This window comes from Triturus cristatus, chromosome 8 (genome assembly GCF_964204655.1).
Source record: "Triturus cristatus chromosome 8, aTriCri1.1, whole genome shotgun sequence".
NCBI classification, from domain to species: domain Eukaryota; kingdom Metazoa; phylum Chordata; class Amphibia; order Caudata; family Salamandridae; genus Triturus; species Triturus cristatus.
The window spans coordinates 853242035-853530392 of record NC_140591.1 but is presented as its reverse complement, the minus strand read 5'-3'; the positions used below and the strand labels follow the sequence as shown (position 1 = coordinate 853530392).

The following is a 288358-nucleotide window of genomic DNA, read 5'->3' as shown; positions in this document are numbered from 1 at the left end:
GGAATTCTGTAGAAGTTCTGCAATATATAAGCACACAATTCTTCACTTGTTACTGCTAAACTTCTCTAAGACTCTCACCCTTACTCATCCCCACTATAGTGTTCCTTACCCGTATCTCATATAAGGCTAGCTCCTCTCTGACTGTCTTGTCTGTAATGTATTTTTATTATGCACCTCTGGTTAACTGAAAGAACCCTGCCAAATGCTGATTTAAGTCTTTCCATAAACTTGCAGGTTCTTGGCTCAAATGTCTTTTAAGAGTTTTCCTCAGATAAACTCTCACTGTTGCAAATAATATTCTCCATTAATATCTACAAGACTTAGAATAACCTGAAGTTGTCTTTTGTCCACTCAAGGTCTGATGGTCTTGGTTAAAGTTGCGAGTGGATGATCATTACACAATTAAACACTCTTACTTGAAAGTTGAAAGAACTTCTCTTGACAGAAGTTACACTTCACCGCGTCACTCCTACTGATCCCAAACTCTGAATTGCCACCAGCTTCTATTCCTCCAGGATATTGTATTTCTGAACTGGTGAAGAAAGATTATGTTTTGTTATATATTCATAATTAACCTTTAACTTCATATCACAAGATACTTCCCATAAAAGTGTCAGGAAACAGCTCGTATTCTGATTCTTTGAAGAGAAACTGAAGAGAAGGCACTGAGCGCGGAAAACTAGCTCCTGTCAGATTTTCTCCTCAGTTGAAGTGCGCTGTGCGATGGTCACGCACGCGCGTTAACTGTCAACACTGCTTTAAAAAGGAACAACTAGACCGTGCACCGCTATAGAAGTGGTAGCGAACCGGTCTTTCTTGGAAAATGGCGGAACGACGTAATTCATGCAACACAAAGCGGAGAGACGATCTCCAACACAAATTCAGCCTCTTCCAACGTGGGTACTTCAGATCAGGTAATCTAATGGAGGCTGAGCGTTGTTTCTTAAGTCCCCCCATCCGATCATTCTTGTGGTTCTTGACAGTACTCCCCACCAAAGAGCATCCCCCCAACCTGGGTTTAGTGGGGTTAGTTTTGTGAAACTCTCGAATGAGTCTTGGAGCATGAATGTTGGTATGAGGCTCCCAGGATCGTTCTTCAGGGCCAAAGTTCTTCCAGTCAACCAGATAGTACAGTTTGCCTTTCCTATAAGTGGAGTCTAAAATCTTGTGTACTTCAAACTCTTCTACAGACTGTACTAAAATGGGTTTAGGAGTTGGACGAATTCTTACATTTGGTGGACTTTTCTTTAGTAAGGAGACATGAAATGTAGGATGCACCTTCAAGTATGAAGGTAAATGAATTTTGACTGTAACTGGATTTAATATTTTTTCCACTATAAATGGCCCAATGAATCGAGGTTGAAATTTTTGATTCTCTTTTAATTTCAAATTCTTTGTGGACAGCCAAACCTTATCTCCAGGATTAAAATCCGGCGCTACTCTCCTTTTCTTGTCAGCTTGCTTTTTATAAGAAGCCTTTGCCTTAGTCAAGTTTTCCTTAACTCGGGCAAAAGAATCCTGCACCTCAGACACAAACTGTTCAACTGCTGGGACTGGACTTTCTTCTTTCTCTAATATGAGAGTTGGATGCTTGCCATAATTTAGATAAAAGGGAGTACTGCCAGTGGAAGAGTGCTTGGCATTATTATAAGCGAATTCTGCTGCCCAAACTAACTCTGACCATTCAACCTTCTGATCCAATAGGTAAAGCCGAAGATACTGCTCAAGCTCTTGATTAACCCTCTCCGTCTGACTGTCTGTTTCTGGATGGAACTAGTGGAATAGCGGGTGTCTATCCCTAATCTCTTAGTGAAGGCCCTCCAGAAATGAGAAACAAATTGTGTGCCTCGGTCAGAAATTAAAATTTTTGGCACTCCATGTAGCCTCACTATGTGCTGGGAAAAAAGCTGGGCTAATTGTGGAGCATTAGGAACCTTTTTCAACGGAACAAAATGCGCCATTTTAGAAAAAACATCCACTGACACCAAGATGGTATTAAACCCTTGACTTGGGGGAAGATCAACAATCAGATCCATCGACACGGTGTGCCAAGGGTGTGGTGGGATAGGTAGTGGCAACAACTGCCCTTGTGGAGGCCTTCGATCAGATTTCCCTCTTAGGCATCTGTCACAAGTGGTCACATATTGTCGTATCTGTGGTCTCATACCTGGCCACCAGAAATTCCTTTCCACCAACTCCAAGGTCTTGTGAATTCCTTTGTGTCCTGCGAGCAGATTATCATGGCAAGATTTCAACGCCCTTTCTTGAAGCTCAGCTGTTGGGAGGAATAAACTATTATCTTGATAGGGAAGTCCATCTCTGATTTCTCTACCTTCTGCTCCTCTGATCCAGTCACTCATTTCATGGTTGGTCATAGCCTCTTGGATCTTGACTGCAAACTCAGAAGTATTGGTGACTAGAATTATCTTTTCCTCTGGGATAATATTTTGCAGTTCTCTAGAGGATTCCAGGGAATCAGAGTGGATTCTTGATAGCGCGTCTGCCTTTGCGTTGCTCACCCCTGGCCGAAAGGTTATTACAAAATCAAAGTCAGCAAAAAACAAAGACCATCTTAACTGCCTGGCTGTCAGAGTGCGAGCTGATTTTAGAAATTGCAAGTTCCGATGATCTGTAAACACTGTAACCTTGTGTTTAGCCCCCAGCAGGTAGTGTCGCCACTCCAAAAATGCACATTTTACAGCCAGCAACTCTTTATCGGCAATAGAATAGTTGCACTCTGGAGAAGTCAGTTTTCGTGAGTAATAAGCCACTGGGTGAAGCTGGCCAGTCTGAGGATGACGCTGAGAGAGAATTCCCCCTATAGCCACATCTGAGGCGTCCGCTTCAACATAAAATGGATCTTCTGTCTTCGGATGCAACAAAATTGGGGCTTGAATGAATGATTTTTTCAAGAATTGAAAGGCTTCTTCAGCTTCAGCTCCCCAAATGAACTTAACACCTTTTTTCAAAAGTCGAGTAATGGGTGCCACCTTCTGAGAGAAGCTCGGAATGAATCTTCTGTAAAAGTTCGAAAATCCCAAAAAACTTTGAACCTCTTTCACCGATCTTGGGGATGGCCATTCCTGCACTGCCCTGACTTTTGTAAGATCCATACTCACTCCTTCGGGAGACAGTACGAATCCCAAAAACTCCACACGCCTTACATGAAAGGCACATTTTTCCAATTTCACGTATAGGTGGTTTTCCAACAATCTGGTTAAAACGGCTCTGACATGCTGCGTGTGTTCATCCACATTGTCTGAAAAGATTAAAATGTCATCAATGTAGACAACAGCGAATCTATCCAGAAATTCTCCCAACACGTCGTTCACAAAATGCTGAAAGGCAGCTGGAGCGTTGCATAGCCCGTAGGGCATTACTTGGTACTCAAATAGCCCATACCGAGTGCGAAATGCTGTTTTCCATTCATCTCCGGGAGCCACTCTGATTAAATGATACGCTCCCCGCAAATCCAGTTTGGTATATATCTTGGCATTTTTCACTTGATCCATCAAGACTGAAATCAGTGGAAGAGGATAACGATTTTTAATGGTCACCTGATTCAGGGCTCTGTAATCTATGCACGCTCGAAGATCACCATCTTTCTTGGGGATAAAAAAGAGAGGAGAGGAGAGGAGACTGGTGACTGGGAGGGGCGTATAAATCCACTGGCTAGATGTTGATCCAAATAATTCTTCAAAAATCTATTCTCAGTTTCGGTGAGGGCATAGATGCGACTGCACGGCAGCACAGCTCCTGGCTCAATCTCAATTTTGCAATCATAAGGGCGATGGGGTGGCAACTTCTCCGCTTCTTTCTTATCAAACACTGTGGATAGATCCTTATATACCAAAGGAATTTCCTTGGTTCCAACAGTACAAATCTGAGCTGGATGATGATGAACCAGATTTCTAACTGGAGAGTCTTCAAAAGGTCTAATTTGATTACCAAAACAATTTTCTTGACAAAAGGGGGAATCCATAACTATTGTTCTTTTGCTCCAATCAATACGCGGGTTATGTTCGGTTAGCCATGGTAAGCCAAGAATCAACTCAAATTGGGGTGCGTCAATTAAATTGAACATTAAAAGTTCTGAATGACCATTTAACCCCGTTAGCTGGACCAATTCGGTTTCATGAGTGATAGGCCCTGATGATAAATTGGTGCCATCCACTGCACGCACCACTTCCACTAATTGTTTTTCAACAAATTTTACTCCAATCTGCCGAGCCTATTTTATGTCGCTGAAATTCCCGGTGGCCCCTGAGTCAATCATCACTGAGACCTTACTGATCTCTTTATCACGGAATTTCACTGTTAAGGAGGCCACCAAATGAGGGGCTGCAGACTGCAAAGTATTCACGATTTGTTGTGGTTCAGGAGCTGACTTAATAAATGCTTCCACCCGTGCAACTCCGTCTACGGGTGAAGCCGGCCATTTCCCTGCTGAGAAGTCTTGGGCCTTTTCGGACATTCCTTCACAAAGTGCCCAGACAAACCACAATACAGGCAAAGTTGAGCATTCCTTCGACGATCCTTCTCTTCTTTGGTCAAAGGCCCCCTCACCGAACCAATCTGCATAGGTTCTTCTGAAGACACTCCCTCAGCACTCTTGTGGCCTTCAGTTTTTACTCGATCCCAACGAGGAGGCAAAGGACGAAAATCTTTTTTCTTCTCATTTCGACGCTCACTTAATCGATGGTCTAGTTGCAACACCAAATCAATCAACTCTGATATTTCGGTGGGTCTTTGAGGAATTTGTGCCAGGGCATCTTTTAACTCATCTTTCAAGCCTCTGTAAAAAATGGCAGCTCTTTTCTCCTCCGGCCAATTTGTTTCTACCACCAACTTGTTGAAGTTCGCTAAATATCCTACTAGGTCTCGACTCCCTTGCTTGAGCTCAAGTAGTTCATTATCCGTCGCTTGTGAGGCAGAACGACGATCAAATATTCGTGCAAACTCTACTTTGAAGGCGTCAACATTGCATAGTATTGGATCATTTCTGGAGAGACATAGACCAGGTGGCTGCATCGCCTGTCAGATACGACAAAATAAATGCCACCTTCGCCTGATCTTCCGCAAAGATTACTGGACGACACAAAAAGTGCAAGGAACACTGTGTCAAAAAAATTTGGGCCTTGTGGGGGTCCCCACTATATCTCTCTGGGGAAGCTAAAGGAATTATAGGTGAAATGGCATGAATAACTTGGGTAGATATGTCGGAAGGGGAAGGGTTAAATGAATGAGAGGGAACTCCTTTGAAAGCTGAGCCTGCCGCAACCAACTCATCTAACCTTTGCCGAGTTTGAGTGGACTCCTGACTGGACCTTCTAACCTCCTCCCGCAAAGATTTGTTTTCTTCCAAGGCATTATTTAACTGTTCCTGCATACTATTTAAAATGTTTGTTAAGGCCTTTAAATCTAAACCTTCCGTCATACTGTCCAGGAGGGGACCTAATTTCCCCTAGAAGAGGAAGGCACTTCAATCTGTCAGAACTGCTGAAATCAAGTGCGGTCCCCTCAGGAACAGATGACCTTACCCCAAATCCACCACGACCAAAACCAGTAGCAGGCAAAAACCTCTGCCACTAGACCTTGCCCGAGGGGGAAAGGGGAAGTGGAAGACAAAACAAGAGAGACACGCCTTCGGGATACTGGCTCCTACTTCTGGAATTCTGTAGAAGTTCTGCAATATATAAGCACACAATTCTTCACTTGTTACTGCTAAACTTCTCTAAGACTCTCACCCTTACTCATCCCCACTATAGTGTTCCTTACCCGTATCTCATATAAGGCTAGCTCCTCTCTGACTGTCTTGTCTGTAATGTATTTTTATTATGCACCTCTGGTTAACTGAAAGAACCCTGCCAAATGCTGATTTAAGTCTTTCCATAAACTTGCAGGTTCTTGGCTCAAATGTCTTTTAAGAGTTTTCCTCAGATAAACTCTCACTGTTGCAAATAATATTCTCCATTAATATCTACAAGACTTAGAATAACCTGAAGTTGTCTTTTGTCCACTCAAGGTCTGATGGTCTTGGTTAAAGTTGCGAGTGGATGATCATTACACAATTAAACACTCTTACTTGAAAGTTGAAAGAACTTCTCTTGACAGAAGTTACACTTCACCGCGTCACTCCTACTGATCCCAAACTCTGAATTGCCACCAGCTTCTATTCCTCCAGGATATTGTATTTCTGAACTGGTGAAGAAAGATTATGTTTTGTTATATATTCATAATTAACCTTTAACTTCATATCACAAGCTACTTCCCATAAAAGTGTCAGGAAACAGCTCGTATTCTGATTCTTTGAAGAGAAACTGAAGAGAAGGCACTGAGCGCGGAAAACTAGCTCCTGTCAGAATTTCTCCTCAGTTGAAGTGCGCTGTGCGATGGTCACGCACGCGCGTTAACTGTCAACACTGCTTCAAAAAGGAACAACTAGACCGCGCACCGCTATAGAAGTGGTAGCGAACCGGTCTTTCTTGGAAAATGGCGGAACGACGTAATTCATGCAACACAAAGCGGAGAGACGATCTTCAACACGGATTCAGCCTCTTCCAACGTGGGTACTTCAGATCAGGTAATCTAATGGAGGCTGAGCGTTGTTTCTTAAGTCCCCCCATCCGATCATTCTTGTGGTTCTTGACACCTACACTGGACACCCCCTTCACAACACAGATGTTGTAAATACAAATGAACTGGCACACAAGTGAAGGGGGTGAGCCAAACACCCCCTGCTGCACACGGAGAGGCTGCAATTCCCATTGAGCCTCTTATGGGTATGTCCCACACTATGTCCACCTGTAGCATCCCGTATGTGTCTGAGGGAAGTTTAACACACATTGATGCCTTCATCAGAATCCACATACCATTACAGATGACTGTCACGAAGGGTGACTATCGATTCCTGGGAGTCATGCTACATGTCATGTGCCCCATAGTGAGTCGACATGTATGCATGGTAACACAACATGCACAGGAGCAGTCCCTACACATTCCAAACACGTACCACCCCCAAAATGCCTTGCTGCAATCCTTACCCAATATGTATTTTCAACATGTCCGTGCATGAAACGCTGATTCAGCATATGTTGCAATACTCATGAGGAATAGCAGGAGGCCAACGATGACACGAGCAGACAACATGCGCAAGACCCTGGGGATGACAGACACACAAGAAGTCTTTGAAAAGATTGTTATCCGCATACATGGTCATTTACTCTACATGAATAATGTTGTCACCATGCAAAATCAAAATGTAGTGTCTCAGCTAAGATGTGTGGAATTACATCATCACTCGAGTGACATATCAGAACACACCTCTAAGTCACTTAGCATACAGTCAGCTGGACACACACATTGCAACACCTGCCACACAAGGCTCCAAGCGTGCACACTCAGACCCAGTGACTCACCATCATGAGAAGAAGTTGCGTATGATCTGACTCCGGATGTCCTCCTCCTCCTCCTCACTTGCCTCGTGACCAAGCCCTTCATCCTCCACGGGTGGATGTTCCTGCTCATCCGGATCCAGGATGAGTGGCACTGCCTTCTCCACTGCCATGTTGTGTAGCATGCAGCACACGAGGAAGATTTTGCAGACCTTCGCCAGTGCATATGGGAGGGACCCACCTGTCTTGTGAAGGCACCGGAATCGGCTCTTCAGGAGGCCAAATGTCCTCTCAATCACTCGCCTGGTCTGCCCGTGTGCATCGTTGTACCGGTGATCTGCAGCTGTTCTTGGGTTGCGGAGGGGCGTCATCAGCCATGGCATGTTGGGATTGCCAGAGTCCCCTACATGGAAACATCATGTAAATAAGTGGGTCAGGAGATGCCGTAAGATACAAAGATAGCGCTAAACACAGGACAAACAGAGTATACCCACCAACAAGACATGCTTGTTCGTTGTGCAGATGCAGCATCATTTGTGGCACCCTGATACGCCTCATGATGTACGCATCGTGTGCTGACCCTGGAAAACGTGCACAGACATGGGAAATCAGCATGTTAGCAAGACACACCACAAGGGCATTAATGGAGTGGTAATGTTTACGGTTGCGATAGGCTACCTCCTGTGCCTGTGGTGGTACCAAAGCCACATGTGTCCCATCAATGGACCCAATTACATGGGGCATCCCTCCCAGGGCATAGAAATCACCCTTGACACCTGTCAACTGCTCAGGAGTCACAAAATGGATGAATTCATCCAGGTGCTCCAACATGGCTTCTAAAACATCAAGCAGGACACGGCTGAACATTGTCTGAGACATGCCACCAACATCAGCTATGCTGAATTGAAACGTACCAGTGGCAAAAAAATGTAGGGCTGCCATCACCTTCATCTTGGGGGTCAGCGCAGTAGGATACCTGTGTCACGGTTGGAGGTGTGGTTCCAGCTTGGCGGTCAAGTCCTCAATCAACTGTTGAGAGAATCGGTAACGTCTTATGCAGTCACGTTCCCTCATGGCACCCAAGTCTGGCATTGGTCGGGGAAGAGGCGGTGCCCTGCAGAAAATTGGAATGAATAACGAAGAGTGAGGACATAACAACATCAATGTCAATGAACTGAGCACATGCTCAACTGCTAATACACATCTGCTAAATACAGAGTCTGGACTGTGCAAAACATCCAGGACACGTATGCCAGCCAGGTGATACTCCTACGAAAAGCCAGCTACACCCGTTGATTGGCAAGTCTACATGACATGCCCTGAAACGAGCTGTGGGCCAGTGTAAGTGAACAGCCAGAGACATCACAGGAGTGACATACATCCACATATCTGCATTTGAAGGATGTCATCTCATACAGACAGCTGACAGCAAGCTAGACGCACAGGTCACATGGAAGGTCGAATGTACAGATCACACACATTGCGATGAAGGGGTACACGTGAAAACTGAAAACACAGACATTGAGACAACGCAGATATGTCCTCATGTCGAAATACCATGTTCGATGCATACAGACACACGTTACGTGGGATTCCACATGTGGCATGGTGTGCGTAGATGTGTGCCCTGCCCATCTACACACCGTCACATGTTGGATGCAGCAACAGCAGATGCAGTTGGCGGGACACCAACAGCCAGCTCATGGGAACACATGACACACACATGACATAGTCACATCGTGGCACGCTGGTCGTTAAATGTCAGTTATCAGTGTCCCTGTCCCTGGCATCAGGGGACATTTGCGGGTGTTGGTGACTGTGCCATACCAGTGATGCTGTGCTTGACATGTTTGCACTACATGCACACATGTGCAAAGTGTGAAGGGGAAGTGTGCCACATAGTGCCCCATCACACATGACATGTGTACACAGGTCATCACACATCTATTGTGCTTAAATATGAGGAGACATGTGCAATATCACTGCCTGACACACCTAGGCCCTGCACATGAAGGACTGCAATGACAATGACTTGATGTACAGCCTTGTGCGAGTCTGACACCTCCATTGATTACGTGTGCGCCCGCTATCACCAGTGTAAGCGTGTGAAATGCACCGTACACACGCTCTGGGTGCGTGTGTACGGTCCGTATCCCTATAGTAGTGGACCCGTACCACCATTGTAGTGGTGATGTAGGGGTACGCGTGGTACGGACCGTACCCACGCTCTGAGGGCGTGGGTACGGTCCGTACCACCATTGTTGTGGTGATGTAGGGGTACGCGTGGTACGGACCGTACCCACGCTCTGAGGTGTGGGTACGGTCCGTACCACATGTACCCCTACATCACCACAACAATGGTGGTATGGACCATACCCACGCCCTCAGAGCGTGGGTACGGTCCGTACCATGCATACCCCTACATCACCACAACAATGGTGGTACGGACCTTACCCACGCCCTCAGAGCGTGGGTACGGTCCATCCCACCATTGTAGTGGTGACGGGTACGCGTCCGCGTCCACGTCCACTTCCAATGTGGCGGTACGCAGGGATTGGTGGACACGCCCCCTGAAGTGACCAGACCCTGGAGGTAATGTATGAACAGGATAGATTTTTTTTTTTATTGGGTAGGGGTTATGTTTCCTGCCCCTCACCCCCCCCTTTGCCCCTGGGTGTTGTTCTGACCTTCTGTGGCGTGCGCGGCGGTTTCGGTGCACCAGGTCGTAGGCTAGGAGGGCCGGGATGACACGTAGGATGGGGTCCATGGCTGTCCGTCGTGTACCGGTGCTCCTTCTTTGCGTCGTCCTCAATTTCCCGGGAGTTTTTGGCTGCCGTAAAAAATGAGCCGTGCGGAGTGACGTAGGCACGAATCATACTTGCTGGACCGTAAAACGCTGCCTGACTCCGTCCGGACGTCACGTACGCGATGTCCCGGATCGGAATTGAGGGTATTTTTTCGCCGCACGTAGTTTTTTACGATTCGTACGGAAATGGTATTTCTGTACGAATCATACTTGCTGCTTTGTAAGGAGGATTTCCCAGGTACGAGTCGTACGGAGAATACGCTCCGTACGACCATTCGTACCCGGGTTTTACAGGATCGGAATCAGCACCTATATTGGGCTTATCGAATCCTCTGACCTTTCCCCTTCACTTTCTAAGAGGCAAACAGATCGCCAATGCACTACTAGCAGCGCAACAGGTAATTCTGGCCCAGTGGGGTACCCGGAGTGTCCCAGAGCTCAGTGTCTGGCTACAGAAACCCTGGCTAACGCTCGCTGTGGAACGAATGACCTTAGTGGCAGATCACAAGGGAGAGACATACGCCGAGCTATGGGCCCCTTTCCACCAGATCCTTTCTAAAGAAATTTGCAAGATTACATGCCCCAAATACATGCAAATTCTGCGATTGCTCCCTGCGGATGTGACAAAACTTACGCCACCCCATAGATGAAACCGAGCAATTCCATATATTCCAATCGGCCCTCGCGCTTTACGTGGCCTAATTAGGGAGATGACTGGTGCAGGATTTGGGTGGGGGGAGGGTGGAGAAGGTTACATTTAAATTTTTTTTGTTTGAGATAATACTGTTCTGTTTTCGTATAAAATGATCTAAACTTTGCTGCCAGCCTCCGGGTTGTAGGTGTAAAGCTGTGTAGAAACACTTCTCATCATACGCTGCCGGCCACTGTTTGGAAGGCATAAAGCTGTGTGACTGTTACCTTGGATCGTTCTAATAAAAATAATAGTTCCATAAGGCACGTTTTACGTCCACCACTTTCAAAGATCACCAGCCACCTCTGCAAGCACAGAATGTAAACAGTGTCTTATTGAGCACTGGTTACTTTCTGCAGCATCCACTGCAACTGGGGCATTACACTTTATGTTTTATAAAAATAAATTCAGCAGTGCAATGCACACTCATCTGAGTAAATAAAAAATTACTAAAAAAACAGACACTTTTCAAAGTACGTTTTTGCTAAATTTCATTATGGTGAATATGTGAACAAATTATGTGTTTTTATAAAAACCTTTACGGAGGGATAGTGCCTTGCAAATTAGCTTTAAACAAAATGTTTTATTAATGAGCAATACATTAAGCCAATTTCATAGAGCATAATCAATATATTGTCTATATCAGTTGATACATCTGAACATAACTACTATTGTTTCTTTAAATCACTTTTCTCATCTTTCTTTGAATTACTAATATATTTCTCGTTGAGGTTTACACGATAAGAACTATTAAATCATGATAGTTTGTAATAAAAATAATTTGGGTTTGCAGTGCCATTTTGTCACACTGTATCTCCTTCACTCAAAGGCATATTTTTTCTTGGAAAACAAATAAAAACGAATGATGCCCCCTTGACATATGTCAGCACTCTAACATAGCTGATATCTAAAATAGGCATTTGTCTATGTTGTGTTGTCTTATTAACCATGCAGTTATTATGTAACTTCGGCAATGTCAATTATTATGATGTCATCAGGGTTAATGTCATGCTATGTCACTTTCTGGGAAGATTCTGGGACAAATGTCATATGTTTTCACTTCCTGTGATGTCATTAAGGTTCTGCTACACCAGGTCTTTTGGGGAATTGATGTCCATGGATTGGGATAAGGTTTTTAGAATTTAGACATTCGGGGTAGAGTGGCATCCCTATTATGAGAACCCATTGCCATGAGTTCTGGGGCACCAAAGGAGACCCATCTGGGTTTGACAGTAGCAGGTACGGACTCAGCTTATAAGGTGATGTCGTATTGGCATCTCACACCAGCCCGCATACATAGCTGGGATAACGACCGCTCTGAAAAATGTTGGAGGGGGTGCGGACTAAGGGGTTCACTAGTACACCTACTCTGGCATTGTCCCAAACTGACGCGCTACTGGGAAGCTGTTCTGGATGATATAAATAAAGCTTTTGATACCTCACTCCCTCGCTTTCCAGCGTGCACTATATTGGGCTTATCAAATCCTCTGACCTTTTCCCTACGCTTTCTAAGAGGCAGACAGATCGCCAAAGAACCACTAGCTGCGCAACAGGTAATTCTGACCCAGTGGGGTACCCGGAGTGTCCCAGAGCTCAGTGTCTGGCTATAGAAACTCTGGCTAATGGTTGCTATGGAACGTATGTCCTTAGTGGCAGATCACAAGGGAGAGACATACGCCAAGCTATTGGCCCCTTTCCACCAGATCCTTTCTAAAGAAATTTGCAAGATTACATGCCCCAAATACATGCAAATTCTGCGATTGCTCCCTGCAGATGCGACAAAACTTATGCCAACCCCATAGATGAAACCAAGCAATTCCATATATTCCAATCGGCCATCGTGCTTTACGTGGCCTAATTAGGGAGGTGACTGGTGCGGGGTTTTGGGTGGGGGGAGGGTGGAGGAGTTTGCATTTAAATTTGTTTTCTTTGAGATAATACTGTTCTGTTTTCGTATAAAATGATCTAAACTTCGCTGCCAGCCTCCGGGTTGTAGGTGTAAAGCTGTGTAGAAACTCACTTCTCATCATACGCTGCCGGCCACTGGTTGTAGGCATAAAGCTGTGTGACTGTTACCTTGGATCGCTCTAATAAAAAGAATAGTTCCATAAGGCACGTTTTACGTCCACCACTTTCAAAGATCACCAGCCACCTCTGCAAGCACAGAATGTGAACAGTGTCTTGATGAGCACTGGTTACTTTCTGCAGCTTCCACTGCAACTGGGGCATTACACTTTGTTTTATAAAATAAATTCAGCAGTGCAATGCACACTCATCTGAGTAAATAAAAAATTACTAAAAAAACAAACACGTTTTAAAGTACGTTTTTGCTAAATTTCATTATTGTGAATATGTGAACAAATTATGTGTTTTTATAAAAACCTTTACCGAGGGATAGTGCCTTGCAAATTATCTTTAAACAATTTTTTTTATTAATGAGCAATACATTAAGCCAATAACATAGAGCATAATCAATATATTGTCTACATCAGTTGATACATCTGAACATAACTACTATTGTTTCTTTAAATCACTTTTCTCATCTTTCTATTTACCAATATATTTTTCGTTGAAGTTTACACGATAAGAACTATTAAATCATGATAGTTTGTAATAAAAATAATTTCGGTTTGCAGTGCCATTTGTCACACTGTATCTCCTTCACTCAAAGGCATATTTTTTCTTGGAAAACAAATAAAAACGAATGATGCCCCCTTGACATATGTCAGCACTCTAACATAGCTGATATCTAAAATAGGCATTTGTCTATGTTGTGTTGTTTATTAATCATGCAGTTATTATGTAACTTCGGCAATGTCAATTATTATGATGTCATCAGGGTTAATGTCATGCTATGTCACTTTCTGGGAAGATTCTGGGACAAATGGCATATGTTTTCACTCCCTTTGATGTCATTAAGGTTCTGCTACACCAGGTCTTTTGGTGAATTGATGCCCATGGATTGGGATAAGGTTTTTAGAATTTAGACATTCGGGGTAGAGCGGCATCCCTATTATGAGAACCCATTGCCATGAGTTCTGGGAGCACCATAGGAGAGCCATCTGGGTTTGACAGTAGGAAGGCCGCCACCTGTGACAGTTGAAATAGGCTACAATATGATTCTAAATGTGGCAGATGGACGTCATCCGATGTAGTATCAACATACAGTCTTGCGGATTTGAGTTGGAGACTTGTACTGTCTAAAGGGCCTGATGGTTTAGTCTATTTGCTACAGCGTATGTCTGAGGTTGCGGAGAGGTAGCATCTGTTAAATGTAACTGAAGTGGGGGGCTGTTACCAATTTGATAATGTGAACTCTGCCTCACAGGAAAAGGTGCAATTGGGACCGTCTAATGTAAACTGTGTGCATATTACGGATTAGGGGATCCAGGTTGTCTTTTACTATGTTCAGTAGCCCTGTGTTCACATACATACTGAGATATTTGAGTTAAGATGGGCCATTCAAAGCTATGATTTCCTATTGAAGTATGAGTGGTGATGAACGGGGAGTTTAGCACTGTTTGTATACCTGTTTGGGGATGCACCGGGATTAGCACATACCTGATCCAGGAGAGGGTGGGCGGTTGCTCTCCACTAGATCTGCGGCCCTGGCATCATGCGTGGTGATAATGTGCTTCAAAGACTAGCTGGTTGTACAAGAGGACTCTGTCACTCCCTTTCCTGATAAAGTCAAATGGCTAGAATGTATATGCTATGCACAGAAACTCAGCTCATAGTTATATATTACGATGCTCACTGATTGATTATGATGTAATGTGTGCTTCTACCTGCAAACTTAATAAACAGATTTATAAATAAAATGAGTGGTGAAGCAGGACATGACATAGCTACATATTTCCTCCAAATTGAATTTATAAATCTGTCAATCAGTGAGAGAAGTGGTGGTAGGCAAGTACAGGGCTCCAATAGGTTAAGAGTAAATTGTCTGTGTGAAAAATGCTTTTGCCTCTTCTTCTAGAGTCATTATACCCTTAATGGAAGAGTTTTGCAGGATTATCCTTGATAGTAGTTCCAGGGTTAGGATAAAGACGAGCTGGATAGAGGGCATCTTTATCGCATGGCTCCAAGGATCGGAACGGGACCAAACAGGAAGCCGCAGGAGTCTACCTGTGCTTCTTGTTTCCTCTGCGGTCATCAAACTTTAGATATAGTCAGTTCCCAGTCTAAACTTGCCCAATACTCTGAATAGGTTACCCAAATTGACCATGTTGAATGCTTTCCCAGAGTCCAGAGAAAGCACAATGATATTCTCCAGACTGTCCATAGTTCATCATAGGAAATGGGATACCGTTCTGAGATGGTTCCTCGAAGAGGAACTCAGAACAAAGCTGAGGTGCGTTTCGTGCATCAAGGAGATATTTACTTTTCAAAGCCTGGTCTCTAGGATGTTCACCAAAACATTAACGACAATATTAAGTAAAGAAGTTGGCCAGATAGTGTCAAGAGAGCAGATGGTGTGTGCTGGGCTTTGGGATTAATGTTTCCACAGTTTTATTAGTCGACATTCGATTTTTCCTCCTTATACACTGCATGCAGCATTTTGGTAAGTTTTCGTTTACCTTTCCTGTAATATTAGCTGTGGAAAAAGTCCTCTCCAGGGACTTTGTTGTATGGGAGATCTGAGACCAAGTACCTATTTCCTCATGAGTTTTCTCTCCATCTGACATTTTCCAGCCTTCCTAGGATAGTTTAGGAAGACTTATCCCTTCCATGAAGCACATTTTATCGTCTGAAGTGTCCTTTTGTCCTAATTGATCAAGTCTCGTAGATATGTTGTCTGGTTCTGCTCATGACTTGTGTATGGCTAATCTTATTTCTGGATGTATCGATTGTGTAACAAGCAACCGGCCCACCTTTTCTCCTCTCTCAAAGGTTCTCTGCCAAAGCCAGTGAAGGGCATATCCCACTGGTGAAGAGCAACTTCAATGCAAACTTTTCTTTTTTCCGTTTGCCAAAGCAGTGGGATTGTGGGGCTCTCATTGTAGCAAAATAGAAGCTCTTTAATCATTAGTTCTATACAGGGCTGTTCCACCCATCTTTGTCCTTTGTTTTTTGAATAAATCTCTCATGATTTGCCCTCTGAACATTGCCTTAATTGCTATACACAGGGCTTGAGGTGAAGAGGCAGTGTTTGTTGTCCTCTACATATTGAAAAAGGTGATTCTCAAGGCCTCTTTTTTCACCCAGTAGGAGGAAGATTGGAATGTTCATCCTCCATTGTTTCAGTGGAGGCTTTACTACGCCCAGAATCAGACCTAGCATTATCTAGGCATGGTCAGCGGGTCCACTCTAATATTTCACACATCAGTACATTCAGCAACAGGAAAACAGTTTATAGAATGAATGAATATTGCATTTGGTGTGCACTTAATGGCTGTTGTGTGACTTACAGCCACGGCCCATGCAGGGAAGAGCAGTGAAGTGGTGGGGCCGGGTGTGGGGGGATTTCGACAGACGACAACGAGGGACATTGATTTATTTATTTAATTTTCCCTTGTGGTCATCTGTCTAAATCGCCCCCTGAAATGTGCCTGTTATGGTAGCTTGAACAATAACATTAGGTTGTGTGTTAATTGTTTAAACAGTCAACAATCTATAATTCGCACAACAGCAATGTGAAGCATAACTCTCTCACCAAATGCAATGGTTACAACCTTACAATATTTATACCAATAAGTAAAAAAACCTAAAAGCACAATATCATTAAATAAGGACACATACTCAAACCAACCTATCTCATAGATAGTGTTAATGGCAATGTGATATGTAATCTGACCTGAAAGACCACTTAAGAAATTATAGTTGCATCTGTTACATCAAGGTTGAATTTATGACCATTGCATTTGGTGTGCAAGTTATGCTTTGCATGGCTGTTGTGCAAGTTATGGATTGTGGACCACAAAGCAATTAACAAAAAACCTATTCCCTAAAGAAATACTATTGTGCAAGCCAATCCAAGTAATGTTTTCTTCCAAGACTTTCTGAACAACTTGGTATCATACATTTGCGACACACAAGATTACTCTTAAACATGTATGATGTAAGATGGGAAGAAGACATGTTCTCAGTGAACCTTGATGTGTCAAGCCAAACTTCAGCCACATTGAATATGGAATACTAGCAACTGAGTGTTACCTCAACAAATACTTGGCACTTATATGTGAACATATAGATATGTTACTTTAACTGAAACAACTCATTTTATGGAAAGATGTTTATCATCATGGTCGAAGTTGGTACAAATAGGTCACGGTTATTGTGGTGGGCTCTATGTTCATTAGTTTTATACTGAACTGTGCTAAAATTGGATTTTTGAAGGTGCATGTCTAGCCTAAGACACCAATTGAATGTACTAAGGGGGCATTGCATAAATGATATTCTATTAATTTGGGTCAGCTTGAAGATGGATTTACATTGGTTTTTATCACTGGAATCAGAATCCATATAACATCTATTTCCTCATGGGCTATTACTACACCTCCATTGCCTTTATACTCAAATCTCTATAGAGAAGGGGACAGGATCTCCAGCAAATTATATGATACAAGAAACATTTGCAATTCAATGTTATATGTGGCTAAGGCACACCACTCCTCCCAGATTAATTTGCTGGGGACATCTATAGCCACTGATTTGTTTGCATCAGTCTCTTCAGTCATGGTTGGCATGGCCGAACGCGATGCCATTGATCAAGGATTTCAGAGCTCCCACAGCTCCCACCCAGCAATACCCCATCTGACAGCATCCTCCAATTATACTGTCCCCAGGGACCCACAATCATAGCAAAGGGCCCCTAAGTTCCCACTAAAAGCTGCAAGGCCACCAACAACGAGGAGCAAGAATTGTTTGGTAGTCTGGGGATTCGGCACGGAGGCACTCCCAAGATGGTGGCTGCAGAATGCTGTGACCCTGACTGAGAGCCAGATCTGTGAGGCGACCCAGCTCCTACTGCGACATGGTGCAATGGCACTTTCTGAGAATGCCTACGAAGCGAGGGTGCTGCTGGCCTGCCAGCCTTGACTGAGGAGGGCTTGGCAGGAGGAGCGGGGGCCTGCGCACGTCCGAGGGCCTGATGATGCAGAGACCGACCGGGTGAGCGAGAAGGTGCGGACAGAGAGCAGATGGGATAAGAGCATTGGGCCCTCACACGCAGAGAGGGAGGACTGTCTGTGCAGCTTGGCTCCTGGTGCCTGACTCGTGGAACTCTGTGATGGAGGTGAGAGAGGCAGTGCGGCAGAAAACTGCAGCCGATCGTAGGTTCCTGAGCTTGAATCCCTGGAGGCCTCTACCATACGGCGGGAAGATCGGGGAAGGTGAGCGGCGCAAGCAAGTGACTTTTGGGGGCTCCCTAGTGCATTTAGGACAGCTGAAAGGAAGGAGCCCATGGGCCTGCAGCTCAGTACAAGGGCCCTGGGATAGGAGTGGTCCACCCCCCCACCTCTGCTCCATAACTTCCTCTTGGAGTGCCCTGCATGTGAGGGGAACTGGAGAATTGAGACCCCAGGGGAACGGCCTGCCTACAGGGACTAGTGACTTGGATGGACTACCTTAGAACGGACACAACTCCCATCTTAGGCCCTGGGCAGTGGGCGGCCCAGTGGGATCATATGTGCAATGGCCACAAGTGCTGAGAGGGCCATATCCTGCTGGGTCACTACAGAGATGCCAACGAGACCTTGCAGCATAGTGAGGCGAAACCTAAATTGGATGTTTAGCGTCCTATCCTGGGGGATTTGAATTAGGTCTAAGTAGGTTTCCAGCGATCTGACCTGTTTATGGAGTTGGAATTCTATAGTAAGTTTCCCCTGGTTAGACTTAATAAACTCTTGTTGCTTAACCCATTCCCACTAGTGTTGCCTCAGTACCTCTTTTCGGAGCAGAGGTGGGTCTGGTTTTATCCATAGGGCCTGGAGCCCAACATCGGACACCAGTTTTCTAATGATTCTGATCCACCTACCTTATTGCATGTGTCTAGACAGGTGACCTCTGATACGGCTTCCGCATACAGCAATAGCTCCGGTGTCCTCATGATGCGAGCCCAGTAAAGCAATGGGCGGAGCTTCGCTATGTCGCCAATTGGGCGTCTGCCCATATCGAGCATTAGGGCAGTAAGCGGGGTGCTTTGAGGCAGCGTAACGAGGTTCCTAAGGAATTTGTGCTCTGATCTGCTGATCTCAGATATCTTGTCCAATCCGAACAACTCTGCGCCATACAGAGCTGTTCTGACTGCTTTCAAATCGTAGACCTGTAGGGAGGCAGCTACAGGTCTACTATGCGAAGAGCGGTGTTCCTTTCCTAGTGCCCCTGTGACGTGCTTGTGGCCCAGTAGCATCTTAGTTAAGTGGGGCTTCTATGACATTTTATCTGCAAGGCAAACACCTAGATAGTCAAAAGTGCTGACTCTTTCCAAGGGGATCCCTCCTAATACTGGGCTACCTTTGTGAAACTTATGGGGGTTAAAGGCCATACATTTGTTTTTTGTGGTGTTAATAACCAAACCCCTGGTGTCGCAGAAGAGTTGGAATCTATTAAGTAAAAGTTAGAGCCCCATGGGGGTCTTAGACACCAGCAGAGTGTTGTACACGAACAAAAGGGTTGCTACCTTATCTCCCCCCCACTCAAAGTTGGTGCTTCGGCAGGTTCTTGTTGCAAGAAACTAACCATTCCATTGAGAAGAGGGTGGGGGCCAAAACGCAACCTCCGTGAACTCCCCTGCTAACTGGAATACGCTCAGTGAGTTGCCCCTGCAAACCCCATCTGATCTGTGTATAATTACCTTCATGCAATCAAACTACCAAGCTGAGGATATGTAACGGGATGCCCATACCATTAGGCACAAGCCATGGTTTGTGCCTTTGTGCCTAGGGACTAAATCAAAGGCTGTCTTTAAATCAATGAAAGTTAGGTAAAGACTGCCCCGGCCAATCACTACAACTTTCCAATAAAGAAGCAAGAGGTGGAATACTTGATTGATTGTCCCCGTCTTTTCCCTAAAGCCAGCTTGGTATTGAGATAAGATTGCATTATCTTCCACCCAGGACTGGATTTTATACAAAAGGGCTCTACCGAAGACCTTTTGGAGGGCATTGATCAGGCTAATGGGCCTATAGTTGGAAGGCTCATCTCTATCCCCTGTTTTGTAGAGAGGGACTACCTCTGCCCCCTTCCATGACCCTGGGACTGGAGCACCGCTGGCTATGGTGTTTGACAAAAGTAAAATGTAGTGAGCCCAACTAGAAATATCTGATAGAAATAGATCCCCTGCTATGCCATCAGGCCCTGCAGCTTTGGACTGTACTATTCGACCTAAAGATGTCTCAATCTCACCCAAAGTAAAATATCATTATCATTATCATTATTTGAAGGCTGGCTGAAGAATCCAGCATCCTCCATTGAGGACGTCTCCCCGGAAACTAAATAGAGTTTCCAAAAGTGGTCACCCCATGCCTGGCCTGTGATGTAATTTGGTGGTTGTGGGGCCCCTGATTAGTTGCCCCAAGTGACTAGCGACCAAAAGGATTTGGAATCTTTCTCCGCACATGCTTCCTTTAGTTGTTGCCATCTGGATTTATCCAACGCCTGTCTTGCATGATGCAAAGTTGCCTTATAAGGCTTCCTAGAGGCTTTGATTAAGGCACTGTCCTTGGCTTTAATGGCTGAGGCTAAAGTTAGACGCCCGCGTTTGCAATCCCTTATGTACAACGAGGCTGTTCCCCCTTTTCGAATACTTAGCCTTTGGTCTGTTCTCGAGACGATGAAATAGGAGCTGAGTCGGTCAAAGATACGTTAGTGGGCAGTAACTACTTCAACCGCTCCACCAGTACTTGTGGCCAAAGACTGAAGCTAAAGAGTACCTGCTTCCAAATCGTGCTGTATACCCCTGATATAATCTTCTTCTAGGACTATCTTCCTCCATTTTAGGTGCCGATCACGATCCGGTAAAAACCGGGTACGAACCGTCGGACGGAGCATATTCTCCGTCCGACGCGTACCCGGTCATCTAAATATACAAACATGGAATTACGATTCGCACGGAAACACCATTTCCGTACGAATCGTACAAAACCCCGACCGACGAAAAGAAACGTACAAATGCGATCTGGGAAAGCGCCGACGTGACGTCGGGACGCACGCAGCCTGCCATTCACGAACCAGGAATCACGATTCGCACCGACGTCATCCCGCACGGTGAATATTTTCCGGCTGCCAAAAACTGCCGGGAAATCAGGACGACGCGAACAAGGAGGACCTGTACGCGACGGACAGACAGGACGACGCGAACAAGGAGTACCTGTACGCGACGGACAGACATGGACCCGAACCTACATGTCATCCCGGCCCTCATAGCAGTCGACCTCCTCTACAGGTTCGGACGCAGACGCCGCAGAAGGTCAGAACAACAAAGGGAGGGGGGAAAGGTGGGGGGGGCAGGGGCAGGCCACAAAACCCCCACCAAAGTCACACAGCACACATGCCCTGGACATACCTGACCCTCAGGCCCTGGTCACTACGAGGGGGTGGGGGCGTGTCCAGCTAAGCCAGCGACCGCCACAACGGAAGTTCTTGACGACGCGAACCGGCAACACAACAATACAGGTACGTCCCGTACCCACGCCTTAAGAGCGTGGGTACGAGTCGTACCACGCCCACACCTACGTCACCCCAACAATGGCGGGACGGCTCGTACCCACGTGGCAAAGGCCTGGATACGGCCCGCACAAGCATTCCACAGCGTGGGTACGGATATGTACGGACCGTACCCCAACCCGCGTATGCATGGAGCGTACCCCCCACCCCAACAGTGTAAGTACGACCCGTACCCTCACCCGCGTACGTATGGAGCGTACCCCCACCCCAACAGTGTAAGTACGACCCGTACCCTCACCCGCGTACGCATGGAGCGTACCCCCATGCCAACAGTGTACGTACAGACCGTAACCCCACCCGCGTATGCATGGAGCCTACCCCCACCCCAACAGTGTAAGTACGACCCATACCCCCCCCCGCCGTACGTATGGAGCGTACCCCCCACCCCAACAGTGTAAGTACGACCCGTACCCTCACCCGCGTACGCATGGAGTGTACCCCCCATGCCAACAGTGTACGTACGGACCGTAACCCCACCCGCGTATGCATGGAGCCTACCCCCACCCCAACAGTGTAAGTACGACCCGTACCCCCCCTGCGTACGTATGGAGCGTACTCCCCACCCCAACAGTGTAAGTACGACCCGTACCCTCACCCGCGTACGCATGGAGCGTACCCCCCATGCCAACAGTGTACGTACGGACCGTAACCCCACCCGCGTATGCATGGAGCCTACCCCCACCCCAACAGTGTAAGTACGACCCGTACCCTCACCCGCGTACGTATGGAGCGTACCCCCCACCCCAACAGTGTAAGTACGACCCGTACCCTCACCCGCGTACGCATGGAGCGTACCCCCATGCCAACAGTATACGTACAGACCGTAACCCCACCCGCGTATGCATGGAGCCTACCCCCACCCCAACAGTGTAAGTATGACCCATACCCCCCCCGCCGTATGTATAGAGCGTACCCCCCACCCCAACAGTGTAAGTACGACCCGTACCCTCACCCGCGTACGCATGGAGCGTACCCCCCATGCCAACAGTGTACGTACGGACCGTAACCCCACCCGCGTATGCATGGAGCCTACCCCCACCCCAACAGTGTACGTACGACCCATACCCCCCCTGCGTACGTATGGAGCGTACTCCCCACCCCAACAGTGTAAGTACGGCCCGTACCCTCACCCGCGTACGCATGGAGCGTACCCCCCATGCCAACAGTGTACGTACGGACCGTAACCCCACCCGCGTATGCATGGAGCCTACCCCCACCCCAACAGTGTAAGTACGACCCGTACCCTCACCCGCGTACGCATGGAGCGTACCCCCCATGCCAACAGTGTACGTATGGACCGTAACCCCACCCACGTATGCATGGAGCCTACCCCCACCCCAACAGTGTAAGTACGACCCGTACCCCCCCACGTACGTATGGAGCGTACCCCCCACCCCAACAGTGTAAGTACGACCCGTACCCTCACCCGCGTACGCATGGAGCGTACCCCCATGCCAACAGTGTACGTATGGGCCGTAACCCGACCCGCGTATGCATGGAGCCTACCCCCACCCCAACAGTGTAAGTACGACCCGTACCCTCACCCGCGTACGTATGGAGCGTACCCCCCACCCCAACAGTGTAAATACGACCCGTACCCTCACCCGCGTACGCATGGAGCGTACCCCCCACCCCAACCGTGTATGTACGACACGTACCCCCACCTCGTATGCATGGAGCGAACCCACACACGTGTATGTTCTAAGCGTACATATTGTGAAATAGGAGGGTTGTGTGCAGAGTTCTCCCAGCAGTGCCCAGAGACAGGAGGGGTGGGTGCCTAACACACCCAGCAGTGCCCAGAGACAGGAGGGGTGTGTGCAGAGTCCTCCCAGCAGTGCCCAGAGACAGGAGGGGTGTGTGCCTAACACTCCCAGCAGTGCCCAGAGACAGGAGGGGTGTGTGCAGAGTCCTCCCAGCAGTGCCCAGAGACAGGAGGGGTGTGTGCCTAACACTCCCAGCAGTGCCTAGAGACAGGAGGGGTGTGTGCAGAGTCCTCCCAGCAGTGCCCAGAGACAGGAGGGGTGTGTGCCTAACACTCCCAGCAGTGCCCAGAGACAGGAGGGGTGTGTGCAGAGTCCTCCCAGCAGTGCCCTGAGACAGGAGGGGTGTGTACCTAACACTCCCAGCAGTGCCCAGAGACAGGAGGGGTGTGTGCCTAACACTCCCAGCAGTGCCCAGAGACAGGAGGGGTGTGTGCAGAGTCCTCCCAGCAATGCCCAGAGACAGGAGGGGTGTGTGCCTAACACTCCCAGCAGTGCCCAGAGACAGGAGGGGTGTGTGCAGAGTCCTCCCAGCAGTGCCCAGAGACAGGAGGGGTGTGTGCCTAACACTCCCAGCAGTGCCCAGAGACAGGAGGGGTGTGTGCCTAACACTCCCAGCAGTGCCCAGAGACAGGAGTGGTGTGTGCCTAACACTCCCAGCAGTGCCCAGAGACAGGAGGGGTGTGTGCCTAGAGACAGGAGGGGTGTGTGCCTAACACTCCCAGCAGTGCCCAGAGACAGGAGGGGTGTGTGCCTAACACTCCCAGCAGTGCCCAGAGACAGGAGGGGTGTGTGCCTAACACTCCCAGCAGTGCCCAGAGACAGGAGGGGTGTGTGCAGAGTCCTCCCAGCAGTGCCCAGACACAGGAGGGGTGTGTGCCTAACACTCCCAGCAGTGCCCAGAGACAGGAGTGGTGTGTGCCTAACACTCCCAGCAGTGCCCAGAGACAGGAGGGGTGTGTGCCTAGAGACAGGAGGGGTGTGTGCCTAACACTCCCAGCAGTGCCCAGAGACAGGAGGGGTGTGTGCCTAACACTCCCAGCAGTGCCCAGAGACAGGAGGGGTGTGTGCCTAACACTCCCAGCAGTGCCCAGAGACAGGAGGGGTGTGCAGAGTCCTCCCAGCAGTGCCCAGACACAGGAGGGGTGTGTGCCTAACACTTCCAGCAGTGCCCAGAGACAGGAGGGGTGTGTGCAGAGTCCTCCCAGCAGTGCCCAGACACAGGAGAGGTGTGTGCCTAACACTCCCAGCATTGCCCAGAGACAGGAGGGGTGTGTGCCTAACACTCCCAGCAGTGCCCAGAGACAGGAGGGGTGTGTGCAGAGTCCTCCCAGCAGTGCCCAGACACAGGAGGGGTGTGTGCCTAACACTCCCAGCAGTGCCCAGAGACAGGAGGGGTGTGTGCCTAACACTCCCAGCAGTGCCCAGAGACAGGAGGGGTGTGTGCCTAACACTCCCAGCAGTGCCCAGAGACAGGAGGGGTGTGTGCAGAGTCCTCCCAGCAGTGCCCAGAGACAGGAGGGGTGTGTGCAGAGTCCTCCCAGCAGTGCCCAGAGACAGGAGGGGTGTGTGCCTAACACTCCCAGCAGTGCCCAGACACAGGAGGGGTGTGTGCCTAATACTCCCAGCAGTGCCCAGAGACAGGAGGGGTGTGTGCAGAGTCCTCCCAGCAGTGCCCAGAGACAGGAGGGGTGTGTGCAGAGTCCTCCCAGCAGTGCCCAGAGACAGGAGGGGTGTGTGCAGAGTCCTCCCAGCAGTGCCCAGAGACAGGAGGGGTGTATGCCTAACACTCCCAGCAGTGCCCAGAGACAGGAGGGGTGTGTGCAGAGTCCTCCCAGCAGTGCCCAGAGACAAGAGGTGTGTGTGCAGAGTCCTCCCAGCAGTGCCCAGAGACAGGAGGGGTGTGTGCCTAACACTCCCAGCAGTGCCCAGAGACAGGAAGGGTGTGTGCAGAGTCCTCCCAGCAGTGCCCAGAGACAGGAGGGGTGGGTGCAGAGTCCTCCCAGCAGTGCCCAGACACAGGAGGGGTGGGTGCCCAACACTCCCGGCAGTGCCCAGAGACAGGAGGGGTGTGTGCCTAACACTCCCAGCAGTGCCCATGGAACGCAAAGGGTGGAGTAGCCACAGATACCATGGCCACAAATGTCAGTCAGGTGCACAAAGACCCTGCAGTACATGTACCACATGTGTGCGAGGCTGGGAGTATACGCATGCATAGCGCCGAAAAGAAAACATGTCCACATGAAGTCATGTCAATAGTCCACATACACAAGTACAATGACTACCAAGGATGCCACGAATGATGCAGGTGGAGACATCGCTCAGCATGCATGTGCAAAGTTGAAGGAGTCCGTCACACACCCAGCTAATGTACACACAGCTCAGCGCTAAATATTGGCAACACCCTGCAGGGAAGATGTCAGGGTACACAGAGGAAGGAATACACCTTGGGACTATTTCACCATGCAGCAACTGCTTTCATGAACAGAGAAACCTGGCTAACACCGTGTGATGGCACAAAGCTCCCAGGGTCCCCCCTATGAGCAGCACACTACTACATTTCCCACACACCCAACACATGAACACCACCCAAATCCATGTAGCAGCCCCACCAACAGCAATACCAGCAAAGCAGTAGTGTTCCAAGGGAAAAAAATAAATTGCTTTATACAGCATGATCCAAAAAATCTTGTTTGTAGGAAGTTCAATATTTACATAGCCCATAGGGCAGTCCAGAAGTCACAGCTGGATGGGGGACACAGTGGGATGCGTGTCTCCTAGCTTGCCTGCACAGTTAGATTCCGTCGTCTTCCACAGGGGTGGGGGCATCATGTGGGGGGGAAGGACCAGGCACCGCAGAGACAGGAGGGCGAAGGGTAGGCGTCGTGGGTGCAGGGATGGAGGACTCCACCACAGGGGGTGGGGCAGGGCCAAAGGTGGAGGCCAGGATCTCGCTGCACACCTTAGCAAGGTCCTCCAGGGAATCCCCTGCACCCGAAGGAACCACAGGCCCCAAGGAGGGGGGGGGTCAGAGGGATGGGTCGCAGCGCCACTGGGGGAGGGTGTAGACAGGGGGGGGACTCGGGGGGGACTCAACCACCCTGACCGGGGACTCCCTTGGCCACTTGCGGGGTGGTGTCACTGTGGGGCTCAGGGACAGAGCGGCCATGAAGGAGTCTTTGGGTGATATGTGGCCAGGAGAGCTGAGGGGAGGGGATTTGGAGGGAGTGGATTTGGTGGAATGCGGACTCCCACTCTGGCTGCGTGTCTTACGTTTGCCCCCCGACCCAGTGGGTGTGCCTACTTCACCCTGTGTGTGCATGCCAGCAGGTGTGCGGGTGACCTTCCCTGCTGGTGTGGTGCCTGTGTCCGTCGTGGTGGGTGCATGCTGACGTCTGGGTGTACGTGGGACAGGCATGGGAGTGGGAAGTGTGGATGGGGCAGGGGTAGGGGTTTGGATGAAGCGCTGCAGGAGACCCACTGCTGCAGTCAGTGTCGAGTTTATCGACCTCAGCAAGCTGCGTTGGTCAGCCTGCGATGAGTGAATGCCCTCCAAGTATGCCTCCATGTTGTTGAGGACCTGGCTGTGGCCATGGAGGACATTAAGGATCGAAGCCTGACCAATCTGCAACTGCCGCTGGATGTCCACAGACTCGGCATTGGCGGCAGCAGTGGAGACAGGGGCAGGGGGTGCGGTGCCTGGCAGGAAGGAGACTTGTGGTGACCGGGCACATTGGGAAGGGACACGAGCAAGTGGGAGGCAAGTGATGGCAATGGAGGGGGCGGGGTGCGATGTTGTGCCGCTGTCAGCTGGTGGTGCAGCCTCCGCCCACTCGGTGAGATCATCCTCGGACCCGTCCGCTTCATTTTCGGTGGTGCCAGTGGACAGGTCCTCGGCCTCACTCTCCTCCGCCTCAGTACCACTCAATGTGCCAGCCACGATGTCAACGCTGGCACAGGTGCTCGGTTCCTCCGCACCGTCTGTGCTCATGTCTCCCTCCGTGTCCCCCGACGATGCTGTGGGCAAGGTGAAGAGACAGCAATTAATCACACACCTGTATACATATGTCACATGAGTCCAATCTACAGAGGTTACAGTGCATAGCCTGCAAAGAAAGATCAGTAACATCTACAAAACAAGGTACAGATGTAGGGCATGCAACACACAGTTGGTTCACCCACCATGCCAATGAAAACCCATGGAGAGCATGACACAATAGCAACTGACATGAAATGGAGTTTGACATAGGAGCCAGGCCCTGGGGACAATCCAGCATTGCATCTGCACCACACAGCGTTGCCGACTATAGGGATGAGGAGGGACCATATCCATGAACTTGAGGCACATGCTGCATAGGTAATACTGAAAACATGCCCACCATGACTGTCTCACTGCACCTTGAGTGTATGTCCAGACAAACATCACACACTGGCCAGACCTAGCAAGGAGAATTCTGTTTTTGACATGTAGGCTTGGCCCGCACCAACCACCCCCTACATGAGACAATTTGTTGAGACACAGGTGGCACTTACATCTCTTAGTCTGGGTGAAATACACAGGGGCTGCATCAATGCAAGATTGGACGCCAAATACCCAAGGTGCGCCTGTCCAAATAATCATGTACAAATGGGCATCATCAGATGATTGTAACAAGACACACAGGCACTGGCCACTGTGACTATGAACAAGGAAAATCAGGTCAGGCTGTACAGTGGACACTTGTACTACATTTCACGTCAGTATACATGGTGCCAGGGGACAATGGCACAGAGCACAACCTATGCTGTAGACACTGAGAGTGTCCACGTTTTGTGATGACACACATGACACCTAGGAAAATATGCCCCAGGGGACAGTAGTGGCAACACAACTCCATGGTCCTGAATGGGAATGACTGCAACACACCCCAACATCCCTGCACTATGCGTATCGCACACTCATGCACATCATGTCACAGGCCACAACATAGGACATGTGCGCTGTAAGGCATGACACTTGTGAGACTAACTCCCATGTCTGGACTCTGCATCAGTGCCAACTGACATGGAACCCACATGTACTGAACTGGACAGGGCACAGCCAAGGTCCCCAAACCTGTTACACACCACCCCCACACATGATTCTACAGGCATAGTTCACGTGGAGAAAGCGCCAGCCTACATTACCTTGTGAAGGAGTGATTACACACAGACCAGGGAACACATTGCAAGGAGGGGAAGGGAGGCAGGAGAGCACAGCTATACTGTGGCTAACAGGATCTGCACAGCACCTTTAAACCCTGGCAGTGTATCCATGCAACTGTGCACTTACAAATGCTGGTGAAACACAACAAACACACATGTACCTACCCCCTTCCTGCTGCTGCTTCTCCTGTAAGTGCCTCTCCAAGTCTGGAAATACCACCGGCAGCTCACGCTTGTGGATGTGGGTCAGTCGGCGGCGCCCGCGGTTCTTATGGGTCTCAGGTGAGTCCCCCAGCAGGACCCGTGCGATCCTCCGCGTCCAGCACCGGATATCCTGCCAGCGTTTCCTCACCTGGGACAGGGGCCGCTTCCGACCATCCGCACTCCTCACGGCGCTGACAGCGGTCAGCCATATCTGCTCCTTGGCAGAGGCGCCTACCTGTGAGGATGAACAAGTGACACTACATCAATACACCTGGCACATGTCACAGAGACACATATTAGAACACATTTGCTGTTTACAACAAGGCATAGTATGCATCCAACGCATTGCACCTTTGTCATAGGGACATGATCCTCTGGGGAAGGGCAAAAGCAGTATGTGCCATTGAAAGTACACAAGTGGATTGAGGGCAACTACACAATCAATAATCCTGGCTCACACTGTGCATCACAAGCTACACCAGGATAATGTGCAGCACCTCTAAGCAGTCACATGCCACAGGCCACTGATGCCACCGCAGCAGAGTACACAGACACACACAGGCACAGGACATTCACCTGCCATTGCCAAATGCAGCGACATACCTCACTCTGCACATGTGCCACTAGACGGGGGGGGGGCTCACAGGTGTGGGGCTGGCTCTGAACATCAGACACACAGCACTGCTCCCTGCTCACATCACATGGCCAGGGTATATCCATCCCTCATGCAGCTGGGGTGCTACACTCCACATATGCACCCACCCACATGACAGGGGACTTACACACACACCGATGTCCAGGGTATGAACACATCATGTGGACACTCTCAGCACAGGTACACAGAACTAACACACATCTGTGGGTACAGTCACCTGTCACACTGGGCTGACCACAGAATCACATGAGGACTGTAGAGGCTACATTCCCAGGAGGACAAGACAGGCAGAATGTGGCATGCACCATGCAGTGATTGTCACAGTAAACACCATGCTAGTGAGGAAGGCAGACATGCACCACAGCATGCTCTGGCTGTGAGACATCAGGCATTCCCCCCCCTGGGACCCCCCCTACAGTACATAGCATGTGTGTCACACCTGTACACAATGGCAGAAGTCACAGTCTCAAAAAAGGGACACAGTCTGTGCTAGTGGACTCTGCACTCACCTGATAACCTGGTCGCCCATACAGCAGGGGGTACTGTGGGAGGATCACATCCAGCAAAGCCAGGTTCTCCTCCAGGGTGAATGGCTGTGACCTCTCCACAGACCTTGACATGGTTCCAGGGAATCAGTAGCAGCAGCTGGGTCGTGGAATACAGAGATGTGCAGGCAAGTGCTCCCTCATGGGACCTGGCTGCCTTATATCTGCCTTGCTGGCCTGTTTCATGCACAGGAGTACAGAGTGATTGGTCACTCACATTTGCATCCTATGTTTCCTCCAATCCCTTCAAACCTAGCAGTCAGTGGGTTCTTATTGTGTTTTTTTCTTGAGCATGTTGTCAACTCCAGAACCACATTGCAACAAAGTAGATTCATTCCAACTGACTTCTGCTGTGCACCTTCCGGAAAAAATTCAAACTTTAAACTTGGTCTCCATGACAACCAGCATGCATGTAGGCCTTTATACTTGTCCCTCATGTGTCCCCTATGTAATTTGGAGCTTCACACACAGGTACGGTGCGTTCCGGGGCCCTAGGGCACCCCAAATGCATAGCAACGGCCCGTACAGGCGTGTGTACGCTCCGTACCACTATGGGTGTTCTCGCGTATGCGTACTCATGGTGGTACGGACCGTACCCACGCCTGTACGCTCACTATCACTATGAGTACGCATACGCGAGAACACCCATAGTGAGACGGGCCGTACACACGCGTGTACGGCCCGTCTCACTATGGGTGTTCTCGAGTATGCGTACTCATAGTGATAGTGAGCGTACAGGCGTGGGTACGGTCCGTACCACCATGAGTAAGCATACGCGGGAACACCCATAGTGAGACGGAGCGTACACACGCGTGTACGGCCCGTCTCACTATGAGTGTTCTCGCGTATGCGTACTCATAGTGATAGTGAGCGTACAGGCGTGTGTACGGTCCGTACCACCATGAGTACGCATACGCGAGAACACCCATAGTGAGACGGAGCGTACACACGCGTGTACGGCCCGTCTCACTATGGGTGTTCTCGCGTATGCGTACTCATGGTGGTACGGACCGTACACACGCCTGTACGCTCACTATCACTTTGAGTACGCATACGCGAGAACACCCATAGTGAGACGGAGCGTACACACGCGTGTACGGCCCGTCTTACTATGGGTGTTCTCGCGTATGCGTACTCATGGTGGTACGGACCGTACACACGCCTGTACGCTCACTATCACTATGAGTACGCATACGCGAGAACACCCATAGTGAGACGGAGCATACACGCGTGCGTACGCTCACTATCCCTAGGGGTACACATACGGCAGCACTCCCATAGTGATACGGGAACGTACACAGGCCATTTTTGCTAAAGTACGGTGCTTTTCACACATCACAGTGGTGACAGGCAGCACACAGGAAGGAATAGGGCTGACATACTTGTCCATGGATGGACATCAAGGCATTGTCTGGGCAGTACTACATTTGTGGGGCACAGGTGTGTAAGGCTGTGATGAGGCACATTACTCCTGAGTCGAGAACGCACCAGATGTATGATGAGATGTGTACACATGTAATGTGTGACGGTGCAATGTGTGCCAGGCATGCCCTTGACTCCTTTGACATGTGTGCATGTCGTACTGCACACTTGGGGTGAGCGTCACTGGCATGGCACGGACAACAACACACGCAAGTGTCCCCTGAGGCCCGGTACAGGGGTTACCACACCTGACATGTCACTACCCACGGTGCACGATGTGACTATGTCATGTATGTGTGGGGGGTTCCCATTAGGTTGATGTTGGAGCTCCCTCAAAAGCAGCAGCTGTTGCAGCAACCAACATGTGTCTGTGTGTAGATTGACATGGCACACTGTTCCGCACACCATGGCACATGTGGTATTGGATGTGAGGTGCGTATGTATGCATGGGACACGGAGTAGCGTAACAAGGACATGTCTATGAATGTGTGGTGAGTCATCACATGCACACCTTCATGGCAAGGTGTGTGGGCTGTCCTAGTGTAATGTCATGTGACCTGTGGCTCTAGTGTTCCGCTACCAGTCTCTGCAATCGACATCCTACTTCTGCTGATGTGTGGATGTATGTCACTCCTGTCTTGCGTCTGGCTGTTCACTTACACTGGGACACAGCTAATCCCATGCCATGGCATGTGGAGGTTCACAATCTCCGTGTGTAGCTTGGTCTTGGTAGGGGTGTCACCTGCCAGCCATACGTGTCCAGGGCATGTGGCACATACCTGACTCCGTATGTCGCATATGTGTATTGACAGATGAACATGTGCTCAGTACATATACATTGTTGTTGTAGTGCACTCACTCTTCCTTGTCACTTCCAAATTACTGCAGGGCGCCGCCTCTTCACCGACCAATTCCGGACTTGGCTGACATGCGGGAGAATGACTGTATCCGGTGCTACCGCTTCCCCCAACGGTTGATTCTGGAGTTGACGGCGAGACTGGCACCACACCTGCAACCGCTGCACAGGTATCCTACGGCACTGACACCCAAGCTGAAGGTAATGGCAGCCCTACATTTTCTTGCCACGGGTACCTTTCAAAATACCATAGCTCATGTTGGTGGCATGTCCCAGAGCATGTTCTGCCGTGTGCTGCATGATTTCTTAGAGGCCATGTTGATTCACCTGGATGACTTCATCCATTTCCCAACCCCTGCAATGTTGACTGGGGTCAAGCGTGGATTCTATGCCCTGGGAGGGATGCCCCATGTAATTGGGTCCATAGATGGGACACATGTGGCTTTGGTACCACCACAGGCACAGGAGGTAGCGTACAGGAATCGCAAGCACTACCACTCCATCAATGCCCTTGTGGTGTGTCTGTCCAACATGGTGATTTCACATGTCTGTGCTCGTTTTCCAGGATCAGCACACGATGCCTACATCATGAGGCGTAGCAGGATGCCTGAAATGATGACGCAGCTGCGCAACGAACGAGCATGTGTTGTTGGTGGGTACAGTCTGTCTGTCCTGTATCTTGCGTAGACTTCCAGCACGACCGCTTCTCCTGTCCTACTGATGTCCATGTGCTTTCCATGTAGGGGACGCTGGCTATCCCAACATGCCATGGCTGATCACACCTCTCCGCAACCCCATCACGCCGGCCCAGCTCCGCTACAACACCGCCCATGGCCGGACAAGGCGAGTGATAGAGAGGACGTTTGGCCTCCTGAAGAGCCGATTCCGATGCCTCCACAAGACCGGCGGCGCCCTCCCATATGCCCCGGCGAAGGTCTGCAAAATCTTCATGGTCTGCTGCATGCTGCACAATATGGCAGTTGAGAAAGCTGTGCCACTCATCCTGGATCAAGATGATCAGGACCATCCACCCGTGGAGGACGAAGGTCTTGGCAATGGGGCTAGTGATGTGGAGGATGTGGTTCCGCAAGAGGACATCCGGACTCGGCTCATACGCGACTTCTTTGCTTAGTGGTGAGTACCAGTGTCTGAGTGTGCACGCATTGGTCCCCGTGTGGCATGTGTTGCGATGTGTGTGTCCATCTGCATGTATGGCACGTGAGTCAGAGGTGTGTGTGGATGTGTCACTCGAGTGATGGTGCCAGTGATGAGTGTATTTCCCCAGTCATAATTGTGACCTAGCATGTTGTCATCCTTACATGTGTCGAGTACATGCACATGCAAGTGGCTGTGCTTTTTGTGGCTGACTTCTTGTGTCTCTCATATCCCCAGGTACTTGCGCATGCCGTCTGCTGGTTGCATTGTTGTGGCACTGCTATTCCTCATGGACACGTCATCGTGTGCTGACTCAGCGTTACCCGCACGGACGAGTTTGGAAGTCTCCTTAGGGTAAGGGATGCATCAGGGGTGTATTGGGTGTGGCAGTTGTTCACGATGTATGCACACTGCCCCTGTCGATGTTTGGTTCCTCTGCAGACATATCGCATCACCATGGTACACATTACATGCAGCTGGGTACACCTGAATAGATGGTCAGACTTGTTGACAGTCATCAGTGATGGGATTGTGGAATGTGATGATGGCATCAATGTGTGTTACACTACCCTCTGACACATACGGTTTGCCTTGGCTTGACATGCTGTGGGACTTCCACATCAGCGGATCAATGGTGTATGGCAGTCTCTCCGTGAGCAGCAGGGGGTGTTTAGCTGTTGGCCGACACTTGTGTGCCAGTTCCATGGCTATCACGCATTTGGGCTGCAGAAGGGGGGTTCCAGTGTTGGACCCACATGTAACTCCACATTACCCGTTCATGTGTACTCCGAGTTGCCTCTGCAATCCCGAATACATGACAAATAAAGGTGTCCCTATGCCTCCAAGGTGCCTTTTCTCAGTCAATGCTGGTGTGTTGCCACGGTGCATCCGGCATGTCTGGCATGTTTTTCTGTGATAGTGGCTATGTGTCTATGTGTCGAGTAGCAAGATGCAAGCTGTTTGTGTGGGATTAGACTGTGTATTGTGCATGTAGTCAATGACTGTGTGGGTATTGTGACATGTGCCATCCCCATGCATCCCACGTTGGCCAGGCCACCATTCACTGCATCCACCTGACTCACGCTTGCAGGACATGGTTCTGCCACCTGTCCACACATACCTGGGTGCCCCCCAGGACACTCCACATGATCCCTGACCTCTGCGCATGGCTGTAGCTGTACTCAATATGTCTGTCGGCACGGTTGTGCGGCCACCCCCTCAGCTGGTTGGGCCCATCACGGGTGTGTATGGTGCTCCATGTCTGTCTTGCCTACTACAATGTGACCCATGTGTGTCCTGTGCCAGACTCAGGCCCCAGGGTGTGGATGGTTGAAGTCAAATGAGAACTCAGGCATAGTTAGACTTTACAAGACACATGTAAGGTAATAATGCAATCAGTAGGCATCTTCTCTTTATGGTGTGACTTTTTATTTTGGTTGGGGTAGGGGGGGGGGTTGACATGAGGGGCTTTCCGGGTGTGTGGAATCCAAAGTTCACTTGGGGAGTTGGTGTCCTTGCCATTTGAAATCCTCAGAGTCCATGCCACAGTCTTTGTCAACATTGGTCAGACAGTGACCGGCAAGTCCATGTGGCAGAGAATGTCTTTTGTTGCTGTGCTGCTGTTGCTCCAGTGGGCCAGGTGCCAGGCCAGGTGTCCTGGGAGATGGTGCTGTTGCGCCGACCCTCACGGCCTTTTCCGTGGACGACCCGCCCTCCTGCGGGGACCCTCAGAAGCAGGCCGTGACGATGTTTGGGATGCTCCGTCGGATGTCTCCTCCTCCTCCTCATCCCTCCCTGTGGGTGGTGATGTTCTATGCCTGATGGCACAGGGAGGGTTGCCCATGTTGTCGGCCATCCGACGGAGTGTACTGTGAATTCCCGTGAACACCGTCACGAGCTCAGCCTGTCTGTCCTCCATCCTCCGTTGGTGTTGCAGTAGGCAGGCATGTTGCTCCGCATGTTGCTGGACCTGCTGGGTCTTGATCCCCTCGAGGATGGACACAACCTGGGCCATGCCCGTGGTGTCCTGCCGGTATGTGTCCAGGATGTTTCGGACATGGGAATATACCGGTTCCCCAGCCAACTGGTCAGGCTCGCGCCTCCGCCGTCCTCCACTGCCACCACCCCTGCCCACTTGTACCTGGCCTGCCCTTGTGGGCACATCGGGTCTCCGGGACCCCTGAGGGGTGGCATTGGCGTTGTCGCCTGCCTCCTCCTGGGTGCCCGGGACACCGTGTCCCTCCTGGCCAGCCTGGCTGCATTGTGGTGGTGGGGCAGGGATCCTGGGTGTCTCCTGGGATGTGGCAGGAGTGGGGGTGGTGGTTGGCCCAGTTGTACCTGACGCAGGTGCTGCAGGTCGTTGGACACCAGAGGGGCCAGGTTGGTCGGGGTCGGGTTCGTCCACAGAGTGGTGAGAGTCGTCGCTGCAGGTGCCTCCGTCATCCCGCCGAGCCGGATCCTGTGTGTCTTCCCCCCCAGTGTTGGGGGGTGATCCACGACATTGACCTGTGTGTGAGAGAGACAATGTTAATTTTGTTCCATGCAACATCCATGTTTCATTGGTTTCTAAGTTGGCACATTTCCTCTGGGAATTTGGATATGTCTTGCATTCCACTCACAGTGCACTTGTGCATGGGTATGTCCCTTGGCCACAGCTTTAGCGACTTTACCTATGTGTGGCACAGTCTTACTTGCTGCGTCAATTGTGACTGCAGTCAGCAGTGGAGTGGGCAGGTGTGGAGAGCCATGCATTGGCGCCTTCCGTGTTGCACTGTACGTGGGCACATGGAGTGGTTCCACACACTTAGATAATGCAGGTAGCTGTCGTTGTGCTCGTGCACAGGTTGTGACATGGCTCTGTGTTTAGCCATGGAGAAGAGGGGGGGTTCTGCACTGGCCACCCTTGTCTACATGCACGCAGTCCACCTGCTGACGAGCAGACATTCCCACACCCCACAAGGCTGATTTGCTCTCCCTGTGTGTCCCTTTCTCGCTCCCTCTCTGTCCCCCTCTCCCTCCCTCCGTGTGTCAGCCTCCTCACTCTGTCCGTCTCCCTGTGTCTCCTTCCCTCTCTGTCCCCCTCTCCCTCCCTCCGTGTGTCAGCCTCCTCCCTCTGTCCGTCTCCCTGTGTCTCCCTCCCTCTCTGTCCCCCTCTCCCTCCCTCTGTGTGTCACCCTCTGTCACCTCAGCCCAGCTTCCTGGGCACAGACTGTTAGCAGATCTTTGAATGGCCCTTGGCTTGTTGATGTGAGTTTGTTTGTGATCTCCAGGCACCCATTGGGTGTAGTGTCTGTGTCTGCGCTGCTGCTGTGGTGGTGTGTGCTGCCACTCTTTCACAGTGTTGGCTGTTCATTAGCTGCTGTCATGTGCAAAAAGTGCCTTCACCCCCATGTCTTAATGCAAGGCGTCCGCCATTTGCTGGCAAGTCTTTCCTGTGTGGGGACACACTGTTTGTCTGGCTGTGACCTAGGCCATATGGGCAGAGGGCATTGTTGTCTGCTTCTGAGTTGCACTATGTGATTTTTGGGGCCCACACTCCCGCCATCCCGGTTACCGTGTCTTGTGTTGGTGTTTTCTGTGGCCTGTGACTTGACATTGTCCAGCTGGGTGCATGGGGCAGGGTGGCGCTAGTGGCATGTGCGTGTTCATGGAGTGTGGTTGAGTCATGCGATAGCTTGGGGTGGTTGCGTGCCTGTTTGTGAGTTTGGTTGTGGATGACGTTCACCCCATGTGAGGTGAGTTGTTTGTGTACTCACCCGGGTCTCGGACTCCTTCTAATCCGTCCACTGCCACCACCGGCAGTATGGCCATCACCCTCTCCTCCCAGGGATGGTAGTGTACGGGTATGCGGGCCGGCCCTCCTCCAGTGACGTTGGCCTGGTTGTGTTCGTCCGTCATTTTGGCTCGGACCCTCCTCCGCAGATCGTACCACCTGGCTTGCCATTCATGCCTGGTCCTTCTGGTGTCCGCAACAGCATTCACAGCATCAACGATGGTCTGCCACATGGATGTTTTTTCAGAAATGGTGGTCTGTCTGACCAATGTTCCAAAGAGGTGTGGCTCAACTCTGAGGATTTCATCGACAAGGACCTCCAACTCTCGGCTAGTGAACTTTGGATTCTTGTTAGTGGGCATGGTGAGGGGTGTGGGTGTGGAGGGGGGGGTGTGGATGGTTGTGGGTGTGTGGGTGTGGTTGTTTGGGTGTGTGTGTGAATGTGATGTGGGGGTGTTTGTGAAGGTGTGTGTGTGAAGGTGTGCAAGTGTAAGGTGTGGTGAAGCTTCTAGTATGGTGCTGTAGGTTGTCTGTGGGGTCTGGCAGCAGTGAGTCTGTTGCAAAGGCTCATGGTTTGTGTGTGTGGGCCCTTTTTATTGGTCCATTGGTGGGTGTGGCTGTGTTTGAACTTTGGGTGGGTGTGTTATAAGGAGTGGTTGTGTTTTGGTCCTCTGTTTTGGATTTTGGCAGTTGCAGGTCAGTGATTGTGTTGTTTTTGAGCTTGTTGGACATGTTTAGTGGCTTTGTGCCATTCGAATGGTGTATTCTTGTGTTGTTTTGCTTTGTCCTGGTTGTGTACGTGCGTTTTTAACGTGTGTACGGTGTGTACTTCGGCCATTTGGTTGTACAGTGCTGTCCTTGTGTCTGGCTTGGTACGACTCGTACATGCGCGATGTTGTGTGAAGGTGCTGGTGTTGGGGCCTGGGGTACGCTCCATACGTACGCGGGTGAGGGTACGGTTCGTACATACACGGGGGTACGACACGTACAGGGGTGTACATACACGGGGGGTGCGACACGTACACGGGTGTACATACACGGGGGTTCGACACGTACACGGGTGTACATACACGGGGGTTCGACACGTACACTGGTGTACATTCAGTGGGGGTTCGACACGTACACGGGTGTACATACACGGGGGGTTCGACACGTACACGGGTGTACATACACGGGGGGGTTCGACACGTACAGGGGTGTACATACACGGGGGTGCGACACGTACACGGGTGTACATACACGGGGGGTTCGACACGTACACGGGTGTACATACACAGGGGTTCGACACGTACACGGGTGTACATTCAGGGGGGGTTCGACAAGTACACGGGTGTACATACACGGGGGTTCGACACGTACACGGGTGTACATACACGGGGGTTCGACACGTACAGGGGTGTACATACACGGGGGGTGTGACACGTACACGGGTGTACATACACGGGGGTTCGACACGTACAGGGGTGTACATACACGGGGGTGCGACACGTACACGGGTGTACATACACTGGGGTTCGACACGTACAGGGGTGTACATGCAGGGGGGGTTCGACACGCACACGGGTGTACATTCAGTGGGGGTTCGACACGTACACGGGTGTACATACACGGGGGGTTCGACACGTACACGGGTGTACATACACGGGGGGTTCGACACGTACACGGGTGTACATACACGGGGGGTTCGACACGTACACGGGTGTACATTCACAGGGGGTTCGACACGTACACGGGTGTACATACACGGGGGGTTCGACACGTACACGGGTGTACATTCACGGGGGGGTTCGACACGTACACGGGTGTACATTCACGGGGGGTTCGACACGTACACGGGTGTACATACACGGGGGGTTCGACACGAACGTACGGGGGCTGGGTGGGGGGTTCGACTCGAACGTATGGGGGCTGGGGGGGGTCGGCGCGTACATAGGAGGGCTGGGGGAGTGTTGGGCACGTATGCGGGCACATGTCTCCATGGTTGCTATGTGAGTTCGGTGCGGACGGTGTTTTTTCCATCCGGTTGTAACATCGGACGCACGGGACGGATCGTACTTGCGCGCTCGGACTTCACTTTTCACATTTGTACGGTAAATCGTCCGTGGACATGTCGGACACATTTTCCGACCCGAGGACGTGTGGGGAATAATTCCCAATGCGATTCGTATGGACTTTTTACCATGCGAATCGTAATTGCCAGTTTGTACGGCACTTGTACGATTCGTACGGTAAAAAGACCGGATACGAGTCGTACGGGGAAATTTTTTACCGGATCGTGATCGGCACCCAAGTGTCTGCCTGTCGTTGGATGGATAGACCTCCTTGGTGTTACTCAGGGGTAAGCTTCTTATGGAATTAGAAAAAATATCCCACAAGGGCTTCATGGTAAGACAGGGGGGTTATGGTCACTAACAGTTGTGGTACCCACACTCATATCGACCACATCTCCCCAGAGCCCCATGTCAAGAAGGATGTAGTCAATGCGGGATGGGCCACTGTTCCTATTAAACGTGTTTGTGCCCAGTCTGTCAGAAGGAGTTCTTCCGTTCACAGCCCTTAGCCGAAATTTTGCATTGAGTGCATTCACTTGGAGCGCCAACTTCATCCATTTTTTTACTGGAGGGAGATCTAAACTGGGAATGGCCCATCTAAGGTCACCTTCATTCAAGACAACTATATCCTCTTTGTCTAGGGGCTCAAAAGAGGTGTTAAAATCGTCCGCAACTATTGGTCTTGAGTGGATTGGGCACCTGGCTAGGCTCTCTTCCAGATGCACGAGTGTTGGCGAGGGTCTCCCCCCTTTGGTGCCCCTCATATAGATGTTGAATAGATCTATAGAATCTCCCCCTGGTGAGCCTTAATACGAATCCCCAGGATATCTGGACTGGGACTTGGAAGAAGGGTTGAACTGGCATCCCAATCCAATCCCCACCCAAATTAACAGACCCCCAGCTGGGTACCGTCTCTTGCAGATAATTGTTGGTGAACAATAGCATACATACTCAGATTTAAATAGGGGAACAAGCTCCAGGTCTCCTGGAAGATGCAAGTGTTGGATCCTTCAATTAAGGTATTCCAGTGAGGGAGTGGCATTTTGCTACATAGTCCGCCACATTCCAGGAAACTATTCTAAGCTGCCGATGGAATTCAGGGCTGAGAGGCAATGCAGCACTTGGGCTGGCAGGGCAATAGCTAATAGGAGCCTGTATCGGTGCATGAGTGTTAGTATCTTTGCCAGAGCCAAACCCGCTAAAGGTGGATGAACCCTCTTCTGCTTCTTGCGGGGTACCATCCCCCCTCCTTTGAGCTGTACTCTGTACAACCAGTGAACTAACCCTGGTAATTGTATTAGTGGTGTATGGAGAGAGAGGCCTAGCATGCTGATGCTATTCCGCCAGAAGTCAATCGTTTGTCTCTAGTACGGAGCCTCTGATTGTCCCACCCAAGGTGGCGAGTGAATGAGGGTTTCTTTGTACTTCTGAAATATAGCGTTTAAATTGAATTAATGAAGCATCAAGGGAACAGGTTCGATATTCTAGGACGAGGAGATTTTCAGCCAGGTCTACCCCCTTGAGTGTTAATCCGATGCAGTCATAGGGCTGGTCGGGGGATGTGCATATTTTTGCCCTTATAATGTCGTCACTAATCACGGAACGGCATCCCCTGACGTGACGGGTCCATTGGATCACTTTATTAGTCAGTGCAACCTCTCCCTCATGCCCCACTCTCCCTGTATGTTTAGGAACGTGTACCATATGAATTTTCAGGACTGCTGGCTGGTGAGGGGGAGATAATGAGTTTAACTGTGTCCTGCCTTGTTTCGGCGGTACTAGATCCTATTGCAAGGTTTTGCTTCTTGCCCCTGGATGTTTAAAGGGGCCATTCTCTGCCGTTGCACTGAGGAGATAGTTAGTTTGGATGACAATATGATGGGGTATTGCTTGAGTATGTGGGATAACAGCAGGGTGTAGCTAAGGGTGCCTATAGGAGGGGCAATCCCTTTCTGATATACCAGACAGATGTGAGATCGATCTGACATTAGTTGTTTGGTTGACTATTCCTTGTGGCAGACTCGATGGACAGAAGAGATCGTGGGTCATTCTGTATTAATTGTTTAACTAAAGTTGTAAGGCCCTCGATCATAGATCTCATGGCCCCACTTAGATTGGTAATGAGCTGGTAAGTGCATTGGTTCTGGCAACCAGAGTTAGGTGCGGTGTTGGTTCGCCAGACACATAAGGGGACTGGTGAACAGGGTCCCCCTTCAGGTCGTCGATCAGGTCAAAAAGGGGAGTGAACCTGTTAGTGCACTGGAGTGCAGGCTTGTGGGGCAACTAATAGAATTTCCTGGGGGTGAATGCACCCTCACAATGTGAATTGATTCTCCCTGTTTGCTTGACAGAGGCCCCTTGGTTGGCGGTCTCCTGAACATACCTGGGATGGTTGGTGAGCCGCTAGGGCTGGTAGAACTAGTGGAGGGTTGGCTGGCAAAAGTGCATGGAGCGGGGGCTGGCTCAGCATTCAAGATGCCTTCACATTCATTTAGCAGGCAATCAATGCAGTCTAAAACACAATTGTTGCCTGAGTGCTTTGACGATTTTGATGATTTTTTTGCCCTCACAACTTACCCGCCTCCAGTAACCTCCATAGCTTTCCTTTTCCCCATCTCTCAATGCCCAGGACAAGAAGCAGTCATGGGTCTAAACCTAATTGGTGCTTTGCAGAAAGGTTGCCGAGCAAGAATAATTATGAATACTTAGGCAAACACGAGGTTAGATACCACCAAAAAAACTGTAACCCACCCAAAAAAGGAATTTAAAAAACACCAAGCATTGGTCCCTTCAATAAACACAGTCCTGATGGACAAATGGGTAAGCTTGAGAGGGCAAATATTAAGTCAATTGGATTGGCAAAGGGGGTTCGATAGTCTCACGCAATGTCAGGCCAGATAGTCAATACCGGGAAGCAGGTTGGGAGGCGATCAAAGGCTGTTCAGAGGCTACCAAACAAGCAAACGGGAAAGTTACAGTACCTTATGGAGTTGTGATAACTCCTCATAAAACCACCAGGAAGCCAGACGCAAGGGGGGTGGCCCTGCCCTGCCTCTTCCTGGCAATGACGGGCAAGGACGGGCCCGCCCTTGGCCCGAGCTTCACCTGGCGCCGCCCAAGCACGTCCTGTGCAGCAGGAGCAGCGGCCGCAGTTTGAGCAGAGCGGTGATGTCAAACAGGAGCCGGGGATTCTGGGGCTTATGGTCCTCTCCCCTGGTGTCAGCAACGGCTACGGTGGCTTCCCGCGCCGCAGGAGCAGTGGGTGCAATTTGAGTGCCTCCAGGCGCGACGGTGATATCACGCAGGAGCCTGGGAGTCTGGGGCCTCTGGTCCTCTCCCTGGGTGTCAGCAACGGCTATGGCATCTTCCCGTGCCACGGGAGCAGCGGCCGCAATTTGAGCGCTTCCCGGCACGGCGGTGATGTCATGCAGGAGCCGAGGAGTCTTGATAAAGTGCCACGTTTTATGAAATTTGTAGGGGTGCATCATATTCACTGTTCGTCCGCACCCATATATTAATCGAAGTAGTATTAAGGTGTGATTCAGAAATATATTACTAGAATCTGTTTAACATAAGTGTGATTAGATGTTGTAGGCCGAAAATGATTTCCCTTGGTAAGGCTCTGGGTTTCAGGATGATTGGAAATCTAGGAGAAGTGAAAAGTTTCTCGTTCTCATGTTTCTGTTGCAGGTGCAAGGGCACTTAGCTCGTTAGAGAGACTAGGCCTTTGTTTTAGGAGTTAGGATGGTACGAGAAGCCAATATGGGAGTACACCGGAATTTAGGGATAATACTTTCAGCAGAGATGGTGTCTGGGACCCAAGGTCAAGCTAACCGTCGTTGGATGGAATACAAGTTTCACTGGAAAAGTACTGGAAGAAGACCTGCCTGAAGAGGTGTGCCGAAGGGCGTGTTCTATGTTTTGGGGGTTTTGTATTAGGGACAGTGCCCCGAGGGTTGGGTAGTTGAGGCTTAGATGGGAAGCTAGAAGGAGCATCTTAGGGCGAGCGCTGACTAAGTGAGTGCACTTCTGAGGAAGTCTTCACTTCTGACACCTTTTTACTCTCTTGCCTGGGAGGGAAATTGCTAAGTAGGGATGTCACCTTAGAGATACAGTAGGGATCGACTAACTGTTTTTCTTTTAGGCTAATGACTTCTAATGTAGAGACTGGGCTAATTATCGCCTTTCTGATGTTATTGGAATTGATTATTATTCTTATTCTGAGTGGAATGAGACTCTTACGTAGGTTATGTTTTGTATTAGTGCCCATTTATTTCCTTCACCTTGTATTGAGGTGTTTGTATGTGGAGTTATTCCTGGTTGTAATAAAATCCAAAAAATAGTAATTCGGAGTCAGTGGTCCTTTGGAACTAAGATTTGATTCTGTTAATTATGTACTAAGAATTGAATTTCCTCCCCTCTACACTATTTAGCAGATGAAAAGATCCTGGCAACCTGAGAGGATTCTTGGTGATAATAAAGTAGATAAGAATCCGGCGTCATCAGTTGGTAGCAGAGTAGGATGGTTATCTCTGATAGTGATGGGAGAACTAGATCAAGATAAGAGATTCTAGAGGCCCATAGAATTCGAGTGATGGTGACCCATCGGATGGTGAGCAGAAGACAACGGCAGTTGATGGAGATTGATGGAAAGTAGCGGTGCGGCGGAAAAGCAGCAGTTCATGGAGGAGTGAGTATGAATAGGGTGATATGTTTTGTAGATTGCGGTGTTGATTTGATTGGGTGATGTCTTGCGGAGTTGGTATGAGAGTTGAGTGATTGTGAGATCAGGCTGTGAGCGCGCGCAGATGAAGATTCTTAGACTCGACGAGTAGTCTGAGAAGTTGTGGTGTAGAAGACACCCAAGGTAGATTTTGTTGACTCTGAAAGGGAATCGTGAGACGTCATCGATTACTCAGGCCGAGATAGGGGGAGCGAATGTGCGAGTGCGTGAGTAACCGACGCTGGTCATGGGTTGTTGTATGTGGAACATCGAGTGTTTGAAGCCTATCAGTTGAGGTGATTGTCCGGTCGTGTTGCGGACAGACAGTTGCCAGGTTTGAGGTCAACAATTTCGAGAGACTGTCGGAGGCAGTCAGAGAAGTGATTGTCTGGTCGTTTGTGGACAGATAGTTACTTCAGAGAGTGAATGGGATGAATGCAAGGGTGAGAAGCGAATTATGAAGGAGGGTAACTGCTGCGAGCGGAGGAAGTGTGACGTCAGAAGGTGTCGCGCTGCGATAGGTCGGTTGGTGTGAGTCGCGCTGCTATTGGTGGATTGATATCAGGGAGTGAACGAAAACATTGTGCGCGATCAAAAATGTGTTCATCATGAAATGTTTGAAGGTTTTCCGAGAATTATGTAGAGGTGACGAACAGGTGGTTACTCGAGGGGGAGAAGAAGCCCTTCCTGAGGATACTCCGGCGCATTATATGGCAAAGAATGTTGGATTGCACACTATAATTTGTCTTGAAAATTGGCATAAAATGATTTATGGCGAGGGAGAACTGACTTTCCCACAAAATGGTGCTTTCAGGTTGGAGGTGTTGTATCAGTTGAAATCTGTAAGGTCTTCGTTGCGACCTCTGCCGAGACCACCTCAGTTTGAGGCATTGCATGCATGGATCAGAGCAGCGTATGACAGGAAAAGAGATCGGAGTCAAGAAAGAGTGAAGAAGTCAATTAGGGCATTTCAGGATGCAAGGTGGGATGTGCTAGAGAAGAGGTGGAGAGTAGAAACGATAGAGGGAGATAGATTGTACCCACTACTAGAGAAAACAGACGGGGCTAAAACAAAGAGTGTAGACGAGGATGACAGTGATATGGATGATAGTTTGGTAGAGAGGTTGTTATCCGAAAGACCACCTCCATTCAATCCAGATTCCTATGAAGGGAAGTTGGCTTCAGCAGAGGGGATTAGTGGATTACAGACTCAGCCAGAAGGATGGTTATCTCTGATAGTGAGGGGAGAACTAGATCAAGATAAGAGATTCTAGAGGCCCATAGAATTCGAGTGATGGTGACCCATCGGATGGTGAGCAGAAGACAACGGCAGTTGATGGAGATTGATGGAAAGTAGCGGTGCGGCGGAAAAGCAGCAGTTCGTGGAGGAGTGAGTATGAATAGGATGATATGTTTTGTAGATTGCGGTGTTGATTTGATTGTGTGATGTCTTGCGGAGTTGGTATGAGAGTTGAGTGATTGTGAGATCAGGCTGTGAGCGCGCGCAGCTGAAGATTCTTAGACTCGACGAGTAGCCTGAGAAGTTGTGGTGTAGAAGACACCCAAGGTAGATTTTGTTGACCACTGAAAGGGAATCGTGAGACGTCATCGATTACTCAGACCGAGATAGGGGGAGCGAGTTTGTGAGTGCGTGAGTAACCGACGCTGGTCATGGGTTGTTGTATGTGGAACATCGAGTGTTTGAAGCCTATCAGTTGAGGTGATTGTCCGGTCGTGTTGCGGACAGACAGTTGCCAGGTTTGAGGTCAACAATTTCGAGAGACTGTCGGAGGCAGTCAGAGAAGTGATTGTCTGGTCGTTTGTGGACAGATAGTTACTTCAGAGAGTGAATGGGATGAATGCAAGGGTGAGACGCGAATTATGAAGGAGGGGAACTGCTGCGAGCGGAGGAAGTGTGACGTCAGAAGGTGTCGTGCTGCGATAGGTCGGTTGGTGTGAGTCGCGCTGCTATTGGTGGATTGATATCAGGGAGTGAACGAAAACATTGTGCGCGATCAAAAATGTGTTCATCATGAAATGTTTTAAGGTTTTCCGAGAATTATGTAGAGGTGACGAACAGGTGGTTACTCGAGGGGGAGAAAAAGCCCTTCCTGAGGATACTCCGGGGCATTATATGGCAAAGAATGTTGGATTGCACACTATAATTTGTCTTGAAAATTGGCATAAAATGATTTATGGCGGGGGAGAACTGACTTTCCCACAAAATGGTGCTTTCAGGTTGGAGGTGTTGTATCAGTTGAAATCTGTAAGGTCTTCGTTGCGACCTCTGCCGAGACCACCTCAGTTTGAGGCATTGCATGCATGGATCAGAGCAGCGTATGACAGGAAAAGAGATCGGAGTCAAGAAAGAGTGAAGAAGTCAATTAGGGCATTCCAGGATGCAAGGTGGGATGCGCTAGAGAAGAGGTGGAGAGTAGAAACGATAGAGGGAGATAGATTGTACCCACTACTAGAGAAAACAGACGGGGCTAAAACAAAGAGTGTAGACGAGGATGACAGTGATACGGATGATAGTTTGGTAGAGAGGTTGTTATCCGAAAGACCACCTCCATTCAATCCAGATTCCTATGAAGGGAAGTTGGCTTCAGCAGAGGGGACTAGTGGATTACAGACTCAGCCAGAAGTGAGAGTAGCAGGGAAAATCTCGACAGGAACGGAGGACATGAAAATTCAGTCTGTAGCGAGCACGGAAGTTGGGATAGGTGTGGGGTTACCGGATGCTTTAAAAGTACCGGTTACTATTGGACCCATTGTTTCAGTTTATGATCCGGACCAAGAGAGAGTTGGCAGTCTAGCACAGTCAGTTATAGGATCAAGGAGTGTGCTTGAGGGGAACGGGACAACAAGCGGGATGGAGCAGATTCCGAGACTTATATAATGGAGTACGCCATTGCCAGCCACTGCAGATTCCTCTAGGGAACAGGTGGATGTGAGACTGATAAGATCAAGATTGTTGGCTGAGTCGAGATCAGATTTGAGAATGCGGGTACCGCCTGCAAGGAATCAGTGTGAAGGAATCGTACAGAGTGAGGAGCAAGGAAATTCAGGAAACCGACCAGTCTCTAGGAATATGACAGAAGAGAATAGACCTCGAGAACAGAATTGCGAGTACGATGAACGGAATGGGGCAGCCTGTCGAGAAATATTTAAGGGCGCCCTGAAAGGGAGGATGTTAGATGTAGTGAGATTAAAAGCAGAAGATGATGAAATAATAAATGGAAATTTGCCTCTTGAAAGGATATACATGTATGAACAAGATTAGCTACTTTTTGTAGTGAAGGATGTGACTTGCAAAGCAACAACTGCAAATGAGAAACTAACAGAGTTGGCCAAAAAGTATGAGGTGGATCTGTCTAAAACAAAGTCATTGCAGGGAAACCATAGATTGCAGTTTAGCAACCAAGAACTGGAAGAGAAAAGGGTCATGGGGTTGAGGACCCATATCAAAGATTTGATCATAGCAATGCGTGCATGGATCATGCTTGATAAATGGGAAGAAAGGTGGTCCAAGAAGAAGAGTTCTAAAAAGATGGTAGGAGAGATGCCACCTCCAGGTGGAGGGACGGCAGATATAGGAAATTTCCCTTTACGAGAGGTACAAAATGGAGGGTACGTGCATGTGCCTTGGAGTAGGGGTGATTTGGCTGCATTTACGAACGATTTCCCTCGGTTGAGGGAGAAGCCAGTTGAGTGGTACAAGCAGGTTGATCGTTTTTTTAAGATCTCAAAGGTGTTGTGGATTGATTTGAACACATTGTTTGACATTGTGCTCCAGGCGATTTATGGTCTGCATGTAAAATTGCGGTTGAATGGCCGACTTCAGAACCCGAAAGAGATCCTATTGAATGGTCCGTCACCCATAGTTATGAAGAACTTTGAGCAAGTGATTACATGGCTAAAGTTGAAAATTTAACCTCAGGATATTGATTGGGTTAAGATAGATCGGACAGTCCAAGAACCAAAGGAAACGGTGCATGAGTACTATGAAAGACTCTTGCAGGCCTTCAAACAGTACAGCGGATTAGATGTTTTAGATACAAAAGACATGGGACAGTTTGTTTCGAAGTTTGTGTTGGAATTGAGACCAGAGGTTAGTCTCATGAAACATCAACATCTGATTTGCTGGCAGAACAAGCCGGTGGATGAGATCTTGCGGTATTCCAGATACTGCAGTGGTGAGATAGAATCGAAGCACAGGAAGTTTAAAGACAAACTGATGCTTGTTCAGATGCAAACGGCTCAAGCTCAGCCTAGCGGAGGGACGTTAGGAAGAAGGCAGGGGAATAACCAAGGAGGAAATCAGAATGTCCAAGGTCAGGGAAGACCAAAGCCAGTTGATCCTAAGACCGGAATGGATGTGGCGACATTGAAGAAGACCACTGTGTGTCATCTTTGTCACCAGATTGGGCATTGGAAACGCGAGTGTCCCTTGAATCTAATCAACCAAGTGCAGCAAGAAGTAGAGATAGCTCAGGTACCCGTACCTGAAGCAGTCCCTACAGTGACTAGACCAAGGACGATGAAAGGGGGGACTTTTAGTCCACAGGTACAAGTTCCCCAGCCACCTAGAGTTCAATATGTTCAGCAGGGAGCTCGGACTTATCAACAGATGCCCTTGTTCGAAGGGTATGAGGAATTTAGCCCAGACCCGTTGGCATGACGGTGCCTGAGAGGGGAGGAGGACTGCACACTTGGAGCAGTCTTGGAGGTAGACCAGAGGGGACCATTTGTAGAAGCAGATGTTGATGGTCACCCTACCACCTTTTTGGTTGACACTGGTGCTACCCGGTCTACTGTGAGATCTGCAGTGGTCCCTAACCTACCCCTCTCGGGACAATAGATACAAGTGGTTGGAGTAGCAAACAAGAAAATGACCAGTCCATTGACAGAGCCAATTCCTGCGAGAATAGGAACTTTCCAAGATCGACACCAGTTCGTGATGTGTGATTCAAGCCCAGTTTGCCTGTTAGGAAGAGGTCTGTTATGCAAACTATATTGCACCATCTACTGCACACCGAAGGGAGTTGAAGTACAGACAAGGGATGATGATGCAACTTTTAAAGTTGCAAATCAGCACCTGTGCATAGAAATGTACCCAGCGCTGAAAGTGGAGGAAATCCCACTTGACTTGAGGGATTCTGTGTCACCCAAGGTGTGGGACTTCACCGGAGAGGAGATTGGGTTGATCAAAGGTGTAGAGCCAGTGAAGATCCAGGTCAAACCGAACGTAGAATTCCCTAGGACGCCACAGTACAATCCGTCACCCGAGACTATAGCAGGGATCAAACCTGTAATTGAGTCTATGATCAAGCAGGGAATTCTGAAGGAGATTAGGGTAGCCCATGTAATTCACCTATCATGGGACTGCAGAAACCAAGTGGGAAATTCAGGATCGTGCAGGACCTGCGAAAGGTCAACATGATAGTTGTTCCATGCTGTCCGGTGGTACCGAATCCATCTGTGATACTTTTTCATATTCCATGTGAAGCTGAGTGGTTTACAGTGATTGATCTGTGTCAAGCATTCTTTTCGATCCCACTCCATGAGGAAAGCCAATTTCTTTTTGCTTTCCGGCGGGAAAACCATGTGTTAACGTGGTGTTGTATCCCTCAGGGGTACACAGAAAGTCCATCGATCTTCAATCAGATCTTGAAGAAGAATCTTGAGAGTCTTGTGTTGCCACAGAACTCAGTTCTGGTGCAATACATCGATGACTTGCTCGTTGCCTCACAAACAGAAGACGCTTGCAGGATTGATACCATTTCTCTACTGAATCATTTGGCAGAGAATGGACACAAGGTGTCCCCAAACAAGTTGCAGTACTGTCTAAGTGAAGTGCAGTATTTGGGTCACAGAATTGAGAAGGGCAAGAGGAAGGTGTCACCAGATCGCATTGAGGCCATTATGAACATGCCTGTGCCTACCACACAGAGAGAAGTCAGAATGTTCTTGGGGATGGTTGGCTACTGCCGCCAATGGATTCCCAACTTCTCCTTTGAAGCGAAGCCTTTACAACGGCTGACGCACCAAGATGTGAGTGATCCGGTACCATGGGACAATGACTGTTTGATGTCGTTTTTAAGGCTGAGAGAGGCTATATGTTGCGCTCCAGCTTTGGGAATGCCTGATTACAACAAGGCTTTCACTTTGTTCTGTTGCGAGAGAGAAGGTTGTGCATTGTCAGTTTTGACTCAGAATCATGGAGGTGTCTGTAGACCAGTTGCTTACTTTTCAGCTACTTTAGATCCAGTAGCTTCTGCGTTGCCCAGATGTCTTAAATCCGTTGCTGCAACAGGTGTCAGCATTGAAAGGTGTGAGAGTATTGTCATGGGACACCCACTTACAGTTTATGTACCACACTCTGTTGAACTGTTGATGACGAGGACCAAAACACAGCACCACACGAACAATCGATTAACACGTTATGAGCAAGTTATTCTTGCAGCAGAAAATGTGACTTTGAAGAGGTGTTCTGTTTTGAACCCGGCAACATTGATGCCCATTCCAAATGCAGATGGTGAAGATTGTGAGGACCATGACTGTCTAGATGTGACTGAACTATGCACCAAACCGAGACCAGACATTGTTGATGAACCGCTCCCTGACCTTGATGAAACTTTCTTTTTGGACGGTTCATGCTTAAGAGACAATGTTCGTCGATTAAGAGCAGCGTTTGCTGTATGTACCATCACTGGAGTTGATGAAGCTGCTTGTTTAGAGGGAGTACACTCTGCACAGGTAGCTGAAATCATTGCTTTGATCCGTGCCTGCTTGGTGGCTGATCAGATTCAGATAACAATCTACACTGACAGTCAGTACGGGTATGGTGTGGTTCATGACTTCGGACAGCTGTGGTCACAGAGAGGATTCATGACATCTTCAGGTTCGCCCATCATAAATGGGGATTATGTGAGACAATTGTTGGAAGCATTACAATGTCCCAAGGAAATTGCGGTTGTCAAATGTTCTGATCACAGTAGAGGGGGTGATTTTGTTTCCCTTGGGAATAACTATGCAGACGAGGTTGCCCGTTTCTGTGCAGAACAAGGATGCATATTTACAGGAGGTTATACTGGAGAAAGCCAAGAAAGAACCGAGCTCAGCATGATGTTAGCCATGGCCGATACTTGGGAGGAACTAAAACGGTTGCAGGATGAGGTTACCGATCAACAACAAGATGACTGGATGAGGTCAGGATGTGAAAAGGGAGACGTGGATGTGTGGGTCTCGAGTGATGGTCGAGCTGTGCTACCGGAAAGTCTGTTGAGCCCAATGGCAAGGATGATACATGGTGCAGTACATCTTGGCAGAGATGCAATGGTGCGAGTGTTCAGACAGACATGGTACAATCCGAAGTTTCGTGCGGATGCTGAAGCTGTATGTCAGAGGTGTGTCACGTGTCAACAGATGAATGCAGGAAAGAAAACCGCTGTAACTTTGAGTCACATTCGGAGGTCAGGAGGACCTTTCAATAGAATGCAGCTGGATTTCTTTGAGATGCCGAAGTGTAATGGGCTGAGGTACATCTTAGTTGTGGTGTGTGTCTTTTCAAGGTGGGTGGAGGCTTACCCAACACATAGGTGTGACACTCTCACTGTAGCTAAGCTGTTGTTGAGGGAACTGATCCCTAGATTCAGTTTCCCGACCTGTTTGGAGTCAGATAGAGGGACGCATTTCCATAGCGAGATCATGAAATTGCTCTGTGCTGCCTTGAATGTGGATCAGAGGTTACACTGCAGCTATCGACCAGAGGCTTCTGGGATTGTGGAACAGGTTAATGGAACTTTGAAAGCACAGATGGCAAAAGTGTGTTCTTCGACATCTTTAAAATGGCCTGATGCACTGCCCTTAGTCCTCATGAGCCTTCGTAGTGTTCCCGATAGGAGAACGGGGTTGTCACCTCACGAGATCCTGATGGGGAGGGCAATGCGATTGCCAGCGATACCTGCTACTGCTTTGATTAGCATCACTGATGACTTAATTCTCGACTACTGTAAGGGACTGGCTGACGTAGTCCGTTCTGTGTCTCAGCAAGTACAAGCAGCAACTGTTCGAGCCGCAAGTGACCTGTGCCACGACCTGTGCCCGGGAGATTGGGTGCTTGTTCGCAAACACTTGAGGAAGATTTGCCTGGATGTTCGTTGGCGTGGCCAGGTAATACTGGTCACGAACACGGCAGTGAAGTGTGGAGGGTTGCCGAACTGGGTGCATGCCTCCCATACCCGCAGAGTTCCAGCAGCCTTGGAAGAAACAACCCCTCTCATAAATGAAAATCCAGCTGAGGTGGCAGGGCCATCTGAGAGGGCAAGTCAAGCTGTGAGGGTTGCTGACGCAGTTGGTTGTGCACTGGATTGAGCTGAAAGGATTTGTGCCAATCAAAGCCCCGAATTTGACTCGGACTGAGAAAATATTGCTGTGGGTGGAGTACAGTCAAATTCAGTCGAAGAAGGAAGTAGTGCACAGGGTACCCAGAGGGAGAGCAGAAGTGTCGCAGAAGCAGAAGAGGTTTGGCTCATGAGCCAGAGGCAGCTGAACCTGAGGTTGGCACCTGAAAGGGATCTTGCCCCAGTCTCTGAAACGTCTGAATCTGAACAGAGTGACGAAGAGCAAGCTCGGGGTATTCTGAGAAGATCCAGGAGAACAAGAGTGCTGTGTCAAAGATACGCCTCACCAGAGTGGACGTACGCTGTGACTGATGCCAGGAGTGGTTAGCTCGGGGAGGCTGAAGTCTTTGACGCTGGTCAACGATTTTCCGAACCTGAAAGTGGATGTGCTGCTGTTGGTTCCGGGAGTGGAGATCGAAGGAATACTGACTCCCACTATTCCGAATCCATCACTTCTAAGCAGAATCCCTGAACTAATTCTGGAGACGCTGGTATTCCCAACCTTTGGTTATGTCCCACCGCATCAGGAATTAGAGCTGCTTCGTCTTGAACTTTTTCAGCGTGTTTTAGAGATTTTGGGAGCTGATCTTATTTTGGACTGAAGGTGAACTGTGTTGTAAATAAAAATCTAAAGGAAGATAACTTAGGACTGAGTGGATGAAGAATAAACGTAGGGACTTTCCGTCAAGACGACAAAAGAGGGCTAGGGAAGTCTTTTTGTGGACTGTGTAAATAAGGAACTGAAATTGCAGGGGGGATTTCCAGCTCTTGACGTATCGTTCGAACTGGTTAGCAAGTGACACCTGGAGGAGAAATAGACTCTTAATTGTTGCTGTTGAAACCAATAACTTTGGGAACCTTGCAAAATCATGGATGCTGGAAATGCTCACCATAGATCTAAGTTAGTAATAGGTACACTTATAGGGTTAGTGTTAGTTTCTATAATCGCAATAGTCGTAGCTTCATATATCGTTTCACATGAGCAAGAAGAGACGGTACAGGGAACACCTACACCTACCCCTTCTAGCCAAAAGGAGGTCACTATAGGAGCTAAAAGAGCTTTACTAATCGAAGAGAGTCGTAGATTTCACATAGAATCGTCTAGAAGTGATTTTAAGCTCAATGCATATGCGAAGCTGCTATATGAATACGTGGATGCGATGGATGCAAAGGATTGTTACGTGTGCATGCAGTTACCTTCCTCAGTGGACGAGGGTATCAGATACCATCATCTTCCACTGACGTATGGAATTTCTTGTAGTTTGTTGCTTAGTATCTTTTATGAAAGAGGCCAGTTTGAGTATTTCTTTTCCAATTACGATGCAGTACTTTCTGAAGTTCCAGCTTACAAGCATTTGAATAAGTACGATTACTACAAGTCAGAGGACAGACTCCGGAAGTATTTCATACCGTCTTTGGAACTGGATACGCCTTATGCTCATCGGCATAATTTGACCTGTTCATTGTCAGATATAGAGAAGAAATTTATAGATCAGGTAGAAGATAGATATAGAATACTAACTGAAACACAAGATACAGGAGACAGTCCAGTAGATTGGACTGATGAGGAAAGATTACACAGATCCAAAGGGAGTTACGGTCCCATAGCATTGGACAATGAGCAGAGAGGGAAGTTGTGTGTGAGACGTTATCAGACCTACTATGAGAAGGTTTTGGTAGGACAGAGTACGTGTGATCATGTCTTCACTATGGAAGATACTGCTAAGAACTTTTTGCAAGGCTCGGTGCAAGTGATTCCAACTGTTTATTATGTGTGTGGAAGGAATGCTTATGTTAGGTTGCCTGCAAATTGGTATGGTACATGCTATTTGAGACTTATTTTTCTGAAAATCTACCATGCAGAAGATTTGGAGCTTTTGGAAACTGGACAGCATTCTAGAGCAAAAAGAGCCGAGAGTGCAGGAATGGTGATTGGAGATATAAAAGGAGCAATGATACCGAGTTTGGGTGTGGTTTTGAATGATGTGAAGATCAGGAGACTTGCGACTGTGGTTGATGAGTTGTCAATGAATACAGCGAAGTCTTTGATACTGGTGGAAGGAGAGATGTTATCGATAAGGACAATGGTTTTGCAGAACCGCCTTCCTTTAGATGTATTATTAGCAAAAGAGGGCGGAGTCTGTAAATTATTGAAAGTTCAGGAATGTTGTACGTATATTCCAGACAACAGCAAGGATCTGGAGAGATATATAGACAACATTATCACGATCCATCAATAGATAGAGGATTTAACTGAAGAGGGTGTGTCGGAAAAGATTGGTAAGGGATTTGGTCACGTGGGCAGTTGGTTTGCGAATTTAGGGAAAGGGTTCCTTGGCTTTGTGCTAAAACCCCTCATCATTATTGTGGTTTGTGTGGTTTGTTTCTAGGGATTCATCAGAGCTTACAAATGGTACAGAGGAAACCGGGTTGAAAGGGCTTTCAGAGCAAGTGAAATGCGAATGGCCAGACTGCAGGACAGTCAATATCATAACCTTAAGAATAGAGAGAGACTCCAGCGGGGGAGGATGGCTGTACTGTTTAGGTCAGTTATTTCTCCAAGGGAATTGTGAAATGGTGTGATGACATTTGTCATCAAAGGGGGAAACTGAAAGAGCACCACGTTTTCTGAAATTTGTAGGGGTGCATCATATTCACTGTTAGTCCGCACCCATATATTAATCGAAGTAGTATTAAGGTGTGATTCAGAAATATATTACTAGAATCTCTTTAACATAAGTGTGATTAGAAATGTAACCATGCTTTTCATGAAGAGTAATGTCGTAGTTCACTGCAAATGTATTTTAGTCAACGCATAATGATTAGTTTCCATGTAATGCAGTGCATTAGGTTAAACGTGCACCACATTAAAGTCTGCACATGTAGTTTGCTTATTCGTATATAAAGTGTAATGGAATTAGGGGTTATAGTGTGAATTCTAGAAGAGTGTGTTTAAACTGTGTAAAGGCCTGATCGCATATACGTTTAAAGAGAAAGGCCTGTTTATTTCTTATGTTAGCTACATGTTGTAGGCCGAAAATGATTTCCTTGGTAAGGCTTTGGGTTTCAGGATGATAGGAAATCACAGAGAAGTGAAAAGTTTCTCGTTCTCATGTTTCTGTTGCAGGTGCAACGAAACTTAGCTCGTTAGAGAGACTAGGCCTTTGTTTTAGGAGTTAGGATGGTACGAGAAGCCAATATAGGAGTACACCAGAATTTAGGGATGATACTTTCAGCAGAGATGGTGTCTGGGTCCCAAGGTCAAGCTAACCGTTGTTGGATGGAATACAGTTTTCACTGGAAAAGTACTGGCAGAAGACCTGCCTGAAGAGGTGTGCCGAAGGGCGTGTTCTATGTTTTGGGGATTTTGTATTAGAGACAGTGCCCCAAGGGTTGAATAGTTGAGGCTTAGATGGGAAGCTAGAAGGAACATCTTAGGGCGAGCTCTGACTAAGTGAGTGCACTTCTAAGGAAGTCCTCACTTCTGACACCTTTTTACTCTCTTGCCTGGGAGGTAAATTGGTAAGTAGGGATGTCACCTTAGAGATAGAGTAGGGATAGACTAACTGTTTTTCTTTTAGGCTAATGACTTCTAATGTAGAGACTGGGCTAATTATCGCCTTTCTGATGTTATTGGAATTGATTATTCTTCTTATTCTGAGTCGAATGAGACTCTTACGTAGGTTATCTTTTGTATTAGTGCACATTTATTTCCTTCACCTTGTACTGAGGTGTTTGTATGTGCAGTTATTCCTGGTTGTAATAAAATCCTAAGAATTGTAAGTCGGAGTCAGTGGTCCTTTGGAACTAAGATTTGATTCTGTTAATTATATACTAAGAATTGAATTTCCTCCCCTCTACACTATTTAGCAGATAAAAAGTTCCTGGCGACCTGAGAGGATTCTTGGTGATGGTAAGGTAGATAAGAATCCGGCGTCATCAGTTGGTAGCAGAGTAGGATGGTTATCTATGATAGTGAGGGGAGAACTAGATCAAGATAAGAGATTCTAGAGGTCCATAGAATTCGAGTGATGGTGACCCATCGGATGGTGAGCGGAAGACGACGGCAGTTGATGGAGATTGATAGAAAGTAGCGGTGCGGCGGAAAAGCAGCAGTTCGTGGAGGAGTGAGTATGAATAGGGTGATATGTTTTGTAGATTGCGGTGTTGATTTGATTGTGTGATGTCTTGCGGAGTTGGTATGAGAGTTGAGTGATTGTGAGATCAGGCTGTGAGCGTGCGCAGCTGAAGATTCTTAGACTCGACGAGTAGTCTGAGAAGTTGTGGTGTAGAAGATACCCAAGGTAGATTTTGTTGACCATTGAAAGGGAATCGTGAGACATCATCAATTACCCAGACCGAGATAGGGGGAGCGAATGTGTGAGTGCGTGAGTAACCGACGCTGGTCGTGGGTTGCTGTATGTGGAACATCGAGTGTTTGAAGCCTATCAGTTGAGGTGATTGTGCGGTCGTGTTGCTTTGCATCTTACTAAAGTATTTTCTCTCTTAACTGAGTGATTGTTCAGAAAAGGGTGATATCACATTCCTGCTGAATAAACACCAGGAATGATTTTGGACCCTAAATGTGACTTTTTGTATAAGTGTGTTTTGAAACTGAAAGTGTCCAAGCACCCCTATTGATGTTGCACCAAGGGTCATTTATACCTAAGTATGAGTTTGCATATAAATGTTTTTATCCATTTTTTTATGTTATGTTATCTTATCTTATCTTACTTTACCTTACATTTCCTTAACTTACCTTACCTTGTCTTGTCTTGTCTTATCTTATCTTATGTTTATTTGTAGAGTACACGATTCACACAGGAGAATATCTGACACTAATAAGGTGGAGGCCATCCTGGCTGATCCTGAGGCCTAGATAAATAGCCATGTCTTCAGTTTCTTGCAAAATGTAGAGACTGAGGAGGTTGCCCTGATGTGTAGGGGGAGTTTGTGCCAGGCTTTAGGAGTGAGGTACGAGAAAGCATGGCCTCTGGCTTTGCATATGCGAGGATGTGTGCGATCAGGAGGTCAACCGAGCTGAGGTTTCTGGTAGAGGTATTGGAAATTGATCTGGCTGCTGAGGTAGGAGGATCCTAGTTTGTGTAGGGTTTTGTATGTGTGTGTGAAGAGCATGCATGTATGAACGGGGAGCCAGTTGGAGTCTCTGAGGTGCGATGCAATGTGTGTGGGGGACAAGGTGGGACCATGAGTGTGAGCCTAAATATTAATTACACTCTAAAGTATTTCCAAATGCCTGCTGATGTTGCATTATGGGTGGTTTTGCACATAGGTGTTATTCTGTATTTAAAAGTGATCTTGCACTAAAATCTGTTTTTGCTCATAAATGTAATTGGTACTCTGAAAAGTGTTTACAAACTCCTGTTGCTGATCCATCATGGGTGACTTTGTAATTAGGGGGAGAGGAGTTGGCCTAACGGCTAGGGCGTCGACCTCGAATCTGGGGAACTGGGTTCAAGTCTCAGCAATGACGCTGAACATCCTGGGATTCTGGGCAAATCACCTAATCTCCCCGTACCTAACAAAAACATGAATGTGTCCTCATGTAATGCAACTGTGCTATGTAAAGTGCTCTGATACCCGATTCATGTCTAGTTCGCACTATATAAAAATCTGTAAAAAAAAAATGTGTTTTCCGGCTAAGCCTGGTTTATGCTTCTAATCGTCTTTCCACATTTCTGCTGATATTTTGCATATAAGTGTAATGTTTGTTGCTCCTAAATGTGATACCAAAATACACTCTTGGTGATTTTCCACCTAAAAGTGAGTGTACACCCAAGTAGAATTTGTGCTACGAAAGCTCTCCACTTGTATGCTAATGTTGCAACAATGGTGGTTTTGTATCTCAGTGTTGTTCTGTCAAGCAGGTGTAATGTCACACTCATTGACACCATTTACCCCTAATGTGATGTCTTACTGCTTCATTTTGCCTTTCTACTCAGTGATTTGGAACGTAAATGTGATACCACACTCCTGTTCCATCTGTACAAAGTTTAATTTTGCTCCTAAGTGTTTTTTATCCTACTGTGACTTTTGACCCTGAGTAGGTTTTTGCACCCAAGGGTGTTTCCAAGTTCCTGTCGATGTTGTATCGACGGTGGTTATACACTTAAACGTGAATTTGCACCTACATTTAATTTTGCATCTAAATGTGCTTTTGCACTAAAAAAGAATTTCCACATTCCTGATGATGTTGCATCAAGGGTGACTTTATAACTAAATGTGATTTTACTCCGAAAAGTGATTTTTGCCTAACTGTGAATTTAGCTACTACAAGTGTTTTGAGTCTGTGGGGATTTTGCCCCTGAAATTATCTCTCCAGTCCTGAAGATGTTACACTAAGGAATTCCGGACACTAACCTGGAACAACTATTTCTACCGCAAACACAGACTGAAATAGCATGAACTCATATATGACTGTATACATGTATGTGTTGTCACATTAACACCACAGATATTGGTTATGCCAATGTGTGTAATCTCCCACCGAGGCTGCTTAAACCTATCTCTAGTAGAATGTAAAGAATTAAATAAGAACTGAAGTTTTGTGCTTGGTGTAACTTTGTAGAAAAACGAATTAGATATAGTTATGTACCTTTTGTGCCTCTCGCGCATTCAGAGACTTTCTTCCCATACCTATGACCCTTTGCTCTCCAATTTCGTATTTCTATTACTTTATCTCTTTCCACCGTTTTATCTCGGCTGCTTCATCCCGGCTCACATGTTTCTTTATCTCCGTCTCTCCTCTATGTTTTCCTATCCGTCATTCCATCTACCGTCCATTCTTTGACTGTTGGCTCCTGTGACGAAACATTCCACGGACTGCCCAAGTGGTCGCTTGTCTGTGCTTTGCTCACAGCCCACCTACTGCACTGTGGAGGCTCAGCTCCTCCCACCTGCTCATAAAAACCAAGAGCACGTTAGCAGCTGTTGATCAGAATACTGCCTCAGTTCTACCCTGCCGGCCGGCGCGAGCGCCTCTCCCAGAACCTGCTAGAAGCAAGGTAAGAGCGCGCGCATGCTGCTTCCGTCTCTCTCCTCTCGTTTTACCTCAGACAAAATTTTTCACTTGACTCACCTATTCCTAGCATCAGGTGTTTTGTTCCCTGCTGCAGTGTGAAAGCTTGCAATATAGATACGCAGGCAGCTTTAGCGACATTTCTGTATTTTTGTCTTATGATGGTTTTAAGTGAGTATATCAGATAGGAGACCTTATTAGACATACATTTGAATATATGCAGCTTTCACGTGCAAAGCAACGGGCGAGAATTCAGTTTGTTTTTCCTGACATAGTAACACTAATAAATTGCATAAGCATTACGGGTGCAAAACTATTTTTGGGAAATATAAATGCCTGTCTGGGAGAATTGTGAGAGGATTTAATGCAAACATTCGGGTTCTTACTACAGGCTGGACATGCAATAATCGAGATAAAGTTATGTTTTAAAATGAGCTCACTGAAGAATATAGCAGTCTCCAAGCGCTTTCCTCTTGGAAAATAAATAATGCTGCAGCCTTGCAGTCAAATATGTAATGTTCATCATAAAACAGTACTGTCTAAAAAGGGGGAGTTCAGCCAAGTGGCCTCTAGCACACCAATGGGCAAAACCATTCTGATCCCCGCCCTAACGCAGTCTGCAGGCTTTCAGTGGACTCTGTTTATCAGCAAGATGCCTGTTGGTGGAATATAGAAAACGACGCTCACTTTTTAGCCTTTTAGGTCAAAACGAACATTTAATGTTTGTAAAGTTAAATATGTGCAGGACGCGACTGCAGAGGACTGTTAGGGCCACATTCCAGGAGCCTGCTGGAATTATCAGGGCCGTGCCACATGTGGAGGCTGGGTGAGGACCACTGCGCTGAGCAAACACCTTCCTGCTGGATGGAGACGCCACATACCAAGGGATTCTAGGAGCCAGGCGACAGGCACGTTTTTTTTTTTGTTTGAATAGCACGTGCCCCAAGTGCAGTCCTGGCACAGTGCTCTTTCGGGCCAGATTGACAGAATTAGAGGGGAAAGTGAATAATGCGTTGATGTCAACCGTGGTCCAAGCAGTGATTAGGCGGCCACTAAGCACAGAAGGAGGTATTGCTTGAAACACGGAAGCCAGGATTCCCCTTTACCAGACATTATGTAGAAAGGGAATTTCTATGTCCAAGAAAGACTGCTGCATAATTTTAGGGCGTGGCACCTTTTATCGAGTTAGCATAAATTGCATAGACAGATTTAACAGTGTTTACCTGGGCACTCAATCCAAACACGCACTGGGCCGTGCGACTGGCTCGATGGAGCAGTGTTGGCTGTTGAAATCTATGTTTGGACATAATCGTGGAGAGAAATGTTGTGCTTGAGAAAATCGAATGCTGGTTAAAAAAAAATTACAGTAAAGGCGCGCTGCATTATTCTGGGGGAGTCTCAGTAGCGTTTGGGATGACTAGTGGTGGCTATCGAATGATCACCTCGGTTTTGTATCTGTGTGCTGGGTACAGTCCCTAGAGATACAATGACACTCATGCTGAAATTGTATAGTCTCTCATTTGTTCCTCGCTATACTCTTTGCTGGTTTTTGTCTGGGGTGGAAAAGTGGACAAAAAACGATGGGCTAGATTTCCGCCCGCGTAAATACCAGTGGATGAGATTAATTCAAAAAATTCCTCCCATCACTTTTTTGCTTTTCCAAGTGGCTACGCTCTGGTAGCATATTTCCCAGTTATGCCATTTAGGATCTGTGCTGCATAAGTCAATGGTGACATGATAAAGTTCCTCGGAGCCTCTTAAATTGTAAAGATTCAGTAGCCCTGGACTGCCCCCATGTGGATCTGAATTAATGTCTTGCCCTTGTCCGCACTCTGGGAGCAAAAAACAAGCAAACACGTAAAGGTCACGTGAGTAGAGCTGGTCATCATGTTTTTTAGGGTGGAAGGACACCAAACAAAAATGACCATTTACACCTGGTGGAAACAGAATGTTTCTCCAATGATCAGTATATTGTTGGAAGTTAATGTTTTTAAGTAAGACGGGGTGAAATAATGGCTCTTTATGCTCTGATGATGTTTCTAATCCAGAGAAAGGGGGTCTGTACTAATACGTTGTATGCGTCGATGCGGGCACGTTGTTGGCTGGTGAGGATTTCTCATGAGTACACTTCGGTATGGCCTGCCTGGCAGTGTGGATGATGGTACATTTCTTTCCTATGAAATGTTGAGTGGTTCTGACCTCCATCTGTGGACATGCATTCATAACTCCCAGGGGTCGTCCACTTTGAGGGCCTGATTTACAAGTCGTGGCGAGGCTCTGCAATGAGAAACTGCAATGTAGAGATCCTGCCACCACTGTAGGGCCTCCACCACGACTGTGGAGCCTCCTCCACGGCTGTGGAGCCTCCTCCACAACAGTCGAGGCTCTTTGTGAATTGGGCCCTAAGACTGAGCACTGTATGAAGACATGAAGCAAGTAACTCTGAGGCAGAGATTGAAAGGGTTAACAGTGGTTGTAACATCCGCGTACAGATATTGCCACAGTGGGTTTGCGGTGTCTATAGGGGTATGGCTACGCTCATGACCACAAGAGACTTTGTAGTGCTTAATTTGTAAAAGAACAAGTGCTAGGGCCTACAGTTTCCTGGGAAACCCTCTGCCAAATTTCGTGGGTGGCTTATACCATTGGCTGTCTAGTCTTTATGCCACGTTATTAGTCTTTCCTGTACCACCAACCACTCTGTCTATTTTCTCACCCTTGCAATTTCTTTTTCATCCCTTTTTTCTTCATATGTTTTAGTTTCTCCGTATTTCTCTTCCTCCTTGTTTACCTCTATTATGCCTTTCTTTCTCATGTCTGACAATAAAAGATTAGTGCCGGTCCCCAAAAACAGTGGCAGTGGGGCCCACCTGCAACCACCTGATCAAATTAATCATTGGAATTTATAGATTTAACTGAAATACTGGCGCTCTGAAGGAAAATGTCACACTTGCTCAGTGCCAGCAAAAGGATGCATTTCCGCTTCGTACCCGGTCTTATCTAGTGACCAGACATGTAGTTGCAGAATCGTGCCATTTGCCCCTTAAGGATGTGAAGATCTTAATTTCTTGTTTTAATGGTTTCCAGAATCAATGTCATACCATACTTAATCGTTTGCTGGACATGCGCAATCTACTTTTTTGCATTATTGCACATATTAATCCTTCCATATGTGAGTAAAAGTCTCTTGTGCAGAGTTTTGGAAGGGGCATTGAAATATTGAAATTAACCTTTTTCTGATAGAACGTATCTATTTCAAGGGCCAAACTGGGGCCTAAAAGCAGTCCTTGTAAAAACAAGTTAAAAGGAGCCCCTACCTTCCCCTCCTCTCTTGTCTCTCTCCCTGTTGTCTTTCGTCTCTTTCTTCTAGTTCTCCTAAAGCAATCCCTGTGCCATCTGCAGTTAACTTGGGGGAGCTGCAGAAAGTAGCCAGCCTAGAGAAGCTCCAACCCACCGGGAAAATGTCAAGTGGCACTGTTTGCTGTTCTTTGAGGCACATAATTGGGCACATGCGAACGAAAGACAGCTATAGCTGTAGGCATGCCAGATAGCATAACATCATAGAGGATCCATGAGGTACTTGCTATAATTTTAGGAAACAATACTCCTGACTTATTGTTGAATTCAAAGAGTAAGCCTTCCATGAGTACCTCACAGCAAATTCTTTGTGAAGGTTCTCTAACAAACATGCTTATTTTTGTCTTGAATTCATGTACAATGTTTTTCCTCAGTAAGTGGAAAATGCACACACAACATGGCCACTACAAAAGCTAAGGCAGCCATCTTGATAATTTAAGTTTCAGCTCGTGCCTACATTTTTAAACAGGGTAGCACAAACACTGTTGACTGGGCTGCGGAATTGGTGCATTAGAAGACCGTAGTAATGCCACACTTTCAGAACTTTCCATTAACTAAAAGGTAAAATATTAGTAGTTCTACTTGCTATATAGTGTTGGTGATTGCTGAATGGGCCATTTGGCGTACAGCAAGAGGTAAAAGGTCACACTGTTTTACCGTGCCACCGGTGTTTATGACAAGCATCTAAAGGTGGATGCCAGAGACAAGTTTATGTACATTTCATCAGTGTAGGGCAGTTTTGCAAAGTATATGGGCAATTGTGCACAGGTGTTGTATAATTTTGAGTGACATTGAACTCAACAGCCAATGCAACAATTAATTTTGCGCTGACTAACCAGTGCAAAAAATGACAATTTGTGCCAGTCGGTGGGACAAATGTGAAGTGCAAAATTTCCTGGTGCCAGTGCAAACGTGCTCAGTACCAGTGCTACCAGTGCAAAATCATCCTTCGCTAGTGCATGTAACCCAATCTGGCCCTGTGTCTGTAAAAAACTGGTCTGTCTTATTGCATGAGTTTCCTCTGAATTATGTGCAGTCACCTCTCATTTACATCTTGGTACCATGAAGCAGGCACCGTGTGGCATGGTGTGCATTTGAAATCACTAATATACATTTACACAGGCCGAAATCAATGCTGCTGTCTAATGCTGTGACTGTGTTTCTTAGCAATGCTTACTACTTTTGAAAATGAGTAGTTAAGATGACTGTCCTTCACGTTGGTAAATCAGACGTGTGTGAAGTGGCTTTATCCTTCTCATACAAGATGGAGGTAGGAGAGCAACATTTTAGCTCAAGAACCTCCTGATATAAGACTAGAAAACAGGCACCATCGCTTCGCAGGGTTTCAGATATTCTTGTGTATCTTACAGATTTTTATGTGCAACTGCTCAAGATTCTTCTGACTGATTTGTTTTTCAGCTAAATGGCCTTCAAGATAGTTCTGCTTCTGGCATTTCCATCCCAATAGATGCATCCAGAAAATTACAGCCCTCCATACTTAAGCTAACCCTTCCCTTTCACGTTATGAATTTTAGAACTGTCCTGGCAAAAGAATTATGGAATAGACACCGTTGTGGACCTTGAGAATGGCACCGCCCCATCTGATCTTTAGGAAAAAACTCAGGATCCTCCTATTGTAAATGCATCTCCCCATGCACCGACCTCTTCCTTTCCCACCTCCCCATGTCAGCTAATATGTTGGAAATTTTCTACATTTGTCTTCTGTATGTATGACTATGGTATTTCTATAGCACTAACTAAGCCAAAAGGCCCTGTGCATGGTCAAAGGTAAGCATAAAATCAACAATTAATAGGCGAGGAACTGGGTTGTGGAGGGTTAATGCATTGTGATGTAATGTTCCTTAAGGAGGGGAGTCTTCAACTCTTTCTTTAATTGGAACAGCGTTGGGGAGGTCCTGATGCATATAGGGATGTTGTTCCAGATCGTGACTGCAAAGATGGAAAAGACCTGTTGTCTTGTTTTTCAATTTTAGGTCAAACCTGGCGCAGCGGGTATGCACTCCTCTAAGAGAGGGCCTCTTGGAATCACTCCAGCTTTTCTGAAAAGTTGTGCGTGTGTTTCGATTTTCCACACATTGTATTGGCCTTTGCGTGTGTCTTTCAAAAATGAAAGCACGCAATTGCCCAAAGGCGGGTGCATGTCCCACCTTTTCCAGTAAATGTTTCCTCCCACAGCATCCAGCTTGCGGGAGCTAGCGGGGGCGCGCAGGGTGCCATCTCTTTTGGATCATGTTATGGTCGCTTTCACTTTTGCAGCCGCGCGGCCACGCTTGTCTCAAATGCTTTTCTTCCCACCTTGCTGCAGTGTGTTTGGTGTTTGTACAGTGTGCGCTACCCTGATCCGCATGCCGTTGAAATGACTTTGGCAGTTCTTACTTGGTAATTATCGGTCACTTTCCCTCATCAGTGTTTTTTGCAGTCTGCAGTGTGGTGCTCAGTCTGTTTTTGTGCACTCTGGAGTAGTGATCAGTCACTCCCGCTGCTTGTGCCGCGTGCATGAATGATATGACACTTTCTTACTCCTCCTTCATGCAATCTGTAGTGCTCACCAGTCACTTGTGCTCAGTTTCCTTTGTTCAGTCTGCAGTAATAAGCGGTCAGTCTTACTCCCTTCCATTCCCGGTCAATCTTACTCCGTCCTTAATCACTCCGCAGTAATAACCATCCAGTGTTCCCTGTTCTTCATCTGGTCTGCGGTCATGATAGGTCAGTCGCGCTCTCCCCTGTCCATGCTCGTTAATGATGCTGTAGCTTCTGCTAGCCTTGACTATATCACCACTCAGCTTATGTGACTCCTTTCCCTTCCGTATAAAATCTCGAGTCTTCATCCTCTGAAATCACCTTTACTCCCCCTTCGCTCTTCCTGTCACTCATTATTTTCTATTTCTTAATAAGCCCAACGGTTCCCTGCTGGATCTTGAAACCACAGTGAAACTTGTCGGTGGATACAGGGGGTCTAGGCAAATCAGGACAGGACATTTCTTCTGAAAGGCCGGCGGGGCTGAGGCAGAGCAAGTCAGAGTTCGGGGTTTTGAGATACTTATAATTTTTAGATCTTGATATTCTTATTTTTTACGGTGTTTAATATGGTGCTTTGATTTTGTAACCGCCAGTGCTTTTTTGAGCCGGTGTAGTCCCGGACTCACCACAGCATTTAAATAAGGCATTTAAATAACAACACTGGCACTTATACAGCAAACAGGACCTACAAATATTGGAATTCTTTTTATGAGCATAACTTAAGGGCATGTTATTTTCTGGTACAAAAGTGGAGACAGAGGGATTTGCCCAGGATCACAGGATGTTGGGCCAATGCCAACTTTGTTCCCTAGCTCTGAAGTCGGCACCTTGCAGTGCTATGTTATACCTTTTTCCTAATAGCATTTGTCTCTCCTAATCTGTTACTTTTTCTATAGTAGTGCTTAATTTGAGCTGGTGCTTTCCAGAACTCACCACAGCACTTAATTATAAACACTGGCACTTATAGCATAGACTGGACCCAGCGTTTTTGGAGGGCTTTTTATAAGCATTACTTAACTACATATTACTTTATGGAACAAACACTGTTATTTTTATAAATACCACTTAAGGGCATAAGAATTTTTGGTAAAAACATGGAAATTAAGTTATTGGCCCAGGATCACAGGATGTTCCCCAGCTCTAAAGTCCGCATCTTTGGCTGTTACACAATAGCTTTCCCCAATGACATTTGTTTCTCCTAATCTGTTCCTTTTTTGTTTTTTATAGTAGTGCTAATTTGAGCCGATGTTTTCCTGCACTCCCCACCGCATTTAATTTTCAACACCGGTGCTTACAGTGCAAACTGGACCCAAAAAATTTGGAGTGCTTTTTATGAGCACCATTTAAAGATATATTAAACGCATTATAACACGCACAAGTAAAACTCATTTCTGATATATTTTTTATTTATAAACTTCGATGTTGTTATTGTGCGCAATGATTTACATGCTCTTTGGCTTTTATAACACGGACAAGTAAAACGCATTTCTGATATAGCTTTTATTTAGAGACTGCGATGCTGTTATTGTGCGTGTCGTTTAATATGCTTTTTGCATTTTGTAACCTACAGTGCTTAATTTGAGCTGGTGGTTTCCAGGACTCACCAAGGCACTTAATTATTAATACCGACGCTTATAGAGCAAACCTAACCTACGATATTTCAGTTGTATATAATGTTTTTTTAGGTTATATATCAGGTACCAGAAATGGTAATAACACTTTTTTTATTATAACTTTTAAACATGCTGCACAACATTCACAATACTATACAACACATATTAAAAACGTTAACAAAGCACATAGCTCTGTCAAAATACTTATAACGCCCCAAAGGTGAGACCTATTGGCTATGGCAATGCTTGTTTAACACTTCTTAGTAAGCAGTCTGATGGTGTACTGGCTTTGGGTGTGCTGAGATACACTAGAGATGGTGACCTTGTCTGGAAGATAAGGAGGGAGCTCCTCATGAGAGCTTTGTAGATGATGTAGATGGTTTTAAAGACAGTGTGGGCGGCAAGGAGAGCCAATGGAGTTCCAGCTGGACAGGGGTGATATGACCATATAACTTCAGGCCCTGAATGACAGGTGCTGAGGCTAATGACCCAACAGGGTGCCAATGTGGAGTCTGGGAGGCCATGGAGTAGGGCATTACCTCCATCCAGATGCAAGAGTAGGAGGACTTGAATATCAGTTCTGTATTTACCACAGTCAATGTGGATTTGAACATCTGTAAACTCAGGCCACCTTTTAACCAGCTATATTCTGGCTTATGAAACCCCCCCTAAAATTGATGTATTCCCTCTTTTTTCTCTTTGTAAATGTCAATTAGGACTCATGTAAACCGCTGGCAGCAAGGGCTTTTTCTATGTAAAGTGCTCCATTGTATGTATGTATGTATGTGCGGTCTTATATAGCGCTCAAATTACCCTTGGGCATCTCGGCGCTTGCATTGGGAACCCGTCCTGGTTTTTCCCTGTGAGGTAACCCGTACTGGGCATCCCCAAGGTGAAAGCCAGGCATCCCGCCGCGGAGGGCCGTTGTGGAGATTAAGCAAGCTTGTTGCCCAGAGCTGCATAGTGTGAACTCGCGCTTAGAGTAGGCACCGAAGCGAGAATGATCGAGTCCGTGGACAATTGGGCTCCAGACCCTGCCGTGTCGGGATGCACCCAAGTGATGCCTACACTTCATAAATGCCCCTAAAATAAAATAAAATATGTTATGCAAAGTTTAGGGCTATGATGTTGAAGCCATAACTAGACCTCTCAACAGATATATGATCGGTTGATGTAGCTGAACAAATCTTGCAGCTGAAAGGTGCTTGCATTTTCAAGTTGATGAGAGACAGTTTTAATTTTTTATGTGCAGAGATATGATAGTTGATTTTATTTTTAATGTTCTTGTTTTTGAGCTACAGAGTGTCTACCTCACAGATACACCAAGAGAAACTAAAAATACATTTAGATTGTTGAATATCATTTATTTTGAGATATGATTTTATTGTGAAAAGCTGATTTGCAACATATTTGAACAGTTCCCTCGAGTGCCATTTCATCTGTGTGGCCAAATGGCAGCATATACATTCATATTAAATTCCATAACGGATCTAAGGGAAATGGTTTTCTGGTTCTTTTGAGGATCTATCCAGCGTTTAAAAGAATGTTTTCAGAATCTCGTGCCTTCTTCGTTCGAGCTATATTGGACTCCATTTTGTATGTAAAGTCTGTAATTCCGATGTTAATTGAAATGATTAATAATAATAATAATAATAATAATACATTTCTTACACAGTTTTCTCTAAAACATATTTGCCGTTTTTAAGTGTTGATGTATATCACAGAAATAGGAACACAAAAGATCATGTATCATTTATCCTTTGGCCTGATAAATGCGATTCAATGGTGTCACCTCTACCACATATCTAAAGGGCATTAACCCCATCTGTGCTACCATATCACGAAGACTTGTCTACAGGACACCCTAATGACAAATTAAAACCATTAAACAGGCCGCACTCTCTGGATACCAAGTGTGCCTTCTAAGTGTCCACCAGGGCCACTCCTCCCAACCCTGTTCCAATCTAGGAACAGCTGAAGACGCGCCTCTTTCAAAAACACTACATCACAATACAGGAGCAGTCTCAGAAGCAATCCACCGCTCTAACCACCCATTGACTGTATCTTTGTCGTTGACCTTGTACAGCTCTTCACTGCCTTTTGGCTAGGTTAGTGCTATACAAATAACGTAGACATTCCAAGTGACATGCCTTTCTGTGACCATCGGCCTCACCTCCATGTTTCTTTGGGAAGGAAGTGTGATGGTCTTTGTAAAAAAAAACTAAGGAGCTCCATAAACGATTAGGTATCTCTAACAGGCCTTCAAGAGTACGCAGGTCAGTGACTCACCAAATATTTCGTCTTGGTGTGCAGGCAGAATTTATGCCAAAAAAAGAGCTGCATTGTAGAGGTTACTCTGAGAGGCATGCACACTCCTCCTATAGTGTCTGTGGAGATGGCAGACCTCACACAATCCAACACATGACTGCAATTCTCACTTTTACTAGTCACAGAGGAATGCATATCTGTCTCCACCTGCTCCCTAAACTGGTTAATATATCAGCTGAGTACATTAAAATATTAACCTTAGCAAAGTTTGTGGAAAACAACAGGAGTGCTATGTTCATCTGTGAATCCTGGAGAGCCAATCCAGATTTGGCAAATCAGCACCAGCCTGTGAATGGCTTATGATGTACACAATCAGAAAATGTATAAGTACACTATCGTGATACATTAATGGAGTAGCTTACATGAAATAGAAATGTGTGCAATACAAGAATTTCTCAGACTAGCTAATACTGCCTTCCTTCTACTGTAGTTGTCATTTCAACCAACCCAATTAAGCAAAGAACACATAACTGACATCCCAAATGTAAGAGAGTCAAGGAAATACCTGTTTTTACCAGTTGTCTCACCGACATGTTCTTGTATGAGTATGGAAAGTTCAAAAGCCACAGTCCGTAGATCCCTTGATCAGGCAAGCCTGCCAGGCAAAATAAGATTATCAACAGGAACTGTCTGAAATATGTGTACACCTATGTGCTTGTTTATGTGTCTTTGGTGTGCCTTGAAATGTGGACTGTGAGGATGTGGAATTTTAGCTGACAGCATTCCTCTTCCAACCAAAGAATGGTAGAAAGTGCAAATCTTTTTTTATAAAGTTCAATCAGAAAAATGTATCACAATGTATATATCCAGAAAGCACAGGAGCTCTGTGATTCTTATACGACCCGGAAGAGCCCATGCCTATCTTCTTCCTTTGTTTCATCGGGAGGTCTTTTAGTACTGTGTCTACTCGAAAGTATTAGAGCCTATTAATGCCTATTTTTATTATCGATACAGCTAAAGCTGTGGTCTTAAAAATGGAGCACCCAGTTCACAAAGCTTTTCTTTGAGTAGTTGTGCCACACCCATGTCTTAGATGTGTTACATCTGAATATTCAGGCCTGATTTACAAATCATTTTCTATGAGTAGTTTCCAGGGGTTCGACCGGCTTACTCTAGGAAACCATGAGTAAGCATGTCTTACTCTTGAATATTCCTGAGTAAGCCACACCTAAGCCTATTGCAAGACCCACCTTCGGATAGTAAATGCTGTGTGAATCAAGCCTGGATATTTAGTTGCAACTCCCATCTACGCCTGGTTCAAGGCATTCTTAAGGCTTTATAAATATGGTCAACGGTACCTATCTATACCCCTGCTATCCCCCTTTCCTGAGACACCCAAGACATCTTTAGTACTCCAAAATTCAATACACGACTTTGTGATTAAGATCATTTTGTATCTGATTCTGCTCCTATTGAGCACCTTTCCCTTCATCTACATCTGCCTTCTTAATAACTGCTGTCAAAATGGTCTTCATAAACTAGATTATAGTGATTTTCTGCTTTTTAAATGGACAAAATGGCACTAGCAGACTTTTTTCACCTGTTTCTCATGTTATATTATATTATATATTTTATGTTTTACTTCATCTGCAAGGGGGGGGATTCCTGATACCCACGTTTGCTTTTTACCCAGTATGTTCCAGCTGCCCTAACACAACCATTCTTCAAGTGCATTGCCCTGGTCCTCTAAACCCTCTTGCCATATCTGTCTGTGTGTACATTTGGCAAACTCTTGCCCCTGCTGCCAAAGCTGCCCATGATTCGATTCAATACCAATCTTGTAGCTCTAGTACTTCTGGAGGGTGGAAGAATGTTCACCTTTTCAGTGTAATTCCTTTTCTGTCACTAGGACCTTTCTTGCTTACATTATCTAAATTACACCAGCGGCTTTGCATTCATAAGTGATTTAGGGCTTGATTTAGAGTTTGACGGATGGGTTACTCTGTCACATATGTGATGGATGTCGCGTCCGCCTTATTACAGGTGCATTATAGCCCATGCCACATGCAATAAAGCCAACAGGTATCCGTCACATTTGCGATGGAGTACTCAGCCTTCTCATTTTTAATCAGACCCTTCGTTAGTAATATTTGTCCAGTTAATATCAAATATATGAGGAAGTACATTCAAAAATGCCCCCGTGCTTAATTTTATAGGGCCAAACTAGTGTCCTCTATTTCTTCTCCCTTCCTGTGACAATGAAGCCATGCCTATGCTTTGTAGGACCAACATGATATTTCCTCCTCCTGCCCTGCTCCCTTGACATCTAAGCCAGCTATTCTTACTCTGAGGCAACATGGGGTCTCCTCCTCCCTGGATCGTGTCTCATGATCACAATCATCAGTTTGAGACTGCTTCGAAGAGTTTCATTTTCAGAGATTTCCTTTAAAGAAGGCAATTAGATCGTACTCCATCGAGGACGAGAGCGTTCCTAAATGTTGGGTCCTTCACTCCGTGAGACCTGTCCTCAGGGCAGATTTATTAACATTTTGTGCCAGATATGCATCAGAAAAGTGATGCCAAAAAGCACAAAATATTGATCTGGGAATTTACATTCCAGCGCAAAACACGGTTAAGTTGCTTGAAAGTAGCACAAAGTAGCACTCTGCGCTGCTTTGCATTACTGTGAATCACAGGGAATTTTCATGGGAGGTAAGTGAGCTTTCCCATGAAACCGGCCATGATTTTTTAAACTATACCCTACCTACTAACAATAGCAGACAGGGGTTTGCACCAAAAATAACACCTCATTGAGATAGGCATAAAAAGTGAGAAATCTTTTTATTTCTCCAACTTTGCATAGGAGCTGCACTCTACAGAACATATCCACAGTGGGAAAAATGTTAAAGTTTGTCTAGGTATGGTATTTCATGCTGGGATGTTACCCTTCAAGTGCAAAACACATGCTAGACATGATGCAGACACCTTTGCACTGTGTTTGAAAGGTGGGTGTATATGGCACTAGGCAGCCTGATTGTGCCATATCGCTAGGGAGAGAGCAGGACAGCGCCATATTTCAGTAGATATGGCGCTATCGCGCTCTCTTTTTTTCTCATGCAGAGCAGCACAGCAACTTTGGTTGCTGCACTGCATTGAGTGGTACATCTGGGCCTTGGAGTCTAAGATGTTTGAACATCTGCTGGCAGCTGGTGCTGTGTATATTGGCTGATCGATGACTCCTAGCTCGTATATAGTGAGGAGGCATTTTTCTTTGCTCCATTTACAGCTTATTGTGTTGTTAATAATTTGCCAAGTACCATTTTTTATTTGAATGCACTATAATACCTTTACTAATACCTAAACAAGGAAGCCAAATGATAATGTTATAGATTGTGTTACTCCAGTCATTAAAATACACTTGAATCAAGCAATAACCTATTTTTTGCCTGGGGAAGTGGATTCTTTATGGAGGGGCATTTTAATGTAAATAATAGTGCATATGTTTGTTTATAGCCATAGCTAGAGAAAGAGATAGTGTTTGTTTATTTAATAAAGAATAATGTTCGCATCTGAGACACATATAGCCTCCAGCAGGGTCTCATAGAGAATCGACACCTGTCAAGGTGTGAAATACTTAAAATAATTAATGCGTCAATGCAAAGGACCATATGAGGGATTTCGAAACATAGCTATGGAGACGGATACCAGTATACCCAGTGTTGTAGCAGTGTGTATCATAATGATCACTTCACTTGACAAAATCGTCCATTTTTAGGATTTTTTAAACTGGATATTTGGATGACACGGATGTTTGCCACCCACTCCGCTCAACATACCTCCAATCAATGACTCCTTTCGAATTTCTTCCCTCCCCTCCTGACTTTGTCGGATGTGTGTCTCCCCTGTTACTGCCAGGTACCGCCCTACAAATAGTTTCCTTTTTCTGCCTTCCCGTGTGAAAGTCTGTTTAATGGGACATTTGCAGAGGTGCAGAATTTGAACCTCTGGTGTGGTCTTCATACAGCTGTACTGTCTGAGTCAATTTCCTCAGGAATTTTGCAGCTAAGCTTCCGCATCTGCAGAGAGCGAACTGGGACCTTCTCCTGCTTGGAGTCCACAGAGACAGCAGCCGGTACTGTACAATAGAGCCAGGTTTGTGTATTAAAAGGGATGCTTCAATTTCCTTAAAGAAAACTACAACGTAAAGGGTGTTTTGGCAAAATATTGTTGTCAGAATTTCGTCTGACAAGAGCCCTCATTACTAGTTTGTCGGAATAGGAAGGGGGCTTTGCGACAAGTTGTAAATATTAATGCAGGGTGAGTTATTTAACTCATGTGGTAAATACCTCCTATTCTGAGTTTTGAAAAGGAAAATGGGGCATAATCTGTAGAATCTGCTTTTAACAAATTATGCTTTTTTCTGGACCTTTTCTCCGATACATTTCTGCACATTTGACCTGTTGGAATTTGTCAGGAGACAACTGCAAGGGTGTGATAATTATCACACTTCTTGTAATTCTGATTCCTATGCAAATGTGTCTCTGCAGGGTTAAAAATGTAGCCCTTGACTGGTAATGAGTGCCTCGGTGTCCTAAATATTGCCCTTTTAGAGTCATTAATAGACAATCTACATCCAAGAGAATGATATTTTGTAAGTGATGTTTAGGACACAATATTTTTGTATTTTTGTCAGATGATAGTTCTGTGAACTATTTTCTGATATATAGTCATATTAAAGGTAAAGGGTGCCAAAAAATTGTCGATTGTATTTGGTCAATGTTTAAAAAAACATAAATGTACACTTACCTTCCGTATGTATGTTGCTTACCTGTTACACTGACAGAGGACTGGTTTGTTGTTCCTTTGTATTCAAGAGCCATACCATTAACACATGGTTCTACAACACTATTTGATAAATAATTGTTGGGGATATGTGTGCCCTTTCATGGCCTCACACAATGCCATGAAGTACTAATCTTAAATCTAGGCAAACCATATACATTTAAGCATTCTCTTTCACCCCTGTACGTACTCATGCAGATTGTTTGCATTACAGACAATCTGCAAAAGTAATAATGGTGAAAATGCTCATTTGTTCCACGCAAGAGATTTAGGATGGGAACAGGCCTATGTCTCTGACTGAGGGCTTCTTTCCATTTGGGTCCACAAAGCAATAGGTTCCCTTTCCATACCCCTTTGTCTGGCTACCCACCCCTATCTCTTTATGAAGCGTTCCTGTTCAGAAGTGATAGTTTTTAAGGCTTCTTCAGTAGCGGAGTAGTATATTTTTTGGTACACTGCCGGGGAGTGGGGAGCACAAGACAAGCCAAGTGCATTTAAAAAATGATTGTGTTTTTACCTACACGGTCCCATCTTCATATACTAGTGGGTATTTCTGGTCTGATTCTTCTCACGTTTTCCTATATTAGAAGCTAGCCGCTACATTTCATAGCCCAATAGTGGTATTGTGATCTTTTGCTGAGAAACTCCAACAATGCCAGGTTATTGCTATTCTTCCCTTTTCTCTCAGCATGAAAAATAGGTAGGTAGGTAGAAAACAGGTTGTCCATAAAACATTCTAAAACAATAAAAAACATCTATACAATATAAAATTAACTTAAAATCCACCTGTCCCTCCCATAAACCTTCCACCCTACTGTAGCCCATTCTTAAAGCTCTGTCTGACAGTATGTATAAAATGAGCAATTCCTACTGCCATGTCTAAATAGCGCATTTCAGACAGCAACTCTATTGCCTCCACCCTTTGTACTGTTCTATATATTAAAAACAAAGGTCTTAAAAACTTGACCCAGATAGCAATATAAAAAGCACAATCCATAGGTATGTGTAACAAGGACCATTTTACATTCAGGGGGCAAAGGCAGAGACGTTGTTATCCTGGATCATAGCACATCGATGTGAGACGAGAAGATAGTTTAAAATACTTTCCCATGATGAGAAAAACCTTTTTGTAAGAAATTGGATGATTGGTTAAGGAAGCCCCACTCAGATAACAACCACAATCCTTGTCAGGGTGAACCACAAAAGTCACTGAATTAATCTGTGTTTAACATTCTGGTAGCTTGGCAACATCAGTCAGGCTTCGCTCAGAAGCAATGTGTAAAGTATTTCAGCATCACACAAACAGTAATAAGGTGAAAACACAACACAAGACAAATTTCAAACCAATTTAGAAAACGTAAGTACATTTGTATAAATAATATAACACCAAAACAAATTAATTGTAATCAGTAGTACCGGAGTTATGAATTTTGAAATGAAATTAAGCACCTAAAAGATCAAAGTTTCATTTTTTTTTATTTTTTTATTTTATTCAGCAGTGTCAGCAATACATAAATATTACAAATGAGCAACAATTCATACAACTCAAAACCACAGAAGATCATTTCATGGCATTACAGATATTGTCTCTATTCCCCGCCAGACAGCCACTCAGTTATCGGTGCCCATAATTGCTCACCAAATTGCTTTCTACTATATCCCTTTAATTTGTATAAAGCAACTTCCATGTGGTATAGAGCGAGAATCCTGGATCTCCATTCAAAGAAGGAGGGTGAGTCCGGACTTAACCACTTCGTGGTAATACAAAGACGAATCACAGCCATACTCAAAAATAAGAGGCCCCTTTGTGGTGCCGGCCTTCTATTATTTGACCGTTCAGGCTCGGTACCAAATAACACTAATCCTGGATTAAGGATTACCGTAAATTCTAGAGAGGAGTTCAGAAAAAATTGCACTTCACCGAGAAAATGGGTCAATGAAGGGCACAAAAAGAACATATGTACAGCCTCCGCTGCGCTCTCACCACAGCGTGCACATTTGTCTCCTCTTCCCACCTTCCATTTTGCAAGCTTGGCTGGAGTGTAATAGAGATCGAAAACTGACATAAAGCACTGGCTCTTTAAACTCCCTGAAAACAGAATAGTGCTTGCCATTTCTAGCGACTCCTGCAAATCTAGATTCTGAATCCCTATCTTTCTATTCCATTTAAGTTCCTGGATTTGGAGATCATCTTGCTGGCCGCGACTAGCTTCTTTGTATAGTTGTGAGAGATTCGCCTTGCAGCTTAACACCTTGAGTATCGGGACTCCCTCAAGTGAGCATGTGCCCTCTATGATAGCTCTGTCTACATAGCTGCGCAGCTGTAGGTATTTGAAAAAATCCCCCCTTTCCAAATTAAATTTTTCACTCACAGAGGCATAAGATATTAATTGGCCATGTTCGCATATATCCCCCACAGTCCTGATGCCGGCCAGCCGCCACTTTCGAGCGACGGAGTCCATAAAAACTGTGGATACAGTCCCGGGGAGCCCGATCGGTGTATAACCATTTACTTTATTTATCCCGCACATCAAGCATATCTTTTTCCAAACAAAAAAAGCTGCAGCCAAAACTTTAAATCTAGTTTTTTTGTAATAGCTAGGTTCAATAACCCTAACTAATAAGTACCGTGCTTCCGTGCCCAGGACCATTTCAAAAATAGAAGGGGTTACAGCCGGATCCAGGACAGCCCTTTCACCATAAATCAAAATACGACAGTATTGGAGCATCGAGACATAATAATACAAACGAAAATTTGGAATAGCCCACCCCCCTCGGCTAAATGGCATAATAAGCCATTTCATGGCTCTTCTTGACCTTTTGTAGCTCCAAAGGAACCGAGAGCAGAGTCTATCTATCTTCACAAATAAGGAGTTTGGAAAAATTAACGGAATCGCCCTAAATATATACAGAAACTTCGGGAAAATCAACATTTTAATAACGTTGCTTCTTCCGTAAAGTGATAGATGCAAATGGTCCAGCCTCTCCAGGGTCCTATCAGACTCTAATACAATAGGGTCAGCATTCAGGGCTGGTATTTCCTCGACTTTCGCTGAAAGTCTAATGCCCAAATATACAGCCTGATCAACCATTAGTTTAAGATCAGATGGGCGTCCCTTTTCTGAGTGCAAGACCTGAGTCTTGGTTAGATTTAACTTATAACCTGAATACCTAGCAAAATCACTCGTCAAGATCTCAATTCTATCTAGCGCTTGAACAACATCACTAGTCAAGACTGCTATGTCGTCAGCATAGGCTAACACTTTCACATCATGTAGCTGGGGTTTGACAGGGGCAATTAGCGAGTCACATTCCAATCTATGAATCAAAGGTTCTATATAGAGGGCGAAGAGCAAAGGCGAACAGGGACACCCTTGACGTGTGCCCCTCCACACCTTGAACTCCTCTGTTTCCACCCCTAAAACCCTTACAGCCGCCACCGGCTTTTTATACATAGTCTGTATGGCCTTCATAAATTCAGGAGGGAAGCCCTTCCATCTGAGCACTGCCCACAGGTAGGCCCAGGAGACCCTGTCAAACGCCTTCTCGGCATCCAGCAGGGCCACCCCGACCCGTGACCCAGTCGCCTGCGCCCAGTCTAGAAGAGATATGACCCGACTAACATGATCTGTGGTACCTCGTCCCGCGATAAACCCATGCTGACGCGGTGAGACAATTGACATAATAATTTTCGCCATTCTCACAGCAAGAAGTTTTGAGTAGATCTTGCTGTCTGCATTAATCAATGAGATAGGTCGATATGAACCTAATTGAAGCCCATCTTTCCCTTTTTTCTTAAAGACCATGATAATCGTTTTGGACCAGGACTCCGGCGGAAAGCCATTAAAAGCATTTTGCAGCAACTTCAACAGCTCTAGCCCCAGCTCGCTCCAGAACCTCCTATACAGTTCCAAAGGTATTCTATCCGTGCCCATCGCCTTGCCACAGGGAAGTGAGAAAATGGCAGTCTGTACTTCTTCTAGCGTTATTGGAGCCACCAAACTATTTCTCTGTTCTTCTGACAGAGAAGAAGAATCAATCCCTGCTAAAAAACTCTCCGCCTTTTCAGTACCCTCATTTCGGTACAGATTCTCATAAAATAATTGAAAAGCTTTCCTCACACCATAAGGTGTTGCCTGAGTTGTTCCCTGCATGTCTTTGATCTTCAAAATTTTATTCTGAAACTCCCTTTGTCGGAGTCGATTGGCTAGGACCTTGCCCGACTGCTCACCATGCTCATAGCATTCCCTTTTGTGGGTCTGGAACTTAGCAGCCACCTCCTCAGCAAACTGTTGATATATAACTGATCTATTAATGGCTAACTTTCTAAATATCTCCGATAGATCCCGACCTTCTTTGATATGTTTATCCAACTCGCATTCAGTATTGTTTAGATCCCTTATACGTTTATCTAGAACAGATTTATTATTTTTACGCTTATGAGCGACAAAGCTAAGGGTCTCGCCCCTAAGACCCGCCTTAAATGCATCCCAGGCAGTTCCTACAGAGGCAGTGTTTCTATTTATCTCAAAGAAGCTGGAGATCCAAACCTTAATATGACTACAATACTCCGGATCAAGCAATACTTTCCTGTCGAAAGTCCACTCAAAATTTCGTGGGGTGACCATATCGAGCTCAATTTTATAAACTACAGGGTTATGGTCGGAAATAAACCTAGGCAAGGTAAAAACCCTTGCATTTCCAAGAAGGGAGTATGAGATGAAAAAATAGTCCAGCCGCACCAATTTTTTATGAGGGGCTGAGAAATACGTATACCCCGGCTGATAAGCATTTAATTCTATCCAGGCATCAGCTAATCCTTGATCCAAAACCAGGCTGCGCAAGCTTCTAAAAACTCTAGGTTTCCTGCCATAATAGGCCTGGCACCCTTTAGCATCAAATCCCTCATTTAAATGTATGTTCATATCCCCGCAAATTATAAACGGCTGCGCCCAAGTAGACATTTCTAGGTTAATTTTATCGAAAAATTCAGATTCGTCCAACTTTGGACCATAAACAGTACATATTGTAAGCTTTTTACTATTAACAACAACTTCGACCATTGCCCAGCGCCCCCAATTATCCTCTTTATGTTTCCTGACCATTAATACCCCCTTCTTAGATAAGATAGCTACCCCTCTAAGGTTTACTGACTGGCGTGAGCAGGCGACCAATTCCATTCCCAGACCCCTAAGCCACCCTCTATTCTCCCATGCTATATGCGTCTCTTGTAGACACAAAACATCCCAAGACATAGCCTGGGTTATCTTAGCCGGAACCCTTCTCTTATTAGGGTCATTTAAACCACATATGTTAAGAGAGCAAACTGTAAATTTACTCTTTTATATTACTATAGGCTGCCTCATCTGAATCACTTCTCTCTCCCCGATACTCCCAGCCCTTTACAAGCAACATAGCTTCTCTATCCAGGCTCATCATTGCATATAACTTGCAATTCCTACAAAAATAAGTTAATGAGCTTGCTCCAAACCAAAACAAAGAATATACCAGCACTGCTGAAATTTTAACCCCAAGCCTACACCTACTACCCCCAGACCCCCCCACCCTGTGCATACCACCCCACCACCCCCACCCCTCCACCCCCCCCTCCCCAACACCCTACCAACCCCATGAGGCATAAGGGATCAAGTCCCTTGCGATGTAGAGTCGGGCTCCAAAACCTCCCGCTCCCCTCATCTTCTATCTCCAAACCAGACTGACTCTGCTTAACCACAAAAGGATCTAGTAATCTCAGCACAGTCACACCATAAATTACTTTAGAGTCTGCAAATACTCCTTAGCAGACAACTCATCAAAGAACATCATTGTCCGACCTTTATCAACAATCTTCAACCTTGAAGGGTTCTGTAAATATACTTGTACACCTTTGGCCTGAAACTGTGGGATCAGCTGTCGCATCCTCCAACGAAGATCAACTGTAGGCTGACAGAAGTCCGGCCTCACAAAGAAGTGGCAATCCTTGGCATGACCTTTCTTGTTGGGACGCGCAATATCATAAAGGGCTTCACGAGCCAGAAAATTATTTAGCGATATAAGAATAGCACGAGGATGAAGACTCTCACTCGTCTTCCTTCTCTGAACGGCTGGAAAACGATGGGCTCGCTGTATCTCCACTTGCCAATCCCAGTGTGTGAGACCTGGAAAAGCCTCCTCAAATAATTCGGCTACAAATTTCCGCACGTCCACTCCCTCTTTGCCCTCAGGGACCCCCAAAATTCTTAGATTGTTGCGCCTTACACGGTTATCTAAATCCGTCAACTTCCAAAGTACATCATCTCGGTGAGCTTTTATGGATCCCGTAATTTCTCTCTGCTTTATAAGATCATCCTCCAAGACGGATATACGAGTCTCAGCCTCACTGATCCTGTTGGACATATCTGTGCATGTCTTCACTACCCTCCGAATTGAATTCTGGATTTTCTTAGACGAATTTTGCATACGAACACTCTCAGCCTGTGTTTCTGCCCTATGCGCAACGATCAGGTCATAAATAGTAGCCAGTGTTACTTCACCCTTCTCTGCCCTTGTGGCAGCATCTCCGGCCAGAGATAATAGCTGGGTCTCTGTAGAAGGCATAGCTGTATTGGGGGAGCCCTCATAATCCCAGGAAGGTGATGCGTCTAACCCAGGTGAACTCTCAACCCCTTCTAATGCATCCGCAGCGTTGCTTGTATTCTCTAGCATTTCTCGTTCCCCCTGGTTCTGGAGTTTCTGGAGTTTCCGTTGCTTCAAAGAGCTCATCATTTTATCCCCAACAGCACCTAAGCCGGATATTTCCAACCCCTCGTCTAGAAAACTCTCGTCAGAGGAGTGATCAGATAAAGAGAAGAAATCATCAGCACTAGACAGCTTATCAGGGGGCTCGCTTGACTCTGTAAGACAATGTAAGTCCGCCTTATCAGGAGCGAATGGAGTCTCGTTTGCAATCCTATGCTTTTCATCACTACTAGATGGCGACCGTGTTGCTGGTCGGTTGAGCGGGCTGCTCCTCACTCCCCTCAGTGTTTGCTAAAAATGTACTGATTCTACTTTGACCAAACTGCTGGATATTGGATATTGCGCACACAAAGTGAATTGATGCTGTGGCTGCCGTCGCTGGTCATCGACCCCCTTTATTTACTCACCTATTTGGTTTGCCGGCGCTTTAAACAAAGGTACCTGGGTTACGGAGCGATAGTAATGGCAGCGAAACCGGCGTTCCGAGCTCCGAGAACAGTGAGACCGCGAGTCACTGCCGCACAGACCGGTTCTCCGGTCAGGACTCGTATGGCTGTAAATACAGCTAACTCCGTCAATATTTCAATATGGGTCAAAGTAAAAGGAACCCTACTGCATTTAATGCAGCAGGAGAGCTGGAAGCTTCGGGTAGCCTGGGTCAGGGGCTGCAAAAGGATGTCATAGATGAGCCTTTAGTCTTGCCTCAAGTGCGGTCTCCACCCATACCGACTATACCTGCAATGTTCACGCAAAAGGTGCACAGAAAGAACCAAGGAAGTGACTCAGCGCCCTGCGTGAATCCAGCTACGAATCCAGCTATGGATGTGGATGATCGGGATAGTGATGTCGGTGCTCCGGTGAGTGTGGATAGTGCAAAATCGGGTGGGCACGAAGCTACAGCAATATCTCCAACACTAGAGCCGGGTAATAATGTTTCCTCCTGCTGCATTGTGGGAAATGAAGTTCAGGCAGCAGCAATGGAATTATGTACTGATAATGCTCTTATTAAAATCACGGATGATGGCGGAGGAGCCAGTCAGGGCTTGAACTAGAAAAGATCAAAGTTTCAACTGCGGATATTTGGTTGCACAGACCGGGTCAAAGTCAAAAGTTAAAGCCGACTGCAATCGAGTGCAGGTTGAATACAAGGGGTAGATTGGGCCCGGTCACTGCTTACTTCCGGAGTTAGAAAAAAATCTTGAAAACGTTCTTAAGAAGGTAAAGTCTCAGAGGTCAATGAAGAAGACTGTGTCTGAGCACAAGTCATTGACAATAGGGAGCTGCTGGACGAGGTCTGGGTGAGGCTGTTGACAAAGGCAGGAAAAGCTCAGAATGGGAGACCTGGATTTCCAGGCCTAGGGGGTCATCAGTGGCGATGGGGTGCTGGCCGTCATTGAGCCTGGTGAAGATTTCTACCTTTGGATTTAAAAGTTTTTTTAGAGCTTGGATTCACCCTGCATAAGAGGCTGTAGCTGAAGAGAGCTCCACGAGGCCGGATACAACTGTCGGGAGGACCTGCTCAAGATCATTTTCTGCTGCAGAGAAAAAAGTGGCAGGAGCTGCGAGGAAGTCAATCCCATCGATGATGCACCTTTGCCAGATCAGCTTGCAGGTGTTTCCCAGTCTCCTCTCAGTTCTTAGCACAGTTTTTGCTGAAAAAGTTTCCAAGTCCCAGTTTTGGATTTGGGTGGAAGGAGACCACTACAGTACTACACTAAGGGTCTAGCACGTGAGAAGACACCTCTTGGGGTGTAGAACTCACTCCAGCAGGAAAAAGCAGCAGTAGCTGGCAGGAAAGTTGCAGGTTCTCTGAGCTTGCTGCGTCCCTGTAGAGCACACATGAGGCTAGCCCCTGGAGTCACTCTGGTGGCCCTGTGTTCAAGGTGCAGATCTTTCATCCTCATGCTGCAGGGCATCGAGGAAGTCCTTCCAACAGCAGAGTAGCTGAGCAGTCCTTCTTCTAAGTCTTCTGCATGTCCAAAAGTCATCTGAAGAGTGGCTCTGGTAGTCCAATATTTATACTTGGTGCCAGGCTTTATTTTAGGGGAACTCTCTGTCCTATTTCTAAGTCTTCCACAGGTCCAGAAGTCATCTGAAGAGTGGCTCTGGTGGTCCAATATTTATACTTGGTGCCAGGCTTTATTGTAGGGGGACTCTCTGGCCTTTACCCACATCTCATTTTGGACCATTCATTCCCCTTCCTCTGTCAATGCTCCAAACTGTCTGGGGTGGTGACAAAAGGCAGGACAGGCCTGGTGTCAGGATCCTTTGTGTGTTCAGGAGGCAAAGCCTTTTTAATTGTAAGTGGCGCTGGGTACAATGCCTCCCCAGTCCTCTTGCCAGGATGGCCCATCCCTGTCCATACCTAAGCCCCCTTTGGGTTACTGTCTGGAAGCAATACACAGACACCAACATCAGAGTCATTCACAGTCATTTGACCCAGCACACGAGCAGTAGGCACAAATGCTTAGGACAAGAAAATGCAAACTTTCTAAAAGTGGCATTTTAAGAATTGTAACTTGAAGTCTGACTTCATCATTAAATTGCAATTCATTTGAGTGTAAACAGCATCTCTACAGTAAAACTTAAACACATATGTCCTGCCTTTTATATACAATGCATCCTGCCCTTGAGACCTTAGGGCCTACCTTAGGGATGGCTTATAAGAATTATAAAAGAAAGTTTAGGCCTTGCAAAAGGTTTATTTTGCCAGGTCAAAATGGCAGTGTAATCTGCACTACGAGCTGTAGTGGCAGAGCTGAAACATGTTTTAAAAGGCTACTTTAGAGGGTGGCACAAGGAGTGCTGCAGGCCCACTAGTAGCATTTAATTTACAGGCCCTGGGTACATGTAGTACCATTTACTAGGGACTTTCCAAGTGAAATAAATGTACAAATCAGGTAGATGCCAAATGTACCACGTTTTGGCAGAGAGCACAAGCACTTTACCACTGGTTAGCAAGGAAAAGACACATAGAGCCCTAATGGCAACAAAAATGGGTTCAGCAACAGAAGGCAAAAAGCCAGGGTTGACCCTGCAAAAATGGGCAAGCACTAACACTTTTCAACACCCCCTCAAAATGGGCATCTATTCACCCTATTTTTACATTTAACCTTTTTGCAGAACTAAAATTAGGCTAGTAAATGTGTTTAGAAAATTGATTGTGAATGCTTGTCAATCCAGATAAAGAAATGACTTGTGGGTTTTCTCAGTGTTTACGCCTGCCACACAGTTTAAATGAACAGGTTCATGGTCCACCCAGTAGTATGTAAATAAATATTTTATTTACATCAAATCTACATTAGGATACAAGTAATAGATGACATTCAAGTCAGGACCTAGGCAAGTCCCATGATAAACCCTAACTGGAGCCCCGTGGCTCTTGCTCACCCAGGAATGAGTTTCCCAACTTACCAATATCGAACACAGACACCATACATTCCACATACCACATGCCTTATAAACAAGTGCATTACCTCCCAGTCCTTCCAGTCCTTGTCTCATTCCTTACAAAGTGGAGATGACCATCTCCATGACAGAAAAAAAGAATAGGGGAATGCTGGGACAGCTAACCCCACCCCCTCCCACTGGGAGTACACAAGTTGTCCCAACCCAGCTTCCACCTCTTCTTTTTTTTCTGTCTTCCGACAGAATGGGACATGGATTTTGCTGGTTCTTACCTGTTTGCAGTCTTCTTCATATGTCTTTGTCGGGCTGCTGGGCTGTCCTCGACGTCCTGCTGTGCGGTCTCCTGTCCTGCCTGGAACCGAGTTGGTTGGCGGTTGGCCCTTTACGGCTGGGGCGCTGTTCCTCCCGGTCTGTTCTAGGTTGGAGGGTCCATCTTCCTGTGGCTTGGACCGTTCTGGAAGACGCGCTGCTGCTGTGGAGTGTCCCGGGCTGGTCTTGGTGGTGCACCTGGAGTTCCTGGCTTGCTGGTGGGGTCCTGAATTACGTCCTTTTCCTCCCTGAAGACCTCTGAACTTGTCAGCTCTCCGTTCGAGTTCAGGGGTAGGCCTGGTCTCTGCTTGGCTGTATGACCACCTGGAATGCCGGATGCTGCAGGCTTTTCTCCTTCTGCCCGGCGCTGGTTTGGTGGAGGGTGCCTGGGCTGGCTGGTGGTTACAGTCGGTGTGTGGTGCTGTCTGCCCGCCCCGGTGGTGAGTACCGCATTGTGTTTTCTTTTCCAGTCCTGTTTCTGCCTGCGGCTGTGTCACCCTATTTTTCCTGTATTCTGGTCTGCTCCCTAGTTGGTCCTGGTTGTTGCCTTCCATGGTTGGCTGCCTGTTGTTGTTGGCTGGCCTTCCTGCACCCTTGCCTTCCTCTTTGCACTTGGTCTCACCTTCTCTCTGACATTGAGTGGGGCGGACCTGGTTGATACCTGGATGGGTGTCTGCCTAGGATTCCCTGGTGCTGTAGGCTGTTGGTCTTTTGTGTTGCTTGGTCAGTGTTTGGGTCTCTGTTGTCTCTCTCTTTCATGGGGTGTTTCCAGATGACCTTCTGCCCGGCGCTGTGCTGGTTGTCGATTCCTGAGCTGGCTGGTGGGGGCAGGCGGTGTGTTGTGCTGTCTGTATGCCCGGGGGGTAAGTACTGCATAGCGATTTGTCTCCTGTTTCGACTCTATGGCCCTGACCTTTGGGGTCCCTGGCCTCCCGGATGCTTTGGTGTATTTTTTCTACTGATTGCCCGGTGCTGCCCTGGTTGTCTGTGCTTAGGCTGGATGGTGGGGGTGGGCGGTGTTGTGTGACGTCTGACTACCCCTTCAGTTTTTCGTTTCGGTTTTACTTACTCCTCTGGGGGGTTGTTATTCCCGGCCTTCCTGCTTCTTGGGTTCAGTTCTCGCCAAGGGGGGGAGGGTTGGTGTTGCGCCCTCTCTCTGGCCTGACATGGGATCCTGCGGCTGTCTCTGGTCGGCTGGTTGTCTCCAGGGCTGCGCGGGTTGTGCCTCTGGTGTGTATCGTTGTTGGTGTTTGTCTGTTGCCTGGCGCTGAATTGTGACTTGCGCCTGTGCTGGCTGGTAGGGGTTGGGCGCCATGTTGCAGTTTCCTTTTCCCCTCTTGGGTTCCTTTTTGAGGGCTTGGGATGCTTTTAGAGGTTGTCTGTCTCTTTGCTGCCAGTTCCTTTGCTGCCGGTGGAGGCTGGGTGTTATGGGTCTTCCTTTGCTTCTGGCTCTGCAGCTCTTGTTGCTTCTGCCTCGCTTGTGGGAGTGTTGGTGGGGCAGCGGGTGTGGTCTGGTATCTGCCTGCCCTGGGGTGTGTGCCATGTTGCGGCTTTCCGTTTCGCTCCTGCTTGGTGGCCCTGTCGTTCCCTGGATGTGTCTTTCTTGGCCCTGGCCTTGGCTCAGGCCTGGGGCTGTGGATTTGCAGTTGTTTTTTTTGTTTTGGTTGTCCCTGGTGTGCCTTTTTGGCCACCGGACCGCTTTGTAGGGTGCCTGTGGGTTAGCTTGGTCATGTCGTTTTCCCCTTGGGACTTTTCGTTTGGGCTGGGCCCTTTGGTGCTCTGGTGCGGGGGCTGGTTTTGTGCCTATGGTATCTCTGGTCCCTGTTCTTTTGGTGACTCTGTGGTTGCAGGGTCTGCTGGGGTTCCATTTTTCCCTTTGCCTGTTCGGTCCTTCTCCCCTCGGTGGGTGTGCGCCTTTCGGTTCTCCTGGCTCGTCCCTCCTTGGGTTGTCGTGTGGCCTTGGGTGTTCAGGTCTGTGGTGGGGCCTTGGCCTTGCTGTCCCTGTATTTGGCCCTCATCTGCCTCTGCTGGAGGGTTGGTGGAGCCTTTCCTGCTTGGTTGTGTCTGCTCTGGCCATGGGGGCATTGGTCCCTTGGGGGTCACCTTAGGGTGTCTGCCTGTGTCCTTGTCAGCTTTTTCTTTCTCTGGTCTCTTTGCAACTTGTTTGGGGGTGGGCTTTTGGACCCTTGGTGGTCGGCGGTCCGGTGCCTGGTGTCGCTAGGACCCGGGCTGGCCTTCTGTCCTTTTCTCCTATCTTCTCCTCTGCGCCTCCCTGGTGCGGGCTGGGCCTTGGCAGGCAGGTGTGGGCTGCTTGGCTCCCTCCCTGTCTTCCTGTCTCTTTGTGTTTCCGGTGTGGCCTGCCTGTGGCTGGTTCCTGTGCCTTTTCCTGAGCCCCTGGTGGTTTCGGGTTTGATGGGTTGGGGCGGTTGTCCCTGTGCCGCTCCTTCCGGGCCCCAGAGGGCGCCATGTTGGTGGCATTGTGTGTTGCTGGCATATCTGTTGTTCAGGCTGCTGGCTTCTTGAAGGTTTGTTGGGGGCGTCTGCAGGGTTGGGCTGTGGGCCTCCTTGTTTTTCTCTCCTGTGTTTGCCCTTCTGCAGCTGCTCTTGTGGCTCGGCATTGGTTTTGGTGTCCTCCTTTGTCATTCTGGCCAGTTGGTCAGCTGCTGGTTCGGTTGGGGGCTCCCCCCCTTCCCTGTTCCAGGTTCTTGTTTGGTGACCGGTGGCTTTGTCTTCCCCGGTCCCGTGTTCCCCCCCCCCCCGTGGGTAGCCCCTGGGATTTTGGTTGGGGGTGTCGCCCTTGATGGGAGTTGTTTTTGGCGTCCTGGTTGCCCCTGTTTGTTCTTTGGGTTCCCCTGGTCTCTGTGGCCTTTAGGAGTTAGCCTCTCCTCATTCTTGGTGTTGTGCCCTGGTCTGGTTCGAGGTCTGCTGGGGTCTGTCCCTTGCTTTCCTTGGACTAGGTACTGTTGCTGGCCTTGTTTTGTTGGTGGGTGCGCTACTGGCCTCCCCCTTGCCTTCATTGGGCGGGGTACTGGGTTTGTGTCTCGGTGTCCCTGCTTTTGGGGTGGTTGCCTAGGTCCTGGCCTGTTTGCCTGTCCCTGTGCCCCAGGGCCTTCTCTGGGTTTGGGGGCCTTTCTACTGCTGTTCTGGGTCTACGCTGGTGTTTGCTGCTGGACGTTCCTGCCCCATGGCCTGGTCCACCTCTGTGGGTTTCTGTGGCAGGTTCCTCTGGGCTCTATGCTGCCAGTGCTGTTGGGTTGGGGGAGGGCTTGCTGGTGGTAGCTGCTCCCTTCCTTCCTAGTATGCTCAGTTTGGGCCTGGCCTTGATTAGTCCTCTGGGTGGGTGCCTTGGATCTTTTGGTGGGTACCGTCCTCTTTTGTCTCTGCTGATCTGTTGGGGGCTTCTCCTGGTATGTTGGGGTTGGTCCTGTGGTTGGTCGTGTCTTTCATTTGTCTCCTGCTTTTGATGAGGCCTTTTTGGTCTCTCCTCCCTTCCCCTCCGCTTTCTGATACGTTTGTTGTTGGTTCTTTCTGCAGTGTGTGGCGTTCTTCCCTTGTCTGGAGGGGGTCGCTCTGTCGTTTCTGCTGCCAGGTTCTGAGAGCCGGGTGGTGTTCCTGTCCTTGGCAGCCTTCTCGCTGGTCGGGTGCCCTTCCAGGCTTTTTGAGCCCTGTAGGCGCTTCCGCTTTTTCTGGGCCCCCTTATGCTGGTTGTTCGGGGGGGCTGGTTGTTCCGGACCCTCTGGGGGTTCCCTTGGGACTTGGCTCTCGGTGCTTGGCCTCCTTTCTGGCCTTGACTGGGGATCTTGTGTCCCTCTTGGTGTGGCCCTGGCTTCTTGCTTTGTCGGGTTGCTCTGGGTCTTCTTCTGTGGTTGGCCTTGTCGCTTTCCTTCTGGTGGGGTCAGTCTCTGGTTCTTCCATGTTGGGTTCTCCTCCTCTGTGGTTGGTTCAGAAGTACGTGGCATGGGTTGGCTGCCCTTTGGGTGGCGGCTCCTTTGTTTGGCTCCTTGTTTTGGCTCTTCCTGGTCGTCCCTTGCTTGGTTTGGGGGTTTTGACCCTGTTTTTGGTTGGGAGCATTGCGGATTGCGTTCTCCCGCCTGTGTTTTTTTCTTGTGGTTCTCCCATTTGCTTCTTTTGGGGTGCTGCTTTCGGTGCAGTGTCCCTGGTGTTGGTGGGAGTTCGGTAGGCCGGGTTGTTTGCTTTGGTATTCTCCACTTTGTAAGGAATGGGACGAGGACTGAAGGGACCGGGAGGTAATGCCCTATTACTTACTTGTAATCTTCATTTCTCCTGGTCCCTTTGTCCTCATCCCATTCCTTACACCCCTCCCTCCCGGACATCCGCCCTTCTGGTTGATGGTTTGGTAGTTGAGGCGGAATGCTTATGCATTCCCAGTGGGAGGGGGTAGGGTTAGGTGTCCCAGCATTCTCCTGTTCTTTTATTTCTGTCGTGGAGACTGTCATCTCCACTTTGTAAGGAATAGGATGAGGACAACGAGACCAGGTGTAATGAAGATTACCGGTAAGTAATGGGACATTACTTGTGCAGGCTTAGACTAAGTAGAAGTTGGTTGGAAAGGCTGCAAATCCTAATTCTGTGGCCCTTATTACATTTTTATGTAGATTGAAATTAATGCATATTTTTATGTGTCAATTTCGCTCATCCTGAGTACAACTAGTTAGGGTTTTCACACCCAGTTTTCCTTTGTGTAGGTGAACCTGACCCAATTTTTTCAGCCGGTGAATACAGCAGGAAAAATTGAATGAGTCTTTGGCTGCAATAGCAGCCAAGCTTCATTCCACATTTCTTTCCTAACAAGGGCGAGCAAACAATGTTCCATGCACTAGAAAATAAATTCTCCTTTCTACCCCTAAACCCCTTACATTCTCAACTACACCGTGCCCACAGAACCGTGCATACATTTACCAACTGCTCAGAGAAGGCGGTAAAGGTATGCAGTGAAACCCCATGGAATGGGGAATTGCGTGTGGTTTTAAATCATGAAAAATTTGGCCCACACAGAAATTTTCCATTCAATGAGATTCAACTTGTAGCTGCACAGTATGGGGATAATTTTAGCAGGTGGTAACAGTAAAATTGTATGAGTCAAAGGCCTGATTCCAAGGCCTTATTCAATGGCCTGATACCAAGGCTTGATTATAATTCACACTATACTGGCCAGTACAGTGAAAATTATAATCAGGCATTTGACTCAGTATTTGAGAATTAGAACTATACATTCCAAATTTTGAGGATGTATTGCCATACTGGACCCTATTCAGAAAGACATTTCATATAGGCACACAACTTCATTTTTTAATGCAAAATCCAATTCCTGCTTCATAAAATTCAGGAATTGTTGAATTTGTATGCGTAAATAGGATTTACTTCACATATAGTTCCGCCGCTTGTACACAATTTAGTTGGTGAACATCCAAAAACGTGAAAGTTGGTGGGTGTTTACCAAACTTCGTCAAATAGTTTCTCCTCCCCCCAAAAAAACAAACCAGCCAGGGACTAATTCCCCAAAATTACATGATTATGTCAATTTTCAAGATGGGAATGAGGAGAGAACACCCCAGAAATTGGTGGGGATGTGGTTAGGGGTTTTCCACAGGAAAAAGCTTTCCCTGCAGTGAAACAAAAGATAGCAATTGCATGTGCATTGGAGCCGGCATTTCCACATATAGACATATACACATGTACATAAAGGGCTACACCTGGTCTGGTGACTCACTAGACTATGCACTAGACTATGCATCCACCGCAGGGATCTGTGTTTAACCTGACTGTAATATGTTAAATTGCCAATGTGCCATTCTACCTTTTATCCTTTGGAGGTCAATAAAATGAGTAGTACTGTGTGGTGTAACAAAAAACATCTGTCATCTGTCAATAGTGCCTCAGGGATGAGTGTGTGCTCAACAAATACACATTATGTAGACCGACAGTACTTCAGGGAATCTATGAATGTTGCTTGTGGTTATCATAGTCATTGCCCTAATCCTTTATCATCATGCCTTCTCTGGTGGGTGGACTTTACAGTCAATGCTGTGCAGGAACAGGCTTTGGCATTCCCTTTGCTCTGTCTTTTTAATAGGCACTACCGTGGGAACACCAAAAGACCGCCCGCCAGACCACGAGATTACTCGTAATCAGGCGGGTGGCCAGCGGTCAAGTTTGGCGGTCCTGGAGCACACGCTGGTGTGGTGACCTGCTCCAGGACTGCCAAACTCGTATCAGGCCCTTAATCTGTGGGTCCTCCATGTGCAAGGCACTGGTGCTCTTAAAGTTACAGCTCAAGGCTCCTGCAAGACACCTTATGGAGCCAGATAGAGTCATATGGGTTCATCCCAGACTCCTCTGGTAATGACATGCATAATCACACTATACACTTCTCTTACTCTAAAGTGGACTTACCTTCATCTGCTATAAAATGGCTGCACGATAAGAGGAGGTTTCTAAAATATAATCTGTGCACAATCCCGTATTATTGGCAACAACCGTGAATGTTTCCCGAAATAGTCTAGAAATTTGACAGTCAAAAAAGGATGAACTTGATCTAGTACTTTAATGTCATAATTAGCATCACTGTAGCAACATACAATCCTCTACATTTTTTAAGAAACTTCGAATCCAGGTGTATTTAATGACTAGTTTAGGATGCAGTCCTATATTAAATGCAGTGATGAAGGTGTTAAGATTTGCATTTAACAGACAAAATAAGTCCCTGTGTATGCTGCAGTGATGAAGGCATTAAGGTGTACATGCAGTAGAGAGAAAGAAGCTCCTAAATAAACATATGTATGTTGCATACAGAAGGAAGTTCCTGCATAAACTGCAGTGATGGAACTTCCAGTAGGGACACATTTTGGGGGCCCTGGGCCAAACATATTTTGGAGCCCCTGTTTGAAACAGCTTTGAATTTATGATCCAGTTTCAGCTCTTTCATGCCCTCTTTGGCCAGGTCACTGAGGGTGCGCAGGTACACTGGTCCATATTCTAAATGTGTTTACATCAAATATTTAGGACAGTGGGCTGTGTTTTCAATATTGTAACAGAACAGCAGCTCACTAAAATTACTGCAAATAAACTCTGTGACATATGAATATGTGAGGTTCGGCTTTGATCTGAAAGAATGAAACATAAAGGCAACATTTCTCTGCAAAATGTCTGTTTCAAATACCATTTTCCGTTCATTCATTTTGAATATGGGTGATGTGTGCGAGTCTATTAAATCTGTTTAAGAATAATTCAAGGTCATCAGGGCAAGATTCTCTGCAGAACAGAGCTGGCTTTATAAGCGGCCCCCTGAAAGGCTGTGACCCTGGGCCAGAGCCCACTTGGCCCATGCCTTAACCCCTTCAGTGCCCATGACGAGCTGGACTCGTCATGGGCCGCGGTGGCGCTGTGCCCATGACGAGTCCAGCTCGTCATAGACCCCGCCCGCTAATGCAACGGCCGGCACTGGGCGGGGAAAGGGGCGGGCACTGAAGGGGTTAAAACGTCTCTGACTTCCAGGAAGATGTATCTACATACGCTCATTGATTAGGGTGTTATGATGTACATACAATAGACAGGAAAGAGTTCTTGGATAAGCCGCAGTGATGAAGCTGTTAATATATAGATGCAATAAGAAGAAAGAAGTTCTTGCATGAGCTGCAATAATGAAGATGATATGATGTGCACACAAAAGAAAGAAGTAACCTATACAGGCTGCAATTATGAATGCGTTAAGATGTACATACAGTAGAGAGAAAGAGGTTCCTATGTAAGCAAATATACCCATACAATAGACAGAGCTTCCTATGTAAGCTGCAACGACATAGCTGCAAGAAACAGAAAGACATAACTGTATAAGCTGCAGAGACGAAGGTGTTAAGGCTTAGATACAGTAGATGGAAAGCAGTCCAGGAGGCAGGTTCACATGAACAGAAACAATCTGAGGTCAGAGGACAATGCTTCCCACATGTCCTTTGGACACAGATACCATGAGAAGATTTGCATTATTCTTGCCAGGACTGCAGGTTTGGTTGTCATCACAAATATTTTCAAAATGCATTTTAAGAGCAGCTAATGCTTCATTTTCGTTCTATTTTTCTTATGTTGATGGATCTGAGAAATCCAATAGACGATGCCAGCAAATTCATCTGTTTAATTTCTATGATCACAGTAGAGGGTCTTCCTGATTTTAGTAGTATTTCAAGAGTCACCCTTGCAGTCTGTCATCTTACTTGTTGGAATAGAAACATCTGAAATTAAGTGCTTCCTTTTGTCCATGTAACTTACAGACATTGCAGGGTCAGTGGCCAAAATCCACTGATGGAAGCTGTTAACCTTCAGTCTTTCCATTCGAATTCCAAAAATTTAACTTAGATATTACAGATTATGTAACACAAAATGGCAGGATCTTCTTTATATGACTTATATTTTTTTATTTTGTCATGTTGATTTTCTGCTCACATTGCGTTCTCTTTTTTATCCCTGTTTTTGTTGTTGAAATAGGAGCTTCCATTGAAATTACAAGTTTTCATATATTGTTGGTAAATAATGAATTGAGTAATCAATGGATTGGTTGAGGGACATTATTAATGGGAATGGGATGGTGAGTGTACTCACAGGAATGGAAGCTGAACAATAGGAGTTGAGAGGTAATGAACTGGGGAGAGTCATCAAAAGACGAATGGGGAGAATAATCTTGGGAATGGATAGCAGAGAGTAATCATGAGAATCCATGGGGAGGCTGGTGGTGGAAAGCAATCATGTTGGAGGGGAGCGGGCTTTATCAATTTTGAAATATCGATCTACAAATATATTGACTACCACTGCAATGCCAAGGTAAGTAGATACAAAGTTAAGAACAGTCAATCTATACTTTCCTATATATATTTACCTTGACAATATTGTGGCAGTCATTTTAGTGGATTTGATATTTGATGTTTTTGTAGGTCGATATCGATGACCTTGATATTGTGACAGTAATGAAAAAGGTGATCTGTTCCTAAAGCGAAAGAAGTGGGAGGGAGACGCTAGCTGTCAGTCGGATAGGGGAACCTATCAACCGGGTAGGGGGAGCCGAGTGATCAGAAGCAATGGCCCTCACACACCCAAAGGGGTGTCATGCTTCATCATCGGGCAGCTCCTCGTTGGACCGGTGCTGCAATACTATAACGTCTTAAAAGCGTATGTGCTGGACCTACCAATTAGCTCCTACTCCCTCTTTCCTTCGCTCCATATTGTGACATAGAACTGTAATCACACAAATGGATCAAGGAGAGTAATGATGGAAATTGATGATGGACAGTAATTTTAGAGACAGATGGAGGCAAGTCGCCCATAAAATGAAGAAGAGCAGCAATTAGACTTATGGGTAAGGAGTGTAAATAAGAGACTGCATAGGTAAAAGTAATCATGAGAACTAATCGGGGAGTCATCATGAGAATCGATAATTAATGTATGGACTTTTTCACATCTCATTCAGAAATAATCATAACTACTGGAATGGATGGGTAATTAATTGAATGGACATGATTAGGGAGTGATCTTGCTTATCAGTGTGTTGGTTGAATGTGTTCTCAAACATTTTATTGAATTGATCATGCATCTTTTTGATTCAAATTCCACACAAAAAAGATAATCCAAAACCTGTGTAGAAATGTGTAAAATGTAGACATTATTTGTATTAGGTTATCTCACATCCTCTCTTCATTTTATAAAATGATTGCCACCCTAACAGACCCACACATGTTATTGCACTTTTAAAAACAAAAATGCTCGCTACCACTTAGATTTTTCCCAAAATATCAAAGAAAGGGCAAACCAGAAGCGTTGGAAGTATCCAGCCTCCAGTCTTTGGTCTTATTCACTGAAAGTCTTTAATTTGAGGTCAGCTTACTGAGCCTTTGGTTTTGGACCAGTGGTAAAGGAAATACTCTTCATGGGAGAAAGGGAGACTTTTCAGATCTCTCTGCTGATTTTAATTTCTGGAGAAAAACTCTCTTTTGTCTGACCTTCAGACAATAACAGCTTGTCACATCCTATGGTAACAGGATTCTTCTTGAGCTGCAATAAAATGCTCAGGTTATTTCAGCCTCATTTTTCCATGTCTCACATATTTCTATTTATTTTTTAAATATTTTTATTTTGTTTTTAGAAGAAAAAAAACATCCAACAAAGCATGAATACACCATACACGATTAATATCAATCCACCACATTCTTATAAGGCAGTTATAAGAGTACACTGTCTTTTGCCGGTTAGGCTGTAGCTGGACTTGAATGACCTGGGCACAGAACGACAAAGGCTCCAGTGGTTACAGTGCGCGTGGCTACCAACATTAAGGGCAAACATTACATCTTTCAAGGTTTCTCTCCCGACCTTTCTAACAGCAATCCCCTTCCTTCCTCCTCTCCCTCCACATCCAGACCATAGTATTCTATCCATGGTGCCCAAAACGTTCAAAATTTCCGAGGACAACCCCTAGCCCTGTATGTCACCTGTTCCTCCACCATATACAGGTCTATACTTGCCCTCCATTCCTTATGTGTAGGTAGCTGCAGGACCCCCAGTACTTAGCTATATCCTGTTTGGCTACCACCAACCCCAAATTGTCTAGTATGAGTTTGTGTCTCGGGACGTCCACCTCTGTAGGGATTCCCAGAAGGAGAAACTTTGGTTCCAGCTCCAGTTGGACTCCCAATACATTATTGAGCTCCCTCACAATCCGTCCCCAATATGTTTGGATTGCATTACATTCCCAAAGTGTGTGTATGAATGTTCCACATTCCGTTTGATATCGAAGACAATCTGGGCTTGCCGCTCTTCCTATTTTATGCAGTCGTGCTCTATCAAATTAAGTTCGGTGCAGAATTTTGTATTGGATAAGGCTCAACCTCAGTTTTATTGGCACCTCACGTGGGTGCATAAGCGCCGCCTCCCAATCAATATCGTCCATTTCCCCAACGGTCCGTTCCCATTTGGCACGAAGTGGACCCAATTTATCAGGCATATTATTGAGCAACGTTTTGTAGGTAAATGAAATGGCTTTGGCTGGGTTTCCTGCAGGAGTCGGCCAGCTAGCGGGGCATAATCCGGAATTGTCTCCCCATCCAGCCCCTCTGCAGCCCATGCATGCTTCAAACGGAGGTATGCATATGCTTGAGTGTCATGGAGATGGTATCTGGCTCGGAGTGTGCTGAAAGAGGCCAACACACCTTTCTCCAGGACATCCCCTATTTTAGAAATACCATTTAAGTCCCAGTGCCTAAAACCTCTTAGCTTCCCAATCTCGGTCAATCTAGCTCCTTCCCACAGTGGGGTCTCTCTGGTTGATTTTTGGTCCCACTTCATTTGCTGCTTGGCCTTTTTCTAAGCCTTTAGTGCCCTTTGGGTCGCTTGTAACAATCGGCTACATCCCTTCCCTTCACAGATATAGTGTAGGTGTGTACGTTCTCTAAATTGCAGCCTTTCCAGCCTATATGTCGGATGATCCCCAGGTGCGTGAATCCATTCATTAATTACAATGAGGTGGGATGCTCTATTGTACGCCCTAAAGTCCGGTAGGGCCAAACCCCCATTATTGGGGTTTCTCTGTAGTGTTTGAAGCGCAATGCGTGGATGGGCCCCATACCAGAGGAGCAGGCGCAACTCGTTATCTATACTGCTGCACGTTGTTTCAGGTAACTTAGTGTAGGTGTTTTGCAATACATAAAGCAACTGGGGAAGCGTAATCATTAGATACATGGCGGTCCTACCCATAACCGTCAGTGGAAGCCTCCTCCATCTCTTAACATCCCCCTGGAAGTTTAAAAGGACTTGCCTAATGTTGCGAGCTAGGCTAGTCGCCACATCTGTGGTAATGTAGAGGCCCATGTATGTAAATCCCTCTGTCGACCATTGCAGACAGCAAGGGTAGGTCTGGGGCTCCACCATCCCCCTCCACTGGGTATAGGGTAGATTTACTCCAGTTGATCTTATACCCCGCATGGCGCCCGTTGTCCTCAAACAATTGTAGGATTTGAGGGAGTGTTTCAGTCGGGTTTGTCACATATAATATAATATCTTCCGTATATAAAGATATGCGTTCTTCGTCCAACAATCGGGCTTCATCTACAAAACCACCCAGCCCCGGGGAAGCTCTGATGACACAGGCCAAGGGCTCCAGTATAAGGGCAAATAATAAGGGGGAAAGGGGGCATCCCTGTCTAGTCCCCCTTTGCATCGGGCAGATTCCCAAAAGAGTGCCATTCACCCGAACTCTAGCTTCCGGATCAGTGTATAGCAGTGTCACCCAGTCCCTGAACCCCGAGCCAAATCAGAATTTCTCCAGTACGTGCCTCATAAAAGGCCAATGGATGGTGTTGAACGCTTTCTCAGTGTCTAGGGAAAGGAGCAGGTGGGCCTCCTCTCGGTCCCGAACCGCATCCATCCAGTTAGCCACGAGACGCAGGTTGTAGCGTGTGGGTCGTTTCGGCATAAACCGGACTGATCTCATTGTATCAGAGAAGTGATAACAGTTAAGAGACGTGTCGCAAGGATAGTGGCCAGTATTTTGGTTTCTATATCTAATAGTGAAATGGGACGATAGGACCCACACTCTCCTGGGGGCTTCCTCGCTTTGGGTATCACCACCACTGTCGCCATTCGAAGGTTTGCCAATAGCGTCCCATTATCTTTTGAAGCCTGAAACATTTTAAGTATATGTGGGGCCAGTAGGGTATTGTGTGTCTTAAAAAATACCCCCAGTAGCCCATTGGGGCCTGGGGTTTTTCCTGACTTCATTCGACCAATGGCTTCCATGACCTCATCCAGGGTAATATCTTCCTCAAGCCTCTCCCTCTCGTCCTGCGCAAGGCAAGGGAGTTCAATCCCTTCAAGGTATTGGGCTATTTGCGCCTCATTCGCTTGTGCCCTTGCTGCATAGAATGTTGAGTAATAGCGGGCAAAGGCCCCCGCAATATCTTGGGGTGCAGTGTAAGTATGGCCTTGTTCCCTGATGGACATAACCCATCTCGACTCCTGTTCCTTCCTGCCCAACCAAGCCAGCAGCTTACAGGCTCTATCCCCTGTCTCGTACAATCTATGCTGAACTACGAGCTGGTGCACCCGCGCCTCCTTAGTGACCAGTGCCTGTTATTCCCGTTTGGTAATATCAAGTTGACGGAGGGTATGTTCACTCAATGTGGAGGAACCACTACTTTCGAAGTCCACTAACCTGCGTTCCATCACCAAAATCTCCTGGTTTTGCCGCCTTTTTTTTAATGCAATAATATTTTGGGCTCTATCACGTAACACCACCTTGAAGGCTTCCCATAGGGTAACAACCGACTGCACCGAACCATCGTTTTCTTTGAAATAGACCGCAGTTTCCACCCTAATTTCTTTGCCCACCGTTTCATCCCTCACTGCCCAGGCATTCAGTCTCTAAGAAGTACCTGGACCTCCCCTCTGCCCTCCCACCACCCGTAAGTAAAGTGGGGAGTGGTCCAAGATACCCCTGGCCAAGCATTCCACCTCCTCTATTTGCTCAATCTTGCCAGCTGGGGCAAAGAGATAGTCCAGCCTAGAAAACACCCTGTGAGCCCCAGAAATATATGAGTATGCACATGTGGATGAGTAGTGGCGCCTCCAGAGGTTAGTTAACCCAAGAGCTGCCTGGAACCTTGCCAGGGCAGTGTTTCTTGTGACCCGGGCTGAGTCAGTGTTTGATCCAAAGAGTGATCTCCCACATCATTAAAATCACCTCCTATGATATGCGTGGCGGGCCAGACTGTAAAAGGAGTTCCGTCAATTTATCCAGTGTATGCTGTTGGAGATGTGGGGGCGCATAGACAACAACTCGTAACCAAGTGGTGTGGTTCCAGGTGCCCTGGACTGCTACATATGTGCCATCTGGGTCCTACTATCTTCGGGTGACTCGGGAAGGGGGTGATTTTCTGATGGGGATCGCCACTCCCCTCGAACCTCGGGTAAACCCTTTGTGTGCCAAAGTGGTGTATTGTCCCCTACCCAGGAACGAACAGTGTGGACCCATAAGATGCGTTGCCTGTAAAAATATTACATCTGGTTTGATCTGTTTAAGATAATTAGATACTAATCCACGTTTAATTTTGTTCCCTAACCCATTGATGTTCCACATCAGCACTGTGTAACCTCCCACAGCCATTGTGAAAGAAGAATCAAAGCGTCCCATGCCCACCCCGGTCTCCAGACATCGCCCAAATAGTGCCTACTTTTCACGGTGCCGGTATTCATGCAAACTATCTGAACAAATCTACCCCCCCCCAAGAAACATACTTTAAAACATTTCACAGTATCCAACATGCCCCCCACCCCACACTCCAAAGGCCCCCCCACCACCCCCAATTTCGTCAACATGACAACACTGGCGTAGGAAACCACCAAGAGGTCTGTAACCCTCCCCCTTCCCTAGGTACTCAACTATACGCTACAAAAAGTGACAACAACACACTGTATACTTCCCGTAAGCAGCCAAAGGTCCCAAATATCCTTCAGGCCTCGGGAATCTCACAGCGTCTCTGGGTGGGCATCGGGCCCCAGTTCGTCAGTCCAGTTCGCCAGTGCTGTGAGGCTGCAGCAGTTGAGGGGTTTCTCCCGGAATACTCACTGAAGCCTCCAGTCGTTGGATGCTCTCAAGGAGAGGGTGTTCACTACCCACATCCGCAGATTCGTTCCTCTCAGACTGGTCCGAGTCTCCATTGTCACTTGATCTCTGAGAAGTTCGAGACTGCGCTCCTGGGCAGTGTCTTCATCAGTGTCCAAAATGGTGGCTTTCTGTCTCAGGGACCTCCCTGGATGGAGCCATGGTAGCAATCCGGGGTTTCAGCACACTCCTCCCCCACTTTTCTTTAGGTCGTTCCAGACTGGAGCAGGATTAACCTGATCCCTGTATCTGACTCATGCTCAATCGCGGTTAACCTGAACTTGTGACTTTCCCCCGGTCTAGCGCAACCAGATGACTGCAAGTGCCACTTTGTGCTATTAAGTGCCATTTTCTCTGAAAACTTTGAAAATGTAGGGCCTGATTTAGAGTTTGGCGGACCAGGTTACTCTGTCACAAATGTGCCGGATATCCCATCGGCCATATTATAAGTCCATTATATCCTATGGCACTTGTAATACGGCGGACTGGCTATCCGTCACGTTTGTGACGGAGTAACCCATCCACCAAACTCTAAAGCAGGCCCTTAATGTATCTGGTTCTACTGATTTGATTTTTGTCATTCTAGTATCATTTTATTTATGATATTTTACTCTATTTTTCTAAATAGGTTTGAGATTTTTCTTGTGTTTTGTTTTCACTTTATTAATGTCTGTGGACTGCATAAATACTTTACACATTGTCTCAAAATTAAGCCTGACTGCTTTTGTGCCAAGCTACCAGTGTTAAGCACAAGTTAATTTAGTGACTTTTTGTGGTTCAACCGGACAAGGATTGTGGTTGTTGCCTGAGTGGGGCTTCCACCCCCTTCGAACAATAACCCAATTTCTTAAAGCGAGACCAGTAACATTTCAAAGGTGTTTTCCTTTATGTAGGGTGGGTTATTCCGGCGCCAGTGTGATGCAGTTGGTATTCCTACGACAGTGGCGGATGGAAGACTCCAGATAGGCACAATATGTTCCTTCTCTTTTGTATTGAACATAACTGTATTCCACTTCTGGGGCAGCAAGCTCAGATATAAATCTAAACTCCTGGTTCGTTTCTGATTGAGATTAGCGCCTCGCTCTCAGCCTGCCTTGACTAGTAAGGTTGTGTATGAAGCTTGTGTCTGTCGGCTCCAGTGACCCCGTCTCTGCCTCCTGCTGTTCAGACGTCAGCTGTACAAATCAGGGCAGCCATTCCCTTTATGGTATTTGATTGTGTAAATAACTGCTGGCAAAGAGCTTTACGACACATGGGCCCCATCAGTTCAACACATACATCTATCTGTTGGTGTCAGCAAGCCCTGTGAACTCAGCTAAACACATTTCAAGCTGACATTTGGCATTTTTCTCCTGCGGAAAACAGAAATGAATTAAAAAGCCACTCATAAACACTGACGTTTTGTTACAAAGTTATAAGAAAATATGACGATTCTGTTATACCGAACATTTTCTGATCAAACTTGCAAAATCTTACTTTATCAGCCATGTGAAATTTGAGTCGTGCCACTCTGGTGAAATAGCTGTCACTACCACTCCCTTAACCAACGGTATTCTTTTTCGAGACAATAATATTTCTGATGTTGCCTCTATTTATTTTTGGTTCATCAAATATCTACCAATATCGAACGATTTATTGATTACAAACTTGTGCAAGCGCCTGATTTCATGAAAGCTGCCTCTGTCCCTTCTGTTTCTGCTGTTGAAAACCAAGAGCCCTGGTTTCAGACAACCTGAGCGTCTCTGGTCCATCGCCTGTGGACAGTCCACGCTCAGATCCTGAAAGCATCCTTTGGCCCATCCTTTTTTGAAAGAAATATATTAATTGAAATAATAGCAAATGTCATAGCAGTAATGTTTATTTATTGATTGGCTCATCTCGGTATATATTTATGTTAGTTATGCGGCGCTACAACAGATGCCCTTGTACACTTTATTGATAAAGCGTATTAGACTAAAACAATTGCTTTCACTTAAACCAATTCAAATATACATATAATAAAATATATTTGTTGTTTACGTTTACACGCAAATTAAAAATACAGCAACATTTTTTTTAAAACAATTTAATTTTCAACCTCACGGTGAAAAACAGGTCTTTGAATAATTAATGCCTTCAATTGAAGCGGGAGAGACCATAGGCCATATGTATGAACACATTTTCCCATAGACACAGAATGGGTAAAACCCTTTGATACATCTGGCCCCATATTCTTGACTGAGGGCATGCTAGACCAATGTTCTGCATAGAGAACACTAGAGCCCCATTGCTTCTAACCTCTCTATACTCAATGCCCATATTTTAGACCTGCAGCTTTTGTTTATTTTTTAATATTTGCTCTTCCTCTTCATCATCAGCCGAATTACAATAGCCTAACCCCACATCATGGAAGTTATTGAATTACAAACGATGAGCACTATAGTTGCAGTCAGTTTATAACAACCTTTGTGTCCCAGTTCATAGTGAGCGCCATTTTATCCTGGATATAGTGTAGCAGTGTCTTCATCTTTCTGCCTTTTGGTAATGAGCCCTAAGGAGCCACACATAGAAGTTGTCTCAGTGAATAGCTGAAAGCGACAATGGACACCTATTTAGTCCATTCAGATATACAGTAATGGAAGCCTTTGTGGGCGTCTCCTCGAATGCTGCATTTAAAGAGCCATGTCAGAAGTATCTTATAAACAGAGGTCTCAGTAACAGCGATGGCGCCCTCTTTGTTTGGGCCTCCTTCACCTTCAGCACCTAAAGAACCCAGAGAGACCTATGACGGGGCCTTGGGAGTCCTTTTCTAATAATAGTTTACTCAGATGTTGAACTGATGGAAATGCTGCTCACAGATAAATGTGTGGACTTTGAACCCATGTTTGATCACCCCTGAATGGTTAGCTGTATGTTCATACATAAAGTAACGGCTACATGCATATTGTTTTCATACTGAAGGGCCAAATTATCAAAAGTACCCTGGGGCCACAACAGGTATATGCACATGTTTTTTGCACCCCTGGAGCACTTTGATCTTAATGGAGGGACTGCAGATGCCCCTACTGTAACACAGATTGCGATGGCGCATCTCTAACACTAGGTTGATATGAAATGGGAAATCCTCAATTTTTTTATTTAGGGTGTGGCCCCATGCAAATGAGGAAACACTTTGCCTCTGCTCACATGATGTATTATAGACCCAGGCGCAAATGTAAGTAGCTGTCAAAAGAGGTGGCGTACAGGTGGACAGTGTGGCCTCTGAAAGTGCCTCCTCGAAAAAGGGAACGAGGTTCTGTGACTCAATACACCCGCCTGCAGTGGGATCATTGACCCTTTTTCAAATGAGGCTGGGTTGCTGCCTGCATCGTAAAAGATGGGTGTGGAGCTTCAAACAGCTGGTCCACCTTTCACTAATGCTCTGTCTTCAGGGCATGTTCAAGTTCTCTTCTGCTGCTGCTGCTGCCCTGGGGGCAGCTCATTCATTGTATTCTAGTACACTGACGAGTTTGTGCCCAGTCTACTCAATTAAATGTTCACCGCATGGCAGGCCATGGCAGTGCACCCCATCCTTGATATTCGCCCTGGTATGGACGCATGTACTAATGTGGTCAGTCTCACAGCTCTTTCAGCACTGCTCCACAAATACAAGGCCTCTTTGAATCTCAAATTAAATTTGAACTAAAATGCTCTTAATTAATCCATGTATTAGAATGTCTATTGTTAATTGATTTCTCAATGAGAGTTCACGTAACAAAAGTTGAGAGCAAGAATAGCAAAGCGGTCCACGGACTTTAGAACCAATGGTTTTGACATTCAAAAAGCCACTGGCAGAGATGAGTTGGACTTAGATGGGATCATTGTTTGCTTTACCTATGTACATTTGTGATTCATTTCAACAAAACATAAATTTACACTCGCAAATCAATTTGCCCATACATATTACATCAAAGAGGTGTAATATCACATGTCAACAAATCCGTCATAGCGGCAGTGAGTCTGTTTCCGGAAGGAGTGCCTTGCAAAGTAGGTGAAGAACCCCATACTTCCAAGTTTGTGGTTATTCAGACATTTTTCTGAGGTAAGCTACTAGGTTGGATATCGACAGAAATGCACGCTTATGCAGGGTAAGAGTTATCTTATATCAAGGTTGCCATGGTGAATGAATTCCTACAGATTTGGTGGTCATCTGGGCGGAAGGGGTTTCTTCTCAGGGAATTACAAAATGTTAAGACAATATTCTTGCCTTGTTGCATGAAATATAGTTCTAAACAGTGTCATGGCTTAATTGTAACTCGAAACTGCTGGGTGTATTTTCTTGTCTTATATTCCAATGACTTTGCTGTAATTTTCGCTTTGTAATTCCCCAGTTTGATCAGGGCTAGCTAGCCTGGACGTTATGCACTGTGGAGACAGGCATACCTAAATATGCCTTTATATACTGTATACATGCTAATAAAGATCACATAAATTAATACAAATACTAAAGAAAAGAAAATACTAAAAGCACAGCTGAGTATAATGATTTCTTTGAAACTAAGGTTGTTTATCCATATTGAAGTTTTCGACTTCAAAAGTGTACAAAACAAGATCGTTCCACCTGACAGGAGCTGGGCGTGGAAGAGAACAGATTAATTCAGGCTGACACAAATATCTTGCTCTTAGAAGAGAGATCAAGAAAGAGAGAAAGAACGTTCTAAAGATTCAGAAATAAACTACAACATTGCCGATTGTATTGCTAAAGCAATGTAGAAAGGAAATGGATCTCAGTCCTTTCAAGAGTAAAACACGTGACTTGTCAATGTGTACTAAGAATTAATTTTCTTTATCAATTTTATAACAAAAAGGTATAAGGATTATAGTTATTAGCTATGTATTATAATTCTGTAGCATGCATGAATTCGCATTCGATGCAAAAATGTGAACCGAGCATTGCTCTTTCCGATGACATGAAGGCCAACAAATTTAAATTCCCAACAAGAATGAGCTCATGCTTATGCGCAGGTGTCTCGCCTGTTGCCCCATCTGTGCTGGAACTGACCAGGCATTGCTGCTTGTATGCGGTCATCCTCGGAAAGGTTGATTCACCACAATGGGTCTAGCCAGACTTCAGGGAGAGCAAAGAAATATGTCTGCACTACAGGAGATAGTGGAGACAAACAACGGACGTCTAATCACCAGCATGCCAGCGGACGTCGAAGTCCCATCATGCCCTTTTGAAACGCGATAGAATTCACAGGCTTGCACCCAAATCTGACCCTCACCCTCTCCACAGTCTCCTCTTTGCTGCTGAGAGGCTGAGGAAAGAGCAAAGAATGGAAAATACAGAATCCAAACTTTGCTTGTGTGTACTTGTTTACATACTGTTCTTATAGTTGCATTCATGACTCTTGACAGAAGGGGTAACGAGGCCGTTGCCAGGACTAACAAAGGGCAAGGCTTGCTTGTGGCTGCTACCACTGGCTCCCCCATATTGACATGAGAATAGCCTTAAGTGCTACCAACCTATTTGGGTCAGATAGAAAGAGATGCTCTCCGTCGGTGTGAGAAAGGAAGAGTTCATTTTTGCAGCAATGTAAACTTGAGAGCACATTTCTGTATATATTGAATTATTTCGTTTTTAATCTACATAGTGGTGTAAGTGTGCCCGAAAAAGAGGATGGCAGCTGCTTGTCTATTCATATTCTGCACTCATTCACAAAAGGAAAAATTAACAAATATTTTGTTTCCAAATATTAGAGTGACCTTTGCCTGAAAAAAAGTAAAGAGGTACCGGGCCGTCACTAGGGTTTTGGAGTGGGTGCGTAGTATTATGGGTGCTATGCACCAGATCCTATGCTTTTAGCGACCTGCTGTTCTCCTCTCTTTGCTAGCCCAAGGAACAGCAGGTGCAGTCTAGATGTTGGTGCAGCCTCTCTTGCCTGGTCCAGGGAACAGCAGGGCAGTTCTTCTTCTGTCCTCTCTCCAGTCCCGATGCGATCCGCGGTCTGGGTGCCTGGGATGCTATACTTAAGCCTAGAAAGTGCCCTTGGGGATGCAGCAGTTACTAGCCAATGGGCTACTGGACCCTTCTTGACTGATGATGACTTCCTTCAATATATGGTATCTAGTTATCCCAGGGGGCACCTTCTGCCCACTCCCAAGATGGCAGAACCCTTCTCTCAGTGTGTGGCGCATGGCAGCCCGCCCTTGAGGTATGGCTACTTTAACATCTACATGGCCAAGGAAAAAAAATGGTTTAACAGCCAGTCTCCTCTTTCTGTCCCTGGTGCCAACCTGTCTACCTAAACAAAAGAGCAGCCCTTCTTGTGTGTGTACACCATTTGCCCTTCAAAGGTGGCTTCCCCTTTGAAATTCACCTTTTGAGCTCACACTCTGTGAGGCTTCCTGCCAGGGAGTAGTGACACCTCTTTCAATAGCAGGCCTCTATCTCCTGGGAGTCATTATTACTTCACCCCGAGAGGGCAGAAGGCTGTCTTGTGGTCAGCATATCTGAATGACCACTGGAAAACTTGGCACCAGAGTGGCAACTTTCTTAAATTTGTGTTTGCTCAAACGTTACATTAAATTCGACTTTGGCATCAAGTCAGTTTTAATGTGATGATTTTTTTGATACCTTGAAGGAGCAACTTTAGCAGTCCCATTCAAAAGTTAGCACTGCTGAGCTGTCAGTGTGTAACCCAGCTCTCACCAATGGGGCTACTAACATTTCTGCCGTAAAAACTCCAATTTGGAGTTTTTACTGTTAGGACATATAAAAGTACATGTCCTACTTTTTGACATAAACCATCCTGCCTTTGGACTCAATAGGCCTGCTGTAGGGGTGACATATATATTAAAAAGGGAGGTTTGGTGTTTGTCATTAGTTTAAATGGCAAAGTAGAGTTAGCAGTTGAAAGGTGCTCTCCCAGTCTGCAGTGGCAGTCTGCCAGAGGTTTCACATTATCACAACCAGAGTGGCACAAGAAGTGCTGCAGTCTTGGTGGGACACTTTAACTTACAGCTCTGTGTACCCATGGTACCATATACTAGGGACTTATATGTAGATAAAGTTATATCAGTTGGGTATAAGTAAATCAACTGTATACTTTTAAGGGACAGAGGTCTGGTTAGCAGGTCTCAGTGCACTCCCAGACTTGAAAAACCAGCAGCATCAGTCCCAAATTTGTGGGGCGATCATGCAAAAAGAGGCATTTGCTTACACAAGGTAAACACAATGCAAATTGCTTTCATTCTGCTTCAATTGCCAAAGCGGCATATGAATTGACAGCCAGGTTTCCTTTTCCTCTTGTTGTTCAATTGCCAAAACTGGCAGTCACAAAAAAGTGCAGATAATTCAAAAGGAGCATTTGCTCCCATTTTCATTGTAGTGATAGGTAACATTACTAGTATGAATTCAACTAGCGAGGTTGCTGAGCCCCGAAATTGCCCGTGAAAGACAGTATATGGATCTGGTAGATAAAAATAAAACATTTATATTATGGCCATCAAGATGCTATGATGCTTTAATGTCACTAGGAAGAAAGCATGTAGAGTTTACATTTAAGATAAATATTATGACAATGTGAGTAGAAACAACAGACTAATTACTTGTCTAAAAAAGACATTGAAAAGAGATTTCTGTGAAAAGAAGATGAGCTCTCTTTTCCTTAGAGCAAAAAGTAACGCAAACAGGCTAGTTTTGACCCAAGCAAAAGGTTCTGGAAAAATAGTTTATACCATAATTTGCATATAATTCTTAAAGTGTTCCACATCAATTTGCACAGTCTATGGCACACGTCATGTACTTAGTCTGTATTATGTTCTGTAAGAGCATTTGTGGTACAACGAACATTATCAGTTATTCAGCACACGAATTGTTCGGCAGAGCCATAAAGTGTATTTGTGTCTGTACTACATTTCCTAAGGCTCATTGCATACTTGAATGTGAAACCTTGTTTGCGCGCACTTTCATCTTGTTCCTCTTTCTTCAGAAAAGTATATGTAGTGCTTAATTTGTGCCAGTGGCTGCAGGATGGCCGCCTCCCACCTGATTTAAAAAAAAAACAGGGCTTCTATTTAATCCTCAGACTTTGGCCCACAGGAAGAGAGAGAATGGCATGAAAGGGAGAAAGAAGGAGGAAGAGAACGAGAAGAAAACAGCATCACAGGAAGAAAGTAAGGATGAAAAAGAACCTGCAACATAGAGATAAAGAGTCTGGGAGTAAAGGGTGGTGAAAGTAAGATTCATTATTCAAATCAAAACTATGTAACCTTGATATTAGGCAACCCCTTCATTTAACGGGCATTTAAGAAAAATGTGCAGCTGGCAGAAAAATGTTGAAACCGTACACTAAGGACATGCGCTACTCCTCCTCCTTTGACATCATACATTCTGTCTGAAAAACACTGTCTCCGAATGACTACACTACACCATTTGTCGTATGTTCTCTTGAGGAGGTGGGGTTGAAGGATGCACTACAGATGACACTTTTATATGAGTGTTAGCCTCAGCGACTGGCCAAAAGACAACTAGTTGTTTTTGCGCTGAGTGTTAAAATAACTTTTTTAACTCACTATTAAGTTAATCTGGTAATGTAATTTCATTAGCGCTTGACTTTCAAGGCTAAGACAGTGATCTGAAAAAAACAGGAATCTTCTGAGTACTTTCTACAATTTACTCCAAGAGAGTTGCACCTGCATATTTAAAGCTTGGAGGCTTGTTCATTTTCTTAGGTTGAAGCCTACCAAACAGTGGAACTGTCTGGTTGCAAAGACATATTGGGGATGTGCTGAAAGCTTATTTAGGAATGCATGCTGCCCATTGCATACCATTGGTTTTGTGTTTTGTAACTCACATTTGTTTGCTTTCTATTAGCTGGACTTATTTGTTTTAAGTCGTCCAGCATGTCTTTGTGCCTTCTGTGGAGCATAGCCTGTTTACCACTTCTCTGACTGGCTGCTTGTACTTTTCAACGAGTGCTCATTTTCCATGAAGTCTTTTTCATTTTTCTTGAGACATTCAATGAAAGTGCATGTGTTTACCACTGAGTCCCTTTGCTGGCTAGTCCAGGAATCTGTAAACGTGCTGTATTTCTTTGAACAAGTTTCATGACTCCTATATTTCTGTATGACTAATTCTACTTACCTCTGGCACTACCAGTTAATCACGTACGCATACCTGTGAGGAAAATGTTCCATCTACTAGCTTGTATGTTTGGTCATTGCTCTTTACCAATAGCATAACTTAAACAATCCTTTTCTCAAGCCCATGCCATAGGCGCTGGTAGTGAGGATGTGCTGAAGCACCCCCAAAATAACTGTGCTAGAGTTCAAAAGTTGAATGAGCAATAAAGAGGCCTTAACATTTTTAATCTTGTCACATTTGCTGTGGGTTCAAAGGCAGAGTATTCCATTTTATCCTAGCACTAAACACAATTTAAATGCCTGTAAATGAACTGTACTAATATATCAGAATACATCAGAAGCTAGAAAATCACAAATAAAGCACATATTTTTGTAATTATTAAGTTAGGTGGAAACAAAGATTTTAATACAATCAAAGCAAATCAATACACTTAATGATGCCGATTTCCATATTTTGTTTGTGCACTGTATAGTTTTAGCACTAAAACTGTACGTCTGTGCACATTTAGTGGTTACTTCAATGGAAAAGGTGTGAAACCTGTAAATGTCATGTACTACCACACCATGCTTTAGTAATATATTTGCAACAGTGTGCCACAAAATGTACCATGAGCTACATAATACATCCTTACCACTCTCCTGATGAATACATTTACAACACTTGTTTGTTGTTTGACATATGGATTTGTCACAATCCCTATGATTTCAGAGATGCAACCTAATTGGCAGGACCTCCATTCTGGAAATTGTTCCAGAACCACTGATTCAAGCCAAATGCAAAATGCCATTCACACATGAGCCCTTGTTTGTCCTCTTCTTTTCGCCTATCCTGTTTCCTCACAGGTTTCAAAGCAAACAGCATACTGTAATTTTAAAAGCATTTGCTCAAATGTAAGGCGCGCCCTTCTCAGCTTTTACTTGAGTATTGAAGGTTAACTTACAAATACTGAATAAGACTAGTCTTCATCAATGAAGTATACATAAATATTATTTATAATTCACATCTCAACCAAACATTTTAATACATTTTATTAGGATCTGCTGAAAACAGAACAGGGACACATTCAGAGGACTTTTCACAATAATCTAAAACCATGCAGTGCTGTAATCAAAAGGAATAAAGGAAGTGTGTGCTTGGAGATTATAAATAACAATAAGAAGAACCAACCAATATGCTCATTTTACTAGCACCACCTATAATGCAAGTCTCAACAAAAGAGAGTTTTTTTTATAGCACTTGCTACATTAACTGAGCCTGTTTCTAAGCATTTCTAATATTTACAGATGAAAGACTAAAGAAACAAGCATTGGCAAAGCCAAAGAGGTCTCACTTGTCAAGAATTAGAGCTATTGGCGTTGTAATTGACAATGTCTTTTACCCATGTGTTATGGAGTGGAGTAGATGTAGGTGTAGGTGTTGTGGAGTGGATATATGTGGCTTGGATTGGAATAGTTAGTTGTGGAATGGTGTAGTGTGGTGTGGAATGGATTTGTGTAGTGGAATTATGTGGTATGGTGTGCAGTGGAATTACTTGGATAGTAGTTATGTGGTTTTGAGGGTGCTGGAATTATGTGGAGTGAGATTGTGTGTCCTGGAGTGGAATTATGTGGCTTGGTATTTTGTGTTGTGGAGTGGTATGTAGTTGAGTTTAATTATGCAGTGTGCTGTTGAATTTTGTGTGGATTGGAAGTATGTGGTGTGTTGGATAATTGTGTTATTGAGTTTAATTATGTGGTTTCTTGTTGAATTATAAGGTGTGGAATGGAACTGCGTGGTGTTGAATTGTGTGGCATGCAACTGTGTGGCATTGAGTGAAATTATGCTGATTGGAATTTTGTGGCATGGTGTGGAGTGTATTCATGTGGATTGTTGCTATGCGGCATAGAGTGGTTTTATGTGGGGTGTATTTATGTGTTATTGAGTAGAGTGTAATTATGTTAAGTTTGATCATGTTGTGCTGAGTGGTATACTGTCTAGTGTAATTATGTTGGATGGTGATGAATTGTGTGGGAGTGAATTGTGTGGTGTGGAATTATGTGGTGTTGTATGTCACACTAAACATCCAGGTATGTCACAAGGTGCCCAGGCGACTGTAGCAATTCTCTGTATTCCACGTTTTCTTCAGACTATTTAGCTAGGATTCCCATTAATGCAGATTTCCGGAATTGCCCAAGATTACACAATGTAGTCAAGTGAGAGAGTCAGGATTAAAACCCAGGTCTTTACTGGTTCCACGGTCAACAATTTAAGCTCCCGATTGTTTTCTATGAAATAGAATGTATATATGGCTGATGATGTGTGACTTTGTATGCACATACATTATCATGCAGTGGTAGCCATTTTTGCACATTATTTGAAAAGAGGTTTATTGGTACTTAAGGATGAAAAAATAAAATAAAAAAGTTTGCATGTTGCCGCATTAAGAGTAGCCTGGTAGTAATGCTAGGCCCTCCTTGAAATAATGAAGAAGGGTAGGTGAGGGCAAGGAGTAACGACGAGTTGGGAGGTGAGCAGTCCAGTAGCATTGAAGCTGCTGGGCTATCTTACAAAGTAATAAAATAAAACAAATTAAGCAGGAGGGAAGAGGAAGCAAAGGATAAGCAGCTCGAGTTGGATAATTTGAACAGTTTATGCTACAGTGCCTGGACATTTCCTTGTTTTTACAGCGCTTGAAACTCTCTGAGACAGCTTAGACAGCAGAGGCGCTTGAAAGTGAGAAACACTACAGTAAAGAATGCTCACCCGAGGAGATGTCACTGATTAAGACTTTTAGGAATTGGCTCAGAGTTTAGAGATCAATAAACAGAAAGAAGACGCATTCTTCACAAGTATCAAACAACCATCGGGAAAGTGAAAACAAAGAATGCTCAGAAAGGCAAAACAAAATTGGATAACATTTCCTAGTCACTTCTTACGCTTTGTTATAGAAATAACGAAAAAGAACGCCTGGATGCTGCGTGGAATCTAAACAACCATTGCTTCCCCACTGTGTGAGAACATAGGAATGTGCTAGTATGAGAAACCTCGGAAAGGTTTGTGGGGCTGGGGCTGAGTGCTCAGCAGAGCAATCTGCAGCTGTAAAAATTCCCATGAAGCACGTGCTAGCATTTCATAGGTCGCACACAGCAATCTAACAAGTAATACAACGTTTAACTCACCACAGAGGATTCCAGAGCTAAAACCAGGAGAGGAAGACCATTCTGACAGTGGTTGTTCACCCTCTCCAGTGTCCCCCTTACAGCTGGACAACCCCACGTTAACAGTCAGTGAATAGAGAAGCATCCGTTTAAACCCAATAGCCAGCCTATAATCGCTAGATGCCAAAGATTCGAAAAGATTCAAAGATGGTTCTCCATGCAAACTCAATCAGCGGCAGCCATTTCTCAATGCTTGCACTAGTAATGACAATGACCTTTAGTGATTGGTCGTGCTGTGGATTATTTGTGTCAACTCTGTGGAGAACAATGCTCACAACGAACAGTACACCTGTGCTGGAAGCAACATTTACAATGCATCATTTACAACACATGCGTTTACAACACAAGTCGTTACAATGATGCATTGATACATCGCATGCCATTACAACGCAAGTTCTTATGACGACTTGCGGAAGGTGTTGGATTTGTTGGATTTTCAATCCAACACCTTCCCTACTATTGCACACACTGGAGTTGGAATAGTAAATTAAATTATTCCAAACTCCACCGCCCCCCTATCGCAAGTCGTTGTAAACGCATGCATTGTGACGGGTGCTATTCCACCTGTGCATCTACTAAGACCAGGGCTTTGCGTGAGGCACATCCTGCTGGTTTTCAGATCTGGAAGTTTAGAAATGGGTCTCTTTTGTCCCCTACATTCTAGTCCTTAAGTTTACAGGCAAAATGCGAATTGATTTCTCAACTACGACTGACTCTAAAATCCTGTCAGGTAATCTAAGGCAGCAATGCAGCCTTTGTAACTTTCCACTTCATCTTGCATTTCCCTTAAAGCATTTGCTCTTTTGCGATGCAGCATTTCTTTATGTTTTTTTCTGCAACACATGACTGCTGCATAATGCATACCATAAACTGAGTTGCCTCTAGGTGTTAGGGTGAACTCAGTAAGTGGGTGCAGATGACGGGGCGTTTTTGAAAGTCTCAGAGCTGAGGGTGAAGGCAGGGCGAGTTTCTTATGGTGCTTGTCAATGGTTAAAAGGTATTTAGATTATATGCTCGTCCTGTTCGCAGAATACACAGAGCAATGACCATACTTGTGCCAATTGTACTTTATGGGAAATTGTGTTTTTAGGCAGACAGCTGGCCTCACAGTCCCCCAAACAATAGACTCGTAGTGTAACAAATTCAAGACTGTGCCCAAGCAAAGTCTAGAACTGCAGTGCCAGGACCCAGAGAGAAAACACACTGCCTTCAGTGTATTTATCTGTCTGCTGCAGATTGCATACTGTGAGCAGTGATGCTGTCTGTGCCAGTAAGCAGCAAGTAATTTATACATTTTGACGGATTGATGGGTGGTGAATGTGGGAAGGCTAAGAAAGCATTAATTAACAGTTAAAGTTAATCATTATCACATGAAGCCCATAGACTTACTAAATGTTGGGACGTACATGGCATCTTCTTTATGGTACATGTTCTCCAGAGAAGCGATGGAAGTATGCTACTTTTGTTGGATGTTAAAAGAAAATATGACAACAAATGTGCAAGGGATTTTTGGAGAGCACTTTGCTCAATGAGACAGTGTGCAACTCCTATATAATACAAATCTTGTGGCGCCCGCAATGCATATCAATAGCGGCAACGAATGTTGGATATGTTTAGGCTGTTGCTTACTATTGATCAGCACTACTGATTTACAACTGACTTGATAGGGCCCCTCCCTTCCATGTATTTACATGAATTTCCTTACTGTTGAAGTGCAGGTATCACAGTGCTTATGGCATACCGCCCACCTATGACTTATTTCACTACAAGGTAGACATGGGGTTACGTTATAAAGCCACAAACGGTTTAAGGAAATAGAATGGTAAACTTGCACAAGAAATGTAATTGAGGACGTTGCAATGGTTTTATGATAGTTTCCAGAATGTTGTATTGCACAGAAGGAGGTGATAGGTAAAATCTACCAGATTACATGCCCATAACAGCTTCTTTCTCTAAAAAAGAAAGTGGCACACATCTGGCAATGAAATGTCACATCAACACACTTAAAAATATAAATGTTACACACAGCATACTGACAACTTGGCAGCTATGAAAAAAGACAGGTTGTATTATGGAACAATGCAGGGAAATACATTGTATGCCTTAACAGCGCATTTTTTACAACACATGCTTTTACAACGCATGCCTTTACCACACATTGTTTATAAATATAAAACCAATGTATTTGTGGGGTGAGACCACGCACACCCCCCAACTTAGCTTAAAAGTGTGGTCAAGGCATGTATTGCACAGACATACATGTGGTAAAACATGCATGGTAAAAAATGTGTGCTAAAGGCACATTGTGGTAAAAGCCTTGTTGTAAAGGCTGTTTCCCAAAAGACTGCAGTGGCTTATCCAGTCTTGCTTTGTCTAAACAAAGGACCGAGTAAACTATTGATACACTGTGAATAACTTCAGTCATCTGAAGCAATAATTTTCTATATAATTGAGTGCAAAACATCACTGTTAGTCTAGAAAGTATGGCTTATGTGGGTGTAAATTTGATCAACGATAATGATTTGGTATCAAATAATGAGGTGGCTTGGGAGGTTAAAACCAGGGGTAGGGCAGAAAAAAGAGGAGGATTTTGAGATAACCAGACAGTCACTGAAACAAAAATTGTGGTGCATCATCTATAGTTTCCCAAAACCCTGCTTGACTAAGTCTGTACCTGAACAGCTACTCTTTGGCCTGGCTCTGTGCAGTGAAGTGAACCCAGGACTCCATATCTGCTTGCAGCTGTAAGAGTGGAGTCCACCTGGAGGTGTCCCAAACTCCAGAAGTTTTAAACCCTTCCGCGAAGAAGAACACAGCTGTCAGTTTGTTGTGGAAACAAGCACAATCCTGTAACAGAAAACCTGCGAAACAAGCAACATTTAGAGAAAGTATGCGGCACAAGATGGTGACTAGAGGTGCTTCATGATCAAATAACAAAAATGCTGCGTGGCTTACAAGCAGCATTGCACACCATCTACACCCTACCTCCATCTAAAAGCTAATCATACTATGTAGGGAAATAAAACAGGCAAAAAATCAAATCAAAAGTGACAGTAGCACCCCGCGGCTTACCAACCATCAACTCTATTGAAGGAAATAAAGAATATATTGGAACATCCACCTCCATGCATCCGTACAAGACAATGGATCACGCACAGTTTAAAGATCCGTTCACAAAACGCACCGTGCTCCTTGCACTGACTATAGCGATGTACTACAGCTGCCTGGTGCCCTCAGGCCCCATCGTCAAGAACTCACACACTTAAAAATGAATGTTAATAGTCAGCTGGGTTGTTTCATAATCATAACCACAAACCCAGTATGGCCTTCTCAAGAACCCGCCCATCAAACGATAAAAGCAGCCACAACCCAACAGCTTTCTGCACGTTCTTGACCATGCCAACTCATCCAAACCTTTTCATGCCAGCAATTGCTGCTCTCCCTGCCAAATTAAAACACGAAATAAGAGGCCCTTAAGGCAGTTTCCCAGTGTGTTGGCTGAATATTATCTAGTTCTCTTCTCGAAACTGGACGTGGGCTTGCAAGTGACCTATTTCCTCTATGATGCAGTTAAAACACAACAGCAGCAAAAAATGAAGGCTGTTCCACCATGCAGACTCTCACACGATGAGCCATTAGCTAAAATTGTCTAAAAGGGGGTCAAGCCATGCTGTTTATAACAAAATAAAGTCGTGCGTCTCTGTCTGAGGTCTCGTGATGGGAAGGAGGTGGCAGAAGGAAAGATGCAATAAAATATGGGTGCCGAAGCTGAACACGCACCCATAGTGTAATACAGGCAGGAAAGAAATAAAAAATAATGCCCAAAACGACGAATCAACAACCAAAGCATAAAGATACAATACTTGGTCTGTGCTCCCTAGCAGGAAATGAAAGACAAAAAAGAGGGACACATAGGCAGGACTGACCACTAGCAAGCAAGGATTATTAAAGGACACTAAAACAAACAAATGAAAAGCAGTAGGCGGGCTTAAAGCCAACACAGAAGTAAATACTAAAGTACATACAACATATACTAAAGTCTATACAAAAGGTCTCGAAAGCTCGACCTAAAAAGGAGATTGTGAGGCCTAAGATGGTCTTTAAGGCCAATTCAATAACCAAGTTACTTCCTTTGAAAGCTTGACTTGCTAAAGGTAGTGATAGCAGGCAGAGAAGGCTTCACCCTGGTATGGTGGATGGACAGCGATTCAGATACAGCTTATCACAGTATTGTAAAATCTGTGTCTCTTCTAGAGGGCAGTATGGAATGAAACCATCAAAATAATTCTACAAGTCACAGTCTGACAAAAACAAGGAGAGAGCTAGGGAAGGGAAGGGGTTGCATCCGTATCCCCTGTATTAATATATGTTTAAACAATGATGGACGAACCCAAGTAAGTGTGGTACGATCACTGCAAGGAAGAGTTTGGGAACCCACTGGGTTAGTTAAAAGACCCCTCACACACCAACCTGGTTGGTGTCATGCTTCATCATTGGGGTCCCAACCGGGTGGCCGAATGCCCCCCGGTTGTGCTACGACGCATGATTACAGCAGAGCTGGTGTGGTGCAAAGGTGTGATGTGATGTGGATTAAAAATACCTCTGAGAATCCTTGCCTTTCTAATTTTATTGATGGCGGCTCAGGATATGGTTAAAACATTATACGTGATGCAACTAAAAAAAGAAATAATTATCTTATAGTTGTCTGTGTGGTGGGTCTACATGTTTCAGCCCGCAAAGTGATCTACGTGGGGCTTTCTTCAGGACCAGTGAAAGTGGTGAGTGGCAAAGTGAGTAGTGCCACATGAAGAGTGAAAAAATATGTTTGTACCTACACACACGCTAAGGTGTGTGGAACCTGGTGTCTGCGTACTTACGGACAACGAAGCGAAAAAAGACCTGTAGGGAAGAAGGAGACAGCACACAACATGCATACACATATGACAAATAGATAACATAAATGCAGAGATATTCAGCAATTATAAAATGCAATCTTATGTGCTGCGGTTATCCAAATGGATCTGCCAAGTGATGGAACCTATAGATGCAATAAAGACATACGGTGAGCATGCTGCATGCTGAAGTGGTGCAGCAGCGGATGAGAAATGTATCTGGTCTAAGGCTGTGTGAATTACACATGCTAATCTAATGGCAACCGAGGGTTGTCACGTAGTAGTATTTGTACACCGTGATTTACAGTGTGGAAACGCAAAATTGTGGAGCCTTGCCACGGTGGAAACGTAGTGGTGCGTCATGTTCATGAACGCACACATGAGAAAGCTGGCAAATGCTGTCATGCGGAGCGCGTGGCTATCTCAGGTAGGACAGTGTTAAAAACAAGTGGAGCGGCGTCGCCCCAATGAGCAGCGCTTGGATAAAAGGCTATATTTACACTATGGCTGAGCTTGTTCGCTGATCGGGGCTCGGGAGGAGTGCGCTCCTCTGTCAAACTCTGGGGAAATAGAAAGGATATGAGTAAGAGGCATAGGAGAAGTAGAGTCGAGGTAGTTCACAAACGGCCCCTGTGTAAGTTAAGTCACGCAACCTTACTTAGTTTCCGAGCGTCACCTGCCTTGCACCTATTTGGGTCTCCCGTCGTCCCGGATGGTGGTGGGGCCCGAGGAGTACTCCGAGTATATAGTAGTGAACTCCATTGAGTACGTGCTGGTTGTGGGCGAGGTGCCGGGTTGGGTGGTAGGCGTGGCAATGCAGAAATGGTGTTTGCGCATGCGCGGGAGAGCGGTTGCTCATGCTCACGCATGCGCTGATAAAATGTCAGAATGACCTGTAGAGCGCATGCGCAGAGTGGGGGAGGTATCGAACACTGTGAGCTGGAAGTGTTCCAAAAAAGTCTGCAAAGTGCGCTAGTGTCCTCAAGGGGGGTACAGTGGGGAATGATTGGGCTATGATGAAAGGGCTCATAGAGCCTGTGGGCTGAGCCTTTGGTGGTTGTCAGGAATAAAGGCTACAGTCAGAAAAATAGATACAAGTTGGAGGTGGGGCACGGTGTGTGTGGGGGCCTAGTAACGTGGGTGTTCCATGAACTCTGGGCGCTGACTAGCGCGATAGGGGGCTTTTTTTCATGGGTGTTCCATGATGAATGGGTGTGGTGGGCAGTTTTTGCTCTGACACTTGAAGGACGAGTAGTTGTGGGTGGAAGTCTATGATCTTCTTAGACTGTTCCAAGGGATATTATCGTTCAAGCCTGTGAGATGGCTTGATAGGCGATATATCCATCTTTGTTCTTTTTCAAGAAGGCGGTTCTGGATCTTGGGGGAGTTAGGATCTAGTGCTTCTAGGACCACCCATCTCGTGTCGTTGGTTGTGTGGCCTCTTTCCAGAAAGTGGTTTGTCATTTTAGTGGTGTTTCTTTTGCAAAGTATCGTGCTGCGGTGTTCACAAATCCTGGTTTTTATTTTGCGGGTAGTCATGCCGATGTATGTAAGGTTGCAAGGGCAGACAATGTGGTATATAACATGTTCGGTGTTGCAGTTAGTGTGTTTTCGCAGTTCCCATATTTTTCCAGGTTCCAGGTTAAGGCTTTTGACTGTCTCGGTTATGTGGCAGACACTACAATTTCCACATGGAAAATGGCCCATGATGCTTGGGAGCCCCCAGGCGTTGAGAATCGTACTTGCAGGTCTTGGTGGAGGTGTAGGTCTGGTAGATACTAAGGCATCTTTTATGGATCTTGCTCTCTTGTTGGAGAGAAGAGGAGGTTCCCAGTTAAAGTTGCCTGTCCTCAATATTTTCCAGTGTTTCCTGATGATTTGGGAGACTTTGTTGGTCATGGTGTTTTAAGTTGTCACAGATGTTAATGGTGGCGGTGTCGGTTCTCGTGTGTGGGTTTCGAGCAGTCCTTCGCGGTTCTGGTTTCTGGCCCTCTTGTTGGCTTTCTTTGTTATACGTTCTGGGTAGCCACGTAGGTGTAATTTGTGACTCAGGTCTGTAGCTTGGGTTTTGTAATCTTTCAATTCGCTACAGTTTCTGCGGAGCCGAAGGAATTGGCCATATGGGAGGTTTTCGCGAAGGGATCTAGGATGAAAACTGGTAAAGTGTAGTAGGGAGTTGCGAGCAGTGGGTTTGAAATGAGTCTTGCTCTTAAGACCTCCTACTACCTCTTTGATGTCCAGATCCAAGAATGTCTTCTGATATCTATCAGAATTATGTGTGAAGCGAAGGTTGGGATCACATGTATTCAGCCAGTCACAGAATGCGACCAGGGATTCACTGGTTCCTTCCCGAATCAATAGAATGTCGTCGATGTAACGTTTATAAAATTTGATTTGGGGAATGCGTGGTTGATTGTAGATGAGGAGGTGTTTGGTCTCGAAGTCGTACACGTACAAGCCCGCTACACTTGGAGCGAAGACACTCCCCATGGAAGTGCCGTACTTCTGGAGGTAGAGTTTGCCTTCATATTCAAAGAAGTTCTCTTTGAGTGCAAGTGTTGCACACTCGAGCACGAAGGATGTGGGAGTGTGATGTTGCCAATTGGAGTTATTCAGGGCTTCTTCTAGTACTCTTAGGGTGTCATCTTGTTGGAGGCTTGTATATAGGCTCTCCACATCGAGAGATACTAGGAGTGTGGTGTTGGGGTCATAAGGTATGGCTGCTAAGCATGTATATCCTTCACTCCACCTACACCAATCTTACATACACCTGTTCCCTGACCCCACACTGCTGGCATCAATGCAGCCCTCATCTCCACCACAGACTATACTTTTTGATCCCTGGGAAAATGTTTGTGAGTACCCATGGTGTACAGAATGTCTCTAAAAACCACAGTTAAAGCCAATGGGCCCCAGATGCAACACCTATTGCACTTCTAATGCTTATTTAACTGTTTGCCAGTACCTGATAAGTCCTCCGCAATTAAATGAGAAACTGATTAGTCAAGGTTCATTTGAGTGCTGGCTGATTCAGAGTGCCTGAAGAAGAACTTAATTCTTACACATAGTATATCGAGTTCTTGTTCAGTGTTACTGTACATGCAAGTGCTCCTGGTAATACTTGTGTTTGCAAATAAAAGCCTCTATTTGGGGTTCCTATCATGCCCTATAGTATCACTGGCAACATGCTTTATTGTCTTTCCCTGGCTGGTTTTGCACCTAATACAATTGGAGCCCTAATTTTTCATGCAATATTTTTTGGTTTTCCATTTACAGTAGTTGTTTTTTCAGGATCTTCTCTCTTTATGTGAAATATGTTTTCTTCATGGGGTATATAACACCTCTGTAATGAGATCCACATTACTCTTGCTTGTTTTTCCAGGGTTAGTTATCAGTTGCTGTTTCCAAGTGGTCTGAACAGTATAATCTTCTTCAAAATTGCAATGCTACCAGTATTTATATAGTATTGATCTACTCTACTGAATGCAACGCTTCCAATGAATCACACGACTTAGTGTTTTTTCCTGGTGGGCAGGAGATCTTTGTTTTCTGAGTCTAACACACAGTTACATGATATAAAACTGTTATAAAACTGTCTATGAGCTCAGTGATGGATTGCATGTTTATGATTTTCCTCCTTGTTGAAAGTATTTTCCTACACAATTTATTGTCATAGTCTGATCTGTATGTGTGAACTGGTCTTCTTGGAACTATGTTTACATGTATTTCCGATCAACATGAGATTTCTGAAGTAACTGTTTATTTTTTTCCATTGACGAATGTTCGTGCGGTTCCCATTATCTAACTTGTGGCTTTTGTTGATTTGCTTCTTTAGGTGCCTCTTTTTTGGTTGCTTTTTAGGATGAGTGCCATCTCTTACGATTTTTCAACTTTAAAGATGAAAATGAAGTTTGTGCTTTTGTCTTCACACCAGAACATTATAGCTTCTGTCCACTTCGCCTTTTGATGTAAACCTTCTTTAGTCTATTTCAATAAGGCACATAGCTCCTTCTGCACATTGCCTATACTGTCTAGCCACATTCTACTCTCTCTTTTTTTAATACGAAGGCCACGCATGGATCATTTTTCATGTTTTGATGGTTAACGTGGTTAAATCTACATGCAACCAACCTATAACACTGAAGCTGTGGATAGCACTAGTATGTTGTTGATTTACTCGTTACCAGGGAATAGGACACTTTACTCTGCACGCATTAACAACGGTGCCATTACCCCGCGTTTTTACTCTGCAAAAACGTTTACAATGCAGGGCTTTGCAACGCAATCCATTACAACGCACTGTCCATTACAATGCAATTTACTATTCTAGCTCCACCCCGGCCTTGTAATGGGAAATGCGTTGTATTGGTTTGCGGTGTAAAACCCTGCATTGTAAACGTTTTCTCAGAGTAAAAAATGCATGGTAATGACATGCTGTGTAACACATACGGAGTAAAGGATGTTTCCCGTCACCAGGTGGTATTATACGGGTTTGACTTTACCTGCCTTCATACCTAATGTCTTCTCTCATGGTTTTTGGAATTACATGTACTTGATAAACTAGACCGAGGTCTTCACAAGCTCTGTCTTGCTCCAAGTGTTTTTTAACAGGTGGATTTTTTTTTCTTGGGAGCAGTGTCCTCAAGTTGCATGCCTTTTTACCGGCTTATCTATGAGACAGGACATATTAAGCTAAAGCTATATACTCTGCAAGTAACACTATTCCCTTCACTCGTCTGACGGCCAGAGATTATTACAAGCTCTGCTGCCTTTATTACGTTAGATATTTTGCCCTCACTACTCTGGTAAAATGGCCACCACTTAACATGTCAGGATATTACAGCAGAATTGTTATCAATCTATGCGGGTGCTACTCTATTACAAACTTCTCAGGCAAACCACAGTACTAAAGTTGGTGGAGATATCTTTTTTTAGTGACTTTGGTCTTCCAGTTATGGCTGTATTCTAAAAATCAGGTATGTGAAGATAGTGATTGGAAGCGCACACCTATTTATCTCTACTTCAAACAAAGGTTAATATAATTGAGTTAGTGGTGCTACAGTGTTACGCATGCTGTCTGTATCAAGCGTCTGGTCAGATATCACAATGATGCAAACCAAGAGGTTTGTATACACCGTGCACTGTTCACATTGGGTAATAAGCAAACCCTAAGACTCCTTATTCTATATATAGTAACTTAAGTGATCAACTCAAGTCAAAAATTGAATCATATAAATCATATATATTTTTCAACAATCATATAACTGTATATTTTTACAGTAAACCTGAATCAATATGATGAACATGAATCATCCATGTGAATACATGTAATGTCAAGTCATAAAATAAAATTCAATTGTTACATCATTAACATCAGGATTAACAATATTTCTCCATAAACATTAGCAAAGAGCCTGAATCGTCCCTTCGTCAGGGGAAACCTGTGGGCAAAAATGAAATTTTACAATGTATGTTGAAACAACAGATAAATACTTTACAGACTTCTGGTGGGTGACATTATCCAAATTCTCCTCTAACTGCAAACTACGTGCTCAATCAGCTAGGTGTTTGAATCTAAGTGCTCCACACATGTATGTTTAGTAAAACAGATAGTGAGAGGTATTTGTCGATGATGCCAAACGCAAGTTCAATCGACCACCTAATTAGTATTAGTGCCCGTAGTGTGATCCTCAATATATATATGCTCTCATGATGTGAGAGATGGATCAGAACTGTCCGTTTTTAATTTCAATAGTGAACAGACTTGCTCATCGTAGCATGCCATAATAATGAGGAACCCTACCTTTGTGAAAAGAATAGACAACAAATAGATATCCAGTTCCTCCTGTGTAAAAACATGAAAAGAACGATCACGGTGATGTAGCTTAAACCTAAACCGATGTACCAGTATCACTTCGGGTCATGTACAGACCGAAATGAATTGCTCACCTATATGTCCTGGCATACGTTCTTCACCACTCTTACGAATAATCCTTATGACATAAATATACAGCTGGAAAGTAACCAAACTTAGCATCAATAACGTGAATAAGCATGTGACTGGAATAAAGAATTAAGACCCACGGATAAAGTTACTCACCCTCTCGGGAAGGCTAGAATATCGAGAATGCTTCGATTTCTACGTAGTATATGCCCAAACTTTCCAAGCGCCAATACAAAATGCGACAAAGTGTAGCGATAAGAAATACTACAATATGTAAATGTGAAAAACGTGAATATATGGTGATTGGGGGAGGCGATGACTCTCTTACCGGTGATAGAGTAGAGAAACCGTAACTTCAAAAAACTGCTGCGGACGCCATGTCGAAATAGCTTAACCCGGGAAGTAGTGCGTATATAATTACAAGAGTGAACATAAAAATAGGACTGCCGGTATTGAACGTGGCCACCATGTTGCAACCAGGCTAAAAGATATTATGCCTAACTGGCAAGGTGTCTACACGAGACACAGTCAGCCATGTGAGATGTTTTAATAGGGTGAGCTAATAGACAGATTTGTGCGTACTAATGCAATATAAAAATATAGTGTAAAAACTATAATATAAAAGGTTTCCTGGCCTGTAATATCGCGTACACTAATGATATAGATAACTCAAACAAATTCTGGTGGGTAAATACCTCTACTCACTGGAATCTATATTAAATGTAAAGTTATGAAGGATTCATATGATGGTAAAAGAAAATGATGGGCAAATGAAACGGACCTGACATGTGGTATCAAGAGATGCAGTTCTAAAGTAACCATTAATTATCGCTATGGTCTGAGGTAGAGTGCCCAGATGGTATAAACACACATGGTACTGAGACAGACTTGGATGGATGTAAGGTCAACACAGACATAATGTGAAAGATGGCAGATCATGTGAGTGAAAGAGACCAATGGTTAACGAAAGCGAGGGAACAATATAGATCACGCCACCACCACATACATATATGTTATATAAAAACCAGGGCCAGATGCTAGTTGGCATATTCCCTGAAATAAACATTAGCACAGTGTGCAAACTCTGCATATTCAACTTTATTCTCACCTGCACTATAAGCCAAAACAAACAATTGAACAAAACCGTGATCCTAGCACCTAGGAGTGAATTAGTGATGATCCTTGCTTCATTCCCTGTTTTGTGGTACTCCACCACCCCATCAGTGCAGGAAATTGTTCTTTAACAATATCATTGCAATCCCAGATGCACTACTGATAAATGTTCCTCTCATATCCTTTGATGACTGAAATCTTCACATGGAAGTCCAGCATCCATTTTCTACCAGGCTCCTGTCCAATTCATCTGTCATCAACCCACAAACTTCTTTCAGACTCACTTCCCTCCTACATCAATATACCAACCTCCATCGACACCCTTATTCATGAGATCATAAATGTACTCCCTCCCAAGTCCACCAACTAAGGCTCTCTGGTCTAAGTGAAAACCCAGACTCTCCGATTCATCCTACTGTAACAATTTACTTTCAGTCCCTGTGCCTCTCCTGTCCAGTGTTTAGTCCAGCAACACAAATGGTGTCTACTCTCTGTAGATGGAGAACATCCTAAACCCCAGATCATCCTCAGTACTAATAACTAGCCAGCAATTGTCTCACATCTACACTTAACACTTCTAAAACATCCTTTTTTAAGTTTTCATCACGTCTCTTCAATCTAACCCATTTTATCTATACTACAGTCTCAGCTCTCTACTTTCTCCTCTGACCAATAATAGTCCTTCTAGCTATTCTGTTTCTACGTTTGCATTATCTGTGTCTCCTAAAGGACACTCAAAAGGACACACTAAGCAATCTCCATAGCTAATACCTCTACCTTCCTAAGCAGCCCCCCCCCACGCACATTTTTCTGTGTGTAGTTTTCGTCACCTATAAATCCCATGGAGCAAATCCCTATTCTAATTATAGAAAACCACTGCAGTGGTCCCTCTGGAATGTTAACCTGTACACCATCAAAACCTCTGCCCTTTCTTCCAGAGTCCTATCCTACGGCATCACTGGACTCGAGCTGTCTCTCACCTCTATTACTTGTTCTCAGTTTTTAAATCAACTGTAGTTGTGCCTTTACTTAAGAAGCCGATAGCTGTCTTCTTCCTTACCTTCATTTGGTCTCCCCATTACCATTCTGGTTGACTGATATCCAATTGACTTGTTTCTCTACCCACACCACTTTAACCTCTTGCAGTTTTTCTGCACTTTGTTCCATAGAGACCATCTTCACTTCACCTCTTCTGCCCTGTGATGCCAGAATATTGAAGTCAGAATATTGTCTTACATCAAAATAGGGTCCTAATTATCATTTAAGAAATAAAGCCCTGTTGAAGAAAATAACGTGAAATCTACACCGAATGGTAAGATATTTGTGGAAACAGTATTTATGTCAGACTATAATTGCACTACTTCTGAAATACAACCCCTCTGCCAACATAACCACCTCTTGTTCCCTCTTAATTCTTTGTAGTCTCTCCAAAGTTTTCAACACACTTTTACATTGACAGCACGCGCCCCTCTAATCCCTACAGGTACATTAATCTGGTTTTCATCCAATCTTTTTGATCACTTCTTCTCCCTCTCGTGATACTGCTTACTCTCATTACTTACATTGCAGTCTGTAAAGTACTCAAAGGCTCATTTCTTGGTCTCCTCCTTTACACTCTTTACACCACTTCCCAAAGTCTCATCAGTATCAGTATAAAAACAGTTCATTTGAAAACAAATTCTTAAATCAAATATAATATTCACAGAATCTCTACCAATACACATGATATGTTTTGGTTGTATTTAGGTTGTGGTTGCTTTCTCAAAATTCACATTTCATTTGTTGATATGTATTTAGTCAAGGTGTTAAAGAAAATTAACTAGTTTGCCAATGCTGCCAGGAACTTTGTTATGTACTGTTATGTTGTGCTTAATTTTGTAGTCGTCTAATCACCCAAGAGGGTATTGAGGTGCTCACAGGTGGGTAGGTGGCGGTCTTTTAAGGACAGTTTATTTGAAAAGCCAGATCTTCAGCTTTTTGCAAGACTCAGGAAGCAATATGGAGACTCTGATGTGCTGTGGGAGGTCATTCTGTGCTTTGGGGAAAATGTAGGAGAAGACACGACCTCCGGGTCGTTTTTTGTGTTTACAAAATAGCTCCTAGATAGGTTCCAAACCATCCGGTTTGGAGCCTATCTAGGAGCTATTTTGAATTCATGAGTAGAGTGTGCTGCTGTAGTCAAGTCTGCTGGTTATCAGGGCCTCTGTGATTGTTTTCCTGATGATCTATGGTAGCCACTTGAAGAGTTTTCTCAGCATTTTCAGGATGTGGAAACAGGTGGAGGTCACCACATTTATCTAGGCTGTCATGTCAAGCTTGTTGTCTTGGATAATTTCTAAGGTTCCAATGTGATCAGTGTGGGTTGGTGTAGGAAAGAATGTTGATGCTGTACGATCTGATGATGTCTGCCAGTGGGGTCATGTAAATGTTAAAGACAGGTGGGCTAAGAGTTGATCCTTGGTGGACTTCTCAGATGAGGTTCCTAGCTTTCGAAGTGTAGGTGGTATGCTGACTTTTTGCGTTTTTCCCATGAGGAAGGAGCAGCTCCAGTTGAGAGTGGGTCCATAAATGCCTGTTTCGTGTAGTCTTCTGATCAGGGTGGAGTGGGAGACCATGTAAAATAATGCTGATAGGCTGAGCAGAATGAGGGCCGCTGCTTCTCCTCGGTCAAGGATCATCCTGATGTCTATGGTTGCTGTCTACTAGACATTTAAAGATGTATGGAGATGTTTAAAATCATTAGGGGTATCTCAAATAGTGATGGAACCCACAGTCCAAAGACTGTAGATGGACAAGAATGCTCAGAGGAAACTATGTTACCTCTGAGTTTGCAGAATAAATATGTGAATGACTGTTGGTGAACCAACTATGCCTTGGAGTCACTGAAGGAGATTATTATGGCCCGATATGTAGTAGTAGTCGAATCTTCATAACTCATCTGGCCCTTCTTGGATTGCCATTCCCAACAGCTTATCCAGGAGGCAGAATGTCATTGTCTTTGCCATTTGCTAAGGTCTCAAGTGAGTGAATGGGCTGATTAGGCCACCTGTTTCAGTGCACTCAGGAAGTAGTCTGTGGAAATGTCTGTCGGTGACACTAGCATTGAAAGGAATGACAGGGATGGCCGATTAATCTATGGACACTGCAGCTAGATTTGCCATGTTTAGAGGCGGTCATTGGCTTACTTGAGTACAGGTCACTGATATGACTCTGTGAGTCATACAATGAACAAAGCAGCAGAGGGTAAGAGCTACTTTGAGGCAGTAGTTTAACAGGAGCAAGAGATGAAATATTGCTAGTCCACAGGTTGTAGAGTTGGTGGTATCTATGCCTCTGCCTCTTTCACCAGGACCTGTTTCAAGAATGAGGTGCAGTAGCAACACCTCAGGCTTGAAGTACTGATGCCAATTATTGTGGCAGGACTAGCACACAGTGATGTTAGAAAGAATGGCAATGAAAGCAAGGAAAGGCTGTACGGGGAGAGACTCATAAGGAGAGTCATGTGCAGAGAGAGTGGCATGGTGATTGGAAGTGGGTTGGACTGGTGAGGAAACATGGGGGCCTCCATACTGTAGACAAAATTCAAACACTGATATTTCAACGCAGGAGTTGCATAGTAACGGGTCTGATAGCGTCCGATATGACAGGTCGAAATAAACACAGGCCCTGTCCAACAAGTTCAACCTTCAGCTTAGCATTTTTAGTTTTTAGTATTGCTTCTAAAGACTTTCTTGGCGGCTGTAGTTACAAGTATAATTAGGAAATGAAAGTGTTTCTGCCAAATTATCTTAACATTAAAAGCATGGCTAGCTTATCTCTGGATGCCACGTATGGTGTGAATGGATATAATATATTGGTTTTTTTTCAATGACCAGTGGCACCAATGGGGCCCCTGTTTGGCTCAAGAACAGTCACTTTGGATCCTTCTCAATATTGCAGATTTACAGCGTGTTCTGGAGCACAATGGGAGGAGAGCTGGCTAGTAAATAGTTGTGGGTCTTTCTTGAGCCATACGCCTGTAGTACCTCTGGCATGCATAAAAAACGGATTCAGAATGAGTCCCAATGTGACGGAAGGTATACATGGTGCCAAAAGGTTATAGAGTCTAGTTGCATGTCGGATCTTTTCCTATTTACTAAATTGTTTTGGCATGATGAAGTGATACTTTTGGCACTATGAACTAAGAATAAGAGAGGTAGCCAGTTCCACCAACTCTGAGATCCATCTCCTGTTGGAGCTATGAAGAGACAGAGATAAGGAGGAATGTGCATTAGGGACTACCCACGCCTTATTGTTAGTCAAGAAAGCAGGCATGTATGAGGTTAGTAAGTCACATATAGCATTCATTTTCAATCTGACTTTTGTCTGTTTAAATTATCTTTTGGCATGGTGCCCCTGGAATTGTGTGGCAGGGGAGGGTCATATTATGCAGCACAGTTGACTAAATTATGCGGCAAGCAAAGGCAACTTATGTGGTGTAATGCAGCACATTTAGCATAGTGTTACTTCATTATTTGTCATTTTTACACTTCTTAACTCGGAGCACTGGTTGCACCTCATTAGTATCAGATTAATATCCAAACATAACAATAAGCAACAGAAAAGTGAATTCTAGCTTTGCAAATGCCTGCCGCTGTGCGGCAACATATGTCACTGCATTTTTAGTAACGTTTAAGCAAGAAACAAATGTTTTTTTGTTTAAATATGCAGGTTATGCAGCTGATGATGGATTATGTGGTAAATGCGGCAAATCTATAATTAGGTGAAAAACACAGCAGCTACACAATTGCATAATTCCAGTGGTCCTGAACATAGTTGATGCTGTAGCCACAGTAGGTTGGACAGAGATGAGCTGTACTGTAGTGTTATTGGATTATGTGTCCAATATTGCATTACGTTTGGATTGAAGTCTGTGAGAAGTCTGCATGTCGTCAATGTAGGAGATTGCAGATCTCTTGTTGACAAGACTGACTCATAGTGGTGGACTCTAAATTGGTGGAGATGGGGAGAGGTCTTTGGGACAAATCAGTATGTAGGATTGGAGAGCAGCCAGTCATTGGCACTCTCATTAGAAACAGTGAAACAGGGATTTGTATTGTCTGGCTAAAGGCAGATTGTTTTTATAACAGCATATTTATATTGATAACTGCAAGCTTCTATCCTTAGTGGCTGACTTTGGTGAGGGATAGCTCTGTATTAAAAAAATGAATTCTGGTTATATTTAATTGAAACAGGAACTGGATCTCTTTCTTTAGTGGCATTTCTTGGAGAAGTAATATATCTGCTGCAACAAAGCATATTGTGATGCCATTGAAATTCCCTACAGCACATGCAAAATGAAGCTTTTGTCAAAGGACAATATAGACCATGCTTTATGTTATGTTATGTTACATTTGAGATTTGTAAAGCTCTATTATACCCAAAGGTCTCAGGGTACTTGAAAAATAACAAGATGCTCAGATACTGAAAAAGAGAAAGCTAGCCAAGGAAGGGGAAAGTTTTAAGACGCATCCAGAGGGGTGGATTAGACGGATTTAAGGTCATAAGGCATCCAGTTTCACGTTTTAGAAGCAAGAAGTGAAAGGGCCTTCCCTCTTTAGGTGGTCTTTATAAACAAAGTAATACTTAAACAATATGAAAGGTGTGTAGATATTCATTCACCTTCATTATCAGAATATTTGGTGAAGAGCCAAAAAGACATTTATGGACATGGCAGGTGACTTTCAAATGAATTCTATTTCTCACTAGAAGCCAGTGAAGCTTCTGCGGAAAATGCTTAGCTGAAGTAAAATGGGGTGCAAGAATTACAGGTCTGGCTGCTTGATTTTGAACCACCTGAAGCTTGGTAAATTGGTCCTCTGCAATACCTAAATATAAGGCAATACAGTATCCCAACTGCGGACTTTGGTGAAGATCACTACTAAGGCAAGGATGTACTATGCTGAACTATCGGACGCTCCTAACGCATTACTGATTCGACAATTGTGCTGACAGGAGTGGAGGGAGGTTGGGATGTGCGGTGCCACGAACTATCTCACGAAGTTTATTCAGCCGGCCTCAGGGTTGTATGTTATGTTATGTTATGTTACGACTATTTATTGTGCGCACAGATACTCCAGCCAAGGAGCGTCCTGGCGCAGAGACAAGGTAGCACGTAACACAACCACAGGCTAAAAACAAAAACTAAGAAACAGCTAAAACAAGAAGGTTTTTATAGCCCTCCGAAAGGTCAGAAGGTCCTCCAGCACACGGATTTCAACAGGCAAGGAGTTCCATGCTGACGCAGCCATTACCCTAAACGAGCGGCCTCCCATGCGGCTAAGCCTGAATCTGGGAACCACCGCAAGTTGTAGGCATGAAGCAATGTACATCACTGTAAGCGGATCATTAATAAATAAAAAAAAAAAAAAAAAAGGCAATACAGTATCCTAACACCAGAGTTGATAATGGCGCCATCCCACCATTATCAACTCTGGGTTAGATTTTCAATAATGCCTTATATTTAGGTATTGCTGTTAACCAAAATCTCCCTCCTGGATTCTCCTGTTATCTAGGGAAGAATAGATTGTAGTTTACATGGAAAAAAAAGAAGCAGGAAGACACCACTGAAAAGATTTGAACATCCATTTTAACTTTATTATCTAGAATGAAGCCTAAACATTTTACATGATGCTTGGGTTGTGGGGCAGGGCCAAGACTAAGAGGCCATAAAGTGGGCAACAAGGCCTTAGCCTTGTTACTGATGCAGCGCTGGGCCAACCTCTTACCATTGGTTATCCGATTGGTCTTTCTTTAACGACTAAGAGGTGAAGGGAGTTAGCACTTGGTCAAACACATTTAATTAACAGTTTAACCCATTTGGCTACACAATAAGGACCAGCAATCAGTCATTTGAGCCAAGAAGTTTATTACAAATTAGCAGTTAGGTTAGTGTAAATAAATCTCAATACCCTGCTGTAAAGGTACAGAATAACAGTGTTATAGCCAAACCTCCTAAGGGAGTTCAAGTAAATCAATACGAGATAAACAAGAAGTTCAGTCACATCAATACAAAGGATTTACAGCAGAATCTGATGCTAAGAGAAGAATCTTCGATCTTTTCGCTTAAACATGAGTAATATCTAAAGTCATCTAGATTAGAATCTAAACTTTTTAAATGTGATTAATGTAAAGGAATCTCAATGTCGGGGGCAATGTGAAAAAGAGTAAATTGAGAGAAGTATGCGGTAAGGTGCCAACATTTCAGAAGCTCGGTCAAGAGTCTTCAAGGGACAGGGACATAACTGCTAGCCTAAGGTAGACTCAGGAAAGAATCAGAGGGGTAAGCATAGAGGTCTGTACTTCTCAAAGTCCAAAGAAAAAGGTGGTCAATCTTCTTGGTAACACCCCTTGTTAACACCATCAGGGGCACCATTGCCCTTTCCATACTCACTTTGTGAGCTGCAACATTAGCAGACTCTTCCAGGTCAGTCCTGAGAATAACATCGCCCTTGGTAACCTGCGACACTTCGACTACTTTACTGCAATTAAAGCCCTGGCTCTCCATGCTCTTTGTCAAGGACTTCTTCTCAAGCTCTCTCGCTAGAATAGAGATATATCTATTCTCAAACTACCATATGAATGTACCTGCAAGAAAAAGACACGCAAGCAGAAATGGAAAGCTATAATTTATGCAGAAATAAATGCAGGCCCACTTGAGCCAATTTAAGCATATTATTCAATGGTGCACATTAATATGTGTTGTTTGTGCATAATTTAGCATTAGATTCACGTTAAACTTTAAATAAATGTAAAGCAACTTTGAATGCAGGAATAAAAGTGTGACTAAGAACTACATTATTTATACCAATGTGATAACATTAGTGTACATGTTTACATAAATCTCTCTTGTTTCTAATGTAAATATAGTTTAATAATGTAAAAATCATTGTATCCAATCTCTAAAGACTATATTTCTTCTTAATAAGGCTAAAGCAAACAGTGTATATGTTTGCTAGTTCTACAGTAAATACACTTCAGTACTGAATTTGCGTGAAACACTATACATTAATAACGTTAGGACACACAAATACGTAGTGCTAAGTGCATATATATGATATAATGCGTATTTTTGACGTGTGAGGGTGGAGTTAATATTGCTCTACTCTGTTACCGACTACCAAAATCTCAGTTTTGTACAAGTTGATTTTCAACCAGGTACCACCCATCCATTCCTTAACCTTGCAGAGACACTCAATACGGCCATCTGACTGGAGGATAGAATTAGTGAGGCGAAAAAAAAAGTTGAGTGTCGTTAGCATAGGTATCAGCTCTCCTACCGAAGCTTCTGATAAGTTTGGATAAAGATTGGATGTTAAACCTACAAGGGGATAGCACAGACACTTGTGGGACTCTATGGGTTTGCAAGACCGATACAAAAACAAGTTATTCAGAATTGCTGTTTGAAATCTATTTGGAGACTGAGATGAGCGAGGCCAGTGCTTTATCCGCAGTTCAGAGATCAGCTAACCTTGATTTTAGCAGATTATTGGAAACAGCAGCTAAAGCTGCTGACAGATCTAATAGAATCAAACCACAGGTATGGTTACAGTGGGCAGCCTTTCAAGGGTCATCTAAAACTGCTAATTGAGCTGCCTCAGTGCTTCCACACCGGCGAAAGCTGACAGGGGAATTGTCTAGAATAGAAACATTTTCCAGATAGGGTGTGAGTTGAGAGGACATAATGGTTTCCTAATTCTTCACCACTGCTAGTATGAGGGTGATAGAAGACAGTTTACTGTATCTTCTGGGACAAGAGTGTTTTTTTTCTTTAATAAAGATTTCATGTATGTCATGACATACCTGTTTACATGAGTTTACCTGCATGCGCCCTGCCTTCAGAAAGATGTCAGTGACATTTTCCATTTTTTCTTTATTGATCCATGTAGGCTTATGCTACTTTGATCAGTAAATATTTTTTTTTTATTTATTACCACTAATGCGTTTTTGAAATACAGAGCAATTTGGTAGCAAATAGTAGCTGCTGGGCCCTCCAAAAGCATTACGTTAAAAACAATTATTAAAAGGACTGAGTGGGATGCAACAGAAAAAGGGGTGAAGCAAAAGAGGGTGTACAGCGAGTGTGGGACTATTAGGGATGCTCCGTTACTAGGTAGCATTGAAGGCTTTCTGGAATGCGGAGCAGCTCAGCAGCGAATGGCAGCTGCTTGGCCTTCCCATAAAATACCTGTGAGAGTAGAAGAACAGAGGAGCGGGTGGAGGTGGGTGAAGGAGAAGCGACCAGAGTGAGTGTGTAAGGTGCTGGAAGCTCCACACTTGGGAGAGCAAGAAAACCCATGCATTGTCATGGAAGGCTTAATAAAAAAGCAAAAAGTCGTTTCTAAAAGGTAAGCAGTGAGAGGAGGGAATGTCATTGAATAAGAAGCAATCAAATGAGAGTGACAATAAAGCCAACCAATTGTAAGCTATGGGCGGGCTGTAAGCCACTGTACGTTTTTGGTGTGTGCACACAAATTGCTTTCACCTACAGACAACTAAAAGCTGTCCATAGGCTACACCTAAAAAATAAGGGGTCGAAAGCAGGAACGGTGAGAAAAGTCTGTGCATACCAAGTATTTTTTCTGTAGACAGCTCACATTTGCCATCTGTTTTCACAAGTGAGCTGTTCTTGAGGGCAAGACAAACAGCCCAAATCATAGCACTGGGTCTCAATTAGAAAGGCAGGAAAGCTCAAAGGGAGTGGAACAGCGCATTAGAGCCATCCTCCCCTTGGCTGGTGGTTTCAATTCATCTGGTGTGGCCTATTGTTTGAGCAGTGTGATATGGTAGTCCCACAACATCTCGTAGTGGATGCCCTAGATGTTCCTTCACCAAGGATAAAAAAAAATCCTGTCAGTAATTGCTTGCAAAATAGTGATAATTTTAACAGCATTGTTTATTAATGAAGCACAAACCTTGAATGATTTGCTTCTCAGTGCTAATGTCTTACTATTGGCTAACTCACCGGCACTCATTTTAGCTACTCCAGAAGAATAAATGTTTGAGACAACCCTCTACGAAGTGTACCTGCAACTTTCAGAAGTGACACGGCTGTCTTTATCATTTGTATTTATTTGTGGAGCATCAAATTAGTGCTCCCATTGTAATCACTTCTGCAGGGTTTACTCACATCAGTGGGTAGCATGGAAAGAACGTTGGAGCTTATGGTAGTGTTGGCATCTGTCAGTTTGTGCTACTTAATTATTAGAGTTAGTAACATTCGGTAGTGTTGACTTAGTAAAACCACCTTGAAAAGGTACAAGGACACTTCCTGGGGGTCAAGGGTAGTGTTACGGCATTACCTGTGATGTCATCAGGTGGCAAAGGGTGCATCATTTTACTACAGCTACCCTTATGAGTTTTGGATGTCGTTGATCACTTGGAGGGAGGACGACATACATGCTGTTTTTCTATGGAGAATAGGTCATCTCCATCCCTTCCATTCTAGCCCTGAATGTTTGTGGCATTTTAATTCCAGGCAAACAAAGCCTGTTGGTAGAAACAGCCCAGCTCTCAGATGATTTTGAAAATCATGAGTGACATTTTGAGCGTGACCCCTGGGGAGTTAAATGAAAACCCACAAAGTATTAGAAATGAAGCCAAATCATGTCGGGATTCTACCTAGGCCATTATTTTGAGTGTTTTTTTTAATGTCTGCAAGAGCTAGGATCGGAGTTATCAACCCTATTGGAATTGCAGGTACCCCAGTAACTCAATGCCAGAAATATCGGAATGAAAAGCAATAGGGTGGGAAATCTTAAGCCCCTTTTATTCTGCCTTTTTTATCATAATAAATATTCTATTAGGAAACAAATTGGATGTGTGCAATGCATCTCAATACACACAAAGCATATCCAAATGTTCTGTCTTAAGGACACTGCATGGGATCAAATTAATCTGATCACAATGTGTGATGCGGACGCAGAACGTTACAAGGCCTTTTGTAAAACAGAGGACTGACTCAGATACACATAAGTCCCCTTGCTTCACCAGCAGCCATAAAAATCAATGGTAAAGATGGACATGTTTCGGTGAAGCATATGTCTTTTATTGCCTCACTCAGGAACAGCATGCTCAGCATATGCGATCTAGGAAAAAATGTGTGTCCCTTTCCTCACCAAGAATAAACCACACAACAGGTGACCATGAAAGTAATTTCTCACACTGTGATTCATCAATCTTTTTTTACGTGGGTTGTTAAGTTAGCTCAGCAAGTTAAGGACTTGCTATTGACATCTTGTACAAGGTGAAGATCCCGAGTGCAAGTGGAACTCTAACTTTCATTCTTTTGAGGTGGACATATTTTGCGCCTTAAAACAGAATAATGATTACACCGGTAATTTACCACACAAAGACCCAGCCAAAATTAAGGTATTGAGTAGTGCATGAAACCCAAGTTATCATAGTTACCAATGCTTTCACTAGAATTCTCTATTTAAAAAGCCATGTTTTACAACAGTCACTATATTGGCTCATGCAAAAATATGTCAGGATTGGCCAGATGAAAACCCCAAGAGTCCCTAATTATCGTCATGCAGGCTGTAAAATGCGCAGGTATCTTTATTCCAAACTCCACAGAGCCATTTCCCTTAAGTTTGTTTTGTTATGGCTCCAATTCCTACCTTCACCGCAGTTTGGAATTCCAAGATGGCCGCCCGTGATTGTAGATCAGGTTGCCGGTCTAGTGTTGCGGCTGTTTGTCAACCGCAGATGTGCTCGCTCTCGTTGAGCGAAGAGCACTTCAACTGAAGATTTCTGAGGAGAGGCAGCGTTTTCGGTTTTGCTGCCCTCAGTTTACAGAGAATCCCATATTTTGAGAGAGAGTTACCTGGGAATAAGAGCAGTCGCCCAGAACTGCTCCTTCTTCGTGTTTGGTGAGAGAGTTTTGTTCTCTTTTCTTGTGAGAGTGTTGCTTGAGAGAAATTCCAGCACCAGTTCGTGAGTACAGCAACGTCTGGGGTCACAGAAGTTCCCATCCCCTTGGAGGTTTAGTCTTCAAGTAAGTTTCATATATTCCGCATTCTCACAGAGACTATCGTAGATATGCATCGCTACTTAGAGAGAAAGCTAGATTAGATATTTCAAAGCTAGCGTTTCCTTATTACAGCGCATTACAGAAAGGACTACAACAACTAGAGACATATCACAAGTATTAACCGGAGATAGCAAGAAGCAATACTTGGTGATAATACTGAGTATAATAGACAATTGACCATTGATACCGAATTTTGAGTCTTCATTACTGGAGTTAGCCTATCCTATACTTCATCCAGTACAAAAATTACAGTTCTAGCTCAAGAAATAAAATTCAAGTAGCTATAATTATATATATATAATTGTACTTATCATCAGCCGCAACAGTGTTCACTTCTGAAAGACAAGAGAAGAATAAGGAAAAGAACTGTAAAATCATCTGCGTATAGTAAAGAATAATATAATATAAGATTACTAGTGAGCAGAACACAGGTGAAATACAAGTAACTGAGGTTTAGAAAAAGGGAGGCAGTAATATTAAGTGATTAGCCATAAAGGTTACATGTGTTCTCTGCTGCAGGGGTCTACAAGAGTATTACACCATACCAGTATTGAGAAGTGACAGGTCAAGACATTTGGACCACATAGACATTCAGCAGCTAACCACTGTAGAAGGACAGGTAACTAACGGAAAGAAATTTACAGAGGGTCACGGTGTACAGTTATAGTGGTTACATGGTGTTCTTTGTTACAGGAGTCAACAAGGAGCATAGCTCGAGTCCAGTCCAGAAGAGGTGAAGCAGTGGCAGTCTCTCTTTTCATTCCAATCCCCTTTCCCCTCTCTGCTGCATGTGAGCATTACAAGTTCGCTGTAGTGGAGTTGGGGATTGAGGAATTTATCATCTACTCCTGTGGAAAATCAAAGTTCAGGTGTTTGGTACTTGACAGATTGAAGTGCTAGTTAACCAAGCTTCCCCCCGAGCAGAATGGCAGAGGGAAGTGATGTTAAGGCCTTGGTGTCGGTGTTAGATGGGATACAAAAGCAATTGAGTGATACCATGACTGAGAATAAGCGTCTTAGAGAAGAGGCGGGTTGGCAAACTTTGCATGTATTGCAGTAACTCAGGACACTTTGTCAAAGAACGTCCCAAAAAGCCCAAGAATAATACTTGGGTAAAAGACAGGCTCCACCAGTAAGAGGAGTAGCTCTTGTGGAAGCGAATGACAAGTCAACTCCAGATTGTCAATTCATCGCCAATACTCTGCAATCTTCCGTGCCTCATCTAATTATTTCTGGTCTGATTAAATTTGGAGATTCAGAAGTGGATAAGATTTCAGTAATAATTGATTCAGGAGCGACTGGTAACTTCTGCGATATTAGATTTGCCAAATCCTTAGGGATCCAATTTGTGCAGTTGATGGAACCAACCTTTCCTCGGGCCCCATTGTTCATGACACAGAGGAAATCTCGTTGAAGGGGCCAGGTCATCATTTAAGTATATTGAAGTTCAGTCTAATTGATGCTCCTCAGTTCCAGCTCATCTTGGGGTTACCCTGGCTCACAGAACATAATCCAAAGATTGATTGAGCTAAGAGATCCATTGAGATGGATTCTGATTATTGTAAGAAACATTGCCTTGGCTGGAGTTTGGATGTTCATCCTACAACACGGCCTATGCTTTTGGCCAGTCAGACCAGGGCAATTTCTGCCTTGGAAGTTCAAGAAATTCCACGCAATTACCTTGATTTGGCGTCAGTCTTCGATGAACAAGAAGCTCAAAAATTACCTCTGCATAGGGAGTAAGAAGAACAGATACCCGTTGCCTTTAATTTCAGAACTTTTGGATCAAGTGAAGGAAGCTAAGGTGTATACAAAATTGAATCTAAGAGGAGCCTACCACATAGTGTGCATGGCAGAAGGTGACGAGTGGAAGACTGCGTCCCGAACTCAAGTGGGTCTGTTCAAGTATCAGGTCATGCCATTTGGCCTGTGTAACGCTCCTGCGGCTTTCCAGCACTTCGTCAATGACGTTTTAAGAGAGTTTCTGGATCGTTTTGCAGTAGTGTACATCGACCCTATTCTCATCTTTTCGGCAAACATGAAGGAACATATCCAGCATGTACGTGCAATTCTAAGAAAGTTGTTAGAAAATCAACTTCAATTATTAAAATCTGCTCGAACACTTACCCCTAGGCAGTTGAGATGGTCCCTGTTTTTTGCAAACTATAATTTTTTCTGACTTACACGCCTGGTTCTGCCAATGGTAAGGCTGACGCCTTGTCTCGTCTTGACACTGGGAAGATGAAAGGATGATTGAGAAGGGATTGATTATTCCCAAGGAGAAGATAATTGGAGCCATACCTTACTCTGAATTTGAAAACAAGCTAATTAATTCTTTCTTTAATGAGGAACTAAGTGAGTGGGTCAAGGAAGGTGCAGAAAGAGAAGTAAAGAATGGAAAACCATACTACAAGGGAAATCTCTTTGTTCCTAATGGTGAAGTCCATAAGTTGGTGATCCAACACTTTCACGACGATTTGCTGGCAGGCCACAAGGGAGTTAAGAAAACTTTGGAGCTGATTCAATGAGAATTTTGGTGGCCGGCAATGGAGGCGCAGGTGAGGCAATATGTGGCACCTTGTGAGCAGTGCATTAAAGGAAAGTCTATTAGAATGGCTCCTCAAGGGTTGTTTCTTCCTTTGCCCCCTGCTCCATATCAGTGGCATACTATTTCCATGGATTTTATTGTGGATCTTCCTTCTAGTCATCTGGGTGGTGGTGGATCACTTCTCTGAAATGAGTCATTTTTTCCCTTGAAATCAATTCCAAATGCTTCTCAATTATCTTCTCTTTTCACCTTGCATGTAGTTAAGGCTCATGGGATTCCAAAGATAGTTATTTCCGATTGGGATCCTCAGTTCGTTTCACACTTTTGGAGGGCTTTCCTAAAGAGATTGGATGTGGACTCTCGTTTGTCTACTAGTTTCCATCCGGAGACTAATGGACAAACTGAAAGAGTAAATCAAGAACTGGAGCAATATTTGCGTCTATTTTTGATGTATCATGAGGGAGAATGGAATAATTTAATTTGGGCAGCCGAATTTGCTTATAACCATGCTGAGCATTCTTCCACTGGGTTTCTCCTTTCTATTTAAATTCAGGAAGACATCCTAACACATTTGTGGGGAAGCAAGAGAGTGATGTCCCGGCAGTAGAGGCAGTGGTACACGATATACAAAGGTCTAATCAGGTAGCCACTAGCAATTTAATTAATGCTAAGAGTTCTTACAAGAAGCAGGCAGACAAGAAGGGATTCGCTAATCCAATTTATGAGCAAGGTGAAAAGGTGTGGATTTCGACATGAAATATGCGCCTAAAAGGGGATAAAAAATTCCAACCTAGATTTGTTGGTCCTTTTCAGGTAGAGAGAATGGTGACTCCAGTGAGTGTTAAGATTCGTCTGCCTCCAAGGTTAAGGGTACATCCAGTCTTTCACGTATCTCTGCTTAAAAAGAATCCATCTAATGTGAGATTAAAAGGGCCACCAGCTTCTGTTCAAGTTCAGTCAGAAGAAGAGTTTGAGGTAAAACGGATTCTAGATTCCAAGGTAAAGAACGGAGAGTCGTACTATTTGGTGGTCTGGAAAGGTTATGGCCCAGAAGAGAGAACATGGGAACCAAAGACTAATCTGCATTCCCCCAGGTTGGTTAGAGAGTTTCATAGTACTCATCCTAATTAGCCCAAGAAGAGAGAGAGGGGGACCTTGGTGGGGGGTACTGTCAGGATTGGTCAGGTGAAAACCCCAAGAGTCCCTAATTATCGTCATGCAGGCTGTAAAATTCGCATGTACCTTTATTCCAAACTCCGCAGAGCCATTTCCCTTAAGTTTGTTCCGTTATGGCTCCAATTCCTACTTTCCTCGCAGTTGCAGAATTCCAAGATGGCCACCCGGGATTGTAGATCAGGTTGCCAGTCTAGTGTTGTGGCTGTTTGTCAACCGCAGCTGTGCTCGCGCTTGCTCTCGTTGAGCGCTGCGCACTTCAACTGAAGATTTCTGAGGAGAGGCAGCGCCTTTGGTCTCGCTGCCCTAAGTCCACAGAGATTCCCATCTTTTGAGAGAGAGTTACCTGGGAATAAAAGCAGTCGCCCAGACCTGCTCCTTCATCGTGTTTGGTGAGAGAGTTTTGTTCTCTTTTCTTGTGGGAGTGTTGCTTCTGGGGTCACAGAAGTTCCCATCCCCTTGGAGGTTTAGTCTTCAAGTAAGTTTCATATATTCAGCATTTTCACAGAGACTATTGTAGATATGCAATGCTATTTAGAGAGAAAACTAGATTAGGTTTTTCAAAGCTAGCGTTTCCTTATTCCTGGCGCATTACAGAAAGGACTGCAACAACTAGAGACATATCACAAGTATTAACCGGAGATAGCAAGAAGCAATACTTGGTGATAATAATGAGTATACAAGACAATTGATACCAAATTTTGAGTCTTCATTACTGGAGTTAGCCTATCCTGTACTTCATCCAGTACAAAAATTACAGTTCTAGCTCAGAAAAATTCAAGTAGATATCATTATATATATATATATATATATATATATAATTGAACTTACCATCTGCTGCAACAGTGTTCGCTTCTGAAAGACAAGAGAAGGAAGAATAAGGAAAAGAACTGTAAAATCATCTGCGTACAGTGAAGAATAATATAAGATTACTAGTGAGCAGAACACAGGTGAAATACAGGTAACTGAGGTTTAGATAAAGGGAGGCAGTAATGGTAAGTGATTAGCCATAGACGTTACATGTGTTCTCTGTTGCAGGAGTCTACAAGAGTATTACACCATACCAGTATTGAGAAGTGACAGGTCAAGACATTTAGACCAAATAGACATTCAAGAGAGCAGCTAACCACTGTAGAAGGACAGGTAACAAAGGGAAAGTAATTTACAGAGGGTCACGGTGTATAGTTATAGTGGTTACATGGTGTTCTTTGTTACAGGAGTCAACAAGGAGCATAGCTCGAGTCCAGTCCAGAAGAGGCGAAGCAATGGCAGTCTCTCTTTCATTCTCAATCCCCTTTCCCCCTCTCTGCTGCATGTGAGCATTGCAAGTTCTCTGTAGTGGAGTTGGGGATTGAGGAAATTATCATCTGCTCCTGTGGAAAATCAAAGTTCAGGTATTTGGTACTTGACAAAATATGAGTTTATGAAAGAAGGCGCTCATTTTCTATGATAAAGTATTACAAAAGTGTCCTCAACATCAAATGTGTGTTATAACAATCTGGCATAGTCTTTTGGCTCAACTCAGAGGTCAACAGAATCACTTAACTAGCATAGAATGTCACTCACAAAGTTTATACTCATTAGCAAGCATTCTTCACTGTTATGCTATAGTAAGTAGATTTGTAGAGGGCACCATTACTTGGGAGGGTATCCTGGTGCTGTGCAGGTGTGTGTCTAACCACACCTAGGGCCTCGTGGGAATACTCGCAAAGCCAGGTCTTCAGCTTCTTGCGGGATTCAAGAAGTGAGGAGGAGGCTCTTATGTGTAGAGGCACGCTGATGCGATCCACAGAGGTGGTGGCCAGATTATTCCCACAGCCAGGAGGGGCCACTACGCCTGTGTCCTGACTGCACGGCCCAGGCTCATGGAGCCCATTTATCTGGTGAAAATTCAGTGTCCCGAACAAGTGGTTAGAGGAATCTATAGTGTCTTGTCATCGCTTTAGCAGCGATGTAGAAAAAGGTTCGACCGTTGTATCTTCTTTTTTGAATGCATGGAATTTATGCAAATTAGAGTCCAGAAGAGTGGAGGTGTCTGGAAGGTTTGTGAAAGCAGATGCGTTTGGTGAGGTATGCTGGGCCAGTGTTTATAATTGCCTTGGAAGTGTGGGTGAGGAGTTTGGATTGTATTTGTGAACAAGTCACACCTTAGTCTGGAGTAATACAGAACTACTGACAGACAACACCTCATAAATTGGCCCCATGTCATCTTGTACAGTGTTTACAAAAGCCTAGGAATTTATTGGTACACTTATCAAAACAATTTGTATGCGGCAGAGTGATCTTCGCATAAGTGGTGCAGAAAGGGGACTATATTGCACTAATGAATCCCATTTTAATTTGTATCGAGAGGAGTGGCATGTATGGAAAATAATGTGGAAAATGAAATGTGTATAAAATTATTCCATCCATGTTTTAACACTAATCTTATGCAAGTATAATGCATTAAAAAAATGCATATTTGGTAAGGTAAAATGGGAATGCCTACCACCGCATGTGAATTTCATGCATTTCTGCACATAATTTACAGAATACCTATTCTAAATCTCACCTAATGCATGTGACTTAGGAAAACGTTGCAAGTTAAAGTCATGTATAAACTTAAATTCCACTTTATGCAACTGAAGCATTTTTCATCAAAACTTCCATGATTAGCCCCACAATGTTGAGTAACAAAACAGTCTGGCTTGTAAAGTACTTGCTTAATGCTGATGGGTTGCTTGGTGCTAGTGATATATGTGTATTGCTACTCAAATCAAAGGTGCTCAATTTATCACCCTCAGAAAGCTGAAAGGCTGTGTGTGCACCCCAGGATTCAAATGTATGATCACACAGTTAAAGTGATAGATGCACAGGTCCACTGAGCCATATCCTTTATTCGGCATCATTTGTGCTGACAGCGGCAAAATTAGTCTCCTATCACTTGAGCTGACATTTAGAGGGTACATGCACTAAATGGCCAAGCAGTCCAGGCTGGACTCTCCTTTTGAGGAAGAGCGAAGACTGATTTCTTTGTGTCTGGTCCCTGTCTGTGATGTTAGAGGTAAGCCAGAAAAAAGTCCATAGGCCTGGCGTTGGTTGTCAGCCTTTTTGCTTTGCCAATGCATGCTTTATCTTATCATAGTTTTTGTTAAACTTTACTGTTGAGGAAGCAGGCGAGCCCTCACCAATAGAGGAAGCAGGCGAGCCCTCACCAATATATATATATATATTAAAAAAGAATTGGCTTAAAGCAAAAGTATTTGTGGTATCCAAAAGCAGGTATCCTTGGTACAGAAGGCAACTACTTTGTGTACGGATGCATTGCTTCTGAATGAGCAGAATGCCATCACTCACTGTAAAGTTAGTCAATGGCTGAAATGTACTGACCAATTGCCCCATGCTGTATGCTGTAGTGGGTGGAGTGAAAATGTGGATGACACAAAAACGGACCTGTGGGTGAAAAGGGATGGGTGAAAGACCCTATAACTACATAATTCTTGTAAAATCATCATCATCAAAAATACTATTTTCGTTTTTTTAAACATAAAAGTACAAACAAATACACAAATATATAAAACAAGAGATGAGTAGTGAAAAATAAAATAGAATAAAAATCCATCTATCAGAACATCATTTCAATCAAATTTAAAGATCTTGGATAACTTCAGAGCTAGCAATGGAAACTAAAAAAGGATAGAGCATTGGCCAAATAATGTGTATTTTAAATGCTATAATTAGGAATATTAAACAAAAGAATCAACGTTCTGTATAGCCCAGACAAAGCTGGTGTGCTGCCTAATCACCAGTCCTTGGGCCTCACACACTCAGTAGGCTACAGTAATGTCTTCCAGATTGCAAGCTAGGCTCAGAGGCATTATTTTGGTTGGGTAATGTATCCGCGATGCATGGCAATAATAGCTTGGAGTAAAAGAAGATGTGGTGGCCTGCTTCTTTCCACATTTGCGATTGTGTCATTTTAGTGGAAAACAAAATACGGTGGGGTTATCAGTTTACAAAGATTTACTCACTTTCTTGACAAAGGGCGTTAGGCTAATAATAGGCTATGTCAAAACTCAGCAAGCAACCACTGCCACTGAGTGATGAAGTAAGAGCTAGAAAAAAGGAATTCCTCATTTGGAAAGTTCTGCTTTTTGATATTGGGGCAGTGTATGAAAATAACTAATCATTTGTGGGATGGGAAATAAGGGGGGCAGGGGAATAACTAGAGTAAGAACACCCACAAAGTCATAAAGTTTAGGATAGTCACAAACATACACAATGACGTGGAAGATTGTTTTTTAACGTGCATGTTCACCAACTAGGCATCTTGGCACTAGATAGATAAGAATACATATCAAAGACAGTACATATCATTTTTAATTACTAAAATGAATGGGTTTTAGTACTTGCCTACATCAGGTATAACTAGAATTGATTTTGTTCCTATAGGGATATTGTTTAAAAGCTTAGGGCTAAAAAAAGAGATGGTTCTACCCACAGTTTTTGATTTCTTTATTCAAGGAAGACGAAATAGGAACTGCAAGCCTGAACACAGGAACATTGAAGGATTCTAAAGACTACTGTAAGAAGACAGAAGGGATGTTTCAGTCTTACAGTAGACTATGTGCATAGGAGACATAAACTTAAAGACAATCCTCTGCCTAATCATCATCCAGTGCAAGGAAATACAGAATGTGATCCAGCTCATGTGTTTTTTAAATCCGCAAATCAGGTGTACAACAAAGTTTTGGATTCTCCGAGATTGCGATATAGAAGATTCTGGGAGACCAAGGTAGAGAAAATTACATTAGTCAACTCTTGAAATTATGCAAGATACCACTTGAGAGTGATATTGAGAAGGTAAAAAAGGGGGTATCGTTTTACATTTTCAGGTACAACAATGTCATTGCATTGATCTGTGATTCTCTAATGCCAGACAAGATTCTTAGCCCCAGATTTTCTAACATTGAGAACAGCGATTTCCAAATTTTCTCTAACTCACAATTAGGCAATCGCTCTTCCTAATTTATGAAACTTTTATTTTTAAATTAGTGGTTCCTAGTGGGTCACAAATTGACCTAACTCATGAATATTAATGAGGTAGCTCATAAAATGGTGACCCATTTGGATTTAAGCAATCACAGGGATAGTGGCCTTATGGGGTCAGCAGACCACCCTATCTAGGTTGCTTTTGAATAAAGCATTTTTTTTAAACAACCATTTTTCCTCAAAGTTAGTAGTTGTGTTCTGGGTCACAGGTCTCTACAATCTCATGATTAAGGTTGTCTTTTTTATTAATGGCTTGACCACTCCTCTTTCCCATTCTTCCTCAAAAAGGCAGTGAGATAGATTCCTGATGTGAGTAAGACAGGAATTAGAGGTTGGGCGCACACCCTTAAAAAAAGAAACAAGGCATGGATCATCCAGCAAGCCTGATGTTGTCTGATGATGGACAGACCCCACTTGAGTAGCCACAAAGAAATTGGACCACATCTCCTTGGGCACTGCGCTTTCGAGAGGAGGCAGAATCCAAGGATGAGTTTTATAGTTCTGAATAAATCTTCTTAGTTTTAGTTGTAAATACTATCACAGAGCTGCTGAGAAGGCCGAGGCAGTTATTAGATACATTAAGGTGACACAAAAGACTTTATGCTCACAAAAGGTTCCTATGTGATGTTGCCTGAACCTAAGATGATAGTACACAAATAGAATGGTTTTGCTGTGAGGAGTTCCTTTTTAAATGGTTTTCGCTTGTCCCTGGAAGCTAAGGCATCGCTAGGCTCAAAACAACATTTTGTTTACCGTGATCTATGTACAGTAGCATTTACATGAAGAAGACAAGGGTAATGGGTGTGCGGGTTTGCTTATTTAGTTAGTTTAGGTCGCAGTTGCTAACAGTATTCTTGGCCACGTACTGAAGGACTTTAACAGCTGCTAATGGTCCTTCCCCTCATTTTGAAACTTTGCAAATGTGCTTTTGTTTCAGACATATACTTCAGGGTGGCCAATTGACAGCATTTAACACCCGCTGCTGATGGCATTAACAAATGTTAATATCCTGAGCAGAGAATAATAAAATCTAATTATCATTATTGCATTTGATAATAATGTAACATCAACATTGATTAATAGTGCTGTTGAACACTCTCATCATCTTCCAAGCACTCAATCTGTTAAAAGCATTATGATACATAAGTGAAAAATATATGTTGTTTGCAGGATAATGTATGGTAAATATATTTTGTAACGAAGTAACATGAGGAAGTCTAGAACGCTATAATATGGGTTTCTCGTTTATTTAGGTTCAGCTAAGTATTGTAAAACCAATAAGACAGGTAATTTAGAAACACTACCTATTCAAATTTAGTGTATAAGATATTATTGTATGGGGTGACACATGTAGATCTCTAAATTTGCGAAATTTGGAAGAGGGAAATATTAATGTGGCAAGTAGCGGTTCAGTAATGGCTCACCATTCTAATAAAACCATTCATAATTAAAGATAGCCATAAATGTAGGGGCCTGTAAAATGAAAATGAAACAAAACTGTGCATGTACAAGTTATGCAACTAGTTCCATGAATCTTATTTGCAAAGCTTTATTCTATGACACTCTCACAGCATATTGCAAATATAACAATTTATAACACCATTACCCCTTCCTTCCAAGTCATAAAACGATGTCTAAGAATAGTTGTTTCTTACTCCTTTTATTAGCTGTCACCTACTCCTATATGTCCAGGTGAAAGGCACATTACTCAAGCTTTGTGAATTCGGGTCATAGTATTTTTTTTATAGGACTTATTTTTTTTAGTTCCATTTCTGTTAATTTCAAATCAAATTAAAATCCAAGGTGAATGTCATGAGAGGATTGGTAGAGGAAATGCAAACATTTGTAATTTCTATTCCACACACATTTGTTTTTCTAAATTTACACCTGAATGGACCAGAATTAGATAGACCAGATGGTGGGGATAAGTGCACCATCATGCTCTTTTTCACATATGGTGATGTAGAAAGGGAAGCCACACCATAGGAAATGCTTTCCATGAAACTAACATACTGAAATATATTTTTTGATTTTCTCTACTTCCATAATATTTTCCAATCTGTAGACCTCACATAGAAAATCGGGAGAATGGAATGCTACAGAAACTGTAAGAAAATTGTAAATTCCCCCATTAATCCCTGGAAGTTTTGTGAATTGAATGAAAAAGTCTTAAATTACCTCAATTTATGTTGTCTCTTTTAATCAGACTCACAATATTAAAGTTCTATGTACATGTTACGTCAAGTATGGGTGAGTGCGGTAAAGACAGTTCTTGCAGTATTTGAATGAATGAATGAATGAATAAACTTTATCTGCGTGGTTACTCAAAACCATTACAATAGAAAAGAAGAGCAGTGCATTTAAAAAAAAAAAGCATTCAGATTAAAATCTAGAAGTCTAAAATCCAAAATCTAAAACGGGATAAATCTGTGTACACAGCAAATGTTAAAATTTCCTTGTACATGCTTCAATAAAACCAGTCAGGTGGTAAAAGATAGTAGACAGCCTCCGCACGAGTGCCTGCCAGATTGCTTAGGGGGGAGTGTCCATCAATTTTGTGCGGGTATATTGTACAAATTTGCCAAAGATAGCCATGTGCTTCACTGTGTCCAGCGTATAAAGTTCATGGCCTGCCTCCTTTACGGTGTGAGTGCCCAATTGTAATAAAATTGGCCTGAGGTAGATTCTGCGGGCTAGACACAGAGCCGGGCAGCAAAGTAAGATATGGGCCAAAGACTCACATTTGTATTTGCAGAGCCGGCACTCCGTGATCACTGGTCTTGCTGACCCGGTGGGGTATAATTCTTTAAGGGGGGAGAGGATGAATGAATGAATAAACTTTATTTGCATGGTTACTCAAAACCATTACAATAGAAAAGAAGAGCAGTGCATTTAAAAAAAAAAAAGCATTCAGATTAAAATCTAGAAGTCTAAAATCCAAAATCTAAAACGGGATAAATCTGTGTACACAGCAAATGTTAAAATTTTCTTGTACATGCTTCAATAAAAGTAGTCAGGTGGTAAAAGGTAGTAGACAGCCTCCGCACGAGTGCCTGCCAGATTGCTTAGAGGGGAGTGTCCATCAATTTTGTGCGGGTATATTGTACAAATTTGCCAAAGGTAGCCATGTGCTTCACTGTGTCCAGCGTATAAAGTCGATGGACTGCCTCCTTTGCGGTGCGAGTGCCCAATTGTAATAAAATGGGCCTGAGGTAGATTCTGCGGGCTACACGCAGAGCCGGGCAGCAAAGTAAGATATGGGCCAAAGACTCACGTTTGTAATTGCAGAGCCGGCACTCCGTGAACACTGGTCTTGCTGACCCGGTGGGGTATAATTCTTTAAGGGGGAGAGGATGTAGCCTGGCTCCTAAGATCCTATGTAGGGCTTGTCTCCCCACGGCCTGCGTAAGATGAGGTTTGAGATTGTGCACTGTATGTGGGAGGCTGTGGGACTCATGAAATCTTCTTGTTGCCAGGGATTCCAGGTCCAAGGTGCGGGAGTGTAGACGTACTTGTTTTTTTATTATGCTTTTAATAGTAGCATACTTGACTATCCTGGGGTCCCAGTTCTCTGTTGCAAGTTGCAAAAGGTCTTTGGCGGTGGCGAGACCAGCAGACCAGGGATTGCCAGATTCTAGGAAAATATTTTTTAAGACAGCCTTCATTGTGTTCTCCGGTGCCGCCGTTGTTAGGTAGAAGTATTTACTTAGAGAGGCCATCTCTTCCAGTTTTTGTTGGTTGAGGTTGAATTCCAGCCGAACCAAATTATTCCTGGTACAGGCTGGTAAGTGAAATAGCTTTTTGTAAGCTGTGCAGTGAATTTTTTCTAGATCTTTTGCAAATTTCCCTGGGAATGCCTGTTGTGCGTAATTAAGAGATGGTATTAATTTCGCCCTCAGAACTCTTTGGATAGCCGTTGTTGTAGGACTATGTAAGGTGGCGTGTAGTTTACAGAGGGCATAGATATAGCTTTTCCCTTTCATCGGCATTTTGTGAAGGTGGACACCTGGGCGGCCTGTTTCGCTAAACCAAACCCCCAGGTAGTTGTAATGATGTATGCAATCCAGAGTCAGTTGACCCAGCCTCCATTTTGCCAGTTTTTCTTTAGGGTAGTGCCCAAAAATCACTATTTTTGACTTTGTTGGGTTGGCAACCAGATTGTTTTTGGCATTGAAAGTTGCAAGGGCCATGAGTGCTTTTTGTAAGCCGATTTTGGTATGGTCTAGGAGTACCAGATCGTCAGCATATTGTATCAGTTGGATCTTGGTGCACCCAATCCTGGGTGTGGCTAGTGTAGCTCCGATCAAGGCTTGGCCCATGTCTGCAGTGTATAAATTCAAAAGCATCGGGGCCAGGACACAGCCTTGCTTTAGCCCGTGGTCCATGGCGATTTTCTCTGTAGCAAACTCGCTCGAGAGTTTGATTCTTACCCAAGTTCGTGAGTACAATGATCTAATAGCTTGTAGTAAAGATGGGTTGATGTTCCAGCGTGCCAGCTTCTGACAGTTCTTGCAGTACCTACATAGCTCATTGTGATCAAGGCAATATGGCCTTTGGGCTTCTTTGGATTGCTGTCAATACATTATGAGATAGGAATTATAGAGAGCAGGAATCACAGTAGTCCTACTGGCATAAAGTGCCCTGTGCATATATCTCACTTTTACATTGGGATCTACGTGTTCCAGTCCCGTATACCCACCCCATACACCTAGTAATTCACAACAAAAGCAACAGCATTTACGTATCATGAAACATCTGGGGCATGACGGTATTGAAATTAATTTCTGAAAAGATGTTTTTAGACTCATGTGATCAAAAAGATATTAGGACCACATGCCCACAGCACTTTATCAGCTAGTCTTTAGTGTGTGTAGTATGGCTAGTGCATGAAGGATGACAAGACTTCAACATGCAGCGGTGAGCTGTCTACGGTGAGAGGTCACTATATCACATGATATGGTGACCAAAATTGAAATATATACTAATGTGACCTACGTCTACACTGTGAGGTAAGAATGGCATTACTACACTTAACTCTACTTATACTTACCTCCCAAGGTAAGCATAGGTGGAATTCAGAATAGTAATTATCTATGGACCTGCTACTGATGTGGGCAGGTCCATGAGGTGGAAAAGATTTATTGGTCGATCCATTCTGTCGATCTCAATAGAGTGACACACAGTCACTATCTACATGTAATACTGTGGTGTTTCCTGAGTCGTGACTTGAGGTAAGATGTCCAAACCTCTGGAATATCTTTCCTCAACACCTGAGCAATCTATCCAAACTGAAAACCTATTTTTAGATTTGGAAATAACCTTTTGATTTTAATAAAATTATGAATGTATATAATATAGTTATACAGACTTTTAGCTAGTCCTCTTCAAGAATTGGTCTGTTGTGTCATTTACATTTTTCTTCTGCCCATTTCAGCTTACTTCATGTGGAAAAGGGTGAGCCTACTTCAGTCACTAGCTAACTTCACTGCGAGTAAAGACATTTTCCCTTTCACAAGGTGCACATCCACACACGTTTGGGCCAGTGACTACTTTGGCAATGTGTGCTTTTTGAGAGCAGAAAAAGTTTTGCTTCTATTTATTGTTTTTTAAAATATTTTTGAGGATCATGCAAGAAAAAGTAAGGTTTTTGAAAAACCATGGCAAAACAAAACAAGCATTAACAAGGCCAAACGACTAGTTTAATGACTGTGTTTGGCTCAATACCAATAAATGCTGTAACTTTCCCTTATGTTTTCTCTCCTTTACGAATTACCGACTGCCTCTCAAGTTGATCTGACCCCTCGAGGCGCTAGAGATGTGTAGCATCTAAATGGGATCTAAATAAAAAATAAACAAGTGTTTTTGTATAGCTGAATACCCTCTGCCTCGAAGGGCTCATTCTTTGGCAGAACTGGGGGGCAGCCTCGAGCATAGAGAAAATGGGGCTCACTACCTCCTTCAACACTTCATTTAGACTTCCAAAGAACCTTCGTTTGTACGAGTCATTCTTTTTAGAAGAACAAAATGTCAGCTATTTCGAAAACATGTTTTGAGGTCCATGAGCGGGCCAGCCACTAACATCACCTAGACAGACAGCATTTTTCAGCGTTTGCACACTTTGTTTTTGTGGAAGGCCGAGAGTGTAAAATACATCAGAAGTTGGATGAGCGAGAACAAGGCGTCAGGCCCCTTTGTTGTTTATACCGATGGCAAAGGTTTACAGAAAGGTTTTAAACCCCATGCCTCACAATAATTAAGCCCAGCCACACTAGAGCTTTATTGATTTGCTGCAAGATTATTTTTTACTTGGCTTCCATCTGTCATGGTGCTCCACAGTGGGACTCATTGAAACTCCTGCCGTTTCCGTGTGCATCTGCGACGCCAACATCTATTCCAGGTTCGTATTTATAAGCGAACAAACCTGGCTTTATAACACACAAGCAGGAGCCAGTTGTCTCGAGTCGAACAAATTGAGGTGACATAATACCCTGGGGTGGTATTATCGTAGACTGATAAATGCAGAATGACTCATCTGTCCAGAGCAGGCTCCCAATCCCCAAAATAAGAGGAAGGAATGGCTGCGATAGTCTCATTCATGGGCAAACATACCTCCGAGTCCGAAGAACAGTGAGTGATTTCCAGGTTATAAATAGTGGACATGAGCAATGGATTTCTGGCAAGCACCACGCACAGATAACTCTGGATAAATGTTCCTTTGATGGACTGGAGCTCACTTTCCCTTCCATGCCTCCCAAGCCGAGAGGGCGGGTTAGTCCAGATGTTTCCCCCTGCATTCTTCCGTTGACTCCATTTGCAAGGGGTTAAGTAAGGTAGAAGAGTATTTGATGGAATCAGAGATGTCTCTGAAAGTTGTAAACTTTCGAAAACACGAATGGATACCTCGAACTTTTTGTTAGTGACGTTATTGGTTTATTTGGTCTCCTCTGTTCTGTGCAGATCACTCTAACACTTTAAATGTGTTCCTTACGAACTTGTGAAAATTCACTGTGGTCCTGTAGCATGCCTGGAACATAACTGCATCCATCGCAGCTCCTGGTCCTCATTGCCTCTTCATATTCTCCATCTACTGTGGGATGTTTGATACCGGCCCACAAAAACGCACTTGCTTTCTTTTAAGGAGTGGAGTGAGAAGACTGAGGGCCTTATTACGAGTTTGGCAGTCCTCCTGTCCGCCCGCCACTTCTGCGCCGACAGGAGAACCGCCGAGCCTGTTGAGTGCCTGCCCGCTCGATTACAACTGTAATCTATGGCGGGCAGGCCGTGCTGCGGCAGTCTCACGGTGGCAGTTCATAGGTGAGCTTTAACTGCAGACGCCTCCATGACAGCACCTGTAGCACATTCTTGCATCGTGTGGCATGCATGCCACACCGTGCAGGAACTGAGGTTCAATCCCAGGAGGGCACAACATGTGATCCCCTGGCATGCGCCCCCAGGGCCGGGAAGGGGCCCTGTTAGGGCCCCCTTGGTTGCCTCTCTGCCATTCTTTTCATGGTGGGCTCACTGCCATTAAAGAGGCCATGGACAGGCAACTCGAAATATGCATGGCGGTGCCGCAGCAGCACCGCCAGCATATTGCTGCCCCTTTCCGCAGCGTGACCGCCGTAGGACAGTGGATCCCCGGCGGATGTGGCGGTCCGATTGCACACTCAGAATACTGTGGGCGGCAGTGGTCGGACCGCCACCACAATTACGGCAGTCCTGTAATAAGGCCCGATGTCTTAGAATACCCAATCCAAGTCTCAAGTTTATCACTGCAGCACCATTCATATGCTAGTCACTTTTCACCACAGTCTCAGGTCTGCGTTTGAAAATAAACTAGTTTTGACTGTTTGTGAATCCGGTTGTTGCTGTGGCAGGCCCAGGGCACAGATTAGACACACTCAAAACTGAGGACACTACACTCTGCATCTGAATTAGCTGGCAGTGATGGGCCTCCTGTGACACCTGGTCACAAACCATCTTTTTTTTTCTCTACAAGGTCGTACATGGCTAAACATGGTATGAGTGAAAGCATGAATCAGAAAATGGGTTGCAGAGCACACCAAATGTAGAAATCTGCATTTGGTGGAAAGACAAATATCCTCAGCTGTTTTTCCAGCTGTCCACATTACTGTTTTTTTCCGTGGGTGCCTTAATTTACCATGGTACTTCTTTCTTCCCGGATAGGTCTGAGAAGCCCCCAACCTAAGGAACCACCAAACTGCTAATCTTATGGTCTCCATGACTACCTGTGGCAACTCTTGGTACAAAAGTGATCCTAAAAAGGTTTCACCACCCCAAAGGTCTCGAGTAGGAAACACCCCTTAAACCTCCTGCTCAAGGCACTTGGGCACAGCAGACTGAAGGTTGAATTAATTGAAAGACTTTGTCCGATTATCTTTTACATTCTGAGATAAACCCAATCAGTGGAGATTCCTGTTGCATTTCAGCACTTGCAGCTGGGATAATTTACTTAGTGTACATCATTAACCATCCAGAAGGGGTCCATGACCTTCCAATAACTGGCAGCTTACTGTTCTGCAGTTCAATTAGGTTATGGTACAGCTCTCCAATTTGTGCCTACAGCCTACAATTTACTTTTTGTTTTGTTTTTCTTGTTTCCTACATCTTTCCTCATTGCATGTCTCCATCTTGTGTTTCATGATTTGCTAGAGTGTTTGGGTTGACATGCATAACATTTGTAAGGGCCTTTTAATTGATAAAGGGCATCCCTATGTAAAAGTACTTCCTTATTTATTAGGTGGTATATTTTACTGCTGGGCAATAAAACCTTGGTGACCAGGAATTACATAAACAGCTTCTTCTCTGCCTCTGTGACTCAAAACTGGAACTAAGCATCTTGCTCTTTTGTCTGTTTACAGCATACCTGCTCCTCTCTCGGCGGTTACCATGTGCATGAGCGCATTGTGTAATATTCACATAATTATTAAGACGAGAAGCCTGTCAATAGAGTTCAAGGCACTTTGTGAAATTGAGAATTGTCTGTCTTTATTCCCCTTTGTGTCTAATTTGTTGCATGTGAAAGAGATGACATTAATGAGAGCAAATTAATTTCATTACAAAAATGAAATTTAGTAGTTGGGGGGGATAAATGCAAGAATCCCCCTGATTTCCATATTGAAAACCTGAGAAAAAGACAGAATGTGGACGATCCGATTTTATTTGGGTTTTTCCACTCTGTGCACAGAGTATTGGTGGAAGGGGTCATGGAGCCATTCAAGGGTAAAACAGTCATCATCAATTTCAAACGTTCACAGCTATAATGAATGTTTTCAGTGCAATCTATTATGTTTTCACTGGTCTGTTCTAACATTTGTAAACGGCTTTACCTTAAACTAAGTGTTTTTTAATAAACCCGGTCTGCCTGGTCAGATGCCTACAGTCAGACCGACCTTATAGATACTCCATAGTTGGGGGAGGATCTTGGAGTATTTTCAAGACTTTTACATTCTTCCTCAGTGATTGCAACATCAATGTTTGTGTCACTGACATCCCACCCAAATCACTTTGAAGCAGCTTCCAACTACATGATGCACTTCATAACTATACAAAATAAATATGTTGCAGATGATGCTGCATAAAAAGTTGTTGTTTGAAACTAGTAAGATTCCATCCCTTTGGACAATGTCTTGGAATGTGGAGAAATTCTATTGCCCCCAATAAGAGGATAATCTTAATATTATTTGAACTGAATTGTTTTTTGGCCCGTCCTCTTCAGCTAAGCAGGGACTGAGGGCCAGACGAATGAAGGCTTTTTGTGATTGCAAAAGGTCAGATTCGGAATGGTATGTATTAACGTTGAAGTCTGGTCAGAAAACATTAATACTTTAACAACTACAAACATATAGTGGTAATCCATTTGCAAACAGTAAGAAGTCCCAAAGGGGACCTTTCCCCTTGTGAATGTTGACAAAAACATTTGTTAAGAGTAGGCAGTGGTTCCATCAACCACTGTTTACTCTAAAAAAATGTTACTTAAACAGTTCATTCGTTTTTTAAATGCATCCTGTTTTCCTTTCAGAAAAACTGATTGTATTAAAAAAAAGTGCTTTATATAAATTCAGTCACAAACATTGTGGTCTGCTGTCCTCAGCAGGCCACTGTCCCTGTGATGGCTGCGCTTCATAGTGGGTCACAATTTGTGAGATACTTCATTAATATCTATGTGGTAAACCGGCTTATTAGTACATAGGTCCGTTTTCAAAAATAGCACACTGGCCAGTAATTTGCAACCAGTGCTTCGTACATCAGATCCCTGATGTTGTTAGATTCTTTAGTGAATGGTTCTCCCATCTTGTTTATTTTCCTATGGCTGAAAAGTGGAAAAAGGTTGTCACGCCGCTTAGGTTATGAAATCCTAGTAAAGAAATCAGAACATTGATGGTAGAAGGATTTATATCATTGTGTTGCCTCCAGGGGCCGTATTATGAATACAGCGCACTTTCCCTGTTTGCGACATAGTGCTCCTTTCAAAAAGTGCACTGGGTGCAACAAGGGCAATGTACCATACTACAAAGAATGCGTTGCCCCCAGAGCAGTCGCAAACTCTTGCGGCGCTTGGGGCAGCGCAATCAAGCAAAATACAGAGTAGCTGTTTAAAACCTGCTCCATGTTTCACAGTGCAGATGACAGCCCACCTGCACTTTCAAGAGGAGGGAGTGATCCCCTTGTAGGAGGGTACAGTGAGTGACTGCACCCACCTGCAGGGGGTGTATGGAGGATACATGGGACCCCCTTTCTCCCCTCCAGAGGTCTGCTTTTAGAAGGCACAGTGAAATTGCACCACCTTTTTGTGGCGCACTTTCAGTGCGCCTCCTAAAGGCATGTTTGACTCTGCGCCCCAGCACAGAGGCAAAGTGATTCCCTCATTTGCATGGGGGCCTGGAGTAACATCCTCTTATGATAGCGGTGGCACAATGTGTGCATCCGTGCTATCAGTATTACATTAGGGGTTGCACAAGCATTTGCCCCCCCTCAGTAATACCATTGTGCCCCAGGGCACACAAAGCGGTCACACGTGCCCGTTGGGTCCTCACCCTCTCCCCGGGAACAATGTATAATACGGCCCAGATGTTAAAAATGCACTTTAATTATTTAATACCTTAAAAATATATGTATTTGTCCAACTAGGAGAATATAACCAAGATGATTGTGAGATTTTGGTCCTGTGTATGTTTGTAGTGGATTGTCTACAGTTTCATCAATGTAGCGATGTATGAGCAAATCTGACCTTTCCTTGCCGTCCTTCATTCATTGTTTTTAAAATAAATGATAAGGTGAAGGTAAAGCTAAACACATTCCAGGTGCTATTTACAGCTAACGTTTAATACACTGTTGGTCATGAGTTGCTGGGGCCAGATACTGATTTTCCTTTTCTCTTGCCCATCTAAAGCAGGGGTTATTAGAAGCTCTGAATGAGCAGTTAGTGTCCCTTATGAGTTAGGTCATCCCAACAGGTTCCCGCTCAAGTCAGGTTGTTTCCTGCACTGAGACTGGGAAATCTATTGCTGCAGACTTCAACTCTCTTTTGAAAAATTTGACTTCACTGTTAGTTTGCATTTGAGGTTTAGTAAATGCAATTGATACCAACAATACATCCCAAATATAACTTTCTATGCAACAGTCATATCTGGAATCAGATTGAAATTCTCCACATTTTTTTTTTAGATGCACAGAATATAGTTTGCCTGATACAAATACAGTACTAATGAGATGCACATTTGCCATGTCACTTCTACTTCACACTTTTGTCTAGAAGTTCAGGCCCAGATAACCCCTACTAACAGTGCAAGGTTGAAAGAAACTTGCCACAATGTGCACATGAGAATCTGTTCCTTATTTTAGCATATGGAAAACGCAGTTTTCTGGAGGAAGAGACCCAAGTCGCGGTCTATTGATCTGGGCTCTATATGCTCAGAGCATGACACTATTAATGGTTATAGACAGCTTATTTTAGTAGAATCGTAAAGGTCTTTTTACGTGAACCAAACTTTGGCGATAGCATACTGCTTTTTTCTGGGGATAGAATGTGGCATTTCGGTCAGAGCTGCTGACTTTGGAACTGGGAGAGCTAGGTTCAAGTCTCAGCGTCGATTCACCATCCTGTGATTCAGGGCAAATCACTTAGTTTCACAGTGACTTTGTGTACTGTAACTAGTGCTCATATAAAGTGCTCCAATACTTTCGGGTTGATTTTGCGCTATATGAAACTGCAGAAAAACCATTTATAAAGTTTGTTATAGACATTTCACCCCCCCCCCCCCCCCCATTCACCCTGTTTGCATTTGGGGCGTGCCGAATGCACCCGCCCATATTTGGCTAATATGTAAGGCAGTGTACCTATGCTTCAGTCCTCCTGCATGCATCTAGTCCCTAAAAAAGTGGGGTACAACATGGGCTTAGTGGCAGGAAAAGTTAGCTGTCTCTGCCTCTTCAGCTTCGCTACTGTTTGAACTTCTCGCAGTTCAGGAAACTTCTTAAAACTCACCTTTTCTAGCCCTCTGATCTGACTGTTCAAGATTACCGTCCAAGCGCAGAGATACCCCCTTGGGGTGATTGAGCGCTATATAAATCATTAAACTTCAAACTTCAAACTCTTGCCCAATATGTTCCCATGCACTGCCCCATCCCACTAAAATTCAATGTAAAGCAAAGTGCAATGTCTGGCTTTTTTTTAAATCATCTTCTAGAGGTATGCCCTGGCCTGGAAAGCATGGCTGGGGGCTGCCTCTCATGGACGGTTATATGGCATGCCCTTCTGTACCTTGTGTTTTATGCTTTTGAGAGGGAAAGGTCTTTCTGGAATCCACAAAGGGCAAGATAGCAGTGTTACCTGAAAATTATTGCTATGGGGCTGAGCGTATCCAAAAGTGTAAGGCTCCATACTGTGAATCGTTCCCCACAAGTGTTTGGTGCAAACCTTGCACTTGATTGGGCATTTGAAAAAGCCAACTGTCCCAATCACTGAATATATGCAACACATCTGTATCACCCCTTCATTAAAAGTGCTCTACACTCCAGGAAGGTGAGAACCTGACAGTATACTCCGTACAATGAGAACAAACTCTGCTGCTGTTGTCCTGGCCCCAGGATGCTTGTTTCCAGTCCAGGGAGGACCTGGCCTGGGAGTTTGGGATAGACTGTTCCCATGAAGAACAGGGTCAAGACTGATTTGCACATGGCTGGGTCCAAACTGGGGTGGCGAAGTGAGCTAAAGAATGATGGATTAAACCCAGATCTCTTGACTGGGGGTGAGTGGTTGAAAAGTTTCAGCACTCCATCCATCATCTTGTTGTGTTTGCACCTGAGAACTGTGCACCATTGCTCAGTTGACCAATGTGCTTCTTGCATGCTATCTGAAGTGGGTTAACCCTGTTTCAAATTCTGAGCCAGATGATAGCGAGAGGCAGATGTAACCGAACCTTGAATTACTACATCCTGCTTCTGTGCCTGATGATCATGAGAGGAATATGCATTTGAACCCTGCTTTGGCACATTGCACTATTACACCCAATGACCGTCAGAGACCTGTGTTTCTGAATCCTGCAGTTCCACTTCCTTTCTAATTTCTTATGATGATCCTGTGTGGCCTGTGTACCCCAGCATTTATGCACCACATAATTCCTTCACATGTTTGAAGACAGTACATGGCTCAAAATGTGTGCACCATATAATTTGCTCAAATGACACATGAGCGTGTGAGGAACATATGCTGGAGATGGTGCTTGCCCCTGGCTTCATGGGCGGGCATGTGTACCTACCAAAGCTGTTGTTAATGTCTCCTGCTCTGGTGTCATCGGCTGCCACTGTCATTACTGACAGCCTTAAGTACATGTGCAACTGCAGCCCATCTCACTGCTCCCACGTGCCGCTCCTCAGAATGACAAGGTCTGTCAAACTGGTATGAACGTGTGCTAAACTCAATTCGACTGTTTCAATCTGTGCTAAACTGGTATCAAGCTATGCTTAAACACCTACAAGATGGCACTTTTCTACGCTATCTATTGGGTATTATCCCCATGAGTATAAACTTTGTTATGAGCACAACAATACAGTTCAGTTCACTTACAGAAAAACAGGGCGATGTTTTCATTTAAAGTTATAGCCCACCCGATTGTGCCTGTGCGGAAAATTCAGCAGTAACCCTATAAATAACGGGCCGGATGATGTTTGGTACAAACTAGAACCATTCTGATATTCTCTCATCAGCTGAATGCAGCTGCAAACGAGTAGGTGCTCCCTTTTAATCCAGGTTAAAAGCTTAAGTGTGACTCCTCAATCTAAGAATGAGTCTCTAGAGTGAAAGAACTTAGGGCCTGATTTAACATTTCCTGGATGGTGTCCCAACCCTCAGGGTGCTGGAGGGCATTGCCTCCGCCATCCCAATGAAACTCCGTCAAATCTGGAGATAACCACCAACCCAATGGTGATCTCTGTGCATTGAAAGAAACCAATGTCATGCAGGCTCTTTTCAATGTATAAAACGTGTGTTGGATGGCTGCCATTGGTTTTGATGGCCATTGACCAAACTTTTCAAACGTTTTTGTTTTTCTGAAACAAACTCGTAAAGCTGGAGTTTGTTTCGGAAAAACAAACTATTGACACCCACACCCTATGATTTTTCTCCCATTGTTGGGTTATTATTTTTATTCTGTCCCGAAGCGACACTTTTTTTTTCCTGGTGGTGACAGGCAGGAAAAATAAGTCATCCCACCATCTACCTAATTAAGGCAGGTGGTGTCATGTCAGTCCTCTGATGACCGTACCCCTTTAGGCTGTCAGAAGAAGTTTTCCATAACTAGAGCTTTTGCACTAAGCTCTGCCCATTCCTAAACAAGGCGGTCTCACCAAGGGTTTGGCAGACAGGGTACTCCATCGCATATACAATGGATTACCTGCCCACCAACATCTAAATTAGGCCCTTAGACAAATAGAAGATAACTTTCATATGCTGCTGTGCTGGATTTATCACACCCTCCCAAACTTTTCTATGTTTCAGGAGAGGCGAACCAGCATTATATTTTAAACTTTTTACTGAATGGCTTGGCACTCACTTTGGCTTTTTGTGACATTAATCTGGTGACTTAGAAGGTCACCTTGTTGGCATCAGTTTTGTCAGATGAGAGGATTATCAAGTGGAAGCCTACCGAGTCTTAACAACCCTTAAGTCTTCCCCATGGATGCAGTGGTGGTTCAAATAATTCTCCCTTTCTTTCTGCTAAACATTTTGTATAATTTCCATTTTAATATTGCCACATACCTAGTAAGTAAGTAAGTAATTATTTATTTGTACATGATTAATTAAAATCTTTACAAAATATCATAAAACATCGAAATAAGTGTTTTAAAATTCGTTGATACATTGCCTTAAGCTAAAAATTTACTTGAGATCAGTTAAGTAACCTTAAAATGTTTTTTTTAGTTGTCATCAGGTGCTCTTAAGTCTTTTACACATTAAATGAAAAATTTTTACGACTTGGCAGTTCAGTTTGGTGTATTTAGGATTAAAACACAGTATTACAGCTTGTCTACAAGTCCGTGTGCCATACTGCTTAAAGAAAGGGCGTAGTAAGTTATGCCTTAAGTCGATTTTGCGTAACCACCGAACATTCTTTTGTCTGAATATTAGAAGGGCCTTTAAATGGTATCTGAATAAGACTTTACGATTGCACGATGATATATCCCTTGCATCCTTGGTCCTCTTTCAATGTTGAACATTCTTCTGCCAGACAGATTGAATGCTTCTGTTGGGTGCTTTGGAAAACTGTGGCATTCCAGACACCCATCCTGTCTGAAGACATCTGTCGAGCAGCTAACAGTTAATGCTGACGGCTCTACTCAGGTAGAGTGTCCGAGTTAGTTACATGTCACCCTTCCACACTTCCTCCCTAAATGAGAGTTTCCTTTCCTTTTCTGCTAAAAATACTAAAAAAAAGATGTGTGCTGTGTTGGGGCAGAAGTTCGTATGGCTCAGTTCAAGAAGGTAAATTTCAATAATCACTTAATGGAAACTAAAGGCCCATTTAAAATGGTTTCTTGTTGAGAGCGAGGGGACACATTGGATAGACGGAAGCACCTCCTATCAGCCCCCACCCATATCATGATGACCACCAGGGATGTTCCTAAAATGCCAATAATTCTCAAAGCCTGTTGGAGGACCAGAGGAATTCAATCTTGCACACGGCTGGATGTGAGCTTGAGGTTTTAGGCATTAAGTCACAGTGAATGCCAGCATACTCTGTACTCACACTCACAAGACAAATATTTAGCCAGGTAGGCCACCAAGGACCACCTGGGGTGTAAGTATCCAGTACGTTCCATTCAGAGTGTGGTGTCACACCCGGGAGCAGTAGTAAATGGGTCATGAACACAGAAATGCCAATGTATCCCAATTTTATGACAATTCAGAAATTGCATTTTATAATGTAGGTGACTTCCCTCCTAGGCCAGTATGGCAAGCAACTTTCATTTATCTTTTCTGGTATTAAATCAACATATATGATGAGCATTACTCTTAATTGTATCAAAACCCAGTTATGGCGACTTTGTCAAATTAACTCATTCTTTTATTCTCTTAGGCACTGATATGCAAATAACTGAAATCGTTGTGCTTACCTGAAAATTCCGTGAATTCCAGGCCTGGTCGTTTGGGAAATAGGTGCACTGTTCCATTGTTCTACACTGCGGCCAAAGTTTTATTGTGAGTATTTACCTTCGCCGCTACAGGCAAATATTTCGTCTTGAAATATTCAGTTGTATCAGAAAGTGTTGCATCTTGTAGTGTTTAATGAATCTGAGATATGATAGGTACTTAATGATACGCAACAGTTCAAGGTCGTCACTACAACAAAGTCACGTGAGCAATAGCCGGCAAGAGAGAGCTGTTTCTCGCCTTCAAACAGGGTTGATAGCAGTGATGGAAAAAACACAAGAGTACAGAAAATGAACACTGTTAAGGGGGATGTAACTTCCGCGTAACTTGGATATTTGGGAACTAAACAGCAAAAACTACTATCAATATCTCGGTTCACCAGAGCAAATAAACTAAACGAGGCTATGGCATCTCAAAAGGCAACACTGTGAAAACGACAAAACAATCTACCAAAAATGGTGAACATTTTGGACATGTCCTCAAAGACCAATCAAAATAAGTTGAAAATCAATTTTAGCCTCATATGTAACTTCTAAGCAATAATAATTAATGTGCCTGTGTGTATTATTTTTACTGGTCACCCAATATCTGTAATTTTTTTTTTATGTCTGATCCATTGCATAGTACACATAGTACACACAATACCACAAGGATTGAAGTTGTGTGCTTTGTAAACAGAGAGGTTAGGAATACACGTGCAAACTGAGAAGGGCACATTTTCCTCATATTGTTGGTGACATGTGGCAGATTCATTGAGACTTTTCCGGTAAACATGACTTACTCTGGTAAGTTCAGTAGTACTTACAAGTAACTGACATCTGCGGAGTAAGGGATAAGCATTTACAGAAAATACTTTGCTAATTCATCGTACAAGCATGGTCCACACCTTCGTTGAATAGAATCTACACTTTAATTGAATTGGATCTAGAATTTCATAGGAGAGGATGTGCACTTTCAATGAAAGAGTAGGTGCGCTTTCAATGAAAGAGTAACTACACTTTCAATACTGAACAGCTGCTTAATCAGCAAGAATGGTAGCGTTGCGACTCAGCCGGTTCCTCAACATATTCAGAAGATTAAAAGGTTCTCTAAGTACAATAAAAAATATTTGTTGTTCGTCACCAACAATGGTTGTTTTTTGTAAATTACGCCTAGTTGCTTTTTCAAATTCTGGTTTATCATGTTTTACATTACTTTGTCAAAGATATCCCCTACTTTCATTCTGGAATGGTCCTTTTGTTTGGTTGGTGAAAGCACAATTTTCTTTTCTAGCTCTGTTACTATTCTATGATGATTTTTGATAACGTTTTAAAAGCATCATCTAATTCAGTTCAAATCCTGTGAAATGTTTGAAATACCTTCCAAATTGAAAATGAAAGGCAGAGTTTCGTTTTTACTAAAGATTTAAAACCGCAAAAAGGCATTTTGGAATTGTAAAATCAGACAGCAATATAATTTCAAAATGATGCACTAAATTGGCTCACAGCCAGTCAATAACCAACAAGTAGAATCATAGCAAGAAGTAAATCCAGCCTCATCATAGAAACAACCAGAATATCACCACAGCCGGTTTCTACAACATATGTGGAATCAAATGATAAACTGCTGCTATAGCAAGTGCATTGCCACACAACCAGCCAGTCATTTTCCTGAAACGTGTGAGTGCAACACAGCCAGCCTATCTCCTATCCTAAATTTCCTTTGCTAGCTTTTCCCTCAGCATACCTTTTCCTCTCATGGGTCTCAAACTAACTCACTTTCCGCCTTTTGTATGCTCATAGGGAATCTTGAAGCCTTTCCCAAAACCCACATCAAATTATTCTTACTAGTCTCTAACCTTCTCCGCAACCTGTCCTATGGGTTCCCTTCTCAGTGCACTTTAGAACTGAAGAAGCAGACGAGGGCTCTATATTTTGAGAAACCACCATTGAATTTCTATGAGTAGAGCAGGCATATATCCTTATTGTAAACCAAGCATAAATCTAAACTGAATCCGATAACCCATGTATACACCAATCCCAACTCCCCTTCCATGTGTGCCCTGAAGAACACCTAGAAAAGAGAGGGCAAAACATACTGGTAATCCACTAGAAGTGTGAACTGGTGTATAACTCGTGTCAAGCAAAGAGGCAAATGGACGTTAATAGGAATAAGCAAACAACTATTGATACAGTGAAATCTTTTGATAGTGAAAATTATTATTTGAAAGATTGGAAGTCTGCCAGAAAGCTACATATTGGTACTTGGACTATTGAGATTGCAAAAGTTGCTCAAACTCAGGGGTCAACTGGAACTCTTTAATATCATTTAGGAAGATTTTCAAAATCTATACGCCTGTTAATGTACTTACATGCTAGAAAACCCATATTTGATATATTTGTAATACCAGATAGTTGTCAATGTTACCGTACAATACATGGATCGTAAATAGTGAGTATTTAGGAAATTTCATTTTTTACAGTGCAGTGGTGCTTAAAATAGGTTTGTATGTTATAGATTCTTCTAATTAGTTAACTCTCTGTACTTTAATAGCTAATCAATATTGACTCTCCTTACTTCCAATAGCTGATCAGTATAGTTTTCATAATTTTAGTTCCTTATCCCTGTTACCTAAAGAGCAAGAACATGAGATTGTTAATATTTCTGGTTTCCATGAACAGGTTAAAAACAAATTGTGTAGAAAAGAAAATCGCAAATTTGTCAGAAATAAAAATTGTCATCGGGCTTTCCATAAACCACAGACAAGTCCTCCCTCATCATTGAAAGAAAAGCCGCATCGTATGTTAACCAGACTAAGCTCAAAAATTAATGTCACCTGTGCATTCTTGAATATGCCTATGCATTTGAATAATGCCATACTCCATCCAATAAGATAAATTGTTATAGAATGTGCTAGTATACATTGCTATACTGACATCTACGTTTCTCAGTTTATGGGGTCTCCGGGACCGCATGTAAACAGTGTTAATTCTTCTCTTAACTATGTTTGCACCCTAGCTATCAATGAAAAATGTTTAAACCATACATATGTTCCTTTGGTAACATATTTTCTTTAGAGGTCATTATTGAATGCACTCCTAGTGGGTTTGTAATGCCCATGTGTGAAAGCTTCAATTCGGTTGTGTTTTTTGACTCTTCAATCCACAATTTGTTCCCTATACCATCCCATGCATTTTCAGTACCAAAGAGGGCACGATGAACTCTGCATACATATCTGCTTTTGGATAGCAATTCTGCAACATCAATTTCAACCCTACACATGGTATATTTTCTGCCTTACAGCTCATGTCTAGTGTACACTGTTTACATCATCAACTTTGTTCACTGGGCCTTTGAGTCTCCTATTCTGCAACCACTTGTCATGTATGTGTCAAATTACATCTTCAGGTGTTCAGCTAATCATACCCGAGCTCTGCCTATGTGGTCACTATCTTCCTTCAATCCACACTTTCAGCTTTTTTTCCAACGTTTGTTCCCATTTTGAATCTCCAAAACCCATAATCTCTTGTGCCATTTGTGGAAGCCATCACATTATCTGTTACTCCTCAGGCCCATCTTACTCTCTTCTCTCTCAGCAACTCTTTGTCAATCCTTCCTCAAGGAGGTGATGGTCTTTTCTGTATGCCAGCTCAACTTCTGGCACATTCCCATTACCTGTACTACCCATCATACTGCCTCAAGAAGTACCAGGTTCTGCCCATGTCTTTTGCCTCCAAGAACTCAACTAGGGATTGTAATTTCTCCTTCCTGAGCTTGCCCATTTCTTCTTTCACTCTTGTCGTATATAGTTCTAGCTCCACGTACTGTCTTCATTCAATTTACTAACTTCTAGCTCATCAAAAGCATCCTGCTCCCTACGTGTACCACATCTTTCCCATCTCTATACTCTTTCCACTCCACTCAACTTTCACCACTTTGAAGCATTACGGAACTCTGCTCCCCATCCACATACACTTGCATTCTTGTTGTCTCTGCTCTGTCTTCATTCCACCCTAATGTTGCCCTAGATCTCTCTTCTACATTGAAATGCTGCAGGTGGTGCCCTAACCCTCTCACTTCATCTATCCAACATGTAGTGCCGACCATAATATTTGTCCTTCCTATTGCACTCCTCCTCAGTGACGACACTGTAGCCATCCCAACTTAGGGCCTATCTTCTGTTCTCATGCCACCTTTCTGTGTTTAGAGCACATGTGTAGTTCCGTTGGTGGTCAGAGGTCGTCAAGGGAGTGAACAGTAAACCCAAAATAAGACTGACTTGATTGTCCGAAGGTGGCCATTGTAGGCATCTACCCTATGTGTTGAGAGTCCATGCACTTTGTGACTGTTTTGCCTCCCCTGCTATGGCCACCTCAAACACTGGCCCATCCCAAAGCAAGTGAGAGGGTTGGGTGTGCAAACTGGTCCAGACTGCGACTGCAGGGTGTAACATTAAAATACAGTTGCTAGAGCAGAATATACATGCTTATGGCTGCTGATACGTCCAAGGTATGATCCACCAGGCCGTGGGACCACACCAACAAGCACTGTCCCATAAATAGATACATGGATCAACTGCTGTGTGGGGCCAGAGAAGTAAAAACGTACAATCGATTCAATGTGGAGGGCAACCATAAAATGGGAGCCAAAGACTCAGGCACTATGGAAGGGAATTAGAAGGACCTACTAAAATAATGAGCAGAAAGAACCATAACATGCAGTGAGGACCGCAAGATGAGGTTGGGGATATCGTCATGTCATGTGAAACTGCCTACCACCGAATTAAGCAATTCCTATCAAAATGCAGAGGGCTCACTAATTTGATAGCCTGAAAAAAAAGAGCAGCAGCGTTCTGCCTGACCCCCCTGCCCAATGTGCCCAGCCCAAAATAAAATGCCAAAGTCTAAGTTGCAACGATCGCAAATTAAATTAGTTGAAAATTAAATCAGCGTTTTTAAAACCTTGAATTTATCTGCTTGAATCTGGGAGAGCCAGCTAGCATTGAATTTACACAAGACTGCGTTCTGTCCGTAGAGTCAGTCCCGCAAATGTACAAACTGTAAGAACCACATCCATATAATAGGAATGCCTGATTCAGACAACAGGTGAGATATCAAAGCATATATGACCCACCCCGCCTGCACTGCTTTTGTGCGCTTACTTATATTGGTCAGTTTCAGTTCACTGTGTTATGATACTCCTTGTTAATTTATTTACGCGTCCCACGTATGCACTGCTTGCGAGGTGCAGGCGCACCTGTGCTCCATTCAGTTTATTCCCCCGTCCCCCCCATTTCCATTTGAAGGGAGGGAGTCATACCTGTCTTGGGAGACCACTACACTCCCACTGGTGATGAGCATAGGTCACATATTTAATTCAGTATAACGATGCGGCTGACGTGCACCGCAGGAACGCTAGCTGCACGCCAAGGACAAGCCCATCAGCACATATCCAAACTCTGAGTGGGCCCAGTTTCAGTGAAACGTCCAGCCCAGCCTTTGACCCTTTGTCCCCTGCACCCCCTCTCGCGCAACACGTGTAACCGGATTGAACTTTTCTCTTGCTTGTTTTTATGGCCAGAGTTTTTCATTGGAAAGTGATGGAGACGGTCCCTTGAATTACGATCACGTCTTCCCCATAACTGCATTGTGGCTCACATATTCCCCGGAACCTGATGTTCGAATAGCAATTGTGTAGTGCTTTAAAGGCATTATTTCGGGATGTCACCCTTCTCTAAACAGGCCCTGGCTTTAGCATCTGCCCCGCCAATTTTGTTATGACTCGCAATCCTCCAACCCCATCTCTGATTTGGGTCTGCCTAGACTAGGAGCTTCCAAATTCATGTTATTAATGTGCTTTAATACTGCCGACGAAGACACACCTCGTAAGGAGACCTGTAGCTAAATGCCCATATTTGGTCACAAACCAAAAAGCTTTCGGTCTAGAGACGTACAGGGGTGATACATACGGGAAGCTTGTTGATGCCTACCGCTTAATGCAGTGATATAATCTGATGTACTAAAATGAAATACTTCTGCCTGAAAAGAGATACATACTTACAACTTTTGCATTTCCAAACTGTCTCTTATGTTCTACGATCTATGTCGCATGACCTATAGCTTTATAAGGTGGGTCTCCCACTTGCGGTGCAACAAATGTTCTCTGGACATGTGCAATTGGCTGCTACTCTCTTCCTGCTGTAACCAGGGGTGTGACACAAAAAGTTTTTTTCATTTCAAATCGTGAGAGCTGGAAGCCCGGCGAGATTAGGCCATCACTCCAGCGTGTTCTGATCCTTCCTTCTATTCAGGGCAGGAGTGCGCCCGCCACATCCACCCACACAATAAAGTGAGTTTTTCATTTGAAAGTCGTAGACGTGAAGCCGTAAATCAAAGCTTACAAAATTGGATTGCTCATCACTTGCAGAGGCGTCAAACCTGAGAACCTGTGTGGTCTTACCTGCCTTAATCCTCCAAGATTGATGCCACTGCACGTGTAAAGAAGGAAGCAGGAGAGGTTCCCACTCGGGCTTCCCACCTTAAGAAGGGGGGTACTCTTACACTACCTAATGTTAGTGCTATGTTTATATAGTGCTTGCCGTGGAGTCTTGGCGCTGTGGTGTGTGAACAAGAACAACGCGCTGTGTTAACCGGGAACCTATGCGGCAGTAAAACAGCCATGTCCACCCCCTTCGCCCAATAAGTTACTGTTTCTACCCATGTCTGCAATAGTTTGCAACTAGTGTTCCTGAATTCCGTTCCTGACTCCTCAGGTATAAGTGCAAAGCTTCAGCACATACTGAGGGAAGTGATAGAACCTAGGGTTTGGGGGAACATTGGATGTTCACAGGAGTGTCAGTAGGTGTCTGTTTTATGGTACAGGTAAAAGGCCTGTGACTTCAAGCACCACCACCCCTGCCAACCCCCATTGGTGGGACACGGTGGTAAAAACCAGTGGTGGCCCCTGCAGGTAAGCACGGTGGGGCGGGGGTGGAGGTGTGAAAGTGAAAAACGACAGAATAGAGAATGTAAAATAAATAAATAAATAACACCACTTACCCTGCATTTGCCGGATCGCAGAGTCTGCGATGCAGCGAGCGCAAGGTAAGTGGCTTTATTTATTTTACATTCCCTATCCCATCGCTTGTTACTTTCACACCTCCACCCCCGCCCCACCGTGCTTACCTGCAGGGGCCACCACTGGTTTTTGTATGTGAGTATTTAATTTGTATTAATGGCGTTATGGTGGGATCTTCATTGGCCAGCAATAACATCAGACTCAACATATCTTTGTGTTTTATCATTACTTTCTCACACTATTGTTATTTGTATTTCTACCCTAACTGCATCTAGATATATTTGTTATTATTGCTCGTGCCAGATCATATAGCTTAATTATCAAACATTTTGTGTGTGATATTTTTAAGGCCGTGTTCACAAAGATTTTGCTGTGAATGGGGGTGACCTACTTCTATACTTCTTTCTACTTAGTGCTGAATTTCAGGAGTAAGCCAGGATGACAATGGGCCATATGATGAAATTCAGGAGCAAGTCAGCAGTGCTTCAAGAGTAAGTTATGTATAACACCGAATAATGGCTAATCCATTATGCCTAGAAACCTGGGTTGCAGAGAAAAATAACTATGGTTCCTTCAGGTGCAGTTAGGTGCGGTTAGGTGTGTAATGAACGCTTATCTATGCGATAACGTTTACACCTGGGACACATAAAGACATGCAATTTATATTTTGATGATTGTATGTGTTTAAGTGTCTTTTGTGTGTACTCTACCACATAGGTATCTTGATACTATAGCCAATTAATTCGATTATTTTTCGGTCATGTGATGACCAATTCATTTATCCCGGTTGTTCAATTGGCAACGTAGGACCTGAATACAGGAGACCCATTAAATTGTGATCACTGTGCAACCAAGTGGTGCAATGTTTATTGTATCCAGTAATTACTAGGTGCAATAAAGCTCTCACACTTCGTTGCATTTTGGCAGGTCAATTCTGCTAGAATTTAACAAGGGAAAAATGTTGACTTTGGTGCAGGAGGCAAAAAAATCACATTATTCTCCAAAAACTTGGAATATGTAATATTTATTGCATGCGATAAATTCAGAACTCCTTGGTGTCAGATCTTTATGTTATGCAATAATAATCATGCCATAAATGTACTTGATGGGACTACTTTCTTTCCTCAAGAGTTTTTCACAGCTAAATATTTGTGAATTGGGCCCATAATGTATAGATGATATAGTCTAGTAAATGTTACACTCCCCCTCATGTCAAGTTTGGTTCTGTCCCACAGAGAAGAATCTGTGGCCCATATTTTTTAAAAACGTTTGAGGATCTAAGTTCCACATAAATGTACAAAAAAAAGCTATGGGGGTAAAGTCACTTGATACATGGTAGCCTTCTACCCTATCATGTAAGATTTGCTGATCAGACGTTCCTCCCTTGTGGTGTACATTTCACATTTGCAAATCCAGGGCCAGGAAAATTTGTCAACATTTCTAGGGGGTCCACCAGCAGATGTTAGTGAACATCTACAAACGTGTATGTTTTTGGGTAATTACCAGAATTTGCAGGGACCTTTCCACCATGACAACATTCACCAAAATATTCATGTCTCGGACAGACGGAGGAAATGCCTTGTAACAGTGGGATTTCTGAGAAAACATCCCACTCCACAAAAATATTTGTGGGGGTGTAGAGGAAACAGTTGGTCCAAAGGAAAACATTCACCATGGAGAAAAAAGAGGGAAACACTCTTTTTGATCTACTTCCTTCATGCAAGCTGTAAGCATTTCAATACTTTTGTCTATCAACAAGTTCTGTAATTCTTTATTTCATTGCAGATTTGTATTACATGTCATAACAGAAAACATTGTCTGGCATAGTGAGGTTAGATAACAGAGTCAGGGTGTACATACGGGGAATAGGAATAGCAGTATAGACAAGAGCATTATTGATAATAATAATATGGTATACAATGTAGGAAACCCTAAGTAATATGGCTAGTATTTCAAAGGAAAGAGAAAAACATAAACTTAAAGACAGAAAAGAGAAGGCTAGAAAGAAGAGAACAGGGATGGGTATCCAGTGGGGGGGGGGGGAGCAAAAAGGGGGCTGAGAAGGGTAAAAGGAGGAGAAAATGAGGGAGTAGGATGGGGTAGTGGGAGAGGGCTGAGGGAGTGAGGGGTGGAGGGAAGGGATAGGGGAAAGGGGGATAAAGGGTGGGGATCCGAGAATGGTGAGAGAGTATCTCATGGAGAGCATGTTATTGGAAAGTTTGTGTAAGGAGAGATACATATTAAGGAGTATATACAACTGAGCAGATATAGAAGAGGGGAAGACTCCATGTTGGCATGAGGTCAGAGTCGTATGAGTTCAATCTTGTCCAGACATTCTGTCTCTTCTCTGAGGCTAGCCTCATAAAAGTGAACAGGTTTTTACCAGAACCTCAAGAAATTCACAAGTGTGTTCTAAATGTTGAATCAACTCCAGAGAACTACATTTCAGACTTTCATTCTTGAAATGTTCATAATCACTTTGTGCCATTCTATTTTTCACTTGCACATCCACAATACTCAAAAGATGCCGATCTCATGAAAGATAGACCCCAAGGGAATAGGGCGAAATAGTTTAATTTCTGAAGCACTCATCTTCAACCCCATCTTTCCAATGCCTTTAGAGTTTTCCAATAACTTTGCCTTACAAGAAAATAATTATTTTAAGCGAAAATTGATGAAGGGTAAGTATTTCAAACACTGCTTATCTAAAAACAATGAACACGGATGTGAAACAAAGGTCTTACGTTGAAGTGGCACTTTTATTCATTAAGTCATTAGCACAGCCAAAGAAATATATTAATCAATTCATTAGCTCAGAAATTTCAATCCATTAGAAATAGCAACACAAATACATTTTAATAAATGTGCAAGTGCCTAGAAGGCAGACCTGAAATGAGAAAACTAACCATCCAGGAATTACAATTCTTAAAGTGCATTAAATGCAATGAAAGGGTGAACTTTCATGGTCCTGGGGCACTGGACCAAGGAAGCTTAATTTGCAGGTGTGCTTCTGCAAAAGTATGACAAAATAGAAGTGCAAACGATAGAAATTGAATGCTAGGAATGCACACGTTACGTTAGGAGGAACACACATTATTGCTTTGCAATTGCAATAATGTTTTAGAATAAGGGCAATGCATAGGAGAGAGAAAGAGACAATTTCAAAGTACAATAAGCAAGTAGAGCTTTAGCCAAAGATGCTAGATAGATGGCTGAAGGAGACCACACAGGCATTAGCGACCCAAGGGGTCACTGCAGCGGGGTAGTCCATGGAATGAACTGAGGAGCAGATCTTTATACTCTTTCAATGATGAACTATTGACCACAAAATTACGACATTGTCGGGTGCCTCTGACCTATAGGACATGACACATTTTGGTCACTTCTCGGAAATATTTAAGAAAACAGAAGTGACACCCACGCTACAAAAAGTTTCCCAAAAGGTCATAGGATGTTTGACCATGAATCATAATGAAATTGAACATCTATTGAACAGGATTTGCGTCACTTCAGGGAAACTTTTATAAGAAAGAGGAACATTTAGAAAGATATAGGTCATATTCTCACGCCATGTTTGCATGTCTTAGTTACATCAAAGCTAGCAACAGATACAATAATATGAAAGATTGACAGATGACAAGTGACCCCCACTATCAGGTATTGCGTGATGTCTCTTGTAGCTCGGAAAGTTCCCTAGTCTTGCGGTATCTACGTGGGTGTAAGAGAAGAAGAGCACATCGAGGGAGTGGGGGGCCCGGGGGAACTGGACATCGCTGAGGAGATGTCTTGTGAGAGAGACACTTTTGGGCCTAGCAAGAAAAAGAACAGCTGGGACAGTTCGGTCAACCTAACAGATTCTTTTTATCCTAGCTGGTGGGGGATTATCAGGGTCTCATGCCTCAGGTGTGGGCAGAATTGTCCTGGGGTACTATATGATAAAAAATAGACCCTGCTTCAAAATAGAACCCATTTAAAATGCTTTACTATTGTACTATTTTGCAGAATGAAGTACTGACATATTTTCTTACTAATGATAAAAAAACATTTGTGCAAGTTATGTGTTTATTCAAATAAGTTTGATCTATATTTCAGATGATGCATAATTTCACGAGAATAAGCAGTGAATAGGAAAGAAAGACCAGATAATGGGTCTTTTCGTTTTATTAGTTTGTTTTAGCAGATTGTAAATATGTATTTTGTGGTTTACAATATGTCCCTTAGACAATCGAAAGTTGAGTCAAATCATATATTTCTCTGGGTTATGAAGCACAGGGTCTATCACACGCCTAGCTATGGCTAATGCACCAGAGTCAATTTGACAGGGGCCCAGGCATCTGAGAGGCTCTCTACATCCCAGTTACACTAGTCATTTACTCGGTAATGGGGCAGTGGGGGCATTTTACTAACATGCATTAGGACCCTTGAAATTAGGCCACTGGGTTCTACCTCACAGGCAAAAACTCTGATCTGAAGTTTGTCGAAGAGGGCACTTTGTCGCAATGGCGAAAGAGTACCCTCTCTGCCAAACTAACGGTCCGTCTGCTCGTTGTAAAGGTGGACAGATCAACAATATGTCAATGACAGAGCCTACTCCATCCCCATCGCTGACACACTCCTCCAAAGGCCCAATAGAGTACAGGCCATAGAGGTACGTTTTTTTGCTGTCCATCCCCACTAGGTAAATCCTGGCAGTGGGGGACGTAAAAATAAATAAAAATGTCCCCACAGCATGGGAGAAAACTCCCATGGTGTGGAGGTCATTAGTTTAAATTTTTTCAAAAACAAACTTCAGGTAAGGGAGTTGGTTTTTGAGAAACGTAAAACCTTGTAAAGGTTTGATGGTCAGCTGCGATGTTTGACAGAGCAGCCTATCAATCCTCTGCGACAGTGACAGGACCAGCCATAATGGCGGTTCCTAACAACCTTAACAGATGTCCACAAGGCCGGTAGAGATCTCTGCATATCAGGGCTGGGTGTCTGTCAGGACAACGGAGTCATTTACTCCGGATATTACTCCGTCCTACGATGTAGAAATCAGGCCCAATTGTAGCATATACCTGCTGGCATAATTTAAAACATGTGACAAAGTTTTCAATTTAAAATATTTTAGACCATTGCTACAAATCACTTATTTTTTGTTGAACATTGGTTTCTAATAAAGAAATATTCTAATTTTTGAGAACTAAAAACACCCAATCAGACCTGATGAACATGTACAGCAGACAACACAAAAGACGTTCCATCAGACTATAAGCCAGCGTTTATAGGGAAAGATTTGAAAGCTCAATAAAAAAAGAACTAAGAAATAGATAGATTCAAAATATATTTTTTCAGTTGTGAAGTGTTGTTAAAAAGCTGTTCTTTTTTTAAGTTCAAAGAAGTTTTATTAAAGAAAGATAAGATGTCTACATATAGTATGTAATATTAAAATCATATCAATACATTACAATATAAACCTGTTACAATAAAATCTTATGAATTGGACTTAACACTGGAGGAGAATGAAATCAAATAACTAAATGTTATGTACATATCATTAAAATATAAAAACCGAATTGGAACACATTAGAGGATCATGGTGGTTTTGAGACTTCTTGCTGGCATGGCAGAGGTTTGGAAAATCTTTTGGCACATACATCGATATACAAAGTAACTGGTGACCATAGGTCCGAGCGTTTCATTGCCATATGTAAAGGGTATACAAAGGTGGTGTCTAATCTGTGATTATGGCAAACAGCATACCACCAAGCCTTATATGAAATTGTATTGGAGTCTTTCCAATTAATAGTAATTTGCTGAAAAGCAATTGCTAATAATAAGTCAATAATTTTGACATTAGATGTCGCGGTCTCCCAAACGGAAGAGAGGCTACCCAGGAAAACATGTTTAAAGGAAAAAGAAAATGTGGTTCCAAAAATCATGTTAATTTGAGGCCATTCTTGTTGCCAAAAAGTATAAACAGAAGGACAAGAAAATAACAAATGGAATAAATCAGCCATGGATGTCTTACAAGTCTAACATTAGTCCGGTACATGTGGAAATCTCCTGTTCAAAGTAGCTGATGTGAATAAAAGTCTGTTATAAACAAAAAACGTTGTTTGTGTTGTATTAGCTGCCCTGGATGACTTGCGTATTTTCTTCCATATTTTTTACCCAAAGAGGTATTGGCCAAACCGTAGTAAAATCCCTTTCCCAGGCCTCTTCAGTTTTGGACTTTTGCCTATCAACAACGGAGTCATGCAAAAATCTATAAATAATAGATGCTTTGGGGACTGTTTTTAGTAAAGGATGAAGTCTTAGAGAAGGATGCAAACTGGTAGGATTATTGTGTGTATTAGGAAGGTGAGTGTACACATCCAGAATTGTCTCCTTGAGCAAATCATATTTGTGGATGAATGAGGAGGGCAAACTGAAAGAGTAGCTAAGCGAATTAAAGGAGACAAACTTTGAGTCTAAAAATAACTGATGAACCCATATTATTCCCTTATGTGTACATGTTTTCCAATAAAAAGGTTTACCTCCTATGGTTAGATTTTTGTTGTGCCAAATCGTTGAGTCAAGAAAAGAGTCAATAGTGAGGTGAGTTAAAGGGGAAACTGAGTTAAGGAGTTTGGAAGTATGTTTTATTATAGGTGTAGAGAGATGTTGTGGTTTGCGTGAGAAGGATAAGTATTCGTGAAAAGAAAAGGGAGATAAAAAGAGGTGTTCAATGGAGGTCCATAAAGGGCAATCTTCAGTAGAGTCAAGCAACCAAAGAGAAGCTTGCCATAGAAGAAAAGCTTTCTGATAAGCCTGGAAGTCCGGGTAGTTGACTCCACCTTCTACCTTAGGGCGTGATAATTTTGAAATAGATATACGAGGTTTCTTATTACTCCATAGAAAGGAGGACAATATGGAACTAACTTTTTTTTAAAGTTTAACAGTGACAGGGATTGGGCTATTGGAGATCGTATATAAGACTATGGGTGTTAACATCATTTTAATAGTGTCTAAACTGCCCCACCATGATAGATATAGGGGATGCCATTTAGCGGTTAACTCAGAGATTTTTTTAATACATTTATTCATGCATAGTGTTATTGTATCCGAAAGGGAAGAAGTGAAGTATAGACCTAAATTTTTTATGTGAGTAGAGCTCCAAGTGAAATTAGAGGCAGTGAATTCTGTTTTCAAAGTGTATTTATTTAAGGTCAAAATTTCGCATTTATCATTATTTAGTTTATAACCGGATACTAGGGAGTATGACTGTACTTCTTCTAAAAAAGCAGGGATTGATACGTCTGGTTTTGATAAAAATAGCAGAATATCGTCAGCATAGGCTGCGAGTTTAATATGGACATTGGAGGTTTGAAAACCATGTATATATGGATTTTGGCGCAGTTTGGACAAGAAAGGCTCTAAGGCCAAATTAAAAAGAAAAGGAGAAAGTGGGCAACCTTAGCGTACCCCTCTGCCTAAATTGAAATAAGGGGAGATCAAGCCATTGGCATAAACTGCAGCGCGAGGGTTAGAATAAAGGCGTGAGATTAAAGATATAAAGTTCGGACCGAAACCAAACCATCTGAAAGTATGGAATTGATATTTCCATTCAACTCTATCGAAAGCTTTTTCTGCAGCCAAAGCTATTGCTGCTAAAGAGTTTTTGAGACTGGAAGATTTGGATAAAACATTAAAAAAACAATTGTGTATTGTCTTTTATGACCCGTCCCTTAACAAATCCGGATTGTTCTTTCCCTGATAGGGTCGGTAAGTGATAGTCTAAACGTATGGCTAGTGCTTTGGAAAAAGATTTTATAGTCAATATTGACCAATGAAATGGGCCTATAATTTTTACAAAATCTAGCATCCCTACCTTCTTTAGGAATGAGACAGATGTGTGCTTCTGAGAAAGAACCAGTGGAACCATTTGCTGAATGAAAAAAGTGTAGCAGGGTATGTAATTTAGGCAAGAGAAGTTTAGAGAAATGCAAATAAAACTCAACTGTAAAACCATCTGGTCCAGTTGCGTTGTCTTTTTTAAGGACTTGAAGAGCCTTTTGGAGTTCTTGTTGTGATATTTCTGTTTCTAGGGGAGATAAAACTGATGGGTTGTAATGTGGCTTTTGAATATTTCAGAAGAACTGTGACAAAGAGTGATCGGAAGGTTTTGCTTCAGATGAATATAGGGACTGAGAGAAGAGGGAAAATTCATTTAGGATTTTGGTATCTTTGAATCTGAGAGAGGATTGATTATCGTATATAGATTTAATATTTAATTTGTTTTGCCGCACTTTAAGATAATTGGCTAAAATCTTCCCAGCCTTATTTTTACCAAAATTTTGCACTAGATTTTAAAAGATATAGAGAGGCATCATCAGTTGACTTTTTGTTCAATTGTAATTTGGCATTTATCAGAGCTGCTAAACTTTCCTGCGAATGCGAGACATAATAGGAGTGCTCCAGTTTCTTAATATCATTAAGGAGGTCAATAGTAAGTTTACGTGCAATTCTCCGTTTCCTTGCTTCAAAGCTAATGATAAAATCTCTGGCTGAAGCTTTGAAGGCATCCCAAATAGTGGAGAAAGGTAAGGAATCATTCTGATTTATCATGAAATAATCATTGACAAATTCAGTGAAGGATGCAGTAAATTTGGGGTCTAAGAGGAGTGTGTTGTTAAAACGCCATCTTTTAGGAGAATTTATCTTAGGTAATATATCTATGCCAATTGAAACCGGGGCGTGATCAGATAAAAGGATAGGGCCAATATCAGCATACGAAAGGGACTGAGAGATATTGTGAGAAACAAAGATGTAATCAATCCTAGATTGAGTTTGATGCATTGGGGAATAGAAGGTGTATTCCCTAGTGATTGGATTGCATAGACGCCAAGCGTCTAATAGCTTATATTGGGTTATAGTGTGGACAAAAGATTTGTGGGGTTTATTGGGGAACAAAAGGCACTTTGGAATTTCTATCTATAAATGGGTCAAACACCTGATTACAATCCCCTGCTAGTATAAAATTATCCTCAATGCTTTGAGAAATTTGTTTAGCTAGCAAAGGGCAGAATGAGGCATCTGCTACTGTCGGAGCATAAACATTAAGAAAGGAAACTGGGACACCCCTCAGTAATAACTTAACCAGTAACCATCTGCCATCTGTATCTGAATCTTGTGAAACAATCGTAACAGGGAGAGATTTAAGACACAAAATCATAACTCCATTTCGTTTCCCGTCACCCTGAGAAAAACAAATTTCCCCTACCCAACCTTTCTTCAGTTTCAAAGATTCAGCCTCCGTAAGATGAATTTCTTGCAGAAAAACAACATCAGCACCTAATTTGGCGAGGTGGGTTAAAACTCTCTGTCTCTTAATGGGAGAATTTAATCCTCTAACATTCCAAGAAACTAGTTTTAATAAAATAATAGAACGGAAAAATGACAAAGAAATGGACGATAAAAGTCCAATTCAGTACAATCGTATTCAAAAGTGCATAGAAAGAAGAAAAAGAAGTAATTAGACCAAAAAATCCCCATGCCAAATTGTTTTAGGAGAAACAGGTGACTGAATCCCACGGAAAGACTTAGGTAAGATAGAGCGTAAAGAAAAATATATCATTAGTGCCTGATAAGAGAAAAATAAGAAGGAAGAGTTCAGGGATATAATGATATAAAGAATTTCCAGTATGAGAATGAAGAGAGGAAGAGAGAAAGCGCAGACATCTGAAGAAAGAAAGATAAAGACGATAAGAACAATACAAAAAACCACAAACAAAACAAATAACATACCTACAAAAAGGGAACATGTATATGGGGGAAGGTAGAGCCACATGGAGTAGACGGATCGTCCGGGGAAGACTGGACAGAGCCAGGAAAGCAGCACTTCAAACCGTAGACAAAACTATGGAAAGAAAAAGAGTACCATATTTAATACTATAAAAAACAAAGAATGAGGAACAAGAAGTAATAGACCTAAAATAACATGGGGTCCTGAAAACATAGACATACAACATCATTAACACTTTTTAGATGTAAGATATCTAAGCACAAATGTAGATAAAGCAACAAATTGAATCCTACAATGTAAGAAATGAGGACACATCAGGAGTACATTTCAAAAAAGTCAGGTAATACTTGAGGAAGCAGAACCAGAGGAATCCATATGAACCAATTTATGTGAGTTAATAAAGCTTTGTAAGTGAACTGGATCCTCATAAGAAGTAGTTTTATTATTGTAAGTGACTTTAAATAAACATGGATGGAAGAGACCATATCTGGCACCCATAGAGCGTAGGTCTGGCATCATATTCAGGAAAGCCTTGCGCTTGGCAGCAGTAGCCTTGGGGTAATCTTGTGTGAAGAACAACGCAGAGCTAGACCATGAAATACGTTCAATAGCTTTAGCGGCAGACAACACTTTCAACAAATCTGTGTACTCGAGGAAATACAGGATGACACCTCTAGGCCGTTGAGAGGAGGAGCTATTAATGGAAGCTCGACCCAATCTGTGCTCATTGTATATTTAACACTACATCCTCTGGTAAATGAAGAATCTTGGGAAGGAAGGATATGAAGAAGCCAATAGGGTCTGACCCTTTTGCTCCCTCCACCAGACCATAAATACGAATGTTGTTTCTCCTGTTTCGATTTTCAAGACCCTCGACCTGCTTTTGAAGTGACGTTACTTGGGTCTGCATGAAGGACACACATTTGGAGGTTTCAGTGAAGAGGAGACATTTTGTTCCACTGTTGTGAGCCTGGTGTTGAGTAGAGACCAATTTTCAGAAAGAATTTGCAATTTGGAGTTTGTTTCTTCGACAAAAGGTCTAAGTGCTCTTATCTCCTGTAACAATAAATCCATAGAAACTGGAGAGGGTGGTTTCGGTGGTGAGGGAGGATCCTTCTTTAAGCGTTTTACATTTGATTTATCTGCAGGAACTAGGGCGGATTCCATCGTTGTAGTATTATCCTCCGACTGAAGAACACCTGAGTCCTCGAGTCTAGAAAGCTCTGAAAAAAGTTTTGAATTCTTAATAAGAGAATGCTTAGGCTTAGAGGTGGTATAAAGATTCCCTTTTATCCTACCCATCAATTTATAGAATGGGTGAGAAGCAGAGACAAGCTATCCGGCATAAAACGTGTTATAATGACAGAAATGGCAGATGAAGAAGATTTGCAATACAAGAGTGCATAAGCTTCACAAGCATATGCACCAGGCAGAGTAAACACACATTGTAACCACTCCTCGAGATGCTGAGAGTCCAACAAGTGTCAAAATGCCTGTAGTTATTGCCTGCGCACCAAACCACATATGAAATGTTAATTTAACTTCCTGAAAATGAAATAATCCTGAGCGCAAAAATAGGACACTTGCAGGAAGAATTTCAAGCCATTAGCTCTAATGCAGAGAGGAAGACCACATTTCAGTGTTAAAATAAGCTCCACAAAATGGCGGCTTCACATTATTGCCTCAGAAGCTGTCTGAGATGAGGCAAAACGAAACTATTGCACTGTCTTTCATTCTCCAGGTTGAGGAAGACACACAGCTCAGAGATAGCCTCTAATCAGGGAAACAGGCTCAAAAAGTACCTTTTAATCTTTAAGTATGACTGCAATCTCAAGAGGAGTGAATGTAGCGCGAAGTCCAGATTCAAAATGGCAGACACGGCAAAATCAGCCCCGCCGCCGAAGAACTATCGCAAAGTAAACAGTCGTAATGCCCTGGAGCGCGATGAACAAGGAGTCTTAAAGGTGAGACACCTTTCACGGCGACATTTCCTTATTGCAAATCGCGCTGGTGGCACTCGGAGCGCGTCTGCTTTCCCTCGTCGTCCAGAGCCCTACTCAGACGCTGCCATACTCGTCGGGCGCAAGCCACGCCCCTTAAAAAGCTGTTCTTATGAACCAGGTGAGCTGGAAATTGCAGACCTTGATGGCACTCAGTTCTTCAGATGTTTCCTTTCAAAAAGTCGACTGCTCTGGTATACGTATTAATGAAGCTACATCAGGGACAGCTGAATTCAAAATGATACATAGGGAGTCCAATGCATAATATCTATTATGACACGCCACCCACACCTAATAACAGCTTGTTCTGTAAAAAATAGTGCACCAATCACATCCATGCCCTGAGCATTAATGTTTCGTGACTTTTCACTCTCAGAAATCGGCTTTGCTTTTCACTTTTATGCTGAGTTGCTGTATATTGTTTATTGCACACAGAATGTGCAAGTCGCTGCCTCCACAGATCATCCCCACCACCGGAAAGAAACAACAATTATGATGGTTGAACCAAGGCGTAGCCTTTTATTGGACAGTATTAGGGTGGAAAATGTGTCCTTGTTCCCATTCATGAAATCATGGTAATACAGGAAGTAACCCAGCAGAACACTCAAAGAGAAACAACAAACATCAAATACCACATTTCTTATATGCTGAATACATTGTGCCACAAGGTCCCCATCATGATACATCTGAACCATTTGGTGAAAGAAACATTCAGCTGTAGACGTTCAGAATTTAAAACAACATCACCACATCCTCTCTGTTGAAGCTGGTTCTGATTGTCAAAAAAGGGGAACAGTGAGGCTTGGCTATCAGAAACAGTTTACGTTTATTTAAACAATAAATGCCGGCAGTAGCAGCCACATATCTTACAGTTGTGTGCTGGAATTCAATTTTCTTTAGGTTCATGGCATGCTTTATACTGTATAGGGGGTGCAATAAAGTGAAGCTTGTCCTCCCTTGGGCAGGAAATACTTGTACAGTGGGTCATAAATTGCATCTTTAAATACTTGATCCCACTCTAATAGAAAAGACCATAAATGGCAACTGGAGGTCACATTCTGACAAGGTTCAGGTGGCTGGGTGTGTCGGGTGTGTCATGTGTGTTATCTAGGGTGATGCTTACTACGCCAAAAGGTCAGTCAAGTAAAGAGTCCAATTCTGAGGTTTCTCGCATTTTTCTGCTGCCAGCAACTCCACCACAAGGTGAGGAGATTACTGGTGACCTTGTTCTCTCCTCCATTGGCAGAGTCTGCAATGGCCCCAAGATAGTCTGAATGAAGAGCTCATGCCCCCCTGGAAGACAAGTGAACCCCATCCTTATGGAACAACTCCGCCCTGGATAGCTGAATCAAACTGTGCCATATCATGCCCATAGAGGAATCACCCAGAATTGTTTGAACCAAGTGATTAAACTGTTTAGGACTAATTCATTATGGGTGCCCCCTGGGGCCAGACTGAGCTCGATATAACCTCAGACCACAAGATTCCAGCATTTAGTAGTTGATTTCTTACTTTGGAAAGGGCCAAGAATAAAGCCTTCTTTACGCCCACCTCCCCAACTGAACCACATTGTTGCCCCCGGCTTGGATAATGAATATATCATGGGTGGGCAAACCATTCTCGAGCCCCATTTGTAGGTGACCAAAAAGGGTTCTCCAATCGGAGCCCCCCAATATCAACCCAATGATGCTTGACTCATGCTGCCAGTTGGGCCCTCTCAAGCCCAGATCCACGAAACTGGTTGAGAACTCTATGGATAAAAGAGTGACCACACCAACAAACATTCATGAGCATTTGCTTGGAGACTGCGTAAAAGACCAAAAGAACGGTGCTATGAGATCTGTCAATATATATGCCCGTACCCCTAGACAAACTGGGCTTGATGTAATGCTCGAAGTAGGATGACCTCCATCTAATAACACCTTTGATGACCTCTATGGGTAGGCCCAATGCTGCTGCAGTAGTGGCTGCACTGACATGGAAGGAGTTAGAGCTAAGTGTGTTGTCTCTTCACCCTGCAGGGCCAAAGGGTGTTAACATATCCTTGTGAATTTGAAATTTGTGAGTAGGGCACCACCTGCATGTACCAGCAGCTTGGTGTATCGGCTGCAAGGGCAACATTGAAGGAAATCCAGAGACTAGGCGACTGGGCAATAAGCAGTGCCCTGAGCTGCACAGAGGTGCACCCAAGTCCCTTTCCAAAGTTGGGTCTGCCTTCGATCTCTTCGCTCTCACCCTTAGGAGCCCCCGACATTATTCTGTCAAACAGATCAATCCCGGTACACTGCCCCTCTTTGGAGGTCACTGCCAACTCAGAGATCCTGAATGCTCCAAAAAAAAGCTAGAGAGTAATCAAGACTAAATAACTGATGGGTAGGGGATGGTGGGATGTCAATAATATGCTTCAACTGAGCTACATCAATAGGTCTCCTGCTATCCTGTGCCACAGGGACCAGGCGCTCCCATCCCTTGATGGCCCGCTGTACTCTAATGTCCTTGGTCGGATCCCCAACACCCCACAGGTCGGTGAAGAAGGCAATTGCCAACATCTGCTGTCTTACTAAGGGTAGGGATTTTTCCCCAAACCCTCTGTCTAGCCAAGATATGCAATACTCCCTCTGGGGAAAAAACGTTTGGAAATGTCATGTGGTGAACTAAGAGACACATCATAAGGTCACCATGCAACCTCATAGGCACGTTTAGTCCAAAGGGCCATGGATGCAGCAACTAACTCTGGGACAATGGTTCACCAAGCTTCCACAATTCCTTGGGGTAGTCCGTCATCACCTCCTCCGCCTGCGGCCACAGAGCTCTTAGCTCTGCCAACTTAAAACGGGATAGGGCATCAGCTACTAAGTTTTCTACCCAAGAAACATGCTTGGCAGAGAAATATACATTTGATGCAAAGCAACTGCAGATGAAGGCCTTGAGCAGCCTCAATACTGCAGGGCATCTAGCGCTCTGATTGTTAATCGCCGCCACCACTAACATGCTGTCGGACCAGAAGATGATTCTTTTATTTGCTAGGAAAACACCCCAAATCAGCAAAGCCACAATTGGGACCAGCTCCAAGGATGCAACGTACCGGGCGATACCAGATGATACCCACTCGGTCGGTCAATGCTGCATAAACCATTTGGTGCCACACACCGCCCGAAACCTACGCTGCATATATGTGGAGAGCCAGCTCTGCGTTGGACTGCACAGATTGGTGCCACAAGAGCGTCCCGTTATAGTTTGACAGGAAGTCCTTCCATATATACAGATTCTCCCTGACCTCAGGAGACAGCCTAGTATGGTGGTGTTTAGCCCAGAGGCAGGACATGTCCCTGGCATATTCTTTGAGAGCACCCTCCCCTCTTTGAGCGCAAAGTTTAGCTGACGCACTAATACCTGCAGTTGTTGAAGCGTGGCGTTTTGGACCAAGAGTCATGTTTCAATGGGTTCCCTGAAGGCAGACACTTTGCTCTGAGGAAGCCTACACACCGCTCCCACTGAGTCTATTTCTAAACCAAGGAAAGAAGTACAGGTAGTTGGGCCCTCTGTCTTGTCCTCAGCCAACGGTACCTCCAAGAACATGTAGTGGATCAGCCGGGACTTGCCTGGCTCTTTCTTCAAGACCAGCCCTAATGGCCATCAGACCAGAGCTGCACATGAAGGGGAATCAAAAGGACCGGCCACCCTCCCGGCCTTCACTTCCTTCTGTATCATCTCCGTAGCAATCTCAGGTTGGCACATCACAGACATTTGATTATTGGGCGGTGCTGGGATTGGAGCAGCGTTAGAAGGGATGCAAAAACCATCCCTAAAACCATAGTACGGAAGGTGAGCATTGTGGTTATTTTTGTATTTACGAGAAGGAGAGATAACACATGCAGGTGGATAGGTGATGGGAGCTTGGTTGGCGACGGGGAAGAGTCAATGAGCTTTGGAGTTGGGCTGCCACTTTGGTTTTCCATGTTTTCTAAAACACTTTATCTCGTGATGCCCTTGTGCTTCGCAGGATGAGCCTCTGCTCCTCTGCGGAGCACCTCAGTGCTTGAACTTGCAAGCTGCCCTTCTGTGGCATTCTTTATGTTGTACTGCCAGCAGGCAGACTTTTTGTCCCCAAACATCTTTTTGGTCCGCAAGGACTGAGAATATTTTGACACGGAAGTAAACATGTTGGATTCGGAGTGCCAAATGTTAATCTTCCTTTGATCCCATACTACCTGAGGCCTAATCGCCTTCAGCTGCCTAAATTTGATGTTGTATTGTAACCAGGCTGAGCCTTGGAACTAGGAAATGGCACTGTGTATTAAAGATATATAACCAAACAACTGGGGACCTAATGCAAGGAACTTTTCCATTAGGATAGCTGAGTAAATGGAAAAACCTGTTATCCAATTCTTCAGGGACAACTCAACCCAAACTTTCTTTGGATTCTGCCTGCCCTCCTTCTCGGCTTTGGTCTTCCCGGAAGCACAGCTGCATTTATTAAGTCAAAAACACCACAAAATTCACCTTTGTGGCTCTTTTCCAAAGTTTCCACTGGCACATGCCAAGCTATTGCCAAAAAAGGGCCCAGAGAGTTTGAAGTTCAACCAAAGAGCATGGGACTGGCAGATAGTGCTGGCTGCCCTGTCCCCCAACTGTAGTGTGACCAGTCATCCCTGGATGCACCCAAACTTGGGTGGCTGCACCACGGTGCCCCCCCACCCCCCTGCAGTGACCGCACTAGATGTAGATGCTGGCCTAATCCCTACTACCAGTGCAGTTGAGACTAAGGGAGGGGAAGTGGCAGCAACTGCAGTTACAGTTGGAGGCTGCAGGGACAGGGCCACTGCTGCCACCTGCGCAAGAGTAGGGGCTGACCTGGCCGGGAAGAGGACATCATCCTGGGACGCTGGGAAAATAACCATATTACTCTGGCCCACAGCCCCCACATGAGCGCTCTAGTAGTGCTCAATGTAGCTCTTCCATCCCGTGCGGGCCAAAGGCGATTGCCCCACTGACTCACCCTCCACTGTGGATGCAACCTGTGCCTGGGAACGGGTCTTGCTCCTTGGCATAGGAAGGGCAACCTTGTAGCAGTCTGGTACTTTTCTCTGCCGCTTAGGGAGAGACGCTGTTGGCTGCTGATCCTTGGCCAGTCCTTCAGACTCCATTTAGAGGGCCCAACCAATGCCATGAGATTGTGCTGCTTTCCAGAGCTCTCTGAAGGAGCGAAGTTCTTTCCGTGTTGGAGGGCTATCCATTTTCAGGCATGACCATTTTGGGGGTCATGCTAAGTGGAAGAAAGAGAAGGCAGGCAAGGCGTGACATACCAAGACCAAAAAATCTTCAAACAACCTGCCTAACCCGCTGGCTTGAGGTACAGTACATGCTTGACTGTGCACCGTCGAATGACTGCCGCCCCCACCACCCCTGTAGAATAACATAGATCATATGTTATTTATAGTGCAAAGGGGCACCAGAATATGTACTAGGGATCTCTTGATATGCAGACAAATGCTTTACCAGTGAGCGATACACCCTGTGTGCCCCCAAGAATCTTGCACCACTGTCGCACTAGGCTGAATAAGAAACAAATGGTGGGCCGGGCCCGTTACCTGGGGATCAGAGCACTTCACCTTAGCACCTGATTACCATCCTCCAGGTCCAATTCCTATATTGCTCTAGAGGCCAAGGGGCCCAGTTACTCCTGCATTGGAGCGAGATGCAGCAGCATTTCGCATCCTGCTCCAACCCCTGATGCCGCCTGCGCCATGCCTGAGGGCACTGGGGGCTTGCAGTCAGCAGTGGCAGCGAGCAAAAGAGAGAGGCCGAAGCCGCCCTGGGCGAGACATACCCACTCACAGGTGAGATCACGGCTAAGCCAGCACCTTTTCTATACCTGTGAACAACATACAGCAGGTAGGGAAAGCATCAAATGGAGAGTGTAAAGCTGGAGAATGCAGGAATTGATCCCGCTACCTCCTGCATGCACAGCAAACCCGATGCATTGGAGCAAGTTCCCCTACCAGAAATTGTTTCTTTCCCATAGCTGCCAAGGTTTCAGATTGCCATGTGTGACATTTTCATAATTTCAGTATAATTATGAGTGACATTTTCTGACGAGCAAAATCAAGCAATGAAAATGAGGGTTGCCAATAGGTAGTTATAGTTAGGACCTTATTTCCATTCAGAAAGCGTTTTTTCTTTTGCCAATATCTTTGGCATCGGTTGACGAATCTTCGCGAAATGTTCAAAACTAATGGGGCGCTCCGGTCAGCTCCTGTCTTGAAAGTTTCGGGGTGATTCGTCAAGCGGGGGCCAAGATAAAAGGGGGTCCCAAAACGTGTTTTCCCCATGTTAATTTCCATAGGAACTTTAGACAAAGCTACAGCTCGAACTGCTGAATGGAATTACACCAAATTTGGCAAAAAGGTAGGTCTTGGTTCAGAAAGAGCCCTTTTTTTTTTAAATGGTGTAAATCCGTTCAGTAGTTCCAGAGAAATTAGAAAAAGAAACATTTTGATATCTGAGCACCGAGGGGGGTTCACAAACCCTCCCGGGCACAAGCTTCACTCTAATTGGCTGCCAACACTCCAAACCAGGAAGTGTTGGCAGCCATCTTATGACTCGATAACCGAGTCACAAGAAAAGAGTAAATAAAAAAGGTGAAAAACAAGAAAAGGAGGCAGGGTGCAAACACCCTGACCCCCTAGGCCATCTCAGGGGGTCTCACAGGACCCCCAGGGCCCAAAAAAGCATTTTCTTTAAAACAAATCTGCCGAATTCACGCTGGGGTCATGAATCCGACCTAGAAAATTAAAAAAAATTAAGCGTGGGCTCCTGCGCTTTGTTATTCTTAAGCCCCCGGTGGGCCAGGTCTCGGGGCTTAGTTTATTGAATGCAGGGGTACTCGCAGCCCCCTTTCAGCCCCGGGGACCACCACCTCCCCGGGGCTTCATTTTAAAAAAAGCGCAGGGGGGCTCCTGCTCCCCACGCTACCCCGGGGACCACCACCTCCCTGGGGCTTTCTTTATTAATGGGGGACCTTGCGGGCCCCCCAAGCCCCGGGGCCACCACCTCCCTGGGGCTTTGATTAATTAGAGGCGGGGGCCTCGTAGGCCCCCCAAGCCCTGGGGACCACCACCTCCCTGGGGCTTTGTACTTGATGGTAGAGGGGCCACGCAGCCCCTCTCCTGGAGCCCTTATTGGCCCTGGGGACCACCACCCCCCAGGGCCGACTCCTGCAATGTCCCGAGATGCCCACCCCTGGGAAATTGCCATTTGCTATGGCAGGGCGGGAACCGTGTGGCTCCCGCCCTGTCTTAACAAACTCTGCTTTACTTCAGTGAAGCGAGAGCCGAAAAACCTGCTCTCGCTTCAATGAAGTAAAGCTGAATTTCTTTTGAGTAAGAGGAGCTGCATGTTAGCAGCTCCTCTTGCTCAAAAGCAATGCTGACTCCCACAGGAGGCGGGGAGCCGGCGGGACCGTGGGGGCATTGGGGCTCCCTCCACAGTTCCCAATGCAAAGGGCTGGCCCCAGGGGATGGGGTCCCCGGGGCCAGGAGTGGCCCGGGAGGGGGCCCCCTCCTCTTTAATATTTTTGTTAAATGGCCGGGCCCCGGGGGATGGGTCCCCGGGGCTGAAATCGGCCTGGGGAGGGGGGCCGTGTGGCCCCCTTCCTCAATTAATTTCTAAGACGTCTTCAGAGGCCATGCCCCCCTTTCTCCACCACTCTGCAAATGCGCCTCATGGCAGAATACGGGATGGGGTATGATGTCCAATTTACTCTTGAGGGAGTTTGGGGGCCAAGAAGCCCTCCTGGTACCTCCTGTAAGTCCTATGCAGTGGAATTCCTGAGCACTGGTCGGAGGACCAGCACCCTTTCTCCACCACTTTGCAAACGTGACTACTATTTAAAGAAGCACCTTTCTGCACCTCTGAGAGTTAGTTTTAATCCCCCTGCCCTATTATATACTAGGGCCTTACAGAGGAGGTCATGCCAATCAGAGGGGTACCCCAACCCATAGTGTACCCCAGTGTATGTAGGTGTTTTCACTGTATTCTAAGTGTCTTTTAGCATAGCACTGGCTCCGGGCCTGGTTAGGCAGAGTCAGTTACCACCAGTACCAGTCAGTAAAATGTTGGGGGCACAGGAGGACATTGCAACAAGGCCTCTTTCTGCACCTCTGTTGGTCCTTTCTGCATAGCTCTTGCTTCTTTCTGCACCTTTCTTCGTCTTTCTGGACTTCTGTTGCCTCTTTTCTGCATTTCACTTGCTTCTTTCTAGGTCTTTCTTCCTCTTTCTGCACATGTCCTACCTCTGTAGGCATAGTAAGAAATTAGCCTTTAAAAAACCTTTGAAATTCACAGAAAAAACCATAGGTTTCAGGGACATTATAGTTAGAAATTAGCATTTAAAAAACCTTCGAAATTCACTGAAAAAACCACCGATTTCAGGGACGTTATAGTTAGTTGGCCATTTCACTCGTACAAAACCAGAGAAATTCCGCCGTTATAGTTAGTTCAGCTAACTAAAACTCAAGCCCCCGCAATGCACTGCTGATTGCCCCTCACAGCACCAAATTTTGTTAACACTGACAAACACTCAAGGGTGGTAAGTGCCTGAAACAACGGTCTACTTACTGTGATCATCTTTAGCCAGTCAGCGTGACTGGCACGTCGGTGACACACTGCAACAAGGCAGCTGGCTCAGGCTGCGAGCGAGCCACCCCCATGGCAATCTGCCTTAGACTTTGAGCCAGGCTGCCAGCTGTCTTCACTGAGTCCTGGCTCCTGGCACTGCACACCGAAAGAGGTCAGTCATGACTCTCTGGGACTGACCCGTCCACTGCCCTAACTCCATCGGCCAGCTCGGAAATTATAACTGAATGCTGCTGTAGCCTCGATACGTGGAGCTCCGGTAGCAGCTGAGTGCGTTAGATAAATGCAGTTCACAGTGATTTACAGTGCTGGCTGTTTGTCCGCACTTTGCAATCATTGTGAACGGCACCATGCACAGCGCAAGCGGGCTCTGCTTCCTTTCTGCCTCTCGAGTAGATTTTTCACTCAAGCGGCAGCTTTCTCAATGCGAACGGACGGTCTCTCAACATGACCAGTCACGAGCATACGCCCACGTTGAGAAATCTCGCCGGTAGCTTGATTTTCCACGCTTGCGCTCGCCAACTTGACATTGACGATCGCGAATGAGAAAAAATCTAGCCGGGAGATGGATTTTCCTCATTCACACTCGCCACACGCCAACTCGCCGCAAGTTTTTGGGAACTCTGTGTAACGAAGAGTGCGGAAAACTCCGCAAGCGGAATGAAGTTCACTGCCCAGACTTAGACATGAAGTAGCCCCGCGGCACCCTCAGTAGTAGCTATTGGGCACCGTCTGTGACGTCAGGCTGATTGACTCAGAGCCACGTGTCGCCGCGGGTGATACATTGTACTAGAGAGCCTGCAGCTGCCAGGCCTTAGCTCAGCTGGGAGCACGGAAGCAGTGTGCCGGTGCAGGCAGACCACAGGCAGTGCCTGCAGACAGCTGCCATACACAAGTTTGCAGCCCTTCAGTGAGTGTTCACCTGAGACAGACAAGTCTATGCATTATGCGTGACAATGCATTTCAGTGCGGTGATATGGAACACCACACTGAAATGCGTTAGTCTAAAGCCTGATGCCTGGTTCTTGGCAGGACTGCTCCCCCCAACCCTGACACACAGGGTAAGATAAAAAAAATAAACGAAAGAGAACATGCTGCAAACGGCTGGACTTACCAGCTCCCAGTTGTGGACACATATATCGGAACGGCTCCCAAAACAGACAAAAAAGCATGCAACTATACAAAAAGCAAACAACACAAAAACAAAAACGCTACATACTTGCGGTCCCCTCCACCGCACCCTGCACCCCTCCTCTAACAAACTCACCTTCGGAGGGATTATGGGACAAGCGAAGCAGGAATAGCGGCGAACGGTGAACACAATGTTGTTGAGTGTCTCCAGGCGTGATGTATAGGAAAAAGGAGGCGCTCCTGTTGCACACCGCATTAATGCTCCCAGACCCGCGGTGCACCTGGTTTACATCACGCCCCAGTATCGACACACACAACGGGCTCCAAGCTCAGGCTCCTGCCTGTGGTATGACTATTGGCCTCCCTACCTTTAATTGCGGGGGGCGCCTACACGTTCTCTTTAGTCTTGCAACTTTCATAAAATATCCCTTAAGTTCATGAGATCATTTCTAGTAAAAAAGTGTTTCATCCTGAAAAATATTTCTCATGCCTTGGTCAATATTTTCTTTAACGTTTTTCTTAATTAAATGAAGCATTTCTATGTTAAAACTTGTTTATGTCTGATAAAATGCATTCAAAATGGTTTTAACAAATCCATCACTACTAAGGTCCTCATCAGAAGCCCCCAGATCAGTACCTTAAGGGAGTTTTTCCTTTTGCTTGTCTCTCATTTTCTTTGACCTAGTCCCTTGCCTGTCTAGCCGTTCTCTTTCTGTATATATCTCTCTTTCTGTTTCTTTCTCTCATAACTTGCTCGTGATCCCTCCTCGTCTCTCATGAATCAAACACTGACGGACTGCATCTTTAGCATCGCACTGACACAGAGATAATTTGATCCAAACATGGAAACGCCCCCATGATACTAAGGCAATGGTTACCTGCTTGGCTGAGGTCCATGTGACTGACACATCCTACAGCTGATCTACTCATGATCCATCTTACATCTTCTCTTTGACCCCTCCTCCCCGGCAGTGGTTCAACCCACTCGGCTCAAGATGTCATTAGATCTGAGACCAGCACTAGATCTTATGACACCAGGCTCCAAGTTCTGAGTGAGTTGCACGATATAGTGGGGGCTGAGGCCCCACTGGCCAGGAGCCCTTCTTATTGGAAGAATGGAATGTCCTATTGCTGCCATAAACTATTTACCAAAGGGATACTCGAGTGCAAAGTAATCTATGGTAAAAGAAGGCCAAACATGTCCAACCCATTTCTTATACGTATTTTTATATTTCCCGGTTTGCATGGTAACAGGGAAAACCTGTAGCTCTCTTGTTCGGATGGGAGTGAACATTGCACAAACATGGCTGGCTTAAAGGAGGTCTACTTTCATCACCTCATGCTTCCCCTAGTAGTTTCTCAGACATTCTATCGTCCGCATCCATCTTCGCCGAAGGACATTGTGTTTGGAGAGCTGGCACTAAAACAAAAGGCAAAGATCGGAAAGCTTGTGGAGCGAAGGCTTGATTTACTCAACCTTCAGAGGACAAAGTTCACAGCATTCAGTGAAAAAGCCTCTTGGAATGTGAAGACTTCAGGGCTTGGGAAGAAATAGCCAGCTCTAGGTTAAATGATTTACGATGGATGTACGTCATGTGCGTGCATGTTTACGGAGACAGAGAATGTTAAATACAAATGCAGTTATTTAGGCAATTGTCCCTGTAAAAATATTTATACGCTGGTCATTGGAGTAAGCTTGACCTTTAACCTTACATTTACACCCTGTGCATCTTTTTAAAGTGTTTCTTTTCTTTTGGGTTTTCACTGGTCAACCACATATGTACTTTGAAAGGTGGGCACACTGATGGGATTCCTTAGAAAACAAGCTTAAAAGGCAAGAATCCACTTTGGAATTTCTAGATTTTTTTTTGTCCTGCCACAGCACCACTAACCATTCCCGACCAAAATTCCCAAAATACCTGAACTGTGTCCAGTCCCCACCCTTAATTTGACAACGTGGGCCGAAGCTTGGTGTGAATTTCAAAAGGAAGCTGGTTTCGCTAGCCGGAGATTTAATACACATAATTGTGGCCCTCTGATATTTTCCTAAAAGTACATTTCATCAGGGCGAAAACAGAGCTGGTTTACGCAGACGTGCAGAGCTACGGGAGTCTGAAAGTGGCTGGTAATCTATACTTCCCATTTCTCTCCAAACTTTGCAAGTGTTCATCCATCCAGTGAAGCTTTCCGAAACACCGTCAAACTATCTGACAGGGGTTTCTTTTTACCGTGAACATAACCAGCAGGAACTCGCCCCCTACCTCAACAGTACCAGAAATGAATATCCCAGAAGCATGTAATTAGAAGCAGAATTTAGACAGTGATTCAATACCTCCCTCCTTACAAGGTGCAGTGAACATAAGCCTGACTGGGTGTTGGAAGATGCAGAACATGCTACATTTTTTGTGAGTCAGCATCTTCTCAAACGGACATTGACAGGAGTATCGCCTATGGTGTGTTACTTTCCAGTAATCTAAGCGAGGAACCATTTCAACCGCAGGGCCCACTCCTGAATGGAAATCAAGTGCAGTGCTTGGCAGATGTGTTCGACACCTGAAGTCTATCTTTGGTTTTGAAGTCCACTGGTGAAGGGGCATACCTCAGACACCACTAAGCCCTATAGGCTCTTTTATACAGTTGCCCTGCACGAGAGACTTCTCCAGTCCTTTACATGTGAACTCAGTCTCAGGTTTACCGCAATGTTGAGTGGACACAGTTAACGTACATAAATGCTAATTGATGCAAATCCTATCAATCAATTTGTGTAGGCAAAACGATTTTTGTGCTCAACGTTATTGTGAGTGCAATACTAAATTGCATTGAGAAGCATGCACAAACCCTTAATAATTCATGCAAAATGGGTGCAATGTTGTGCGGTCAGTGCAAACAGCCGTAGGATTCCAGGCAAAACCATATCAATTAAAGTTGTGAAAAGTATCTCAACCTGGTTTTGCGTGGTTAGCGTTAAATGAAAACAAAAGCCAACAGTGAGCATTTTAAAACGTCATCATATTTTCAGGCATAATGCATGTAATATTTACATAATTCAAATGAAAGTTGCCCATATTACGCAATTTACCACTGTCAGAACCCCTTTCAGAAGGCTGCAGAGCACGCAGTGGCTACTGGGCCCAAATATGGGGGTTGAGGCCAGGTTTAATCCTGAAGTCCCGGGGTCTGACATACTTTGGGTCCTGAGCAACTGGGTCAAGTACCCCTTCTGCACTTGACTCTCAGTTCTAGCTGTGAACGAGAAGGCAAAGGCTTTCTTGAGGGGGAAGTGTAGAGGCAGGTTAGTAAACACTACTCATAACTCCACGTGCATACAATAATGTCAATAAATCAATGTCCGATCAAATATTTGCTTATATGAAAAATAAGTATTTTATTTCTAATTCTACAAATTCAAAGTCATAACATTCGTAAGCAATAACACAATCGCCTTGAGGTTCTAGTATTTAGCTGGGAAATCCCTGTCCCACACTCTTCCTTGCAATGTGGTTGGCGTTATACCCCATTCACTGATAGCTAAATCCAGGGAATACTCACTAGTAGGCCGTACTCAAGAGTCCTCTTGGACTCTTACGAAATGATCGAAAGTGTCTATGGTGCCACATAAACACACTCAGTTCATGCACTAACCATGCATGTACTGCACAGCACTGCTCTATCCCTGTATTGTACCCTTTCTAGACACACATACCCCCAGCACAGTGTCACCACTCCTGTGCTGTGCAGCACTCTACTTCTAACTTATGTAGGCCAAGGGTGAGTTAAGCACAAAGCAGAGGAACTTTCAAAAGGTGAGTGAGGCTGTAGGTCTCGCTTCATTGACACAGGGTAAAAAAGACCTGTTTACTCCTACTGATTACTACATAGTATGCTGCCACCACTGCACTCATGCTGCTTAACTCTTGGTCAAGGCAGTAGCGTTTCACCACTATGAAAGTAGCGCTTTGGACACCCCCATGATACAACAAGACCACATTCCAGGTGACAGGCCCATGTCATGGCATACACGCATGATATATGTTCGTGCATGACAACAAAAATCAGCATTAGGGATCCAGACATCAGTACAGTTGACCACTCAGGGCAGGGGTAAAGGTCTTTTACCATACAAAGGGTTTTTCCATCCCAACAACCCTTGAGCGGTCTTCAAAATGAAAAGAACCACACTTGAGGGTGTTCCTCCGGTATCACATGGAAGATGCTGCTTGCTGTGCTTTTGCTCTGAAGCACAAAGCTAAATCATGTTTAGCATCTCTCAAACACAACATTATGAGTGTTTGTATGGCTGCTGACATCAACAAAATACAACGCATAGCAAATTCGATGCTGCACAAATTTTGGGAATGCGTGAGACATGAGATGCCTACCCAAAACTCATGCAACGACTGACTTATTGTACTAATAGCACTTGTTACCCTATTGTGAGAACATGTTATTTTATTTTTGAGAAGTTCAAATGGGTCTGTCAACTCCTCTTGTATGCAAAATGCTAATTTCATTCTGGCAAGCAGCACTGCCTTCCCCTCATTACTCAGTTTTCCAAACCAACATACATTGTCTCTCTGATGATTACACTGTTGTGTATTCCAAGAGGCAATGAAGTCTACTAAGAAAAGCAAAATATATCATCACAATAGAGTGATATAGTTTGCTTTGTGAAAGGAAATGGGTCCAATAGTATTGATGGTAGTTCAAGTGTATGTATAATTTATAAGCCACAACATTGCTTACAGTACAGGAGTACAGTAGGAAATATTCATCATCGCAGTCTTCCAGATCTGTTAGCATTAAAACTAAAATTTGGCTTTAGAAATTGAGAGTTGAATACCAGCTCTTCTGCTAAGGATTGAATTAAATTCATATCTAAGTTTTTTGCAATTTGAATCTATATTGAGGGTCATTAGATGTACTAAAAAGTCTTTCATATTTTGCGATTTGTTTATCTAAATTTTTAATGTTCGCATTAAAAGATTTATTTTCATTGGCAATAAGAAAAGAGAAGCACCTCTAATATAGGCTTTAAATGTGTCCCATCTGTTCACCATGGAAGTGGAGCCTTCTGGATTAAAAAGAAAGTATTCATGAATAGCATTTAAAAGTTTGGGTTTATTTTGTTCATTAAGAACAATACTAGTATTCATTCTCCATCTGGGTTGTGTTGTAAAATTTGAATTCAATTTCAAAATAAAAGAAATTAAGGCATGATCCGATATATCAATATTACCAATAGTAGGAGTGACTACAGAGTTAATTAGTTGTCTGGAAATTAAAAGATAATCAAGCCTAGAGTGAAAGTTGTGTGGGTTAGAAATAAATGTAAAAAATATTTCTGTAGGAAAGTGTAATCACCAAATATCTACTAGTTTTGTAGTTTGAAGAAATAATTTGAAAGCAAAAAATGCTTTAGGAGGTGTAAATTTAGTAAGAAATAATCTATCTAATAATGGATCAGATATAATATTGAAATCTCCTCCAACTATAAGAGGAACATACCCAATTTAAGAACTTCTGTTGTTAGAGTGGACCAAAAAAATAGATCATCAGCAGTTGGACCATAAACATTTAATAAAAACACAACTGAATCATGAATTTTAATTTTAGCTAGAACATATCTGCCATCAGAATCAGAAATTTTACTCAAAATTTGGCAATGTAGTTTTTTTGCAAAAAGGATAGAAACACCATTTTTTTGCCATTCATAGGAGAAGAAGCAATGCTATCAACCCACTTTTTTTTCGTCCTCATCTCACCATTAGCGTCTGCAATATCAATGAAAAGCCCATTCCGACCCAGGCACCCCCGGGCTTCTGTTACTGCATTGGCTTTAGGCCAAACCAGGCCAGCTTCTTTATACGAGGCTTGGTGTAATCATTGGACCTAAAAGAGAGCTTTAGACCAACCTCATTTTGATGCCCCAAGATGAAAGTGATGACCAGATGTTTTGGTTGTTGTCATTCAAGTGTCTCTGGCCTAAACGAGCCATACCAAATGCAGCAGCCAACCAGTTCTCATATAACGGAGGCCTAGAGTCTTTCCAGAGTTTACAAATCTCCCTCCGAGCAATTATGATCAGGCAGAAGAGTAAACACTTTTGTACACTAGAAAGCGAACTTGTTAATTCATTATCCACCCCAAAAAAACTAATGCTAAGTTCAGTTTAAGCTTACATCTAAAAATAGCCTCAAGAGCGTTCTCCACGTTATTCCAAAATCCTCTGAAAGAGGCACATTCAAAGAATATATGTACATCATCCGCTTCAGCACACTCACATCGTGAACAGTTCGCGGAGGAGCAAGGGGCAAATCTCGTTATTTTCTTGGGGGTATAATAGAGTCTATTAATGACAAAAAAATGTTTTTTTCTTAAGAGAGGCTGGCCTGACATACCTATATAAAGTTTGAAGGGATGAAGCGTACAAGTTGATAGCTATTTCGCCCAATAAAGATGAATTCCAGATAGAGTGAGATGGAGGGATATCTACATCATCAGCATCGAGTAGGCTCCTGTACCAAAGTCCAACCTCCTTTTTTATTAACTTTGTATTTTGCAGACGGTGTTCAATTTCCCAATTGCCACTTATAAGTTCCTTCTCAGCTGTAAACCAGGAACACAATTGCAAGTATTTAAATTTAGAGAAAGAACGGCCTATTTTTTATCTTAAAATCTCCATGGGGAGAACACCGTCTGATGTTAAAATGTCAGACCAGATCGTAATACCTGCCTTTTTAATTGATAATGCAAGACTATCTTGCAGGCATAACGGTAACCCAGGAGAGTCCCAGATAGGAGCAAAGTCAGAATAATAACCAATCCCCCATCTCACTCTTACTCTGTACCATAGATTTAATGCTGTTCTTAGACATTTTAGACGGACCTTCTTAAAAAACCTTGGTGCCCCAAACTTATATAGGAATCCGACCCCCCCCCCTCAAAGCTGACCATCATGCTCAAAATCTTCCCCCAGTTGGTTTCGCCTGTGCTAGTAAGCAGGGAGCGTATATTTTTAAACTGAAAGGCGATAGAATACCAGAACACATCAGGGAGAGCCAGGCCGCCCTTAAGGAGCCTTCGTCTCAGCTTCTTCCAGGATAGCCTGGCCTTTTTATTGGACCAAACAAAACTTCCAATTTTACCTTGTATCTTGCCTAGAGGTGTACTGGGGAAGTCAAGGGGAATAGTACTGAACAAGTAAGTCAATTTTGGCAAGATAACCATCTTGACGAGATTTACCCGGCCATAAATAGTCAGAGGCAAATTCTGCCATCTAGAAAAGAGGTGGTCAATCTCCTTGGCTACCTTCCCCAGATTTATCAGAGGAATATCGACTGGGTTTTGAGCTATGGTTATCCCCAAATATCTGAATTCCTTGCTGCACCTTCCAACCCAATTGTCTACACACCAGGACATTACCTCTGTCTTAGAGAGGTTGACAAGATATCCAGAATACAGACCAAACTCTTCAAGAATAGCCTGCACCCTTGGAAATACCTCAGCTGGGTTATTGGTATACACCAGCAGATCATCTGCATAAAGGGCTAATTTACAGCTGTAATCCAGGTCTTGGAAGGGGGTGACTTGATTGTCCAATCTCAAAGCCTGAGTGAGAGGCTCGATATATATATCAAACAATAGAGGCGAAATAGGGCATCCCTGCCTTGTTACTCTTGTGATATTAAAACTAGATGTCAACAAGCCATTCAGGAGTATAACTGCAGAGACACCCTCATAGCATCTAGTAAGCGTCTGAATGAACATTGGACCAAATCTCATTGTTCTTAAGGCTTCCCAAAGAAAGGCCCAGTTGACACGCTCAAAAGCCTTGGCTGCGTCAAATGCGGCCACAGCCAAAGGCTCCGACCGTGCCATAGCCAAGTCGATGGTACCTATTAGCTGTAACATTTGTTCCTGGATAAACCTTCCTGGGATAAAGCCCTTTTGATCTACATGGATCAGCTGCAGGATTATCTTGACCAATCTCCCCGCTAAGATGCTCATAAAAATCTTATAATGAGCATTAAGCAGGGATATTGGCCTATAAGAGTCCGCTTTGAGGGGATCCTTCCCCGGCTTTAAAATAAGGACAATTGTGGCCTCCTTCCATGATCTGGGGATCCTGCCATTGGGGCTATAGATGTAATTAAATAATTCACACATTCTGGAAACTATCTCGTCCTGGAGGGCTTTGTAGATTTCCCCAGGAAGAGCGTCTGTCCCAGCAGCCTTATTATTCTTGATCTTTTTTATATATAATTTAATTTCATCTTCCGATATTGGGGCATCCATAATATTTCGACCCTCCTCCGTTAAAACTGATAATGCCCTGTTTCGGAACCACTCTTGAATATTCCCAGGGCTAGAAATTGTCTCCTCTTTGTATAACTTAGAGAACAGGGAAAGAAGGCACCTTTGCATGTCCTCCTGTTTACAGGAGGTTGCTTCAGTTTCATCGATGATCAAACTATTGATGTTATTCTTAGTCTGATCGGCCCTTACTTTCCATGCCAAAAGAGTACCCGCTTTTTCGCCGTACTCAAAATTTTCCATATTATGAGCCAACCACTGTGCTCTTATTTTGTTATCCAGCTTCCTCCTATACTCCAGGCGTAAACGTTCTAGATCGCTGAGGATCTGTGTCAGGTTGTCGGAGTGACAATTCAATCTATGTCCTTCAAGCTTGGATATCTCTCTTTCCAGAATCTGGAATTCCAGAGCCTCTTCCCTATTCTTGGTACATATCAGGGTATGTGTCTGCCCACGCAGGTGAGCCTTGAATGCATCCCATACATAATCTAGGGATGTTGAGCCAATGTTATCTGTAAAGTAATCTGTTGTTGAGTTTTTTAGGGCATCAATAATTTCAAAATTAGGCAACATCACCCATTTCAATGTCCACCTGGGGTTGGAACTTGGCCTATTCCCTAAGTACGAGAAGGAAATTGGAGCATGGACAGACAAGATGCTTGGAAGGACAGTGATATCAGCTAAGCTCTCCAACCTTAACCTATCAATGAAGATATAGTCGATTCTGGAAGAATGGCTATGTTTTTAACTAAAAAAGGTAAAACCTTGTTCTGCACCTCTTTTTGCCCTCCAAGCATCAACTAGGCCAAGCTCATGGATCATGTTGATCATAGCCCGACGAGCACGAGGGGCAGAGACATATTGACTATAGTTAGACCTGTCCTGGAGAGGGTTAAGGAGAACATTAAAATCGCCTCCGATTATTACCGGGGTGGTGGCCTCTATTAATTTGGTCTGTATTCTGTATAAATAGGCCGGATCATCTGTATTAGGACCATAATATGACACTATAGTTAGATCGGCCCCCCCCAATGACCAACTGCACTATTATACATCTTCCTGATTGATCGGTTGAGACTGATTTAATAATACCTCCAGTGCCTGATCTAATTAATATCGCTACCCCTTTACTATGAGATGTCTGCTCAGAGGAGCAATAATGCTCAACCCATCTATACTTCCCAAAGGTAGCCTTACACTCATAACTACTCAGATGAGTCTCTTGTAAGAGGAAGATCTGAGCTGTAGATTGCTCAAGAAGTTTCATGACTAACCTTTTGTCTACGTGGACATCGAAGCCCATTGATGTTCCACGAGACAAATCTTATCTTAATAGTCATTATGTTTTACAGACCCTTCCAGCTACCCGGGTCTTAATCATATACTCTGGGAATACCCTACAACTTAATACGCAATTGAGGATGAGAACTATTTTAGCATTTTTCTCCCACTGCACCCCCCTCCGTGCTCCCCCACTACCCCTCCTCACCTTCCCACCCCCCCAAGTGACCCCAGAAAACCCTCTCCACCCTGGGGAACCCTCCCTTCTTCTCTGGGCATAAGCCCTATGGACGAGAATCCCTGGACGTGATCGTAACAAAACTTGAATATAGAGAAGGGCCCAATTCCACCAGGGGACCAGCGCCCTTTATCTATACGTATACTATATAAAACGTTTTTTTTTTTAATAGATGCCTATACCCCCCTATTTTGGATCTGCTCCATTTCCACTTCTTATTTTGTCTATTAGGTTGTCAGCATCCTCTATTTGGTGTATATTATACATGTGGTTATTCCACATGATCCGAAGGGATGCAGGGAACCTCAACTGGGCCTTAGCCCCCAATGAATTTAGGGTAGTCATTCTTTTACCCAGCTCCCATTGTTTTGTTGCCGATCTGACCTTATGGAAAAAGAAAATGGCCTAGAAAAGGAGTTACTCTTAACCTGCCCAGCTTTCAGGGCCAAGGACAGAAAAATTTCCTTGATGGCGTATGTAAAGAAATTCACCAAAATTTTCCTTGGCCGGAGCTTTTCTGGGTTCCTCCTATATAGATCGCAGTGGACCCTTTGGATGTCAGAGGCCAAGTCTATTTCCGGTAGGTCTTTTAAGATGGTTGCCTTAAAGAGGGAGATTACAAGGCTTTTAATATCGCTCCCCTCTATTTCTTCGGGGACGTTTAGTATTCTCATGTTATTTTTTCTTGTGTGATTTTCCAAACGCTCCATATCATCCTTAAGTTCCTTGTTTTGTTTAACCAGCTTGTCAATCAAGCCTGAAGAGGAGTGTAAAGTGTTCTTAATCTTTGGAATCTCGTGCTCGGCGGCGTCCGTTCTCATCGAGACGTCTTCGATTTTCTGTGCCAATGACTCACAAGTGGCTTGTATAATGGCTTGGTTAGATTCTGAAGTTGTAAACCTTCTCCCGATGTCTTCTTTTAGACTTAGCAAAATATCAGCTCAGGAACCAGGAGGAATTGCAGTCGAAGGGAGGGAGGGCTTGGACGTCGGTCCGGCTAACTGGATCTCATATGTGGAAAGAGAGATACCCACCTTCTCCTTCACTAAAGGCGCGCCAGGGGTGTTTTCATGGTCGTCAATGCGGAGAAGCTATTAGATAGCTCCACTGTAGGATGAACAACCGCCTGGAGGCCCGAAGCCACGCCCATCTCCCCTATTACACCCGTAACAGGGGTGATAAGAGATTGACAATTTTCTTTAGGCGGACAAAGGTGAGACGAGGTGGTAGTGGTAGTGGAAGTAGAAGCCATAATGGGTTTTTTATTCTCCCTATCGAGGGTGGAATTGGATAACACCTTATAATAGGTCTTCAATGCTGGTGTTATTCTGAGAGTAGAAGACGAACCCCCTTTGGGTTATCTCCTCCTCCCCCTTCCCTTACCAGGGGGGGTACTCTCTAAGGTAGCTCTCCCTTTGTCCTGTTTAGTAGTAGCCTAAACTTCTGTAATCGGAGGGGAGGCTGAGGGGGACTCAGACAAATCCAGAATGAGATTGGGGGCTCTGTTGCGCAGAGTATAGCGACTGATAACAAGTTCTGGCTTTTGTTTTACAACTACAGAATGAGGAATGCTGTAGGGGATACTACTCCGAGGCTTCTCCATAAAGTTCTTGTAGCCCCCCTGAAGAAATATAGCCCCAACCAGCTTATAGAGAGCTCACAAAGAAGCCCCCTTAGAGTCCGCTATGTCTACTGCTGAGTTCACCTTGTGCAGCAACACTCCATCACCAGGCAAATCGCCGGGCAGATCATAGGGAGAAGTAAATGCATCAACTAAGGGATCAAGCGCCTCGGGGAAAAATTCCAAAGCCTTACCTCCTCCCCTTCTGACAGGGACGCCGCCGGAGCGCTCCGAGCTGCTCCACCAGTCTGGTCGCGCCGGCCCGACACACCTCCTCCCCTGAACGAACCGAAGTACGCAGACTCCACAAAGGCGAACCCGGAACTGTGAGCCGGGATTCCGCCGCCTCCACTCCCTCACCGCTCCCACAAATCGGAGCCACAAAGGCTTCAGGACTGCTTCCCCATCGCCGCACGCCATTGGGTTCCAAAAGAAACGCCGCAGAGAGCCCCCAGTCTGAAGGTAACAATAGAACGGGGGGTACAGTATTCATCCATTCATCAATTCACCAAAAAGAAAACATATAGAAAAATGCCGCTATAGCCTCCCTGTGAGACTAGGCATTACATGCCAGAGGGACTCGGCCGCGGCTGTTAGCTTCCGTCCGCCATGTTCCCCCATCAGGCCCAACCCAACCCACTTTTTTTTTTAAACCACTTTTTTTAATATAATCTAAGATTTTGTCATCAATATGAGTTTCTTGTATAAAACAAATATCTGGTATACAACTGCCTAAATAATCGAAACATTTTTGTACGTTTAACTGGATGGCGCAACCCCTTGACATTTAAATAAACTAACTTGATATTATGAACATTTGCAGAATAAAAAAAAGGAAAAAGAAGATCAGGAAGAGGAGAAAAAAGTAAAGAAAGAGTGTAAAAAATAATAGCTCCAGAATCAAGTAGAAAGGAGAGAATAGGTAAAAAAGAAAACAAACAACCCATGGAAAAACGATAAAGAAGAAACATTAATAACAGGAATGAAACGTACACACGCTTTACAAGCATGACCGGAACCGTTGGAACCCTCTATGAAAATAAACCATACATTTTTCAGAAATATACGTAACAGTAATATTCAAGTAGTAGAGTCATGAGTATCCATTGAGTGCTGTGAATGTTGATCCAGGAACAGTCGTAGTTCCTCAGGACGATGGAACAATTTAGAGAAATTATCTTTCCAAATGCGCATTGTTGATGGGTCAAAAAGACCATATTTGAATCCAAGACTTCTTAGCTGAGGACAAAAAGCAGTGAATTCCTTGCGAATTGAAACAGTCTCTTTAGCAAAATCTTGATATATAAATTTTTTATTTCCATTGACCATCAAAGAAGGAATTTTTCGTGCTGCTCTACGTATACATGACCAAATGATGGTAGCGGAGAACTTTAGAGATCATTTGTCGAGGCTTTGTGTGAGGGTTACCATGCGATGGAATCCTATGTGCCTTATCAATTTCAAATTTTTCTGGAAATTTGATGTTTAGGAGGCCTGGAATCAGATTTTCTTTAAATACAATCTGCAATTGGAACCTTCAACATCTTCTGGTAAATTGAAAATGCGTAAGTTATATTGTCTGTTACGATTTTCCATATCCAAAAGGAGAGTTGACACAGGAGATATTTTCGCCACAAGTGGAGAGAAAGCATAAATTTTAACTTTATTGTCTTGTATTTTAATTGAATTATCAGAGATTTTCATTGACAAGCCAGCCATGTCTTTGCGCACATTTTTAATCTCTGACGCAATTGTATCAGTATTAGCATGGAGTGCCTGAATTTCATCAAGAATTAAAGTTAAAGAAGGTTCAGTTGACTCTACCACTTTAGATTTAACTGAAGGAGGAGAAACTTGCTGTCTCCTTTTATCATGAAGAGAATGCGTATTTTTATTTTCCATTTTCTTGTGTAAAGAATTATAACTGTAGAGCAATATAAAATCAAGGAAGAAGTAGAGTATTGTGAAGAAAAATGCTTGAAAATGACTGGTGCAGCAGTTAAAACAGACTGTGGGAGTGGTTAGTCTGAAGCCAGGCCCTCTCTTGAGCACTTACTCCGCCCCCCTGACAGACAAGCTGGGCAATACCTCGATGCAAAGCTGGGTGCAGGAGCAGGAAGGAGGAAAACACCACTCCTGTTGGAAAAAGACTCTGGAAAAACCTCACAGCAGCAGGTAAGGGCTTCTCAATCACAGCGACCTCATGAAGGAGGAAATTCTGACAAGAAAATCATTGTTTTTATATAAAAAAACGAGTTGAGCTCACCAAGAGACGGCCATCTTTGTTCGCGCGCTCGGGCGTCTCCCAGAGGGAGAGAATATTGAATAGATAGATTAGTAACTAAGGGCCTCATTTCGATATTGGGCGAAAGTTTCCGCCCGACTCCTTGTTGGATTCCGTTCTGACCGACTTGCGATCGGCGGTTCCGCATGAACGATTACGATGCCTCCAAACATTGTTCAAAAGGACTCCCATTGACTTCAACAGGAGCCTGGGTTCCGACCGACAACACAGGCTCCTATGGGGAATATGGGTGTCTGCGGAAAACCTTGCATCCTGTAGCGTGTACCCCATGGTGCCTGCCACTCAGTGCATGGTTTTACAGGGGGATCCCTTGGGTACCCCCTTCACCCCAAACCGGAGCCCACAGCATGAAGGGAGGCCTGCTAGGGGCCAACAAAGTCAGTTTCCATCAGCCTTTTCATGTTGGACAGACCAAGTCGGAAAGACTGTCAGAATCCGACATCGTAATCGGTCGGTCGGAAACGTTGTCCCTAGAGCTGAATGAATCAACTCTGACCGACTCGAATTCTCCGAGTGCCGGTTGGAACCGATTCAGATAGACCAAACTGTTTCCCTTCCGACCGCGAGCATCGTAATCGGTCGTTCGAAAATGTTTCCGACCGAGTCAGGCGGAAGGGTTCCGACACAGTCTAGGAGAATCTGACTGTTGGTCGGGGGCTTTCCGCCCTACATCGTAATGAGGCCCTAACTTTCAACAACTTTTTACAGCTAAATAAAAGTTGAATATTGTATGACTGTGGTTGAACAGTGATGGACAGTGTAAATCTCTGTGCCATTAGATGTGGACAAGATGCATCTATGAAACCACAACAATAAATGGTCTATAACATTCTGTACAACTGCCCTTGAAACTTAAGACATCCCAAATGTGGTGCTCCACTTACCAGAGAAACAACAGCAATTGCTTACTCAACTTCTAGATGAAAGTGTAACCTTCCCTTTTCTAGTAGCACAAATACTAATCAGGCAAGCAGAATGGAAATTGCATTGTAGTTTTATTGTTTGGGAGTGTTCTATGAAACAAAAAAAGACAGCACAACACTCAGTTCAAGAAAAGCCTAAGGTTGTTGCTCTTTGCTTTTCTGACTTGGTGTCATTTATTGATTTGTGCCACTGGTTTCTAGAGTTCGGCATAGGCACATATTTTACACAGTCCACCACATGGTGGCAATGTTGATCTACTTTTAAATATAAGCAAACTCTTTACAAATTAAAAAAAATATTTAAAACAGAACAATGACAACACTTCCCGAGCCTTCTACCAGCTGCGGGTGGGGAGGAATAATCCAAATTTCACATTAGTAGGAATGTGATGGTGAATCTGTATCTTTGTTGCCGACTTTTGCATAGTTGTAGTGACAGTGTGACTTAAAGCTGCAGAGGCTCAATGAGAAAAATCTTGGTCCCTGGCACTTACGCTTCTTTACTGATTAAGCACTGCTTGGTGAAACACGATTTAAATTTAAAATAAAGTTTAAATATTGCAGTTAATCTTTATTAGAACTACTTATTGCTGCATCTTATAGCAGTAGTTGGGCATGGCTTACATCAGCAAACCTTTGGAAGACATGTTTGCTCCTCACTTATCTTTCAGGCTTAAGATCAACCCTATGCTTGTTGTAAGTGAGGTAGAAGCAGGCAAGAACTATATTGAATAACATTGTTTTCCTTTATCGTTAGGAGGGACCATTTTTTAAATTTCTTTAAACCAAAATTGTCCTACTATGGTCAGTGGTGTAGTAAGCCTGTGTTTGCCACCCAACTGCGGCAGCATCAAAGAATGGGGGTTGGGGTTGCTGGCGAGATTTCTTCCATTTTCTGCCCCTCGGCGGCCGATTGAAGAGCGGGGGGGCGATTGCCACCCCGACATGGCAGGTAAGAGTGGCGGGAGGCTGTCGTTCCCAAAACTTGAGCCACTGAGGATGGCTCTGAAAACAGAACAAGCATTTGCAATGCATTAGGTCTCGCATTTACGCGAGTTTGAGCTATTGACATTGCAAATAACAATGCCTATTGGCATTGTCATTTACAATGCCAATAGCTTTAACTTGTGTAACTGCGAGACCTATTGCATTGCAAATGCTTGTTTTTTTTGGGGGGGATGGCGCTGGGGTCCGAGGGGAATGGGAGAGTTGGTTTGGGCACTCTCTCCTTTCAACTTCCTCAGCTCACAGAGCAGCGGCAAGTGAACTCATTCATGCACTGAGGGCACCGCACTGCACAGTGCCGAGTGCACATGAAGCGCCTCACATCTGAGAGCACGATCGACACTGAGCTGGATAATAATAACTGATGGGTAAGATGTTAAGTCGTAATTTAGTTTGTGAGGGTGCTTATACACATTGTGCGGGTCTCATAGTTAAACCAGGTGACTTTCATACTTGTGCACACTCACTGCAGGTCCAGACACATAGGGCGTGCAGTGCATGCCATGCACAAAAAAAGATGTGAGGGCAGAGTGCGCTTGCACAGCACCATCCTGGGTGAAGCGCTTTTTACCTGCCCTCCAAGCAGTTTGGTCCGGTTGATTGCACAGCTCTTGTGCACATCCTTGTTGCACTTTTAGAGCTGTTGCAGTACTGTACTGCTGGCCGTTCACTAGCAGTGTCTTCCGAGCCACAGTTGCGTAGATTTATTGATAAGGGATACAAGTATAACATACTAAATCTGGGGCGTGTCCTAGTGAACCGCAGCGCCGAGCCCAGCTCGGGCGCTCTGTGAGATGCGCGCTCCACTGGCACGTGCTCCCCTTAGACAAGAAAGTTAAGTTGTCAGTGGCACGAAGCACTGCACATAATGTCATCTGCAGCACTTATATAAATAAAATGTATTTTACAAAAACACGACGTGCTGTGCATACGCAGGCACATAAAATGCTGTCTGATGCGCTGTGGGGCGGGGGAGGGGCAAGGTGATGGTTCTTTGCACAACACCAAGAGCACAGGCTGGTCTGCACTGGCCGTATGAAGTGAACCGTGTACACACCAACACGCGCACTGTAGCGGCACCAGAGCACGGATGAAGCGCTTTAAGCTATCAGTGGAGAAGCGTTTCACCCGGAAGTGAGAGGTCTGGGGTAAATAATGGCAGTTGCGAGCATTCCTCCGGCAAAAGTGGCAGGCGGTTTTAATAATTTCCCAGTAGTTTCTTGGCGCTATGTAAAAAATAAATCAACTGCAGCCGAGTACAAGGGAAAATATAACATCTAACAAGAACAAGCGGCCGCGAAAGTGAAAGTGATCGCAATCGTGATCAAACATCAAAGCGGCCGTGCGGCCGCGAAAGTGAAAGAAAACAAATGCTTTCAGGCTGCCAAATGGTGCGCACGCCTGGAGCACATGCACTGTAGTTGGCGGCCTGAAATGCACTCGTTTCCACTTCCAAAAGTCGCTTACTATAAGTCTCGCCAGAGCAGCGCTGTCTCAGGCGAGACCTAAAAACATGGCAGTGGGACTCTGAAGTGAAAGTACGGGGAAGGTGTTTCTTGGCCCACACTGGATTGGTACGATTGTTTGTTGTACCACACTGGGTAGAGGTGACCATTGAAACTGGTTGTTATTAATTGCATAGGATTGCCATCCTTCTTTACAATGTAATAAATAAACAAACTTTATTTATCAGGCTCTCGAAAAATACAACATAGTTCCTAACAACAGTTCAATGCAAACTGTGTACAGTTAAAACGAGGTTGTATAAAAAAAAACTAGCGCTCTTTTTGTTTTTGCACTTCAGGGCATTTATGAAGTGCAAACCAAACTTAGTTAAAACTGAAGGATCGGAACAGAAATAGCAAGTTAGAAGGTAGAAAGAAATGGGCAGAGGAACAGTCACCCCCTGTTGTCTGCGCAGGATGAACAGTGTGGGGGAAGGGCACAATGCTCAGTTTGTGCAAAGAAGATATTCTGACAGTATTGGACAGGGAGATGTATGGGCGTCTGGGGGGGGGTGCTTTTAATGGGAAAAGCAAAGGTTATTTTATGGTAAAAGCAATGCTCAGACTACTCGACAGAAAAAAAAACGTTTTGCAACTAGGAGACTATTTTGCTAGCCCCACTTTTACACTTCAACCATGGGGCAAGAGCATGTTTCTGTGGCCAGCCTCTTCTGCATTTACTGAGGACTAACTTCTAAAGAAACTAAGTTCTAAGAACATTATGAAAGAAAAGAATCGTACAGACCCATTCACTAAACAATTGATTCACCAAATTACATTTCAAGAACTTTCCCCGAAGAAAGAGATAATAAATGCAATTTTTCCACGTACAACCTGGACATGGACAAAACTATCTATAGATGCTAGAATTTAACAAATTTGGTTTCTGACCCTAAACATCATGGAGTGCAAACTGTTTTACAAAATCTCAAAAGCGAAATGCATTATAAAATAAGTGCTCAAAGGGTGTACTGTCGTAAAGGGACATCGGTTCCTATTCACAAAAGCAATTTTGCAGTACATAAATAGCACTCCTGTATATACTTCAAAGTTCAGTTAAAAACCCTCAGGCTGGCGATCCCCACATCTGACTCTCCTATTTTCCTTTTTTTGAGATCTCCACTGTGGTGATGGAAATCTACTCACACGAAGGTTTAGTGTTGGACAGGCCACACGAAGGGCTTGCTCCCTCCCCGCACGACAGGGCCCGAGCTCCGGCCCACCAGGCATAACCCACGAAAAGCACCCGTACCCCGTCTCCCGACGGACCTTTTGCCCTCGGACCTCTACTCATCACGGGGCCCAGCCCTACCGGCCCCCCCGGCCGGTTCAAGCCGCCATCTTGGGCCCTGCACCACGAGGCCGCGTGGCCTCGGGCCGACCCTAACCCCGGGCCTGACCGGCCCCGACATCCCGGCACCACCATCCACCCAGGAGGTGAGCGGACCACTTGGCAGGTCAATGGGAGGACGAAGTGTCAAGAGCTCTTCCCCCGCCAGGTGCCGATCGCCCCCAGCTCCCCCAGGCGCTGGCTCCACCCCCCGCTGGGTGTCTGGACACCTTCATCCCGGGCCCTCCGACCTCCAAGTGCGAGGGTCCGGACATCAAAGAGCGCCTGCCCTATAACTGGGGCAACTCCGGAGCAGGAAGGCAGTTGTATCCTGGAGTCGAGAGACACCGAGAGAACTCAGCCTTGACGGACTACTGGCGCTGCCGTAGCCCGCTCTTGTGAACCATCGCCCTGCCTGCTGGCGCTGCCGCGGCCTTCTACAACATCCATCCTCGTCGGGACCTGCTGGCGCTGCCGCGGCCCGTTGTAACGACTATCCTCACCGGGACCTGCTGGCGCTGCCGCGGACCGTACATCGACCATCTTTCCGGGACCTGCTGGCGCTGCCGCGGCCCGTTGTAACGACCATCCTCACCGGGACCTGCTGGCGCTGCCGCGGACCGTGCATCGACCATCTTTCCGGGACCTGCTGGCGCTGCCGCGGCCCGCACCAACTAAGCTCGAGGATTGTGAGCTAATCATCATCTCATCCAAACTACCTGACTGGTAGACAGACTGTCCCGCTACCCCTTACCCTGCTTTGAGAGACTTGAATCGAGGGGACCCCTGAGTCCAGACCTCCTTGTACCATTCAACCGTACCTTAAGAAGTGCTTATAAAGAACACTGAACCTTATCCGTGTGTGGTATCTGTCTGTGGGGGGGGAAGTTACTTATCTGTACGATCGCTGGAGACGGCTCTCCCCGGAGACCTCTCCTCCTGACCCCGGCCGACCCTCCCGGTCCGTCTATCCTTTCTAACATTGGTGGCCAGCGGCGCGATCCGAATCAACGCGTAATCGTACAGAGAGTAGCTCACCCCACGACAACAACACGATGTCAGCCAAAGATAGCAACTCCACCGAGAAATTCCAAATGGATAAATTAGAAGAATACAACCACCGCGAACTGAGACAATTCTGCATAGAACTTGGCATTGCTACCACCGGCCTGAGTACCAAAGAGGATCTAAAGCACGCCCTAGAGTCGTGGGCAGAAACTGGGGTCGCCGGACCCTCCGACCAAAGCAGCATCACACCAGAGGGGAACGCCACGGCTCCCGAGGAGCGGGGAACGGGCCTCTCGCAGGAGGAGATCCGAGAAAGAGAAAGAACCAGACTGCACGAGTTGGAAATGGCACGACTCAAGATGGATGGGGAGCTCAAGTTAGCTGAACAGAAACTCAACCTCGAGCACATGCGGCTCCGAGATGAACGAGAAGAGAAGCAGAGACAGAGAGAGCTGGAGGAGAAAAAAATAACGCTCGAGCACGAGCGCAAACTGGCGGAAATAGAACTTCGGAAACAGAATAAAGAACTGGGGGTGCCTGAGCGACCACACACCCCGGGGCCAATAGAAAAAAAAGTCCACATCCCCAAGGATGTTGTCCGCGAGTATGTCCGAGAAGACGACATACAACAATGGTTTAAAGCCTACGAGATCGCCATGACCTCCCACCGGATCGACCGGAGTGATTGGGGAGCCGGACTCTGGGGGAGGTTTATCAACGAGGGGCGCGATGCCCTACTGCAGCTCCCAGATCACCAAATGTCGTCCTACGACCACATGAAGGCTGCCCTCCTCACCCGCTACGGCCTCACACCCGAGATGTACCGCCAGAGGTTCAGAGATTGCACCCGGATCCCAGGTACAACTTGGGTAGAATACGTGAACTATTTCAGCCGTGCCTTCGAGGGTTGGATAAAGGGGAGCCAGGTCACCACCTACGAACAACTCTTTAACCTGATGGTATGGGAGCACCTGTCGAACAACTGCTTCGTCGAGCTCAGGCAGCACCTCCTCGACAGTAAGCTGACTGACCCCCGGCAGCTCGCCGCCGAAGCTGACCGATGGGAAAGCACCCGAGTGGGCCGGAGGGGGCCACACGAACAGAACAGAAACAACCAAGGCCAGCACCGTCCTCGGGGAGGAGGAGGGGGCCAGGGGCGAGGGAGAGACGCCTTGCCCGCAACACCCGTGGCCAGCACCCCGGCTCCGGCCGGTCGGGGCAACCCCCCGTGGCGTCCTGGGGTCCGAGCCAACGTCACGTGCCACCGATGCCAGCGAGTCGGCCACTACGCCAATGACCCGAGCTGCCCGCAGAACCAAACACCCAAGCCCCGCCAGGTAGCTGCCGCCGCCCTGGGGGAAGAGCGATCATTGGAGGAACCAGAGGAGTATGAGCCGGCCCAGCAAGAGTGGGAACCGGCCGCCATGGTCCTGGCGTGCTTAGGGGGAAGAGACATGGTCCCGCGGGCTCCCCTACCCGTTAACACCAGGAAATACGGTCAGTGGGTGACCATTAATGGACAGCGAGCCGAGGCCTTGCGTGACACAGGCGCCAGTGTGACGGCCGTCCGCTGTCACCTGGTGAAGCCCGAGCAGATCCTGCCGAACATTCTCTGCCCCGTCCGCTCGGCAGACAACTCTGAAAGTATGTGTCAAATGGCCTGCGTTCCATTCGAATGGGGAGGGGTCTCCGGCCTGTTGAAGGTGACGGTCCGGGACGATGCCCCCGTGGACTGCCTCCTGGGGAATGACCTCGAGAGTTCCCCGTGGGCCACCGTTGAAAGAAGAGAGCACCTGGGGATGCTGGGCCTCCCGGACTGGGCCTGCATAACCACCCGGTCCATGGCCGCCCGTGCCGTCCCTCGATCGGAAGAACCCGAATGGCCAGCACCTCCGCCCCCAGTCGCCCCAGTAGAAGAAGACAACGACGAGGCCAGCCTCCCGGACCCGACGGCTGAAGGGGACGCGCAACCCCAGGACCTTCCTGACCTGGCTCAGTGGCGTCAAGAGGGGGGGCCCACCCAAGCACAGTTCCGCCAGGAACAAAAGACCTGTCCCTCCCTCGAGGGACTCCGCCAACAAGCCAGCACCCAGAACGCAGGGGACTCCACCGGAACTCACTGGGTCTACTGGGATAACGACCTGCTATACAGCGAGCAAAGAATCGCCGAGCTGGGGGCTGGTCGAGTGCTGGTGGTACCTCTCCGCTTCAGAGACTTTCTGCTCAAACTGGCCCACGATGTCCCCCTGGCTGGACACCTGGGCCAAGATAAAACGTACAGCCGCCTAGTGACCCACTTTTTCTGGCCAAAGATGAGGAATGACGTCCTGAACCACTGCCGATCTTGCCCCACATGCCAAGCCAGCGGGAAGAGTGGGCGGAAGCTGAAAGCCCCTCTGCAGCCCTTCCCTGTGGTCACCACCCCGTTCGAGAGGGTGGGGATAGACATCGTGGGGCCTCTGGACCCCCGCACGGCACAAGGACAACGGTTCATCTTAGTACTGGTGGACCATGCCACCCGCTACCCCGAGGCGGTGCCCCTACGGACCGTGACCGCTCCGGTGGTTGGCCGGGCCCTAATGGGGATCTTCTCCCGGGTAGGCTTCCCCCGAGAAGTCGTCAGCGACCGAGGCACGAACTTTATATCCAAATACATGAAGTCCCTCTGGCAACAATGCGGGGTCACCTACAGATTCACGACCCCCTATCACCCCCAAGGGAACGGACTAGTGGAGCGTTTTAACCGCACCCTCAAGGGGATGATTGGGGGATTGGAAGAGCCCCTCCGTCGCCAGTGGGATGTACTACTCCCGTGCCTCCTCTTCGCCTACCGCGAAGTTCCCCAGAAGTCCCTCGGTTTTAGCCCTTTCGAACTCCTGTATGGGCACCCTGTGCGAGGGCCCCTCAGCCTAGTAAAAGAAGGTTGGGAGATGGCCCCCCTAAAGACCCCTCCAGACGTCTTCAAATACCTCCTGGCCCTACGCAATCAGACCCGGCGCTTCAGAGAGATGGCCAAGGCGAACCTCGAGGCCAGCCAGGAGGACATGAAGAGGTGGTATGATCACAATGCCTCCTCCGTTGAGTTCGAGCCTGGACAACAAGTATGGGTGATGTCCCCCACCGAACCATGTGCCTTGCAGGATAAGTGGACGGGGCCCTTCAAAGTGGTCGAGCGCAAAAGCCCCGTCACTTACCTCATCGACCTGGGGACCTCCCGGAACCCCCTTCGGGTCCTCCACACCAACCGACTCAAACCACACTTTGTGCGCTCAGAACTCAGCCTCCTGATGGCTACGGACAGCGGGGCAGAGGAAGTCTCCGAACCCCTCCCGGATCTTCTGAAGACTCAGGAGAATGACGGCTCCGTGGACGGGGTCCGGCTCTCTGACACCCTCACTTCGGAGCAACGCCAGGGCTGCCGGAACCTCCTGCTGCAGTTCGCTACCCTGTTCTCCCTCACCCCCGGGGTCACCCCTTGGTGTTTGCACGACGTGGACACAGGGGACAGTCCCCCTGTCCGACACCGGGCCTACCGCGTACCAGATCGGGTACGGGCCTGCATACAGGAGGAGGTGGCCAAGATGCTCACAATCGGGGTCATCGAGCCCTCGGACAGTCCCTGGGCCAGTCCGGTGGTATTGGTCCCCAAAGCCGCTGCCCCCGGCACCGCACCTGAACTTAGATTCTGCGTCGACTACCGGGGCTTGAACGCTGTCACCCGGACCGACGCTCATCCGATCCCCCGAGCAGACGAGCTGATCGACCGGCTGGGGGCTGCCCGCTACCTCAGTATCTTCGACCTAACAGCGGGCTACTGGCAGATCGGCCTCACACCCAGGGCTCAGGAACGGTCAGCCTTCTCTACCCCCGATGGCCACTACCAATTCAAGGTCATGCCCTTCGGCATGAAGAATGCCCCCGCCACGTTTCAACGCCTCGTGAACCAGGTCTTGGCGGGGCTCGAAGAGTTCAGCGCTGCCTACCTGGACGATATCGCTGTATACAGCCACCACTGGCCCGACCACCTCCGTCACCTCCAAGAGGTCCTACAGGCCCTCCAGCGGGCCGGCCTCACAATTAAGGCCGGCAAGTGCCAAATTGGCCAAGGGTCTGTGACCTACCTGGGGCACCAAGTGGGAAGCGGGCTGGTGGCCCCGCTACAACTTAAGATTGCTGCCATCCAGTCCTGTCAGCCCCCCGTCACCCAGACCGAGGTCCGAGCCTTCTTGGGGCTCACCGGCTACTACCGGCGGTTCGTGAAGGACTACGGCAGCATCGTGGGGCCCCTCACGGGTCTCACGTCCAAGAACCAGCCGAAGCGGATTAACTGGACACCCGATTGTCAAGCGGCCTTCAAGAAGCTGAAGGCCGCTCTATGCACCGCCCCTGTGCTCCAGGCCCCCGATTACAGTCGGGAATTCATGGTACAGACCGACGCCTCCGACCACGGCATCGGGGCCGTCCTTTCTCAGTTAAACCCCGAAGGTCATGACCAGCCGGTGGCCTTCATCAGTCGACGTCTCCTGGCCCGAGAGCAGCGCTGGAGCACCATCGAGAGGGAGGCCTTCGCAGTGGTGTGGGCCCTCAAAAAGCTCCGGCCCTATCTCTTCGGTACCCACTTCCGGGTACAAACCGACCATCGACCCCTGCAGTGGCTGATGCAGATGCGGGGGGAGAACCCAAAACTCTTGCGCTGGTCCATTTCCCTGCAGGGAATGGACTTCACTGTGGAGCACCGACCAGGCCAAGACCACGCCAACGCGGATGGCCTGTCCCGCTTTTTCCGCCTCGACGAAGAGAGTCCCCAAGGAGATGGGTGACTCTCCCCGCCTTCAGCTGGGGGGGACGCATGTTGGACAGGCCACACGAAGGGCTTGCTCCCTCCCCGCACGACAGGGCCCGAGCTCCGGCCCACCAGGCATAACCCACGAAAAGCACCTGTACCCCGTCTCCCGACGGACCTTTTGCCCTCGGACCTCTACTCATCACGGGGCCCAGCCCTACCGGCCCCCCCGGCCGGTTCAAGCCGCCATCTTGGGCCCTGCACCACGAGGCCGCGTGGCCTCGGGCCGACCCTAACCCCGGGCCTGACCGGCCCCGACATCCCGGCACCACCATCCACCCAGGAGGTGAGCGGACCACTTGGCAGGTCAATGGGAGGACGAAGTGTCAAGAGCTCTTCCCCCGCCAGGTGCCGATCGCCCCCAGCTCCCCCAGGCGCTGGCTCCACCCCCCGCTGGGTGTCTGGACACCTTCATCCCGGGCCCTCCGACCTCCAAGTGCGAGGGTCCGGACATCAAAGAGCGCCTGCCCTATAACTGGGGCAACTCCGGAGCAGGAAGGCAGTTGTATCCTGGAGTCGAGAGACACCGAGAGAACTCAGCCTTGACGGACTACTGGCGCTGCCGTAGCCCGCTCTTGTGAACCATCGCCCTGCCTGCTGGCGCTGCCGCGGCCTTCTACAACATCCATCCTCGTCGGGACCTGCTGGCGCTGCCGCGGCCCGTTGTAACGACTATCCTCACCGGGACCTGCTGGCGCTGCCGCGGACCGTACATCGACCATCTTTCCGGGACCTGCTGGCGCTGCCGCGGCCCGTTGTAACGACCATCCTCACCGGGACCTGCTGGCGCTGCCGCGGACCGTGCATCGACCATCTTTCCGGGACCTGCTGGCGCTGCCGCGGCCCGCACCAACTAAGCTCGAGGATTGTGAGCTAATCATCATCTCATCCAAACTACCTGACTGGTAGACAGACTGTCCCGCTACCCCTTACCCTGCTTTGAGAGACTTGAATCGAGGGGACCCCTGAGTCCAGACCTCCTTGTACCATTCAACCGTACCTTAAGAAGTGCTTATAAAGAACACTGAACCTTATCCGTGTGTGGTATCTGTCTGTGGGGGGGGAAGTTACTTATCTGTACGATCGCTGGAGACGGCTCTCCCCGGAGACCTCTCCTCCTGACCCCGGCCGACCCTCCCGGTCCGTCTATCCTTTCTAACATTGGTGGCCAGCGGCGCGATCCGAATCAACGCGTAATCGTACAGAGAGTAGCTCACCCCACGACAACAACACGATGTCAGCCAAAGATAGCAACTCCACCGAGAAATTCCAAATGGATAAATTAGAAGAATACAACCACCGCGAACTGAGACAATTCTGCATAGAACTTGGCATTGCTACCACCGGCCTGAGTACCAAAGAGGATCTAAAGCACGCCCTAGAGTCGTGGGCAGAAACTGGGGTCGCCGGACCCTCCGACCAAAGCAGCATCACACCAGAGGGGAACGCCACGGCTCCCGAGGAGCGGGGAACGGGCCTCTCGCAGGAGGAGATCCGAGAAAGAGAAAGAACCAGACTGCACGAGTTGGAAATGGCACGACTCAAGATGGATGGGGAGCTCAAGTTAGCTGAACAGAAACTCAACCTCGAGCACATGCGGCTCCGAGATGAACGAGAAGAGAAGCAGAGACAGAGAGAGCTGGAGGAGAAAAAAATAACGCTCGAGCACGAGCGCAAACTGGCGGAAATAGAACTTCGGAAACAGAATAAAGAACTGGGGGTGCCTGAGCGACCACACACCCCGGGGCCAATAGAAAAAAAAGTCCACATCCCCAAGGATGTTGTCCGCGAGTATGTCCGAGAAGACGACATACAACAATGGTTTAAAGCCTACGAGATCGCCATGACCTCCCACCGGATCGACCGGAGTGATTGGGGAGCCGGACTCTGGGGGAGGTTTATCAACGAGGGGCGCGATGCCCTACTGCAGCTCCCAGATCACCAAATGTCGTCCTACGACCACATGAAGGCTGCCCTCCTCACCCGCTACGGCCTCACACCCGAGATGTACCGCCAGAGGTTCAGAGATTGCACCCGGATCCCAGGTACAACTTGGGTAGAATACGTGAACTATTTCAGCCGTGCCTTCGAGGGTTGAATAAAGGGGAGCCAGGTCACCACCTACGAACAACTCTTTAACCTGATGGTATGGGAGCACCTGTCGAACAACTGCTTCGTCGAGCTCAGGCAGCACCTCCTCGACAGTAAGCTGACTGACCCCCGGCAGCTCGCCGCCGAAGCTGACCGATGGGAAAGCACCCGAGTGGGCCGGAGGGGGCCACACGAACAGAACAGAAACAACCAAGGCCAGCACCGTCCTCGGGGAGGAGGAGGGGGCCAGGGGCGAGGGAGAGACGCCTTGCCCGCAACACCCGTGGCCAGCACCCCGGCTCCGGCCGGTCGGGGCAACCCCCCGTGGCGTCCTGGGGTCCGAGCCAACGTCACGTGCCACCGATGCCAGCGAGTCGGCCACTACGCCAATGACCCGAGCTGCCCGCAGAACCAAACACCCAAGCCCCGCCAGGTAGCTGCCGCCGCCCTGGGGGAAGAGCGATCATTGGAGGAACCAGAGGAGTATGAGCCGGCCCAGCAAGAGTGGGAACCGGCCGCCATGGTCCTGGCGTGCTTAGGGGGAAGAGACATGGTCCCGCGGGCTCCCCTACCCGTTAACACCAGGAAATACGGTCAGTGGGTGACCATTAATGGACAGCGAGCCGAGGCCTTGCGTGACACAGGCGCCAGTGTGACGGCCGTCCGCTGTCACCTGGTGAAGCCCGAGCAGATCCTGCCGAACATTCTCTGCCCCGTCCGCTCGGCAGACAACTCTGAAAGTATGTGTCAAATGGCCTGCGTTCCATTCGAATGGGGAGGGGTCTCCGGCCTGTTGAAGGTGACGGTCCGGGACGATGCCCCCGTGGACTGCCTCCTGGGGAATGACCTCGAGAGTTCCCCGTGGGCCACCGTTGAAAGAAGAGAGCACCTGGGGATGCTGGGCCTCCCGGACTGGGCCTGCATAACCACCCGGTCCATGGCCGCCCGTGCCGTCCCTCGATCGGAAGAACCCGAATGGCCAGCACCTCCGCCCCCAGTCGCCCCAGTAGAAGAAGACAACGACGAGGCCAGCCTCCCGGACCCGACGGCTGAAGGGGACGCGCAACCCCAGGACCTTCCTGACCTGGCTCAGTGGCGTCAAGAGGGGGGGCCCACCCAAGCACAGTTCCGCCAGGAACAAAAGACCTGTCCCTCCCTCGAGGGACTCCGCCAACAAGCCAGCACCCAGAACGCAGGGGACTCCACCGGAACTCACTGGGTCTACTGGGATAACGACCTGCTATACAGCGAGCAAAGAATCGCCGAGCTGGGGGCTGGTCGAGTGCTGGTGGTACCTCTCCGCTTCAGAGACTTTCTGCTCAAACTGGCCCACGATGTCCCCCTGGCTGGACACCTGGGCCAAGATAAAACGTACAGCCGCCTAGTGACCCACTTTTTCTGGCCAAAGATGAGGAATGACGTCCTGAACCACTGCCGATCTTGCCCCACATGCCAAGCCAGCGGGAAGAGTGGGCGGAAGCTGAAAGCCCCTCTGCAGCCCTTCCCTGTGGTCACCACCCCGTTCGAGAGGGTGGGGATAGACATCGTGGGGCCTCTGGACCCCCGCACGGCACAAGGACAACGGTTCATCTTAGTACTGGTGGACCATGCCACCCGCTACCCCGAGGCGGTGCCCCTACGGACCGTGACCGCTCCGGTGGTTGGCCGGGCCCTAATGGGGATCTTCTCCCGGGTAGGCTTCCCCCGAGAAGTCGTCAGCGACCGAGGCACGAACTTTATATCCAAATACATGAAGTCCCTCTGGCAACAATGCGGGGTCACCTACAGATTCACGACCCCCTATCACCCCCAAGGGAACGGACTAGTGGAGCGTTTTAACCGCACCCTCAAGGGGATGATTGGGGGATTGGAAGAGCCCCTCCGTCGCCAGTGGGATGTACTACTCCCGTGCCTCCTCTTCGCCTACCGCGAAGTTCCCCAGAAGTCCCTCGGTTTTAGCCCTTTCGAACTCCTGTATGGGCACCCTGTGCGAGGGCCCCTCAGCCTAGTAAAAGAAGGTTGGGAGATGGCCCCCCTAAAGACCCCTCCAGACGTCTTCAAATACCTCCTGGCCCTACGCAATCAGACCCGGCGCTTCAGAGAGATGGCCAAGGCGAACCTCGAGGCCAGCCAGGAGGACATGAAGAGGTGGTATGATCACAATGCCTCCTCCGTTGAGTTCGAGCCTGGACAACAAGTATGGGTGATGTCCCCCACCGAACCATGTGCCTTGCAGGATAAGTGGACGGGGCCCTTCAAAGTGGTCGAGCGCAAAAGCCCCGTCACTTACCTCATCGACCTGGGGACCTCCCGGAACCCCCTTCGGGTCCTCCACACCAACCGACTCAAACCACACTTTGTGCGCTCAGAACTCAGCCTCCTGATGGCTACGGACAGCGGGGCAGAGGAAGTCTCCGAACCCCTCCCGGATCTTCTGAAGACTCAGGAGAATGACGGCTCCGTGGACGGGGTCCGGCTCTCTGACACCCTCACTTCGGAGCAACGCCAGGGCTGCCGGAACCTCCTGCTGCAGTTCGCTACCCTGTTCTCCCTCACCCCCGGGGTCACCCCTTGGTGTTTGCACGACGTGGACACAGGGGACAGTCCCCCTGTCCGACACCGGGCCTACCGCGTACCAGATCGGGTACGGGCCTGCATACAGGAGGAGGTGGCCAAGATGCTCACAATCGGGGTCATCGAGCCCTCGGACAGTCCCTGGGCCAGTCCGGTGGTATTGGTCCCCAAAGCCGCTGCCCCCGGCACCGCACCTGAACTTAGATTCTGCGTCGACTACCGGGGCTTGAACGCTGTCACCCGGACCGACGCTCATCCGATCCCCCGAGCAGACGAGCTGATCGACCGGCTGGGGGCTGCCCGCTACCTCAGTATCTTCGACCTAACAGCGGGCTACTGGCAGATCGGCCTCACACCCAGGGCTCAGGAACGGTCAGCCTTCTCTACCCCCGATGGCCACTACCAATTCAAGGTCATGCCCTTCGGCATGAAGAATGCCCCCGCCACGTTTCAACGCCTCGTGAACCAGGTCTTGGCGGGGCTCGAAGAGTTCAGCGCTGCCTACCTGGACGATATCGCTGTATACAGCCACCACTGGCCCGACCACCTCCGTCACCTCCAAGAGGTCCTACAGGCCCTCCAGCGGGCCGGCCTCACAATTAAGGCCGGCAAGTGCCAAATTGGCCAAGGGTCTGTGACCTACCTGGGGCACCAAGTGGGAAGCGGGCTGGTGGCCCCGCTACAACTTAAGATTGCTGCCATCCAGTCCTGTCAGCCCCCCGTCACCCAGACCGAGGTCCGAGCCTTCTTGGGGCTCACCGGCTACTACCGGCGGTTCGTGAAGGACTACGGCAGCATCGTGGGGCCCCTCACGGGTCTCACGTCCAAGAACCAGCCGAAGCGGATTAACTGGACACCCGATTGTCAAGCGGCCTTCGAGAAGCTGAAGGCCGCTCTATGCACCGCCCCTGTGCTCCAGGCCCCCGATTACAGTCGGGAATTCATGGTACAGACCGACGCCTCCGACCACGGCATCGGGGCCGTCCTTTCTCAGTTAAACCCCGAAGGTCATGACCAGCCGGTGGCCTTCATCAGTCGACGTCTCCTGGCCCGAGAGCAGCGCTGGAGCACCATCGAGAGGGAGGCCTTCGCAGTGGTGTGGGCCCTCAAAAAGCTCCGGCCCTATCTCTTCGGTACCCACTTCCGGGTACAAACCGACCATCGACCCCTGCAGTGGCTGATGCAGATGCGGGGGGAGAACCCAAAACTCTTGCGCTGGTCCATTTCCCTGCAGGGAATGGACTTCACTGTGGAGCACCGACCAGGCCAAGACCACGCCAACGCGGATGGCCTGTCCCGCTTTTTCCGCCTCGACGAAGAGAGTCCCCAAGGAGATGGGTGACTCTCCCCGCCTTCAGCTGGGGGGGACGCATGTTGGACAGGCCACACGAAGGGCTTGCTCCCTCCCCGCACGACAGGGCCCGAGCTCCGGCCCACCAGGCATAACCCACGAAAAGCACCTGTACCTCGTCTCCCGACGGACCTTTTGCCCTCCGACCTCTACTCATCACGGGGCCCAGCCCTACCGGCCCCCCCGGCCGGTTCAAGCCGCCATCTTGGGCCCTGCACCACGAGGCCGCGTGGCCTCGGGCCGACCCTAACCCCGGGCCTGACCGGCCCCGACATCCCGGCACCACCATCCACCCAGGAGGTGAGCGGACCACTTGGCAGGTCAATGGGAGGACGAAGTGTCAAGAGCTCTTCCCCCGCCAGGTGCCGATCGCCCCCAGCTCCCCCAGGCGCTGGCTCCACCCCCCGCTGGGTGTCTGGACACCTTCATCCCGGGCCCTCCGACCTCCAAGTGCGAGGGTCCGGACATCAAAGAGCGCCTGCCCTATAACTGGGGCAACTCCGGAGCAGGAAGGCAGTTGTATCCTGGAGTCGAGAGACACCGAGAGAACTCAGCCTTGACGGACTACTGGCGCTGCCGTAGCCCGCTCTTGTGAACCATCGCCCTGCCTGCTGGCGCTGCCGCGGCCTTCTACAACATCCATCCTCGTCGGGACCTGCTGGCGCTGCCGCGGCCCGTTGTAACGACTATCCTCACCGGGACCTGCTGGCGCTGCCGCGGACCGTACATCGACCATCTTTCCGGGACCTGCTGGCGCTGCCGCGGCCCGTTGTAACGACCATCCTCACCGGGACCTGCTGGCGCTGCCGCGGACCGTGCATCGACCATCTTTCCGGGACCTGCTGGCGCTGCCGCGGCCCGCACCAACTAAGCTCGAGGATTGTGAGCTAATCATCATCTCATCCAAACTACCTGACTGGTAGACAGACTGTCCCGCTACCCCTTACCCTGCTTTGAGAGACTTGAATCGAGGGGACCCCTGAGTCCAGACCTCCTTGTACCATTCAACCGTACCTTAAGAAGTGCTTATAAAGAACACTGAACCTTATCCGTGTGTGGTATCTGTCTGTGGGGGGGGAAGTTACTTATCTGTACGATCGCTGGAGACGGCTCTCCCCGGAGACCTCTCCTCCTGACCCCGGCCGACCCTCCCGGTCCGTCTATCCTTTCTAACATTTAGGTTTTAGCAGTAAATGTAAAAGGACCAAGGGATAGTGATGAGAAATGGGATATATTACTACAAAATGGGTATGGCTATGGGAATATAAAAGAAGGATCTGCCAAACAAAAACATACCCAACAATTCCCATTCACAAAATACACACCAACATCTACTTCCGTAGTACTGCTGGCAAAACAGGCATAAATGTGCTCCGGCCAAGCTATGGAATAAATAAATCGCCACCAATGCCTAATCACTGGTACTGTAACACACTATCATAGAAATGAATGGAGACTTGGAATAACACTAATATATAACCACCTATGGAATAATATAAATAAATGAAAATAAATAAAAACTGATAATAGATTTATTTTTAAATATTTTATATTTTACTTTTTCTTTAATTTTAAATTAATTAGTAGCCATTAAATTAACATTTAGAATACATTTAATTTAAATGGTACTTAATTTCAAAATAATATTAACATAAAATATAACTTACAAGCTTTTGCTACATAAAATACAACTGATACTGTAAGGAGTGTGGGAATTAAAAATGCAATCGATTAATTTTAATTACAAAATATACATATATAATATTAATGTATGTAGTATGTTACATTTTTGAGCTGGTGCATTGTGTCTTCTTAGTGAGATAGTCCTAGATGAAGAGAAGATAGGGGAGGGCATGATTATATTATTTATTAATGTAATATATGTGTTCACCACTGGTACTGATCTCCACAAACAGTCAGAAAGGTACTGATAGTAACTTTTCGATTGATAATTCAACCGTTGGGGTGTCCATCCCCTTATTTAAGGTGTGGAGACAGATGCGTCTAAATTTAGGTAGATTTCTGCATGGAAACAATGATTCCATGTATGAGGAGATCTCCACCTAGGAGCAGGGGGATATCACCCCATATCGAGATTTCCATGTTAGCTTACCTTTGTGGATAACATCTTAAGGAGTAAAATCTTAAGAAGGAATTCCACAGGGACGGATAAGATCTAAAATATCCAAGCACAAGGTGAAAAAATATTTAGCAAATAAACTTGTACATTAAAGCATGGGTAGTCATGATGCAACACATTATACAATCTGATCTGTATTTTAATTAAAGAGTAATTGGAAGGAAGCTGTTCTTTCCCAATTCAAAAGGAGGGCAGCAAAGCCATGTCCTGCAAAACCTCAATCTTATCTGGGCATGTTTCTGGAGGACTCTAGTCAGTAGATTTCCACGTTTTTTGGAAATCCAGATCAGGGCTAAAAATAGTAGGAAAACCAAAGCATGGCTTTTCAAAGGCAAGTGCAACTGAACCATAGCTACACAGTGGCTGTATATATTTATGAGAGCGAGGCAGTTGGGAACATCCTCTGTTAGTAAATATTCATTATTAACCTTAATTAAGAGTGTAAATCATTCGTACTTGATTGATTTAAACTTATGAGCCACTGCTGGATATGTATAATGAGGGTACTCAGTTTATTAAACTCCACACACCTATTGGGTCTTACCCTGAACCATCTGCTTCCACACAAGACAGCATATAGCATTGGCAAATGGGCCGGCCCTCTTCAACTATATTGCACTTTGAGTGACAGCATTTTGGCTGATCATTTGCCCATCTACCGAATAAATGGGCACATCTGCACCAGGATTGGTGGCCCAATGAGCGCAATAGTTTATTGTTATTTGTTTTCTTTGAAAGCATATGCCGTCACCCTTTGACAACTGCATTTTACATTATTTTACTTTTACTCTTTTCATTTCCATTCCATTACATACAAATTACACGCCTGCCAAGGCTAGATCCATTGGCTGAGCTAGTGTGTAGTTTGGTATGTGCCTGAGCTAACAAAAGAAGAAAGACTTCAACTTGACTCGTTAAACGTGCACTGCAGTGCTAGAAGTGGCACAAGTTTGACAAGAGTCAAAGGCCGTCTGTTAAAGTTATATCTATGCCAGTCATCTCTTGCTGGGCGAAGACACTTACTTTTTATCCTCAGATCTTCAAAGGAAAAGGGAAGGACTAGGTCACTCCCACAACAGGGTGGCATATGTTTATTTTCCTACGACCATAAACATTTCAAGGAAAGCACCTAGTTAGCAAACGGCAACATAAAATAGAAGATCCAGTGAGATGGCTCCAAATATGGCTAGTGACGTCGGCTGCACGTCCTGAAATCTAATGGATAGAGAAGGGTGGAATAAGACCTAGTCACAACAAGATAGGGTGTGTAATATCCTGGTGGAATACTTAAACCTGTAGCTGAGTGGTATCTCTCACACTCTCTGGTAAGATGGAACATTTTTAAAAGGTGGGGGTGGGGTAAAAAGCAATGCAAGATAAGAAAGCCGGACAAAATCAGGAGTGGGAGCTAGCTCCTTGACTGCAGCGTCAAAAATCTGCACTGCAGCAAGCTATTCCACTTCGGTTTCATCAGTTACTTGGATTCGTTTTAGCTTTTATAAAGTGATTTCTCACCACTCTGCTGTTTAATGCTTGTTTAGTTCTCATCTTAATTGTAGTTGGTTGGCACTAACGTTCAGCTGCGGGAATAGGATGTATTTTTCAGCATTCAACTTTCACCCGAATAAGAGAGATAAAGGCAGAAAATGGAGAATGAAGAGAAAGATGGGAAACAGTGTTCACGTGAGAAAGCACAGATGGAAAAAGAACCTGAAAGAATGAGATCAAGACAGGAAGGGCCCGAGTCACAAACTGCATTTTGTAGTAGGTATTCATGCACTACAATATACAATTTACAGAACATGTATTAGGAGCACATGTTTTTCATAAACACCTACACCCATTTGCTGGACCAGGCTATACAAAATTAGGTAGAGAAGGACTATGAGAGATGTTGCTGCTAGTGATGAGGGGCGACGAGTCCCATGAGACCAGCCATCTACCAAGCCTGCTGGGGGATGGAGGAGGGGCTCACTGACATCGAGCTGTATAGCGCTGCCCGCCCCCTGTTGTGCAGGACATTTTTCTGCTGCTGATAAGGGACTACAAGTCCCAGGAGACCTGCCATCTACTGAGCGTACTGGGGAAAGGAGGAGGGGCTCACTAACATTGCTCTATAAAACGCTGCACGCTCCCCAGCTGCACTGGACGCGCCCGGGAGCGTGCCCGGACGAAGACAAGGCCAAGACGGGCTCGTCTTAGCTCATTGGAGTCAGGAAGAGGCAGGGCAGGGCCACCCCTCTGACGCCTGGTACCGCTGGATACATTGTTGAATGTAGTAACTGGCAGACTCTGTGAGGACAATGAGTTGGTAAGGTTTTTTTTTTATTTATGAAAAGGAACGATGATGTTGCTTATTATTGAACTAAGGTCCACTGGAGTATAAAATAATTAGCCACTAGGTCGGTTTTACTGACAGATTGAGCTCATTGGATTAACCTAACCTGTGAAATTGATGCCAATTGTGAAATAATGTGGAAGAGGAAAGCTAGTGGCAGTCCGCAGGGAATAGTAAGCAGCAAAAGGGCTGCCCAACATGCTGCAGGAAAATGTATTATTGACGAGAATGATAATCTTACTGAAGCAGTGTAAACTAGCTTTGATAAAGGGAAGAAGATGGACTGTCCTGACACAGGCCTAGGAATTGCAGGAATATTCAAAATGGGGCACACAACTGTAAAAACAGCTATGCAGACCTGTGACAAAATTTGGACTGACAGAGAGGGGTGAGATATGATAATAACAAGGAAAAAGAGGATGTAGACACTGGGAATGATATGAAACAAACCCAGGGTAGCTCTATTGAATGTAATACTAATAATACTGTCTATGTTCCCGGGGTACCTTGTTCGAATCGTAACAGTCCCCTTGCTGAAGGAGGGTCTACGTTTTCACTGGGCATTGAAACACAGGCAGGTACATTACCCACCACGATGGAGTGTTATTGTTACAAAAGTGTGAAAGAATTTAGAGATCATATTGGGCAAATCGGGGGAGAAATTCGTTATCTATAAACACAAGTTGCCAAATTAATGAACAAGATCGAAAGGGTGGGATTGGCTTAATCATCAGAGAGTGATGATGGTTGTAAGGGAACAAGACACAAGGAAGAAGGATATAGGATAAAGGGGGAGGAGTGAACATACAAGGGTATATAGAACCTATGAAGGAATACATTCCATTCAAGGATAATGCAAATGTATGTAATACTAAATGGAAGAGTATTCGACAGAGTAGGAATATCATGTACCCCCATCCCCCCAGCTCTTCACACAAACCCACACAGCATGCCCCAATACATAGATGGAATCAGAAAGAGGACTATACCTCACTGTTTACACTGTGGGAGCATAAGGAAGATTGGCGGGAATTGGGAAGTTGACCATCAAGATGGGGGGGGGGGAGCCTTTGCAACAAGACTAGACTTTATGGAAACACTGCTAAAAAACTATACATGGTTAATGTCCCCAGGTTGCCTATGGGAGCCAATGAGGATAGTGAACCCCTCAAAAACAAAGTGATACATTGGGTAGGGAATCACAGGCACTGCTATTCCCCGATAGGATCAATTAGGGGGGACACAGCGTTGCTTCTCACAGAATGAGTATTTTGACAATATAGTCCTAGAGTTGAGCATGGAGGAGTATGCAACTGGGCTAGTGAACTTAGATTTGCAAACCTCCCACCCAAAGGGTTTTCTAATACAGATTAAATTTAACTTGCTATCCAAGGAGCATTCTACTCTTAATGTGGGCAAAATGCCCCTTAATACTCAAGTAAAAGAATTCATAAATGTTCCTAATGTGAGATGTAATGTCTCAACTAGTTACCAGTAATTGCATTACTCTGAGTCCTACTCCCTCGCTTCCATTACTTACGCATTGAGGCATCCCTGCCTCACCAGACACCCATACCACGTGATTTATCACGCGGGGACTATAAGTAGCCTCCACCCCCTCAAACCTCCTGTAATACCACATAGACCAAAACCATACCAAAAGGTTGGCCTGGACTACCAGGGAGGGAGGGAGGGAGGGAGGGATGTAAGTAATGGAAGCGAGGGAGTAGGACTCAGAGTAATGCAATTACCGGTAAGTAATTGAGACATTACCTCCTCGTCCCTCCCTCACTTCCATTCCTTACGCATTGAGATGTACAAAGCCAAACAGGACAACCAAAGAAGGTATGCAAAAACAGGCTTATCAAAAAACACAGACAACAAGGAAAACCACTATACAGGAACCATAGCGGAAAGAACCTTGTACCCAAAAACATCAGCACGGCCAAGCTCCTGGCCAATCCAGGAACGAGAGGCAAAGGAGAACGGCGAAGCCCATGTGGCAGCACAGCAAAAATCAGAAATGGAAGCCCCTTGGACCTCCGCACAGGACGCCGCCATGGACCGAGTGGAACAACCCTGAACCCCCAAAGGAGAAAGGTGCCCCGCCACCTTGCACGCCAAAAAAATCAGAGACCGAACCCAACAACTCAAAGAAGGAGTAGAAGGACGCAAACCCCCGACATACAATCCCAAAATTAACAAAAAAGCAAATCAGGGAGACTGAAAAGAGCGACCTGCACCAAATAGACCAGGAGAGCCCTCCGAACATCAAAAGAGTGCAGCCGCACCCCAGACTCTGATGATGGGGAATCAAAACAAAAAGGAAGGAAGGACCAACTCCCGACCCCAACGGAACCGGGAAACCACCGTAGGACGAAAGGAAAGTACCCGTCTCAAAAAGATCCTGACCTCAAAAACCAGACAAAAAGGGAGTTTGGAAGAGAGAGCACCCAGATCACCCAGGCGGCGAGCAGAGGAAATGGTCACCAAAAAGAAGGTCATGAAGGACAAAAGGCGCAGAGCCACAGAAAGCAAGGGCTCAAAGGGAGGGGACATCCAAGCGTCCAAGATCAGAGACAGATTCCAGGTGGGAAAAAGCCTCCGAGGGGTAGGAAGAACACAACCCAAACCCTCAAAAAAGTGACCAACCAACCCATCAGGATCCGAGAGAGTGCCCCAAGAGCTCCGAAACGCCTGAATCGCAGCCCACTGCAAATGAAGGGAAGAAACCAGCAAGCCCAAGGCAGCACCCTCCCGGAGAAACAGCATCACCTCAAACAAAGAAGAGGAAGCAGGGACCAAACCCTTGTCATGACACCACCGACTGAAAGAACGCCAGTGCCTCAGTTAAGACTTCTAGAAAAGGGGAACCCCTGAATAAATGAAGGTAGAGCAGCAGGGGAAAATTCACAAGTAAATACAAAAATATCTGCTGTACCTATAGTTATTTTATAAACGCATCTAAGTCGTTTCTTAAGACAGAAAAAACCACTCTATCTGGACCGTGTAGAGATTACAAAACACATAGAAATAGGGTATTAATCCATGTTTTAATTTCGACCTTATTTGAAAAAGACTTATTTGATGAATACGTAAGATTTATACATTACACCAACATTTTTATACAAACAAAACCAAGGACCTATTCGTCCTACAATACATTGGTACCCATGGACAATCTGTGGAATAAAATTATTCACACATACTCATTCATACTAAGACACATTCATACAATGTAACAAAAGACACATGACCCTAAAAGCTAAAAGTTGAACAAAATACAGGCCCAAAATAATGGTAGGCGAGTCTTCTTAAGTGTAAAACATACACAGAGGGGTACAGAAAAGAAGAATGGCATATGGTAAACAGAATGGAGTAACAAGAAGATGTGTTCTTGTAATGTCTTAATAAATCTGTGTGGTGAACAATCCAGTTCAATATGCCGACGCGCGTTTCGGTGTAACACCCCCTTTAACCGGGGCAACACCTTCTTCAGGGCGAGAAATTATTCAGACATAAGTTCCATGGGACCAAGGGATCAGTTGGGAAGATAAGAATATATATATCTCTCTCTCCTTAAGTTTAATGGCACAACCTCAGTACTTCTTACGGTGAACAAATATAGCAATGTAGTGGAACTTTTCAACTTATTGGCATGCGAGATCTGAAATCAGCGGTTTATAGGTGTTCTCTGTTTGCACTTTTTGGGCGATGAATATGAGTCAATGAGTTTAGGTTTTTAGAGAAAGCACCTCGTAATTCCGGCTCGATGTGCACCTATCCTCACGCTTCCAAGGTTGGTGAGGAAAAAGGAAATGGATTCTGCCACAGCGTCGTTTTAGTTTAGGGAAGACATCTCGCTGTTTCTGTTTGGCGTGTGACTGGGGGAAAAAGAGTTGGATTCCGCCGCAGTATCGGGGGGAAGTTTTCTAATGCTTTCAGTCCTTCGCCTCAGTCCAGGTACGCAGATCAATGTGGACGCTGCTAGCCGATACGGCGGCGGAATCCAATTCCTTTTCCCCCAGTCACACGCCAAACCGAAACAGCGCGATGTCTTCCCTAAACTAAAACGGCGATTAATTACATTTTTGAGTTACTCGCGTATCATGCGGAGCAGCGTCCACATTGATCTGCGTACCTGGACTGAGGCGAAGGACTGAAAGCATTAGAAAACTTCCCCCCGATACTGCGGCGGAATCCAACTCTTTTTCCCCCAGTCACACGCCAAACAGAAACAGCGAGATGTCTTCCCTAAACTAAAACGACGCTGTGGCAGAATCCATTTCCTTTTTCCTCACCAACCTTGGAAGCGTGAGGATAGGTGCACATCGAGCCGGAATTACGAGGTGCTTTCTCTAAAAACCTAAACTCATTGACTCATATTCATCGCCCAAAAAGTGCAAACAGAGAACACCTATAAACCGCTGATTTCAGATCTCGCATGCCAATAAGTTGAAAAGTTCCACTACATTGCTATATTTGTTCACCGTAAGAAGTACTGAGGTTGTGCCATTAAACTTAAGGAGAGAGAGATATATATATTCTTATCTTCCCAACTGATCCCTTGGTCCCATGGAACTTATGTCTGAATAATTTCTCGCCCTGAAGAAGGTGTTGCCCCGGTTAAAGGGGGTGTTACACCGAAACGCGCATCGGCATATTGAACTGGATTGTTCACCACACAGATTTATTAAGACATTACAAGAACACATCTTCTTGTTACTCCATTCTGTTTACCATATGCCATTCTTCTTTTCTGTACCCCTCTGTGTATGTTTTACACTTAAGAAGACTCGCCTACCATTATTTTGGGCCTGTATTTTGTTCAACTTTTAGCTTTTAGGGTCATGTGTCTTTTGTTACATTGTATGAATGTGTCTTAGTATGAATGAGTATGTGTGAATAATTTTATTCCACAGATTGTCCATGGGTACCAATGTATTGTAGGACGAATAGGTCCTTGGTTTTGTTTGTATAAAAATGTTGGTGTAATGTATAAATCTTACGTATTCATCAAATAAGTCTTTTTCAAATAAGGTCGAAATTAAAACATGGATTAATACCCTATTTCTATGTGTTTTGTAATCTCTACACGGTCCAGATAGAGTGGTTTTTTCTGTCTTAAGAAACGACTTAGATGCGTTTATAAAATAACTATAGGTACAGCAGATATTTTTGTATTTACCTCAGTTAAGACTTGTCAGGCGACGGGTGCCTAGCCGCCAGCAGAGTAGAGGTCAAGCCAGCCGGAACCCCTTTACGTAGCAGACCCAAGCGTTCAACCACCAGGCCGCCAAGTGCATCCTGGCCGGAACATCCTGAAGCAACACCGGGAATACCAAAGGGGACAGAGACAGAGGCAGCAACCACACCACCCCTGACCCCATCTCCACCAGGAGAGGAAACCAGGAGGCACGAGGCCAAGCCAGAGCCACCAGAACCACCGAAGCCCCCAAGTATCGGACCAGAGAAGGAAGCGGAGAAGAAGGGGGAAGGGAGGAAAAGCATACAGAAGCACGCGAGGCCAAGGGCAGGAGAAAGCATCCACCGCCCAGGCCGAACCCTCCCGACTGCGGGAGACAAATCGGGCCACCTTGGCACCGCCCACTCACGCAAAGAGATCCACCACCGGAACACCCCATCGCACCGTCAGTACCACAAACAACTCCTGACGGAGGCAGAAATCCACAGAGGACAGGATGGTCCTGCCGAGAGCACCCGCCAGGGAATTGGACACCCCCCGAAAATGAACAGCCAAGAGCGCCACCAGATGAGACTCCACCCAACTGAACAACTGCAACGCCGCCAGAGATGAGGACCTGATCCCCCCCTACCAGTGCACGTAAGCCATGGCAGTGACGTCGTCCGTCCCGACAAGAACAACGGAGCCCAGCAGAAATCAAGAGACGGCCAACAGAGCCAACGGACTGCCTCCAACTCCCTCCAAATCAATGACTTCCTGCCCTGTGAGGGGGACCAGAAGCCCCTGGTCCGATGAACCCCAGCCAGGCCCCCCACCCCAAGAGGCTGGCATCCACGGTGACCACCATGGGAGCCGGAGGAGAGAGAGAGACCCCTCACAGCATATGATCCCGAACCATCCACCAACACAGAGCCGTCTTGAACCAAGGGGACCACGGAATCGGAGAAGAGAGGGGGAGGCAACGGGGAGACCAATGCGCCAGAACATGAGCCATCAGTGTGTGAAAATGAAACCGGGCACATGGAACCAGAAAGACCGAGGCCACCATGCCCCCCCTGCACCCTGAGCCAACGAGCCACCACCTGAACCAGACCGGACAGAAGAGACAGAATGTGAGAAGGAAACTAGCCCACCCGAGCCACGGGCAGAGTGACCACCCCCAAATCTGTCCGAAACCGAGCCCCAACGAAGAGACAATCTTGGGACGGAACAAGGAACGACTCCCCCACATTGAGAAGAAAGCCGTGCCCCCTCAAAACGGCGAGAACCACCCCCGTGTGACTGAGAGCCAATAAGAACGAGGTAGCATGAACCAACCAATCGTCCAGGCAAGGCTGGAGAAAGAACCCCCGGGCGTGGAACAAGGCCACCAACAGAGTCAGAAGCATGGTGAAGATCCGCAGAGCGGACTTCAGCCCGAAAGGCAAAACCGCAAACTGGAAGAGGGAGTCGCCAATCGCAAAACGCAAAAACTTCTGATGCACCCGAGCCACTGGAACAGGAAGATAGGCGTCCTGCAGATCGACAGACGCCATGAAGTCCAGGACCCCCACCAATGGAAGGATGGACTGCTAAGTCACCATTTTGAAGTGAACGGCCCAAACCCAACCATTCACCCTTTGGAGGACCAGAACCGGCCGGAACCCCCCCGACAACTTCTGGACCAGAAACAAAATGGAATAACAACCCTGACCCCGCTTCCCAAGGGGGACCTGTACGAACGCCTTCTGCGCCAGAAGATCCCGAACCCCCTCCAGAATAGCCTTCCGTGTCGCCGGGGACCTAGGGACAGGCGCACGGATGGAGTCCCAACCGGGGGGAACAGCGACAAAGTTGAAAGGACGACCTCTCCCAACAATATTCAACGCACAGCGATCCCACACATCCAGCCACCAAGCATCTAGGGAAAACAACAGCCTCACACCCACAGGCCAAGAGGCCGACTCGCCGCCGTTCTCAGGACGACCGCGTGAAGGCAACTGACAGACCCTTGGGACCCGCCACGGCAGATGCCTTTTTGGGCAGGAACGTACGCCAACGACCTGAAAAGGACTGGAGGACCACCGGGAAGACCGGAAGAAGAAGCCGAGAAAAGTCGTAATACAAAAGCGGCGAGAGAGAGAAGCCAACGACATGCCCTTGCAAGGCAGAGCAAGTCCACGGTCCTCGAAGGCATCCGTGATCCAACAGTCCAACTGCACACCAAAAAGCATCAAGCCAACAAATGGGATCTCAAGGAGAGAGGACTCCTCCAAAGGATCCGCCTTCCAGTCACGCATCCACAGGGACCAAGGAGCCAGGACCAAGGAACCAGAAGCCACGACAGAAGAACGAAGTACATCCGAAGAGACGTCAGCCAGGAGTATGGCCTGCTGCACCATGTGGACAAGCAAGCCTGAGCAGTCCGTCACCCCTTGAATAGCCGTGGCAAGCCACCCAAAGACAGACACCAACGACTGAGCCGCAGAAGAATAAATGCCAGACATGACAGAGTGAGGAAGAAAGACCTCCCCCTCCACTAGGGAGTACAGTTACTGCCGGAACCCCCTGATCATGCGTCCACGAAATTTAGATATGGATTCTGCGAGTGAATGCAGGCAGAAGTGGTGGATGAGTTCCATCATGCCATCATGTCTGGCTTGTAAATCTAGCACTGAATCTGTGGAGAGTTTTATGTTTTTCTGTACTGCCTATGCGAAAGCTAGGAGGACATTGGTAATCCCAAACTGCCGGCTGCTTTCTATAACACGACTCACAGATGCTATTCGCATACTAAGTTCTGAAAACTCTGAGTGGGTTGTGTTCTCATTATCAAGGTATTTATTGCATGCTTGGCGTATTAGATAAAAAAAATTAAATGCTGATTAAGATCTACATTATAGCTAATGATTTCAAGCACATGCACTTTTACGCTGGTTAGTTTTGAAAATTATTATTAAAGGTTATTGTATGTATAAAGTATTGTTTTAGGAACTTAGGGAAGCCGCAGGCACTTCTTTTTCCTTAAAAATATCTGGTTTGCTGTTTGCTGGGAGTATTAGATGGAAATTATTACTTGTTGATCATTATTGCTAGGACAGTTGATGAACTTAAGCACCTGCACATTCATGATGGATACGTTTTTCAAATGTACTAAAGACTGATTGTATGTCCAAATTATTGTTCTAGTGCTCGGGGTAGCTGTAGCATTTTTTCTAAAATGAACATTGGTTTTGGATATAGATGCACACTTAACAGTAATCCTGAATGTTAGAAATCGGATCTCTAGTTGGCATAGGTATGCACCCTGTTCAAATAGAGACCGCAATTCTAGCCAGGGTTAAGTCAGTCACACACTTAAATCAGCCCCTGCTCACCCCCTGGTAGCTTGGCACAGAGCAGCCAGGCTTAACATAAGAGGCAATTTGTAAAGCAGTTGTGCATATGTGGCTACAGTAACGCAGTAAAAATACCACAAAAAAGACTCTACAAAGAGGTATGAAAATAGTATTCTCCAAAGGCCAAGAACTGGTTGGGGGCAAGTCACGCAGAGTCAGAATCTGGATTAGCAGAGCCTAGCAGCAGTAGTTTGCGCAAATGAAATTTTTGGTGGCCCTGAGATTTTCTGAACAGGGAGCAAGTCAGCAAGCCCTTGGTGTAACGTACATTGCAAAATGTTGTAGAAAACAGGTCCAGTCCTTTTCACTGCCCAGGTTAGAGGCAGCAGGCAGCAGGCCAACACAGTAGAGCAGGTAGCAAAGTGGCAGTCCCTCCTGTAGCCTAGAAATCCCCAGGCAGCAGGCCAACACAGCAAAGTAGTTAGCAAATTAGCAGTCCCTCCTGCAGCACAGCTCTTTTTCCTGGCAGAGTCTCCTCAGGACCCCAAAGTGAACTAGTGAGAGGGAGTCATAGACCCACTACTTATAACCAAATGAGTCTTTGTAGTGGAGGCACCTTTGTGGTGCACAAGTCTCCTTTCAGTCCGGCTCTGTCTGCCAGCCAATCTTTCGGGGGTAAATCAATGGTTTGTGTTAGGCCAGGCCACTACCTATTCATGTGTACATGTCAGCTTCTCCCCTCCCTCTTACCAATCAGTACGCAGATTGAGTTGCAGCTGAGTGTACTGTGTTTGTGGTTATCTAGAGGGAATGTACAAAGTGTAGCTGTCACCCCACCCCAGACATGTATGGGCGACAAGTTGTAAGGCACACAAGAGAGCTAACAGTCGAGAAATGTTCACTTTTTAAAAGTGGCATTTCTAGATTAGTAATACCAGATCCAACTTTACCACTAAAGAGGATTTGTCATTACCAATACCATGGTATAAAACATAAAGGAGCTACTGGAATTACACTTAAAAAGGCTATTTAAGGAATTCCCAATGTTAACCTATGAGAGGGACAGGCCTCAGAGTAGTGAAAACAATCTTGGATGGTTGTCACTTCCAGCACCGGTAAAAAAAAAAGTACATATCCTACCTTTTACTTACACAGCACCCACCCCTTAGGGCTCCCTATGGCCTACCCTAGGGGTGACTAATATGTAATAAGAAGGGAGTTTAAGGCTTGGCAAGTATTTGAAAATGCCAAGTTGAGGTGGCAGTAAACTGCGCCCACAGGCTGTGGGTGGCACAATCAGTGCTGTATGTCCACTAGCGAGTGAAGAAACAGGGGAATGATTCAATTAAGGAGTTCAAGAGGTGGGAATCCTAATAGATACACAAACAACAGTTACCTCTGACACCATGGATCAATTTTTCTTTGTACCTCAGTTAGCTTTTTTAATTAGCCCTGGACTGTGGTTATATACATATTTCATTAAGTTAACAAAACAGAGATTCCTGTCACGAAAGGAGCTAGAACTAAACCCTCTCATGTTGCTTTTATGTATCAAACTTGTGAAAATTATAAACACAGGTGTATACAGCATTAACAGGACATACAAATATGTAAATTATAAACTCAAGACATATTATACAAAAAAATTATATCCAACGAATTACAACAATTACAGAAACATAGAATGGTCCTACTATTTTTTCAGAAATATAGAAGTATAGGGACTTTTATGTCATTTGTCCTCAATGTACAGTAATCTTTTGGCCTTAAAGAGATCAAACCAATTTATAGAACTCGATTAAGGAACCCTACAAGTTGGGCTCTATTTTTGTCCATATTGTAGGAACAAACGTGTGTTCGGTTCTATGTAGAGCCTCTTAATAAGTGGAACCAACGTGTTTCGACCTTCTAAAAGGCACGTTTTCATACGGAGGTCTTCATCAGGGTGTATCTTTTTTCAGAAATAGGACTTGTAATGCAATATTTTCATTTGCATATAGCGAGGAGATGTAGTCTCTCGATGTGGCGAGAAAAGGACTATTGTGGACATTCTGTGGGCTGTAATGCCTTCTGTCTTTATATCTTTGTCGGTCTGGGGAAAGACTCAAATGGTCCGTGCTTCCATAGAGCGCTGGACTCCCGGGAAGCTTCCGTCTTTCTCGGCGTTTTCTCCCAGTTGCGATCTATTCATTACCACACCAGTATTGCTTCAAACCGCTCGATAAAATCTAACCACTACCGCCTATTTGAATTTGCCCATCGTGTTCGTGGCATCCGATTTCACTTCAGCCATTGGGAACTGTTCCCAATGAATGCTGAGGTTGTACTAGTCAACAGAGCTACTATTCAAATCAATAGATACAGCAATACCTGGTGAAACTACTTATTCAGTGAGATGGGAACAGCAGTAATTAATCACTTTGTAGTGGAAAGTCATGTTTCTCCTATGTATGGCTGAGCAAGATGATCATAAATTTGAACTTCGGGAACTTTCAAAGAGAAAGATAACCTAAATCAGAAAATCGGGAGGATTTCACATGTACCTAGTGGCCAATGTTATTCTGAATTTTTCTGAGAAAGATATGCTCAACCTTTTAACCGTGCTTGAGGTTGCCGCACTTTCTGTCATGCAGTCTCGCCAAACTGGCTCCTCATACCTGACAATATGGACTTATGTTTGTGTTTAAGATTATTTTGTTTAGATCCAGCACACTGCAAACTGCAAACTGCTTCTCAGAGCTGGAGCATAGAATCAGCACACAGTGAAAAAGAGGTTACATCTAAACGGTACCAGAACTGTTCGGTTTTGGTTAATTGATGGAGCAGTTAGTATCATCAGTCATAAATGCAAACAAGTCAGATTGTGGTTATAAGGGTCAGGACCTTGTACATTTGGTGGCATGGCTCGATGATTGTGGTTACAGTGACTGAGTCCAGTAGGCATTCACTAGGCATATTAGCATATATAGGCAGCAACATGGTGGATTATTGGGGTTAGAACAGGTTTGCCATACGTTTTGATCTGTGTTATGCTGCACGGTGCATGCCTGTACCGCACTGCACTTATGAGGAGAGGCTTAAGGCATAGGCTATAAATAATGACACTTGACTCTGTAGTCAGACTGTTCACTGGGCTGTGGCACAGATGGTGTTCCTTGTCCCCATATGGCTACGCCCTCTTTTTTTACCCGAGGTCCACATGACCGCGCCGACCGCATCAACATGCCAGCATCACGGGTGACCATATACAAATTCCCCCTTCATCCAATGCCTACCAGTTACGCCACTTGCAGACATTACACCCCTCCCCCCTTTTAGAAAACAAAAACAAGGGTGTTTAAAACACAAATTACTGATGCTCACTTTACTAGAGCACAAACATCTCCCTCTCCTCAAACCATAATGAGCATGCGCCTCCCATCTCATCATAGACTCTTGAGGCTCCACTCTCATCTAGGCAGGGGATCTACAGCATCGTCAGCCGCTCCGCTGCCCCTTTTTGGCAGTTCAGGCACATCAGCATTAGGGACTTCCCTTGTCAGCTCCTCTTCTTGCTCTGGCACTTCACCACCCATCTCTTCTTCCTCAACAGGTCACAAGGGAATGGAATGGAACTTTTTGAAAAGAGAAATGTTTCTGGTGACCTCTTCTTCTAACTTTGGGGCCCTCACCTTGGTACCATGCTTCTGAATGATCACCCACAGGTGTTGTTCAAATGGGAGTCCAAACTTTCTTCCTGAGAAGCGTTCCTTGAAAAGTACATGGTTGCCCACCTGTAGATTGGACTCCTTCACCTGCCTAGGTCTCCTGGCTTGGGGGTTCTTTGCATGTCTTCTCCTGAGAACCCGGTGATCATCTATGGGGGTGGGAGTCCACTCTGGGTTATGCAGGATAGTCTTGTACTACCCGTCCCATGATGAGGTGCCCTCGTGCTTGCCCTGTGGTTGTATGCGTAGTCTGTCAACATTCTCAGAGATATGAGTGGATGGCCCAATCAAGCGGCTGCTGGTTGGCATGGGCTATCCAAATTATGTTATTTAATGTAACAAATCCAATTGGCCGCACACTGCTCGTCTTACCAGCAAGTTGCCCCAAGGAACTATGGTCGATGTAGTGGCGACGGCGAGTACGCCTGTGCCACAGTGTTGAAAGAAAGTAAGTGTCGCATTAGCCATCCCTGGACACGTGTTTCGAGGTAGTTGCCTCTCGTCAGCAGGGAGTAGGTGAGTGTAAGGGGGTGCCGCGTAGACTGCCAATAACGTATTAACAGGTAAAGTACCTCTCATGGCGCGCAGGTGCTGGTCCAGGGCTCGTCAGCCCAAATGGCTCAAGGGAGCCTTTATACAACAAATCCAATTGGCCGCACACTGCTCGTCTTACCAGCAAGTTGCCCCAAGGAACTATGGTCGATGTAGTGGCGACGGCGAGTACGCCTGTGCCACAGTGTTGAAAGAAAGTAAGTGTTGCATTAGCCATCCCTGGACACGTGTTTCAAGGTAGTTGCCTCTCGTCAGCAGGGAGTAGGTGAGTGTAAGGGGGTGCCGGGTAGACTGCCAATAACGTATTAACAGGTAAAGTACCTCTCATGGCGTCAGGTGCTGGTCCAGGGCTCGTCAGCCCAAATGGCTCAAGGGAGCCTTTATACAACAAATCCAATTGGCTGCACACTGCTCGTCTTACCAGCAAGTTGCCCCAAGGAACTATGGTCGATGTAGTGGCGACGGCGAGTACGCCTGTGCCACAGTGTTGAAAGAAAGTAAGTGTCGCATTAACCATCCCTGGACACGTGTTTCGAGGTAGTTGCCTCTCGTCAGCAGGGAGTAGGTGAGTGTAAGGGGGTGCCGCATAGACTGCCAATAACGTATTAACAGGTAAAGTACCTCTCATGGCACGCAGGTGCTGGTCCAGGGCTCGTCAGCCGAAATGGCTCAAGGGAGCCTTTATACAACAAATCCAATTGGCCGCACACTGCTCGTCTTACCAGCAAGTTGCCCCAAGGAACTATGGTCGATGTAGTGGCGACGGCGAGTACGCCTGTGCTACAGTGTTGAAAGAAAGTGTCGCATTAGCCATCCCTGGACATGTGTTTCGAGGTAGTTGCCTCTCGTCAGCAGGGAGTAGGTGAGTGTAAGGGGGTGTACTTGATATGTTATTTAATGTCCTCATAAATCCTTCCATCGTCCCATTCGCTTGAGGCCGTTGAGAATGACTCTCTAGTATTTCATTTTCAGTGCCTAATTCAAGACTTCCTGCCCTTGAAACGGTGGACCAATGTCTGTTTGAAGTTCCATGAGGAGACTGTGAGAAGCCATCATTTTCTCCAGCTTTGGGAGCACCTCATGAGCTCTTTGGGTGTTGAGGATCTCTACTTCTGGTTATTTAGAATAGTCATCAATAAGGAGTAGAGTGTGCCTCCCATCTGGAAGGCTTCCAAAGTCAAAACTCGCACAAACCCATGGCTGCTGAGGCCCTTGTTCCATAACAATCAGAGCTGGGAGTGCAGGAGAGCCAACTGCTGGACACCATGAACAGGACCGTACTGTCACCTCAACTAGCTCGTCCATGAGGGGAAACCATAGCTTGGTAGGAATCTATTCATCTTGTATATCCCTGATGGCCCACATGTGCTAACTGCACTACCTGGTTGGTCAGGCTTGTAGGTGTCCCCATGGGAGGCAGCTGTTTAGGTCCACCACCAGCTTGTGGTGCATGTGATAAAGAGAGTCAAGAATGCTTAGGGACACTGGTGTGCGTTGAGCCCAGTGGGCTTTGAACTGGTGCCACTGTCCTGTCCAGATGGCAGCGAGAGGTCGCTGCAAGCACTCATCTTCGAAAGTAGCATGGCAGATAGTGTCCACCAACATGTGTAGAGGACGAGATCAAGTGTCTATGTACCGCTTATACTCAGTCTCATTTGCTTCTTCTTCCTCCTCGGGGGTGACCGCTCTTGGATGATGCAACAGATATTCAGCGGGGTTGTTGGAAATCATATTCCTGCAAACTTTTAGACTTCATTTTGATGCATGGGGGTGGCTTCAATGCCATCCCTCGGAACAGCAGAATCAGAGGCTTGAAGTCCATGATGACCACAAGAAGATATCCGTATACACATACGTGGAAATGTCAGCACTCCCAGTGTATTGTGATTGGTTCCTTCTCTATTTGTGAGTATTGCTGTTCAGTTGGGGTCAAAGACCGACTTGCAAATGCAACGAGCGCCCATTCCCCCACACTACGGCCATTGCACAACACCACTCCTAGCACCTTTAGACTAGCCTTCTCAGCTATGATGGTCCGTTTCCTGGGGTCAAAATAGACCAGTGTGGTGTCAGCTGAGAGGGCACCTTGGGTTGCTTGGAATGACCGTCCTTGTTCTTCGACGCACACCTGGAGTGGCCGAGGACTTGGTCAGATTTCGGAGGTGCTGGATCAGAGTGGTCAAATCTTAGATGAATCAGCCACAGTAATTCACTATTCATAAGAAGCTCTGTACCTCAGAGATGTTGGATGTTCTGAATCTTTTTTGGATTTGGAGCCACCCCATACCTCCTGTACAGAACATCCTTCAGTGTCACATTGTGTTCCTGTACAGACTTGGCATACACTAGGATGTTGTCGCTTATGTTGATAACATCCGGACGTCCCACCAGAATTTCCTTTACGGGGGTTTGAAATACTTCTGTGGTGCTCGATATTCCAAAGTTGAGCCTTTTAGAGCACATCAGACCAACACGAGTGGAAACATTTTTGATGTAGTGTGACTCTTCAGCCAGGGAGAGTTGATGATACCCAGACCTCAAGTCCACTTTGGAGAACCAGCTGGCTCCACTTAGCCCCTCAATGAGGTGATCAATAGTGGGAGAGCAACGTTGGAGACTCTTACGTCTACACAAATGCAGACCTTGCCTGGTTGCTTTGGCTTTCCTATGACAACAATGGGTGACACCCAGGGACTGGGCCCTCACACTTTATCAATGATCCCAGCTGCTTCAAGTTTCTATAACTATTTCTCCACTTGTGGTTTCAGGTGGAACACAATGCAGCAATGTCAAAGTGCCACTGGTTGGATTGAGCGGTGGATGTGCAGATTAATGACTTTTCTCTGCAGGCACCATATGCTTTTGAACATGTGACTGAATTGTGTTAATATGTGTGATAGCTCTTTTTGATGAACGCCAAATGTGAAGGTGATGACTCCAAGGGCTTCTCTTGTGTTATAGCTAAGAAGCATGCCATGCCCGTCTTCCACAATATATATATGGGAATCCATGGTCATGGACCCATGTGTGAAGGGTGCTTTCATCATGCCAGCATGGGTAGCGCTCTGTCCTGTTTGTTAGCGAACACTCATATTGCGGCTCTTTGGAGGGTCTGGGTTGGTTATGTTGTCATGAACACCTTTGCTGACATGATGTCAATGGATGCGCCGGTATCCCCAAGGCCCCATCAGCATGTGCATGCAGACTAGTATCTGGCACTGTGGTAGCTGCCGCTGGGCAATCGTGGACCCACAGATCATGAAGAAGTGTACAGTGCACTTTGTGGCCTCATCATCATCCATGTCACTGGCTTCCTCCTGGGCCTCCGGTATTGAATTGACTGTCATGCGTGGCTTTTGATGTTTACTCGACCTGCAGACTATCGCAAAATGATTGAATTTCCCACACACTCCACATCTCTTGCCCTTCACTGGACTGTCTGCAGAGTGATGGACACATCGATGGTTTCTACTTTTACTAGTCTTTGTAATGCTACCTGCATATGTGAGGCACGTGTTTTCAACAGTTCTTTGGTGTGGCCCATGGCCAAAATGTTATTCAGTGATTTCTTCGACTCCTGTACAATATGTTCTCTTAGTTTTGTTGAGGCACACCCCTGGATATTTTGTCCCCGGATCTCCTCATTTTCATCAGCAAAAGCACATGTGCTAGCGATTGACCCCTCTAGGTGTTGCAGAGCAAGACAAAAGATAAAACACTCATAGTCTCGATTGGCCATGGGTTCAAAGCATGTGTTGTGGGAAGCAGTGATTGTATCATCTGTTTTCAGGGTCACTTCCATGAGCGTTTTTGAGATCTTGTGAATGGTTTTCCCTCCCAGGGAGCAGAGAGCCCTATTCCTGTAATTCACAACCTCTGTGGCCTCAAAGTAAAGTTCCAAATGCTCTACCCAGACCTTCCACCTGGGCGCCTGCACAGAGGCAGCCCCCTCCACGATGAAAGGTTCGATCACTGGAATGTTGGCCACACTAGTGACATGGGAGGAGTCACTTAGCACCAGATACCAGGATGAACGACAGCAGACACTGGGGTGCGGCAGCAGCCAGGAAGGGTGGCAACACCTTACACGCCTGAACACTCTGATCTAGACTCTGCTGCCGGGTTCACAAGGGATGCAGAATATTGGGCAGAGGCTCAGTGCTGGCACTCTCCCAGCACATCTGCCAGGAGCATTAGTGCAAGGAAGCAGGATCTCAGATTAGATCCACATGGAGGCTAAGCCCAAAAGGTGGCTGCAGCAAGAGTGGGTGAATCCCAGTCCATGCACAATAGAGGGTGGATGCAGGCTCAGGTCTCTCCCTCTTTTTCCATGTTCCAGGGGTCACACCTGCCCCCCTCTCTCTTTCTTTTGTCTATGTGCCATCAGGCCATTCAAAAACGGCATAGCGACACCACGAGCAGAAAGCAAAGATGGCGGATGGGGGGACGTGCGTGTGGCACAAGCACTGCTCGACGCTCCTCTGGAGCTATACGCCTGCCACACGCACCCGTACAAACAGAGCAGTCCGATCAGTGCACGTGATGCACTCATTTCCATCGCCAATCGTTCTGTTTTGCGGTAGAGGGCCATATCCCACTGCACTTGTGAGGGCCTGCTTCAGGCCTAGGCTATAAATAATGACACTGCAATCTGTACTCAGGCTGTTCACTGGGCTGTGGTGCAGGTGGTGTTCCTTGACCCCACCCGGCTGCGCCCTCTTTTATTAGCCACGGGACCACTCCAACACACAAGCGCCCCAGGTGAACATTCACAAACTCACCCGTCATCCCTACGAGGGTTACCAGTGCCTACCACTTAGGTCACTGGTAGAAATTACAATCTGAACTTCGTCACTGATTGCGCCTGTTGGAGTTCTGTAGGCAGATTATTCCAGAGAGTAGTGGGTGCCACTGAGGAGTGCCAGAAACCGCTTTTCTTGCATCTAAGTGCTGACAATGACTAGGAGTAGCCCTTCTAAGTGCAAGTTGCTTGTGTGGTGTGGTATGCTATTGCTTAATTTCTAGTCCAAACATCAGTACAATGCATGACTGTAGTCAAGTGTTGAGTGAATGACACTCCCTTGCCAACATGGGGTGGTGTTGAAAGGGTTTGAAAAAGAGGATTCATGTATGGGTTTAATTTGAGGCAATTAATTACAATGTTTCCTGTCATTCTTTACTGAATGCTTTAAAAAATATATTGTCTAGGCATCACCTTCCCGGCTAAAAATGGCAAATAATGGGTCCCAATTTACCTCATGTGGAAGAGCTGATTCCATATTATGCAAAGGACTAGACAATATCTTCAGTCCTATTGTAAAAGCAGTTCCCTCATGAGCATACAATTGACCTCTCTGAGATAGCCAACCTCTTTCACATTATAACTCATACTGCATTCAGTCTCCTTGATCATTACCACCAATCAGTTCACATATTACTCAATATAATTTATGTCAAGAAGTCTCAGCCAATATCTCAACCTCATTTTCATAAACCATCTTTTAATGGCATTACAATTCTGAATCTCAGTTATTTAGCCCATGCAACATTTCCTGATATGTAATATTGCCATTTGCATCCTTGGTGTTGTCATAATTAATTGCTATTGCTCTCTGCGCAGGGCATTAACAACAGTACATGATTTATGGAGACTGCAATAACTGCTGTTTACATGCTAGCCCACACAATCATGGTATGGGGTTCTGTGAAATTATTGCAATTTAAATATCATCCTACCAAAAATTAACTCAACCTATATGTACTTTGGATATATATATATTTTCAAGTGACATAGATGTGGAGTTAAGAATAGTAAATCTATAACTTCCTAAACCTGTACTTACCTTCAATAAATTATTGTAGCTGATACTTTGCCACCAATATTTGGGCAAGTCAATATTTTGTCCTCGATATACTGAGAAACAATCTCATGATATCAATACAATGCACAGGTGCATAATGAAGGAAAGTGTAATTAAAACATGTTAATGCCCAACAGCATGTGGATGTGGACAATAAGACTACTGGCACGCATCCCTCAGATTTCACCCACGTAGGCATACAAAAACACCTACTGCCTGTCTGATCAATGTCCTTACCCCTGGCCCTACAATACGGGCAGACAACAGTAGTTAGTGGAGTTTTTCTAAGAATTGTGATCGGATGAGAAAAAAAAAAACTTTCCACATGCTGTTTAAAATGTAGTTCTCTTCTAGTACATAATAGCAGTTCGGTGGGCTGTGTTAATTTAATGCATTCATTGAAATTATGTTTATATCTGAGATATGGGAACCAATCAGAAAACATTTTTTCCTATAAAGTTATGTTTGTGTCTGAAAGTGGCTACATTTACACCTGACAATAATTTAGAGAAGGAATCCTGGTGGGTGTGAATGATTTTATTAATGCAGATGTTTCTGTAACAAGTGTGCACAAACTTGTAATAGTAAGACCCTCACAAGGCACGGGAAGTAGGCTGAACAAGGCTGTGCTAGCCGTGTAAGTTTGTGAAAGTTAACAAACATGTACATTTGCAGCCATTCACAAACTGAAATGTGACTATTGCCCACCCTGGAAGTGGGTGGAGAATTACTCCAAGCAGTTGTTGAAGTGACTCCCTTTCTAGGGAAATGGATAATCCGCAGATTTGATATGGATGTAACAGAAGAGCTTTCTTCATGGGGAAAATGAAAACCTGGTCCATGTGGCTTTCCAGGCATGCTTTTATACCTGTTCTGTCAAAAAGCAAAAAAGTGTAAAATTACATTCAGGTGAAGTCATATAAGTCTTTATACAACAATCCCATGTTAACTGGGGGAAACAAGCATTGGCGAAGCCAATACGAATCGCTTTTGGGATTTATTAGCTTTGCTGATGGTGCTGATGGTGTTTAGTATTGCTGTACAGCATCACCAATGCTGTGCAGCATGGTTAAAGAGGATGAAAAAAAAAAAGTCCTATATGACAGCTGGCTGTCTCATTTGGTCGGGGTTCGCACCACACATGCATGTTGCAGAACAGGGGCTGTAGGGTGCTGTAGCAACACAACACAGAGGATGCAGTTCAGGGGAAGCAACAAGGAGGGAGTGGGTGAGGGAAGCTACATGGAGGGCGCAGATGGAGAGTAGCAAGATGGAGGGTGCGGGTATGGGTATGCAAACGATATGGAGAGAGAGCAACGTGTAGCAAGGGAGAAAAGCAAACAGGGAAGAGAGAGAGCAATGTGGAGCTAGGCGGAGAAGCACACAGGCGAGAAAGCAATGTGGGGGGTAGAAACAGACATGGGCAAGTGTGTGATAAATGGGGCAGAGAAGAAGCACATAGGCGAGAGAGAGCAAACAGAACAGGGCTGAGGGGGGAAGGAAGTACATGAGGGAGACAACTGGAAAACATATTCACTCTTGTGGAGTGGTTAAGCAAAAATAAAGCACAGTACTGCCTGAAAAGTGAGCAGTGGTAGGACATAAATAATGCAGTCATGCTTCAGTGGAGGGACAAACTCAAGAAGAGGTTGTAAAGCCCACACAAGCTAATGTATAAGCAAACAAATCACAGCGGCAATAGAGACAACCAAATGTAAGCAATGGGAGGCTCTAAGCCACTGTAAGCTGTCAATAGGTCTTTTCACAAGTAGACAGCTTGCACTGTCCAGTAGGTGAGATCTGAAGATGTTACATAAAAAGGTTTTTCAATTCCTTCACCATTAATCTAAACACTTAGCTCTGATCAACCTATTAAACATGTTAAACCTATGTATGTAAACGGATTTTTCAAAAGGTCGTTTGACAGCCAAAGCCACACATACTGAAACAAAAGTTAGACCAACCGAAGACGGAATCCTCAGAATAGTTCTTCCTCGCAGAGTTCTTAACCCCTTGTGTGCCCCGCCCTTTCCCCGCCCTGTGCCGGGCGTTGAATTAGCGGGCAGGGTTCATGACGAGATAGTCTCGTCATGGGCACAGCGCAACCGTGGCCCATGACGAGACCATCTCGTCATGGGCACTCAAGGGGTTAAAAGAAGAACACACCTTCCTACTTTCAAGAGAATACGTATCGGTGTTTGTTTCTTCATGGAAGCCATTTGGCATCCAGGCACGAGAAATGGCTGCTCTCTTTGTTAAGTGTACAGACTCAACTGGCAGATTGTTCTCAAAAAGCTGGAATCTTGCACCTGCATTCTTTGGAGCTTTTCTAGTAAGATGAGAAGAGAGGCTTTCTGTTGGTGCAGTCAGCTTTCATTAGAATGAAGACTTTGATACAACCAATATATATATATATATCACTGTCACCGCTGTTTCCACTGAGTATCAAACAGGAAACAATTACACTAAATACTCTACTTTAGCCTTTTTTCTCAATCTTTATTGAAATAGATACGTCGGATGGCCATGTTGAAATAGGTGAATGCAATTAAGCAAGTGCAATGGGATCCAAGCGTTTGAAAGAAAAACTGGTAATATGGAGGCATAGAACTGACCGCCCTTTTTTTTTTTTAACTCCAAGGAACGATATGAAATGAAAATATTTGGAAAAGAATAGACTGTTTTGTAATTAATCTCGTACTAAGACATTGAATTTTAGGTAATACCAGTGTCTTTTTTTCTAAGCCATCGCTCATTTTCTCATCTCAGCGTTTGCCTACAACCAGCCTTAAAATGGATGCAGTGTCCGGTCAAGCGCTGAAGCTTCATGTCCCTCTGTATGTTTTTTAAAAATTGTATTCAAATTTTATTTTGAAATGTTTGACGTAGTGTCCAAGATGGGACTTTACAGTCACTTCTGGGAGGGTGCTGTACAAACAGACTGCAGATTGATACCTTGGGGCTGTACTTAATTTGTGAAAAATAGGTGCTGGTGCCCAAGGAGGCTTCAACTCACTTCTACCACAGTCCTGCACTGACACTGTCGAAGGCGGAATTGCAAAAGTGAGTGAAACGAATGAGCACAACTTCCTCAAGGAAGGCTCGGAAAGGTCTACTAAGTTAATGTTGACAAATTGGGTCAAATGGTGCATTTTACAGCAAACTTTTCTACTGAATTTGCTAGAAAGCCTTAGGCTCTGAAATAGCATTCTGAAAGGGCACTCATAAAATAATCCAGGCCAATCTGGATCCAGTTTGGGGACTTTGAACAGCAAGTATTTGTAAGCCTTCTTGTTAGTTTAAAGATCCTAGAGGTGGGCTAACAAGGAAACATTTGGTTTAAAGATCAATTGTGGACTGAATGGTGTAGAAAATCGTTCTTTAGCTAACTTCGCTTCCCCAGTTTCGACCAAGCTAAATGGAAATCAGTCATGACCCTGCTCCTCATGGGAACAGTCCAGCCCGAACTGCCAAGCCAGGTTCTCCCTGGACCAGAAACAAGCATCCTGGGACCGGTTTCGGGGTTTCAGCCCTTATCAGCCAGGATAGCTTGAATCCGGTAGCACCGTGAGCCCTGGACCCACGTCTGGGCATACCCGGTGCACTTAGGGCGAGAAAGCAAGACACTCAAATGATGGATGCAACGCAGATCTAATAGTGACTGGTGGTGAGTGTCTGAAAAGTTTCAGCGCTCTGTCCATTATCTCCTTGAGTTTGCTTTGTTTGCCCTAAGTTGGCAGGGTATGCCCAGACATGGGTCCCATGCTCACTTTGCCACTGGATTCAAAATTACCAAATCGAATTTAATATGGTCTCACTCATTATCAACCTCAATGGCACCATTGACTTAAATGGGATCTGACTGGTATAAACTGAGTGGCCTCACAGAGCTCAGCTCTCTCCTGAGACAGTTGGCCACGCTTGGACAAATTACCTCCCAAACAGAGTAACCAGGTGAACTTCCACCTTAATAATTACGTGGAGGACCTTGACCGGCCTCTGCTGACAGCTTGCTGCTGAATCAGCCCAGAGAGGGCAGCATGTTCCATACCCCTGTCATGGCAGTGTAGGCTGGTGATCGCTACTGGTTTTGATTTGAATGGAGAGCTTTTTTCATTCCTCTCCCCTTGTGTGCTGCCTGCTCCAGTCACACAGCTGTTTTTTAATGTCTCATTAATATATCCTTGACCCTACTCTTGCTGCATGTTTGAAACACTCCATGTCTGCCACTGACTATCCTCTCGCTGCTCTTTACTGTCCATACAGAGGGGCACCCTGGCCCATTCTCCTTCACTCTTCTCCCCCGCTGCTACTGCCAGTAAGGTTCAAGGAGGCTGGAGACTAAAGAAATAGTGACATCTTCCTTCACCAGGCCAGGCTAGTGCACTTTCACACATGTAGGCCCAGATTCTGCAAGCTGACAGGCAACACAGTGCAGCACAGTACCTAAAGATGCTGTGCTGCATTGCATAACAGGGAGAGAGCAGGAGAGTGCCATATTCACATAGACATGGCTCTCTCCTCCCCTTTCCCTAGCGCTGGTGCGGATTTCAGCTGCCACACGCACGCCTTCATGCAATAGAGCTAGGGTGTGTGCGTGAGTCTGGCATAGGTTTTGTAAGGAAAGGGTATCCTTCCTGTATTGAATACTTTTCTTAGACAAGTGAAAAAGCTTTTCTTACTTTTATGTGTGCTGCACAGTGCAGTGCACATGCAAAGCCGGAAAAGCATTTAGAAATAAAAACATTTGTTCGTTTACCACCTGCCTTTTAGAGGATTCAATTTTTGGCACTAAACCCATTATACTGATGTCAAAAGCATGGGTGGTAGCAGAGGTTCGCCCATATACCATCCATGAAACGCTCCCGTGATGCAAAGTAATGCATAGCAGCGTTTTGCACGGCTTTGCGTTACTTTTCCATACAGACCAATACAAATACCAATTTGAGTTGGTTTGTGAATCCCAAAAAAGGTTTAGCATCAGTTTAGCAAAAGTTATGCTAACCTGTCGCTAAACCTTTGAGAATCTGGGCCATAAGTGACTGAAAAAAGTAAGCACTCAGTGTATTAGCCAATCACCTTGCAGTATTTATTAGATTTTCATGATGAATGGTCAATATGTTTGCAGGCTCAAGACGTCAGTCAATCTGACGTGTGTGTGAAACTGGACCTGAAATGAAAATTCGGAGTATTTAATGTGCCTTAAATTCTTCGGCCTAGGTGGGCGGTGGAACAGAAAGCTCGCACCTGCCCAATACTTTTTTTTAATTGGGTGCACAGACTTCTTCATGAAGGCTTGCGGGACAAAGCACTGGTACCCTAAAATAGGTGCCGGTAGAGCCTAGTATTAAATGAACCATTCTCTCAGGGCACCATAAAGATTTTGGGTTTTGTAAGGATAGACATACTTTTGTGGGAAATCTAGTTAGTCCTGAAGAGAAATAGTGGGATAATTCATACTGATAGGGGTGCAGTATATGATGAATTGTTAGGACTGACAGTCTGGCTATTTAGCACTAGTGCATCTCGTGGGTTCAATTGTCAGTTATTGGCTTCTGTGAAAACTCTGTTTATTAGATGTTTCTTGAAGAGTAGGTAGTGGGTGAGGGACTGGGGCCCCAATCATCTTCTTTTGCCACATAATCTTAGAATGAATGATCAGAGACTCCTCAATTTGATGTCAAGTGGATCCAGCCTTTGCAGGTCCTCGTGCAAGAAAGCCTTATGCCTGTTGCTAACATTTGTGTGGGCGTTTGAGTGATGCAACACAATTTTGTGCTGGGATTGCGGGCCTTCATAATAAATAGGTGCTACATCTTGTGTTCTATTCTGCCACGTGAGCTCCCATGCAAAGCTTTAGTAGATCTACCCCTTCAAATGTAATCCTTTGACCAAGAACTGGTGGTACTATATCAAGGCAGGTTTAATGCCATCACGATATCACCAGTTAATAGCAGGTCTGGTTATCTGTTTCCATTTGCTGTGATCGGTCAATGAGCTTTAAAGTACACCATAGTTGACCACATTGCAATAATCTAGTTATGCCATGACCGGTACTCTGTGTAGCTCAAATAGGTGTTTTGTATGGTGCAGTGGTAGAATTTTGCGAAGAACATAATAACTAGTATCAATTCCCTTTGGCCATTGAGTTTATGTCCAGAATGTTGACCTTGTTCTTAGGGTCCTTCGTCGTACCTGGGAATAAAGACCATTCAATGGGGATGGCTACCTTCTTTGTACCTCCCTGCACACAAGCACTCAAATTTATCTTTTGGTACCATTCAAGTAGAAGATTATCTTCATCAAGTGACAGATATGGTGCCTGTAGTTTGTGATGTTAGTCTGGCTCCTGTTTTTTTCATCCAGATGAAATTTTAGCTTTCTACCATCCACAAATATCAGAAAGCTATTACTCTGGGGTCAATGAGCAGGGCACTCTCTCTTGGGTCACCCCTTTCACCAAAAGCAACACCCCACAGCCTAAATGTTTATACCATCTTTCATAACATGTCCAATGGCAATTCCCCCAGAGACTTCCTGTACTCTGATTTGCCCTCATCTGCCACAGACGCAAGCCCCAAAAGCTCTCCACAAGCAACTATAATGTGAAATTCTAGTGACTCCTCTCACTGAAACTCTTGACTTGCTCATCCAACATTATACCATGCTAGGTCTTGCCTGTAGGGCACATTACTGCTCCTTAATCCATCTCAGCACTCATCCTTCCTGAAACATCCTACACTGCCTCATCTCAGCATTGAACAGCTAGCTAGATCATTACCACTACTGATAAAACACCTAAATCTCTCAAAGCCTCTACTTTCTTAGCTGCTTCTCTAAATGCTAGTCTTCTTTCAAACACATAACCAACCTCTATGACACAATATCAGCTTATTTTTCACTTTGCCTCGACCTAGATTAGGTCCTCCAATAACTTGGAATCCAGGTTCACTTAGCGTTTGCACACAAAATATGATCACTTCTGGAAAACAGAGAAATGTTGCAGATGAAGTTTTGTGCTGTTCATTACTATGAATGTCAATTTGTTGAAACAATGACCCACATCATGCTTTGACTAACTTAAATATCTGTTATTTAGCAGGATCACCAACCCAACCACTTCACTCACATGTACAGTGATGTATCAGCACCTGAAAAGGCTCCAATCATTTCCAGCTGTTTGCTCGGCTTAGCACACTACACCTGTACATTCGCACCAAAACTAATGTGCCGTGGGAGGCGACCATTTAGGCTGACAGTCCGTGAACTTATGTTTTTCAGGGAATCAAGAATACATGCTCACTCACCTTGACCCATATGGTCAAAAACACACCCATGTTGTTGACAAACGGCTGAACCCAGGGTCACTCATCTGTAGACCACATCACCAAGTGGCATCCAGTTACACTATCCAAACTCCCACACTGTTCATTAAAAGGTTTTTATACTAGCCTTCCCCCCATACATCTTGTCACAAACTGGCATCCGCTAACAGACTTTTTGTCATTGAACCAATCATGCATGCCACTGGCCCAGGTCGCCTTGTGATTCAGGAAGCTGACATGCAGTGTATGGCAGAATCCTGGAGAGAAAATACAAACTTCTGGGTGAAACAATGAAGTACTGCTCACCACAATGGTGCAAGGCTCTAAACCAATTAGATACCTCTGCAACCTTGTACACAGTAGATAATAACATCCTCTTACTCATATCAAATGTGTATTGATGGCTCTATATTACAATGGTCTAAGCCTCTCCTCTCTGGCTCTACACTTCAGATTATCCTGTTTTGCATCTCGAGTTCCCAGCATCCCTTGCGGGGTTCCACATGTTTCTGCCTTATCCCCATCCCCTTTAATGTCTGCCTGGATCTTCTAGAGTGGGTCCTTGCCAGGTACTATGCTATCCCGTGCACAGAGATGACAATCAGACACTCTTCAAATTGGAATATATGTCTAGGCCTTACCAGCTACCGAGGACTAATTTATGCAAGTATAAAGCTGGATGAACAATAGTTTAGCTCTGCCTAAATGCTGCCAAGACCAAAGTCCTGCTCACTGAGCCAGGAAACTATAACTCCATTCCTTTTTACTCCAAAACGTCCATGGGACCTTCACATAGGCACACTCTATTCGACATGGGAATCCTGCTCCTTCATTGGACTGGTAAACAGCATTTTAAAGACATTTGATCTTGTGTACCTTCCGGGACTGGACAGGCCTTTTATTCCACAGGGCATTCTCTCAATGGGCTAAAGTAGTTTGAAAACCCAGGGCCACTACTGATGCCTCTATCACTTTCCCCTGGTTAACTGCAGCAGGTACAGGGAGGTTTGAAGAGAGATAGGGAGGGAGGGGAAGGTAGAGAGAAGGTGATCAGAGATGGCGAAGGGAGAGTGAGGAGAGGAGAGAGGTAGAATGCGAGGATAGAAACTGAGAGATGCACGAGCATACCAAGGGATCTGGGTTGGTTTGAAATATTTTGCCAGGGTTGCCTTGGTTCGCCATTACAGCCCTGGTACCTTCCCCTGTGATGCTCTTTGGAGCAGCTATCATACATCGTCTTGACTATAACAATATCACTAAACTGCAGAAAGAGAAAAAGAAGGTTGAACTTAAGAAGCTTTTCCTCAGTGAATGATCATTGCCGGGTTGCCCCATGGATATGTTAAGAAACCATTCTCATTCCCAGCCCGCTCCTAAGTTCAGCCTTCAAGAACAAGCCATGTCTCTGACCAGTAATCTATCATTGTTATGAGGAATTTTACCCCATGTATGTCCTTTAGTACCATTTTCAGCAGCAGGGAGTTAATGAGATTGTAAATTCTATGTGAAATAGGCCACTGGTGTACAACTTAGCCCCAAGAGGGCCAGTCCCATTGCAGGTTTTCAGGGCAAACGTTGTAGATCAATTGACAAAGAATGAATCTAAATGGAACTCACTTGCACAGCCACTGATTATCCTACAATTGTAGCTTGGATCTGGCCTTGGCTTAAACTATCTCCAGATAGGCCTCAGGCAGACACAATATTAACATAGCAGTTCCCACATAATGTGCTATGAAGACAAAAGCATGCAGACCCTTAGCTGTTCATTTTTTGCTTAACAAAATTTGTGTTTTTTCATCTATGCACACGACCTATACAGACACGCACTCGAGGAATTTCTTCATAGACGTTAATGTAAATATTCAAAGTCTGAAAAAAGTTTACATTTGCCGTTAGTTTTTGTTTTCCTTTGTGAGAAAGTATAGGTCAAACTTGCGGGACAAGGCACTTGAAAGACTTATAACATTGGCAGCTTTTTTACCGAGTCTTTGAATTGAAGCCAGCAGTAACAAAAAATATAGAACTTCACCTCTGCAATGAGGCTACTCAACTGTTTTCGTCCAATAAAACCACATGGGCATTGGGTAAAAATCAAAGAGTCCATCCACATCACAAAACTCTTCAAGTCAAGTCAAAAGAAGCTTTATTTCGGCCATTTGGTCATAAAAGCACATAAAAACGACAATACGGTACATTTTTATAAATCATTAAAAGATTATTAAAAAAAGACATCATGCAATTTATGTACATAAGTGCTATATTAAAAAAGGATATGTATCTAATTTGTGGAGAGTTTTCTAATTCATTCTTGGATATACTCTCTCACAACAACACTCAATGCTAAACTTGGGTAAGTAGAGATTATCATCACTGATTGGATGTTCTACCTCGGGTGCACGAGGGATTCAAATATTGTGTGTTAGCACAATTAGCCTATTCATACTGTATATAAAACTCCTAGCAGATCTGTAAGTGCTATTGACTTGTCTAGTAGACAGTTAGACAGTGTTAAAAAGCTACTTTAAGAATAAAAAGTATATATAAATTGTTTTCAAAAAACCAATCAGAGGGGGAAGTTTTGTAGTACAATATCATACAATACAATAAATATGTGCAAACATAACATAGCAGCATATAAAGTGAGCACTTGGCTTAGATTTTCCTACACTAGTTTTCTTTAAGATTGTTCTACGAATGCACCACATCGAGTAGAGGAACCTAGAAATGGCGAACACAATAAGTGTGTCAGTTTCATACTTGAGGATCCTGTAAGCCTCAGTGCAGTGTCTTCTTACCAAGTTTCTACAGAGTTGTAACACCCACTTGGACCTTGGGCTACCATATGCAGGGCAAAAGAATAGAAAATGTAATTCGGTTTCTTCTACTTTGTCGCACCCTGGGCAATCAAGTTTCAGGGCTCCCTGCCATTTATTAGTAAATGCTCTAAGCGGGAGCACCCCATGCCTAAATTGGAGAAAGAGCATCTTTGCCAGTAATGGTTGGATATAATCAGGAGCCGATTCTGTCCTATATTGCTGCTTGATATCCAGAAACCTGGAGGTCAAGGTACTTGATTTCGATCCTTGGCATAATAGGTCCATTTTATATTCTCGGTGGGAGTCAAGTAATGCCTTTCTTGAGGTTTTGGGACAGGCCACTTCTGGCGTGGTCCACATGTTTGCCCTCCCTGTTGCCTGACAGGAGTTCCTGATATAGGCTAGCCAGGGTAATTTCCCTGCACCAACATCCTTCAACTCCTCTTTGCAGTCAGCTAGCTCAGGTGTACTCCACAGGCGGAGCCAGTATAAAAGAGGTCTAAAGGAAAGTACATCAGCTATGGGGCCAATCCCTAAATCCATTCTGAGCGGTGTTAATGGGGTACTCATAAGGAGGCCCAGCAATTGCCTAAGAAATGAGTTCTCGGTCATGGATAGGGAGATAGATGAACAATGGCCCCATAGTTCTGCCCCATATAGTGAGGCTTCCCTAGCCTGCATTTTGTAAAACTCTTCAAAAGAGTCTACATCAGAGACATGGGTTTGTTGCTACAAAACAAAACAAGCAATAGCAATGCAATAGGTCTCGCATTTAGAGAGTTTGAGCTATTGGCAATTTAAATGACAATGCCTTTTATTGATGTTGTTGTTTTTAAAACAAATAAATAAAAGGCATTGTCATTTACAATGCCAAAAGCTTAAACTCTCGCAAATGCAAGACCTATTGCATTGCAAATTTGTTTGTGCTCTAAAAGAAAATAGTGCTTTGAGGCTTTAATTAAACCCTACCGAGTAACAACACACATAACAGGGTGTGTCGCCATAGGAGGTTACAAAATGAGACAAGACGGTACTAAGGAGTGACTTCTAAGCCTTTTGACCAATGAACAGCCACAGTTTACAGTGGACAACGTCACAAGCCAATGAAAAATATGGGCGGAGAGTGGGCGTAGCTTCATGTCCCTACCTGAATACAGCATGCCTCACAGAGCAGCGCATGCGCTGCCCAGGCTCAACCTAAAAGGGGAAACCAAATTTCATCTACAGTACTGGAAATGGAACACATTTTACTCTGGGAACTCATAAATTGGGCATCAATGTATGGCAGTGGAAAGGTGTTGGAGTCCTGAGGGGTGGATTCACGAAATGCATAGTCTGACAGATAAATATATATTTTTGTAATAGGAAATCTGTTCTGTCTTACTAATTGGCCACAAAGAGGCCACATTTTAGGAGACATTTTGATGTTAATGCACTTGCTGCAGAGATTATTGTGTGCCTGCCCATCAGTTTTCATGATATAATAATAATGATAAAATAACTCTAGTGGTCAGTGCACTTACTGGAGAGATATGTGTTTTGTCTAGTCACAGGTTTGACTCAAAGTAGCGTAGAGGGTTATGTGCATGCTGCAATGCACATTGTGTAATATGCATCTCACAGATTTGAGTTTTATTTAGATAGCTCATTGGGTTATTGCTTTTGTCACAGAGATCCATTTGTTGCTAGCAGTTCCTAAGTTGCAAAACTAATACAGCACAGAGGCCTATGAACAGGGCCAGACTGCCTACCCGGCGTTTTGGCATGCTGCCGACCTGGGGGCTGATTTCGTTGATGGGGACCTGCGTGTGATGAACACAATTTGTTTTGCTTTGTTTATTTTAAAGCACACGTAGGTCTCCATCAACAAAATTAGCCCCCACCGCAGTGACATCAGCCCCCATCTCGGCAGCATGCCAAACCGCCCAGTAGGCAGTCCGGCCCTGCCTATGAACCAGTATCAAGGGGCTGTATCCAAACTGCAAGGAAAGAGTTTAGAACCTTGTTATTCTTTTCTCAATCTTTTGTAATTCTAAGGGTGCTAAAAGGTTTTTCTTTAGGTAGTAATAAGGTCTCATCTGTACAGACAACCCCAACCACTGCGTTGTATTTTAAATCCTAACTTTGTGTGTCTTCCAAACCATGCAACATATAATTCCCACTAGTATGAATATGTGACTCCTATTCCTTGTAATCCTTATTGCCTTACGGAACATTTTCTGTACACTGATTTACACATATGCATGATTTTTTGCCTCTGTATAATGTGTGTGATCTGACACACTAAATTGGGATGAATCACACTATAAAAGAAATTAACTTTAAAAAAATTGGAAAATAGTACTTAAATTATTGCTAGTGTCATTTCTCATACTAACAGGTACATATGACACTCTTAAAGGGCATGCCTATCGCCTAAATACTGGGGTTGTACAAAGTCAATAACCCACCTCCAAATCATACTTTCTCTTAAGCACTTGTGCAGTAATAACAAGCTGTGTGCTTCGTTTCCCTCCATAGCATTAGCATATCGGTGTTAGGTTCTTGTAGCTCCAAACCAGGGTGAAATACGAACAAAACACGGGCTGATAGCCCTCTAAACGAGGCCTCTGTTTTGGGCCCAATTCGAAATGAATATAAGGAAGCCCCCTTACCTCCTGCAGCTTGCTGCTTCGAATGGAAAGCAGACACCATATGTGCGCTTCTGAATGTGTCCCTGTCCTGACAAATCACTCTGGGACAAATCCTGCATGTTTCACAGAGTTCAGCCCGGATGCTTGCTCAAGCTCAATAAACACTGTTGGTTCTGGGATGTGGTTGGCGCCCCCTCATTTCATGCACTGACCACGGAGGAACCAAAACACGATCGGTTGAGCAGGATTCATTTATTGGTTTGTGAAGGAAACGTTAATATACATTGAAAATCCCCCTGACTGGGTCAGCATGATAGCCCTCATCAGTTAAAATGCAGTGCTGCCACCTTACAAGAGTTAACACAATCAATCCTTGAAATGTCTACAATCTGCCAGGGTGTAGGCATTCTTTCTTAATTAAAAAATGTGTCACATTGTTCAATGTGTAAAAGGAATTATAATGCATTTCGGTTGCAAAAGGGGAATTCATAATGTCCCTCGATTGTGCATATTGATTTGTTAAACAATCACATTTAGTTACAAAAAAGGTGTCACATTGTTTGAAAGACTGATAGAGGATTACCCTATCTTTTGTACATCTTTTCAAGCTTCTGCTGTAGTTATAATTGAATTTTGAAGTCAAATATTAACAATGTTCTTCTTAGTTTTTCACCATTTGCATGTTTTCTTTTCTTTCTTGGTCAGGTGGAGAAAAGGGTATCTGATTTTTTGAGGCAGAGGAGGATGATCTCGGCTTTAGTGCTGTTAGGGCATTTTCAGTTGTTTTCCATCAAGTTTATAATATGATTGATCATATTAGCCCTATCAAACAACATTTGGAAGGGTCCTGGCATGTACTCATTACATAAAACAGCACAGCTCCCATCCACTATGCATTCTAAGACAGTTTCTGAGGCCCAACCTGCCCGTAATTCATGTCCATGATAGGGCAAAAACGCCCTCAATGCCAGTAGCCTATTAATTCCAATGGGCCAAGCAACAGTAGTCCCATGGGACAACCCGAATTAAGAGTTTATCAGGAACACTACTACACAGTGATATTCTTCCCATAGTTTTCCCCAGCTTAAAGTAGGTGAATTTTCCAAATGGGATACCAGAAAACAAAATGTGGAAATTGCCACAAAGCCCACTTTTCTCTTGTTCCTCAAAACTCATAATTCCTGTTATGCTCCTTCCAAAATTTCCGGGACAATCAATAACGGTAAATCTGGTGGGTGGGAAATAACAGAGATTTTTACAAGCCACTCAACTAGAGTGCCAAAGTACCTTATTGATTTTGTTTTAATTATCTGCACGTTTGGGTGGGATCAGGATGTTGATGTCAAGGCACTAAAGTGTACAGAAAAGTGATGGAGGAATTAATCTCAGCTACTGACAATTACTTGGGCGTCATCCCTGTCCATCGTTAAATTGCAGACCTTGTCACCTTAGTTTGGACCCAGACATATGCAAATGAGCCTTGACCCTGCTTCAATGGCAACAGTCCAGCCTAAACTGCTAGGCCAGGTTCTCCCTGAACTGGAGCGTATGCATCCCAGGACCGGTTACGCCCTAGTTAGGGATTGTTATCCAATTATAGAATGGTTCCAGTGACACAGTGTGCATGGGATCCACGTCTGGGCATACCGGTGCCATTTAGGGTGACACACTAAAGCATACAGAAAAGTGATGCATGGAATGCTTGAATTAATCTCAGCCACTGATAATTACTCAGTGCTGCATCCCGGTCCTGGGTTGCCTGTATTCCAGTTCAGGGAGGACCTAGCCTGGCAGTTTGGGCTGGACTATTCCCATTGGAGCAGGGTCAAGACGGATTTGATTATGGCTGGGTCTGAACTGAGATAGCATAGTGTGCAAAATAATCATGGACTGGGCTGCTGCCAGTGTAATTATAAGGTCTGAGATTAATTCAAGCAAGCCATCCGTCACTTTTTTGTATACTTTTTGTTGATATCAAGGCAGCAACAAGAGCAGAAAACTGTCATGCTACTCTCACTGCTTAGCCTTAGAAACATGGTGGGGCTATTGACTGGCAGCCTCCCAGAAACATAGTGATTATTTTCCAGTGGAAAGGCAGAGAAATTAGAGTTTTTAGTTTGGAAGAATTACTTTTGGTACGAGAGAGAAAATCCCTTTCTGCTGTCGTAAAAGACAGAGAACCCTCTTGGATCTGATAGTCCAAAATAAATCTGATCGTAGGAAAAATATATTTTAAAATGAATTGGCAAATTAACTTGACACCTGCCATGGTGTGTTTGACTCTCGTACAACTTATTATATTAATATCGCCCAATTTTCTCTCCTATTAGTTATTTTGCATCTACGCATTCTCCAAGTGGTGCAGGCCTGTGACTCCCAGGGTGTTTTTCCTCCCTGGTATCTAATTGCTTCAACTCTTGCCTTTAATAGCGAGCAACCATTTTAAATCTGCGTTTTGCTTTCTATGGCCATTGCTTTTGTCTTGAAATGCTATTATACCCGGAACCTAGTAGGCCGCGTATGTGTCCTCATTACTTCAAGACATAGGCGCTGGAAGTAGTAATGCTGGGGGTGCTCCAAGTCAACCATGCTGGAATTCTGAAGGTGAAGGAGCAATAAAGATGCCTTTAGAATTCAGAGGCCAAATGCCAGGCAATAACTTTCGTTTATTGTTTTACAATGGAGAATGGTGTTTACTTACTCTAACTGCAAAGCAAGATGATTTGTAAAGTGAGCTATGTGGCAATCTTGCAGGGGTACAGTAGATGTCATTTTTCAAACACAAAATAAAATGTAATTACGTGTAAATGAACTGTACAAATGTTTCTGACTTCAGCAATGGTTCGGAAAGCACAAACGAAGTAAAACAATTAGTGATTCTGAATTGTGATGGAAGCAAACATGTTAATAGGGCCACATTAAAACAAGACATACTTACTTCCTGAAACACTATTTTCACACATAATCTCGTTTGGGCGCTTTTTTATCAGTAAACAGCTGCTTTTCTGAGCAAATTTAGTGGCTATTGAAACGGAGAATGTGGTTTGTGAATAGTCGTGGGAGGCGCATAAAAAGGTCGTTACACTTATAAGACATATTAGTCTCAAAACAACTCGTTAGAAGAATTGACATCCCATATCGTTTGATGAAGGCTGGGTTGATACGACTCATTCATGTGCTATGTGTGCCATCTAGTCTCCACATAGGTGCATTGCAGTCATCATAGGAAATTCCATTTAATCAAGATACTTTGAAATTATGAAATTGCACGAAATAGCGCACCCAATAGTAGGAAAACAGTTCATTAAAACACTTTGCTATGAGGTTTTCAGTAAAAGATAATACAGAATAGATAGAGTAACGAAAAGTGGAGACAAAGAGTAGAAAAGTGTAATATAAAAACCTGTGAAAACAATTCATGGATTCGGAATGACCTAAGGAGAAGGTGTGGGAGAGGTTTAGCAGATGAGATGGCACAGGGGTAAAAGCTTAAGGGGGTTTCTCCCGTAAAATGACAGGGACAACAACATGGTTGGGTCATGGAGGAGGTAATAATTAGGGATTAAGGTAAAACTTAATATGTTTATTGTCAATTTACAAATGAAGTGTTTACCTCTTCATTTTTGTTTATTCCATTCACACATTGCTTGCACCAACTTTTTTACTTCTATTTTTTTCACTTTTATTTTTTTGGAACCCAATTTATTTCATACAATCTATATACTTGTTGGCCCCGTAAGGTCTTTTTAAAGCAGACACTTGAAGTTAATCTATCAACTTGTTATAAACATCAACTGTCATTGTTTTTTAAAATAAAACGTATTCCAGGTTTCACAATGGCAACCAATGGGGAATTTCGACAAAATTACAGGGTAAAAAATGACGAATGACATGTTTTGGCCATCTATTTTTAAGACATTTGGAGCTGTTTCAGCTACACGTGTTTGAATGGATATCAGCAGATATTGCGGCTTGTACGGATTGTCGTGTTCCCCCTCTCTTCTTTTAAGGTGTATCAAATAAAATATGAATGCTATTTACCATTATGTGAGTTTCTGTTGTTATTTTTGTTAGGAGATAGGAATATTTGATTTTCAAAACTGCAAGTAATAAGTGCTTGGCTGTATTCGTTGGATTTTTTCTCTCTCTTTTCTATATATGAAGTCATTTAGACGAGGCAATTGTATTGTCATTTTACACAGCGGACTTCCACAAAATAGAAGCAGTGCCAACTATCAATGTTAATATATAATGAATGTATTTTTCAACTGCTTTTCATTGGCATCATGTAAGGCTGGTCCAGCCCCTACGTCCCTGCTTTACCTGCTGCCAAAAGCCCTGGGAACATTGAGAGCCTTTTTGAAGACCCAGCAGTGGCCTCCAAAGCCTGATGAGTTAAATGCCCAGTGCAGCCCTAAACGTCTAGGTTTCCTAATATTTAAACCTTGGGATAACCCTAGGTAGGAAACTGAACTGGCAGCCCCAGATTGATATGCTGTCCCTTAAACACGCACAACTGGCTGGTGTATTAATAAAAGAACAGAGGTTCTCACAGTCCAAACCTATCGCCCCAGCCCTGAAGATCTACAGTTCCAAAATCAGTACCTCTATATTATATGGCGCTGAACTTTGGGCCCACGAGGACTTATCATCCCTGGCTCTGGCACAAAATAAATTTGTCAGATCATTAATAGGCCTCCCACAATCCACTCCACTCATCCCCTTATACCTAGACCTGGGTTGTCATAATATAGAGGACCTAGCCCGCTTTAGACCTATTGCATTTTGGAAAAGGCTTTGGACTACTCCAGAGCTCTCATTGTATGCCAAAGCTCTTTCTGAAGTTAGGGCGTTGGGTTGCTCACGCGAGATATCTTGGTTAACTAACATAAAAACTACCCTGACAAATATGGGGATGAGTTCCTTATGGGTGGCCCCAGCGGACACCTTCTTTCCATCAAAAAAGGTCCTCAAGATAGCATATTGGAACATGGTTAAAACCAAGCGTCCCACTATGGTGAGAGAATTCTTGGAGCATAAAGACGAGTCCAAGCTTGAATCCTATTGGGATCTTATCACCAGACCGAACAATAGGACGTTATACCATCAGTTTAGAGTGGGCTCGCTTCCAATAAAAGCTCTCACCAGCAGATGACAGCCCCCGACGGATGACAAATACTCCTTCTGTCTAGCCCAAATTGAGACACTTGCACATATCCTGCTTGTATGCCCAGCCTATAAGTCACCTAGGAGTAAATGGCTTAAACCAATTTGCATGATTTTGGGCACAAGATTAGCTATGGTGGCACTAAGGATCCTAAAGACCAACACTGAGGGAACCCATAGTGAGCGCAGTGGCCACATTTCTGAGCTGGATGTGGGCTATCCGAGCTAACAAAATGACTGTACATTAACCTTGCCAGCCCCTCCTCACGAGGTTACAGTGATTGTGACCCGGTGCTGTAGCCCTACTCCTCGACTTGTCCGGCAAGTGCCTCCAGGTCGTTACTACTTGTCTGCCCCCTGTAGAACTATGGGCCTAGTAGCATTGCACTAGATGAGTAGTACATGTTTGCTATTAATTTCGTGTTTTTAGCATTCTTAACATTTAATCACATTTTTCTGTTATGTGTTTTATCATGCTGCGGACTAATTGTAATCATGTTTTAATTCTCGCGAACATTATATGTTTTAATGGATCGAGGTCTTGACGGTCGCTGATTTATCAGATAAACTTTGTATAACAATCATTTTAATTTATTTCTTATAGATGTACATTGTCTTTTATGATTGCAACAAATCGAAATAAAGACTATATTGATGATGATGATGAATATTTAAACCTCACATACACAATATCAGATGGTTTTAAAGTTCATTCTACTTGATCTGACAAGACAAAAAAGTAAAAACTCGCTCTGTCCTAGAAGCAATCAACAGGTTGGCAGATTTCATGAACCATTTGGAGCCAGACTGAGTTCTAACTATTGTTGGAACCAGTGGGAGCAGTGAGGTTGCTATTGTCATGTCACGTTTTATCTTTTCCTCTGAAAAAACAATATGAAGCTCAGCAACACTAGCAGGGCTGGACTGGGAACAGCAACCAGCCCTGGCAGATTGCTGCCCGGCCGTCCCTGGGAGCGGTGGGGGTGTTAGGGGGTTTCGGTGCGAGGGGGGGTGCTAGCAAGAGGCACCACTCCCACTTTTGTAACATGGGGCCAATATGGCAGCACTGCTGCAAAACCAGTCCCCAGTGACTAAACCGTCCCCCACAAAGCGATACCAAAGGGGATTATGGACGGAGCGTTGAGCAAATCAAACACTCACCCCCAGTCAAATGATCTGGGTTTAATCCATCATCATTCTTTAGCTCACTCCACCACCCCAGTTCAGACATGGCCATATGCAAATCAGTCTGACCCTGTGCCTCATGGGAACAGTCCAGCCAGAACTGCCAAGCGAACCGTCCCCCAAAGGCACGAAACCGGCCCCCACCCTTCCGACCACCGGGGAAATGCCTGGTGCCCTCTACGGCCAGCCCGGCCCTGAACACTAGGTGAACCACCAGAAACGGGTCTTGTATATATTAAGGAAGTTCAAGGCATGCCTGTGCATGGGGTGCCTCCCAGCAGTGCCGTCCTAATGCCTGGGCACGCTGGGCAGTTGCCCGGGGGCTCTATGAGCACAGGGGCCCCATGCAGCCCAGAACTTAACAAACATATTTTGTTAAACATTTTTATTCCTGTGAGTAGTTATGTAGGCAGTGCCCAGTGCACTTCTTTGCTCGGGGGCCTGTAATGCTGTTAAAAAGGCCCTGACTTCCAGGGCCCGTGCCCATAGAGAATAAAGTACCTCTGAATGGAGAAGAAAGGAGCGCTCTTTTGCTGTGTACAATGATTATAATATAGAGTGTGCACAATATTATTTATAATGCAGTGCCACTGTGATCCAACATAATGTCTCAATGATCTTTGGTACCTATGCCGTCCTATTCTAATGGGTCACCTTTCTAAAGATGGTCTCCACAACAATGTTCTTGCTTGGCTTAAGTCCTTCCTGTCGGATATGTCAAGGCTGTTGGTCCTCTTCCCTTGTGCTGCGCCGTTAAATCTCACACCTGTGGAGTCTCCTGGGGCTGCTCAATTAGCCATAAACATTTAAATTATTATGGACACCCCTTAGCTCATCTAATCTTATCTTAGGGCCTCTCTCACATGGCCCACGCCGATGACACTCAAATCTTCATCTCTCATTTTGACAGCTCGGACGAGGCCCAGTACAGGTTTGGGACCACATGGAGCCTCCTGCATGGACGCCTGGTCCGGTACCAAGGTGGCCTCGGTTTCAGGAGGTCCTTCTACTGTCTGCTCTTCTCTCTGTGGAGCTCATGAGCTCCCTGCCCCTCCTCTTCAGGTCAAATCTGTGAAAAACGTTGTCGTTTACTACTCTCGCTCCTTTTCTGCGCAAACTGTGTTACCTTCACCTGTTTCATTTGCATTAGGATCCTTCATAAAAATGTCCCCCCTTCTCGCATTTGACTGTTGTAAAACCGTGATGCAGACAGTGCTGCTGCTGTGTCTCAACTTTGGCAATTCATGTGTTTGGACCTTGGTTCCTACTTAATTCATCATCTTCATACATAATGTGGCAGCCCGGCTAATTGTAGGACTCACAGCCGTGTTTTTACTGTTGGGAATCTGCCCTGGCTCCCTATCCCCGAGCACTCATGGCTCAAAGTCTTCTGCATCTGATGTCAAACCCCACACATTAATGGCCCCTTTACCTAAATCATCATCATGCCCCTTATATCTTCACTCTAGCTTTGCGTTCTTCTACTGTCCCAGAATCAGGAAAGCTTAAGTGGCCGCTCCTTCTCATCCAGGTTTCCATGAGCTGGAACTCTCTTCCTTCCTTTCTGAGTTTCAGTTTTACGAAAATTTTAAACTTACCGGATCCCATTCACCAGCTAACCCAGGTGTCCCTGTCTCTCACCTCAGCACCAGGACACCCATCATGTGACAAGATATCAGCGCCTAGCAGCATGATGTTGAAATGTCATTCATTCATTCTGTAATCTATGAAGTATGGTGAAAAATGTCAATGAATAAAGATATCACAGTTTGACTTTAGAGTGACAGGAGCATGCAACAAATAGGTACCTTTATTATATTTGCTATATTTAGATGATGTGTTTGATAATTTTTGATTATTTAATAGTTCTCATGTAATCTAATTATGAGCATTGCTTAAATTATGAATGGATATAAATACGCGCTACTACCTTGTTTATTTTGTTATCGTAGTTATTGATCTTTCTGAACTTTTTATGCGTGCTCCTGGGCGGCGTTTTCATTCAAAGCGTCGTCGATACAATTGGTTGCTGCACTTCGTTCATAGATGTGTCCCCCTGGGCACAGCGTTAATCAAATCGAAGTTTTGAAATATTTGAGGCGACTCGTGGTTGATTGGATTTCGATTCATGTATTTATTCATACATTGTGAATTTACGCAATAAATGATTAATTTTTGTTATTGTATTTTTGTGGACTTTCTCATCCAATGCATTTCGGGTATAAATACCCTTCGTCAGGGATTAGTTTTATGGTAAGAATGTAAGTATCATGAACAACTGTGCACAATGGTATTCTATTGGTTCTTGCTCCTTAACCGGTGCACTCTTTTCAGTACAATTTGCATAAAATACTAACACCACCAGGCACCAATATGCGTTCCATTTAAATCTAAGCTGAAGTTGACGACTTCAATGGTACGCTTCAGTTTCCACTTCACATGTAACCCTCAAAGCAACTGAAAGACAATGTTATGTTTATGCTTTTGTCTAAATCTGATTACCAACGTATACTTGTTTAATACGAAAGAACCAATAGAATACCATTGTGCACAGTTGTTCATGGTACTTACATTCAAAACTTCGATTTGATTAACGCGGTGCCCAGGGGGACACATCTATGAACCTCATTGCTCAAATTAGCCTAGAAAAAAACACTTCATACATGCCACTATATTGAAATTGAAAAAAAGTTGTAACCTTTAGCTATAGTTTTTAGCACGCAGATCAACAGGAAATACAGCATTTATGTCTCTTGCCTGGGAGACTCTGACTAAGTGTATTGCAGTGAAGAATTGGCACGGCAGGTGAGCTTGGATTGTGTATGCAGCATATATCCTTCATGGTCTTCCAAATAATATCCCAAAACATGCAATTTTTATAGCTATTTTCCTGCTCCTCTTAAAAATATTAAAATAAGACTGACATTTAACCGGATGTATAAGTGGAACATCACATGATTTCCATGAGACTTTTGTAAATATTACCAGGATTGACATGATGCAGGATGACCAAAGTAGCGCTTAAAGAGAACATTACCTGGTGTTTGTTTTCTCCTGTTCTAATAGTTAGCAATCCACCTTCTCTTTTGCATCTCACAGATTATGGCGTTGTCGTTGCACCCAAAGCAGCTGCTGGCTTTGACGGTGGCAATTCACCTACTGCTGCTGAAAACCACCCAAGCAGGCGCCTACTATGGGATGAAGCAGATGCCACCACAGGTTCCTCAGTATCAGGCGCATTCCCAACACCTGCCTCTCCTTCCCTTCGCGAAAGAGGGTCCTCCGGTGGGCCACAAAGGGAAGGACATGGGGCACCTGCCCTACGGGAAGGAAATGCCTCATCTGCCTCAGTATGGCAAAGAATTTCCACAAATGCCCATGCTTGGCAAGGAGATGATGCCTCGGAAAGATGGGAAAGGTAACCAAGGTAAGCTGACCAGCCTTTACAAACGCTTATTCTCTAGCGGTAACCCTGTGTTTGCTGAAGAAATATCTAAGACGTGCAAATCCCTGTCTCATCCCAGCTCTTCCCTCTACTGTGTGCCATCAACCTGTACACAAGCATGAGATGCACTCTTGTGCTTACACTGGAATATACTGATTCCGTAGGGAATATTGACGGAATAAGATTGAAGGGTCACAATATCGTGACCAGAATATCAATCATCTTGCCCCAGAATAGAGACTGAATGAGGGTATCCAGTCAAATCTTATTGAGGACTCAACTGATAATGTATCCTGTGACCCCTGTTTCCCAAACTGTGGGTCACGGCCCACTGGAGGGTCGCAAGCCAATTTTTGGTGGATCGCAAAAGTCGAAGCAATAAATAAAGATGCCTTTAAATTCTGCATTTACCTTGTCACGTTTGCTGCACTTCCAAGACAGAGGTCAAATGTCTTCGGACAAATTGCTGCTTATGTTTTTTAGCATGGTGATTGGTGTTTACAAACTCCTCTGACTTTACAACCAGGAAAAGTAAAGGGAATTATGTGACAATCTTGGTGCGATGCAGGGAGTGTCACAGAAAAAGGCCATAGGATGTCATTTTTGTAAGAAGATGTAAACACCTGTAAGTGACCTCTACACATTCAGCAGTTAGGAAAGCAAACAGGTAGCATATTTATTTTTGCAGTTTTGACGTGTGAGGGAAACTTAGTGGTCATTTCAATGGAAAATGAGCTGTCTGTAAGGGACAGTGCTCTACCACACAATGCTTCAGTTACATTAAAATATCCCCTGCCTCATGTACATTAATGCTAAGTGGGTCTCAAAAGTTTGTTGTGGTTCTGAAAAGGTTGGGAAGCACTGCGTGCAGATTTATATACAAAGTAGCAGCAGGAAAAGGCCCTTGTGGGTCACAAGTACAGGATGGAAGAACGTAATAGGGGTAGCGGAAGGGGTGATAGAATAAGACCCTGGCATCTAGGTCATTGCCAGATACATTATAAACAAGTAATATTAACAATTTCAAGAGATGAAGAGGAAGAAGAAGCCTACTGAGGTGGCTAGTTCTGTAAATATGTCTGGATAAGTGTCTGGAGTAGGAACAACCTTAGACAACTTCACCAGAACAGAAGTCTGCTGGAGGGCAGAGAAAGTGGTACAATAAAACGTCATTGACTCTGCAACATCACCAAGACTATGTTTGACACAAAACAGCGATTTGCACAGATGCACATGGAACCAGTGCTCACTGAAATACAGACCAAAGCCCAAAATGAGTTTGATAATCCTGAATGCCATTTTCTTGCAATGATGCAACTCTAGTTGGTCAACCTTGCACTAAAAGTAGAAAGATTTCACTATCTAATCTCACAAAACAGCCTTCCATGGCAAAAAAGAAAATACATATGGTTGAAAATATGCTACATGCAGGCCTAGTTAGCCAGCGCCTCCACACCCTAGTAAATAGGAGACCACCCCAAAACCTTCGTATCATATTAGTAGCGCGCTTCCCTTGAATAAAATCCTGGCGATGCAGGAGAAATCCACAATGTTCTGCAAGTGCTGAGGATATGCAATGAGGACACATTATATAAAATTTGTTACAAAAGATTCCTAAAATATGGCCATCCAAGTTGAAAGGAAACTTAGGAGAAGCCTCGAGAAATACCGCAGTTGCAGTGACACAGCATGAGACAATGGAAGATGAAGCTGGTAAAAGAGATGAAGGAAAATGAAATGTCTTGATAAAGTATGAAAAGCCAGAGCACAAAGAGTTCCAAACTTTAATTAGGCACAAACGCAATTTCATGGTCATTAGCATCTTAAGGTTTTCCATAAGAGAACCAAAAGAAGCACTGACGAGTATGGTGTTATACAAGCTCACTCAAATATTCGGAGCAATATTGGTTCTCAGAAGCGACCTGAAATTCCTCAAGTGACCATCGATGTTGAAATGGTCAAGAGAGGAAGATTGTATAATAATAGTAGGTGGGGCAAGCGGAACCTACTACAGACTTTCCAAATTAATACAAATCTGAAATAAATATTTTCACATCTCAAGACCATCCTCAAGTGTGATGATACCTCATTTTTGGGAATGAAGCCATGATCAACAGAAATTACAAGTGAACATAACAGACAGCTAAATAAAATTAAGGGAGTAGCCAAAACTATGGCTGATGAGCAAAGAATGGAGGCCGAAAGAAAAATAAGGTTAAATCAGGCTTATTACATTGAGAGACATGCAAGTGGAGCCTGATGTGGAAGAAGGCAATTGAAAAACATAAAAAACATTTGACTTATAAATCCCGCACTCAATAAACCGGGTATAGGGCATCAAAAGGTCAGAAGGAATACTTTAACAAACACTTTCATCAGAAGGCCCAGTTATTTTTGTTTCAACAAAGATAATCATTATGGTTTGGGATGATGTGTAGTTGGGAATTCAAGAAGATAATGCACTAGTATTTAAACACAGTATCTTTTTATTGTAACTGAACTAACAGTTACATTGTTTTTTCCTGTGTTTGTTGTTCTAATGAAATCACGTCATATTGCCCGACATAGAAGCCAATGGAGAAATGTGGTAAAATAAACTCTCTTTAGCCAGTAATTGCGTTTTACAATAAGAAAACATTGCAAGCAATTTATGTAATTATCTAAGGTCAGTTTGTGATACAGTTTAGTGCCTCATTAAGCACCATATGATATAATTAGAAGTGATTACTTCCTTATAGTCCTTAACACTTCAGGTGCTCTTCACATTTATGATGAACTGATTGATAGTCTTGAGAGCTAAGTGACAAGCAAACTACTGCTGCCCATGAAGGAATCCTGGTTCAGTAAGGATAGTCTTTCTTTAATTTCTATTGCTCACTCTCATAATACCATCCAACTCCCATCCCACTTACTGTCAGCTAACCAACTCCCATGGGGTGGACTGAGGGACTGGCGGTGAATTACAGTATTGTGATGTAGAAGATTCATACTCAGAAAAATGTAGATTTCTTTGACATTTTCAGGCAATTACAACCTCGGAATAGTGTTCGGCTGATGAATTAAAACTATAGGAAGTACAACCATCTCAAACCAATGGCGGCTACAAAGAAGAAGGTTGAGAGCCAAGAAACAGTATTCCTGTGCGAGGCATGACTCTATTGCATAAGCAGAATTTTATAGAATGTCCCTTCACACAGTTACAGCATGAAGTCCAGATTAACCAACCTTTGATTCTTAAGATCTGTCTCAGTTTAAGTCACAATTCGTCAAAAAAAGTATTAGCGGAAACCCAGATAGCTACACAAGTAGTGTTAGACAGGGGAAAACATTTAGCCTTCACCCAAGTAGAAGTGATCGCCCTGGTAGTCCAAGACTTTATACCAAGAGGTGGAAAGGTTGCGATGCGGAGTCCATTTTCATTATTGAGGCTGCCGTCGATAAGGGATGCAAGGGCCTGCACTGGGGCAGTACCATGCAGCGGCAGTTCTGATGTGGCGATGGGCTGCGGTGTGATGCTGGTCTTTACAATGGTTCAGATCGACGTAGTTGCAGAGATGCATCGGTTCTACTCAGGGTTGCGTAGCACAGCAGAGGAGATGAGTTGGTTATGCTGGATATACAGAGGCTGGCAGAGCACCATAGCCTCACGTCTAAGAGTCCAGGACTGGGGAGGCAGGGTAGACTCATAGATGGCAGAGTTCAGATGCTGGATCAAGGTTGTTGGAACCTTCTGTCCCTGAAACTCAAGTAAGGAGGCCAGCCAAATAGCCCTTGGAGTCACATTTGGGTTCTGGATTCAAGAGATGCAGTCCTCCAGCAGAGTAGCAGTGTTTCGGCAACACAGCAGTCCTTCTTCCTGGCAGAGTATCCACAGGTTCAGAAGTTTACTAAAGAGTGGGTGTCTGAGGCCCAGTATTTATACCCAGGTATGCCTTTGAGGTAGGGGAGTAGCTTCTAGAGGTTTTACTTTAAAGTCCCCTGGCATCATGACTCCCCTGGCCTGCTTCCAGACTAACAATAGGTGGTATGTAGCCCTTTGTGTGGAGGCAGGACACAACATATTCATGTATAAGTGGGCCTGTGCCCATCTCCTTCCTCCCATCCTGCCAACAAAGGCCCATCCAGGTACACTTAAGCTCCCTATTTATGTGGCTATCTAGAAGGAATACACAAAGCTCCACCATCAACTACACCAAGCCATGTGACCCACGGACAGGCTACAGGCACTAAATGGCTAAGGCAGAAAATGCCAAATTCCTAAAAGTGTCACTTCCAAAATTGTAATTTACTCCACCATAAGTTAGGATTTTTCATTACAATTCCAAAGCCACCAAACATGAACTGGTTAACTATACCCATTTGAAAATGACAGCCTATTAAATGTAATAAGGTAACTCCCATGTTAGTCAATGGAAGACGTAGGCCTCGCAGTAGTGAAAAACAAATGTAAGAATTTTTCAATACCAGGACAGATACAACTTAAAACTACATGTCCTACTTTTTATATGCACTGCACCCTGCCCTCTGAGCTGCTTAAGCCCTACCCTAGGGGTGTCTAATATGTATTAAAAAGGATGGGTTGGGCATGGTAAAATGGTTATTTTGCCAGGTCGACTTGGGGGTTGAAAACTGCATACACACAGGTTGCAATGAAAGGCCTGAGACATGTTTAAAGGGTTATTTAAGTGAGAGGCACAATCAGTACTGCAGGTCCACTAGTAGCATTTAATTTACAGGCCCTGGGCACACACAGTGCCACTTTATTAGGGACTTACATGTAAAATAGGCCAATTGGGGATCAGTCAATGTTACCATGTTTTAAGGAGTGCGCACATGCACCTTAGCACTGGTTGGCAGTGGTAAAGTGCACAGAGTTCTAAGGCCAGCAAAAATATGCTCTGCAAAAACGGAGGGGGAAGGTAAAGATTTGGGGGAAGACCTCCCTAAAGCTGCCAGGTCTAACAAAGAGTGTTTCTAAGAACTTGAAAGAGTGACCCCTTTCTGAATATACTAAAAAGGCACTCCAAATATCCACAATGTGTAGTTCATCATCTTGGCAAACCTGGGAGTTGAAAAATGCAAAATTAGGTCCTGTTCAAAGTGGTACCTAGACTCAACCTTAGGATAATACCCAACACATGGCAGATGACCTCCCTTTCTTTGAAAATCTTAAGGTATGGGTCTTAAGCAACCGGAACATCCAGTTCTAATTTACTACTGGCTGATATAGTAGCAACAAGGAAGGAAACATTTGTGGAACAACCAGGCACAATGTTGATCATTCGGAGGATCAAATAATGCCTGTTGGAGAACTAGAATTTCAAGAGAATGTTCAAGCAAGTCAGAGGAGTGCGAACAATGAACCTCAATTTAGCCAAACTACTGATAAATGCAGCTACCAATTGTACAAAATCTTCAACTGATTATCATGATTTCCTGAATTCCCCTGTTTGAGGCTCTTTGCCATTGAAAGGTAGAGATTGTCAATTCATTTGATGTTTTCTTATCGAGATACTACAAACTCTGCAGAGACTGGTGTTGTAATACAGGAAGGCCTGTGTCACTACCCACAGAAAGAGGAATTTGACTAATGGTGCCTAGAGCAACACACAAAAACAACGAGAGAGGAAGGGAACACAACACGACTACTCCCCTCGAGGGATAAATCTAAAAAAACAACGAAGTCCGTGTGGTATATACACAACCTCTTAGGGTCAAAGGAGCACAAGTCTGCTGACTCAAAACAACACTGTATGTTGTTTAAGGAGAGAAAACCTAAATAGGTTTTATATAAAGCCCTCACTCGCCAACCTGGTTGGTGACATGCTTCATCATCGGGCTCCACTGGGTATGGCCGAATGCCATCCCAGTGTGCTGCAACGCCAGGTTACTGCGGAGCGGGGTTCGTGTGAGGTGACAGTGAATTTAAAAGCTTCAAATTGAGTCAAAAAGGCAATTTTATTTGTTTTGCAAATTGGAAATATTAAAAAGGGAGAAGAGTGAGGGTCAAAAATTAGAAGACCAGATTCACTCTGTGGCGGTCAACATGTTTCTGCCTTAATGTATGGTATACAGGCTTTCGTCAGGACCAGAGTGGGGGTGCAGAGTCCCGGTGGTATGAGCGCGCTAAGGCTCACCCTGCCGAGGACTGCAAGTGTGAAAAATTATATTAAAAATTACCCGCCAACAATTATAGTGGTGGAGAGAAACGAGTTTATCCTTGTGACTGACAGACACACAACAGAAGACAAAAAATGAAAGAATTATAAGTATTAATGTCCATACTGTAATCAGTCGCTGCCAAGTCAGCCAAGCAGCAAACAAGGTGCTCATTCGGTGATGTGCCATTAGGTAGTACCAGTGGTGCACTATTTGTGAGATCGGTGCACCTAAAAGTACCAAGGCTCAGGTGTCAGGCAAGTAACTTGAAATTCGTCCTGAATAGCGTGTCTAGTTGAGTATATCGAGACATACGTGATTGCTGTATAACGTGATAACAACTATATAGCATATGGGCAAGGGGGATGTTTGAACGTACCCCTGTGTTGGTCATAGATAGAGACTAACAATAAGATAAGACCCAATCTTACTCGGAGGCATATCCGTGTGAAGCCTCAGGGATCCCGGGAGAAGGGTGGGAGCATATGGCACACCCTGGAATTGAAGGAGAGATGAAAGGAAAGTGGTTGAATCACCAAGTGCGCGTTGTCTCGCTGGGAAGCGCTTACCGTAACTTGGAGGGAAAGGGGACGGGATTTTACTCACGCCCTCGTTCCTCGGCACCCGTTCGGTACCTATAGAACGCCTCTCGTGCCCTGGTCCAGGTAATAGGGGCCCGGAGTGAGGAGCTCGTATATATAGTAGCGAAGCTGACGTGCGGCGCTATGGTAGGCAAATCACATGGCTAGAGACTAAAGACGGCCACACTGATTGGTCCAGCTATGCCCATGCTGATACATGATAGGATATGCTGGAGGCTAGGGAGCCAATCATGTCAGAGTTAAGGGATGGACAATGCCGTGTAGTCTAGGATACCTGATCGAGAAGGAAACAGGTTTTTTTGTTGTTAAGACGAAACTTTATTGAGAGTAAGACTATTAAAATCTCCCATCGTAACTGGTTGATTCGGAGTATCATGTAGTAGATGACAACTCCCATGTATATAGTTGGAACTATATTCGAGAGTAGAACTATGAAAGTCTACCATCGTAAGTAGTTGGTTAGAAGTGTAATATATAGGTTGATACCTACAGTGTATATAGTTGAAAACAGCACAGTCAACGGGCAACCGTTAGGCATAGTATCGTGTTGATCTACACAAAGTACAGCACGGCAGAAAAATTAATATACTTGCGAAGGAAGTAGTATTAATAAGCAAACACTCAGGGAGGAGCCTAGCGCGCAACCAAGATGGCCGCGTAGGTGCGAGGCTCCCGAGGACCTCCGCAACCTCCTACGTTTATCCTGTCCTCATCCTGTCTCGGTTGAGGGGACTGTGTCGGTGAGCCTGAGCCGAGGTGGCACCCGTTTCCCGTTCTCGAATTGAACCTCGGGTGCCGGAGTGAGCACCGATTGAAGTTTGCGGCCTTCTTCTCCCCGGACCCCGGATTTGCGCTGGGGGGTGACCCAGTGGCAAAGTGAACAACAACGGCGGGCTGGGCCTGGCGAGTCGCGTACCCCGTACTTTCGCTTTCGCACCCCCTTGCCGTCTCTGCGAGTGGGATCGCGGAGCTCTTTGTGTTGGTGTGGCCTCGCTGGGGGACCCTGCCTGCCTGCCGGCTGTGACCCCACCCCGCCGATCTGGGGTGGCCCCCCGGAGCTCGTGGCCCTGGTCGCCTGCCCTCTGCGGCGTCGCTGGTGCGGGTGTGAGACCTGTGGCGATGGCCACGAAACAAGATGGAGATCGGTCAAAGACCAAGTCCACCCGGCGTGGCGCCGTCCATCAGGCCAACATCATGGACCGCTATACCCTCCAGAAGGGATCTCCCGGCGGACCGCACAAGTCCTCTGAGGGCCCCCCTGATGCCCCGGATTTGCCCACGGATCTGACTCTGCAGGACGTCATGGGCGCCATTGCCGAGATGAAGGCCTCGGTAGGCCAGCGGTTCGACACCTTGGCACACAGGATCGACGCGGTCCTCGTGGATGTCGGCCTGGTGAGGGCTGATCTCTCCAAGACCAACGACCGGGTTGATTCTTTGGCCCAAACCGCGTCGGGCCTCACGACTGAGGTGGCGGCCCTACAAACGGAGGTGCGCCGACTTCGTCAGGCGAGTGCACTTATGGATCGCCGCCTGGAGGATTCCGAGAGTCGGGCCCGGAGGAATAACATCCGCATCATCGGAGTACCCGAGGGACGGGAGGAAGCGGCGGCGGATCTATTTGTAGAGGACTTGATCGCTACCCATCTCCAGCCTCGGGGACTGAGTAAATTCTTTGTCGTGGAGAGGGCCCACAGAGTTCCCGGGGGAAGGCCGAAGGTCGGAGCCCCTCCGCGGCCTCTCATTGCCCGGATTTTTAATTTTCGGGACAGGGACGCGATCTTGCAAGCCTCCAGACTGCAAGGGCCGCTTAAGTTGGAAAATATGGAGGTGAACTTTTACCCTGATTTTACCCAAGCGGTCCAGAAGCAGAGACTGAGCTTCCTGGGCATCAAACGCCGACTTCGGGACATGAACTTAAAATACGCCATGCTCTTCCCGGCCAAGCTGCGGGTGGAGGTGGATGGTCGCACGCACTTTTTTGATCGTCCCGAAGCGGCCGGGGACTGGCTGGACACTCTGTCTGGGGATCGTGATCGAGATGGCGGGGGGGGGGGCGGCGGGAGGAGACGGCCCACTGGATCGGGACTGAGGGGTTGATATTGGGCCTCACTCTGGACGACTATGATGCCACTTTCGACCAAGCTTCTGTCTTTGTTCTTTCCCCTCTCTTGGAGGTTGTGTGGGGTCTAGAAGGGGTACTCTTTCCTCCTCTAGGGGGTCTAGCTAGTTTCATTATATAGGGGCGACAGGCACACTGCAAGTTGGGGGGGCTGTCTGGGCTCATGCAGGGGTGCAGGGAGGGGGGAGTTTTGTTGGGGTGGGTGGGTTGGGGTGGGGTGTTGTTCGTTTACACCACAAGGCAAAAGTATTGTTGTGTTGTCTCTAAAGTGCTCTCTGGGGGACGAGTGATGGCTTCTGATTATGATGGGGGGTAGGGGACTGAGTCTATTGTCCTGGAATGTTAATGGACTGGGGGACAGGATAAAACGAGGTGTGGTCCTGCAGTTCTTGAAGCGAATCTCGCCCGATATAGTTTTTCTGCAGGAGACACACCTCATTGGCAACTCCTTTTGTGCCATTAATCGACGGGGCTACCGCCTTGTGGCCCATTCGGGCTTCACGTCTGGTTCAAGGGGTGTGGGCATTATGGTTAAAAACTCGCTCCCGTTGGAGATTGATGAGGTGCTCCATGACGACAGGGGACGTTACACGGTCTTGGTGGGTAGAATGGAGGGCAGAGTGGTTGTTTTTGTGTCGGTATATGTCCTGCCGGGGCTGCAGACGACCACCTTTGCGGATCTGGGGCGCCTCTTCCTTGGCCTTCCGGAGGGGATTCTAGTGGTGGGGGGGGACTTTAATGCTGTGGTTTCCGGAACTGTGGATCGTCACCCCCCTAGGGATCTCCCCCGGGCCCACGCGTGGTTGTCTGGCCTCTTGGATACCTTGGGGCTGGTGGATTGTTGGCGTTTGAAACATCCCACGCAGCTACAGTACACCTTCCATTCAGGGGCTCATGGTAGTCTCTCACGGCTAGATTATGTCCTGGTTCCGGCGGCTCATGTGGGGAGGGTGGGGAAGGTGCGCCATTTGGCACGGGGTATTTCGGACCACTCCCCGCTCTTGTTGCACTTTGATATTCTTCCGAGGGGAGAGGGTAGGGTGGTCCCGATTAATCCCTGGTACCTGCGTGACCCCACCATTCGCGCAGAGCTGGTTAAATCCCTTAAGCGCTACTTTGATGAGAATGTGGGGTCTGTGTCATCGGCGGTCTCACTGTGGGAGGCGTTCAAGACGGTACTCCGGGGAGAGGCCCTGTCCCTTATTTCCCACTCCCGGAGGCGCGAGCAGGAGGAGGTGACCCATGTTGAAGCTGAGATAACCGAGTTGGAGGGTGATCTAGAATGTGGGGGTGACGGATGACAAATTACATGTCCACCGACTCAGGCAAGCGGCCTACAAGGCCCTCGTCACGGAGGCGGCCAGGGGCCTCAGTAGAGAGCAACAGGGGAGACTGTATGATGTGGGTGATAAGGCTGGTAAATTGATTGCGTGGTTGGACAAAAAGGAGAGAGCGAGTCGAGTTGTCCCGTTGATTGAGAAACAGAATGGTGTGTGTGTCACTGACCCGGAAGAAATTGTCTCCTGCTTTGCGGACTATTTCCGTGGGGTGTATTCCCCGGTGTCCTCCCGCTCTGAAGAGGATTCCCATGCCCTGCTCAGAGATATCGCGCTGCCTTCCCTTTCGGAGGAGGACAGAGTGCCGTTGGACGCCGCACCAACTTCCGAAGAAATTGCCCTCGCCATACGTTCGGTCGCTTCCGGCAAGGCCATGGGTCCTAATGGTCCTCCCATCGAGTTGTATAAACTGCGACCGGATACGCTGGCGCCGCATCTCCGGGCTATGTTCCTTGCGGCCCACTCGGCGGGTTCCCTCCCGCTAGACCAGCGTCTGGCTACCATCGTGGTTATCCACAAGGAGGGGAGGCCACGGGACCGGGTCACATCCTATCGGCCCATTTCGCTATTGAATGCGGAGCCCAAAATTCTCGCCAAGGTGTTGGCCAATCGGCTGGTCAGCGTAGTGTGTGACTTGATTCACCAGGATCAGTCTGGCTTTATCCCCCATCGCAACACAGCGCTTAATCTGCGGCGTTTGCATGGGGTGCTCGCACGTGTCCCGTTCATACGGGAGCCGGCCATCTTGGCGTCCTTGGACGCCACTATGGCGTTTGACACACTTGAATGGCCATATATTTGGGCGACGCTCGCGAAGTTTGGGTTTGGCCCAGGATTTATCGGCTGGGTAAAATTGTTGTACTCGGGCCCGTTGGCGCAGGTGGTTGTGAACGGTAGAGTGTCGGCTCCGTTCGAGCTGGGCAGGGGCACGCGACAGGGCTGCCCGTTATCGCCGCTCCTTTTCGCGCTCGCCTTGGAGCCCCTGGCGGAGTGGCTGCGGTGGCATCCTTCTATCCGTGGTCTCCGCTGGACCCCCGAGTATGAGGACCGCGTATCTCTATACGCTGATGATATTCTCCTGTACCTGGCCTCCCCACGTAAATCACTGATAGTACTGGTTGACGTATTGCGCTCATTTGGCCATAACTCCGGCCTTGTCATCAACTGGGCTAAATCGTGCGTGTATGTTCTCTCTGGGGAGGATCCTATCCTTCCGCGGGGCTGTCCTATCCAGATCGCCCCGCGGGGATTTAGGTTCCTGGGTGTCTTCATCACCCTGGATGCGGAGGCCCGATATAGTCAGAACTTGCTTCCCCCCCTCCAGCGCCTGAAGGAGGATGTCGCGCGTTGGAGGCGCTTGCCGCTCTCGCCGCTCGGCCGGGCGGCATTGTTTAAGATGATGTCGCTGCCGCGTTTCCTGTACGCTCTGCAGAACACAATGGACGTCGTCCCGGCACGTTATTTTCGCGAGGTGGAGAGTTTGCAGCGCCGACTGTTCTGGAAAGGTAGACCGCGTATCGCCCTGGCGAAGCTGACGCTCCCGTGGTATGACGGGGGGATTGCCCTCCCGGATATCAAACGGTATTATTGGGCCTCCCAGCTGGCTGCGATTAATCACGGCCTGTACGGGCCCGCTCTAAACCCGGCCTTTGAAATGGATAAGTTGTTACTGCCGGGTGGTGATTATCACCGAGCGCTTTACTCCAGCTCGCTCGACGCACGTCTGACGGGCCCCACGCGTGTCATGGTACGAGTGTGGCACGAGGCTAATGTGGCGATGGGGTGGAAAGATCGTTTGACCCGGGCGTCGCCACTGTACGCATCTGAGCAGTTGGGCTCCCTGTGGACCTCTAAGGGCTTTGAGAAGTGGGACATGATAGGCATCAGCAGGGTGGGTGACCTCTGGACGAGGGGGGGATTCAAAACGTTCGAGATGCTACTTTCGGTATATGCAGATCCGTCATGCGCTATGCTCCGTCTTCCCGGACGTTGCTTCCATCCCGGAGTATTCCCCCCTGGAGGATAGAGTGCTAGATGGACACGTGCCGGACAGCACGATTTCATTAATCTATAAAAAACTCATCAATGACCGCTCGGGACTGCTGACTAACCTTCGTGAGGCATGGGTTGCCGATGGATTGGAGCTGGACGACGAGGATTGGGTATCTGCGGTGGCCTCCCCGAAAGAGGTGGCCATACCGGCCCGCCTTCGCTTCGTCCAGCTCAAGATACTCCATAGGGTCTACGTCACGGGGCCGAGGCTATTGCGTATGGGCTATGCTGTGGACGGGTTGTGTAAGCGTGGGTGCGGTTCTTTGGGGACCTTTCTCCATATTTTGTGGGAATGCCCGGCGGTGGAGCGATTCTGGCGTGGTGTGCATGAGGTCCTGCGGGTGGTTACGCGTGTGTCGCTGCTGCCCGAAGCGAGGAGATGCCTTCTGAATGTGTGGGAGCCAACCAACTACTCGGCGCCGCAGACGTGGTGGGTGACTCTGGGATATATGGTGGCCAAACACGACATTGCACAACTGTGGGGTTCCCAGAGGTCGCCGACTGTCTCGGCATGGAAGGAGAACATGGATTGGTGCATGTTTCGGGAAAAGGTGGTGTATGTTGCGAGAGGTAAGCCTGGGACATGGGTGAAAGTATGGGGCCCCTGGAACGCCTACCGCGGGGGAATCTGTACCCCGCCGTTATTGCCCGATCCGTCTCCGGCCCCGTCCCCTTAGCCAGTTTATCTCCCCGGTACCGAGCACTGAGTCCACCTAGTCCTTGTCCTGACCTTTTCCCCCCCTTGATACTCCTATGGATTGGTAGGGTCCCCCTTCTAGGGGAGCACATGCTGCTGTTTCCGATTGTGGGTTGCCTTGTGGATTTGTTTTCTGTTGTTATTTATATTAAAATGAAACAGTTATGTGGGGTCCGGATGGTGTGGCTATCAACGCTGCTAACTCCTGTGCATTTCCCTTTGCCGCAACATGTGCGCTATTGTTTGTATCACATGCTCCTTTTGCTTACTAGCGGCCGGCCTGAAGGTTGTAGGCCCATCTTTGTATATTTTTTGAATTTTGTAATAAACGGTTTCAAAAAAAAAAAAAAAAATAAGCAAACACTCTATGCACGGGGTAGGTGGCAGGTACGGGGCAGAGAGTTGGGGTGCACAGATGTCCGCGTTATTACATACAACTGTGTAAGAAGGACACAGGGAGGGAGTCTTTCAGGAAAAGGAAAACTGAGGGGTACCAGTCCTGAAAACGTGGTTAAGTCACAAATAAGTAAATAGACTCAACGCAGGGGTACTAGATTGGTGATAATTAGGGGCAACAGAGAGTATTAGGGACTTATAATACTGTAGCCCAAGGTATGTTGTCATTAAGCCCACTGTGATTAGTCCCCAGACGGTAGACCCATCTCTGTTCCTAGAGCAACACTCCATAGCTGGTTTCTTAGAACTTTGCTTAGAGTCTTTAAAGTAGAACTGTTTAGGAGGTTATTTTCCAGCCAAGGTATTGTGAGATAGCTGAAGGCAAAGAACAGACACATCAAAGATGGTAAAGGCAGTTCGGTCGGAAGACCTGGAATGAGCCACTCTCCTTTGGTAGAAGAGGAGATAATTAAAATTCTGTCTGAGTTGGAGAAGTTAAAATAATGTTTTTCATCCTAAACCGAGCACAGAAAGCCCATCTGAAAGCCACAGAGTTAGGTGTACCTATTATTATTATAAACCTCCTCAATTTGACATTGCTGGATTAGTCTTGTGTAGGGACAGAAGGATGCATTCAATCATTGTGAAGAAATTGAGGGGTCTGCATTAGGTCACCCATTGACAACAAAGTCATGGACATTAGGATGTTATGGAATATCATGGAAAACTATTATTCTCATTAGCTGCATGTTGGTAAACCCCTTTACGAAAGATCAGTATTGATTCAAACACAGTGGTAGGTACTTTCAGTGTTTGAGACATGCAAAATGTTCATTTGTTTTGCACTTGTCTTAATGGTGTTCTGGTGGTATGAATTAAAACAAGAAAGGATCCCTTTTGTGTCGCACACTCACACTGTCAACACCGTATATTAGTATATTCCTTACATTAATGAAAGGAAATCCACCCTTCACATTAATGCACTACACTATCTTAAAACTGCACAATGTTTAATGTAAGAATGCAAAGATTTTCTTACATTGAACAAACTATACATTTTTACATTAAACAGTGATCAGTGTTAAGACAGTCTAGTGCGTGAATGGGAAGGGTGAATTTCCTTTTATTAACATAAGGCATATTCTAATATATGGTGTTGACAGTGAGAGTATGAGGCACAAAAGGAATCCTTCCTTGCTTTAATTAGTATTTGACCCTGTCCCTTTTGGTTAGAAGGGTATCTATGCCATATTTGCGGAATTCTGGTGGCATGGTGATTATTTTAATGTGGAAATGGAAACAATGCTACATTTATCGTAAATATGTGCAATAACGTGATCTCCTTCCACTTGTGTGTTTCTTTAAGTAGTTGCACTTTTATAGCAGTTAATATATATATATTTTTTTCCTTCTAGAAATGCCACTGTCTGCACAAAGAGGAGAGCAAGGTCCACAAGGAGAGCCTGGAGTAAGAGGGCCACCTGGACCTCCAGGACCACCAGGCCATGGACTTCCAGGAATAAAGGGAAAACCAGGACCACAGGGCCCAGCAGGTTATCCAGGTGTTGGCAAACCAGGAATGCCAGGAATGCCAGGAAAATCTGGGGGCATGGGGATGACAGGACCAAAAGGTGAACAGGGGCCAAAGGGAGAGAAAGGACACATGGGACTACCAGGACCACAAGGGCCTCCTGGTTCACCAGGCCTTCCGGGAATTGGAAAGCCAGGTAACCAGGGCTTACCTGGACAACCAGGGCCACGAGGTGAACCAGGATTGAAAGGACATCTAGGAAATCCTGGTCTTCCAGGGCCCAAGGGAGACAAAGGAGTTGGAATGCCAGGCTTGCCAGGGCTGAAAGGTCATCCCGGGTTGCCTGGCCCTCCAGGACCAGTAGGACTTCCAGGAATTGGCAAACCAGGAGTAAATGGGATTCCAGGCCAGCAAGGACCAGCGGGCAAACCTGGACCACAGGGCGAACCAGGTCTGCAAGGCCCAGTGGGTCAACTAGGAGCACAGGGACCCCCTGGCCTTCCAGGAATTGGAAAACCAGGTCAAGATGGACTTCCTGGCCAAAACGGATTCCCTGGTGGAAAGGGTGAGCAGGGGCCTCCAGGTTTACCCGGCGCTCTCGGTTTACCAGGTATTGGCAAACCCGGTTTACCAGGTCCAAAAGGTGACCAGGGTGTAGGTGGTCTCCCTGGTGCACTTGGGCCAAAAGGTGAGAAAGGTCACGTTGGTGATCCAGGAATAGCCGGTCCTCCAGGAGAACCAGGCCCAGTTGGCCAACCTGGTGCAGTAGGCCCACCAGGAGTAAACGGGTTCCCAGGACCTAAAGGGGAAGGTGGGGCAGAAGGTCCTCTTGGCCCAGTTGGCTCTAAAGGTGAAACAGGGTTGCCAGGTCTTCCAGGAAAACAGGGGTTTCCGGGTGAAGTAGGACCCCAAGGTGTAAGAGGGCTCCCAGGACCAATTGGACCAAAAGGGGAAGGTGGTGACAGGGGTCTACAAGGTCTTCCTGGTGGTTCTGGAGCACCAGGACCTAAAGGAGATGCAGGAATCCCAGGAGACCAAGGCCCACAAGGCCCCACTGGAATCCCAGGAATTATTGGACCAGGTGGTCCAATTGGAGAGCCTGGTTTCCCAGGGCCTAAAGGTGAACAGGGTGTGGCAGGAAACCCAGGGCTTCCTGGGGTCGGTGCACCTGGTATAACAGGACCAGAAGGGCCAACTGGAAGACCAGGACCTTTGGGTCCTACAGGACAACCCGGGCCACCTGGGCCCCCTGGACCTCCTGGTATGCCTGGCCTTCCTGTGGTTATCCCACCAACACCGCCAAGTATGGGGCAATATTTGCCAGAGATGGGACCAGCAATTGATGGAGTGAAGAGTCCACCAGACCACAAAAATAAAAAAGGAAAACATGGAGGAGTAATTTATGAGATGCCAGCATTTACAGCATCAATAACCACACCTTTCCCACCAGTTGGAGTGCCAGTAAAGTTTAACAAATTGTTGTACAATGGTAGACAGAACTACAACCCACACAGTGGCATCTTTACCTGTGAAATTCCGGGAGTTTACTACTTTGCGTATCATGTTCATTGCAAAGGCGCAAATGTGTGGGTGGCTCTTTACAAAAACAATGATCCAGTAATGTACACATATGATGAATACAAGAAAGGGTTCCTCGATCAAGCATCGGGAAGTGCAGTGCTACAACTCATGCATGGGGACAACGTGTATATTCAGATGCCATCAGAACAAGCTTCAGGACTCTACGCTGGAGAATATGTGCATTCATCATTCTCTGGATATTTATTGTATCCAATGTAAAAACTGAAAAAGGATAACAAGCAAAACTCTGAACACTTATTGCTTCACAATTTTATATCAACTAAAGTTAATACATTTTGGATCGTATCTTACAAAATAAATCATCGGCGCAGCCATCTACAATAATCACAGTGTGACACATGAGCAGTCTGAGGGTCCTGCTCACAGTGGTTCTCAGGTCAGAGCAATATTGGTACCTGTGCTGGCCAGATTTATGCAAGCCCATGGTGAATTTTGTCAGGGCGCCTACTCATTCCAATGCAGAAACAGTCATAATCACTTGACTAGTGTCTTATATAAATGCAAGGTATGTCCATCTGTATCTCTATCATTAATATTTGAGAGCGGTACATTTGAGCTTATTGGAGCCATAGCATTATACATGAGATTGTTCCAGCTACACAATCTTGACTACTTTTGATGCATTAAGATGTCAAGGCAAATGATAAAATCCTGTCTGAATCACCATTGGTGTCCTGTTTGTCCCTAATGAACTGAAGAAAAATAATATATAGTAAATCTGTTTTATCCGTATATCTATCTGACAAATGTTGTGTTTACCAGAGTCGCATATGTACATGGAATATGAGAGCACAAAATAGGATTGAATAATGTTTACCTCTGAACACGTAATGTTCAATGTGCCAAATAGATCATATGCAAAGCAAGAGTAAAATACTAGAGCAAAGCATATCACTAGAATGTCAAGGAATTTAATTTTATCAAAGGGGGCTTACATTTCTATATGAGCACAAACAAGCCTCCTCAATTTCGATATGCAAATCCCAAAAAACATGGAAGGTACTGTATGATCATCCTGGAGCTAAACGTGTAGCAAATACTTTTGCTACAAAATATTTAAGCTAAAAATTCAAATGCAGTGCAATGATTTGTTTATTTTGCGTATCACAGTAGACTGTGAACGACTACCATTATTGTTTTTTTTTTTAAGTACAACTTTAGCAAGTGGGAATGGCAATAACCTAATATCTTGTCAAATGCTATTATCTGTAAAAGTAAAATGGGAAGAAGTGGAATGAAGTCAGATTAAACGCATTGAAATAATGATACTAATATTCCTGGCAATGGCCTTATTAAGTGGTTGGTTGTTGTTTAGCACCCAGAGATTTTGTAACAGGGAGCTCTAAATTTGGTACCATGTTAAATATAAAGGAACGCAGAACAATAGAGTACAAAGCAGTGACAAAAAAAACTTGATGAGAGAATTTGGTAATTGTTAATGATACAAATTGAGATGTTAATGGCTGATAACTTTTATATTTAAATTTTTGTACGGATATGAAAGGTATCATTAAATGTTTAAAAAGGATTCTTCCTCACTTCTTGTTTATGTAACCTTGATGAGTCAGCTCGACGGGATTTGTCTAATGGCCTTGAAAGATACTCTTTGTTACATTAGCAAACCGAAGATGTAAATACTTCTAACCTGATTCACAAACTTCAAAACAAAAATCTGAAATTTGCTCCACTGGATTCTTCTTTTTATAAGTGAATTTAGGAATTTTTTAATTTGGAAAAAATTCTAGTATATCTTGATATCTGCAGAAGTCAAAGATACCCCAGCGTTTTTAGGAATGGTAATATTTTTGTATGTGAATGGTAACGTGTAAAGTTTCACATGAATAAAACTACGTTTTTTCTCAATGTGGGAAAATTGTCATGTTTTTTGAGGGGTTTTTTGATGAGCGTAAAAGATTTTTTCTGTTGTAAAATCCTTCCTTCAACACCCACATCCCATAGTTTTGTGACTATTCACCAACTTGTGATGGAGAACCCACCCAAGCTTCACCCAAGACTAGGAACACAGGCATTCCATCTGACTTGCATAATAACGCCCTTTCTGACTTACAGACTCTTGAATGTGATCTTGTCCACACAAATGATTTTTTTGTGCACCTAGTTTGAAGTTTGGTATGCAAAAAGATTTAAGGTTAGGCCCATCTGTAGAGATCTTTGAGTGTCGTTGTTAATCAGTAGTGAGCTATTTAAAGGACAGTGTTTGAAATGGATGAAGAGGAAATAAAGGAATTGAAGATGACTGGTATTTTCCCTACCGAGTGAAATCCGCCATGGGTTTTCAAAAGCCTGAACAGTATGAAAAACATGCAATTGTGTATTCCACAAGGAAATTTCTTCGAGAATGCTCCCAGAAGCCCATCCTGTTTGTTGCAAACACTTAAATTGTAAACTCCCCTGCATGCATCCATCAAAATGCTGCACCATGTAAATAGTTTAATTGGATTACATTTACAAGTCAGTTTCCTCGTTACTGTTCTCTTTATGGAGGTTTAAAACTATTGCATAAAGGGAACTATTTACAAACATGAAGTGTGTTAGAAGAGTATTCAGTTTACCAGCAACATAAAAACAAGCATTGGCAACGCCAATAAGTTTGTTGTTGGTGTAGGCAAGCAGCCGTTTTGGTGTTGGCAATGTTCGTTTTGCTCTGTCATAGTTGTGGAAGCAACCAGGCTCTCATCAATCTACAAAACATTATTGGCTAAAGGCAAAAATATTTGTTTTTTTCCAAAAACACACATTACCATAATAGCCCCTGACACAGAAGGGTCTTCATTGTGTGTCGATGTGCTTCTTGTAAAAGGGAAGCATGCTGTAATTCAAAGAATAGTCAGCTAGTGGTTGAAGTATGGTTGAGGCATGCTGCAGAGGCTAGATGAAAAATGTGAATGGCAGAACTACAGACTAATGAATGAACTCTGTCTAAAAACCGTATAAGTAACTATATTATACATATACTATTAGTAAAAGGTCTTGGCTAACACTAAAGACCTAAAAGTCCAATCAGTCTGTCATTGTCTGCCAGCAGATGACCTGTGTTAATGCTTTTTTGCAATATGTTTGTAAAACTTTCTTATATGTGTATATATATATATATATATGTATATATATATATATATATATATATAGAGGCTTGCAAAGGCAGACAGATGGCGATGCTTGCATGCAGACAGATAAGCTTGCAAAGACAGGCAGATAAAGATGCTTGCAAAGACAGACAGATAGAGGCTTGCAAAGACAGACAGATAGAGAGGCTGGCAGAGACAAACTGAGAGGCTTCAGAAGACAGAGAGAGGCTTGGAAAGACAGACAACATTAGATAGATCAATAGATAGACAGGCAGGCAGGCAGGCAGGCAGGCAGGCAGACAGACAGACAGACAGACAGACAGACAGACAGACAGATAGATAGATAGATAGATAGATAGATAGATAGATAGATAGATAGATCTACAAAGATGGGTAGATAAATGGGACAGGACATTGGGCTAAATCGCAGGGCTTCAATTACTGATATCATATTCAAATAATATTTAAATAGCTATAGAAGCACGGCATACAAGAGCACTAAAATCACACAACAAAGCCATACAAGCAGGACATGCAGACTAAATTGGCTTTCAACTATAAGTGCAGTCCTCAAATAAAATACAAAGGGTGTCCAGTTATAAAAGCACCTCATTGCACGTATGCTAAAAACATGACAAGTGGAGATGTGGGGGGTGGGTTTTAAGGACCGGGTGGCGCGCTATGCTGCCAATGTCTTGCTGTTCCTCTGAGACTCACCGGAGTCCGGTCCCTGTTGTTTAGAGATTCTCCGCCTCTATGGAGAAGCCTCCGGCCTCCTTATGAACCTGGCCAAATCGGTACTGCTGGAGGTGAGGGGGGACACAAAGGGCCATTGCTGGTGCCAAACTATTCCACTGAGGCGTAGCAAATTAAAATACCTGGGGGTCCACGTTTTTTACCTCCCAGAACTAGCGTGGACACTTAGGGGCTTATTTATGAGCCCTTGCAACAGTTTTGCGCTTCCGGTGCGACACTTTTTTTGACGTATCAGCGGCGTAAAACATGCCTCCTGTTGCGCCCCATTTGCAAAGTGACGCATCTCAGCAGATGCATCACTTTGTAAACCCCTGCGCTACATTATACCTGCGTCAGGTATAATTTATGCAGGGTGGGTGTTCCCATGTAAGTAAGCCTCGTAGAAGTGACTAGGCCTGGGCGAAGCACTACGCTACGCTCGCGTAGTTTGCGAAGTTCGCGCTACTTCGCGCTACGCGAACTGCACGTAGCACAGTGCGAACACGCGTAGCGTAGTGTTGCGTAGTGCTGCGGTCATTTTTTGCTTGCTCGCGGTCCTCAACGTCAAGTTGGCGACCGCGAGCAAGCAAAATGACATCCTGGCGAGACTTTTTCCTTGTTCGCGATCGCGAGCATGGAAAATAAACCTCCCGGCGAGATTCCCAACGCGAGAAGGTCAGGTTTCTCATTGCGAGGGGTCGCGTATGCTCGCGACCGCTCGCGATGAGAAACTACCAGTTCGCGTTGAGAAAGCTGCAGCTCGAGTAAAAATCTACTCGAGCAGCAGAAAACTACAGCTCGCACTGTGCAAGATGCCATTTTCAATGATTGCACAGTGCCGGTTGCTTGTCCGCACTGTGCAATCATTGAAAACAACATCTTGCACAGTGCGAACATGTTACTTCGCAGTTCGCGAAGTGCTACGCGAAGCTCGCGTAGTGCGAACTTCACTTTGCGTAGCTTCGCGAAGTGCTACTTCGCGAACTACGCCCACCCTTAGAAGTGACGCAGTGAAATCTACGAGATTTCACTGCGCCACTTCGAGGGTAAAAATGGGTCAATATCTTACACCTGCTTCACAGCAGGCGTAAGACTGACGCAGGCCCTTTCACATGGGGATTGCCACGTGTGAAAGGACACATTGCTGGAGTTACGTCACTTTTGTGACACACTCCACAATGCATCACTGTTGCGCCTACAGATACGTCAGAAATATTAACGTATCTGCAACTCCTTGCGACATGATGCGTCATACAGTAAATAGCTTTCACGCAGCGATGCATCACGTCTCATAAATAAGGCCCTTAATTTCCAGGACCTGGCCACTCCTCTCGATCTGGACCTCAATCATTTGCAAAGACTGCTACGTAACCCGATGGGGTGCAGCGCGCTTTTTAAGATGATGTGCCGTGATCAGCGAACTTCCCGCACCCCATACCAAGGCAATGGTTCTGCTCCCCAACCTCCAATCTGACTTTCTTTGTCTGGGCAATGAAGTATCATAGGGTGGCCTTCACAGCCACATGCAAATCACCTTTTGATGGGGGACTAGGATACTCCGTTCTTTAAGCATACTACCTGGCAGCGCAATTAGTGCCCATCAATGAATGATTTACAGGAGAGTGGGATGACCCAGCATTTCACCTGGACCTCCATGCATTGGGATTTGAGGGCCTGCTCAGAGCCCTGTACAGGGACTCGGTGTCAAGGGAGAAGCCCTCCTGCGCCCGAGTGGCAATATGCTACTGGAGGGTAGCACTGCGTTTGATTCACTGGGACTGCAGGCAAAGCAAACTCACCCCCCTGTGGTGTGGCTCGTGGCTCCGTCAGCTCTCTGCTTTGAGGGGATTCCATCAGTGGGATAGCATAGGTATCACATACTTGGGCGATGTTTACAAAGGGACGGCGCCGTTGTCCTTCCAAGAGCTGTAGGAACACTACACCGGGGAGCTCACACACAGTTTTTTCGCTTTTCCAAATGCAACATGCCCTGGCAGCGTGCCCCCCTCCCTCAGCACACAAATCCTAAAACACAGCACGCTAGAAATGAAGATACTCATGGGGCGATTGGGAAAGGAGCGATTACTGAATCTATCGTACATTGACCATCCATACCCTGGATAACATTGATTGCCTTCGCCAGAAATGGGTTGGGTGAGTGGGAGCCTTAGACAAGGATGATTGGCGAGAGGCTTGTGTGGCCCCTAGAAAATAGTTTTTTCTCTGCGCGATTGCGCATGATCCAGATAAATTGCCTACATGCAGCCAACCGGGCTCCTTTACGCATACAACAGATGTTCTCTGCTGCTGGCTCCCTTTGTGCATGCTGAAAGTGGTCCACTCCCGACCTCCTGCATGTCGCATGGGACTACTTTGGGGTGATGCCATTCTGGAGCTGGAAATTACTGAGGTCCTGGGCAATGATCCCTCCAATTAGTCTTCCTCGTGTGCAGCAACAGAATGTTTGCATGAACACATTTCTAGCTTGTGTACACAACCGAGTGATAAGATGTGCATCTAGGAAAATCGACAAGCTACCACTTGAAGGTTCTT

At 45.3% G+C, this 288358-nt stretch overlaps 1 protein-coding gene across 4 annotated transcripts; it reads left to right on the top strand.

Annotated features, from left to right (window-relative positions):
• The first annotated feature begins 59184 nt into the window (after positions 1-59184).
• COL8A1 (collagen type VIII alpha 1 chain) lies at positions 59185-284066 on the top strand. 4 transcript variants are annotated; one of them, XM_085622356.1, is made up of 5 exons: positions 59260-59319; positions 107114-107201; positions 160741-160862; positions 265141-265468; positions 280267-284061. In XM_085622356.1, the coding sequence occupies exons 4-5, from the start codon at positions 265144-265146 to the stop codon at positions 282180-282182; spliced, it is 2241 nt and encodes a 746-aa protein (XP_085478482.1). In that variant the 5' UTR covers positions 59260-59319; positions 107114-107201; positions 160741-160862; positions 265141-265143; the 3' UTR covers positions 282183-284061. The 4 variants fall into 4 exon arrangements, with proteins under 4 accessions (XP_085478481.1, XP_085478482.1, XP_085478483.1 ...); XM_085622355.1 differs by lacking the exon at positions 107114-107201 and having other exon boundaries at positions 59185-59319; XM_085622357.1 differs by lacking the exon at positions 59260-59319 and having other exon boundaries at positions 107133-107263.
• Positions 284067-288358: the final 4292 nt, after the last annotated feature.

What these genes read in the sequence shown, in the direction of transcription:
- COL8A1 (XM_085622358.1), top strand. Translation starts at nt 265,144, where the DNA reads ATGGCGTTGTCGTTGCACCCAAAGCAGCTGCTGGCTTTGACGGTGGCA. An exon ending in AGATGGGAAAGGTAACCAAG is followed by an intron (nt 265,469 to 280,266) that starts GTAAGCTGACCA and finishes TTTTCCTTCTAG; the next exon opens with AAATGCCACTGTCTGCACAA.